Source organism: Budorcas taxicolor, chromosome 18 (genome assembly GCF_023091745.1).
Source record: "Budorcas taxicolor isolate Tak-1 chromosome 18, Takin1.1, whole genome shotgun sequence".
Taxonomy (NCBI): Eukaryota; Metazoa; Chordata; class Mammalia; order Artiodactyla; family Bovidae; genus Budorcas; species Budorcas taxicolor.
This window is the reverse complement of record NC_068927.1, coordinates 12,034,001-12,314,215: the sequence shown is the minus strand read 5'-3', so window position 1 is coordinate 12,314,215 and position 280,215 is coordinate 12,034,001. Positions and strand designations below refer to the sequence as shown.

At 51.6% G+C, this 280,215-nt stretch overlaps 9 protein-coding genes and 1 non-coding gene across 14 annotated transcripts; 5 read left to right on the top strand and 5 right to left on the bottom strand.

Moving 5' to 3' along the window:
* Positions 1 to 38,847: 38,847 nt before the first annotated feature.
* Positions 38,848 to 51,474, top strand: KCNG4 (potassium voltage-gated channel modifier subfamily G member 4). The gene is made up of 2 exons (XM_052656612.1): positions 38,848 to 39,600; positions 50,704 to 51,474. Exons 1-2 carry the CDS (start codon positions 38,857 to 38,859, stop codon positions 51,472 to 51,474), a joined length of 1,515 nt encoding a protein of 504 aa, XP_052512572.1. The 5' UTR covers positions 38,848 to 38,856.
* A 7,327-nt stretch (positions 51,475 to 58,801) lies between these two features.
* Positions 58,802 to 58,874, bottom strand: TRNAG-CCC (transfer RNA glycine (anticodon CCC)). The gene has a single exon. It is a non-coding gene; the product is annotated as a tRNA-Gly (tRNA).
* Positions 58,875 to 62,413: 3,539 nt separating this feature from the next.
* Positions 62,414 to 68,834, bottom strand: ADAD2 (adenosine deaminase domain containing 2). Its single transcript, XM_052656649.1, has 10 exons — positions 68,474 to 68,834; positions 68,236 to 68,379; positions 64,688 to 64,840; positions 64,313 to 64,360; positions 63,866 to 64,226; positions 63,618 to 63,785; positions 63,285 to 63,514; positions 62,952 to 63,195; positions 62,601 to 62,721; positions 62,414 to 62,518 (listed from the first exon to the last, which is right to left on the bottom strand). Exons 1-10 carry the CDS (start codon positions 68,832 to 68,834, stop codon positions 62,414 to 62,416), a joined length of 1,935 nt encoding a protein of 644 aa, XP_052512609.1.
* Positions 68,835 to 70,380: 1,546 nt separating this feature from the next.
* On the top strand, positions 70,381 to 80,061 carry TAF1C (TATA-box binding protein associated factor, RNA polymerase I subunit C). 3 transcript variants are annotated; one of them, XM_052655905.1, is made up of 16 exons: positions 70,381 to 70,518; positions 73,529 to 73,738; positions 74,837 to 74,918; positions 75,128 to 75,225; positions 75,303 to 75,392; positions 75,489 to 75,562; positions 76,181 to 76,419; positions 76,516 to 76,632; positions 76,715 to 76,832; positions 76,922 to 76,993; positions 77,121 to 77,256; positions 77,383 to 77,526; positions 77,925 to 78,099; positions 78,184 to 78,321; positions 78,396 to 79,305; positions 79,417 to 80,061. In XM_052655905.1, exons 2-16 carry the CDS (start codon positions 73,601 to 73,603, stop codon positions 79,565 to 79,567), a joined length of 2,682 nt encoding a protein of 893 aa, XP_052511865.1. In that variant the 5' UTR covers positions 70,381 to 70,518; positions 73,529 to 73,600; the 3' UTR covers positions 79,568 to 80,061. The 3 variants fall into 3 exon arrangements, with proteins under 3 accessions (XP_052511865.1, XP_052511864.1, XP_052511863.1); XM_052655904.1 differs by having other exon boundaries at positions 76,181 to 76,338; positions 76,504 to 76,632; positions 78,396 to 80,061; XM_052655903.1 differs by having other exon boundaries at positions 78,396 to 80,061.
* Positions 80,062 to 80,597: 536 nt separating this feature from the next.
* DNAAF1 (dynein axonemal assembly factor 1) lies at positions 80,598 to 101,139 on the bottom strand. The gene is made up of 12 exons (XM_052656596.1): positions 101,016 to 101,139; positions 98,777 to 98,912; positions 98,226 to 98,317; positions 96,158 to 96,379; positions 94,742 to 94,908; positions 90,322 to 90,443; positions 86,835 to 87,001; positions 85,622 to 85,876; positions 84,413 to 84,522; positions 82,682 to 82,738; positions 81,462 to 81,837; positions 80,598 to 80,704 (listed from the first exon to the last, which is right to left on the bottom strand). Exons 1-12 carry the CDS (start codon positions 101,137 to 101,139, stop codon positions 80,598 to 80,600), a joined length of 1,935 nt encoding a protein of 644 aa, XP_052512556.1.
* Positions 101,140 to 101,380: 241 nt separating this feature from the next.
* HSDL1 (hydroxysteroid dehydrogenase like 1) lies at positions 101,381 to 114,206 on the top strand. Its single transcript, XM_052656535.1, has 5 exons — positions 101,381 to 101,463; positions 111,178 to 111,403; positions 112,068 to 112,513; positions 112,724 to 112,951; positions 113,619 to 114,206. The coding sequence occupies exons 2-5, from the start codon at positions 111,184 to 111,186 to the stop codon at positions 113,715 to 113,717; spliced, it is 993 nt and encodes a 330-aa protein (XP_052512495.1). The 5' UTR covers positions 101,381 to 101,463; positions 111,178 to 111,183; the 3' UTR covers positions 113,718 to 114,206.
* A 3,882-nt stretch (positions 114,207 to 118,088) lies between these two features.
* On the top strand, positions 118,089 to 163,157 carry MBTPS1 (membrane bound transcription factor peptidase, site 1). Of its 2 annotated transcripts, XM_052655423.1 has the most exons (23): positions 118,089 to 118,186; positions 127,205 to 127,689; positions 128,411 to 128,668; positions 131,434 to 131,637; positions 133,218 to 133,328; positions 133,726 to 133,835; positions 135,271 to 135,387; positions 135,822 to 135,889; positions 139,372 to 139,474; positions 140,387 to 140,538; positions 141,780 to 141,941; positions 146,060 to 146,204; positions 149,370 to 149,558; positions 149,772 to 149,944; positions 150,401 to 150,516; positions 151,084 to 151,240; positions 151,933 to 152,057; positions 152,749 to 152,826; positions 155,416 to 155,556; positions 157,348 to 157,479; positions 158,233 to 158,359; positions 161,382 to 161,512; positions 162,374 to 163,157. In XM_052655423.1, exons 2-23 carry the CDS (start codon positions 127,506 to 127,508, stop codon positions 162,568 to 162,570), a joined length of 3,180 nt encoding a protein of 1,059 aa, XP_052511383.1. In that variant the 5' UTR covers positions 118,089 to 118,186; positions 127,205 to 127,505; the 3' UTR covers positions 162,571 to 163,157. The 2 variants fall into 2 exon arrangements, with proteins under 2 accessions (XP_052511383.1, XP_052511384.1); XM_052655424.1 differs by lacking the exon at positions 133,218 to 133,328.
* Positions 163,158 to 170,197: 7,040 nt separating this feature from the next.
* SLC38A8 (solute carrier family 38 member 8) lies at positions 170,198 to 212,094 on the top strand. Its single transcript, XM_052656678.1, has 11 exons — positions 170,198 to 170,303; positions 170,648 to 170,838; positions 175,234 to 175,432; positions 198,062 to 198,203; positions 198,988 to 199,089; positions 202,205 to 202,262; positions 207,099 to 207,213; positions 208,385 to 208,532; positions 208,928 to 209,136; positions 210,380 to 210,431; positions 211,897 to 212,094. The coding sequence occupies exons 1-11, from the start codon at positions 170,198 to 170,200 to the stop codon at positions 211,988 to 211,990; spliced, it is 1,416 nt and encodes a 471-aa protein (XP_052512638.1). The 3' UTR covers positions 211,991 to 212,094.
* A 5,209-nt stretch (positions 212,095 to 217,303) lies between these two features.
* On the bottom strand, positions 217,304 to 258,063 carry NECAB2 (N-terminal EF-hand calcium binding protein 2). The gene is made up of 13 exons (XM_052656530.1): positions 257,839 to 258,063; positions 255,171 to 255,195; positions 249,714 to 249,822; positions 247,690 to 247,715; positions 247,448 to 247,545; positions 229,325 to 229,461; positions 226,867 to 226,985; positions 226,606 to 226,685; positions 223,709 to 223,762; positions 223,123 to 223,235; positions 219,535 to 219,612; positions 219,033 to 219,124; positions 217,304 to 217,367 (listed from the first exon to the last, which is right to left on the bottom strand). Exons 1-13 carry the CDS (start codon positions 258,061 to 258,063, stop codon positions 217,339 to 217,341), a joined length of 1,185 nt encoding a protein of 394 aa, XP_052512490.1. The 3' UTR covers positions 217,304 to 217,338.
* Positions 258,064 to 259,543: 1,480 nt separating this feature from the next.
* On the bottom strand, positions 259,544 to 270,387 carry OSGIN1 (oxidative stress induced growth inhibitor 1). 2 transcript variants are annotated; one of them, XM_052656229.1, is made up of 6 exons: positions 270,252 to 270,387; positions 266,398 to 266,502; positions 265,024 to 265,160; positions 263,903 to 264,094; positions 263,578 to 263,669; positions 259,544 to 260,841 (listed from the first exon to the last, which is right to left on the bottom strand). In XM_052656229.1, exons 2-6 carry the CDS (start codon positions 266,462 to 266,464, stop codon positions 259,893 to 259,895), a joined length of 1,437 nt encoding a protein of 478 aa, XP_052512189.1. In that variant the 5' UTR covers positions 266,465 to 266,502; positions 270,252 to 270,387; the 3' UTR covers positions 259,544 to 259,892. The 2 variants fall into 2 exon arrangements, with proteins under 2 accessions (XP_052512189.1, XP_052512190.1); XM_052656230.1 differs by lacking the exon at positions 266,398 to 266,502.
* Positions 270,388 to 280,215: the final 9,828 nt, after the last annotated feature.

Below are 280,215 nucleotides of genomic sequence, written 5' to 3'. Positions count from 1 at the left end.
AACTGTGTGGCATGCAGGACCTTAGTTTCCTGACTAACAGTCGAAACTGTGACCCCTGTAGTGGGAGCACAGAGTCTTAACAACTGGACTGAGAGGTAAGTCCCTACTTCCTTTGACTTTAAGAGAATTTAACACACCTTTCTGGGCCCATAAAAGTCTAGTAGGCCCTGGGCTGTGTGCCTGAAGATGACCCTGGGCCTAAATACTGCTGTGTGACATTGGGCAAGGCATTGCACTCTCCGAGCCAGAATTAAACAGAGACGATAGGTGAGTCTGTGTAGGAGGTGCCAGGTCTCGGCAGTGTCCTCTGTGAGAGGAGGGAGGGCCGCTGGGAAAGGCTGCTCAGCTGGCCTGAAGCAGAGCCTGCCCTGCTCTGCTCCAGCCGGTGAACGACAGCAGATGTCCCCTGGCCACCCGTCCTTGGAGACCCTGGCCCTGAGCTCACTTCACCCAGCCGCCCTGTCCCTGACCTCCACTCGGCGTCCCTCTCCCTCCTTGTCTCTGCTCTCCAGCCGGGAAACTCCCCACTTCTCTCCACTGCTCCCCCACTCCCTCACCCCAGAGTGACTGGTCTGGGACCAGGCTCCCCGGGAACTGACCCTCCGCTCTGGCCACTGGGAGCTCCCTTGCTTTCTTTTGCCATTCAGGATGGCTGTGGGGCGAGGTCCCCTTTCAAGCGGCAGGAAGTCATGAAGCCGGGACTCGGATGGAAAGATTAGGCAGGGGGGGCGGGGTGGGTGTTGGCTGGTTGCCTCTCTGGCCCTTCCTCCCACAGCTGAGACTGGGACCAGTTCCACCAGTGGGCTCGGCCGCTCTCTAGCTGCCAGGCCACGTTGCTGCCTGCTTCTCACGATTTTGCCCACAGGACCTGGACTCACCCTCAAAGCAGCATTTCTCTCTCTGCTGCTTGTTTGTCTTTCTCCCCCAAAGCATCTCTGATCATGAAACCCCTCCCCATTGCCCCTCCTGAGCTGAAGGCCTTACCACGGTCCTGTTGGGATGTGGATAAAAACACACTTCCTGGGGCCTTGCCAGTCTAGACTGGCCTTTCTCCACCTGGCTGCACGGGGGCATCACCCACAGGAGGGGCTGTCAATCACATCCACACCCGGGTCCAGCCCAGATCAAGGGAATCAGAACCCAGTGGTTTCCAAAGTTCCCCAGATGCTTCTAATGAAGAGTCAAGGTCAGGAGCCCTGACAAAGTTGGCCTCTCCCCCGACGAGTCCCCACCCTGACCTTCAGGGCCGTTGTCCCTACACATTCCCTCCTGCCTCTTCCTGCTGCCACATGCCAGCCTTTCCCTACACACACACACACACATTCACCATGCACTAAGCCACAGAGCCTTTGCATATGCTATTTCCACTTCCCAACACTCTTCCTGGTTTTCTTTGCTGAGTAAATTATTATTATTATTATTATTATTATTTTGCTGTGCTATGTGGCCTGGACAAACGTCTGTATAGTCAAAGCTATGGTTTTCCAAGTAGTCATGTACAGATGTGAGAGTTGGACCATAAAGAAAGCTGAGCGCCAAAGAATTGATGCTTTCTAACTGTTGTGCTAGAGAAGACTCTTGAGAGTCCCTTGGACTGCAAGGAGATCAAACCAGTCCATCCTAAAGGAAATCAGTCCTGAATATTCACTGGAAGGACTAATGATGAAGCTCCAATACTTTGGCCACCTGATGAGAAGAGCTGATTCATTGGAAAAGACCCTGATGCCGGGAAAGATTGAGGGCAAGAGGAGAAGCAGGTGATAGAGGATGAGATAGTTGGATGGAATCACTGACTAGATGGACATGAGTATGAGTAAACTCCAGGAGTTGGTGCAGGACAGGAAAGCCTGGCGTGCTGCAGTCCATGGGGTCACAAAGTCAGACACAACTGAGCGACTGAACAACAACAATGTGGCTTGTGGGATCTTAGTTCCCTGACCAGGGATCAAACTCAGGCCTTGGCAATGAAAGCTCAGAGTCCTAACCAGTGGACCGCAGCAAACTCCCTGCTGAGTAACCTCGTTAAGCTTCAGCTCTCAGCGAAACAGCCCCTTCATCCTGGAAACGTTCCAGACCAGTTCAGTTCCCCTAGAAAAGGCTTTCGTGTCCCCATGTACCTCTGCTTGCCAAGACCCACACAACCTGACGGTGGAAGGCACGATTCTTTCTTACCATGCCAGACTCTCCTGATAGACAGCCAGCACCCTCAGGGCCAGGTTGGTATCTGTCTATACAGTTTTTGGTTTATTCTTTCTTTCCTACTGTGCAGCTGGCACATAGTAGGGGCTCAGTGAACACCCACTGATCAGTAAAATGGATGCTCCCACACCCCTCTTCCGGAGAAGGCAATGGCACCCCACTCCAGTACTCTTGCCTGGAAAATCCCATGGACGGAGGAGCCTGGTGGGCTGCAGTCCGTGGGGTCGCTGAGGGTCGGACACGACTGAGCGACTTCACTTTCACTTTTCACTTTCATACATTGGAGAAAGAAATGGCAACCCACTCCAGTGTTCTTGCCTGGAGAATCCCAGGGATGAGGGAGCCTGGTGGGCTGCCATCTATGGGGTCACATAGAGTTGGACACGACTGAAGTGACCTAGCAGTAGCAGCACACCCCTCTTCCAGGGCTGTGGCCCAGATGGCTTTGCTGGACCATCTTAATGCCAGCGTGGGGCTTCCCAGGTGGTGCCAGTGGTAAAGAACCTGCCTCCCAATGTAGGGGATGCAGGAGATATGGGCTCTACCTCTGGGTTGGGAAGATCCCCTGGAGCAGGAACCAGCCTACTGGTTCTAGTACTGGCAACCCCCTCTAGTACTCTTGCCTGCAAAATTCCAGGGACAGAGGAGACTGGCGGGTTCCAGTCTGTGGGGGGTTGCCCAGAATCAGACACAGCTAAGCAACTGGGCACAACACCAGCCAGTGACCCAAATCAGTAGCCATCTAGCACCAAGTCCCTTGGCCTGGCTGGATAAACTTGAGCCCCTATAGGGGGAACTAAGATCCCACAAACCACATAGCATGGCCAAAAAAAAAGACAGAAAACAGATTCTATTTATCTGTGCCTGTATCCTACACCGGGGCAAGGGGGTAGCTAAATTCAACAGTTCAGCAATGATCCCAAGAACTCAGCTCAGCTGCCAAGACAAGCAAGTAGCTGCTTCTTTTGGTCGATCACTCGACTCAGTCAACCTCGTGAGGGTCAAGGTCAGCCAATCCACGATGCCACTGATGGGGGCTCCACAAAACCTAAGCCGGGTGAAATCATCCAAGATGCTATTTAAATGTCAAGGATGTAATTTTTTTTTTTAATGAAAAAAAAAAAAAAAAAAACTCTGACTCCAGAAAAGCTAGTGTCAGAACATTCCCTTTTGCTGATATAAGACCTGGGAGGTGAGCTGGAGATTTCACAATCCTTTCCTCAAACAAAGGCTTAACTTTCCTGGGAAACAAATGTTTCCCACATTTGTACACATCACCCTTATCTTGTGCTTTCCTGGGGCCATCAGGATCTCTGTGTCCTGTGACATAGAGTGACTGGATAAAGTGAGGGAGATCCCCTCTGTCACAAAGGGGATGGTCCAGTGGTAAGACACAGACCAAGAAAGCAGGTAAATTGTGCTACGTGCTGAAATGACCCAAAAGTCTGAGGCAGTGACTGTGGGGTACCTTGTGGGATGGGGAATTCCTTTCAGATCAGGTGGGGAGGAGCAGCGTCCAGGGGATGTCGTCTAAACCAGACAGGGGAGTAGAGTCCAGCGGCTGACTAAACCAGAGGTGGGGAGGAGCAACAAGGTGGGAAGAGTCTTCCGGGAAGGGGCCACCTGCCTCTGGCCCCATCCTGCTGGGAGGTAAGATTGTGAAGGTCTGAAGGGGTGAGAAGCAGGCTCTTCCTGTATCCTGAAATGAGGGGTGGAACTGGAGAAAAAGATGGTGGGAGCAGGATTTTTAAGATCAGTCTCCTAGAGATGAGGGTGGATGATCCCCCTACAGCTCTGACCACCTGGATGATTGGCTGGAGCCAATTATGTAGTACCACCCAACCCCTACTGGTGATTGGCTCAGGAATGGGTTTGTCATCTGATCTGGGCCAATGAGGTATGAGGAGAAGTCAGGGGCGGTGCTTCTGGGAAAGTGGTCCTCATACCCAGAGACCTGTGGAAATGTGGTGATCCGTCTGTGCATCTAAACTTTCCTCAGTCAGGTTGCAGTGCCAAGATCTGCAGCGGCCACTTTTCCGCAACAAGGGGAGCTGATCAGAGAGTGAGGCCAACACTGAAATAGTTGCATGGGAATAAAAAACAACCCTGAATTCTTGGGGACGTTTTTGAGTTGTTGAATTTAGTCAGTCTTGGAGCTGTCCTACCTCTGGGCTTATTACAGGGGACCAGCTAATCTTCCTTAGGGTTAAGCCAGGAGAGTTGGACCTTTTTGTTAGTGACGCTGCATACGTCCTGACAGATACAAACCAAGTTTCTGTCTAATTGGGCTGATGAGCATCTGTGAAAGCAGAAGCTACAGGGGAAAGAGAGTAGGGACTCACACTTCTTGAGTAGGCACACACCTACTATGTGCCATACTTTGTACTAGGCACTTTATGTAGGCCTGTCCTTAATCCTCAGACCAGTCCTCTGAGGCAGCTCCTACAATGATATCCCACTCAGCAAAAGAGGAAACTGAGGCTCTGAGGGGAAGACACTTGCCCGATTCCAACTGGCAGGAGCAGGATGTGAACCCAGGTCTGCCTGGGTACTTGGCCAGCCTGCTTCCTGGAGGCGTGATGGTGCTGCCCTGGCAGGGGAGGAGCCTCAGCGTGGGCTGAGCCAGGGTTTTCTGCAGACATTCAGCATCCCCCAGGAGCAGAGGACACTGATTTGCCTGACAGCCAGCAGCCCCCTAGAGCCAGGAGCCCCCCTGAGAGATAGAGGGAACCTGGTGGGGTTCCATTTGGCCATAGGGACACCACTGTCAAAACCCACATGATGACTCCACGCAAACCCCTCCTTCCTTCCTCTGCCTCTCCCTTCTTGGGGGGTCAGTGAGTTGGACCGCTTGGTAGGAAGTGGTCAACGTGGACACAGCAGGACACCATGCCCTTCCCCACTGGGACCTTGGAGAATGCTCTAGCTTGACAGCAGGGTAAAAAAAGAAGAGAAGGAAAGAATCCTTGACCCTTATTAAGCAGTGCCTGGTGCACATGAATCTATCGCTTGGCAGAAACATGCCGTCCCACCGTAAATCACTGTGCGATGGGAACAGACATTTAGAAGGTGATTTCTGCCTGGCTGGGCATGCAGGGTCTCAGCCCTGGCTGGCGGGCAGGAAAGGTGACAGCCCTGCTCGGGGCCCCTGTCTGGGTTCTTCCTCTGCGTCCATTCCTCAAAAGTCAGCCCTCAGCCACTTTTCTGGCTCTTATTCAACTATTTTTCTTATTACAGAGGCATGGATTTTTGTATCACAGGAAGACAGAAACAATGATACACATTTAAAGCAGGTGGATTAATGCCAGGACTTGGCCACACAAGCTACAGGAGGGCTGAGAAGCTGAACAAGGGACAGTGAGGTGGCCTGGAGACAAACAGCAGCAAGACGCTGCTGCCCCACCCCCCGGTGGGGGGTGATATGGAGATGGGATGCGGGTCACAGGAGGATGACGCCCGGTGAAGCCGGAACCACAGAGGAGACAGCCACTGCTCAGGGCCCTGCTCCCAGTGTAGAGATGGGGAGAAACCCCTCCCCCCGCTTCTGCCTCCTGCCTGCCTGCCTTCTATCAGGGCCTCCCATTGGCGGAGCCCAGTGACACAACAGCTGGGGGTGGACTGTCCACTGGAATTAGCCCCCTTGTAGAGTCCCTCACAGCAGAAGAGCAGAATGGCTCTAGGGGAAGCAGGCCCACCAAGTACAGGTAGACAGGCAGTCACTACAAAACAGCCCCCATTCCTTATACACACACACACACAGACAACACACACAGTGCCTGCCTTTCTTCCTCTTTTGCTTCCTCTAACTGGATCAAAAACTGACCGAACCCACGCCACAGTGGCAGAAATTTTCCATTCATTTGTTAAACGTTTTTACTGAGCACCTATTATGTACCAGGTATTCCTGTAGGCCTGGGGAGCCTGCATTGTAATAAGGGGAGAGGGAGTGTTGCTCCCCCATCAGAATAAGAAACCAGTGAATGAACAAGATTATCTCAGGCTGGCGGGCGCTATGAAGACACTAAAGCAATCATGAGCAGGGGGAGTGAGACGGATATATACAGGGGTGGGCAGGGAAGGCCTGTCTGAGCAGGTGACATCCTAGCCAAGATCAGAGTGATGAAAATGAATCACCTGTATGGAGAGGAGGTCAAGGCGTTTTCCAGGCAATGGACAAAGCAGGTGCAAAGGCTCTGAGGTGAGCACCTGCTTGGTTTGTTGTAAGCATCATAACGTAACTGACACACCAAAGGGTTTCTACTCTGTGGAACAAAACCAAGCAGCAGCTTTTCAGCCATGCTATGTGGGACCTCACAGCTCTGCCTAGCATATCAGGACATTCAGTTAGGAAATTTTGTCCAGTTGTGCTAACTCCAAGTTCTAGTTCTGAGTTCTCTTGGAGAGAAGGCTTGTTGTGAGGCTCCAGGGACCACACACCAGGCTTGTTCATCCTGGACCCCTCAGGCAATTCAGGCTCTTTGTTCTCTGGGACAGCTCTTCCTCTCAAAGACTCTGGTCCCTCTTCTTTGAACCTAATATAACAAAGACTCCCAAGCATATTAACAAACGCAAATAGATAGGGGGTGGGTTCCAGAGTTGTGGTGTTGGGGCCACCCAGCTCCACCAAGCCACAGGGTGGGGGGGAGGAAGGAGGCCCCAAGCGGGACAAACAGTGACACCATTCACAGCCTTGGATCTCCCATCACACAAACGCTTGGTGTGGAGAAGGGAATGGCAACCTACTCCAGTATTCTTGTCTGAAAAATCCCATGGACGAAGGAGCCTGGCAGGCTACTACTGTTCATGGGGTTGCAAAAGAGTTGGACACAGCTTAGCAACTAAACAACAACAAAGACATTATACAACACTCCACTCAATAACAGAAGAATACAGATTCTTATCAAGTGCAGATGGGGCGTTCACCAAAATAAGCCATATATTAGATCATAAAATAAACCTTAACACATTTAAAAGGCATCAGATCATACAAAGTATGCTCTCTGACCATAATGAAATTGAAATAGGAATAAGTGAAAGAAAGACAAAAGAAATATCCTCAAACACCTGGACATTAAATAACACTTCTAAATAATTCATAAGTCAAAGATAAGGTCTTAAGAAAGAACTATGACCCAAATAAAAATGAAAATACCACATATCAAAATTTGTACTATGTAGCTAAAGCAGTGCTTAGAGGCATATTTATAACACTTATATTAGAATAAAAGAAACATCTCAAGTTAATAATTTGTTTCTATCTATAGAAATTAGAAAAAAAAGAACAAAGTTAACTTAAAGCAAGAGGAAGAGAGGGTCAGTCATAAAAACAAGCAGAAAAGGTTACATTAATAAAATTAAAAACATAAAATTAAGTCAGTTAATGACACTATAATTTGTTCTTTAAAAGGATCGGTAAAATTGACAAGTCTCAAATGAGATTCACGAAGAAAAGTCAATATGACCCGCGTCATGATAACTAGAAGTAAAAGAGGGACTATCATCGCCAAACAGAAAGAATGCTCACGGTGGCCTCCCCTGGATGGTCGAGTTTGGGTGGGTTTCATTTCAGCCCCTTTGTTACTAATCTATAGTTTCCAATTTGTCTACAGTGGTCACCTATTTCTAAGACCATGGCCCTGGGTTCAAATCCCAGCTCTTCCACTTCCCAGAAATGTCCCCTGGAGCACAAATGTGTCCACGCCCTGACACACACCTCACCATCAAGCGGCACAATAATGGCCGCTGCCCCACAGGACTGATGCACAAACTTTTAAAAGAATATAAAGACTCTGTAGAGAATATAACACAGTCAGTGCTTTTATTCCATGTCAAACATGGTGATCTCATCATAGAAGATTGGAAAGTTGGTCTAAATAACTGACTTTCACAGCGCCTGTGATCTGGGGACATCACAAAAGGCAACTGGAGAAAAAAAAAAAAGCTGGGGAATGATCTCATGCACCCGCGGACCAGCCAGAAGGATAGGAAATGAGATGGGGGTGTGAATGACTGATGAGCACGTCTGGGACACAGAGGGATGTGGGTCAATGTCAGAGGGACCAGCCGCACTCTTGACCAAAGCTGAAAGCTTTCGGCATGAAGGGGGCCGTGCAGAGCGGGTGCCGGACACCGAGCCCAACAGGGGGCCTAGGCAGCAGCCAAGCGTCCAAGGGTGACAGAGAACCTGGGACCCACTGCTACCCACACCCCTTATTCTGGGCGGTTTCACCCCCTGGGACAGGGGATTTCTGACCTTCGTGTGCATGGTGTGGACAGTGGTGACTATAGTATTAGTCCCTCAGTCGCGTCCGACTCTTTGCGACCCCACGGACTGTAGCTCCTCTGTCCATGGGATTCTCCAGGCAAGAATAATGGAGTGGGTTGCCATTGCCTTCTCCAAGGGATCTTCCCAACCCAGGGATTGAACTCGGGTCTCCTGCATTACAGGCGGATTCTTTACCCTCGGAGCCACCAGGGAAGCATAACAATAACAACAATCCCACTTAGTCTTACTCTAAGCCAAGAAGATGCTCAATGCATATGACAGCTCTGCGAGGCAGGCACTGTCGTCAGCCTCATGTCACCGATGGGGAAACCGAGGCTCAGAGATAGCTTGCCCAGGGTCAGCCAGCCGGTCAAGGGCTGAGATGGCTCCATCACAATCGAACACTGTCACCCGGGCTCTGCCATTTGCTGCCCTGACACGTGAACGTGGAGATGAGTCCCAAGTCACCTGATGGCCCAGGACACAGATCTCCCACCCCCAACACACACACGAGTACCTAGAGTCACACAGGCCCCAGCTTCCGGCCCAAAGACTCCCCTTCGACACAATGGCCCCCTCCCGCACCCTGGGTCATCCTGGGCCAGCCCAGGAGAACTTTCTTCCCTAGAGGCTTGTAGCAGTGTCCACGCATTCTGCTCTGCTCCCCAGGGACTGCACAGGAATCTGGATCCTCCCTGAGCATCTTCTTGGTGGTGAAATCCCAGTGTGTGCCCTGTGTCTGATGCCCAAGCAGCCCAGATACACACTTGGCAACGTGGCTTCCTGGTGTCCTGCCTCCTCCCCCAGTGCCCTTCCCTGCTTCTAGCTAAATGCTACTGTCCAGTGTCAGAGCCCAGGACTCCCAGCGCTGGGGAGAGGAGGAGGTGGCAGCTCCTTGGAGGACAAATGCATGAGGCTCTCAGCCCCTCCCCTCAAGAGCCATGAGCCCCCTCCCCTCAACCAGAGCATCTTTCCTGTTACCTGCCTCCAGTGTCGTCTGCTTACTGAGCGAGGACCCCGCAGAGGCAAGCACCAGCAGTTTGCTTCCAGCAATGCCCCTTCACACTTGTCCTAGCCCTCCAGCAATCAAGAATTGACATCTCCAGTTTTTGATAAACGTGTCTGATAGAAGTCTCAGAAAAGTGGTCCAGGATGCGTAGAGGAAGTGAGCATGATTGAATCGTCAGAAAGAAAAAGACCGAAGAAAGGAAAGAAGGGAGGAGGGAGACATCTGAAATCTCCAACAGATTTCAGAGTTTCTAGCAGACCCTGAGAAAGTTAGGGGCCCCGGGCACTATTCTGCGGGGACTGGAACCTATCGTTAATTATGAAGCGAATACCAGGTGTCAAGGACAGTTGTAGGACTGACTCGTGACACCCCCTGCTGGAAGCAGCCTGCCACTGCTGGGGAAAGAAGTTGGGTGTTTCGCACTGAAGGAAGAGTAACTGGTCTGGCTTTAGTCCCTCTGCCTGAATGCTAAGCAAACAGCAGTAAAGATGAATCGAGAAAGATGCCTGTTCAAGAGAGCCCATCACTACACTATGTATCATTGCAAAACATAGGAAAGGGGTGGGGGGACAAATGTCCACTCGGTTAACAGAATTAGATATGTTTAGACACTGGGATTCCACGTGCTATTAAAACGGGGCATTGGTCTACTTACTGACTTGGGAAAATGTTCCTAATACATTGCCAAGAGGTAACAATGAGGATGCCTAGCGTGTTTGTTTCACCTTGGTTTAACTCCATAAAACCTTCTTCAGACATGTGACCATCAGAACTGTAAGATAATACATTTGTGTTGTTTTAAGCCACTCATTTGTGGTAGCACGTTAGAGCAGCAGGAAGAAAATGATACAGGACAAAGGCAGGGAAGATGGGGCTGGAGACACTCACGTGGTCAGGTCGGGTCACTCTCTCCAGGGGTGACCGCTCTCTGTACTTCTCAGCTTGACGTCCAGGGTCCTGGGACCTGGCCCCATCCTCCTGCAGGTCATCACCCTCTGCTGTCTGCCGGCCTCTCCCTTCCCAGCCCCACCGCTGTCCCTCAAACACACCAAACTCATTCATGGACCAAGCCTTTCCATTTGCTCCTCTCTCCATCTAGAATGCTCTCCTCCCATCACCAAAACAAAGTGTGCATGTTTGTTCCCGGACCATTCAGGTTGTAGCTCAAATATCACCTCCTCAGAAAGAGAGAGACAGGTCTTCCCGACTACTCTATCGAAAGCAGTCATCCCGTCAGTCTCAAAGCCCTTGAGGGACGTCCAGGATGTCTGCAGCATCCAGCTCTCTCTCTTTTTTTCACCTTTGTTTACTACCTGTCTCCTGCTCAAGAAGGTCAGCTGCATGAGAGAAGAGACCTTGTCTATCTTGTGTGCTGGTCGCTCCCAGTGCCTAGCACAGAACCTGAAATACAGCAGGCATCCAAATACTTATGGATGGAGATATATGGATGGATGAAGACTGGTGGATGAAGGAAAGACAAAAGGGTGGTGGATGGGGAAATGGATGGATGGGAAGACGGATAGAAGGATGGAAGCGTCATGGGATAGATATTTGGGTGGAAGGATGGATAGATGACAGATTGGTGGGTGGATGAAAATATGGGTGGGTGGATAAACATCTATTTGGGTGGGAAGGCTAGGTGGATGAGAGGAAAGACGGAAGGATGAGTGGATAGGATAATGAGTGGGTAAAGGGAAGGAAGTGTGGATGGATGGATGGGTATGGATGGATGAGTGATGGCTGGATAGAAGGATGGATGGGTGGGAAATTAGCATAGGAAAGGAAAAATGGAAGAGCTGATTGGAACAGATAGGTTGTTGGAAGACTGGGTGGATGGATGGGAGAAAGGGATGGGTTGATGAGAGAAGGACAGGGGAAAGGAAAGATATAGAGGGAAGGAAAGCTAGGAGGAGGAATGGCTGGGATGATAAGTGAATGGTGTAGAAGAGCAGATGGATGGAAGGAAGGAAAGATGTGAAATCTCCATGAGGTGGCTGCCAGATTAATCTGGCTAGAGAGTGCTGACGCTAAATAATTCCCTTCGGTGTTTGAAGGGGGGCCCAGCTGCTCTACACCTTTCTGACGAGGACTTCTGTTGCCAAGGGACAGAAGTCAACAGGCTGTTTGTGCCTCTAATCCTTGGAACCAGACTCCATAATCGTCTTAACTCATGGGCAAATATCTATATTTAATGAGTTCCCCACCTGATGCCTGGCTCCCCATGCCCAGTATTGACTTAGCGGCTTTATCACAGGGCTTGATAATCTGGGTTCAAAGCATTAGCATTAATTTCTCCCACCACCAGTGGGGGTCCCTCTGTGCTCTGGCTTCCTTCCAAACAACAACAAAAAAAGATTTTCTCACATCACTTCGCTGCTTAAAGCCCTCAGCGGGTAATCTGCAGCTCTCAACACACGTGCAAATTCCAGGGCACTCCAGGACTTCACTGTGGTCCTGGCGTAACTCTCCAGCCTCATTTCTCATCCTCCTTGTGCTCCTGTGCCTTAAGCCCCCTGTGTTGCCATCAAAGGAATTCCTCTCCAGTCTGAGGACAGAGCCTGAGGCCGCAGGGCCCCAAGCCCCGTGCACATTGTCCTCCTGACCCCACACACACACACCCATCTCTTCTCTCCATCTACATGTCCTTCCTTCTACCAACAGAACCTCACTTGTCAGGGCATGGAGGCTCCACTGGTCCCCCAAACACAACATTTTCACAGCTGAAGCCGTCATCACCCCCTGCCCAAGGTGGTCCTCAGAGGATCCATCCTGACCCCCAGACCAGAGACTCAAGAGGCACCCAGAATGCCACCCTCTCCTCCATCCTTCGCTTCGCATCAAATGCTGAGTGTCAGCCACTCCTGCTCCTGCAGCGTTCAAGCCCTCCCAGTCGACCACCCTCTCCGCCACCACCAGGCCCCCGCCCCTTTGCTCTGCCATGGATGAGGCAGAGGCCCCCACACTCACTGACCCACCCCAGGCCTGCTCCCTCTGCTCACTCCCACCACTGCAGCCAGACCACAACAGAGCATCAGGCCTTTGCTTCAATGGGCCTCTGCTACCCTTAAAATAAAATCCACAAATCCTCTCTTTGCCTCACAAAGGCTTGCTGGTCTACCCCTGCCTACCTCTCCAGCCTGTGACTACCATCCCCCCAAATTCTGCCCATCTGCTATACAGGCTTCCTTTCCATTCCTTCTGGGCATCAGGTTCTCTCAGCTCTTGGATTGAAGAGAGACTGCTCTCCCTGCTTAGCACCCTCATTCCTATACCTCTTAGTCTGGATAATCCTCCACACCGTCAATGTCACATTATCACCGGGATGTTAATCACAGTAACAGCAAGGGCAGCTAACGTCTGAGAACTCACTATGTGCTGGACACAATCCTGAGGGCTCTACAGAAATACCCTGTTGGGTTATGAAGCAAAGGTGACTGTTACGCCCATTTCACAGATGAGGAAATTGAGGCAGAGAGCTCAAGTGATTGGTCCAAGCTCCTGGCAACTGAAACTGGGATGTGAACCCAGGCAGTCTGACTCCAGAGCCCCCCTTTCAATCACTGCACTAAGGAGCCAACCAAGACAAGGTCCCACATCCTCCAGAAAGCCTTCTCTCTTCCCCCACTGCCCCAGCCAAAATTCATTGTTCCCTCTCTGGGCTCCCACCCAGCCAGTACTCCAAGTACAGCCCCTAACATCTGCACCACAAATCCCCTCTGTGAAAGACACAGGCGAATCAGGCCACCAGGAAACCCTCCCAATTGTGCAAGCACGTGCCACTCCCAACACCCAGAAGTGGTGCCTGTTCTGTTCACCTTGGGTTGCTCTGTGGCTTGGTCTTCAGTGAGCCAGGCATGCAGTGAGCCTAGGTCGTGAGAAGACTGGCAGCTCTCACCCTTTCTCTCGGAGCCTGGCTGCCATGCTCTGAAGAGGTCCAGGCTAGACTACCTCCCAAAGAGGGGCTCTGCAGAGAGAAGCCCCAGCAAATGAGGGCACCTTGGATGCCTCAGCTGCAGCTGAGCTCGCTGCCAAGCTCCAGGCTGCACAGTTGGGCTCAGGGGAGACCAGAAGAACCATCCAGCTGCACCCCAGCTGTGGAATTGTGGGGAAATCACAAGTCATTGCAGTCTTAAGTCCCTGGCCTGGTTTTGTGTGTGTGTGTACTCAGTCACTCAGCGTGACTCTTTGCGACCCCATGGACGGCAGCCGCCAGGTTCCTCCATCCATGAAATTTCCCAGGCAAGAGATACGGGAGTGGGTTGACATTTCCTTCTCCAGGGGATCTTTCCAACCCAGAAATCAAATCTGTGTCTCCTGCATTGGCAGACGGATTCTTTACCACTGAGCCACCTGGTTCATCTTATCAGCCTCGGTTTCCCCACCTGAGAAATGGGGAGAGGAGTTTCTACCTTCCATGTCTGTTGCAAAGGAAGATGGTCAGTGGTTGGTTGCCAGTTTTGGACCAGCCAAGGGAACAACCCGCCCCTTCTGACTTTTCTTCCCCGCCCACTGGGACTCAAGTCCAAGCCACTCTCATTTCCTCCAGTGGCCCAGACATACAGCTCTCTGCTCCCTCTGCTGCCTTGTCCTTCTGAGACCAGCCTGGTGCTGGGTTCCCGCCCTACTGACCTTGCACACTGGGGAGGGGACAGGGACTGACGTCTCTCTCTCATCCAGAGCAGCAAGCCCGGGGGCAGTGGAGTCAGAGAAGCCAGTGAAGGAGTCTCCAGATGGGCACCTGCTGTCCAGGGAGGGCCTCGATGTGAACACAGAGCAACCTGACCCACTTCAACATCTGGCCGTCAAACACACCTCCGCTGTGTCGTCTAAATTAAAGGATGAATGTGACCCAGACCTGCTCTCAGGCAGAAGAAATGAGAACCAAGAGATAATCCAGTTGGAAAACTCTCTCAAGACTGTCTGTTCCGAAGTCACGGATTTGAATGCCTGCAGGACACAGGCAGGGGGTGTAAATGTACAGGACGGGCAAGTGTAAGACCATAGGAGTTCCTACCAGGTACACTGGCTACTTCAGCAACGCTTTCCTTTAAATATAACTGTATACACACTTTCGAGTGTATAACCCTGCTGGAGAGGGTGTAGAGAAAAGGGTGGGAATGTAACTTGGTGCAGTCACTATGGAAAACAGGAAGGAGGTTCCTTAAAAAATCAAAAATAGAACTGCTATATGATCCAGCAATCCCACTTCTGGGCATATACCCTGAAAACACAAAAAACTTTAAAATCAAAAAGATACATGTGCCCCAATGTTCATAGCAGTGCTATTTACGACAGCCAAGACATGGGACCTACCTACACTGTACATGGGTGGATTTTAAGATATGTAACTTATATCTCAAATAAAGCTGCTCCAAAAAATGATAGGGCTACATTAAAAAAAAGAAGAAGAAGAGCACAGAGATTCATCAGTTTCCACAAAGCAAATAGACTTCTGTAACCACCACTCAGAGAAGTCGGGGACCCTGCCAGCAACCCAAACCCCTTCCCATGCTCTGTCTCACTGATCACGTGACTACATTCTCCTCTCATTCTGAAAAGGTAACCTCAATTCTGACTTTCATCAGAGAAGGTTAGCTTTGGCTTTCTGGTCCTTTCTATGAAAGCAGTCAATCAGTGTGCATTCTTTCATGCCTACTTTCTTTCATTCAAAGGTACTTGTGAGATTCATACTGACATACAGAGGAGGGTCGGTCATCTTTACTGCTGTAGAATTTTCTACTATATGACAAGAGAGGAATCAAGATACCCATGCTGACAGGCACTTGGATAGTTTCATGTTTGGGCTACTCCAAACGGAGCTGCCGGGGACACTCCCTGGTCTGCAAGTTTTTGGTTGGCAGCGGTATTCACCATCTTCCGGGAAGAGTTAGGAGTGGAATTGCCAGGCCCTACAGTGGCCGAGTTCAGTGTAGCAGATGCTGCTGTTTCCCAAACTGACTTCCAAACTCCACGTCATTCACATTGTTTTAATAATGCTGTGAAGGCCAACCCAAAACTCTGCCTGGGAGCTGCCAAGGTCAAAGTCTGACCTCATTTTTAGAGCCATAAAAAGCTATGACAAACCTAGACAGCATATTAAAAAGCAGAGACATCACTTTGCCAACAAAGGGCCATAAAGTCAAAGCTATAGCTTCTCCAGTAGTCATGTACGGATATGAAAGTTGGACTATAAAGAAAGTTGAGCGCTGAAAAACTGATGCTTTCGAATTGTGGTGCTGGAGAAGACTCTTGAGAGTCCCCTGAACTTCAAGATCAAACCAGTCAATCCTAAAGGAAATCAACCCTAAATAGTCATTGGAAGGACTGATGCGGAAGGTGAAGTTCCAATACTTGGGGCATTTGATGCGAAGAGCCAACTCACTGGAAAAACCCTGATGTTGGGAAAGATCGAGGGCAGGAGGAGAAGGGGGCAACAGAGAATGAGATGGTTAGATAGCATCACCGACTCAATGGACAGGAGTTTGAGCAAACTCTGGGAGATAGCAGAGGACAACTGAGCCTGGTGTGCTGTAGTCCAAGGGGTTGCAAGGAGTCAGACACAACTTAGTGACTGAACAACGATATAAGAATTCCACTAACAAACGGTCCGGTCCAAGGTTACAAAGCAATGTAATAGCAGCATGCCTATTTGTGGGCAAGTTGCGTGCATGTGTGCTAAGTCATTTCAGTCGTGCCCGACCCTCTGCGACCCTATAGACGGTAGCCTGTCAGGCTCCTCTGTCCATAGGATTCTCCCAGCAAGAATACTGGAGTGGGTTGACATTTCCTCCTCCAGGGGATCTTCCTGACTCAGGGATCGAACCCACCTCTCGAGTCTCCTGCATTGGCAGCCGTGTTCTTTACCAATAGCGCCACCTGGGGAGCCAGGTGGGCAAGTTTGTGGGCAAGTTCCTGGCCCCCAAACCTCAACGTCTTCATCTGTAAGATGGGGCAGTCATAGCATCTCTTACATTGAGTCGTGGGGTGGACTAAGTAAAATAATGCCTGGAAAGCAGTCAGCAGAGTGCCTGGCTTATGACTGTTTATTAGACATCAGTTATAATTGCTGCAGCCATTGTTAGGTTTTCTCACCCTGGGTCCATCACCTTTCATCAAAACCCATCCAGGTTGGTAAATCAGTTCAGTTCAATCTCTCAGTCATGTCCAACTCTTTGCAACTCCATGGACTGCAGCACACCAGGCTTCCCTGTCCATCACCAACTCTCAGAGGTCAGTAAATACAGACAGCTAAAGATGAACATTTGATTAGCACTGATGTTTCTTAATCCAAAACTTATACAGCTAAGTTGTATCAGCCCTCAGAAGATCAAGCCCTGTTAGACTCCTCCAAACCCTAAGAAATGGCATATCTGGGTGCTGTGACACCACACTGGTTATAAAATAGTTGTGTTAAACATGTGTTCTCTATAATTGTTCTTGAATTACATATTAGTATGTTGTTTCAACTTGTGGCTTTACCAATTTTATGAAAGACACAGATGTTAAAGTTTTAAGATTTAATTTATATTAAAAGCAAAAACTTTAAAAGTATTCAATTTTATTGAAAGAGAGAGAAAGGAAGGGGTGGATGGACGGATGGATGAATGGAACAGAAGTATTCACCCTGAGAGCATCTGGAAATCAAAAGTTCCAGGTCTAGTCAGTGGTGTCCTTCCACCGAAGGTTAATTTAATGTTGGGAACATGTCATTCTAGTTATGGTTTTGAAATTGTCACACGCACCATTAACCACTTTGTGGAGGTGAGAATTTTCCCAGGGCACCATTTTTGCCAAGGGAATGGATGGCCTGAGATGGGAAATTGGAAGCTGGAGGAGGCAATGTCCCATAAAACCCAGGCTTCATGACCATTGAGAAGATTAAGCTCCTGTGTGCCTTATTGTTCATTTCAAGTGGTCTCAGGGGATGCCTTTTAATCTCCAGGTAAAAGATAGTGGTTCAGAGGGTGATAACAAGCAATTGAGTTCCAAATGGCCTAGAAATGAAACTCAGCCTGTCCCAGCGTCCTGTCTTCTTGCCTTTTTTTCCCCTCTTTGATTTGAGGCATCTGATGAGGACTTAGTATAATTAAAGTGGTGGCAGGGGCTAGGAGATAAAAGAGCTATTTGAGAGAGGGAATTTTTCCAACTTAGCTAAGAGGTCAATTAAATCCCAGACTAAGACGTCAAATCATTAGCACCTTCCTAATCCAGAGGTGGCTCAAACCTGCTAGGCAGTGTGAAGGACGGGGCAGGAGGACTCTGGGCTGGTGCTGATAGGGAGCCAGACAGGGAGTGCAAAGGGGGTCCGAGGGGCCAAGGTGAGGAAGGCGGCAGGAAACAGAAATAGGATATGTCAGTCTGAGGCCCTGGTGAACTTAGGTGCTGAGGCCAACTGAGCAAACTCAGCGAGCCGAATGAACTTGAGGCCAGATCCTTCCCCTGTTTCTTTCTGAGTTTTTAAGTTCCCGTTTGTATAAACTGGAGATGGCCACAGGCCTCCAAATCCTACTCCTTGCCTTCAACTGAGTGGTTGTATGAATAAACTGAAATTGCTTACCAGCTACAAAATCGTGGAAGTAGTACCAAGTTTCTCCGGGATCAGTTTCTTCATCTTTAAAATGGGTGCAAATAATAACCATCACCCCTTTCCTGCTTCCCAGGACCACTGTGGGAATGAAACAAATTATATCACAAGTGAAGTTCCTGATCTTAGGCAGAGCTCATCGGGCAGTCACCTCTCACCCTTAATCCTTCATCTGAATGGTGGGTGTACTTTGATTGCTTTAAACCCAGGATGGGTGGAATAACTTGGTAGAAAAAAGGAGACCAGCTCTTCAGACTCATTCTTACAAACGAGGCTGGGTTCCCTCCCAACTTGAGTGATTTCTACATCTCCTACTCATGCTGACATGTGGCCAGCAGTAACAGAATAACTGTGTGGGTTGCTGAAGTCTTGAACTTTTTCCATACAACTAGCAAACAGTATCCCCCCTTCAATGCCCAAGAGCCCTCCACTCCAGCCTCCAAAATCCCTGCCCCCTTGAAATCTCACAGTCTGGCAACTAAACGGCTTGTCCTGCACAACTGGAGCCTCTGGGACTTACACTCAGGTCCGTTCTGATTGGTCAGGGGAGATGCTATATTGGGCAAGCCCATTCTGATTGGTCAGAGTACTGCTGCAGAGGTGTTGCCTTGGGCTCACCAATACTCGCAACAGGTATGAGGGCTTTACCACCCCCCACCAACACAGTAGAAGAAACGGAGGTGCCCAGAGGGGAGGTGACCAGCTCAGGGCCACTCTTTCAGTGAGTGGTAGAGCCAGGAGCTGCTGGGCTCCTGGAGATGAGGGGGGACCACACAGGGTGGTTGGTGGGGTGTGTTCAATGCATCCCATGCCTTGCCCCCCATGGTGCACACCAAGCCGCACCTCTGCACTGAGACTGCCAGGTTTTGAATCTCAACTCTGTCACTTACATGTCGTGTCACCACAGGCAAGCGGTTTATGCCCTTTGGCTTCAATTTTCTTATATGTAACAAAGCAAAACAAAAACCAGAGCATTACAACCTCAGTAATATTGACCTTTGGAACCAGATCATTCTTGTGGCGTGGATTGTTCTGTGTACTGTAGGATGTCAGGCAGCATCCTTGGCCTTGACCCAAGGGATATCAGTAGCACCCCACCCCCAAACACAGTCAGGAACATAAAAAAATGTCTCCAGAGAGTGCCTAATGTCCCCATGGGGGCAAGTCATCCCCACTGAGAATCCCCATTTTAATAAGGCTGTTCTGAGGGTTAATGGTTTACAGAGAGGACCTGACATATAGTCAGCCACTGTCATCACTGAGTTCATCAGTTAGAAATGGTTTTGCCTGCAAGTAACAGTGGCTGAAAATAACGTGACTTAACCTAGAAAGCAGCTTGGTTCACTTTCACATAAAAGGCCAAACGTCAGCAGTTCAGGGCTGTGTGGTGGCTCTGCTCCTCTCGTCCATCCCTAACATTCAACCTTGTCCTCAGGAACCAAAGTGACAGCTGCAGATAGCAGTATGAAAAAGGGATAAGGGAGAAGCAGAGGGCACAGGCCTGCCAGCCAGCTCGTAAAATAGATCCCCAGATGCTGCCAGGTTGGCCCTCCACTGACAGCCCATTGGCCAGAACTTTGTCACATGACCATAGATAGCTGCAAGAGAGGCTGGGAAATGTAGTCTTTATTGAGCGTAGCCATGTGCCCAGCTGACATGTTATCACTGTGGAAGAGGAGAGAACTGGCTACACGAGGTCATGGACTCTCCTGAGCTCACTACCATCAGGAACCTGATTAAAGCCAAAGGCTGTCAGAGCCACCAGGCCATGAAGGTGATATAATGCTAGGAGCTAGGTCCATTACTTTTAATAAACCACTAGACAAGAAATATTAGCAGAACACATACAAAATAAAAGCACAGCCTACTCATCTCTAAAAAATCCTGGGAAATGCCATGGGGTCAGCATCCTTTACAATCAACTCCCTCTCCTTTCCCCCCATCCAAACCTGCCCTCCATGTACTGTATGAATTTACGGTAAGTGGAAGGGAACAGGGGACACTGGAGCAGAAATCAGAGGGACTCCCCTTTCAATTCTGCTACCCAGATGCTACATAACTTCGATCAAGTCACCAACCAGGGCCAGTACTGGAGTCCTGAACATCAAAATGAGATATATTTGTGTACACACTTTTTGTGAATGTCACAGCAGCACGAGCCAGTCAACAGAACTTGTGATGATGGAATTTTCTAGATCTGCACTGTCCAACATGGCAGCCACTACATGTGCACCCGAGCACTTGCAATGCGCACATGCAATAGGGACACTGGGCTTCTGCTTGCATTTATTGGACAGTGTGGCTCTGGGGCACTTGCTGCGTGTGATGGAGCCCTTCATATTACTTCCTCTGAAGGACTTTCTATCTTGCAGGCTCCTCATGTTTTATCCTCTTCCCCTTATTTTGAGCTCTTAAAACAAGCTGCCCACTACACCCATTAACATGGCTAATGTTAAATTTTAAAAGACAAAAACCAGAAAACAGAAAGTGTTGGTGAGGATATGGAGACATGGGAACCCTTGGGCACTGCTGGAAATAATGTCAAATGTTGCAGCTGCTTTGGAAAACAGTAGGGAGGTTTCTCAAAAAATTAAACATGGAATTACTACATCATCCAGCAATTCCACATCTGGGTATATATCCAAAAGTACTGAAAATGAACTGATATTTACACACCCCTGTGTGTAGCGGCACTGTTCACGACAGCCAAAAGACCAACCTAAGTGTCCATCAATGGACAGATGAATAAGAAAAATGTGGCATATACGAACATACATACATACATACAATGGAATATCATGCAGCCTTTAAAAAGGAAATTCTGACACATGCTGCAGCATGGATGAACCTCGGAGACAATGTACTAAGTGAAATAAGCCAGACACAAAAGGACAAACACTCTACAGTTCCACTCACAAGAGGCACTCAGAGTAGTCAAATTCATAGACAGAAAGTCCCAACGGTGGTTGCCAGTGGCCGGGGGAGGGCAAAGTAGGAGGTTACCATTTCACGGGGACAGAGTTTCAGTTTCACAAGTGAAAAGAGTCTGGAGATGGACGGTGGTGATGGCCACACAATAACATGAACATACTTGATTTTACAGAACGTAAAAATTTTAAAAACCACTTCTTAAATTCTTTAACACTTGAAAATGGTTCAAATAGTAAACTTTAAGATATGCATATTTTTATCTATGTAACAGATATATTTGTCTTTATACAAAATTTTTAAAGAAACACTTCAAAGAACTCTGAAGCTCATCTGTACCATGAAAAAAGGTATGGTAACAGACAGAGGTGGGACACCCTCTGTGGGTGCAAGGAGGTCTGAGTCTCCAGCATAAACGGTGCAAATCAAGGGGTTGAGGAAGACTTAGGGGGCTCCCCTGAAGCCCTTTTCCAGAAGAGCAGCCCTGCAGGGTGATGTAATCAACCACACTGAGCCCAGAGAGCTAAAAACAGGTGAGCCATTTCAAGAACAGGGACCTTTTCCATCTCCTTCTTGGTGTCAGCAAGACTATCATCTGGGTCTTCATGTTAAAAGAAAACACTAAAAGAAAAGATCACCCGGGCCCCAGGGTGATCTTGCCTGGGAATTGTGCTGGCCTGGAGATGCGGCTGGTTCACAGGCCACTAACATGGGCCAAATCTGAATCGGACATTCAGACAGTTTTCTTTGGGATGTCAGGTATTGACATTTTTTTAAATTACCTGTCAGCATTCAAAAATTACAAAAGTTCTGTGTTAAAAATCCATGTTCTGGCTGGTTTTGAATAAACAGGGAAGTTTGGCTATGTGGAGTCCATCCTCCCATGCAGCAGCAGGCAGTTGTTTCTGAGTGGTGGTGACCCCTTTGAACGGGACTCACCTGCCCCAGTTCACCACAGTCCCCAACACGCCCTATTGTCTCCCATTCCCTTCCAGCCAGTCCATGTTGGTGACCAGCTCCTTCTCCACCAGCAAGGCTTTATCATCTGTATGAACTGGCACAAGGAGTACAGACTCTAAGAATATCTTACATAGACAGGAAATGCACAGATAATCTGGGTTAAGTCCATTTTATAGACAGGGAAGCACAAAGAAGGTAAACAACTTACCCAGATTTTAGAATCATCAGTGCACTCCATGGAAATGAGAAGTCAGGTCCCTGAGATCCCATTTCTAGCCGTTCTTCTCAGGGCCTTAAAAGACATGCATGTACATGCACACACCCACAAGGCCACTACCCTTGGCAACAATGTTTTCTGATTAATTGCCATGAACCCGGGAGGCACCTGGCAGGCCTCCATGCACGACACTGCTATGTTGTAGACACTACCCTTATCCCATTGAGGCGACAAGGGGACAGAGCCTTAGCTCGGGAAGTGACGCCTTCCACCTGAGTGATGCTGGGAGGAGGCCGAGCTCGGGTTTCTGCTTGGGCCTGTCCAATTAGCCAATGCTTAATGCTTAACCACAACCGCAAATTTTACCCCATTAAGCAACAGTTACCATCACATCCTCTAAAAATTACATCAACCCCAGGCGTTTAATAACTTCGAGCTGGGAAGACAATGGAGCTTGATGATATTAAGCACAAATGGAAATCTGGCTTCCCCGCATACACAAGGATTGGAATCAGGCTGCTGGGTACTCATTCAATGGCCTCATTATAGTGCTATCACCGTCGACTGATTCCATCACGAAGAGTGCACATTCTACCCAAGGCAATAGCGAGTCTTCTGCGTAATTCTGGTCGCCTAAGCATCCCCAGTGACACCATGGGATTATTTTTTTTCTAAATACATCTGCAAGTGGTTGTTTCTCAACCTCAAATCAATACATCATGAATAGAAAAAGCTAGATTCAAAAAGAGGCTCACTGAATGCTTTCTATTGGAATGAATATATTTTTGTATTGAACCAGCCCCAAAGGAATAGTGGACCTAAAAATCATAGAAACTTTAAACTTGGGGTAAAACTCCTGTTCTGGTCTTCTATGAAGCTTTGTGACTCTGGGCCAGGTGCTCGACCTCTCTGGGTCTTGGCATCCTTATCCGTGAGAATGGAGTGATGCAATCATATCCGAGACCTCCCAAATCACATAAGACTTAACTACATTGTGAAAGTTAGTAAATTATAAAGCATCATGCAACGTGTCAGCTACATTTTTGTCAAGCAGGAAGCGTGCGCCGGCAGTATTCAACAATTTGGACCTCCTGCTTTTTAAATTTAGGTTTATTCTGTCTCAAGTTCAAATGCTTTTCCTTAAATAATTAATATCTCTGCATACTTTAATCTTCAAAGCTCTCCACACCTGCAGCTGGAGTAAGATGGTACAACTGAAAGCAATTAAATTCTTACCACAGAGAAATGAAATTCTATGCTCAAGGCTTGGAGAATAGATCCTGATGGTATCAAAGTGGTTGCTAACCCTCTGGAAAGACTTCCAAGAGACAGAGAGGACAGGTTGGCCACCGGGGTTCAAGACTTAAGGCAGAGCCATTCCTCTGCCCTTTGGCCTCCTGGGCATCCCTGGACTGTTGGAGCTAGGACTCTGAACGCACCTGGGCCAGGTCTGCAAGAAAAGTCACCAGGTCCTCTGCACCTATCAGTCAGCTGTCATCCTTACTTTTACCCATTAAAAAAAAAAAAATGAATCTGCCTTTTAAATCACAAAAAATACACTTGCAAATTAATTTTGCTATATTATGTTTCCAAGGATGAAGCAGTATAGAAGGGTGCTTAAGGGCATGGTCTCTGATGTCAGACCCTCAAGCCCCTGACTGCTGTGTGGCCTCAGACAAGTTGCTTAACCTCTCTGAGCTTCTGTTGCCATATTTGTAAAAAGACAATATGAAAAGCCCTCCTCTCGAAGCTGCTGTTGGGGCTAACTGAAGTCATGAGGAAGAGTGCAACAAGCCTTCTAGCACATAATGGAAAATGTGTCGAAAAGGATCCAGAAATAGTCACAACAAAGTAAGAACAGTGATTCTTTGTTAAGAGGAGAATGTGCACTTGGCTTCCTTGTACACAGTCGTAAATTTTGCATGAGTATATGAAAACAACACATGCTCATTCTAGAAAATGTAGAAAACATGGAAAAGTTTTTGAAATAAAGTAAATATTATTTTCGGCAACGCCAGCACCACATTTCTAGGGAAGAGATGGTGGGTCTTCATAAATACTCTTATTGTCAGCCAGGTAAACCCTACATGGAGTGCAGAAAAATAACCAAAATGTGTCCTTTTCTTCGGATTCCGGTCATGGCTCCCAAGTGGCTCAGTGATAAGGAATCTGCCTGCCAATGTAGGCGACCCGGCTTTGATCCCTGGGTCAAAAAGAGCTCCTGGAGTAGGAAATGGCAACCCACTCCAGCACTCCTGCCTTGAAAATTCCAGCGCACAGAGGAGCTTGGCTGTTGCAGAGGAAGCTGCAGTCCATGGAGCTGCCAAGAGTCAGACGTGATGAAGCACGTGTGCACACGGCTCCCAAGCACACTGCCCAGAAGCTCACGGGTCAGGGGAAGTCTCCAGCTCCACTTAATTCCTCCATCTATCCATCCAACCAATGCCACTGTATGGCCATTCCATGCCAGTCCTTATGCCAGGAACAAACCTGACAAACTTCCAGCTCCAACCCAACTTTACCCTCTGCGACAGAGCAAGACATAATCTCAGCACAGCATCCCCAGGCCAGCCCTGCTCCCAAGACCCAGACTGCCGGGGGATCTGTCTGTCATGTTGACTGGATGAGTGGCCCATCACCCCTCTCCGCACCGCTGCCTGCCCAACTAGGCTTGCTCTAAATACACAACTGATAGTTCTGTCTGTCCTTCCTATTTATTTAGCTAGGAAGGGTATTGGGCACAAAAGGCAAAATTTCTGCTGACAGAAAAACCAAAGAAACAGTTCTTTTTAGGATAACAAATGTTTTTGTGTTCCAGCAGAGAACAATGCTTCTGCAGTGTTTTGTTTTTTTTTTTTTAATCAGGTCAATTATTTTATTGCTTTTAGCTTCTCAACCTTGCCTGATTGAGTGCTTGTTCTAGAATATTGAAGATCCTCGGGACAGCACACTTTTCTAGTGACCTTCTCACTCCCCTCTACGGAAAATCACTGCCCTAGATTTTCAAAATCTCCAGGAAGGCAGAATATGTCTGGAGCAAACAGCTCTTAAAACGCATGAGAGCAAATTATGAGATTTTTTTCCCCCAGCAATAAAACACACACACACTTAAACATAAGATGCTGTTGTGAGGACATTAGAAGCAATTAAGACCCAGTTATTTTCCTTTTTAAACTTTCTCTGTGATTCTATAATTTGCCTTTTTGGTATAATTGCATAACCTTTGATCAGTTATCTTTTTAATAAAGTTACTAGCAATAATACCACTAAGAATACTTTTGAACTTTGACTGCTTATTTTATGCTGGATACATGCATTGTCTTATCTAACCCTACAATAATCCTACCTTCGAGATAGTTTCACTGGCCTACTGTTAGCCCCATTTTACAGATGCTGCCACTGCTAAGTCACTTTAGTCGTTTCCGACCTTGTGCGACCCCATAGATGGCAGCCCACCAGGCTCCCTCGTCCCTGGGATTCTCCAGGCAAGAATACTGGAGTGGGTTGCCATTTCCTTCTCCAATGCATGAAAGTGGAAAGTGAAAATGAAGTTGCTCAGTCGTGTCCAACTCTTAGCGACCCTATGGACTGCAGCCTACCAGGCTCCTCCATCCATGGGATTTTCCAGCCAAGAGTACTGGAGTGGGTGCCATTGCCTTTTCCGATCTTACAGATGAGGAAACTGAATTTGAGAGAGGCAAAGTAGTCTGCCCAAGCTAGAAGTTTAAAGAACTGAGACTGAACACAGATGGTCTGACTGCAGAGTCTGCAAGCTTGATCTCTACATGATGATTGAACTTTGTATAAAAAGAAAAAGCTACCTACTCTCAACAACAAAATAGAAATCACATCTAAACCTTCCATTTGGAGATAACAATTTAGCACCTTGACAGATATTCTTCCATTTTATTTTTCCTTTGCCTTTTTCACTTACCAAATGTAGCATGAATATTCTCTTACACCAACAGGCATATTTTCTATTCTGAGTACCCGGGGCATATGTTAATTGGAAGCTCCACCTTCATGATCAGAGAAACCAAGGAAAAGAAGACATTACAACTGGATAAAAACCTCAAGGATGACAGTCAGGACTGGGAACAAGGACTAAATTTGGAGTCTTCTCTTTCCTTGGCTTCAGACAAAGCCTCTTGGTTTGTTATGAGACATGGGAGGTTACAAGACATCAAACGACCAAAGAACAAGGAAATTTAAAGGACCGGTAGCAGCTTTAACACGACCACGGCATCTGATGCCCTCCCATTGAGGGTCGGGGCAACGCTGCCTCCCTTGCGTGCAAGCGGGCTTGTGAGGGCATTGACCAACAGAGTACAACAGGAGTGACGCCATGCAACTTTTGAAGTTGGGTCATAAAGACCATGCAGATTCCCCTTGGCTCACAGGAGCACTGAGCTGCAATGAAAGGTCCAGCCACTCGCTGAGGCCACCATGCTGGAGGGGCCACCTGGGAGGCGCTCTGGCCAAGTGTCCCAGCTGAGCCCAGCCTTCCGCCCATCCCTGCCCAGGTGCCAGCCCCAGATGCTGAAGTCTCCCCAGCCTCTGGTTCTCCCGACTGACATCATACAGACACTAGCCCTTCTCACTGCATCCAAATTCCTGACCCACAGAATCCATGATTCATTCTTATGCATAATAAAGTGTTCTTGGCAGCTGGGGGACAAATAAATTGGGAGACCAGGACTGACATATACACACTACTACATATAAAATAGATAAGTAATTAGAAGCCACTGTATATTATAGTTGTTAACTGTTAATGGGTAATGGGTAAATGCTGGTTCATTATACAACTGCTTATGTTTGCATATTGGAATTTTTATGGGTTTAAGGTTTTTTGTAAAAAAAGGTAAACGTCTGAGGGGAAAAAGAAAACCTACTGTAGAGCATGAGGAACTCTATTCTTTACCCATAATGATCTGTATGGGAAAAGAATCTAAAAAAGAGCGGGTATATGTATATGAATAGCTGTTTCACTTTGCGGTACACCTGAAACTAACCCAACGTTGTAAATCAACTACACCCCAGTAAGAACTAATCTAAAAAAACTAAGTGCTCATTATTTTATGACACTAAGTTTGAGATGGTTTTTTTCACGGCAATGGATTCCTGGAACAAAATTTGGTAACTGGAAATACAGATCAACTTAACAAACTTTGAGCTGAGTTCTGGGCTACTCTGCTTGCATCAAGGCAGCACAAAACCAAAAATTCCCTAAAGGTCCCAACAGCTCCCTGGGCCTACCATGCCTGGGGCTCTGGCAGGCAAGTTTGGCTAGGAACGGGCATCAAAACATAATTTTCAATGAGTTTTTTTTCAAGGCTTTTGTAGCAATATAGAATGAACACGTATAGAAAATCAATTGTGTTCATTAACAAGGGGACTGTGAAGCACATCCAAGAAGTACATGAGGGCCTAGTGTTTACAGGTACCTAAGAGCATCGAGATAAGATTGCTGGGTAAGATACAAAACCAGTGAGCCTTCTGCAGGGCAAGGCAACCATGTCCTCGTGGGTTTCTTTGCTAGCAGAGAGAAATCATATTCATCTCTACCAGACACAAATTTGCCAGTTAGAATGTTCACTTCAGAATCTGGACCCTAATGAATAGTAATAAGAAAGTCGAACAAAGGCAAGGTTCCTTAGAGAATTAAATATAAATAACTCCCGGGCTGGCATGTTGGTCAAGGCTGTGGTGTGATATTGAAAGGACCAAGAGGCATCCATCTGCCTGTCTCTCAAGCTTTTCGTCATCTTCCTACTGAGAGTCCTGGGAGCATCTTGCCACCATGACCTCACATCGCCATTTGTCCTTGGAAAACTGGGACTCCCTCCTCTAAAACTGCTCCTATCCTGACATCCTGAACTTGGATGTGAGTTTTTGCCTTCCCTCTGCCACTGTCCTCCCAGAGACCTTGGGCTCCCAGTCCTTCTCCTAGGTCCCAAGTTCTCCCCCACCTCCCCTGTTCCACTAGAACCTTCTGGCCCCCAAGGCTCCTGGACCCTCAAGGTTCTCATACACCAACGAAAACATTCACAGTTCTGAAAACAAAGCCTCCAAATCATGAGGAAAAAACAATTGCTATTAATACAGATTTTGATGCTTAACATTTGTATCTGTTCACTGACCAGTCACACCCAAAATATTTCAGCACATCAACACCAGTCTGTCAGGGTAGAATGGAGGGGAGGTGGGAGGGGAAGCTCAAGAAGGAGGGGATATATGTATACTTACAGCTGATTCACATTACTGTACAGCAGAAACCAACAGCAGACTATAAAGCTACTATCATCCAATTTTTTTTAAAAATGAATAAAGTAAAAAGCCAAATCAAACAAACCAACCTGATTCTTTCTTGTCCATTTTGAAGAGGGCTATCTGAATCACATACAGAGCACACCAAGGAGTCAGACCCATCCTAAAATCAACAAACTCCTTCCTGTCAAAAGATTGCAAAACCACAATAATGGTTTTGCACAAAGCAAAGCATATCTTTGATGTAGGGCAGGGTTGGGGGGTACATTTCAGAAGCTGGAGTTTCCAGGAGAGGAGGCCTCCTAAGGTCAGACCACCAGACCGTGGGCCTGCTTCTCTCCCTCCCTGTGCCCACCCTGGAGGCTCCCAACTGCCAACAGGGGCCTCCTGGGCTCCCCAGTTCTCAGCTCCTGCCATTGGCATTTTCACCCCTGCAGCATGACGCTGGGGAGAACGGACCACGCACTGTGGACCCGACCAAAACTCTAGCCCATTCCCCTCTGCCTAGTTACCTAGCTGTCCTGCCAGGTACCCAAGAGCCCAGTGAGTACCAAGCAGAGCTCCCCAGCCACAGAGAGTGGAGAGCCGGCCTGTCAAATAAAGGGTGTAACGGGGAGCAAGAAGTTGGGGGGCTCACAGGCAACAGCCAGCCAGCCCCCGCCCCCCCATCTAGCAGAGACCCTTCTCATTAAAGAGTGGCTGAGATGCTGAGCAGGAGAGAGAGCCGGCTAGGCCTGTGACCCCTGAATAAACCTGGAACAGCATCTTTCTCTGTGGAGGCTTTGGAGCATGCGTCTTAGGGGCGGCCGTGCAAGTTCCAACGTTCCCGGGGGTTGGGAGTGCAGGAGAGGCCTTCTAAGACACCGCTCCCCCCTTCACCTCTTTGCAGGAAGTAACCTGCGGCCTGATGAGGGGCGGAGACCCCCGAGGTCCTTTTGTTGGCCAAGCCACACAGACTCGGCCAGGCTGTTGGGGCGGGCCTCAGGCTCTCCTGGGGGTTCTCTTGGCAGGAGGAAAATCTGGCCAGGACCCGGTGGCCAGGCAGGGAATTCACGGTTCCAGCCCGCTTCCGCTCCCTTCAAGGCCAAGTCCCCACTCACTTCCACCTTCTCATCTGGAAACTTTCCCTCGAAGGCCCTCCAGGCCCCCCAGGCCCCCCAGGCCCCCCAGCTGCTCCTCGTCCTCCCTCCCCTGTCCTGGAACCCAGAGGAAGTTCCACACAGCCTGGCCTGCTGGGTCACCCCTCACCTGCCTCCCGTCCTCCCGCCCACCACCTCAGCCGCACCTTCTGGGGGCCACTTCCGCCTCCTGGGAGGTGGGGTGGGGGGCGTCTGACGAGACTCACAGGGCTCTGGACCCAAATTCCCAAACACCTGCACCTGGGCGCCCTTAACTAGCAAGCTCCGGCTGACAACCTCTCTCCCCTAAACTTCTCCATCGCTTTCTAGCTGGGCTACAGCCCCCTCCCCCACCATCTGCTCTACCACCCAACTGGAAATTTCGGGGTCACTGTGGCCTCCTCCCACTCCTCCACTCCCCACGCACCTCCTGCCAACCTCCTCCTGATCTTGTCTAGATGTGCCTGCCTACTCTGTTCAGGTCCCTGCCTTCTGCCTCCTGCCCTCTTTCCATGGTGTCCTAACTGGGGTCCCTGACTCATCTTTTTCCTCATCTGGTCTTTGCATCCTACCCCAGACATATCTTACCCAGGTCAGATCTGGTCATATTCTTCCTGAGTTTTTTTTTTAATAACTGGAAGGCCTTTTGATTAAGATCCAAGTGCCAACCCAGCATTCAAAGCCATGTTCTCTCTGACTCCTGTTTCCCTTTCTAGCCTCGTCTGACTGTCTGTGCCAACCACACACCCCACATCTTGGCATCGTCCCTGGTGGTGCACCAAGCATCTGGAGCTAACCTATGAAGCATTTTTGCCCAAACTATTTAACCCAAGTGTTCTCAATCCTTTAGACCTAATTTCCAGAAAGAGTCGGGGGAGAAGGACACTTGGCAACCATGCGGTAAATCTAGAAAGAGAAGCAAGCAGTCTATACAACAACTGGCCTGATCACTTTAAAAAACCAATGTTATGGGGGCTTGGGGCAAGGAGCGGGGAGAACAGAACACTGTTGGAAATGGAAAGAGTAAAGAAACATAATCCACCAATGCCGTGTGATCTTTCATTGGATATTGGTCTGAAAAAACACTATAAAAGACATTTTGGAGATGGAAATTTCATTATAGACTATTAGCTGATGTTAGGGAATTTTTGTTAATTCATACTAATTGTGTTTGGTGTGATGATGAGTTTTTTGATTATGTATAAAATTATTTTTCTGACTGTGCTGAAGAATTCAATGTGAATTGCCACAGTGTCTGTGGTTCATCTTGCAATATTTCAGAAAAAAATAAATATATTCATATATAAAGTCAATATGACAAAATACTAGCAGTTATGATCCTAGGCAGGGAATAGAGATGTTCATTGTACTGGTCTTGCAATTTTTCTGCTTGTTTTTAAAATGTCATAATAAAAAGTTACAGGCACCTGGAGGGTGAGGGGGGTGGGTGCTGAGACCCCAGCAAGTGTTCTGTTCTGTAATCTCCCAATCAAAATATATAAAACATCTTGTCTCCTTGAGGGGAGGGGAGCAATTCCTCCTCCAAGTGAAAGGACTCAGCTGCCTGGCATTCAGAAGCAATGGTATGTGCTTCCTTTGTAGCAGAAACTGTCCCCACAACTCCAGCAAACTGCCTGAGGACAGACTTGCTTTCCAGAAGAGCTTGCATCTTTCACTGGGGATAACTACATCTTGAGCCATCTTTTAAAACAGAAAGCTGAAGCAGCTGTCATTAGTCCAATCATCTTCTTCCTTTCAGAAAAGGAAGGTAAAAGGGAGGTGGGAGGGAAAAGGTAAGCCTTCCCTGCTGAATTTTCTCTAGTTTTCCTCAGAATTCCATGAGGATGGGAGGGAGGCTGGTTGAAGAAGAGACAGAGCTGGGCGTAACTGCAGGGTTCAGGGGTAACTGACAAAAAACAGAGGTTCTGTGGCTAGAGTGGCTTTGAAAACCTGGCCACTCCAAAGCCATTTGCTGTGACAGTCTGGTCCTAACTGGGAGCCCAAGGTTGAATCCAGCCCACTGACATGTCTTATTTGGCCCTCCATGTTTTTGTTTAAAAAAAAAAAAAAACTTACAAAAATTAAACACAACGTGCATACTAAAGTACACACATTACTTGCATGGGTTTAACACACTGTAATCAGCCCCCAGAACCCGCTATGCACCCCCAGAGGCAATCATTCTCCAGACTTTTATTACTGTGTGTTTGTCTTGCCTGCTTTTGATTCTCACTGTATCTGCTCATTTGTGTCTGGCTCCATTCACTCAACATAATGGCTGTGAGACTCTTCCGTGTTGTTGCAGATGGTTGTGGTTGTGCATCCTTGTTGCCCTGTGGTGTTTCGCTGTGGGAACACACATGGTTTGTTTACGCACTCTCTTCTTAGCGGGGGTTGCAGTTTGCTGCTGTTACAGCAGCGCTGTGACAAGCCTCCTAACCCGTGCCTTCTGGTGAGCATATGTGCACAGTCCTCATGGGCATACACCTAGGAGCGGAATTGCCGGGTCAGCAGATATGCACATATCTGCTGGCACTTTATAAATTTCTCATGAGTTGGCAACATTCAGAACATGAGAGAGTTAGCATAAAAACCAGGTTACAGCTCTCCCTTCAAAGTGTAAAGATCCCACAATATAGGACTCGCACTCCACGTCTGTGACTGATGTTTTGGTTCCCCCACAGTCTCCACACAACCTGCCTCATGCCATCCCTCTTGGCTTCTGGAGGCACCTTAACTTTGGGACTCTCAGAATGTGGGAAATGATCTGAGTGTGCTTTTACTTCAAGCCCTTAAAAAAGATTATTTGGTTGCCTCAGTTTCCCCAATGAAGTCAGGCTGCAATCACAGACTATGCTGTGATGAATATCTTTATACTGTCTTTGCAGACATGTACAAGCATATCTGCAGAATAAATTCTTAGACATATGACTGGGGGCCAGAGGGCATTCAAATTTCTTATTTTGTTCAATAGTCCCAACTTGCCCTTTGAAAGGGTCATACGAGGGGAATTCCCTGGTGATCCAGTGGTTAGAACTCCACCCTTTCACTGACGGGCGATATGAGTTCAATCCCTGGTCGGGGAACTAATATCCAGCAAGCCAGTCAAAACCGAAATGAAACAAAAGACAAGAACAAAAGAGTCAGTTTACACTGCCTCCAGAAGCACCTGAGTGAGCTACTGTGGGCTCTGAAAAATGCATATAAACCCTGGAAGTTCTGATTTCACTGACGTGGCCCAGTCATTGGAGTTTTTACAACCTCCCCAGGTGATGCTAAAACATTCCAGTGTGGAGAACCGCAGCTTTTATCACCAATGGTGTACTTTAGTATGCATGTTGTGTTTAATTTTTAGAAGTTTAAAAAAAAAAAAACATGGAGGGCCAAATAAGACATGTCAGTGGGCTGGATTCAACCTTGGGCTCCCAGTTAGGACCAGACTGTCACAGCAAATGGCTTTGGAGTGGCCAGGGAAAAGTCTGTAGCCCTCGGCAAGGTACAGAATCCCATCGTTTTTGATTCCAACCTGCCTGTCTGCTCTCTTGCATCATGAACTCGCCACCTGCCCATCAAGGCTTAACAGGGAGTCCTGCTTGGGGAGTGTGTCCCTGGCCACCTGGTGAGTTGTGTGTGCTGTGATGCACGGAGCAAAGCGGCACAGGCTTACAAGAGCTAAGATGTTCTGTTGTCAGCATGCAGTCTTGTGATAGGAGTACTGACACCACAGTAATAGGCAAATGCTACTAACCAGCATTCCCCCCCCCCCGCCCAACCAGAAAGTCGGTTAGTATCATTTAACAGCCCACCACCATTTATTTGCCTCCTCTGCCCACTCGCAACACCCTGGGATCTGCTCTTCTCATGCTCCGTTATCAGGAGACTTGAGCTCCTGTAATTATAGATAACAGAGATGATGAAAATAATAATTTCTCATTGAGCACTTACCGTATGCCAGGCTCTGAAGTCAGCACTTCCCATGCATTTAATCATTCATACCTCATAATCACCCTGTGAGCTGTCATTACCCAATCTTTCCCGAGGCACAGAAAGGGAAAATGATTTGCCCAAAGTTACACAGCAAGTGAGTAACCGCTGTGGCAGAGTAGATCTCGGTAAGCGTATGTTACATGGATGGATGGATCTTAACTTCTGGAAGCAGGTGCTGGCAGGCCTGGCTGTGTGGACAAGAAAGGACCTTTCCCTCAACAAATTGTGTGTGTCTCTGATGCCTGGTTTGTTACCTGCCTGCCCCTCCCCCAGTTAGAGTTTGTATTAGTTTGCTCTTGCTTCTGCAATGAATGCCACAAAATTGGCAGCTTGAAACAGCACACATTTATTATGTCACAGTGCTGGAGGTCAAAAGTCCAAAATGGGTCTCTCTGGGCTTAAAGATATCTACATCTTAATCCCTGGGACCTGCAAATATGTTACAAACGTGGCAAGAGGAACTTTGTAGATATGATTGAGTTAAGGATCTTAAAATCCGAAGATTATCCTGGATTATCCAGCAGGCTTGAGGTAATCATGAGGGTCCTTATAAGAGGGAGGCAGGGGGCTCAGGGAAGGGGGACAGAAGCAGAGATCAGAGTAACGCAGCCACCAGCCAGGGAATGTGGGCTCCCCCCAGGACCGGAAACAGACTCTCCGCTAGAAACTCCAGCAGGAACACAGCCCTGATAATGTGTTGATGTTAGCCCCTAACATCCATTTGGCACTTCTGGCCTCCAGAGCTACAAGATAACACAGTTGCATTCTTTTAAGCTACCACATCTGTGTGTTTCCTTACAGCAGCCCTAGGAGGCTCATGCGTGGTCACAGGCCATCCCTTCATCACAAAAATATGGCAGGTGGCAGTCTTTCAAAAGACAGCAAGGATTGGCTGGCATAGGCTGTCCTGTATCCCAGATTCCCTGGAGGTTGGAAAGGGATGGGATAGGGGATGGGCTACATTCCCTGGGTAGCTGAGGTCAAGTATGCACAACAGGGGGGAATACTGTGGGCAGGAAGGCAGTGGCATTAAGTTAAATGGGGATCAGGACTTTACCAAGTCCTGCGGAAAGACTCAGTGAATGCGGTGGGCCAGGACACCAGGCTAAAGTTAAAGGCCCTATGGCCTGGACAAAGAGACAGTGCTGAGAGATGGCACTGGGGCTGTGGCAAGAGCACTGGCTTGCCACTAGCTGGCCTTCAGAGCTCAGGCTCTTTCCGCCCTTTTGGGGTCTCTTGCAGGTGACTTGTTAAGGTAATAATCATGATAACAGCAAGCACTTAAATGGACTTGCTTGGTCCCAGACACTCTTCTTCTTCGTGCTCTGCCTTGTAAATATAAACTGACTTGTCCAATACTCATAACAAACCAATAAGTAGATGCTGTCATCTTTATTTCACAGGTGAAGGAATTGAGGCCCAGAGAGGTTAAGAAACTTGCTGAAGGTCACCCAGCAGGGAAGTGGTAAATTCTTTTTCTTAATCAAAAAAAATTTGGCCACACCACACAGCATGTGGGATCTTAGTTCCCTGACCAAGGATCCAATCCACACCCCCTGCATTGAAAGCAGGGGCTCTTAACCACTGGACCACCAGGAAGGTCCCAGAAGTGGTAAATTCTTGACTGGAACCCATGCACTTTGGATCCAAAGAGAACTGAGAGGTAGGGGAAGAGGTTGGGGAAGATTTGGCCAGAGATGTTAAATCAAGACGAGTAGTGATGAGCTGGCGGAGGTGGGGAGACAGAGAGAGAGAGAGGAGGGGGAAAAGCCAGCAGAAGCTGGAAAGATGATTTTGGAGTCTGGTCTAAGAGAGGCGCTGGAGCAGCCGTGGGCTCTGAAAGGACTGGGGTGGAGAGGGTCAGAGGAAGGGGGAGGAGCATCTCCATCACTAACAGGCACCCTGGGGTCTCAGAGTGGGCCGACTGTGGGGACTGGGCCTTGTGGGGCCTGCTAATTTGGGTTACACTTACACACTCACTGTGGGAAACCGATCCAACTGAAGTTGCCATGGTGAGGCAGGGTCTCATGCCCCGCCCTCCCCTTCATCACTCCCCCAATTCCAGCCTTTTGGATAGAGCCCTTGAATTTGGGGCAGTACCATTTGAAAACTGCTATCCTGCCTCCATCCCATAAGCTCCTCTGCTCCTGCCTGGATTCCTCCACTGCCCGGGCTGCAGAAAGCCCCCGGAGTCCCCACCTTGCTCCTGCCACCCCCTCCAGGTAGCTTCGGAAGGCTCCGGCTTGGACTTCCTCACTCCCAGATCCTTGCACAGAACTCAGGCTCTGTTCAGTGCACATTCCAGCCAGCAAGTGACCTTGAGCAAGCCTCCTCCTTGGACCTCCGGGCTTCATCTGCAGAATGGAGCCGATAATAACAACTGCCCTCTGGAAGCCAAGAGACCGGGCCTCAGAACCTCTTAAGAAAATTAAGAAGAGCCGGTGTACACTGACCGCCTACATGAGCAAATGCTGTTGTAATTTTAGCCGTCACCATTTTGACTGTCCTCGTTTGACCAGTGAGAAAACTGAGGCCCAGAGAGGTGAAGTCACTGACCAAGGACACACAGCAAGGTAGTGCAGAGTTGAAACCAGGACACAGGCCCTAGAACTGAGCCTCTTCCTCTTTCCCCTGAGTGTGCAGCCAAACCCACAGAAGGAACCTGCCATGTGCCTTGTAGCCAAACCCCCTCTCCTTCACATATTTTTTACATATAAGGAAACTGACACTCACCTGCCCAAGGTCACCCACCACTCACATGGGAGCCAGGGAGCCAGGTATGTATGACTCCGAGCTCACGCCCGGTCCTGACCCATCACGAAGCCTCCAGGACTCCCACCCAGTGCTCAGATGCTGGGTTTCTCGGAACCTGTCCCAGGTCTGGGCTGGTTAAAAGGAAAAGTTCCTCTTGCAGCCTCTCCCTGAGCACCTCCCCATCATCAGCACATCCCCAGGAGCCTCCGGATGCCAGGGACAGATAAAGGCAGACGCCCCAGCCCCTGGCTGCCCTCCACCCCTTCCGAGTTCTGCTCCTCCTTGGCGGGGAGGGATGACAGCCCTCCTTGCCTTCCAGGCGGTTGGCAGAGCAGCGGCTGCTGTTCCTGCCTGCTGCCTGGCTGATGGAGAGATTATTTCTAAGCCCTTCCCATTCCCGCCCCCCCTTCTCTTGCAGGACCACACTGGCTGTCCCCGTGGGACTCAGTGCAGAGCCTGCCGCTGAAGCAGGACAGCTGGCCCAGCTCCCTCCCACCACAAACCCCTCAGACCCTCACCTCTCATGGGGAAAAGGGCTTCTAGGTCCTTTCCAAAAAAACAACAACCCACCCCACTCCTCTTGGGCTTTTCTGCAGCTGCTGGAGAGAGAGAGAGATGCAGAATGAATGGACTTCTGGTTTCTGAAGGAGGCAAGGGAAGAAAGGTTGAAAACTAACTCAGCCAGAAACTGCTGTGTTTGGGATTTTTCTTTTCTTCCCTTTCATCTTCACCACAAACCCGTCTCTTCCCTGGGCATCGAGACATGGGCTCCCTTTGCCTTGCCCGGCAGAGAGACAGCTGGAAATAGGCTTCCTGAGACAGGAGGGTGAGTTAAACTTCAGGGGAAGAAGTTAGTATCTGCTGCGGGGGTGGGGGGTATACAGGATGCTCTTAAACATCCCTTCCAAAGCGCTGCTTTGAGTGAATACCTTTCCCATGCTCTGGAGGAGGTTTGTGTGCCGGCTCTTCCTGGGGGGCTGTGGGTTACAAAGTTAGGTTTGTGCAATGAATGAAGAAAGGAAAGTTTGGCGGGGGTCGAGGGGGGGTTGGTTCTAGAAAGAGACCCTACTGGGAGACAGAGTCCCGGGTTGCACTGGGACTCACCGTGTGACCTTGGATGAGTCACTTCAGCCCTCAGGCTCTGGCTTTTTCACTGGGAAAACAAGAACGCTTGGGAAGGCTCCCTTGATTTCAAAATACTCTTTTCTCTGCAGGCTGCTCATCGTTTTCTGGCCGTACGTTGTAAATGAAGTAATGCACACAGAATAACAGACCATTGTGTGCTGAGCAAGTATGAAATGCATAGGCTGTGATTCAACTCTTCGCTGCCTGCTGGAATCCAACTGGCTCTGAAATTGAGAAAACTTTTATTTCCATTCAGCCGCTGAGTTTTCCTCTCGATTGGAGTGCATCTTGGAATGTAAGGTTATAGACGCTTTGGAAGCAGCTCTGGCTAGAATGAATAGCACAGAAAATGGTTGTGGGAGGCAGAGGATGAGAAATATTGTGGCGATGACTTTCTTTAATGCATGGGCTAAATCTGAAATCCTTCCTCTAAGTCAAGCGTCCCAAACAGGTCTGAAACGGAGAGAGCATTAGAGGCGACTTCATTTCACAGATGACAAGACCAAAGCCCAGAGAGGGGTAGTAACTGATGCAAGGTCACACAGCAAGGTGGCTGAGACAAGCAGCCCATGAACACGGAGAAGCACTGTCATTGATAGCAAAGTCCTCTAAGTGGGAAAGCAAGTAAGAGGGCTGAGGCAATGGTTGTGGAGCTTCTCCTGGGAGTCAGATGCTGTGCCAAGCACAGTTCCTCGTTACTTAACTTTTCTGGGCCTCAGCTTCCTCATCTGTAAAATGGAGATATTAATGTCTACCTCAGGGGGTTGTTGAGATGACTTATCATAGGAAGGGCATGTGGATCAGTGCCTGGCATGTCAGAAGCATCTAGAAGGGTGCTTAATATACACCTCCTATGTATTATTGCCCAGTGAGGTGGGCACCCAAACTGCCCCAGCTGAGCAAGTGAAGCAAAGGGTTCAATGAGGCTGAGAAACCCAGCTGGGGTGGCAGTCTGTAAGGGATTACAACCCGGCAGTGAACTTGAGAACCTTTTACACTCTTAAGCTCTATTTTCAATAACTATACTTAGCAAGGTTGGGTGAGTCCTGTCATTAGCATAAGGATGCTGAGAACAGAGAGGTTAAGCTGCAAGCCCAAGATCACACAGTCTGGAAGTGACACAGCTCTGACTTGTCCAGCTCGGGACCAAGCTCCCTGAGTCCCAGTCCACCTAGTGCCTGTTCCAGGGAGATTCTTCTGAGATATAAATAAATGCTCCATCAGAGAAGGGATGTCATTATGTCCTTTCCTACACTGATAGATCCCAGGTGCATAGTAGGTGCTCAGTAAATCTTTGCTGGATGAAAGATTAAAAGGATAAAGAATGCAGATGTGGGAATGCACACATGAGGCAATGCGATCTAGGACTCTGCCCTGAGACTGACGTCTCCTTCCTTCCTTGCTCTTGTCCCTTCCGGCGCCAGGACTTCCGCAATATCCATGCCTTCCCGAGACAGGGGCCTGCATGCCGGACACCATCACTTCCGCTCCTGCAGCCCTTTGAGTCCCTTCTTGTCGGGCCCCGTGGAGCCGCCATCCATCAAGGGCATTTACTACCGCAGGGCCCGGAAGGTGGGCGCGCTGGACGCCTCCACGACGGCGGACCTGAAGAAGGAGATGCTGGTCAATGTTGGGGGCCGGCGGTACCTGCTCCCGTGGAGCACGCTGGACGAGTTCCCGCTGAGCCGCCTGAGCAAACTCCGCTTCTGCCGGAGCCACGAGGAGATCGCGCAGCTCTGCGACGACTACGATGAGGACAACCAGGAGTTCTTTTTCGACCGGAGCCCCAGCGCTTTTGGGGTGATCGCGAGCTTCCTGGCTGCCGGCAAGCTGGTCCTCCTGCGGGAGATGTGCGTGCTGTCCTTCCAGGAGGAGCTGACCTACTGGGGCATCGAAGAAGCCAACCTGGAGAAGTGCTGCTTGCGGACGTTGCTGCGGAAGCTGGACGACCTGGCCGAGCTGCGCCGGGAGGAGGCCCTGCAGCGGCAGCGGGAGGCTGGGCGGCCCACTGTGCACACGTCCCGCTGGGGGCTCTTCATGAGCCGGCTGCGCGAGATGGTGGAGAACCCGCAGTCTGGGCTCCCCGGGAAGGTCTTCGCTTGTCTGTCCATCCTCTTCGTGGCCACCACAGCGGTCAGCCTGTGCGTCAGCACCATGCCCGACCTGAGGGCGGAGGAGGACAAGGTGAGTGGTCCATCGCTCCATCAGGCGCGGGTGCCCGGGACCCGTGGGACTGGGGGCCCACAAAAATGTTTTCAGGTCTTTTCAACCAGAAGGCAAGAAATGAATATGATCCAGTGTGGACTGTGTTCATTTTCAGACCAAGGCAGTTGTAAAAGATATTTTATACATTTTTTGTTTTTTGAGAAAGAAGCACATGAAGGGGACCCATGAAAGTCAGGAGGGGCCCTGTCCCTGAGAGCAAACGCTGGACATTGTGGTCTTAATGGGCAGAGCTGGCCCAGCCCTGCCTCTCCTAGCTCTGTCAGCGGAGAGAATCGCTCCAACCTCTCTGAGCCTCAGTTTCCTCCTCCATGAGACACCTGACATCACTGTGAAGGCTCACACACTCAGTGCACCCATCGTGTGTTAACTGAGCAGCTGTTCTGTGCTGAGCAGTAGACCAGGTTCGGATTCCCTGCCTCCTTAAGCCAACCTTCTCATGGGCATCTCAGCTCTGACATTACATTGTCAGAGGAATAAACTAAGGCTCAGGGCACTTAGCTTCTTCGGAGTAATCTAGCGAAGATGCCGATGACAGAAGAGATCCTCAGCCCTCATTCCTGACCCTCCCAGTCAGTCCCTCCCTCCAGGGAACTCATGGAAGGGTCAATCTAAAAGTGACCCTGCCCCAAGAGGCCAGAGCAGAAACATTTGCTTGCCCACTCCTGCCCTCTCTGGTAGCTCAGTGGTAAAGAACTGTCTGCCAATGCAGGAGCTATAAGAGATGTGGGTTTGATCCCTGCGTTGGGAAGATCCCCTGGAGGAGGGCATGGCAACCCACTCCAGTATTCTCACCTGGAGAATTCCACGGACAGAGGAGCCTGGTGGGCTACAGTCTATGGGGTCACAGAGAGTTGGACATGACTGAAGTGACTTAGCAGGCCCTGTCTTTCCGGGAAGCTGTGAGATAACCCTCCTCCCCACCCCCACCACATACCCCAAGGGGCCAGATGGTCTGAAATGTGAGTTAAAAACCTAGCCTTTTGTTGGGAAGGTTATTGGAGAGCTTCAAACTGAGAATTGGACTGTTTCCTAAGTGAAAATGTTGCTCTATAATCCTCCATGGCTCCCCATCACCTGACTCATGGAGCTTACATTACAGCAGAGAGAGAGAGCCGATCATTAAAACATATACAGAAGGTTATGCAGGCTGTGGATGGTTTATAACCAGTGTCAGTTGACCTAAGTTCTCTTCCCTTAAACATGTATTCCAGGGACGATCAGAGAAGTTTCCAGATAGAGAGGACATAGATATAGAACCAGTCAGTGCTTCACACTGAGTAGGCTCTCAATAAATATTTGTTCAATAAAGCATCTTGCCCAATCTATACATGTTATGTTATAAAGCAAATCAATCAAAATGTTTTGACTTTCAGACAGTTTTTTCCCCATAGAGAGGACTGTAGCTCTAATTGTGGACTTTTTTTTTTTTCATTCTTTAGCACAAAATTATGTGATTTAAGAATTTTCTTGTTCACTGAAATATTTACGTGTGGACAGTGCAATTGAAAGATTAGGACAAAGTAAGGCGCCTCAATCTCCTATGCTCCAAGGTTGCCCTGGATCCTAGTTGCTGAAGAAAGACTCTTGGATTTTTCACAAGCCTGTGGGATTTTCAGGGAGCCGGGATTTAGACTGTGCAGAGAGACAAGCTCTTTACAAAGCCTAATGCTTTTAAAATTACCCAGGGTATGAACCCAGATTGGTGTGACAGGGACATGGAAAATTCAATTAGAGGTGAGTGAGAATCCTGCAGAAGCCGTTCCTACTCGTGGAATGAGAGAGGTGGTGTTCCCAGTCCAGTCACAAGCTCCGTGCAACTGGGTGCTCTGCCTAGAGAGGGACCACGAGGCCTTGCCCTCCAAAAAAAAAAAAAAAAAGCGTGTGTGTATTTCGCTGTTCTGATGGTAATTCAGAGAGCCTGGAGGTTGAAGACCAGGCAGGCTTTGTTTTTTCAAACCATGACCTTACATTTACATAAAAAGATAATGTTCTTTCTCAGCCACACATGCCTGATATTTTGTATTTGGCCTCTGGACATCAGTCTGAAAGCAGCGATTCAGCCCCGGCTGCAAAGCTGGGCTGCTGCTCCTGGGGACAGGCAGTGCCCTGGAGGTGTGGGGGCCCAAGTTGTTGTCCCAAGGCGACAAGACCCACAGTCCTCCATCAAACATAGAGAAGGTGTCACCCTGGGATGGAGAATCAGCACACATGCAAAGAAAGCACTTTCCTTCCCTTTTTCTTCTAGCTTCTTACAGCAATATTCCTTAAGTAAACTTGGCAGTTGAGGAGCAAGGTCTGTGCCCAAGATTGCAAATTAAAATGGAAGAGGGAGGAAGTAGATGGACAGAAAGGACCAAGCCAAGTACCTAAAGCCCCTCCGGAAGCATGTGGACTTCGCTGGGTTCCCTGGCGGAGCTCAGCCCCAAAGGAATGAGAGAACTGATGCTTATTAAGTGCCCTTCAGGAGGCTGGCATTGGACAGGATGGACTTAATCTTTGTAACAGCTTAAGGAAATGGATCTTGTAGCTACGACCATTTTCAGGTAAGGAAACTGAGGCTCAGGGAAGTTTAATCACTTTCCTAAGCTCAAAGTAAGAAAGTGGCACAGCCAGGATTTGAGCTCACCTCCACCTTGCTCCAAAACCTGACCCCTCATAACAGAACCTTCTTCTAACCCTCCTGGGTTTGAATCTTGGTTTCAACCCTCATGAGCTCAGTGATCTCGAGAAAGTCACTTACCTTCTTTGAGCCTCAGTTTCCTTATCTGTAAAATGGGGATGCTGTTAGCCCTTTCCTCCGGGGATTATGGTGAGAATTAAAAGAGTAATATTCGTGTAATATGATTGGAACAATACCAACACATAAGAAGTGCTCAGAAATATTAGTCATCATCATTATTCACTTATCTGGTGCTATTTAACAGGAAGTCATCACATTTATCCTTTTATTCATTCATCAACAGTCATCTGTGCCAACTAAATCCACTCATCTAGATGCTGCATATCAGACAAATTCCTCTTTCCTGGAGCTTGTATTCTGAACATCCCAGCTCCATTTTTAAAGTTCACATAACGTAAAATTAACCGTCTTAAAGTGAACAATTCAGTGGCATTTAGCAAAATTCATAATGCTGTGCAGTCAACACCGCTATCAATTTCCAATATATTTCTTTTTTTAAAAAAACTTTCCTTTTAAGTTCCAGTATATTCCGAAGAGAAAAACCTGGGCCAGTCAGGCAGCCACTCCCCACCTCCACGCACAGCCACTGGCAACCACCAGGCTGCTTTCCATCTCCGTGGATTTTCCTGTTCTAGACACTTCTTATAATGGAACCCTAAAATATGTGGCCTTTTGTTTCTGGCTTCACTCCCTCCGTATAATGGGTTCAAGGTTCCTCTGTGTTGTAGCCTATGTCAGTACTGCACTGCTTTTAAGGGCTGCATAATATTCCACTGTCTGTAAATGTCACAGTTTGTTTGTCCATCCGTCCGATGATCAGTTCCTCAGATTCTTTGCTTCCCTCTGCCGGAGTCCTCTGCCACGGTTGTCAACCCTGCCATTCAGCCCCGCATCTTTGCTGGTCAGAACACCTTGTCCTCCCTCTGGAGGAAGCTGCAGGTCACTGGGCAGCTACAGCTGAACTCTTGGTCCTTTCATCTCAACCCCCTCCTCCCGCCTTTCTGCTACCCGGCTCTGCCCCGGGATGAGCCCCTTTGTCTATGTGCCTCTATTTCTGCACCTGCAAATGAGGATAACGGCACACCTGCTCAGACGGAGCCCTAGGACCGATGGCCTAGTTCTCCTGTGTGGGCACAGAGCCAGCACTGGCTGTTTCCCCCACCTCTAGGACCCGCTCAGGACCCCCCACGTGCGCATCTGCTTTGCTCCTCACGCTCTCTCCCAGCTCTCAGGACCTCAGGGGATAAGCACAGGCATGTGCTCTCACATCCCCCCCACCCCCACCCCCCTGCCCTCATTTTAGCTTCCACTTCCGCCCAGAGGCATGCTTGGGACTTCAGGGATGTTGAGAAGGGACACACTCTGGGTAGCAGCTCTGCAAAGCTCCCCGGGTGGGGGCGGAGCCACCAGGGGGCTGAGGGTAGGACCTCGGGGCTCTGTGTCTCCCACCCCCTCGTGCCCTGTGCAGTGCCCCTACTCTCACGGGGACTGGGAAGGAAGGCATAGAGATTTTTAACGATCAGGTGGATCCCCGGGGGTCCCTTGCTGGAAGAATTCTCTCCTGCTGTGGTTGCAACTCACCTTTCGGGCTGCAGGCACCCCCTCCCCCACCTTGGATAAAAAGCCTCCCGCTGGAGCCGGCACCTCCTCCTCCATGGTCCCCCTTTCTTGGACCATGAGTCAGCTCTGTATAGCACTGCCCGCTCTCTGTAGCTTCTCTGTGTTCAGTGACGTTTGCTGATGGCTTTAGAAAAGTCTTCTTAACTTGCTTTGGGGAGCTTGGGGGGTTCCTCGCCCCCAGCTGTGTCTCCCTAATATCTCACCCAACAAGCACCAATCCCCATTTCCTGGACGGCCCCCCCCCCCCCCTCCCGTCTCCTGAGTACATGCTTCATGCTGTCCCTCCTGCCTCACCATGCTCCCCTGGTGTCTGGAGTGTTCAGTTCCTAACCTGCCCCTGCTTGCTCCACACCCTCCTCAGAGCTCTCAGGGTTTCTGTTCAAGGTGGGGCGGGGGAGGGAGAGGACTGTGGAAGAGGCCCAAAGGAGAGGAGGGGTGGCAGAGACCTGGCTCTCGCAAGGCATGAGTCAGCACTGCCAGCACCCCGAGACTAGGACCAGAGGCACAAATGATGGAATTCATGGCCAGGAGGAAGAAAAGGGAGGGAGAGGGAAATGCTGAATGGAGCTGTGAGACCAGCATTGAGCTAAGAGGGTCAGACTGGCTGTGTTCCCAAAGGGGAGCTGGCAGGTGTTGCTATGAGAGAGACAAAGGGTGCAAGGGAGGCTGCAAGGTCAAGACTCTGGCCCTGAGTCCCCCCCAGATGGAACTTCTAGAACTGGCCCTGGCTGTACCTGCAGCCGTCTGCCGGACAGCCTGTCCAGATGGTCCCTCAGGGACAGTGGCTCTGTCCTCAGAAAGACCCATCCACCCCCTGACCCCAAAGCCCTTCAGAGCAGCTCCACTCCGGAGCTTTGGGGAAGGACGGGCAAGACTGTGGGCCACCCGCTTCACTGTGCCCAAACCGATGCAGCCACTCAAACTTGGGTTTCTTTTTTATTGTGATATAATATACCATCTAATGTTCATCCTTTTAAGGTGCACAAATCAGTGACTTTTTTAGTATGCAGTTGTGCAACCATCCCCACTAATTCCAGAACATTTTTATCACCCTAAAAAGCAAACTTGCACATACTTCTGGTTACTCCCCATCCCCCGCTGCTTTCCACCAGCCCCAGGTGACTGTGAATGTACTTTCTATCTTCATGAATTTGCCTTTTCTGGGCACTTTATTCAGTTCAGTCCCTCAGGCATGTCCGAATCTTTGTGACCCCATGGACTGCAGCACACCAGGCTTCCCTGTCCATCACCAACTCCTGGAGTTTGCTCAAACTCATGTCCATCAAGTTGGTAATGCCATCCAACCATCTCATCCTCTGTCGTCCCCTTCTCCTCCTGCCTTCAATCTTTCCCAGCATCAGAGTCTTTTCCAGTGAGTCAGTTCTTCGCATGAGATAACCGAAGTATTGGAGCTTCAGCTTCAGCATCAGTCCTTCCAATGGCACTTTATAGATACAGAATAATACAATATATGGTCTCTTACGTTGGCTTCTTCCATTGAGCATAAGGTTTTCAAGGTTCATCAGCTTTGTAGCACATGTCAGAACTTCCTTTTCGTGGCTGAATAATATTCCATCATATGGACAGACCATATTTTGTTTATTCATTCATCTGTTGTTGAGCATTTAATTTCTCTCCACTTTTGGGCTGCTATCAATCACACCGCTCTGAATCTTCATGGACAAGTTTTGTTTGTGTGCATGTGGGTTTTCAGTTCCTTGAAGAATACTCTTGGCAGCAAAATTGCTTAGTCATACAGCAAATGTATGTTTAAGTTCTCAAGGGACCACCCATCTGTTTTCCACAACAGCTGTACCAATTTATATTCCCACCAGCAACGTTTTGGGGGGGAAATTCTAATTTCTCCACAGCCTCAGCAACACTTGTTTGTTTTTATCCAAGTATTACTGCTTTACTGTATATTAGTTCTAGGGGTACAACAGAGTGATTCGACATTTTTCTCCCTTGTACTCAATTTAAAGATATTGTTATAAAATTCCAGCTGTATTTGTGCTATATATCACATCCTTGTATCTTATTTATTTTATACCTAGTAGTTTGTACCTATTAATCCCCTGACACTTATTTTTTGTCCTTACAATCACAGCTGTCCTGGTGAGTGTGGAGTGGTATCTCATTGTGCTTTTGATTTCCAACTCTGATTAAAAAAAAAAAAAAAATCTTTTCATGATGGAAAATTTGGGGCATTTGCAGAGTAAATAGAATAAGCTAACGAACCCCTAATTACTACCCATGACTCAGCCTTCCAGACTGTCGAGAGCCTGCCACTCCGGTTCTCTCTCTCCAGCCCCTCCCACCTCCAACTGTTTAGCATCGTGATCATTCATTTTATTGTTATTTCACAGTTTTATGGGATAAATTTACATACATTGAGATGCACAAGTCTTAGCTGTCGGATGTAACAAATGGGGCACACCCATGTCACCCACAGCCCTGGTTGGTATGGAATATTCCCATCACCCCAGGATGTTCTTTCAGGTTCCTTTGTAGTCTTCCCTAGCCCATCCAGAGGCGGCTGCTGTTTCTGTGATTCTGTCCACCTCCCGTGGGCTTTGCCTGCTCTTGGACTTCACCCGGATGGAAACATCACCCCTCATCTGCCTGTGACATTGGTCATGTTGTCATGCCGTTCACCCCTCCAGCCTTCCCAGGGCTGCTCATGTTTCTCTTCATCGCAGAAGGGAATCAGAGCACCCCTCATTCCCACCAGGGACAAGTGCCCCCACGAAGGTGACCAAGCACCCAGTTTGCCCAGGACTGAGGGGGGACTTTCTGGTGACCTGGAACTTCCTGTTGCTCAATCTGAAAAGTTCTGGGCAAACCAGGATGAGTGGTCCATCCTACCTGCAGAATACAACCAAAAACCTCCTCAGAGAAGGTGACTCTCTCCTTTCCTTCTGTTCTAGTTTTCCTCAGATACTGACTGGCCTGGAAATCATTTTCTCAGCTCAAGCCCCGTAAATCTTTACCACCCCAACACTGGCTGCTCGTAGGGCATTTCTCTGAGGACCAGTGCTGGGAGGTTGGTTTAGGATGCAGAGCTGAGCAGCAATGCAGGGGTGACTCCGCACAGCACTTGCTGCAGTGCAGAGAGGTGGCCGGCGGGAGGTGGGTGGTTCATGCCCGGAATATCCAAAAGCTGGCACCAGAGGCAGAGGGAAGAGGGCCCACAGAGCCTTCTGTGCCTCCCAGGAGTCACCTTCCTGAACTACAGGGTCACTGGTCTGGGGAGATTATTCCCAGGCCACCCAAGGCTCTTACCCCAAAGGGAAAACTCCCCAAATGTCAGTGATGAAAGGGGCCTTATAGAGAGAATCTGGCCTAGAGTCTGAAAAACTTCCAGGTGCCTCTGAGTCAACAGGAGAATCTGCCAAAATGCAGATTCCTGGGCCACCCTCCAGGGCTTTGATTTTGTGATGTGAGCCCCAGAACCCACATTTGTAACAAGCACTCTGGGGGATTCTGCCGCAGGGGTTATGAATCGGCTTTGAGAAATGCCGATTCTGTCCCACTCTCTTTATCAGGAGGTAAAGCCCAGAAAGGGGCAGTGACCACTGAAAGGTCACAGAGCAAGTTCGTAGCAAGACTGGGGAGTCGGGATCCAAAACTCCTGAACTTTGCAGAACCCCGAAGCAAACCCCAGGCAGTCCTGGCAAAGAACTCTTGTGTTCTGGAGAATTTCCTCTACTTCTTATAGAATTCAGGATAGGAGAAGGTATAGTTAGCCTTCAACTGAGTGGGCAGACTATGTCTGCGACCAGTGGGTCATCTTGAACAGGCAGCTGCCATGTTTTGTGTACCTGCAGCAGGCCTGCTAACTACTTCTCCTGCGTTATTCCAATTGGTCACAGCTCTCCCAGGGCAGAGAAACAATAGTCCAGGGGGATGAAGGATTTGCCTAAGTAGGTAGAAGTGAACCTGAGTCACAGACACTCTGGACTCCACGCCCTCAACCACACCCCCACCAACTCCCACCTCTTGGATCAGAGAGGGCAGGGGAGAGAGCTACCCCACTCAAGACCAGTGAATAGAGATCAGGACAGTCCAGCCCCCTTTTCCCTCCAAAGGTCAGACAACAAGAACATTTCAATTTAGCATTCCCGTGAGCCCAGGCACTGGAAATAATTCCTTTTTCCACCTCAGAGGTTTTTAATCCAAAGAAAACCGCAGTTGTCAGTGTGTTGCTTTTCACTTAGCCAACCGGCTTCAGCCATTCATTCCCTCATAGATGGAGATGCCAGAGATCTAGCAGAGATGGAGATGGAGATGAGGCAGAGGCAGATGCAGACCAAGAGGGAGCTAAGATGATATACATGTAGTCGGAATGTTTAGAGTCAGCTTCTCAACTCTGGCTTCCCATGAGAATCATTGATGGGGCTTCTGGAAAGTTCTACCACTCAGGCTCAAACCTAGATGTCCCAGCCTGGGCATCAGGATTTTTCAAAGCCCCCCCAGGTGATTCTAACATGCACAGTCGAGGCTGAGAACCTCTATACTAGAAACAGAGCTTCTCCAACCTTATTGTGTGCATAAATTATTGTTAAAATGTAGATTCTGCAGCTCCCAGGGGAGGCTTATGCTTTTGGTTCCAGGACACACTTTGAGTGGCAGAAGGACTAGCGGAAGTCTCTATTGGGGGCGGGGGTAGGGGTGTGAATGACACAGGGAGGAAGCCACAGGAGCCCCACCTGGCTGGGATCTCTTGGGAAGGAAATAGTTGCAGTCTGCATCACAGGGCTGTACTAGGAATGGTGGCATCCTCTGCCCTCCCCACCCACCCACCCCTAGCCTCCAAGGCCCCAGAAACCACAGCTGCTTCTCTGGTCCTTCACCTCCAAAGTCTAGCATGGGACCTGGCACAAGGTGAGCCCTCCATGCATTTTTTTTTTTTTAAGTAATTTTATTTATTTATTTGTGGCTGCGCTGGGTCTTCATTACTAACCGGGCTTTTCTCTAGCTGCCGCGAGTAGGGGCTACTCTCTATTCACAGCTGCGGTGCACAGGCTTCTCATTGCAGCGGCTTCTCTTATCGTGGAGCACAGGCTCCAGGGCACAGGCTCAGCAGTTGCGGCAAATGGGCTTTGTTGCTCCACAGCATGTGGGATCTTCCTGGACCAGGGATCAAACCCACATCCTCTGCATTGGCAGGTGGGTTCTTTACCACTGAGCCACCAGACAAGCCCGCCCTCCATGTGTTTTGTTGGATGAATGAATGAGGGATCGTGTGCAAAGAAGTTAAAAATAGTCTGTAGTCTCCAGGAGACCACCTCCTCCGAATGTAGGCTCAGGCAAGTTATTTCAGTGCTCAGAATCATTTCCTGGACTGTCAGTGAAGCTGCTCATGGCATCACTGTGGGGCCTAAATGACGGCACCAGATCAGCACCTGGTACACAGAGCTGCTTATGTTGGTAAAGGAGAAAGCTGGCTGCTGTAACCAAGAGGCTCCACGAGAGAACGGCTTTCAACACAATGTGCTTAGTCGCTCAGCCGTGTCTGACTCTTTGTGACCCCATGGACTGTAGCCCTCCAGGCTCCTCTGTCCATGGGGATTCTCCAGGCAAGAATACTAGAGTAGGTTGACATGCCTTCCTCCAGAGGATCTTCCCAACCCAGGGATCGAAGCCAGGTCTCCTGCATTGCAGGCAGATTCTTTACCATCTGAGCCACCAGGGAAGCCCTTCAACACAGCAGACACTGGTTTCTCTCTCACCCAAAGAGGGACCAAGGAGAGTGGGCAGCTCTCATTCTGAGACCCAGGTTTTTCCCATGGTGATGCTTATCCTTCCTGGGGCATCCGTCCCGTCTGCTGGTTCTAAGCTGGGTTGCAGGGCAGGCTGGGTAGTCCCAGCTCACAGGAAGGGGAGAAAGAGTGCAAGAACTCACACCTACCACTAAAGTCCTGGAACTGGAGGGGTGGCGCATCACCTCTGTTTACATTCTTTGGGTAGGGACTTGGTCACTTGGCCACACTTAGCTGCAGGGGAAGCTAGATCAGGTGGTTTCTGATCTAGCTGATAGGCCATGGGCCCAGCTGCAACTTGAGAACTACAGTAAAAAGGGAGTCCTGGCGGATGACTAAGAGTCTAAAACAGAGCTCCATTGATATAGAGATACAGATTAATGATAGATGGATAGATAGCATATAAAGACTATATACTATACAGAGGATATAGAGAGAATATATACGTAAATGCTTAATATATAGTATAATGGGCTTCTCAGGCGGCTCAGTAGTAAAGAATGTGCCTGCAGTTCAGGAGCTGCAGGAGACATGGGTTCGATCCCTGGGTCCGGAAGATGCCTGGAGGAGGGCATGGCAACCCACTCCAGTATTCTTGCCTGGAGAATCCCACGGACACAGGAGCCTGGTCAGCTATAGCACATAGGGTCCCTAAGAGTCAGACATGACTGAAGTGACTTAGCACACATATATTATATCAATCTATTATAACATATATAATATATGACATGTATTCTAAATATTAATACATTATTACTAAATATTAATATGTAGCAGTATGTGTTCATATATTAATAGTATATTTAATATATGAAATATAGAGGAAATATATTTAGTATAGACTCAGCATAGCATTTTTAGTAGAGACTGTACATATGGGATCTGTGTATATGAAGTCAGTCTCAATATCAGTACAGAGCTCTAGAAATGCTTTCCAGCATGGTTCTCTTGCCATTTCTGGTGCTCGTCTCTCTATCCTGCGTTTCCTCGCCTCTCCAGGGGGAGTGCTCACAGAAATGCTACTACATTTTCATCGTGGAGACGGTCTGCGTGGCCTGGTTTTCCCTCGAGTTCTGCCTGCGGTTTGTCCAGGCCCAGAACAAGTGCCAGTTCTTCCAAGGGCCCCTGAACATCATCGATATCATGGCCATCTTCCCCTACTACGTGTCCCTCGCCGTAACCGACGAGCCCCAGGAGGACGGTGAGCGGCCGGGTGGGAGCTCGTACCTGGAGAAGGTGGGGCTGGCGCTGCGCGTGCTGCGGGCTCTCCGCATCCTCTACGTGATGCGCCTGGCGCGCCACTCGCTGGGGCTGCAGACGCTGGGCCTCACGGTGCGCCGCTGCACGCGCGAGTTCGGCCTGCTCCTCCTCTTCCTGTGCGTGGCCATCACTCTCTTCTCTCCTCTGGTCTACGTGGCTGAGAATGAGTCCGGGCGGGTCCTGGAGTTCACTAGCATCCCAGCCTCCTATTGGTGGGCCGTCATCTCCATGACAACGGTGGGCTACGGAGACATGGTACCCAGCAGCGTGCCGGGCCAGATGGTGGCCCTCAGCAGCATCCTGAGCGGCATTCTCATCATGGCCTTCCCGGCCACGTCCATCTTCCACACCTTCTCGCACTCCTACCTGGAGCTCAAGAAGGAGCAGGAGGAGCTGCAGGCTCGCCTCCGCCGCCTGCAGAAGGCGGCCATGGCCAGCGAACACGAACTCCTGAGGGACGTCAATGACCTGAGCCTGGAGGGCCCTGCCTTGCCCATCGCATACATTTAACTCAAAATCCTCCCCTAAAGATGCCAGACCTTCAGCGCATGGCCCTCGGCTGACATGAGCTGGAGAACACCAGTGCCTGGATCCTCCAGGAGTGTGTTTGTAGAGCTTGGGGGCTCACTCCCAAAGCTGGGAGGGGCTCGAGGCCAAGGATGTTTGGTCGGGTGATTCGTGACCCTCCTGGGCATAGTGGTCTGGGCTGGCCTTATCCATGTCACTTGCCATTTCCTCTCTCCCTGCCCCTCACTGAGCACATCCAATTTCGCTGGGTTAGGTCTGCCTCCCTTCCTTCCCAGCAGAGTCTTCAACATCCCAGGCTGGATTCCAGATGCCCACAGAACTAAACCTACAGAATTCCATTCCTCCCCTAAAACCCTCTTTCCTGGGCCAACGCACTGCCAGGAACTGGAGGGGTCAGTCACTGCAAACCCCTCTGATCAGATCTCTCTGCCCAGTGGTTCCAGCCGGGGTCAGTGTACTCTCCCGTTGCTCACACCACCCATGGCATTTTCCTAACGCAGCTGCCTCTGCCCAGCTCTGGAAGCCCTTAGCCATGAAGGCAGAACTGCATCTGTGTTAAATCCCACGGTGGGGGCTGGGAGCCCGCCATCCCTCCTGATGTACCTGGGACCTGGGCAGGAGTGCCACTTGCCAGCACAGCGAGCCCTCCTGGGCTCTAGGTGGGACCTTCTCCAATTATCCAGTCCTTGGCTTTGACAGCGGCTAACTCTCTCAGGGCACCCAGTTGTCCCTTGAGAGAACCATTCCTGCTGCTGGTTCCTTTAGCCCTTTGGGGACCTCGGCTTTCCACTCTCAGCTAAACTACCAGAGACGCAGCATAGAAACGAGGGCAGCCTTAGGATCTGCGCCCCCTGCCTGCTCCCCAGATCCCTTGATGCCAGAGGATAAGACCTTCTTTGGCCTATATTTAAACAAATTCATTCGCTTAGGGTTAGGTTTCATTCATTAACATGCTTGGTCCTTTGCATCCAGCGTAGGAGGCAGAGGTTGGACCAAGTCGTTGGAGATAGCAGTGCATCCTGAGCAGAGGAGAAGGAGCAGTGAGTTCTGGGCAGCTGGCTCATGGAGGGCTTCACAGCAACACAGGAGGGGGTGGATGCAAAGGGTTGTTTTGGAAGACAAAGCTGGAAAGGTGGGCCAGGATGAAAAGCTGTGTAGAGGACTTGGACTTTTCAGTAGATGCAGAGGAGACATTGGAGATGCTGGAGGAAGGGGCTTTGTGAATGGACTGCAGTGTGGATGAAGATGATGGGATGGGCCGCTGGAGGACCAGTTTGGAACAGGGAAATTGAGCAGTTCAGGCAAGCTGCAAGCGCCTACCTCCCCAATGTCATTAATTGTACAGGTGGTGCCAGGTCCTGGAGTCTCATCTTTTGCTTCCCAGCTGAGCACACCTGGGAGAGGCCAGTGACCTCCCACCAGAGGCTCTGCCATGCATTGCTACGTGCCACGGGCTGTAAATCTGCTAAGAAAGAGCACAAGGTTGCAAATGGATGATGGAGAGGAGGTTGTGGACCTCTGGATCTAATGTAGTTCACGTGTAAACATTTCATCAATGGGGACAACCAACCTTCATTTCACTAGTATTTAGTGCAGGCCTACTATGTACTGGGCATATGCTTCCCCCTGACTGCAATGCCAGGGTCAGTTTAACCACAGGTGGCTTGGGCAGGGGGCCATCTACACCAGCATCTAGCTTCAAGCTGGCCTTGACCTCGCGGGGAGCCCTCATTCCCTTTGATTGCTCTGAGTGCCATCTCAGCTGATGGGCATACATGTCCCCACATTCCTCTAGCCCCCCAAGAATCAGCAGGATACTTCCTAGTCCTTCGCAAGATGACAGTTCACCAAATAGGCACTCTGCATGGTGGCAGAGTGGCCAGTCAGGCTTCCCTGGTAGCTCAGCTGGTAAAGAATCTCCCTGCAATGCAGGAGACCCCTGTTGATTTCTGGGTCAGAAAGATCCCCCGGAGAAGGGATAGGCTACCCACTCCAGTATTCTTGGGCTTCCCTGATGGCTCAGACGATAAAAAATCTGCCTACAATGCAGGAGACTTGGGTTCGATCCCTGGGTTGGGAAGATCCCCTGGAGGAGGGCATGGTAACCCACTCCAGTATTCTGGCCTGGAGAATCCCCATAGACAGAGGAGCCTGGCGGGCTATAGTCCACGGGGTCGCAAAGAGTCGGAAATGGCTGAGTGACAAGCACAGCACAGCACAGTGGCCAGTCACACAAGGAAAAGTCTTGCCCCTCAGAAAAGCCACCCATGACTTTAGCCCCATCCCTCTCCGTCAGTTTCAGGGGCTGGGCTAAATCTGTGGTTTCCCAACTGGGGTCCCATGAAGATCCTCAGAGCTGCTGCTGTTCCAAGGCACAGCATTTGCAAATAATGATTTTTAAAAGAATGTGCGAATTTCTAGACACCCTCCCCCATTTTAGTCATGGCCCCGCTGTGGGGCAAGCTCACCCCAGACCTGGAATGGCCTACGACCCATATCAAGCTCCGCATTGATCCTCCCTCCTCTTCTTCTTTTCTCTTACTAAATTTTTGGCCACTGTGCAGCATGTGGGATCTTAGTTCCCCGACCAAGGATCGAACCCTTACCCTTCTCATTAATGAAGCAGGGAATCTCCCTGGATCATTAGGGAAGTCCCAGGTCCTCCTCTCTCTTCTGATTGGAGACTTTTTTGTGATGCAAACCTGCGGCAAAAATCCCTTACTTCCACTCAGCCCATTCTGTGACTGGCTCCCACCAAGGCCTCCCTCTTTTCCTGTTTCCCATACTTCGGCATCCAAACAAAAATGTGCCAAGATTAAAAGAAAAATAGTTGAGCCCATCACCAACATTATGAGCCTCTACAGTGTCTCAGTACATGCCCGGTGGAAATCTTTACCAAATTAGAAGTGGAAAATTGGAATTGATTGCTCGCAAGTGGGGCTTAATTAAAAGCTCTATTTTTCTCTCCCTTCCATGTCCCCTGGGGACTGATCTTGTGTTAGTCTAGCTTGGCAGAGCTGCCTTTCCTTCATGCTGATGGGGTAGAATGGGGGTGACCAGCAGGTTACTAGGCAGTCTCTTCATCCCCATTGGCTGAAAAGAGTCTCGCGATTCCCAGAAGGGCTTGTTTTTCTTGGAGGCCAGTGGGCATGACTGCAGCCAAAAGTTGAAATTTTCCAGCTGAAGGCAAAGAGCAAAGGGCCTTTTGCTTCAAGTCACTTCCATGTGGCTCCCAGAGGCAACTTTAAAATGTTGGTTCAACACCACTCTAGCCAGAGTTGAGCCCACATGACTTGAGGATGGATAGGTTAATTCTTCAACATCCTGCAGGTGGGGCTTGATTCACTGATTCTGTTTTCATGGCTTTTAGGACTGGAAGGCCCATCAGAAGACGGGTCTAAGCGGGTGGTTACCATGGGGTATCTGTGAACCTCTTGAGACTATGTACATCTCAAAATGCACAGCTTTGAACAAGGGTCCAGTGACATTGATCAACCCTCAAGGGAATCCATGACCCCTAAAAAAGGACAAGAAGTTAAGTAAATCAACTTCTGCATTTTAAGATGGCGCAACCAAGGTTCAGAGAGGGAAAGCCACCTACCCAAGGCCACACAGCCAGTTCATTTAGTTAGATCCGAGTATCCTGATTACCAGCAGAACACTCTTTCTATTAATAGTATATCAGCTCTTAGGTTCATCTGGCACAGTACTTGAGACTGCAAAGAAACTGTTCAAAACAAGATTGTAACACGTTGCCATGTACCCCGAGCAGGGTAAGGAGAGTCCTCTTGGGGCCTCTGAGCACCAGCGCTTACCCTTCATATAACATGGACATGGAAATAAGGTTCCACTGGGCTTTCTTTCTCTCACTGACTCCATGGATAGGGTGCAGGAGACTGTTGTTTTCTCCCAGCGTGGACAGTCTGTGATTCTGGGAAGTTCATTGCAACTGTTTATATGATGCAGGGTGGGGGCAGGTAAGAAACCAAGAAAGAGCTGAGAAAGAAACGCTCACCATGGTCCCTGACTATCTGCAGAACTGTTCCCTTAGCAAAACCCACAGGTAGTTCAAGTTTGAATAGGAGTTCACAGAGATCTCTGCCCACAAGCTGACCACCATGTTCCTACCTGTCCACCTGGGCACCTCACACCCAGGGCCTGGCTGCACGGCTCAGCCTCCCCCCACCCACCTCCCTCCAAGGGCTTAAACTCTCTCCCTCTGCTGCTTGTTGAAATGCTCATCATGGGCATTACTGAGCACCGGGCAATTGATTTTTTAACATTTTATTTGGGAAACTCACCAAAAGAAGTTGCAAATACAAAAATAGTACACAGAAGACTCCAATACACCTTTTAAGAACATTTAGCTCCAATTTTTCTATCATTTGCTCTTTTATTATTATTATTATTATTATCTATCCGTGTGTTTCTGGACCCTTTGAGGGCAGGTGACTATATCATGGCACTTTGCTCTCAGAACTGAAGAAGATGGTAACTGAAAAGCCTATCAGAACACATGGGTCCAAGGGTTCCCAGCCAAGAGTTTCCACAAGGGGTTTGGAAATCTCTGGTGTTGACCCGCAACAACGCACGTGTATGTCTTGTGCATTTCAGAGTGCAGTGTCCAATGATTTCATCAGGCTCTCAAAGGAATCTACAGCTCCTCCCCTCAAATAAAAAGATAGAAGCTCTAAGGAAGACCAACTCCTTCCTTTTAAGATGGAGAGCCCAAGGAGACCCGAAATACTTCGCTGTGTAGACCCTAAGAATAAGGACATTCTCTTACAAAGCCACGAGGCAGTTAACCGATGTCGGCACATTCAACCTGGATGCAATATTTTGATCTAATCTACTGTCCGGTCCAGCTTTGTCGACTGACCTAATAACATCCTTTACAGACTTCCCCCTCTGGGACAGGGTCCAGGGTAGGCTTGGGTGTTGCATTCCTTGCCCTATCGCTTTAGCTTCTTGTAGTGTAGATCTTTCCACAGCTTTCGTTTGTCACAGGTGGCATGGAAACTCAGGGTGAGTCTCATCTCCCTTTTCTAGCAGAATGTGCCTCATTTTGCACCCATCCCCTTGTGTCTCCTCATGGTTAGATTGAGGCTGTGCTTTTCTGGCCAGAAGTGTTATTCTCCGGGAATCACATCCAGGGGTGACATATGAGCCCTTTATTATGGGAGGTGACCTGGGAAATGCTGGCAGCGTAGTGGAACAAGAAAGATGGGGAGTGCTGGCTAGCCCAAAGGCATTCAAATGAGGAAAAGAACCCCAGCTCCCATGCAGCCCTCATAGAACATGCTAGAAGGACCACCCCAGCGGCTTGGTGAAGAGGAGAGAGGGTCCGCCTGGCAGGTGACCTCATCCCCAAGGCTCAGAGCAGGTCTGCTCTCTCCCTGGCTGCCAGGAGGAGGGGACCGTCCCTTGCCCTCTGACTCTGCCAGCCTGGGAGCCGTCTGGCGCACACATTCTCAGAGCTAAACAATCCTTACGGTCGCTGTGTCCACCCTGCCCCTTTCACGGGTGTGGACACGGAGGCCCAGGGAGGGGACGTGATGGGACAAGTCACACAGTCAGAGGCAGCAAAGCCAGGACTGGCAGGCAGCGCCTGCAGCTCTGTGCTTCCTGACCCTCGCCCAGCACTGGGCTCATCCATCATTTGACATCTAACCAAGGGGCACCTCCCAGAACACAGTGTCGATTAAAAATAAACAAAGGGATGCGCTCTCCTCACCGGCCTTGAGGCTCCCAGGCTGTCCAGAGCAGCCCCACCTCCCCAGCTGCCAGCTCCAGGTGACACACGGAGAAGGCACGTGACTTTCATAAGTCACCTTTCCTGTATGCGGGACAAAAGGAAAAATAATGAATTTGGGCACCCTGAGCTAAAATTAGCCAATCTTGCTGTTCCAAAGGCTTCCATTGTGTTCAGTCAATGACTGGCTTGAAATAAGATCCCCTGGAGAACTCAGCAATTTCACCTGCGCCTTCCTAACTAAGCTTTTGGGGCTCCCCCACCCCTGCAACTCCTAGAGAAACATTAAACAATAGTCAGACATGACAAGTGGCTTCTCTGGTGTGTTGGGGCAGGTCTAGCCTCGGAGACTGACCTCGGGCTGACCTCGGGATGTAGGAGGAGGTGGGAGGGTCCCCCAGGTGATGTGGCAGGGGTCAAGCTCACCTGTCTCTGGATCATGGCCAAGTCAGAAGTCGGAACGGCAATGGTTAGTTTCTAGGGCACTGTTTCTTAAAGGCCTGCCTTGTGCCGGGCATTGTTCTGTCAGCAAGACAGATGCTCCCAGACGTGTGGCTAGAGGGGATGATCAGGGGAGGGAGGCAGACCACAGACAAGAAGGAAATTAACAGGACAGGAGACTTCCCTGGCGGTCCAGTTGAGGCAAGCGACAGTCCAGGGGTTAAGAATCCGCCTTCCAATGCAGGGGACGTGGGTTTCAGCCCTGGTCTGAGAATTAAGATCCCACATGCCACAGGAAGTAAGCTTGTGTGCCCCAAGAAGAGCAGCCAGCGGGCAGCAACAAAGACCCAGCACAGCCAAGAAAAAACAGGACTAGCAGAGCCTAGGAGGCAAGAGGGCAGAGGCACCCCGTGAGGCTGGGAGGAGCCATGTGGGGCACCGTCCTCCCAGATGTTTGGGTTCCCCCAGAAGGAGACCCTGAGGCAAGGATTTACAGGCAGGCAGTTTATTTGGGAGATCATCTGAATAAACACGTACATTTTTAGGACACATCCACAAACATCAGTTAGAGACGTTTTGTTTCCAAGGACAGGAAACTCAGACTTCATCAATCAAACGGACAAAGAAAAGGAGACTGTATTGGTTCTTATGGCTGACGATCCACAAGGCGCTCAGGTGTGGTTTGATCCATGTTCTCTGCTGCTGCTGCTGCTAAGTCGCTTCAGTCGTGTCCAACTCTGTGTGACCTCATAGACGACAGCCCACCAGGCTCCCCCGTCCCTGGGATTCTCCAGGCAAGAATACCGGAGTGGGTTGCCATTTCCTTCTCCAGTGCATGAAAGTGAAAAGTCAAAGTGAAGTTGCTCAGTCGTGTCAGACTCTTAGCGACCCCATGGACTGCAGCCTACCAGGCTCCTCCGTCCATGGATTTTCCAGGCAAGAGTCCTGGAGTGGGGTGCCATTGCCTTCTCCGTCACATTCTCTAGGTCTTTTATTTTTTTTGAAACACTGATCGATTTATTTATTTGGCTGCGCTGGGTCTTAGTTGCAGCCTGCAGGATCTTCAGTCTTTGCCATGGCATGCAGGAGCTTTTATTTGCAGTGTGTGGAATCTAGTTCCCTGACCAGGGTTTGAACCTGGGCCCTCTGCATTGGGAGCTCAGAGTCTTAGCCACTAGACCAGCAGGGAAGTCCCTCTCTAGATCTTTTAGAATGCTTCTACAGGTCAGCAAAAAAAAAAAAAAAAAGAGCTCATAGCAAAATGGAAATTTTCAAAACGTCTTCCAGAGCCATAGTTTGGAACAGGGTTTCTGTTCTTTCTGTCTAAGCCAATGGTCCCCAAACTTTCTGGCACCAGGGATTGATTTCACAGAAGACAGTTTTTCCTTGGAGAAGGCAATGGCACCCCACTCCAGTACTCCTGCCTGGGAAATCCCATGGGCAGAGGAGCCTGGTAGGCTGCAGTCCATGGGGTCGCAAAGAGTCAGACACGACTGAGCGACTTCACTTTCACTTTTCACTTTCATGCAATGGAGAAGGAAATGGCAACCCACTCCAGTGTTCTTGCCTGGAGAATCCCAGGGACGGGGGAGCCTGGTGGGCTACCGTCTATGGGGTCGCACAGAGTCGGACACGACTGAAGTGACTTAGCAGTAGCAGCAGTTTTTCCTCAGATGGGGGACAGGGGATAGTTTCAGGATGATTCAAGCACATTACATTTATTGTGCACTTTATTTCTATTGTTTTACATCAGCTCCACCTCAGATCATCAGGCATTAGATCCTGGATGTTGGGGACCCCTGCTCTAACCCACTCCTGTGAAGAGAAGATTCTATCATTTATTCATTTTCCATCCAACGCTGGTTTGTTGGGCATCTTCTTTGTGGGAGACCCCATGGGGCAGGGAGCCAGGTAGATGGAAAGAGACAACAAGCTGAGAGCAGCCAGGGCTGGTAACAGCCACCACCACCACTGATAATGGCCAAGATCAAGGCACAGGGCTTGGTTCACTTGCCAGTTCATTCCACTGTGACCCTGTGGGCCATGGATTGGTGACCAACTCTCATTTGCCAGGTGGGGAAACTGAGGCTTGGAAAGGTGGAGTAGCCCCTTGATTCGCCTCCTAGGTCCACACTTGTGCTCAGCGGTGAGACCACACAAGGGGAGGGGCAGCATGGGGCAGGGGTCCAGGACAGACCTGAGGGCTCGGAGCTGCAGGCAATGGGAGATAGGAGTGATGGCAATTCGGCTTGTGTGTTGTGCCCAGCTAGGTTATGTCACCTCCCAGCTCAAAAATGCGGTTGTTGGCAAAACTCCGCCCAGGGGGAGAGAGCCTAACAGGCTCTCCCTTTCAGAAGCAACCTTCATCATCACCCTGCGATAATAAATCAGCTGAGTCAAAGGAACCGAGCGAATAATGTGGTAACAGAGACTGTCTTGGGAGGGAAGGATTGGACAGGCAGATTTATGCAACATGGGGACAAATATTACTTACTTGGCAGAACACGGCAGAGTTAATGTCATTTTGAATAACTTGTTTACCCACTGATTACGTGATTAATGAATATCAAAAGGCTCATTGCATAGAACTGCAGTTGGGAATGGCTAGGATCTGGTTGTAGTCACCATCACAAGACAAAAAGTAAATCAATTTAAATGATCTCCAGGGGAAAACAATGTGTAATAAATGTGCTAATTAATAGGTTGGGTGTTTTAAAAATTCTCTCCATCCCTGAAAAAAAAAAAAGAAATCATTATTTCAAAGTTAGCCTGTTTTTGTTTTTTTTTTTCTGTTTAAATAACAATAAAGTGTGTTAGTTGCTCAGTCATGCCCAACACTTTGCAACCCCATGGACCACAGCCCACCAGGCTCTGCTGTCAGTGGGAGTTTCCAGGCACAAACACTGGAGTGGGTTGTCATTTCCTTTTCCAGGAGATCTTCCCCACCCAGGGATTGAACCTGGGTTTCCTGAGTGGCAGGCAGAATTTTTATACCATCTGCGCCACCAGGGAAGCCTTAAATAACAATACTGGTATTAAGAAATAATCTCACTGTTTTCTCAATTAAAGAGAAAAAAAAATCAGCACTCGTCTGGCTTTTGAGACTCTCCATCCTGGTTCAAACTCCCCGCTGTCCTTCCTTTGCACGTGCGTGTTCCTGAACACCAGCCTGCCTTTGGCAGCTACTCCCGCCTCCCCCAGCCCCCATCCTCTCTTGCCCTCCCAGCCCCTTTCTCATCCACTCCCAAGCCCTCCGGCCCACAGCTCCTCTCAGGGGCCAAGGCTGCATCTTTCACCCCTGTGGCCTATAGGAAAGAGCAGAGGAGAGTGGCTGAGAGCCAGGAGGGAGCTCTTGGAAACCCACTGTCCAGCCACATTATATGAGAGGTTGGGGGTTCTGTCCAAGGTCACAGAAGTGACTCCGGCAGCAGCCCAGGGGCTTCCAGGTGCTTGAAGACGTCAGGGGCCTGGATGGGAACCGCAGCTCCATTCCAACCCTGCGTGCTCTTCTGGAAGATGCCCACCTTCACCTGGTGAATTTTCTCCCCAGTAAAGTGGAGCAGTGACAGCGTCCACCTCGTTGGTAGGAGGTTTAATGTGACAGCATCTGTAAAGCCTGGGGGCAGGGAGGGAGGGGCAGGCAGGGCCTGCTCCAGCCTGTCAGCTCTTTCCTCTATCGCCCCCTCCCCGCCATGCCCCCTCGTTGGCAGCAGCACTGGTTGAAAGGGAGAGGACGGGGCCCAGCAGATGGACAGAGGGAAAGCCCAGCCTGAGGCTGGGTGGGCTGGAGAACAGGCATGTGGGCTGGCCTTCCAGTTGTTTCTCCGGATGAGTCCGCTGGAGTGAACCGAGGTTAAGTGGCCGCCAAGGTTACACACACATGCACATAAGCACTTCAACCATGGGGCCTGGGAGGTGGCCTGGAGGGAACGGATGCTATACCAGGGCTTGTGTCTGCTCCTGCCTGGCTTGGAATGTCGACCCAGCTTCCCAGCCCAGCGGGGAGTGGTCTGGAGTTCTGAAGCTCGAAACTGCTGGGGGAGCAGGGAGGCCCTGGCCACAGGGTGTGGGGCTGGAAGCTTCTGTGGTCCTCCACCACCCTGGCCCCAGACTTCAAAGCTGCTGTGCTTCTGCTCCAGGGCCCCTGCCCAGGCTGGGGAGGTGCCCCGGCCTGCAGATGTGTGCCTGGCGCTGGGGTTGGGAGGTGGGCGTGAGCATGGGCAGGCTGCACTGTCCTCCCTTCACCCCCAAGGTCCTTGGGGAGCCTGGACGTTCCTGCAGACTCTGCACAACCCCCACCCCTGAGAGGCGGGCTTGGCACCCCCCACCCAGTTAGCACGTGGGCTCCAGGTATCACAGCCTCACCCGGTGGGACAGCTGTGGTAACACAGAGGCAGGGTGGGACCCACTCTGAATGAGCCCCCTGCCAGCTCCCAGGGCTGCCCACCTCTTGCAGGACCCAGAGGACCTGAAGGGTGGGGTCTGGGGCTCTCCTCTTCCCCGCCAAAAAGCCAACAGCACACAGGAACACCAGAATCAGCTTCTTTATTCAAGCCCCCAGTGTGCAGCAGACCCCACCCCGCCTCCATGTCAGGGCCTCCCTCCATTCCTGGCTTCACCCTTGCACGGGTGCCCGACCCACCCCCGCCCCCGCCCCCCAACCCCCCGACTGGCACTCCTCCAGTGGGGTCCCGCTGGGCTCAGGACCTCAGCCCCTGGAGCTCTGCTTCAGTTTTTGAATTTTCCCACCAGTGGTTTCGAGGGCCAAGCCCCCAGGCCCTGCTGGTCCAGGAGGAGGGACAGCTGCTGGCGAGCCTCCTGGTAGGGCCCGGCCTAGGGCGGGAGAGGTGCAGGTGAGAGGGGGTGCCTGCCGGGGGTGCGGGAAAGAGGGCTGCGGGGGTGGGAAGGCGCTAACCTTGGCTGCCTCGTAGGTCTGCAAGGCCAGCAGGTGGGACTTCCCAAGGGCGTGGGCAGCCTGGCGGAAGGCCCGGAGAAAGGCAGCCTTGCAGAGGCGGGAGGGAGGCCCAGGGGCAGTGCTGGGAAGAACAGAAAGGGGCCCAACGTCAGGGGAGGGGAAAGGAGGCCTGAGCCAAAGGCCCACGCCACCCTCTCACACTACCTCCACCCTGACGATCTTGGGGGAGGGGTCACATTGCTGGTAAGAGGCTGGTGGCCAGATGCATCTTCTTTTCCCACAGGCAAGGGAATGGGGACCAACCACTGGGTTGTCAGACCCCCGTCCAGCCCACCCCCAGGCCCTTCTCACTTGGCCTTCACACGCCCGGTGGCCACATCCACCACCTCGATGTCAGGGTCCCCCAGGCTCCAGTTGAGGCTCAGGCCCTGGCAGGTGTTGGGGGTGAGGTTGGAGGGGGCCACTGAGGGCCCTGCAAAGAGGTGCAGTGTGGTCCGGGTGTAGGGGGCTGGCAGGCATGGCCCCATGACCCTGTCGAGGCTGGGCCGGGTGTGGATGGCCCGGCTCAGGGTTGGTGGGTCGTGGCAGGTGTCAGCTGTGGGTCACAGGACAAGGTCTGAGTCTCTGTTCCCCCGTCTTCCCGCCCCATGGCGTGCCCCTGCCCTCCTGCCCTGTGGGGCTCACCCAGGACCAGGCTGGTGGTGTAGAGGGGGGGCAGGAAGTGGGCCAGCAGGGCCCCCCCCACCCCCAGGATGGCCCAGCGTGCCAGCTTGTCGCTCGCCGAGAGGCAGCCCACGTGGGTGTCGCGGAGCGCAGGGGCCACGTAGCACACCGGCTTCAGCTCCCCCTGGATGTGGGCCTGCAGGCGGAGTGGGGGGCCGTGCAGGAGGCTGCCCTCCAAGGATGGAGGGAGGCTGTGGAGGACCGGGGTGGGGGGTCAGGGCCCCCCTCCCACCCCCATGTGGCGCTCCCAGGTGTGGCCCCCCCAGGCTCTCCTTCGCCTGGTACCCCACATACTAGATATCGTAGGCGGCTCCCTTGGGGGTGTTGCTGACATAGAGGTGCAGGAAGATCCGGGGCTTGAGGGCGAAGGGGGGCCCAGGCCCCGGCTTGGGGGCCAGCACGGACTTCTCCTTGCCCGTGGGGCCCCCCTGCGTGGCCAGCAGGAGCTGCCGGAACAGGAACCTGAGGGCGGTGGAGTGGCAGCTGGGGCGGTCCCGTCTCCCCGGGGCTGGCTGGGCAGAGGGCCCCCCGCCGCCCCTCACCTCAGCAGGGCCCGGCGGGCCACCACCAGCCCGTGGCAGTCGTGGAGCTGCCGGCCCGAGAAGTCCAGCCACCCAGCGCAGCTGCCGCTGCCGGTGCCCAGCGCCACCAGCTGGTAGGTCTCCTTGGCGTGGCCCCTGGCGCCCGGGACCTCTGAGGGGAAGGGGGCAGAGAAGACCGGCCTGAGGCAGGGGGCCCAAGGGCCTTCCCGGGGAGGCAGGGGCAGGGCCGCCCTACCTCGCTCCAGGATGACTGCGGCCACGGTTCCCTTGCAGGCCCAGTACGGCGAGCTGGCGTCCACCAGGCGGTCGAAGCCCGCGCTGACCACAGCTGCGCAGCGCTGCTCGTGGGTCACAATGTTCTCTGCAGGGGAGGGACGGGGCAGAGGCGGCTTCACAGGCCATGCCCTCCCATGCTGGGGGGATGGGCATCAGTGGGGTCTCACCTACCTATGCTCAGAGGAGCGAGAGGAGGCTGGTTGGGGGTCTTTGGGGGCTCTGGAAGACAGACAAAGGGTGGGCTGTCGTGGGTGCTGCGGACTGCCCTCCCATCCTTCATCCTTCAGGAATTCAAGAGGTCCCACTAGCGAGGGGTATGTGTGGGGGTGGGGGGCTTGGGTCATCCTCCAGAAGCCAAACGTCCCTCAGCTGCCCCCAGCAGTCCGTGGGCCCAGGGTGGGTGGGCTTCAAAGGACGTTAGGGCAGGGGTCTGCTCATGTCTCCACCCCCGGCTCCCTGCAGGCCGGGTCCTGGTGCCCAGATGGTCTCTGCAGCAACTCACCCCAGGCACATGTGTGTTCCCGCCCCCGCCGCGCCCTGGGTTACCTGCCCCTGCAGCTGGGCCCTCCAGCTGACACCGGATGTAGTGGAGGGCAGAAAGAGCCGCCTGCTGCTTGGCCTCCGGCTTACTGTTGGCGGTGCCCGGGGGGCAGACCACCCCATCCAGCTCCACGGACACAGAGAAGGGCGAGCAGGGGTCTGGGGAAGGAGAAGCTGAGAAGTGGTACTGTGTGCCTCATCCTTGTCCCAGGCGCTTCCTAGCAGGACCACGACACGGGCCAGCAAGGATGACCAGAATGATGGGCAGACAGCCTGCTGAGCTCTGTCCAGGCCGGTGCAGGCCTCGGCATGCCAGGCCATGCCTGCTCACAGATCTGCACCAGCCCCTCTGAAATAGGTCCCTGTGACCCCATTGTACAGAGGGGTACACAGCGGGCGGTGGACAGTGAGCCCAGGTGCTGGCAGGACCTAGATCCAGGGCTGCACTGTCTCCAGGAGGAACGCCCCCTGTCCTCTCTCAGACACACCACTCTATTTCTCTCTACAAGAAGCTCGTCTTCCAAACATGACCACTCCAGGTGTTACTTATGACACAGCAGAAACAAATGAAAATCCTAGAACAGGGGTCAGCTGGTCAAAGGGCATAAATTTATTTCCATTCACAGTATTTGCTGTTACCTGCTGCTAAATTGTCTCCCAAAAGGGCTGCCTGTTTCTTTCAAAAAGAATCCGAATTTCGATACCCCTCCCTAGCGTGGAGATTCATCTACTTTAAAAGAGCAACAAGAATGCCAGTTAGGGAAACTTCTCTGGCAGTCCAGTGGTTAAGAATCTGCCTTCCAATGCAGGGGAGGTGGGTTCAATCCCTAGTCAGGGAAGTAAGATCCCAGATGCCTTGCGGAAACAACTGAGCCATGGCTACTGAGCCCATGGGCCACGAAAGATCCCACATGTGTCAATGAAGACCCCGCGTGCTACAACTAAGACTCAAGGCAGCCAAATAGATATTTACAAAAGAATGCCAGCTGGGAGATGCAGAAAGAAGGCTGGCATCAGGACTCTCTGGCAGCCAGTGCGGTAATAAGCAACTCTGGCCACAATCATCAAAGGATGCTACAACCATGGGGGGGATGGAGTTCTAGGGAGCAGGATGGTCACACCACCTCAAGATGCCCCGCTTGGATGACTGATGACACACCCGGCAGGGAAGTGAAGGCACCTGGCGACACCACCTTGATTAGGCCCCCAGCTGACACCCCAGGGGTAGAGTAAGGAGATCTCGGGCCCCCAGCGGGATGCATGCCACAGACATGAGGCTGCCACAGATGCCTCCGCTGGTTATGCATCACTTGAACCCAATCCTGAGGAAACAGACAAACCCAAACGGACAACTTTCTGCAGAATAACCAGACCTTATCCTTCAAAATCATCAGTCCTGAAGCCAAAGACAGCCTGAGCAACTGTTTCAGATAAAAAGAGGTTAAAGAGGCTGATGTAATAAAATCGTGCTGGATTGGGGAAAAAAATGCCCATCACTGTGACAAGTGGCAAAATTTGAACATGGTAACTAAGTAATAGTATTATATCAATGGGCTTCCCCGATAGCTCAGCTAGTAAAGAATCTGCCTGCTATGCAAGAGACCCTGGTTCGATTCCTGGGCCAGAAAGATCTGCTGGAGAAGGGATAGGCTAACCACTCCAGTATTATTGGGCTTCCCTTGTGGCTGAGGTGGTGAAGAATGCACTTGCAATGCGGGAGACCTGGGTTCGATCCCTGGGTTGGGAAGACCCCTTGGAGAAAGGCTACCTACTCCAGTATTCTGGCCTGGAGAGTTCCATGGACTGTATAGTGCATGGGGTCACTTGTTAAGTTTCCAGAATTTGATCCTTGTGCTGCAATTATATAAGACAATGCCCTTGTTCTTAGAAAATATATGTTGAAATGTTTAAGGGGTAATTAAGCCTTCAGATTGTTCAAAACAAATCAATGTGGATATTTATATATAAATATATATGGAGAGAGGGAGACAAAGTAAATGTGACAAAACTGGAGAATCTGGGTGAAGAGTTTATGGGAGCTCTTTCATACTATTCTTCGAAAATTTACCAAAATGAAGAATAGAAATGACAAAAAATGCCTACCCACGTCGACAGTGGAAAGAGGGACCTTAGGCGGAAGGGAGTGGCAATATTACTCAGTGGTTCGGCTCAGGCTCTGAAACCAGACTGCCCCCTGGCAGTTTCAGCCTCTCTGGCCTCAGTCTTCCCATCTGTAAAGCAAAGGTAATGGTATCTGCCTTTCTTGAAGAATACTTGTGAGGACTCAATGAGTTAATGTGTCTGAAGACCTTCAAATAACACTCGGTCTGTCACCCAGAACTCATGAATGTTAGCTGTCATCACTGGTATTGAATCGATTTCCTTTTTTTTTAGTTGCAGCATGCGAAGTCTTAATTATAGCCTGCGGGATCTAGCTTCCCAACCAGGGATCAAATCCAGGCATCGGAGCTCAGAGTCTTAGTCACTGGACTACAAGGGAAGTCCCTATTTTCTGTATTCTTGATGCTCTGGCATTTGGGGATTTAATTCTGGAGAAACCATCCCTCCCAGGACTAGCTAACTCCTAGACATAGCAAACAACTTCTCTGCAAGCTCACTCTTTCATATAAAAACCGATCAATCCAGAGCTCACACCCCAACCACAGAACTCTCTGACAAGCCAACATTCCCCATGCCCTAAATCAACCCTGAGGCCAGGTACTAGGCAGCTAGGAACCACCCCATAACCCCTAAACTTACCCAGTGTCTTGCTTTTATCAATCCTAATCTCACTCTGCATAGGTACCCTGCTCCAACCATTCTTTCCCAAGAAAACCCAGTTAACGCCCAGGGCTGTGCCTGGCCCCTCTTTGCCACCCCATCCTTTCCTGCACAGCCCTCCATGGCCATCTGTGCCTCCTGTTTCTAGGATCCATACTTACCCCTTCGTGACAAGCACTCTGACATCTGCTGTCTTAACATACCTAATTAAAATAAATCCCAGGTAGATTTTTTTTTAAATACATTATCTCATTTTGAGTTACTCAGTTTGAGGTTCTCCTAGGAAGTTTTACAAACGCTCCCAAAAGTTCTTAGAAGCAGGGAATGTGCTGGCTGAAAGTTGGGAATCTGAATCTAGGAGGGACCTGGTGTATTGATCTTGGTGGTTCCAGGAGGACTATAACTACTACACCTGTATACAGTGTTGCCATCATTAAGCTGTATCTGATAACCTCTGTGAGTTGGGGTGGGCGGGCCCTCACTTAGGCACCGCCTCTCCAATGCTGGCATGGCAACTGTAATTGTATATAACTGACCTTCAAAAAGGCCTGCTGAAAGGCTGGTAGCTTGAGGCAGGTCCTTTAACCAACCCGAGCTTCAGATTTGGCCCCCCGTCACCTGCTAGTTAGAAATCTGGGGTACCTGGTGCCCCTGGCACCATGCTGCTCACAGCAGGCCTACCTCGGGCCCCAGGCTCAGGCCCAACTCAGTCTTCCTGGCTTCATTTGAGAACAGCCCAGGGCATGCTGCCATCCCAGCCCCCTGGGCCTCACCTGCTGTTTGGCTTTCTCGAAATATCAGGGAGACGCCCAGATTGGCCGCGTACTGAGTAAGTGAGGCCACGGCCTGGCCCGGCGGCGGGTCTTTGAGCTGCAGGCCCAGATGTCTGGTCACCTTCGGGAAGTCACCCGCGGGCCCTGCGGGTGGTACAGCGACCCTCAGGGACCTCCTCATCCTTCCCGTGCCCAGCACCCCCCAGCTCCCTGATCCCTGCCCCCACCCAGGCCTCACCATCCCCAGCCGCCGCCGAGGCCTGGAGCTGCCCGCCCGCTTCATCGTTCTCTGCGTTGGGGGCGGGCGCAGGCTCTTGGCCCAGACTGGCCGAGGGCCTCCAGGAGCTGGACCCTGGGCTGATCTGCAGTGATGCTGCCAGACGGGGCTTCCTGCGGCCACTGTCGTCGGTGCCCAGAGCTGTGCTGGCCTGTGAAGCCATGGCTGGACTCGAGGGCGGGAGGGAACAGCAGGCACGTTCTGGCGCCACCTGCACCTTTTTACACGCCAGAGCGAGCGCCCACGTGGGGAGCACGTGGCACAACCGTCTGCGCATGGTGAGCTCCGCCTCCCGCCTCACTCGTAGCCAATGAGAGCCCATAAAACTGTAGCAGGACAGTATGCCCAGCCAATGGGAAGGCTAGTCTCCCAGGCAGCTTGAGCCTGGATGTGGACTAAGTGGCTACCTGGCCAACCTCCTTATTTCAAGGGCGGGGCTCCAGGTGTTTGGTGAGGGTGGAGGACAAGGCCCTCTATCATCTTCTTCTCTGCGCTTGTTTGCGTGGTATTCGGGAAACAAAGACCAGGGGAGGAGTCTGGGGACCCAAGTTCAGCACCTCACCCCTGCTGCCGTCCAAGGATGCCCTGCGCTCCCCATTTTGCCAGCCTGCCCTCCCCAGCTGCTTAAGCAGCTGAGCCTAGAGGAGGATGGGAGGCGCTCATTCTGTAAGTGATGGTGTTTTCATTTGTAGCAGCCTCACAGAGTCTTTAGGGCCTACATTTAAAATCTGTTCACCTTAAGGCTTCCTGAAGCCAACTGTAAGTGTTCCACGTGGGCTCTAGCTAAAATTAGTCAATTGATATCCTGCCCTCCCCACCCCACCGCCGCTTTTTTTTTTTTTTTCCTCAGAAGTGAATCTGTGTTGGTTCGTAAAAACATGTCAAGATAGCAGTTCTTAAAAATGAGGGTCTAGCGATGAAGGAGAAATAACAAAAATAAAGTTGAGGATGAAGACAATTTACATGTGGCTTGCTACCATGCAGCACGGTTGCTTGAAGGAGATGGAAATTTTAACAGTCTTGAGGAGCCAGTGACTGGGAAAATGTGACCAGTTACTGAGTTTATGGTCTGTAAGTTGTGTTACTGTTGCTACTGCTGCTGCTGCTTGCTACCTTCGGATCTGACAACACAAGCCAGGACGGGGGCAATGTGGACACTAAGGCGTAGAGAAACAGTTGGTAGCACCTGTTAGCATTTGACTTGGAAGAGCAGATGTGGAGCAAGGTAGATTCAGTCTCCCAAACGGTTCAAGGATTGACCTCAAGAAAGACAATTCTGAGGACTTCCCTGGTGGCTCACGGTAAAGAATCTGCCTGCAATGCAGGAGTTGCAAAAGACGCAGGTACGATCCCTGGGTCAGGAAGATCCCCTGGAGGAGAGCATGGCAACCCACTCCAGTAGTCTCGCCTGGAGAATCCCATGGACAGAGGAGCCTGGCGGGCTTCAGTCCATAGGGTCCAAAGAATCGGACACGGCTGAGCGACTTTACTTTTCATTTCCTTTTACTTAATTTTCCTGGTGGATCAGACAGTAAAGCGTCTGTCTACAATGCGGGAGGCCCGGGTTCGATCCCTGGGTCGGGAAGATCCTCTGGAAAAGGAAATGGCAATCCACTCCAATACTATTGCCTGGAAAATTCCATGGACAGAGGAGCTTGGTAAGCTACAGTCCATGGGGTCGCAAAGAGTCGGACACGACTGAGCGACTTCACTTTCACTTTCACTTAATTTCCAGTGCCCACGGCGCCGTCTGCACTCGCATTCTCCCTCCGCCCGGGAGGTGGCGCTCTGGAGCGCCCCTGAGGCCGGGCTGGGAGGCGGGACTTCCTGCCTTCCAGGAAGCATTTCCGGCCCAGCCCGGGGAGGCGGTTCATCGCTTCTGTGGGGCTGTCGGGTTGCGGGCTCAAGAGCTAGGGTTCTGCCTTGGGGCTCCCTCGTGGCACGAGGGTCAAGCGAGCGTCACGCGGAGGTCGGTTTCCCCGACGAGCACGGCGCGACGGGATTACGTAAGTGCGCGCGCCGCCCCGACGGGACGGAGGGGCGGGTCCCCCTGCTCGCATCCACAGGCTCCAAACTGTGTGGCTTTGGGGCAAGTCGCCCAACCTTTGCAGAGTGGGTAGTGAGCAGCCCCTGGCTCATGGAACGGGGAGCATCACGCCGTTGTAAAGCGTCGTAGCAACAACTGTCTGGCACACAGCGCTTGGTGCGAGATGCCTGCTGTTCTTGGGTTGAAATTCTGGGGCCTCGACGTGGAGAAGGAAGAGACGGATGGGGAGGACGTGGGCGAGTAGAGGTCTGAAGGGAAGGGCCTCCCGGATCCCCTCTCCCATCCCCGGGCAGGCGCACCTATTGCCGCACCCGGCGTTCGTGCAGACCCGACGAAACTCCGGAGGTCTAAATTCGAGTCCGGGAAAGACGAGGGCGGGAAATCGAGGCTGTCTTGTCTCGGGGCTTCTCTGAGGTCGTGGGCTCCACCAGCTCCCTCAGCCTCCCTGCGTTTGTTTGAGACTGTCTAGTTCCTCATTCTTGGATTTGTGCCTTCAGCTTTTACGTACTGATTTCAGTTCATTTCAGTCGCTCCGTCGTGTCCGCCTCTTTGCGACCCCATGGACTGCATGCAGCGCTCCAGGCTTTCCTATCCATCACGTAGTAAATAAGGCAGGCACCGGGGATAAAGTCCCTTCCCCATGCGGACTCTCAGAGCAGTTTGGAATCACATAGCTTTAGCTTTAAATATCTTATCACACATCGCAATGCGTGCTCCAGAGGAGGGATGCAGGGTGATGTGGGACAGGGCTGGGGGAACCAGGAGAGGCTTCCTGACTCAAAATCTGAAGGATGGGGGCAGATTTTATAGGTGGGTAGGAAGGACAATGGTGTTCATTTTTAGTGGAGAGAGAGTGTGAAAAGGTCCTCTGGTGAAAAGATGCATTCCCACCACTGTCCTCTCCTGTGATGAAGGAGAAAGACAACAACAATCAGATGCCAGGAGGTCAGAAATGAATCAGATACAGTTCCTGTCCCAGAGAGCAGTCCTGAGGAAGAGATAAGGCATATAAACCACAATTAGAATGAGGCTGACTCGTGCCCTGAGAAACACATTCTTTTGACATTTTTTTAAAAATTATTTATTTACATGACTGCACTGGGTCTTAGTTGTGGCACTCAGAATCTTTAGTTGTGGCATTCGAGTTGCAGCATATGGGATCTAGTTCTGTGACCAGGAGTCGAACCTGGGCCCTCTGCATTGGGAGTGAGGTGTCTTAGACACTGGACCACAGGGGAAGTTCCTCGTTTGCAAAGTGAAAGTGCTAGTCACTTAGTTGTGTCCGACTCTTTGTGACCCCATGGACTGTAACCCGCCAGGCTCCTCTGTCCATGGAATTCTCCAGGCAAGAATACCGCAAAGGGCTGCCATTCCCTTCTCCAGGGGATCTTCCGTACCCAAGAATCAAACCTCAGTCTTCTGCATTGCAGGGAGATTCTTTACCATCTACCAACATTTACTGTGTGGTGAGCACTTTGCAAGGTGCTCAGAGTACCTGGAGGTATAGAGGTTACAAAATAAATGGATACATGCAGTGGTAGCTCTAAGAGGAAAGGTTTTGCATCATCAGGCTCTGAGGCTGGTGCTCGCTTCTGGATGCAGAGAGAGTAGTGGTTCAGAACTGGGGTTTTGGAGCCGCTGGAGGATCACGCTATTGGCCTTGGGCAAGTTGCTCTTTCCCAGCCTGTTTCCTGACCTCCATACTAAGGGCAGGAGAATAAAACTTGTAGTACCATGTCGGGCAGATGCTGGCACTCAGTAAGTGAGAACTGCTCTTATTTTTGCGTGTAATAAAGGATATTCCAGCTGCTTATTCTTCTTGAGCACTTTGTATTTTGTTGTTCTTCACAATCTTTGTGACCCCACAGACTGCAGCACACCAGACTTCCCTGTCTGTCACTATTTCTTGGAGTTTGCTCAAGTTCACGTCCACTGAGTCAGTGATGCTATCTAACCATCTCATTCTCTGCCCACCCTCTTCTCCTTCTGCCTTCAATCTTTCCCAGTTTTAGTCTTTTCCAATGAGGCGGCTCTTTGCATCAGATGGCCAAAGTATTGGAACTTAAGCTTCAGTCCTTCTAGTGAATATTCAGGGTTGATTTCCTTTAGGATTGACTGGCTGATCTACCTGCAGTCCAAGGGACTCTGAAGAATCTTCTCCCTCACCACAGTTTGAAAGCATCAGTTCTTCAGTGCTCAGGCTTCTCTTTGGTCCAACTCTCACATCCATACATGACTACTGAAAAAAACCAAATTTTGACTATATGGACCTTTGTTGGCAAAGTGTCTCTGCTTTTTAATACACTGTCTAGGTTTGTCATGGTGTCCCTTTCCAGGGAGCAGGGATCTTTGAATTTCATGGCTGCAGTCACCAAAGCCCTTTGACATAAACATTATTATTCAACACACAGTTGGTTCCTTTTTGTTGGAAGGTACTGTACTTGACAGTGGGAAGGCAGACAAATAATAACTCATCTCTGGCTTTGGGGAACTTGAGTTTGTCTTTAGAGTGTAGCCTAGAGTGTGGGGCTTGTTGTCTAGGTAGGACTGTGTAATTATAATGTAATACTTGAGAGCGTGATGGAAGCTGACCCCCACCAGCCACCTTTTAACTTCGGCCCCCATCACTCACCACCTAGTTTTTCCCATGGCTACCCAGTTGCTTCTCACATACTTCCTGCCCTAGGACTCTTGTTCTTGCTGTTCATTCTTCCCAGTACCCTCTTTCCCGTAGTTGGCACGTTTGTCTCTCTCATTAGGCTCTGTGTGTGCCGAACATCACCTTCATGAAGCCACCGATGCTAAAAAGCACACCCTCAGGCCCTGCCATCCCTTCCCTCCTGGCGGGTTGCTTGGTTTTGGTATAGCACCTACTATTCTCGGGCGTTCGGTAACATATTCATTTGTTCTTTGTTATCTGCTTCCCCAAAGAGATTATCCTCCTATTAAGACACTCTTCACTCTCCCAGGAGCCCCGGAAGCCGCTGTCCGGTTCAGGTCTCTGAGGAAGGCCAGGGTGACGGTGGCTACTGTTTTTCAAGATGGACTTCCCCAGCTCCCTCCCACCCTCGTTGTTCATGACTGGCCCCCTTGGTCAGAGCGATGTCCCTGACCTGTCGTTCATGTGCAGCTGGAGAGACGCGCTGACCCTGCCGGCGTTCTCACCCCAAGGCTCTCAGGTGAGGATGGCAGGGAGAGCCTTGGTGGCTTGGGGGAGGGCCCGTTTGCACCCCCCTCCCCCACCCTAGGGGTCACACCAGTTGGCAGGAGTGCTGGGTGGGGGGCTTTGGTACAAATCTACTAAGACTCAGGCTCAACCAGAATCCCGTCCTTTGGGGACCTGGGGCGCCCTACCATCCACAGAGGATTCAGCCTCCTTCCTGGCTCCCTCTCCCCCCGCCTTCTCCTTCCTCTGTTTGTTCAACGAATACTCACTGAATAGCCCTACTGTGTGCCAGGTGCCTTCTCAGGCTCTGGGGATCCAGAGTGAGTAAGTCAGATGCGCTTCCTGCCCCTGGGGAACAGTTAGGTGGAATCGGGACTAACAAGTGAATAGGGCAGAAGATAAAATCATTTCAAAGTGTGGACAGCTCTGAGCGAGACCGAAAGGATGCTGGAGCCGCACAGTGCAAGGTGAGGGGGGCGGGGAGACCTCCTGGGAGAAGAAGGACACCTGCTCTTTCCCTGGACGCCTAAGCCATCAGCTGCCACTTGGAGACAGGCTGGCTAAGGGTTACGCCAGGCAGAGGCATGTGGGTGAGAAATTTAAGAGAGACACTGGAAGGGCGGCGGGGGTGGGGGTGGGGTTTGCAGGACTCACTTGACAAGGAAGGGCTTCCATCAGGAGCCTCACCTGCTCCTTTTCCATCCCGAGTGTGGAGCTGAGTTGTCTGAGGCCAGCCCTGCAGGGGAGTGGAGGAGCCTGTGGGTGACTGTACGGTCTCCCGAGTGTAAGTGACACGCGGGTGAGATCCAGGCCAGCTAGTGAAGGCCGGGTGGTCCTCTGAGAGCAGTGCAGCCTGGATCTGGGAAGCACAGACCAGAGTCAGGCTGCCTGGGTTCAGATCCCGGCCCTTCTCTTTTCTGGCTGCTGCCTGGGACCAGGGACGGTCTCCCCGTTCCTCCCATTTTCTTCATCATTAGAGTGACAGTGAGTGGCCAGCTTGGCAGGTGCCTGGTGAGGACTGAAGGAGTTAGTAAGAGACAAAAGCTGATGACAGGGCCTGGCCTGGGCGCTCGCTCACTGTTGCACTTTGGCCGTGGTGGTGTTTCCTCAGGACAGCGCGCCGCATGTGGCCAAGGCCCTGCTCTGGGAGCCTGACACGCCTGGGCCCCTGCCCTTGCTGCCTCCTGGTCCCGGTAAGGAGCTCGGGCTGGGGGCCCCGAGCTGCTCCCACTCACGGCTTCTTCCTCAGCTCACGGCTTCTTCCCCAGCCCCCACCCTGAGGCCTCTCCCCCCACTCCATGCCCCCTGCTGATTGCTTCCACCCAGCAGGGTCCTTGGCATCTCTAGGCACTGGGACACCTGGTTCCACTTCAGTCCCTTCCCAGCCTCCCTCTTCCCTCAGATCCCTGGGACCCCGGCCTGACTGCCAAAGATCTGCTTTTCCGGGGAGGCTACCAGTTCCGGAGACATCCCCGAGTCGTGCTGGATGTTACTGAGCAGGTGCGCGGGCCCGCCCGGTGGACAGTGCCGTGGGCCAGGGGCTGTGCCTCCTGACCCGGCCTCCTTTCCTCCCGCAGATCAGCCGGTTCTTGTGGAACCACGGAGACATAGCCTTTGCACCCCTGGGGAGGCTACTGCTGGAGAATTTCAAACTGGAAGGAGCACATGTGAGTAACCCTGGCTGGCCAGGAGGGGGGAGGCACCCCACTTCCCATCGGGCTGGGCCCTAGGGCGTGTGAGCTTGACGAGGCCTTTCCACACAGAGCCGCTCTAAGACGAAGACAGTGGTCAGTGTGAAGAGGCTACTCCAGGACCTCGGTGGACACCAGCCCTGGGGGCAAGTGGCTAGTGAGAGAGGACGGGTTGGGTAGGCCTAGCTGGTGGTGGGGCTTTGGAAGGATCCAGGCCAGGATGCTGGTTCCGATCAACATTTGCTTACACCCTCCCCAGTGCAAGCATGAGCCATACTTCCTCATACAAACCCCAGCTGTGCTAGCAGTGCAGGGGGAAGGACTGCAAGCTCATGGAGTGTAGACATGGCTGCGTCCAGGTGTCAATAGGGCTTTGCCTTTACTCTTCACCTTCTCACCCACTTGCCTCTGCTTGGCTTAGTTCCTAGGCAGGCTGTTTCCAGGTGGCAGCAGCATGGTTTATGATTCCAGGGAGAGGCCATTGATTCCAGGGAGAGGGCTAGTGGCCTTCCTGAGGCACCAGCAGAAGTCCCAGGAAGGGTGTGCTGGGCTTGGCTTGGCTTGGCTTGGGTGTCATGCCTGGTGTGAGCCAATCACTGGCTGGGGCGACTCCTGAGTGCCCAGGCCTGGGTCGTGTGACTGCAGCACAGGAGCAGGGTCGGGTGCTCTCGCAGAGGAAGGAGTTCCAGGTTGATTTAAACACTCGTCCGCTGCACTGGGCCCCCCCGGGCCGGCCTGACCCTCCCGCCATCCTCTCGCCCCAGCTGTCCCTGGGCTTACCTCAGCCAGCGCCAGCGCCGGTTCTCCATCCTTGGGGCCCCGATCCTGAGCACGTCGGTGGCGAGCCTCCTGGGAGAGCTGCTGCACGAGGAGCTGGCCCTGCGCTGGGAGCGGCTGCTCCTGGATGATGCCTGCACCGGGGGTGCGCTGGCCTGGGTGCCCGGCAGGACCCCCGGGGCTGGGCAGCTGGTCTACCCCATGGGCAGTGCCATGGACACACTGTGTATCCTCCCTTGCTGAGCACAGGCCAGGGATGGGCAGGGAGTTGTGGGCCTTGAGTGGCCATAGTTTGTGAACCTGTCCTTAGCAAGATGCCCAGGTTTCCAGAAGGTCAGTCTGACCCCAGAGAGCGAGCCCCAGGTTCTCAGAGACCCTGGCCGTATCCAGCTCCGGGGACCTGTCCGGCAGGTGGTGACCCGCAGCGTGCAGGGAGAAGGTAAGGCCGTGGACACCTCCCGTGGCTGCTCACTGACCTGCTGCTGACCCTGACCCTGACCCTTACCCTCTCCCTCCTCCAGCTCTGCTGGCTGTCCGCTCTGACCACCACTGTGCCCTGTGGAAGGTCAGTACGCAGGGGCAGCCGGCCCCTCTCCAGGTGCTGCAGGTGGACAAGGGGGCCACAGGGATCAGCCTCAGGTGAGAGGCTTGGGGGGAGGGGGTGGTGTGCACGGAGGTAGGCTTGGGAGAAGGGGTGGCCCGGCCTTCCTCACGTGTGTGCCCTGCAGCCCTCACCTGCCCGGAGAGCTGGTCATCTGCAGCCGCTCTGGAGCCGTCTGCCTGTGGAGCGCCGAAGACAGGTAAGGCCCCTGCCACAGAAACCCCCACCCCAACATGAGCCCCCCACAACCTGGCCAGGACTTAGCCAGGGTGCCCAGTCCTCCCCCACAGCCTGTCCCCCTGCCACGGCTGGCCTGTCTCCCCAAGGCTGCGGCAAATCTACAAGGACCCCGAGACCCTGGTGTTCCGGGACCCTTCTCCCTGGCGCTGGGCAGACTTCACCGCCCACCCTCGAGTGCTGACGGTGGGTGACCGCACCGGAGTGAAGATGGTGGACACTCAGGTGAGGACATGGGGCGGGGGGGCCTCTGCCAGTGGGCGTGACAAGCCGCAGGGCCAGAGCAAGTCCCCGGCCGGTTGGAACCACGGATGGCGGACTGTGGGAGAGCTGACCCAGCGTGTCCCCCAGGGCCCGCTGGGCTGTGGTCTGCTGCTTTTTCGTGGAGGGGCAGAGGCGTCGTGCCAGAAAGGAGAGCGAGTCCTGCTCACCCAGCACCTGGGGGATCTCGGCCCCGAGTCTCTGCACCCCATGCTCCACCTCGTCTGCACCCAGGTGGGCTCACCTCCCCTTCTCTCCGCCCTGCCCTATCTCAGGTCACTGGAGACACAGGTCACAGGCCCTGGATGCAGCCGGGGATGGGGAGGGGCAGAGGGGGAGGAGGTCTGGCCCTGCCCCACCCCGCCCTCTCAGCACCCTGAGCGCTCCTGGGTGTCTAGGCATGTGTACCAGCCTTGGGCAAGGGTGGGGAATGCTGCGAGAGCCTCTCCAGAGAGCCCCTCTCTCAGCGGGGCCATCAGGATGAGGGATGCCTGCTGGGGAGACGCCTCCTGCGCAGAGCCGGGCTACTCTGAAAACCCGGAGCTCTGGAAGGGGCTGGGGGGCAGCCCAGAGAGACCCTTCACGACCCATCGGTCTCATCCCCCCCCCCGCCCCCCGCCGTCTTCTGCCAGTTCTCCCTCTACCTGATGGATGAGCGCCTCCCCTTGGTGCCCCTGCTCAAGTGGAACCATGGCCTTCACTCTGCGCCCCTGCTGGCCCGGCTGCTGCCGCCGCCGAGCCCAGGCCTCCCCCAGCCGCTGCTCTTGGCCGGCCAAGGCGGGGAGCTGCAGCTGCTGCACCTCGCAGGTGAGGGGCCAGGCGGGTGGGCGGGGCAGGGGCGGGGGGCGGGGCGGGCCTGGACGGAGCCTCAGCTGTCTGTCTCTCCTCCAGGAGTGGGGGCCTCCACACCCCGGCTGGCGGGGCTCCCCCAGTCTCTCCCCACCAGGAGCGACTCCCTCTCGGCCTTCCCCCTGCTGGAGCCCAAGAGTCACCGGCGGCTGCAAGAGCGTCTGAAAGCGCCCTCCATAGGTGCGTTGGGGGCTGGGGCGTGTGGGGAGCCACGCCCCCGCCATGCGGTCTGGTCACTGTCCTTCCGTCCCCAGGTCTGGCTGCTGCCATCCCGCCCCCCACCTCCACACCAGTGCTGTCGCTCTTCCAGCTTTCTGCGGCCGGAGATGTCTTCCACCAGCGCCTCCACCTCCGGGCAGACCCCGGGCCCAATGCTCGTGCCCCCGCAGCTTCCTGGACACCCCAGGCCGCTGCCTGCTGCAGCCGGTGGCTGGAGGCCCTGCTGGAGGTGCCCCTGGCTCCCCCGGTGTGGGCGGCACCCACCTTCTCCCACCGGCGGCTGCTGGGAGGCTTCGAGCCACAGAAGGTGGAGGGGCCGGTGCCCGAGGGTTTCCGCAGGGCCATGGCCCAGGGGCGGCTCCTACAGCGGAGAGACCTGGGCTTGCTCCCCCCAGAGGAGCGGCCCCCCGCCCCCGAGCCTGGCCCCGAGGATGAGCTCAGCGAGCGTCTGGAGGCAGCCTGGGAGTTCGGGGCGGCGGCCTGGTGGGAGAGGCAGCGGGGCGGCCGCGCGGGGCCTGGGAAGCAGCCCAAGCGGCACAAGCGCCGGACTCAGCTGTCCAGCACCTTCTCCTCCCTCAGCGGCCGTGTGGACCTCTCGGACGCCGCCAGCCCCCCGCCCAGCCCAGACCGTACACTGCCCGAGGCCAGGCCCCAGCCCCCAAGGACCCCGCCCTCCCAAGAGCTCACGCAGGAGCCCTGGGCCCAGGGCATCCCCTCAGAGCGGCAGCAGACCCTCCGGGACTACATGGCTGAGCTGCCGCTCTGCACGGACACCCCAGGAGGGGCCTCTGCGCTCTCCTCCCAGACCCCCAGTGTCCGGGCCACGCCCTCCAGGCAGCACACCCCCCAGGACAGCAGGATCCAGCAGCTGCCCCGAGGGGACACCCCAGAGGGCACCACCCTGCTCTCCTCCCAGACCCCCAGCATCCTGGCCACACGCTCCAGGCAGCACACCCCCCGGGATGGCATAGTCCAGCAGCTGCCCCGAGGGGACACCCCAGAGGGCGCCACCCCGCCCTCCTCCCAGACCCCCAGCGTCCTGGCCACACGCTCCAGGCAGCACACCCCCCGGGATGGCATAGTCCAGCAGCTGCCCCGAGGGGACACCCCAGAAGGCGCCACCCCGCCCTCCTCCCAGACCCCCAGCGTCCTGGCCACACGCTCCAGCTCTCAGCGGCTCCGGAAGAAGCCCCGCATGGGCTTCTGAGGCCCGGGGAGGTTGCCAGCGCCCGGAGCCTGCCATCCTCGATAAGCTGCGTCTTCCGTGGTTGAGACAGAAATCAGAGAACAGTTCCCAGGGGGCAGACCTGCTTCTGGAACGCCTTCATGCGCGGGAGATGCTCGGAAGCAGAGCAACGTCGGGGGAAGGAGGGCAGCAGTAGTTTTCTCCCATAGGTCACGGTCTGGGGGCACGTGGCGGAGCCCTGGCAGCCCCGGCCCGAAGGTCGGTGTCGCTGGGATCCGTTCCAGCTAACAGTGTCGTGCTGGAGGCAGGGGCTGCAGGTGCGCTCGGGCCCCTGGTGACCACGGGGCCAGAGCCCCGGCTCCTCGGTGCTGTGGGTGATGGTGAAATGAGCTCCCTGGCCGGCCCGCGCTCGCTGGGTGTCAGTGGTGGTTTGTGGTCAGTGTCTGTGTGATGCGGTTCCTAGGACAATCTTAACGTGGAGAGGGAGGCACTTTGGACCCATGTTAGGGGTTGAATAAAGCCATGACTGAGCCTGGTGTTGAATGATGGACTTTCTCAGGCTGGCTGCATCCCCTACCCTGGCTTTCCATGCTCAGTGCATTAGGTTCTCGCCCTCTGTGGTTCTGTGGCCCCAGTGACGAGCCTGCTTCTGCTGCGGGGAGATCACCCCACCCCACCCCTGGGAGTGGCACAGGCCTCGGGGCAGGACCTGGGTTTCTTCTCAGAGAGAAGAATGGAATGGTTCTTGTCTCAGTACCTGGTGGAGTGAATGACCTGTGACTCACCCAGACGTTAGATAATCCAGTAATACAAGGGCCCACGTGGATGCTGAAATGTTTATACCGTGACATGGTTTCCACTGCAAGTGACCGGGCTTGTGAGAGGCTTGCAGCATGGGGAGCACGAGGCTGTGCCCGTGGGAGAAGGGAACCGGGGCTCACGCCCTCGGCAACCACAGCTCGGAAGGGAAGGGGAGCCCGAGCGAAAGGGTGACCCGCCCCTGCTGGGGGGTCAGGCCTGGGCCCATGCCCACTGGTACAAGAGCAGAGGCTCAGTCCAGGCCAAATTCAATGTCCTCCCGGTCTTCTCCTGCCTCGGACCCCAGGCGCTCCACGGGTTCCACCTCAGGTTGGACTTGATCCTTCTCAGGGCCGTTTCCTACAGAGTTAGGCAAGGGGTGGCTCAGTGTTCTGGGGAAGTGTGGTCAGCCCTCACCCCTTCCCGTGTGCCGGCCTCGAGATGGCCACACAGCGTGGGTCAGAGTGGGGATCGTCTGTGCCAAGGGCTCCCCGTGTTGGGTTCGCAGTTGGGGAGCATAGTCTCGGAACACGGAGCTACCCCCGTGTGCTTGTGAGTAGCAGGCACTAACCAGCCGCCCCAATGGTGCCTCTCTCTAGTCATGGGCACAAGCCCCCAAGCTGGCGGGCCAAGTGGTGTGTGGCGAGTGGCTTCTCCTGCCCTGCCCACTGGGCACTGTGGGTGCTGCCCACACCTGCCGCAACTCCCTTCCCAGCTGGCATGTCACCTGTGCCATTCTGGGCATCCATGTGTGTAGCACCACCCTTGGGCCAGCTGCTGCCCTGGTCTCATCCCGTGTGATGAGACTGTGGTGTCACGGGTCCCCTCCTTCCTTGATCGGGAAGGGCCGAGCCTGGAGGTGGTGGGGGAAGAGGGCAGCCTGGCAGCTCCTCAGCTCTCTGGCCAGTAATACTGCAAGTCACCCAGGTGGGAACACGCTCTAGCGGCCTCCACAGTCTCTGGAGAGGCTGTGAATGACCCGCCACCACCACTGAGAACATGGGATCCTGACGACAAAGGCCCAGGTGGCCACTGCTCTGGGCTTGGGTGGTCCACTGTCTGTTTCCCCACCGAGAAGCTTTCGGCCCCTGTGACCTTGAAGGTCAGGGGACGTTACCTGGAGTGGGGGCTGGAAGCAGGTCCCCATCGCCGTCCTCAGTGTGTGGGGCAGGCACGGCTTCCCCCTTGCAGACTGGGGGCAGGGGTGGCAGTCCTGAGGGTTCCTCGTCATCACCCAGCTCCTGAATCAGCGGGCAAGGGACCTCGCTCGCTCTCCTTTGGGTTTCCAGGTCCCTCTCTGGTGCCACTTTAAGTATGTCTGTGAAGGGCATCTCAGTCTCCACCCTCCAGGAGGTATCCTTGGGGACTGCAAATATACTGGAAAGCGTGTCCGAGGATGTGTTTTCCAGCGCTAGGAGTGAGATGTCGTCCACATCAGGCTCGCTGGCGTCGTTCAGGCTCGAGACGGCTGTAATCTTTGGAAAGCACTGCTCCTGTTTAAAGGAAAAGACATGTTGAGCCATGCTGTTTTCACAGTAGCGTCCCTAAAGTGCATGCTGCTAATTCTGCATTTCTGTCCGTCACACTCTGGCACCACACCAGGACAGCCCCTGGGGAACACAGGTGGTCGTGAGCCGAGGTGGTCGTGAGCCCTGTGGCCAGGTCTCCACTGGCTCCCCCTCCTCCCTCGGGTCTCCATGGGGCACGGGCCCACCCTCTCTGCTCCTGCTGCACCACCCCCGACCTGGGTCCTGAACCAGGCATCTGTGAGCCTGGGCCCCTGGTGGGCTGCGCCTGCACCGGCTACCTAGCCCTGCATTGGTGGTCAGGCTCCCAAAGAACTGGGTTCTGTGTCTGTGTCCTTGCTGTGATCACTGGCTCCCGCCCTGAGATTACGCCCCAGACTTCTCTCTCTCCTTCAGGCCCCGAGGGGCTCTGGTGATGCTGGGGGGAGGATCAGGTCACCTCAGGAGACATCCACGTCGAGCCCCTGCCCTCTCCTCCCTGCTCTCTCCTTTCCCTGCCCGGGTGTCACTGTCGTACCGGCATTCGCTAGATGAACACACAGACACGTCAAGGACAGAAGAAAGTCCAGGTAATGATGTACAGCACATGGTTATTAAAGATCAGTGATAAAAGATCTGTTCCCAAAAACCCCCCCAAGTGGCTAATTGTAGAACCCAGAGAAGGGGGCAGCAGTAAACCTTTCCTGAGGCTGAGGTAAAGGTCCTGGGTGTGTGAGGCATCAGGCAGGGCCTGCAACTCCCCGACATACTTGGTCATCCACGGGGCTGGGAGAGGAGGGAAGTGGAAACGCGGGGACGCAGGTGAGCTCACCCTATCCCGGTCGCCCAGAGATTCGCCGGCATTCACATCTTCCAAGTCGGGCAGGTCCTGGAAGAGGAAGTGACCCTGGTCAGCGGGAGGGTGCGCTCTCAGCATCCAGTCCTCAGAAGAGACGGGGCCACCCCACCAACCAACCACAGAGTGCGGAGGGGCCCACGGAGCAACCAACACACTCGAGCCATGTATGCACGCAGCACACTCGTGCACACTCAAGCCACATGTACACACATACATGTGGCCACTCGAGCCGCGTGTACAGGCAGCACACACACTCCAGGTAACACTCCAGGTACCAGTGGCCACTCCAGCTTCCTGGATCTGGTCAGTGAAAGAGCTTTGTAAGGTGTGATGTGTTTCAAAAATTTCCACCTCATTCTCCACTTCACTTTGGTATCATCCAGTTCATCTAGGGGGGAACTGTACCTCCTACGTACAAATAGGGTCCCGAGGACCCTACCTGGCACAAAGTGAGTCTCTTTCGAACCTTTCGCAAAACTGGGGTGGGGAGGCAGCGCTTTTCTGTTCTGTGTCTTGGGGTATCTTCATCTGTAGCACCCCAACCTGCATGTGAGGCAGTCAGATGCCTGGACTCCAGAGCCAGACTGCCTGGATTGCTGTTCCTGCTCCACCATTGTCTGGCTGGGTAGCCTTGGGCAAGGTGCTCTACTCTTTGTTTCTCAGTTTCCCCGTCTGTAAAATGGGGATGATAACCTACCTCTTAAGAGTTACTGGAAGGGTTAAATCAGTTGATACAAGAGGTATTTAAAGTGGTGCCGGACAAAAAGGAAGAACAGTCAGTGTTCGCGTAGCATCGGGGTCCTGTATATGGTTGGTTCTCACACGTTAGGGCTGAAGCGCCCACTTCTGTTATATCTATATTAGACCCACTCAGAAAACGGGAAACGCCACGCTGAATGCTGACTGCTTAGCTGAACCTTTCCGAGCCACGTGAAGTTGTAAAGTTGGGAGTGAAACACGAGTGTAGCAGTTTGTGAAGGAAGCGGGCAGAGGGCAGGCAAAGCCACGCAACACAGTCTGAATGGAAGGAGCTCGCTTGTGGGTAGAGAGGTGGCTCTCCTCTGTGGAAGCAGGGTGCAAACCTAAAGATGGGGGGGCCAGCCCCTACTCCTCACCCCCCTAAAGCACAGTGCCTGGGGGTCGTGCCAAACGTGCATATCCCTACGGATGCATTCTCGTGGGCACAGCGTGGAAGGCTGTCGTCAGAGTGGACAGGCTGCAGGGAGGAGGGCCATTCCCAAGGATGTGATCGGGCCCAAGGTCAGGCGGCACCCCTGAATCAGCCCTGGAGGACAGGATGCAGGACAGGCCAGGAAGATGGGCAGCTGTCCCCAAAGCATGCAAGCCTCTGCTGATTAAGTGTAGCTTTCCCAGCAGTTCCGTCTATGGCCAGAAGGAGCTGCTGAGAGGGTAACTTCTCATGGGGAAATGCATCAGGAGTTTCGTAGACAGAGTTCAAGGGGTTCGTCTGGCCAGCGCTCTCAGTCTTGAAGGTGCACAGGCATGGATTCCCCACTGCCTGCCCCCAGGAGAGCTTATTGACTGCAGGTGCTGAGCGCTGGGTCTGGGTGGCACCTCCACGGGAGGCCATGCGGGCCAGCCCACGGGCCCCACTGAACTCAGGATTCGGAAGGTTTGTGTCTGATCAGACACCAACAGCAGCTATGCCGTGCGTGCTTCTCTGCAGGTGCAAGGGCTACGTACGTCGATGAAGAGCTGCTCCTTCGTCTCCAGTCTTGTGGCCTCCAGATTTTCAGCTCCATCGGGCTCTGTGCCTGATGCACTTTCAGTGGCCACAGTTTGGGGAGCCAATTCTAAGGACAACAGAGTTACAGTAATCTTGGAGTCTGTTTCATACACGGCAGTCAGACGGGCAATTGCGGTTAGGGTGGATTCCAAGAGAAAGGACAGAACCCTCGGGTCTGAAGACCTCTAGCCCTTGTGACAAGAGCTGAGGAAAAGGTTATGTGTGGAAGGGAAGGGAGAGAGCACCCTCTTTCTACAGCCTGGAGATGGAAGTTCCAGCCAAGAGTCTATGCAGAACATGCAGGAACCTTGGAAAAAGCATGATCGCTTGACTAGGAGATGAAGAAAGGCCATGGCGTTAGCGGGCAAGTTTCACAGCTCCTCCTGCTGCGAGAGTGTCAAGGAGACCCACGACGTCCTTGCAGGGTTGCCCAGGGAATGTGGGGTCCAGACAGGGCTCCTCTCTTCCCCCTAGTCCCCTCCTGATCCCGCCCACTGCTTCCTCTCCAGCCTCGGTCATCAGAGATGAGCGGCCCCGCTCTGCTCAAGTCACGCCAGTCCACTGTCCACCTTGGGGACTGACTAGGCCCAGTTTGACTCAAGAGCCACAGTGGGGCACCCAATTAGAATGAAACAAGCAAGTGGATTTAGAAAACTTAGTGTCAAAAAGAGGAACCTATCTCATGAATAAATTCATGTTGACTTAAATTACATTCTAGGTGTGTGTGCTCAGTCGCTAACTGGAGTCTGACTCTTTGTGACCCCATGGACTGTAGCCTGCCAGGCTCCTCTGTCCATGGGATTCTCCAGCCAAGAATACTGGAGGGGGTTGCCATGTCCTCCTCCAGGGAATTTTCCCAACCCAGGGATCAAACCGGCGTCTCTTGTATTGGCAGGCAGATTTTTTTTTTACCACTGCGTCACCTGAGAAGACATATTTTAGGTGTTCTGGGTTTGATAAAATATACTGTTAGTGTCTTGCCCATTTCTTTGAACCACGCTGGACCAGATGCTGGAGACGCAGTCTGGGCTCCGCTCGTGGTCCTGTTGTGAGGTGGCATGTGTACATCACTTTACAGACCGAGCGGTCAGGGTGGAAGGCAGTCCGGGGCCCCTAGTTGGGAGCTGCCCCAGGTATAATGCACCTGTGCTTCCTCGACCACCTACCTGCCCAGGCAGCTCTGGGGCTCGCTGGCAGGGCCTCAGGGGGGAGCACCCCTGTCGGCTCCCCGACATCCAGAGGCAGCTCCTCCAGGAGGCTCGGCTCTTCTGGCTTCTCCGGGAACAGCTCATCCTTGGCCTCGAAGCTCTCCTTGACAAACTGCTCTATCTTCTGCCTCGTTTCTTTCTTTTCCTGAGGCTCTTCCTCTCCTTCCACTTCGGCGTCCACGTCCGCAGCACCGGCTGGCGTGGTCTCCTCCCCTGAGCACAAGTCCACAGGTGAGTGGGGATGGTCCTAGGAGGGTGGGCAGCGAAGGCCGAGGGTGGGCAGTGGGGACCTGCGGCAGGACGGTCACCAGGGTGCTGGATAAACAGGCTGCACAGCCACTGGGGGGATGCCCAGCAGGTGCAGTGCCCGCACAGGCCCCGGGAAGACTGTACCGGGTGCTCTTAGGAGATGCGGGCTGAGGGACTGGGCTTAGGGCCACGATGTTTGCCCTGGCTTTCCAGCAGGTCAGCAGGTCAGGAACGTGTGTGTGCGCACACGTGTGCCAAAATGTTAATCAACAGCCGACGTGAGGAGAGGGCACAGGTGTTCATTTGACCACTGAACAATGTCCGAATTAAACGCTGGAAAAGGGGGGGAAATGCAAACTGCAGGAGAATGTCCATTTTATGGGAATGTGAGTGGGCAGAGAGCAACAGAGCTGTGCCACTTTCTTCTATTAAAAAAAGGTATGCACCACACTCATAGGAAAAGCCAGGAAGTGCTCACACTGGATGTTGAGCAGTTCTTGCTGCAATTCTGTGATGACCCTTGCTTGTCTGTGTTTTCTATGGGTAGTGTAGTCACGGTTTATAATTAGGGGAAAAACACTGTCATTTAAAAGTACACACGGAGGACTTCCTTGGTGGTCCAGTGGTTAAGATGCCTTGCTTCCACTGCAGGGGGTGCAGGTTCGATCCCTGGTCAGGGAACTAAGATCTCGCAAGCCAAAAAAAAAGAAGGAAGGTACACACAGAGCCCCTGACTCTTTCCTCTTGCATGTAGGAAGAGGACAGGGTTCTTACTTATTAATGTGTCTTGAGCACTGTCCTCAAGTGAGGTCGAGGGCAGATGGATCCGTAGGCCTGTGAGCAAAGCGTTCCTGCCCTCGCCCCCCACCCCAGGATGACTCTCAGTGCAGCTCGGGGGCCCTCCTGTGTCTCGGGCTCACACCTCGCTCCTGGCTCGCTCTCTGCCGCTTCCTCTCCTCCGCCTGGCGCCTGATGGCCGCCAAGGCCTCGATGCTGTCCGTGATCTTCTTCCGCTCTCTCATCTCCCACTGCTGTCTCTCCTCCTTCTCCGCCGCGTACCCTCCCCTGGCCCAGGCCTCTGCGCAAGCTCTGTTTAGGAGGATTAAAAACAAAAAATAAACCCCAGACCTCAGAAGTCAGGGGTTGGTGGGAGGGAGCTGGTCTGAACTGTCACAGGTTAACAGTAAATCCAAAACATATACTCTCTGACCAAACTTGCTCTTTTTCCCCAAAATCAAACTAAAGGCACAGAGGGCATGTGACTGTAAGGAGACACACTAACGCAGGCACAGTTTCATCTTGAAAGTTCTAGTGGTTTGCAAAGCCTGTGTCAAAAGGTCAAAAGCACACCTGACAAAAGCAAAGAAAAATAGAGAAAGTGAACGCCACCAAAATTAAAAAGGGGTGTCATGTAAAGAATCCCGTAAAAAAAGAACCCACAGAAAGTGAGAAAACAGCTGCAAATCAGATACTTGACTACAAGTTGTATCTAGACTACATGAAGACCTATTACGGCTCACACAAAGTCAACACAACCTGAAGGTGGGCAAAGGTTAAAGGAAACTGCACTGGGGGAAAACACTCGGAAGAAAGTTAACCACTAGATGGCTTGTTATCTGAAACATACAAAGTGTTTTTAAAGTGGCCAAAGAACTGGACCCCTCACCAAGAAGTTGGGTAGAAAATAAGCTCATTGTTGGGTGACATCAGGAGAGTGCAAACCTAACCACTTGACACCCAATGGAACGGCTAAAATCCAGAGCGCTGACAACACCAAAGGCCGGGAGGATGTGGGGTGACAGGAGTGCTCCTTCAGGGCTGGTGGGAATGCAAAATGGAGCAGCCACTTCACGAGACAGTTTGCCAATTCCAAAGCAAAGATCATCTTACCGTAAAATCCAGCAATCGTGCTCCCAAGTATTTACTCAAATGAGTTGAGAACAAATGTCCGCACACACACACACACACACCTGCATACAAATATTGATAGCAGCACTGTTCACGACAGCCAAATAGTGGAAGCGACCCTAAATGTCCCTCAACTGATAAAACATGGCCTTCCCAAACGGGAGATTATTTCACAGAGTTATTTTGGAAGCTTTTACTGACACAGGCTGCAATGTGGGTGAACCTTAAAAATATGCTCAGTGGAAGAAGCCGGTCACAAAAGACCACGTATCGTGTGACTTCATCTATATGAAACGTCCTGAGTAGGCAAATCCATATCGGCTCAGTGGTAGATCTGAGCCTGCCAACGCAGGAGACACAAGAGACATGAGTTTGATCCCCGAGTTGGGAAGATCCCCTGGAGGAGGAAATGGCAACTCCCATACTCGTGCCTGAAAAATTCCATGGACAGATAAGCCTGGTGGGCTATAGTCCATGGGGTTGCAAAGAGTTGAACAGGACTCATCACACAGCACACAGCATATGCAATGTCCAGAGCAGTCTAATCCACAGAGATAGAAAGTAGCTTTGTGGTTGTTGGGGCTGTCAGAGGTGGGTTGGGGAATGACTGCTAATAAGTAAGGGTTACTTTGGGGAGTGATAAAAATATTCTAGAATTGATTGTGGGGGTGGTTGGACAACTCTGAATATACTGAAAAACCATTGAACTGTACACTTGAAGTGAGCAAACTGTTCCAGGGGCCAGAGATAAGTAGGTTAACATAAGAGATGACATGGCTTGCTCTACTAGACCAGCCCTTTTACGGGGAAAGAGACTCTAAAAGAGGAAACAGGTATGTCAGAGGCAGATGTGTCCTACAAAAAGAAATCAGGCTAAAGAGACACTAGATGGAAGAGGCAAAGGTGTGGCTTAGATAGGTGGCTGGTCATGGAGATCTTCAGAAGGTGACAGGTGAACAAACCCCTGTGAAGATCATCCCAGGTTGAGAGAAGGTCAAGGACCCAGTGCGGAACAGCTGGAGAGTGCTGAAATGAGGCTTCAAACCCAAGTGAAACCAGCTTTTGAAGAGGAGTCCTGCTATATCGTCCATGGCAGGGCTCTCTCTGCAAAGGGCCCAGCTCTTACACATTCCTGGGGGTCGCGCTGCCCCAGGGTGCAGCAGGGAGATCACATTCCCTGCACCGCCTCCCGCCCCACCCCAGGACAGCCGAGAGCTCCCATTGGTTCCCTCCTGCTTGAGTCCCACGTGATACTAACAGATACACACAAAGACCTCGAGGTCGGTTTTGTCTCCACTTTCCGGAGACAACCTGAGGCTTAGGAGGTTGGCAAACTTGACTAGGGGCATAGGACCCGCAGCTGCAGAGCTGGGCTTTGCGGTCCGCCCCCAGGCCCTGCACGCCCGCTGTCTGCCTTAATGCCCAGGGCTGGGTGCCAGGGAGCTGGGAGCATCTTGGCCCGACTGCGCACAAGCAGGGATCCTGGCTGTCTCACCTGGTCCGTGTGGAGGCAATCCCTTTGAAAATTGTGTTAGTTTGATTAAAATTTGGGAGTTCAAGTGTATTTTTAAATGTCGGGTAATTCCAAGCTTCAGACTGCACTTCCTTTCAGGCCATCCCAGTTACTGAGGTTTTATTCTAAGCTGGAATGAATAGCAGCCTCAATCAAAAGGTAAATAAAAAAACCCAGATCAAAGCAGTGATGCTACACATGGCAGCCCCAGGTTCAATATTCTTGATATGCAAAGAGCTCTTAATGAAACAGAGCTTTCCTGGTGGCTCACACAGTAAAGAATCTGCCTGCAATGCAGGAGACCCAGGTTTAATCCCTGGATTGGGAAGATCCCCTGGAGAAGGAAATGGCAACCCACTCCAGTATTCTTGCCTGGGAAATCTCATGGACAGAGAAGCCTGGCGGGCTTCAGTCATGGGTCGTAAAGAGTCAGAAACGATTGAGCAATTATCACTTATGAATCAATAAGAAAAATCTACCCAAAAGGAAATTGGAAAGAGGTCATGAATGCAATATTCACAGAGGAGGAAACTTTAAATGTCCAACAAAGGTGGTAAAAACGATGAACTTCATTTGTCACCCAAAAATGCAAATGACGTACTATCTTCACTCATCAATTAACCTGGCTACATTTTTTTTTTTTAACATGGCTGTGTCTGGGAAAGTTATAAATGATACAAACATTCTAGAAACTATAAGTGCCTTTTAAACTACAGGATTCCACCCTAAGGAAATAACTAGCCATGGGATCAGGACTTCATATAGAAGGATAGTTATCAAAGGGTTATGAAAAAACCCAGGAATAAGCGCTCAAAACAGGGAATTTCCTATTATAAACAGTCATGTAAGCCATTAAACTTCCCTCACTGGAATACATAACAGAGGTGTGGGAATGCTCAAAAATCAGAAAATTAAAAAAAAAACTTACCTGTTGAGCATGCTCAACTGCTACATAGTGTTGTTATTAAAAGGCTTTTCGCTCCCTTACCTGTCCTTGGGAAAAACTGGTCTGTCATCCAGGTATGTTAAGTGTTTTAGCCGGACGGTGAGTGTCCTTCGGTAGTTGGGGATGTTCTTAATCACCGGGTTCCCCATCAGATTCAGCACACGCTGGAAGCACAGAGGCAGAACCTCATTAGGCACTGAGAAAAAGATGCAGTTAAAACATATCTCTTGCACGTTGTGCTGAGAAGAAATACAAAGACAGGGAGTGTCGACGTGAAATCCTGAGGACAGTCTCAGAGAAGCCGGGGCTGTCGCTGTTCCTGTGCCACTCAGCATGCCATCAGAACCGTCCTGAGAATCGGGTATCCCTTTTTCTACTTGAACTTGAACTCGCACTGTCCTTCCAGAACAGTGCTGGAAAACCCTCCTGGAGCCTTTCCCGAGGGCGGTGATTTTGCTCACCCAGTCTCTTTTGCTGGAACTAATCTCTGATTGATCGCTTTTCTGTCCTTCCAGGACCTGTTTTAAGAAAATGCACACAGCGGCTGGACAGATAAGAGACGGTGACCAAGGGGACAGGATGCAGAGCGCCCTCTCAGGTACCCCAAAGCCCCTTCTTGCCAGGCTTACAGGTCTCCTGGATGTCAAGCCGGGACCAGAAGAGGGACAGCAACAGAGCAGTGCCGTTCCCCCGTCCTTAAATCCTGTCACCTCCTCTCCGGGGGCTGGGGGCGGGGGGAGCGGATCCATCAAGGTGACATGTGGGTGAAGCATTTAAAATGGGTTTGCCTAAACTGGTGAAATGGTTTTTATATCTAAAGCACTTTTTGTTGTTGGAGAAAATGAATATATTGTGAACTGGTTACTTAAGCATTTTCCAAACTCCATTCTCATCTGGCCATCATGGTTCTTGTCACAGGTTCAAGTGGCCTGTCCTGTAGGGCTGGGTGTGGGGAGCAGTGTGCCCCGGGGTGGGCACATGTGTGTGTGGGGAATGCAGAACCCGCCAGAAAACCACCCCGCGACAGATGCCTGCAGCAAACTCTTCTGCTGCAATCCTAACCCCAGCGCCTCAAAATGTGACTGCACCTGGAGACAGGGTCTTAGAAGAGGTGATCAAGATTAAATGATGTCACTAGGGTGAGCCCTGATCCCATAGGTCCTTGTACAAAGAGGAGATTGGGAGACAGGCTGTGAAGGCCACCTGAGGACTCGGGGAGAAGATGACTGTCTACACGCCAACGAGGGAGGCCTCAGGAGAAAGCAAGCCTGCCCCACACCTTGATTTAGGATTTCTAGTCTCTGGAATCATGAGAAAATAAATTTCTATTGTTTAAAACACCAACCTGGTACCTTGTTATGACAGCCAGGCCCCTCAGAAAAGTATTAGTATTCAGCATGGTATTATCATGCCACATGCTGGTGGCTATGTGAATGTTAAACTAGTTCTTGATGCCAGTCTGCTCTGGAGATTACTCCTGAACTATGCTTTCCTAATATCAATAACCTCAGATATGCAGATGACACCACCTTTATGACAGACAGTGAAGAAGAACTAAAGAGCCTCTTGATGAAAGTGAAAGAGGAGAGTGAGAAAACTGGCTTAAAACCCAACATTCAGAAAACTAAGATCATGGCATCTGGTCCCATCACTTCATGGCAAATAGATGGGGAAACAATGGAAACAGTGACAGACTTTATTTTGGGGGGCTCCAAAATTACTGCAGATGGTGACTGCAGCCACGAAATTAAAAGACGCTTGCTCTCTGGAAGAAAAGTTATGACCAACGTAGACAGCACATTAAAAAGCAGAGACATGACTTTGCCAACAAAGGTCCATCTAGTCAAAGCTATGGTTTTTCCAGTGGTCATGTATGGATGTGACAGTTGGACTACAAAGAAGGTTGGACGCCGAAGAACTGATGCTTTTGAACTGTCGTGTTGGAAAAGACTCTTGAGATTCCCTTGGACTGCAAGGAGATCCAACCAGTCCATCCTAAAGGATATTAGTCCTGAATATTCATTGGAAGGACTGAGGCTGAAGCTGAAACTCCAATACTTTGGCCACCTGATGCGAAGAACTGACTCACTGGAAAGGACCATGATGCTGGGAAAGATTGAAGGCAGGAGGAGGAGGAGACGACAGAGGATGAGATGGTTGGATGGCATCACTGACTCAATGGACATGAATTTGAGTAAACTCCTGGAGTTGGTGATGGATAGGGAGGCCTGGCGTGCTGCAGTCCATGGGGTCACAAAGAGTCAGACATGACTGAGTGACTGAACTCAACTGAACTGATGCTTTCCTTACTGTTTTCTTCTAAATGGATTCACTTTTCCCTTGCTTACCCAGGCCCTAAGCAGGAAACAATGAACTGAGGGTTTCCGTGTGCTATTTGGAAAATATTTTTTTCCTAGTACACATGACAATACATACACACTGAAAAGCAAGGAAATTGTCCCAGGCCGCTGGAGTTGAGGCCAGAAGATACAGGAGCTGCCTGCAGGGGTCGCCACGGACTAGAAGATGGGGGCACTCAAGCACCGCGAATTAAAATGACAGAAAGGTTAAGTCACTCCAAATACTGCGTCTTTAAATCTATCTGTCCACAGTGATAAAGAAAAACCCTTCACTGTCATCTTTAGGGGTCCCTAGGTTCTGGATCCATTTCTCTGAAAACTGATCCATAAAAAGAAAAACAAAGACGCCTTCATCCCAGTGTTTTCTGCATACACTTTACATTAGGGATGTAAATTGTTCATGAGCAAAAGTGCTCTTTGTGGAAGCACTGCTGCTAAGAAAGGCAGAAGGAATAAGAGAATTAGAATATGATCCCTGAGTGACTGCTAATGAACTCACACAGCGAGGCAGTGTGCCTGGGAGCTGTTGGAACAGTTGGGGGAAGGGAGGCCAAGTGCTGGATCAGACTGAAGCCGGATCAGACTGGCAGCAGTCAGACCCACTAGTGACACTTAAAGTCGCAACAAGAGGCAACCAGGTGTTACGCTTGCCCTTACTGATGCCACAGCTGACCCCAGGGTTATATTCTGAGCCTGGATCTGACCAGGCCTCTGTCTCCATCATCATTTTACAGGAGATACTGGAGACAGCAGAACATGTTAGACCACACCATGAGGATGCAGTTGACTGAATCCAGGGTGTGGCTGACATCCAGAGGGACCCGGTTTCTTCAGCAGATTCTTGGCAGGGTGGTGGGGGGGAGAGGAAGAGACAAGTGGGGAGGGCTGTGATGAGATGCATAATCCAAATACAATGTGTGGGTCTGGTTTGGATTGGTAAAATCTGATGGTCTTAAAGCTCAACATTTAGAAAACTAAGATCATGGCATCTGGTCCCATCACTTCATGGCAAATAGATGGAGAAACAGTGGAAACAGTGAGAGACTATTATTTTGGGCTCCAAAATCACTGCAGATGGTGACTGCAGTACTCCTTGGAGGTAAAGTTATGAGCAACCTAGCATATTAAAAAGCAGAGACATCACTTTGCCAACAAAGATCCGTCTAGTCAAGGCTATGGTTTTCCCAGTGGTCATGTATGGATGTGAGTGCTGGACTATAAAATAGTCTGACAGCTGAAGAATTGATGCTTTCAAACTGTGGTGTTGGAGAATACTCTTGAGAGTCCCTTGGACTGCAAGGAGATCCAACCAGTCCATCCTAAAGGAGATCAGTCCTGGGTGTTCATTGGAGGGACTGATGTTGAAGCTGAAACTCCAGTACTTTGTCCATCTCATGCGAAAAGCTGACTCATTTGAAAAGACCCGGATTCTGGGAAATATTGAAGGTGGGAGAAGGGGATGACAGAGGATGAGATGGTTGGATGACATCACTGACTCAATGGACATGAGTTTGGGTAAACTCCAGGAGCTGGTGATGGACAGGGAAGCGTGGCATGCTGTGGTCTGTGGGGTTGCAAAGAGTCAGACACGACTGGGCGACTGAACTGAACTGAATCCAATGGTCAAAACACATGCTTGAGGCAAATGGAGAAAACTGAACATAGACTGGGTATTAACTGTCATTCCGATACTATTTTAGGTATAATAACAGTACTGTAATGATGCTTTTTAAAAAGTCGTTATCTGTCAGGAATACACACTGAAATTGTAGGTGAAATGACAGAGCATTTGGCATTTAAAACACAGCAGCTAAAAATAGAGGGGAAAAGTGTGATGGGTGTTCAGAAGGCGGGGAGAAAGGAAGAGGGGAGGGAGGGAGGGGAGAAGAAAAGAGACTTGCTGCCTACGGAACACAAGGCGACACTTGTGTGCGGGGGCGTGTCCCCACCCCCACTCCGCACCGCGCGGCGTGCAGGACCTTCCCTGACCAGGGACTGAACCCAGGCCCCTGCCCTGGAAGCTCGGGGCCACAACCACTGGGCCACCAGGAAAGTCTCCAGTGTGCGTGCTTCTTTCTGCTTTTTGTTTGTTTGTTTTTTACCAAGTCAGGCATGCTCTCGAGAACGCTCAGGATCCTGGGGTCGCTCAGCTTGTTGTGGGAAAGGTCAAGGACGCAGAGTCTGGCACACTCCCTGAGATGCTGAATGTCCTCCACGGTCTCTAAGTGGTTGTGCGCCATCTGGAGTGTGTTCAGGACTGGCAGGCAGGCTGGAAGGGGGAGTGGACAGAGGTGAGCGACCTGGGCAGCAAAGAGAATCTTAAGACTCTCCTGCAGGGGACAGCGGTGGACACGGGTTTAGAGAACAACACCACCAACACCACCCCCCAAATCACCCCCCACCACCCCCCAACCCCCACCCCAACCACCAACCACCACCCTCAACCCACCACCAACCCCACCACCAACCACCAACCATCGACGACCACTGGCACCCACCACCCCCTCACCCCCACCACCCACCACCCCCACCCCCACCCACCAACCCCTCCCACCAACCCCAACCCCCACCCCCACCACCCACCACCACCACCACCCACCACCAACAACCACCACCACCAACAACCACCAACCACCACCCAACACCCCCACCCCCACCCCCACCAACCACCACCACCACCAACCACCATCCCCACCCACCACCACCCACCACCATCCGCACCCCCACACCCCCACCCAAACAACCCCCACCCCCACCACCAACCACCACCAACAACCACCATCACCACCACCAACCACCACCCAACACCCCCACCCCTACCCCTACCCACCACCACCCCCCCACGCACCCCCACCACCAAAAACCAGCCACCACCCCCACCCCCACACCCACCCACCCCCACCCAGCACCCCCAACCCCCACCATGCACTACCACTGCGCACCACCACCAACCACCACCAACAACCACCAACCACCACCCAACACCCCCATCCCCACCCCCACCACCAACCACCACCAACAACCACCACCCAACACCCAACACCCCCACCCCTACCCCCACCCACCACCACCCCCACGCACCCCCACCACCAACCACCAGCCACCACCCCCACCCACCACCCTCACCACCAACCACCACCAACAACCACCACCCACACCCACCACCTCTCCCACCCCCAAGCCCACCCCCACCCACCACCCCCCCACCTACAAGCCCATCCCCAACACCAAACACCACCCCCAACCCCACCACCAACCACCAACCCCACCTCCAAGCCCACCCCCAACACCAACCCCACCCACCACCCACCCCCACCCCCACTGCCCCCCCACCACCCCCACCCCCACCCACCACCCCCCCACCACCCCCACCCCCACCCACCACCCCCCCACCCCCACCCACCACCCCCACCACCACCACCCATCACCCCCTCACACCCCAACCCACCATCACCACCACCACCATCACCACTACCACCACCGCCACCACCGCCGCCGCTGCGGCAGGTCTTTCTTACAGAGGTTTTCGATGGTCTTAATGTAGTTGTTGCTGATGTTGAGAGCATCCAGTTTCTGCAGAGGTTCTAGGTTCTCAATCTTATGGAGCAAGTTCACTTGTAAGAAGAGGCAGCGCAGTTCCGTCTGGGCCTCGAGGTTCTCGATTTTCTGGATGCCATTGCACTCCAGCCAGAGGCAGCGCAGCCCTGTGTACTCTTCCAGGTTCTCGATGCGGTCAAAGCCTGGCAGGAAGGAAGGGGGTATTTGTTGGGCTCCCACACACATAGAGGCACAGGTCTCACCCTCTTTTATGCCTACTTGCCTTGGAGAAGGAAATGGCAACCCAGTCCAGTATTCTTGCGTGGAGAATCCAATGGACAGAGGAGCCTGGTGGCTAGGGTCCATGGGGTCACAAACAGTCAGACACGACTAATGCGACTCAGCACGCAGGCACACACGGCCAGCATCCACACATCCCTCCTCAGGCACACCGCCGCCTCTTTGAGAATACCCCGTCCTGATCCTTGCCCTATGGCTCTCTGCAGGGAGCTGGTCGTGCTGAGCCATGTGGGGCCAACCTTCGGAGCCCTGCGGAGCTTTGGCTGGCTCTACTGGAAAGAGGCAACTTTCTGCGAGAATTGCCAACCTGGTAGGGTGGAGCCTAACTTCCCTTCTCGCTTGGGAGTAGGTGGGAGTGAGGCAGCTGCCCTGCCTGAAATGAATGAGCACAAGGGAACGCAGGGCTTCAGAAGGGGGACAGGCAGCCTCGTGACCCATGCGGTGAGAAAATCCAGCAGTACCTGAAGCCAGTGCAAACTTCGGGTCTTGCTTTCTGGTATGGCTCAGTTTTATGAGCCACGTTTAAGGAGAGGAAAACCAACATTTTTGTTTCCTTGAGTAACTCGTTATAGATTTGTACTTCACAGTTCATCTGCTGTTGCCAAATGTTTTGAAAGTCATTTGGTTGCCTGAAAAGTTTTAACCAGAAGTTTGTGTTTTGTTTTAAAAAATATATTTTATTTGGCTGTGCTGGGTCCTAGCTGTGGCATGTTCAGGGATCTAGTTCCCTGACCAGGGGTCAGACCCAGGTGCCCTGTGTTGAGAGTGCAGGACGTTAGCCATTGGACCACCAAGGAAGTCCCAAACCCAAAGTTTTGATGAAAAAAGGGTGAAAGCAACGGTGAGGAAGAACCACCCGACTAACCCATTCCCAGGTGTCGACCCTCCCAAATAGTATCAGATAATAATTTCTTAAGTTGGTAGGCGTGGGGTTAATTTGCTAGGCAGCAATAGATAATATAGGCACCTCTCAGTCGTCCTCTTCTTCCCACCTCTTAAATACGGGTCCCCTGGGGTCTGCCCTCCTGTGTCATCTCATCACTGCTACACCTAGACACTGAGTGGAGGATTTGGCGGGGGGCAAGATGGATGTGAGAAGACCAGCTAGGGGTCCTTCCCCACCTTTAAAGGATATTGCAGCTGGAGCCCTCCATGAATCTCCCTGGCACAGTGTGAATCTCCTCATGGCAGCCGACCTGTCCCCCAAGACACCAAGAGCATCCTCAGCATATCCATCTTTGTATCTCCAGCACTGCGCCCTGTGCCGGCCCACAGAAGGCTCTCAGTAAACATTTACTGGATAAAGGACCATGTGGATGGCCCAATGAAGCAGGCTGACCGTCCCAAATTCAGCATCAACTGGGAGTTATGGCTCTGCTTTGTCACTGCGAGGAAGAGCCCTGTCTATGAACCTGAACTTAAGTTGACGTGTGACCATTGGACACCACCACAGTCCTTCACAATGTGTCCCTCCCAACTGCAGAGTATTTACAAGTAGTTAGCGGTCTGGGAAACTATGAGTCCTTTAGCAAATACAAATAAAAGATGCCAGTATGTTTCCCCGGAACTCATATAAACTCTAGTCATGTAAGACTCTTCCAAGAAATGTTATTACTTTCCCATGCATCTCCACTAAACCTTGAAATTTCTGCTTAAATGTAAGAACTCTAGATGATCCCTGTGAGTAATTCCTTATACTGCTAGGGTCTTATCATCTGACACAAGGTACCTCCTCCACCCGATCCTTACCTTTATAGTGTAAATACAGCGTATCATTCAGTGCTGGGGTAATGTAAAGCTTGTGCTGCTTGCAAAGCTTTTGCAGAAACTTTTTAGTCATTCTGTCGAACGAAAACCATGAATGAGAAATTGATTTCAGTTTGTCAGCTGTAAGATATATCCCGTAAATTCTTTGCCACATCCATTCCGTCTCCAAATTCCACAACCTTCTGTATGCCCGATGACACTGCTTGCTTGGTTATAGCTTTCAGGGCCTCATCCAATATTGTGACTTTCAGCATTCTTAAAAATTGCAGTGTATGTTCTCATGGAAATACCTTTGTGTCATCAAGAACTCCTAATGTGTGCCTCTCTCCAGGTTTGGCATTAAAGTTTAATAGATTGCAGTTAGTTATACCTGACTCATAACTAACCATCCTGACTCTGTTACTAATCCTCAGACAAGGGGCTGTCTAGTTAATCTTCATGAGCCCCAATTTCCTTATCTGGACAAAAGGGTGATCATAACATCATAACATGTGTAAAAGTGTACGGAGAGTGGTGGCAGCATGCCCACGTACCTGGCGCCACGATCTTCCTTGTCGGCTGTTTGGTATGCTAAGCGACCATCTGACCAGCTGTCACCACTCTGCTTCTGCTCACTGAGGCAGGAAGTGTTTGAAGGACCCACACATGTTTCCTTAGGATCATTCATTTCTGTAAGATAAGAGATTGGTTCTGTAGAGAGCAAGACATGTATAAAAAAAAATTTCCCTCTACTTCAACTTGATGAATAATTGTCTGCCTTTAGTGTAGAATCAGTACTATTTAAATGTATCACAATTTTTAAAGCATTGTTAAGGATTATGAGAATTTCACTTCTAGGCAGATCTTTGAAAAAACCTCTTGTACAGATGGACAAGCGGATGTGTGCAAACATACTCACTTTTGCATCATTTGTAATAGCTAAAACCAGTGAACAATGCAAATGTCCATTCACAGGGACGGGTTAAATAAAGCAATGGGTCATTATTCTGCCTTGCAATAGAATGCACAGATAGGGAAAGAGAGAGACAGACATGACTGAAAGAACCCACACAAAATTCTAGAGGAGGGGAAAATGGAATGGGACTAGAAATAGTGGTGGGGTAGGGAGAAAACATCAAATCTATCTGAAATGTTCTCTTTATCTTTAGAAATATTTATTTGCGCTGGATCTTAGCTGTGGCATGTGAGATCTTCAATCTTTATTGTGCCAGGTGGGATCTTTAGTTGTGGTATTGTGAGATTCAGTTTTCTGACCAGGGATTGAACCCGCTCCCTGTGTTGGGAGCGTGGAGCCAGTGGACCACCAGGAAAGTCCCCCAGTGCATTTAATCTTAAGGGCTGTTTGCTGCTGCTCTCTGGGTGTCCCTATGGACTCTCTAGAGATTAAACATTCTGCGTGTGGGACTGTGTCTTACAGTTCCCCATTTCCCACTGCATACAGTGCTCAGCTGCAAGAGGCACCAGATGATGGTTTAGGGTAATAAAGAATGTGTATGAGTGTGAAAGTCACTCAGTCGTGTCTGACTCTTTGCGACCCCACGGACTATACAGTCCATGGAATTCTCCAAGCCAGAATACTGGAGTGGGTAGCCTTTCTCTTCTCCAGGAGATCTTCCCAACCCAGGGATCAAACCCAGGTCTCCCGCATTGCAGGTGGATTCTTTACCAGTTGAGCTACAAAGGAAGCCCAATAAAGAATAGGTGCTCAATATACATAATAATTGATTGGTTATATTAATACCAAAACTACCATTTATTACTGACCCACTGTATGCAAGTCACTCTAATTGTAACTATCCCGGCTTGCGGAAGATGAGACTGCCCTAGAGAGAGGTTAAGCTCTGGGCAAACCGCCATAAGACTGGCAAGTTGCAGAGGGGTAGTGTGAACCCAGAGTAACTTGCTCCAAACGTATGTGTGTCCATAGCACAACATGGCTTCCCTATAGCAACTCATACAGGGCTTGCCTGGACAGTCATTGCTTACAACTGTTGGCTGGGTTCAAAGAATGAAACACAAATCAAGCAGTTTCTTTATCAGTCCCTAAAAGGTTTCCCTTATGATTGAAGCCAAGCAACAGGAGAGGCTATCTTCTAAGCCTGTTCAGGAAAACTTTGGTGAGGAGTCACCAGGTGATCCCAGAAACACCAGCTCGTCACTCACTCTGTCCACCAATCAGGCACTGGACTGGACACTGCCAGCTCATTTGGGGTGTCTGCCCTGACATAGCTTGCCATCCAGAGGGAGAGAGAGCCTTTGATCTTACATAGTGAAGGCAATGAAGGGATACATTCAAAAGCTGGGCTGTGAGGGGAATGGTTTCTTGGGTGAGGGCTTGGGCTCTTGGCGTCAGACTGTCCAAGCGTAAGTCTGTTCTACCATTGACTGGCTGAGGGTAATCTGTTTGGAGCAAGTTCTTTAACTTCTTTAAGTTCCAGGTAAATTATCTGTGTGACCTGGCAAGAGGAGTGCTACCACAGAGGGCTGGCCTATGGTTGGAATGTGGTGAGTGCATGGTACACAACCTTCAGTAAGTGTGGGCCGCTGCTGTTATTATTTTTTGGCCGCGTCTTGTGCCATGCAGGATCTTAGTTCCCCGATCAGGGATGGAAACCCATGCCACCAACAGTGGAAGCTTGGAGTCTTAACCACTGGACCGCCAGGGAAGACCCTGTTATTATTATTACAGTTACTGCTGGCTGTGAAGACCAGGTATGTGGTGCTGGGCGCAGCCCGTCGCCCCCCTCTCCTCCCTGGGGCGGTGGTCGGCACCTTCCTTGCGGCCACCTTCGCCTGCGTTCCCGTGGTCACCAGCCGACTCCTCCACACCAGGCTCCTGCGCGCAATCTTGCTCCGCTATCCCGTCCGTCACAGGCTCTGAGGCCTCGGGGTGCATGTTTATTTCGGAAACACCGAACACCCCGTAGCAGTGGGAGCCGGGTTCTGCGGGATCGCTACGGCCCCTAGCCCAGAAGGCCACCGGAGCCCGCGTCGTTGGCGGCCCAACGCTTCCCTGGTCTCCACGGCAACCGCTGCACACGCGCACCCGGGCGGGCCTGAGCGTCGGAACGCCGGGGGCGGGTCCAGCAACGGCCACGCCCCCGGCGCGTGCGCGGGTCACGTGGGGGCGCGGCCCGGGGAGCTGCTGCGGCGGCGGTGACGGGGGCGGCGGCCGTGCGTCTTTGGCGGGACCAGCTTCGAGGCCGCGTCGTCTCTGCAGGTACCGCGCCCCCTCCCCCCCGGGCGCATCCCCGGGTCCCAGACCCTCCTAGGTTCTCTCGGCGCCCGGCGGAGCTTCGGCCCGGCTGCTCGCTCTGCGCCCCACCACGCCCCCCCGGGACCAGTGCCCTCCTTGCCGAGAGCCCCGGGACCCTCGGGCCCTGTCGTCCCTCCCTTCCCTGGGACTCCCGCCCCCAGCACCCCTCCTTCCTGGCCTGTCCACCCGGAGCGCCTCTTCCCCAACTCCATCCGGGCGTTGCACCCCATGAGGAGCCCGTCTGCTGGGCCCGCCCCTCCCCCGGGACCCGGCCTACCTGGGGCCCCACCCACCCCGGGTGGACGTGACCCGGGTGCTGCCCACGAGGCCCTAAAAGGCACCCATTTGTGCTTCTTTATTCTCGTTTCCAAAGGGACTCGGTCTGAGTGGGATTTGTTGTCTTCGTCTTTGTTCTGAATGAGAAGTAATTCAGAATAAGGCCGCTCTTGGAGAAAGGGCCCCACTAGCTCTCCAGCGGCCGTGGTTTGTTGGGCCCTGCCGGGTGCTGGAGGGGAAGGGTTATGGGGACCAGGGAGGCTGTCGCTGTTCCGAAGGAACGTGCAGCCGGGCGAAGCCCAACCCAGCGGCCCGCTTGGGGATGTCAGCAGGATGCCCGCCTGGGGGTCTCAGAGTGGGGTTCACCAGGCAGGCCTCTGGACTTTAACAGACCTTGATCTGAATTACCACCGCCCACTTCTTAGCTGCAGAGTCCTGCTTGTGCCACTTTACCTCGGTAAGCCTCAGTTTCCATGTCTGTAAACTGGGCATGATTACAACTCTGCCTGGAAGGGTTGATGAGAGAAGTGCCATGATAGGAAGAAAGCACTTAGTGGAGTCTTTTGCAGAAAGCCAGATTTTAACCCTGAGTGCTGCAAATAGACAATAACTAACATTATTGAACATTAAATTACAGTGGCTGATAGCCAAGGTTTATTGAGCGCTGATGTTCCCAGGCTCTGAGTGCTTCATATGTATGATCTGATTTAATTTTCATTATAATCTTAGGAAGGAAATATTAGCCCTATATTTGCAGGTGATAAAAGGAAAGCTCCGTGAAGTAATGAAGTAACTTCACCCAAGACACACAGCTCTTACATGGGGAGCCTGGGTTCAAATCCAGGATGTCTGTTTTCTGAGTCCGTGGTTGTGATCACTGCAATAATATTCCACAGACATAGATAGAGCTCAACAAATTGTTTTTTTAAAGCAGATTTTTTTTTTTGAAATAAAAGTCACATAACAATTCACCATTTTAGCCATTTAAATGTGTGCTGTTCATAGTAGCATGTTCACTGTCCACAACCATCACCACTGTTTAATTCCAGAACATTCCCATCATTCCCCAAGGAAATCCCACCCCATTGGCAGTCACTCCCTGTTTCCCACTCCTCCGGCCTTGTGGCAGCCCTGCTCTCCTTTCTGTGTCTGGATTTGCCTTTTCTGGACATTTCCCATACATGGAGTCATATAACAAGTGGCCTTTTGTGTCTGGCTTCTTTGGCTCAGCATACTCTTCTCGAGAGTTGTCCATATCATCACATGTATCCATACTTTGTTCTTTACATTGCTGAATAACATTCATCATGTGGAGAGACCACATTTGTTTGTGTGTTCATCTCTTGTCGGACGCTTGGGTTGTTTCCACTTTTTAGCCATACCGATTATCTTGGGTCTGTCCCAGGAGTGGATGCTGTTATAGTTTTAATTCCCATTGCACAAGTGGAGACCTGAAACTGAGGGGTATTGGATCTCGGACAAGAACGGCCATGTTTTGACTCTCTCCATGTAGTTTATGTTAGCGGTATACTGAAACTTGGCACAGAGAGGTAAGGAAACTCCAAAAAGTCATGATACACCAATAACAGCTTCATCAAAGTGCTGATGCAAAGTTGGAGAAGCTTCTCAAGTTATTTCTACCTGAGTGAAATTTGAGCTTTGAACATAAGTCATTATTTGCTTCTATTTGTTAAATAAATACTGTGTACCTAGCACCATGCTAGGGTCTGGGGAGGAACAGTAGAGATGGATGTGACCCCAGCCTCACACCATCACAAGGCCACAGGTGGATTAAAGACTTGAATCTGAAAAGCAGAATTGTAAAAAAAAAAACAACTGTAAAGTAATATGGAAAAATATCTTTCTGACCTGGGGCTAAGATGGGATATCTGAAATGAGACGTAACAAGCATAACCCAAGCAGGAAAAAGATTGATAAATTGGACTATGTTGATGTTGATACTAAGACATTGATTTCATCAAAAGCAGTTATATAAAGAGACAAAGCATACAGAGGACTAGTATCTAGAATGTAGAAAGAATACTTAGAGCTCTCAAAGAAGACAAAGACAACGCAATAGAAAAGGTCACAAGGGGACTCCCCTGGTGGTGCAGTGGTTAAGACTCTGTATGTCCAGTGCAGGGGCTTGGGTTTGATCCAGCATGCTGTGTGGCTCAGCCAAAATAAATACAATTTTTAAAAATTAAATTTTTTAAAAAGTTGATTTGAAAAGAAGTAAGATCAAAAGCTAGAAACAGTCATTTCATAGATAAGAAGACACAAACAGCACATAAACATCAGAAGGGAGTGCCAGCCTTATTAACCGTCAGGAAATGCCAGTTCAGACGATGGTGAGGTCCCATTTCACAGGCAGCCTTTGGCAGGAAGTGAACTGTTGGATGTTGCCAGCCATTGAGAGGAGGCAGCATGAGCTCACACTTGCTGCTGGTGGGCGTGTAAAGTGGTTCAGCTGCTTTGGCAGCATCTGGTTGAACACATGGATGCCCTGTGGCCCAGCAGTTCGATTCTTAGGCCTGTCCCTTTGGGAAACTCTTGTATATGCACAAGAACGTTGACAGCAGCGCTGTTCATAGTTGTAAAGTCAAAACCAACAAGAACAACCCATCAGCAGTAGACTGGACATGCGAATTGTGTCTGTGCCATGAGACGGTGCAGCAGTGAGAGTTTATGGCCTGCGGCTGCAGAGGTGTGCCTGGGTCTGGAAAACAGCTCTGAGTGAGAGGAACGAGTCACCAAAGGATACATGGGCTTGATTCCTTATGTAAGGGGAAAACCAGACAAAACGGAGTACTGTTATTTCAGAATCTGTGGTAGGGTGGTATACAACTATTTACCAGAGAAAGAAGAGAGCAAGGGAATGATTACATCAGAACTTGGGAGACTGATTACCCCAAGGGTGGCAGAAGGGGATGTGACCAGGGAGGAGGCATTGGGCCTTCTGAGACTCTGATTTGATTTGTGGAGTCCTGTGGCCCCGTGAGTGTTTTTTATTCTTTGAGCTGTGCATAATAGACAACTTTGGTGTACATTTTTCCAATTTTCTTAAATTGTTGTTTAGTCGCTCAGTCGTATCTGACTCTGCAACCCCACGGACTGCAGCACGCCAGGCTTCCCTGTCCTTCACCATCTCCTGGAGTTTGCTCAGTCTTATGCCCATTGAGTTGGTGAAGCCATCCAATCATCTCAACCTCTGTTGTCCCCTTCTCCTCCTGCCCTCAGTCTTTCCCACCGTCAGGGTCTTTGCCAATGAGTTGGCTCTTTGCCTCAGGTGGCCAAAGTATTGGAGCTTCAGCATCCATGCCTGTTTGGAATTCATGGCACATGAGTTTTTACTTTCTTTTAACTTTTAAAACCTTTGGTCTAATTTTTTTGTTACGTTTTCCCAGCTGAGCTGTGAGGGAAAGGCATTTGCTGTTTGTTTTTGCTTGCAGCTTGTCCTGAAGAGAAGGCAGAGCAGCTCCTGGAGGCCCAGAGCTGGCAGAGGAGGTAAGAGGAGACTGCAGGTGGAGAATGACTGGGGAGAATGACTTGGGCAGAAAGACTGAGGACTAAGTCATAGTCAGGCATCTTTTCTGGACTTTTTCCGTCTCACATTCTTGAGAAAAATGGTGTTCAAGGAGGGGTTGAAGTTCCCTTTACACAGCTTCCCCTTGAGGTGAGGTCATTCCCCAAGGCACATGTGACCTCCTTTTAGCTGGAATCTTATTACAGACACGCCTGCTGTGCATTTTTCCCCACAAGTATTCCTTTGGCTCCAATCTATTAGACCTTGATATGTGGCGTCCAGTGTTTTACTAAAAACATTGTTGTAACATCTTAGACATATATCCACCTGTTATTTTGAAGAATAGATTTAATGTTCCCAGTATCTAGTTTGTTTGTTTGTTTGTTTTTTGCTTATGGTTGTATTATTTCTAACTTTATTACATTTTGTTCAAAAAGTACTGTGCATACAAGTATCATGTTTTGCATTTACTTTCCTCATGGCCTGCTCTTTGAGTAAGTGTGACAGATGGCACGTGTCCACTATAAAAGCGTTATTTCAGGAACTCCCACCTTAGGATGTTGGACTCGGCGTCTCAGTTTCTGTGTTCTTCATTGTGAGGAGCTTGTGTTTTTGGTCACTTCTCTGGGAATCTTGAATCAGCTCTGTCCCGGGAAGCAGCCAGTGAGACTGTGAGGGGCCTTCCCAGCCAGCACCTGCCCCCCAGGATGTGGCTCTGTACTGCCAAGGTGTGGCGGGGGCCGTTGGGGAGGTGACCTGTCACTGCCTCATCACTAGCATCTGGAAGCTTTGAGAGGTGCTCGTGCATAGCATGCAAGAGGGGACGCCTTTGAGTTGGAGGACTGTGACCCTGAGGGTTTCCCTGGTGGCTCAGTGGTAAAGAATCTGCCTGCCAGTGTGGTAGTAGTGGGTTCGATCCCTGGGTTGGGAAGATCCCTTGGAAGAGGGAATGACAACCCACTCCAGTATTCTCGCCTGGGAAATCCCATGGACAGAGGAGCCTGGTGGGCTGCAATCCATAGGGTCACAAAGTGTTGGACACAAAGTGAGCGACTAAGCACAGCACAGGACTGTGGGGCATTTAGGAATCCTACTGCCTGTTGCTTCAGTTTTTTATCACATTTCTTTAGTATGTTTTGTTGGTTTGTAATTTGGCCTACACATTCATATGCATACTCAACACACACACACACACGTGTTTACATTCAGTAGTTTTTTGTTGTTTCATGCGCCTGTTAACCAGTGTGTTGTCATTCTTACAGAGTGTTCCATTCCAGAGGTTAATTTGTTTTCTTCACTCTGCAGACCTTGGTTGAGCTCCGATTGCATTGCGGTGGAGTGGGAGGGAATTCACTTGTTCTTCCTTAAGCTTATGCCAATTTTTGCTGCTACTGTCAGGGATTTTTTTCTTAGTTTCAGAAAAAACCTTAGTTTTTCTATACAGATTTCTGTGAGAGAGGCCACTTCCAGAAACTTTATGTAAATTTCGTTTTTGGCTTAAATCTATTTTCTCTTACATAATACTAATAAATGCTATATACCCTTGTGCTTGTGCGTATCTGAGCTCCCTGTAGTTAATTGTGGTCTGTTCTGATCTTTTTGAAAAGTGGTCCACTGGAGAAGGGAATGGCAAACCACTTCAGTATTCTTGCCTTGAGAACCCCATGAACAGTATGAAAAGGCAAAATGATAGGATACTGAAAGAGGAACTCCCCAGGTCAGTAGGTGCCCAGTATGCTACTGGAGATCAGTGGAGAAATAACTCCAGAAAGAATGAAGGGATGAAGCCAAAGCAAAAACAATACCCAGCTGTGGATGTGACTGGTGATAGAAGCAAGGTCTGATGCTGTAAAGAGCAATATTGCATAGGAACCTGGAATGTCAGGTCCATGAATCAAGGCAAATTGGAAGTGGTCAAACAAGAGATGGCAAGAGTGAATGTCGACGTTCTAGGAGTCAGCAAACTAAAATGGACTGGAATGGGTGAATTTGACTCAGATGACCATTATATTTACTACTGTGGGCAGGAATCCCTCAGAAGAAATGGAGCAGCCATCGTGGTCAAGAAAAGAGTCCGAAATGCAGTACTTGATGCAGTCTCAAAAACGACAGAATTATCTCTGTTCGTCTCCTAGGCAAACCATTCAACATCACAGTAATCCAAGTCTATGCCCCAACCAGTAACGCTGAAGAAGCTGAAGTTGAACGGTTCTATGAAGACCTACAAGACCTTTTAGAACTAACACCCAAAAAAGATGTCCTTTTCATTATAGGGGACTGGAATGCAAAAGTAGGAAGTCAAGAAACACCTGGAGTAACAGGCAAATTTGGCCTTGGAATGCGGAATGAAGCAGGGCAAAGACTGATAGAGTTTTGCCAAGAAAATGCACTGGTCATAGCAAACACCCTCTTCCAACAACACAAGAGAAGACTCTACACATGGACATCACCAGATGGTCAACAGCAAAATCAGACTGATTTATATTCTTTGCAGCCAAAGATGGAGAAGCTCTATACAGTCAACAAAAACAAGACCAGGAGCTGACTGTGGCTCAGATCATGAACTCCTTATTACCAAATTCAGACTTAAATTGAAAAAGTAGGGAAAACCACTAGACCATTCAGGTATGACCTAAATCAAATCCCTTATGATTATACAGTGGAAGTGAGAAATAGATTTAAGGGACTCTGATAGATAGAGTGCCTGATCGTGACATTGTACAGGAGACAGGGATCAAGACTATCCCCGTGGAAAAGAAATGCAAAAAAGCAAAATGGCTGTCTGGGGAGGCCTTACAAATAGCTGTGAAAAGAAGAGAGGTGAAAAGCAAAGGAGAAAAGGAAAGATATAAGCATCTGAATGCAGAGTTCCAAAGAATAGCAAGAAGAGATAAGAAAGGCTTCTTCAGCGATCAATGCAAAGAAATAGAGGAAAAGAACAGAATGGGAAAGACTAGAGATCTCTTCAAGAAAATTAGAGATACCAAGGGAACATTTCATGCAAAGATGGGCTCGATAAAGGACAGATATGGTATGGACCTAACAGAAGCAGAAGATATTAAGAAGAGGTGGCAAGAATACACAGAAGAACTGTACAAAAAAGATCTTCATGACCTGGATAATCACAATGCTGTGATCACTAATCTAGAGGCAGACATCTTGGAATGTGAAGTCAAGTGGGCCTTAGAGAGCATCACTACGAACAAAGCTAGTGGAGGTGATGGCATTCCAGTTGAGCTATTTCAAATCCTGAAAGATGATGCTGTGAAAGCGCTGCACTCAATATGCCAGCAAATTTGGAAGACTCAGCAGTGGCCACAGGACTGGAAAAGGTCCGTTTTCATTCCAATCCCAAAGAATGCTCAAACTACCACACAATTGCACTCATCTCACATGCTAGTAAAGTAATGCTCAAAATTCTCCAAGCCAGGCTTCAGTAATACGTGAACCGTAAACTTCCTGATGTTCAAGCTGGTTTTCGAAAAGGCACAGGAACCAGAGATCAAATTGCCAATATCCGCTGGATCATGGAAAAGCAAGAGTTCCAGAAAAACATCTATTTCTGCTTTATTGACTATGCCAAAGCCTTTGACTTTGTGGATTACAGTAAACTGGGGAAAATTCTGAGAGAGATGGGAATATCAGACCACCTGACCTGCTTCTTGAGAAATCTATGCAGGTCAGGAAGCAACAGTTAGAACTGGATGTGGAACAACAGACTGGTTCCAAATAGGAAAAGGCTGTATATTGTCACCCTGCTTATTTAACTTCTATGCAGAGTACATCATGAGAAACGCTGGGCTGGAAGAAACAAAAGCTGGAATCAAGATTGCCGGGAGAAATATCAATAACCTCAGATATGCAGATGACACCACCCTTATGGCAGAAAGTGAAGAGGAACTAAAAAGCCTCTTGATGAAAGTAAAAGAGGAGAGTGAAAAAGTTGCCTTAAAGCTCAACGTTCAGAAAAGGAAGATCATGGCATCCGGTCCCATCACTTCATGGGAAATAGATGGGGAAACAGGGGAAACAGTGGCAACAGTGTCAGACTTTATTTTTTGGGGCTCCAAAATCACTGCAGATGGTGATTGCAGCCATGAAATTAAAAGATGCTTACTCCTTGGAAGAAAAGTTATGAGCAACCTAGATAGTATATTCAAAAGCAAGAGACATTACCTTGCCGACTAAGGTCCATCTAGTCAAGGCTATGGTTTTCCCAGTGGTCATGTATGGATGTGAGAGTTGGGCTGTGAAGAAGGCTGAGCACCGAAGAATTGATGCTTTTGAACTGTGGTGTTGGAGAAGACTCTTGAGAGTCCCTTGGACTGCAAGGAGATCCAACCAGTCCATTCTAAAGAAGATCAGTCCTGGGATTTCTATGGAAGGAATGATGCTAAAGCTGAAACTCCAGTACTTTGGCTACCTCATGCAAAGAGTTGACCCATTGGAAAAGACTTTGATGCTGGGAGGGATTGGGGGCAGGAGGAGAAGGGGACGACAGAGGATGAGATGGCTGGATGGCATCACTGACTTGATGGACGTGAGTCTGAGTGAACTCTGGGGGATGGTGATGGACAGGGAGGCCTGGCGTGCTGCGATTCATGGGGTCGCAGAGAGTCAGACACGACTGAGCAACTGCACTGAACTGAACTGACCCTCACTGAGAGCACGTGGTTGGCTCAGGCCTTGGTGACTTCCCTGGTCTGGTCTAGAAGGAAGTTTATCAGCCTTGGTCGTGCCCGGCCTTCCTCTGCCTCTCTGATTGCAGGTGCACACACATACACACCAGTTCATATGGCATTTTAAGCTGTTTTGTTAGGTGTCAGTCTCTCCTCCTAAGCAGTCGTTTGCTTCATCTTTGAAACCTTAGCATCCATCCCAGTACATGGCAGATAAAGATGCTTGCTGTGTGGATGCTACAAGAGTCATATTGGGCTTTTCTCTCCCCGAACACAAGGGGCCAGGCAAGGATGACGGTGTGCCAGTGATGCCAGCCAGATGAAGCGTGCTTAGCCACTGTCATTTCAGAAAGCCATGTCTTCAGGTTCGGGGAGTATCTCTTTTTAGAACGTACATTTGTGGACATTATTTATACACAGTGCAATGTACATCAAAGAGAATTAGAGCATAGTCTTGTCTCAGAGTGAGCTGTGAGGTCTTTGGGGCCGAAGTGTTAGCCGCTCAGTCCCGTCTGACTCTGAGACCCTGTGGACTGTGGCCCACCCGGCTCCTCTATCCAGGGTCTTCCAGGCAAGCACACTGGAGTGGGTGGCCATTCTCTTGTCCAGGGGATCTTTCTGATCCAAGGATTGAACCCTGGTCTCCTGAATTGCAGGCAGTTTCTGTACTGTCTGAGTGACCAGGAAGCCCCCTTTGAGGCCAAGGCTATGTCCAAATAGTGCCTCTATTTTTCATACTTTGTCTTGACAGGGATAGTAGGTCCTCTGTGCTTGCCGGTTTTGCATAAATAAACTCAATAAAAGAAATAAACATTACTCTCAGCTGTTACATGGGTTAAGAAGTCTGTGCCTGTCACTAAGCTGGGCTGGGAACTCCTTAGGGCTCAGAGCATATTGTGTTTATTGTCGTATCCATAACATTTAGCTCAGTTCCTGGATTTTAGTAGGAATTTGGTAACTCTTGATAATCATGTTGACTGATCTTCTTGGATGAAAAGAACTTTGTAAGCTGCAGATGTTAAGTAATGATATCATAAATTGACTGGATCCACGGGCTACATGCATTTGAACAGTTACTGTTACTTGAATGCAAAATTGTTAGGCCCTGATGTCTCAAACGTCCTTCTTCACCCAAACTGTGTGTGTTCCTTTCAGTTACTAAGCAGAGACAACCTCTCTTGCTCTCTGCCCCTGCAGGCCGCCATGGCTGCCGTCGACAGCTTCTACCTCTTGTACAGGGAAATCGCCAGGTCCTGCAACTGCTACATGGAAGCCCTCGCCTTGGTTGGAGCCTGGTACACGGCCAGAAAAAGCATCACCGTCGTCTGTGACTTCTACAGCCTCATCAGGCTGCATTTCATCCCGCGCCTGGTGAGCAGAGCGGACTTGATCAAGCAGTATGGAAGATGGGCGGTCGTGAGTGGTAAGAGATGAGATTTCAGTTCTTGCCTGATTTAAAAACGAAGTCATCTTTCGCATTTGATCTGTGTTTTAAGTTGGATGCTTCATTCAGGGACTTACTGAATTTAATCATGTTTTCATGGGATAAAGAAATAAAACTTCCTCTGTTATGATTATGTGTACCTTTCTCACCGCACATCTTGGAAGGTGTGTCCCTGTATTTGTCCTTCTGTAGCCTCTTTTTCCCCATCCAGCCTTGCCTTCCTGCTGCTTGCTTTTCCTTTTTGCTCTCGGTTTTGAAAGTGTCCTTGCAAACTGGTACCACTTTGAGAAATGCTTCTCTTCTTTGAAATTTCATTTTCATTTACCATTGTTTCCTAGGAAAGTACCTCCTGACACTCACAGAGACCAGACGAGGCTTTGAGAACAGTCTCCCACTGTGTGTCACCTTGGCAAACGTAAAGCAGTGTTTCCTCTAACCTATCAGAGTGTCTGGGCGAGCATTTGATTAGCTTGTGTCATTTGTATTATGGTTTCCACCTTGTGCTTGACTGATTACTCACAGAAGCGAGCTTATTTCTAGTGTGAATCCTTCTCTGATTAAACCCAGACCCGGGGTATTTAAAGTCCATTTTAAGGGTCGCACTGTGAAATGAGTTTGCTCCCTTTGCCGGCTTGTCCTGTAGGTGCCACGGACGGGATTGGAAGGGCCTATGCAGAGGAGCTGGCCAGCCGTGGGCTCAACGTCGTCCTGATCAGCCGGAACCAAGAGAAGCTGCAGATGGTCGCCAAAGACATAGCTGACACCTACAAAGTGGAGACTGACATCATAGTCGCGGACTTCAGCAGTGGCCGCGAGATTTACGACATGATCCGGGAAGCCTTGCAGGACAGAGACATTGGCATCCTGGTGAATAACGTGGGTGTGTTCTACCCCTATCCGCAGTACTTCACGCAGGTCTCTGAGGACACGCTCTGGGACATCGTCAACGTGAACATCGCCGCGGCCAGCCTCATGGTCCACATCGTGTTGCCAGGGATGGTGGAGAGGAAGAAGGGCGCCATTGTCACCATCTCCTCCGGCTCCTGCTGCAAACCCACCCCCCAGCTGGCGGCGTTCTCAGCGTCTAAGGTAAGCCGCTCCCAGGTGGAAAGTGAAGTCATCATGTAGGAAAACATTTATCACAGTGGTTTGGTCTAGTGTGTTGAGTTCTGTGTCAGCAGCTGATGTTTGCTTGTGCTTTTTTTTTTCCCCAGAATGACCATAAGTCTTTTTTTTCTCTCTTGATTTCTTTCGAGTTCCCAACAAAATCAGTCTTCCCTCTCCTGTTTTATTTAACAGGCTTATTTAGACCACTTCAGCAGAGCACTGCAGTATGAATATGCTTCCAAAGGAATCTTTGTACAGAGTTTAATCCCATTCTACGTGGCTACCAACGTGGCCACCCCAGGCAGCTTTCTGCACAAGTGCCCGTGGTTGGTGCCTTCCCCAAAAGTGTATGCACATCATGCTGTTTCTACCCTCGGCATTTCCAAAAGGACCACAGGATACTGGTCCCATTCCATCCAGGTAACCAGCCGTGTGTGCTCAGCTCTCATAATTAAGGTTAAGGCATCTTAAACCTTTCCAAATGATAGATGCATGGGAATCTGATTGAAACCTGATGCTGGAAGATGAGGATCGTAAATTTTGATTCTCACATCTCAGTGATTCCAGTTCAGTCACTGAATTCTCTTCTGTGGATTTATTATGTTAAGAACATTCGAAAGTTCCAGCTGCATGACATCTAGAAGAGGGAATTCGCTGTTTTAATGTCAGTAGAGTAAGCTCCACCCTGCCCCTCAAACCCCAGTTCTCTCTCACAGTACTGACCGTGGATGCATTTTGCTCTTTGACCTGCCTTTTATTCCTGGGATGATTTGGAATTCTTACCTACATGATCTGCTATTCATATCACACTGAGTAAAGATGGAATTGTATCACTGCATGTAGGTCTGTCCTGCCTACTTAGAGGAAGGGGTGAGTGGTGGTGATCCCATTTCTGTTCCCCAGAGAGTCTAGCATAGGGTCTTGTGCAAAAGCGGGTACTCAATGCAGCGTCACCTAAGGTTTTTTTCCTCTTTTGTATTTAAGGTGATGGGTGATGTTTGTTGGCTTAAATCATCGCTGATCTGTGCAATTTGTTGTCGATGGCTTTGGATTCTAACCTTGTAATCCTTTTCTCTTTCATCTTTAGTTTCTTTTCGCACAGTATATGCCTGAATGGCTCTGGGTGTGGGGAGCAAATATTCTCAACCGTTCTTTGCGTAAGGAGGCCTTATCCTGCAAAGCTTGAAGCCGGATGATGGTTGGGAAGTTTGACCAACTCGTGGGAGCCTGCAGTATTCTACATTTGGAGGGATACATGGAATTTATCTTCTGCATTTTTTTTTCACGACTGACTATTTAGCATACTCTTGACTCATCCTTTGCAAAACAAACATAAACCTTTTAAGAGTGCTGTGGGAAAGCCTTCAGGGCCGCACGGAGGGCACAGAGTGAATACCGACTGTGGCACGAGAACTGACGGAGGAAACCTAAAATGTGATGTGTGCTTTTGTTTTTTAAACTTTTCAGAAGTTGTGTGATTTATGTTGTTCTAGGAGCTCCAGTAATACGATACTGAAATATGATATAACTTGCCAGCTCTTACAGTCTCACATGTTTCTTAAGGGAAATTATCAATGTCAGTAGGTGAATTATAGCATTGGTTTTCAAATGTCCATCAGGAAAGACTATTGAAAAGTGTTATTTTCTAGGTAAGATTGCTGGTATGATTAGTGGAAACCTGTATTATACTGTGTAGCTTTAGTCCTTTGGCTCTCTGTATATGAAATGCTGCTCTTCAACTGATAATTAGAGAACCATGTGTGTACATATGTTGTGTACATCCGGGCAACTTTATTTATTGGTAGTTTACTTTAAAAAAGATTTCTTGTCGAGATGTCTTAATGTAGCACCCAAAGGGGTATTAAAATTCTACATTATTATTTTTCATACTAAACAAGGCCACCTAATTTTGTGCTATAGGTTTGCCATATATAATATCACCTGACAATGTTCTGTTTTTTTTTTTTTTAATCTACTAAGGAATTCATTCATTCATAGATTTGGACATGTGATGACTGACCCTCAGTCATCTCTTGATTTATAGTTACTGTGGATAAGTAGTGACTTCTCAGCCTATGACCCATTTTATAACTGAAGTTTAGCCCTCTAGAACTTCTTATACCTGGTTGTGAAACACTTTTCTGTGTAATATTATTCCATCCCAGTAGCATTAATGATATAAATATTAAGTATTTATAGAATAATAGTTAAAATATGGACAAATTACGTGTGTGAAAAGACATACTGTATCTCTTGAAATCAGAAGCTCATTCTTGATTCGTGTTACAAATTTGTATGTTATAGTGAACACTTTAATTGGTGTGAAGATAATTAATGCCCAATAACCACCACTATATGGGTTTGCACTGAAACCTACTGTGTAGTCTTTTTGGTTCAGGTCTTATGAAGCCAAACATTTTTGAGAACCACATACCTAGTGCTTTGACAGTTGTACATCACTAGACGAATATGACAGTATGTGCACATTTGAGATCCAGAGTTTAATATTGCAGCGCTGATGCAGAAACCAGTTAATTGAAATCAGGACTTTTATGGAATCGCTTACTCCTGAGCTGATATCTATTATGAGGAGGCCTGAGCATGCTTTTATTTTATGCCCACAGTTTTGCCAGTGACATTGCCTTAGTATTTCCAGACCTGACTTGAACTCAGGATCAGAGGTTAAATTCAGAAGCTCTTCCATCTACAGATCAGGTCTTCATCACACAAGAGGAAGAACTGCAGTGCGGAAAGTCACATTCCAGTGATTCTACACGGAAGTGATGACTTTGATGGCGTTAGCTGGAAGCCTTTGTCATATTTGGTGTTTCCCCACCTGACAGTTAATTGATGGTCATTAAGACTAGAGAAAACTTGACTTCATGCCACATTGACTTGAACTTTGACGTATAATAAGCAGCGATGTGATGTAAAAATACCATATTTATATTTAAGGTGATGTGTGGTACAGCAGTGTCTAATAGATTAGATGTTGGATCATTGTTACATGATGAGACTAAGTAAACCATGTCAGTGATGTTTTAAAATTCTCTTCTTGGCAGGACGTATGTAAATATACTGATTGGTGCAAAGTTCACGAAAGATGAAAACCAAAAATCTTCCTTAGGTTTCATCTTTCCCAGCGCTCATTTGAGAGTCATAATTGGACCACTGTAGCTGGGGTTTCTTATTAAGGATGTGGGAAATAAACCTTTGAAACAACATGTGACCTGAAAATTTAACAATAAAAGCAGTTGCTTCTGCTTCCTTTAGAAGAGGTATTGGTCCGTATGTTTGGAAAGAGAGAAACATTTTCCCCCCCCATAGAAACAAATATTTTAAAATTATAAAAAATTAATCTCTGAACACCTGTGACACTAATTCATTAAAAGCTGATAAATCAGTCAGAAAATCGTGCATAGCCATATGTCTCACAAGTCTTGAAACTACAGAGTTGATTTTTTTGCTCTCATTCTCCTGATAGGTTGAGTAAGATAAAGGCCGATTTTTGTTCCTTGACATGGGTGATACGGAGATCACTGGTGGTTTTGCCATGATCCATTTTTCTTTGAGTGGTGGGGATGAAAGGTAGCAAGTTCAAGGACGGGGAAGAAAAAGGGAGACAGTGAGTAGAGACAGCTCTTCTGAGGAATCTTGCTTTGTTTTGCTTTCACCTCAGTTACTTAAAATCTTGGCACATTTGGGTTAAATGGCATCTCAAGTCTTGACACTGTGTACACTCCGAAATCAGTCTTTCTTTCTGTGTCTCTGGACTGTTACTCTTTAAAATAGCATTCAGGTTAAATAAGGATTTACCTTCCCATGGGATTACAAATGCTTTATTATACACATGAAGTGTTAGTTTAGGGAGTTACCAGAACCTGGAGTGGTTGAAAACCGGTAGACCAGGATTCTGGGGTGCTCAGGCCCCCTTGGTAAATTTCCAGGCCACCTCCTGTCATGGCCCAGGCCCCCTGCAGTTTTTAGGGCTCTCAGGAGCTGTAAAGTTCTCCTCCCCTTCAGTGTCACAGGACAAGGATGTTTGCGATTCACTAACCTACCTCTTCTAACAGTGGGGCTTTGTATTCAATGGCAGGGACTTAAAGGGCTGTTAAAAGAACCCTGATTAGAACAGCAAGTTAATTTTAAGATCAAGTCCCTTATGTGGTGGTAGGAGGGGAGTGCTCTGGATTTACAAATGCAAGGGTCAGGAATTCTCTGAAAGTTCCTAACACTGATGTGATCTCAGGAGGCGGGGAAGAACTGATCAGGTGTGGGTTGGTCGAGTACAACCACATTTATTGAATATGTTGTGTGTCAAAGTCTGTATGTGTGTGCTTCATTTAACCTTCATCCTTTGAGGGAGGTATTCCTATCTCCTTTGGGTGAGGAAGTTGAGTTCCAGAGAGCCGAGGTACAACTTGCCTAAGATCACAAAAAGCTAGTAGGTGATTCTGTTTCTCTGCTACATCAGTTTGGTTAAATATTGTTAAAAGGAATATGCAGTGCTGTGGTTTCTAATATTGGGGCATTATCTAGGTGCTGTGGAAAGGTCAAACAAGATACAAGCAGTTTTATCTCAGGACAGCACATTATTTGTCATCAGCATGACCTAAAACAGGCTTTCAGTCCCCCTTGCGTGCCAGCTCAGTCGTGTCCGACTGTTTTACAACTCCATGAACTGTAGCCCTCAAGGCTCATCTGTCTATGGAATTTTCCTGGCAAGGTTGTCATTTCCTTTTCCAGGGGATCTTCCCTATCCAGGGATCGAACTTGCGTCTCCTGCATTGGCAGGCAGATTCTTTACCACTGCCGCTACCTGGAAAGCCTTTCCATCCCCTAGTTGTGCCCAATGTCTAGTGTGGATCAGCTCAACATTTAGACATTAAGTGGGTGATTTTAGTATCTCAATCACCCAGACAATTGGGGGGGGGGCGCACTTTTAGGGAGTTTAATACATTGATCTTTGTTTCTTCAGAACGGGTCACCGCTTGGCGTCCGTGGTCCAGGCGACGCTGGGAGGGGTTAAGAGGAGAGCAGACCGGACTTCAGGCCGGGGTCTCGCCTGTCAGGGTGGGAGTCTGGTGAGTACTCGCACCCTCCGGCCTTGAGTAAGCACTTGACTCGCCTGTATCCGAGCTGCAGCGAGGGTTAAACGGGTAGAGGTTTGCAGGGCGAGCGTCGCCGCACCTGGCTCTACAGGCCCCAGGAGGAGAGTACTGGATGAATATGAACGTTCAGTGGCTGTTCCGCCACGGCTGTCCTCCAAAAGGCTGCGCCCGCTCGGGGGCCATCCAGGTTTCCTGAGTTCTAGTGAATCCCCCATCCGCCCACTGCAGTCGTCCTTTCTCCCGACTGGGGCCGAGTCCCAGCAACCTGACCCCGCCCCTGCCCCAGGGCCGCAAACGTCGCGAGACCTCCACCCTTCCTCCCGGCCAGGGTGTCCCCCGCCCCGGGACCTCGGCGTCCAGCGCGCGCACGCAGGGCACGCACGGTCGGCGGGGTCCGGCGTTCCGGGCCGTCGGTGTCCCCGCCCCAATCGCGCAGTCTCGCGAGAGTTGGGAGTAAACAGCCCCGAATGGAGACCCGAGGCGTGTTTGCGGCGGAGGCGCCGTTATCCCGGGCCCAGCAGACCCGAGCCTGAGGCGGCCGCAGGTACGTCAGGCAAGTCCGCTCCTCTGAGCCGCCGGCCCTCCCTACCTGTCGCCTGCGCGCTCTGGCTTGCTTGCCGCGCTCGAGGCCCCGAGGGCGGGGGTCTTTTGGGGCGGGGGCGGCGGCGGCGGGGCCTCTCTGCGCCCCTGGAGCTGCGCGGGCGCGAACCGGGCGGTACGGGGGCGGCGGCGGTGGGTCGCGGGGAGGACGAGCGGCGGAGACGTGCGGGTGCGCCGCTTGCCTGCCCGCGGGAGCCGCGCCGTCCCGCCGCTCGCCGCGGCCGGACTGCCGGCCGGTTTCCCCGCCTGGCCCTCTTTGCGCGTTGACACGCCACGGTGGTCGCTCAACTTCCCCGCTTCCTTTATCTGAAGTGAACTTTGACGGAGTCACACCGTGTGCTCGGTCCGGGCCCTCAGCCTCGGAACAGACCGCGGTTCTCGGTCTGCTTCCCAGAGGCAAGCCTGCTGTGGGATCTTAAGGGACCTCGATTCCTGCCCCTTCCGAGTCTGGTTTTTCATAAATGCGGGGTAAGAACCTCGTCGGTTATTTGGGTCGGGGAGGTTCTTGTTGACTCTCAGACCCGTAGGAGCTTCATGTGCTGCCTAAGACTGTTGTACACCGTCTCCTTTACGTTCATTTAAGATGTTTTCTCCTTGTCTGGGTTAGCGCCCTTGAGACTTTTGGCCTATTTGCCTATGCAGATTAAGTTAAATATTTACTTTAGATTCCGAAGGACACTTCCAAGTAAGAGAGTGGCCTAAGGTCTCGGAGTTGAACTGGAGAATTTAATTTCCTTTGGCCCTTTAGTCTTGACTGCTGGTAAGTAGCGCTCTCGCTTCAAGGTTTCAGTTTGCCTAAGTATAAAAATGAGGGGCTTGGAGATCAGTGATTTTTTTTTCCCCCCAACTTTTAATCTGCAACACCCATTTTACATATATATATATATGTATATACACACACACACTTTTTTTAACGTGAGCGCTTTAAAAGGTTAAAATTACTGTTTTTAAGTGTGCTTATTCAGCTTTTTTTCCCTGTAAATTTGCAGTTGTGCAATCATCATAATCCAGTTTTAGAACATTTCTTCCATCCCCAAAAGATCCTCCATAGTCCCCATTTGCAGTCAGTGACCATTTCTAACTCCCGCTCCAGGTGACCACTAATTTACTGTCTCCTTAGATTTGTCTTTTTTGAATATTTTGTGTATTTAGATGGGGTTATATGTGAGTATTGTGTCTGGCTTCTTTTGTTTTTCATACTATTTTTAAACTTCATGTAATTTGTACCCTGTATCAGTGTGTCATTCTTTTTTTTTTTTTTAAATTGAAGTATAATTACTTTACAGCTTTGTATTAGTTTCAGGTGCCCAGCAAAAGTGATTGATTTTTACATATGTATATTCTTTTTCAGATTCTTTTCCAAGATATTGAACATAGTTTTCTGTGCTATACAGTGCTAAGTTGCTTCAGTCGTGTCTGACTCTGTGTGACTACGAATTGTAGCCTGCCAGGCTCCTATGTCCACAGGATTCTCCAGGCAAGAATACTGGAGCAGATTGCCATGCCCTCCTTCAGGACATCTTCCTGACCCAGGGATCAAGCCCATGTTTCTTCACAACTCCTGCAGTGGGAGGCAGGTTCTTAACTAGTAGTGCCACCTAGGAAGCTCATGCTGTACAGTATGTCCTTGTTTATCTTTACAACCCCTTTGACTCTTTGCTTAGAATTCTCCAGACAAGAGTACTGGAGTGGGTTGCGGTTCCCTTCTCCGAGGGATCTTCCTGACCCAGGGATTGAACCCGGGTCTTGTGCCCCGTGTCTCCTGCCTTGCAGGCAGATTCTTTACCATCTGAGCCATCAGGGAAGCCCCCATATATAGTGTTGTATATCTGATAATCCTAAACTCCTAGTTTACCCTTCCCCTCAATACTTCATTCCTTTTTACGGGACACTAATAGTCCACTCTGCATGTAACACATTTTGTTTATCCATTCATGCAGGACACTTCTTTCAGATAATGTTTTTTGTTGCCATGTATGAAGCATATGGCTAGGGCCCTTTTTGTTAGAGGTGGGGAGGGGGACACCTGGGTTGGCCAGGTGGGACCCTGGCCCTAAGCTAACTCCCTTGTGCTCCCCAAGTACTCTTATAATCAAGAATTGGTTGCGTCTGTAAAGAAAGCATTTCTAGTCTAGTGCTTGCAGAGCCTTAGAAGCTCCTTGGACCCCATGGGATGTTGCAGGCTCCCTTCTGAAAAGTCAGGAGGTTTGATCATCCTCTTCGCGTCCTTCTCATGTTGTGTGATTACCTTGTCTGTCAGTCTGGTGGGAGATGGTTCTTGTCCCACCTGCTGTCTCTTTCCTTTGTGTGGCAGCCACAGTGCCAGAGTAACTAGAGGCTGCAGGCCCAATAGACTGCATGTGGCTCCTGGTGCAGTGCTTTAAGTGGAGTAGGGGGGGGGTGTATTTGCATCTGCCCCTTTACATCAGGAGAGAGTTGAGATTCTGCATATATTTTATTGGAAGAACTTGGCAAGTCCAGCCCTTGATGACTTGAAATATTAAGAATGGGAGATGGACCTTGGTCCCTCAGTGTATGGTCTGAGTCAGCTTGAGACTGATTTCCTCCTCTCTGTGGCCTAATTAGTTTTGACCTGATACAGAAATCTGTTCACTTGGTTTATTAATATCGAGGATGTCTTTTTGCCTAAGGTTAAGGAATGAGTTTAAGATGCGGCAAGTGCGAGCCTCCTGTGTGGCTGGCTGGTCCTGGATGGTGGGAGGGTAAAGAGAGTGAGGAGACAGCAGCAGCCTCTGTGAAAGAGCAGACAATAAAAACAGTGTGGACCATGACTCTGGACTTTGGTGCTCTTGACTTGCAGGGCTGAATTTCCCCCTATAAAACCTACTGATGGCTGAATGTGCCAGAATGAATGGTTCAATCAGGCTTAAGAATACACCTTTGTTTTAAGATATTGTGGTCTGGCATCTCTCAAATGTTAGCCTGTTAAACAATGGTAATACAGTCAAGTGTGCAATTAGTTATGAAAGTGGTATTTTTACAGCCAAATTTTGATTGAACTGAATGGTACCCTTTTGTGACCTAAACAATTTTCTCTGGATCTGTTTCAGTAAAGGGTCATTAAAAAGCAAGGCACATCTTCCTAATTAGATGACTGTTGGGTGATAAAAGTCATTTCCTTGACTTGTGCTCTTCAATTATTTGCAAAGAAACAAATTTGTATGTACTTTAGCTATACCCAGAATCATAATCCTAGTGACACTGTTTTATAATGCACAATAGAAGATTCTGGGCTGTAAGGAATGTTGACTATTGCCTGCCCAGGTAATACATCTCTACTTGGTCTCCCTCTTATCCACATCCCATTGAATCTTATTCCTGGCGTTGTATTATTTGAGCTATTTGAGCTTTGTATTTTACATTTAGTATTTAATGTCAAGTATTTTTTGATTGTACCCGTATTAGAGACATAATTATACTTATGGAAAATCCATAATGTTAAATACCATCTTTTAGGGTGTACCTTTGTACGGAAAAATAACCAGGCCTTCTACATAAAGAATTTATAGGAATTAAATCCAGTCAGCAGTTAGGGCCAGGCCCTATATGTAAGTGATGTTACAGATGGCAAATCTGTTTAGAATGAACTAGCTGAAAGCATAACCTTAAGTGCCTTTTCTGGAGGAGGACATGGCAACCCACTCTAGTATTTCTGCCTGGAGAATCCCATGGACAGAGGAGCCTGGTGGGCTACAGCGCATGGGGTCTCAGAGAGTCAGACATGACTGAAGTGTTTTAGCACACACACATGCAGATCCCTTTTAAGCTCTGCTATGTGTATAATTGAAATTACATCTTTAACATTTTGACTGTGCAAGTTTTATTGCACAAAGTTATCTTTTTCCCTGGTGCATATAGATAGATATTTAAAAATGAAAATTTGGATCACATTAACTGTTTTACTTAATATTTCATTAGCACTTCCCCCATATTCTCTGGGAAATATGTTAGTTTCCTGTGGTTGCTGTAACAGATTTCTACACACTTGTTGGCTTAAAATAACACAGATTTGTTGTCTTGCAGTTCTGGAGGTCAGTAGTCTGAGATCAGTCTCACTGGGCTGAAGTCAAGGTGTCAGCTTCATTCCTTCTGGAAGTTCCAGGGAGCATGTGTTTCCCTCCCTTTTCCAGCATCCAGAGGCACCTGCAGACTTCGGTGCCTGACCTCTTCCTGGTATCACTTCAGCCTCACGCTCCCACCATCACTCCCCTGCCTCCCTCTTATAAAGACTCTTGTCGTTATGCTGGACCCAGATGGACCATCCAGGATGCTCTCCCCTTCAGAACATCCTTTTAGTTATACCTGCTGAGTCCTTTCAGCCATATAAAGTAACATTCATAAGTTCTGCGGATAAGAATGTGGACATCGTTTGGGAACCATTATTCAGCCTTCCCAAGGAGCCTGATTTTAAATTGCTCTATTGCATTCCATAATATACATGAATTATTTAGCTAGTTTTCTGTTGCATTTTAGGTGGTCTCTAATTTTTCCCAGTTAAAAGCCTTGAAAATAAATTGTGTGCTCTCAGATTCATACTTCTGTGGATTTCAGGAAAGCCGGGTAACCTTCCTCTTAAGAGTGTGGCCTCTGGAGCCAGACCGCCCACGTTCCCAGCCCAGCTTCCCCACTCGGAGGCCAGGTGACTCCAGGCAGTGCTGAGGCTTCAGTTTTCTTGTTGAAAGTGGGGTGGGGACAGATTGTTGTAAGGATTAAGTGCGTTAATACATGCACATTACATAGGATAGTGTCTGCCACATGCTGAGTGCTCGGTATGTGTTCATTGTTGTTATTACCGAATTTGTCAGGCTAAAAGTTTTTCACATTCCCGTACTGACAAGTTTCCACTCTTAAAGGTCATAAGAGTTTTTGACATTCACTAGCAAACTAGGAAAGTATTCAAGTTGAATTCTTAAACTTGATTTCATTTTATCTGGCTGTCTCAGTTTTGTCTGTCAAAATGTTACTTGACTTTTATGATGTAAATTACAGAGTCACCGGGGTTGATTCTAGCAGTTGTTCACTATCTCAATTCCTTAATTCCTCTGAATGAGAAATACTTGCAGTTTCTCTTTGAGTAGCTCAGCACGTATCTTGGGATGTCAGGTGTCGTTCTGTGTGACAGTTGATGGCTGTAAATCTGCTTGACGAGGTCCGTGGTCTGGTTGTGCATACACCGGTTGGTGCAGACTGAGTCTGCAAGAGGCTTAGGCTTAAAGTTGCCTCCACACCTCCCCTACATTTGCAGATTCATTGAGGGCAGTCCTAGCAGCTGAGACTAAATATAGGGCCTTTTTTTTTCCTTTGTATATATTGGAAACCATTTCCACCATTTCAGAAAGGGTGGAAGAATAGTACAAGCCCTTTTTTCTCTGCATTTGTAAGTAAGTTGCAGACCTGATGCCCTTGATCCCCAATTACTCTAGCGGGCATATCCTGCGAGCAAGGACCTTCTTCCATAACCACGGCAGCCTTCGGAGTCCAGCAGTTAGTCATGATACTCCCCCACCATCTAATCACAGGCTGGTCCCATGCAGGTTTTGCCAGTTGTTTGTTCCAGTAACATCCTCACAGCAAAGGGATCCAGTTCAGAGTCTTGAGTTGCCTTCAGTCTGGAACCTAATCTCAGCCGTTCCTTGGTTTTCATTCCCTCAGTACTTAGGGAGGTTGTAGGCCAGTTGTTCTGAAAGATGTCCCTCAGTTTGGGTCCTGATGTTTCCTCATGACCTGATTCAACTTGTGTGTCTTTGGCAGGAACGCCTCAGGAGATGCCAGGCTCTTCCACCACGTCTGCCTGGTGGACCCGGGTCTGTTTGTCCCATCTCTGGTTAACTTGATGAAGCATCTCCATCCTAGCATTCCTCTACTTCCTTTTGTAACTCAGGATTTTGTTGGGAGGCATTCTGAGATCATGAGAAGAGCTTAATCCTCTTTGCACTTCAGTGTCTTTTCTGTGTGTAATGCCATGGTGGACTCGTGTTTTCCTTTTGTCTTCAGTGGGTCAAGATCTGTTACTGTCACTGTTTACTTTGATGCTCAGATCCCAGCGGGCCCCTGTGACCCTCCCCACCGTTCTGGAGCCCTACTTCCTCTTTGCCACAGATATTCCAGATTTGTCTCTTTTTACCTTGCCCAGCCTGAAACTCGCTCGCTCTCTAAGGAGCCTGGTTTCTTCCAGTGGAGTATAGTGTTTGGAAAAGCAGTGCTGGGCACTAGTGGGGGTGAGGGGGTCCCTCCTGTGAGAATATTGCTGCCCCTGTGCTCTTTCCTTGAGCAGACAGAGCTAAGAGATACACGTCCATTTGTTGGTGCGAGTGAATGTTTCTACATCTGTTGAAAACCTTGCATTCACCCATTGTCATCCTGCATGGTTCATTCCAGTGTTTCCCTTCACGTTTGAGACTTCCTTCTCTGACGGTGAGAAAGGTGCCTCCCATTCTCTACAAAATATTTATTTGACCGAATCAGTGTCCTTCTGTCGCTGCTGACCCCTCACTCAGATTCTGACGCCCCTCGCCAGGGCATTCCCCCCCCCCCCCACCCCCGCCCCCACCGCCGTCTCCATCACTCCACACAGGCTGGGCTGCTGAGGCTCTCCCACCAACACCTGCCGCCTTGTCCTCAGCCTGTTGCTTTTATAAAAAGCGTTTTTCTTTTCCTGTGTGTCTGTGTAGGTGTTTGTGTGTCCATCCTCTGTGCTTACCTGTGCTTGTTGCTGCATGTGTGTTTGCTACTAGATGGTCTGCTTGGCCGGGGGAGCGTGCTCTCCAGGTCTGCACTGGGGAGTGAGTGGAAGGAGCCATCGTGGACACGGTGAGGGGTGCCTCCAGAGCCCCACGGAGGAGCAGGGCACCGTATCTTTAAAGCAGACAGGCCAGGGCTGCAGAGGTCCGTAGCTAGGGGCTGGCCTTGCCACCCCCAGTGATGGCGTGGCCACTGCCTCAGTTGTAAGAGAGCATCAGCCTTCTCTCCCCACAGGCTGACTTTTAAGTTCGTTGTCTTTACCTGTGTGTGAATTATTTTGGAACAGGTTTAATGAAAGTTGATGTAACTCAACTTACTGAGTCTAACATTTGCTCACTAGTGTCGCTCACTAATATTTGTGTGGTATCCGGTCCAAATGTGTCATAGATTCTGTAGCATTCTATTTGTATTTTATTTTTGAATTGTTTTTTCACTGTACGTTCATTTGCTATATCACACGAGCCTTTATCACTGTGATTAGCTTTCTGGTCTTTGACCTGTAATACGATGAGCCAGGTGTATGCTTCAGGTAATTGTATTCTGTGATACCTCCTTGCTGTGAGGACCAAATATGAACAGAAACTTGGGGCTCACTCCCACGTGGCTTCCTCTAAAACAGGTTGGGGTGGCTTTTGGTGTCCCCTGTTGCTTTTCTTCAATCTTTCTCTTCTGGTCATTGTTTTTAATTGTTTATATGATTGACATTCTCTTGTTCTCCGTGTGGCTATGAAAATAGCTTTTAATGTTTCATTTCTATCTGATTAACTCTGTTCCACCAACCTTGGTTTCCAGTTCGAGTTAGGCCTGCTTTTCATTTCATTTGTTATTATAATGATGAATGTACTAATTATTATTGCAAAGATTGTTTAGATACTCCAACTGCTTATTTGTATTTATCACTGTTTTCTTGTTCATCAGTGCCTTCCTATAGAAGCACACGTGAATAGGCCTACAAACCACAAAACCCCTTGTTATTCTCAGATACCAGTTTCTGCCGGAAGAATGGGTTTATTAATACCTTGACACACCTCTCTCAAAAAGGGGCTGACTCCTTGTCCTAAATGTTTTCTTCTTAGAAACAAGTAGCTATGGAAGGAAGGATCGCCTCATTGCTCTGTTTCCCCTGCTGGGTTATTTCTGTCTCTGATGTGATCTGTGCAGTATGGTTTCTGGACGTGCTACAGCCTGTGTTTTTGTTTTTTAACTGCTGCTCTGTTCTTCACTGTGAAGAATTACCCTTTTCTTTGCCATTCAGATGTTTTGAAAGGTATTTGTGCTTACATGCAATTTAATACTCATATCACATTTTTCTCTGGCAACAGCTTTTACCTCACCAACTGTCCGTCCTTTCATACCACATCCAGTAAAGAGAGAATCTGATTTTATAACACAGGTTGAAAGTCTTCAAGTTGAGGCTTCAGGTAAAATACATTTACTGACAATAAAAACTTTTCCATGCTCTCTTCAAAGAATTGGCAGAAAATACTTCAAAACCTGAAAAAGTATAGTTTGAGTAATTTCAAAGCACAGTGTGTCTTAGAGGTTGGTAGGTACATGAATTGTATGGAAATTAGTCTGTTCTTAGGTGTTACTTTTACAGTAGAAAGAGAAGGATGTGTACCAAGCTTTTACTTGAAAAACTGGTGGAATTTAATTGGTAACCCACTCCAGTGTTCTTGCCTGGAGAATCCCATAGACAGAGGAGCCTTGGATTGCAAAGAGCCCAACACACTGAGGGACTAACAGTGCACATGGGGAATTAAATACACATGGGGAATTAAAGTGCTGATTAGGGCAACGCCCTGGGGATAAAGAAATGCACATGATAGGGAAAGACAAGAATCTGAAATTGAGGCAAAGGGAAGGAACTTGAGCAGAGTCATGATTCCCATTCATTAGCTCAGGGCTAATGTGCTTAGTATTCTGGGGGTTATTTGTTATTCTTGTTTTCCTCCGTTTTTCTCATTTATCCTGTTTTATTTTTGAAGCTGTCTTAAAACTTTCTTTTCCCCCTGAAAGGGGTGAGGAGTAACTAAATTAAAATGAGCCCATAGATGTTTCTTGGTTGCATCAGGCATTTGTTTTGTCTTATAGCTGGTGTGGCTTTTAGACCCTCTTATCCAAATTTCAGAGACCGCGAAACCTCCGTGGCTCTGTTGGTGTGCTGCTCATGTCCCTGTGTGCTTGCTTTGTTTTGTAGACTGGCTCACAGAGTGATCACTCATCCCCGCTGGCCTTTGGTTCCGTGGTGCACATGGAGTGTAGGACTCGGGGGTCTGGGCCAGAGTGAGCGAAGCCTGAGGCCCAAGATGGAGAAGAAACGAAGAAAGAAATGAAAGCCTTGTTTCAGGCCAAGCCACAAGGGGCCATGAAATTTAACTTTTATTTACGTTGGACAAGACTGTAAAATGGCGGATCAGTAATGTTTCAGCTTTTAGCTGAAACAGAAATTAACTTATAATCAAGAAAGAAAAAAGTGCGATTTGAGTTTATGCGATTTTATGACCATACTCACTACGACCATGAAGCTTGTCAACATCTGGCTGCTTCTGCTGGTGGTTTTGCTCTGCGGGAAGAAGCATCTGGGCGACAGACTGGAAAAAAAACCTTTTGAAAAGGCCCCATGCCCCGGCTGTTCCCACCTGGCTTTGAAGGTGGAGTTCTCCTCAACGGTTGTGGAATATGGTAATGATATTATTTTAAATGTTAGGGACTTCCCCCTCAGTGTGTTGGGTTTTTTTGTTTTCTTTTTTCAGATTTATTATAAACATTAACTTTTGCCAAAAACATTTCCCTCTCTTCTGCAATGAATGTCAAATGGGCTGAGAGCGTAGTGTTTGTATATTCTGCTGGTTTGGTTTTTCAGTTTAATTATTTTATATAAAGCAAAGAAACTGACATTCTGAATTATTTCCCTAAACTTGGATTCCATGGGACAGATGTCATGGTAGCTGGTGAGGGACTTTGGAGGGGCTGAAAGTTTATGTGACCAGTTGTGAATAACTAAGCAATGAGTCTTATAAGATCTGCCCTAAGTTTCGTTAACTTCTCAGGAAGAAGAGAGCCTTCACTTCTCTGAATTCCTCCTTCTTCCTTGAAACCTTACGTGCATTTCTCTGTCATATGCTCAAACTTCTGTTAACATTCGGTGTTTGAAAAGTAGCTCAGGTGTCTGGTTTTGAGTGATGTGTCCTGTGATCAGTGGGGTTCATCCAGATCGTTGTAGCTCAGAACTCTGGAAACTGCCATCCAGGATGTTTAGTCTGTTTACTGCTCTTTCTCCTGTAGGTTTTATGATATATATGTTTTCTTTTACCGGGAAAACGTTATATTAGATATACTCTTGTATAATGTCATAATATAGGTTTGTAAGTTCTTATTTTTATTTTGTGGTCATTGATTTCAGAGTACATTGTGGCTTTCAATGGATACTTTACGGCCAAAGCTAGAAATTCATTTATTTCAAGCGCCCTGAAGAGCAGTGCAATTGACAACTGGAGAATTATACCTCGAAACAATCCATCCAGTGACTACCCTAGTGATTTTGAGGTGATTCAGATAAAAGAGAAACAGAAGGCGGGGCTGCTGACTCTTGAAGACCATCCAAACATCAAGCGGGTAACACCCCAGCGGAAAGTCTTTCGTTCCCTCAAGTACATGGAGGGTGAGTACTGCTCCCGAGGGCTGGTCTGTGTGCATCTCTGCTGTGCTGGAAGCAGAGGGGTTGTGTGTGTTGACACAGGGCAGTATCTGAGAAATAGTACAGTGAACACCGCGTCTTTCATCAGCTGTGAACACTTTCTCAGCAGGAATAAAACAAACCAGAAAAGAGACTTTGTGCTTCTGATTGAAAGTTTGCAGTAAGAATGATCTCTGTTGTGTGGGAAGAGGTTTTCACCAGGTTTCTCTCAGAGCCTTCAGGCTGTGAGGCCCTGACGCCCCTTCACGCTTGGAAACTAAGATGGTGTCTTTGAGTCTCCCTGCTTGCATTTTGTGTCTTGCAGTGCGAGTTTTTATTTTGGATGCATCTGGCAAAATGCCTTTTCTTTGGGTTTCATTTTGCTTTTCTCAGACCCTCCTGACCGTGCACCTTTGTGCCTCAGCTGGGCTTGTTGAAGCTGGAAGCCGGGCACGTGCGGGGATGGAATTTGCTGAGTCCCTTTCAGCTCCAGGGCTCACTCCCCGAGTCCTTACGACGGGCCTGTGGAGAGAAGTTCGTTCTCAGATAACCAAGTGAGGATTAGAATATGCTAGTTTCCAAAGCAGGTGTAGTACTTGCAGGGGAAAGGGTTTTTCCCTGTTCGTCAGAAACTGGGGTAGCAAATAGATAATAGCTGTTACTGCTTATTGTTGTTTCTTTCATTAGAAGGGAAACGAAATAAGAGGCTGAGAGCCTCTGAGGTTTAAAAACACACCCGGGGACAAGCCAGTTCACGTGCCAGCTGCGGAGTTCAGGGGTGTCTGACCTTGCAGAGCTCTTTCCATTAGTCCATGTTTTGTGTGTTCTCTTTGAAAAGCCGTCACCTCAAAGCAATCCATGAAGATAAAAACAAATCAGACCTGTGCAGTTAGCCAAATGTATGCCTTGTGTCTTTTTATTCTTTAAAGAGCTGCAGAATATTTTAGGAAATGTGGTAGCATGGGGAGTATATGGAGCTTCATGGTTCGGGGTCCCCTTCTGTGCCCTCTCCAGCATGGTTGTCAGCTGCTGGGCTGCCCTGAAAGGAAGTGATGTACCTCTTGCTCTGGTCATGAGCTGTGGGTACCTGTGGTGAGCATCTTTTCTTTAAGCTTCCGCTCATCCAGAAAATGGAGATGATGCTACCCACCTGAGTTCTTCTGACGGTGAAAGGAAATAGTGCATGTGAAGAGAGCTTAGCAGAGTTCTTGGGCTGTTATAAGCAGATGTTAAATGTTCATTTTGGGGAATTCCCTTGCGGTCCAGTGGTCAGGACTCTGAGCGTTCAGTGCTGGGGCCTGGGTTCAATCCCTGGTCAGGGAACTAAGATCCTGTATGCTGCATGGTCCAGCCAAAAAACCCAACTCAGTTTTCTGTGGCTCTGTTGTTAGAATGCTTTGCTTTATTTAGGGTGGGAACCTGTCACACTCTGGATCCCACCCCTGGTCTCGGTGGGCTGTAAGACAGAGCTGACCTGATTTCCACGAGACAGCACTGCGAGGCGTTTGGAGGACAGATTGGTGTCCCCTATCTGTTACTTGTCTCTCGGATAATAGATACCAGTTCCTTCAGGGGCTACTCATAGGACCTGGCCTTACCCTTTTAATGGCTTGCTTGCAAATATGTCCCGTTTTCTCTAAATTGCTCCTAACGAGTAAAGCCAGAACCGAGTCCTCCGGGTGTAGTATGGTCTGCTGGAGGGAGAGCATGACAGACCCTGCTTGGTCTGAATATTGTCCTTCAGTCAGTGCCCTGGCTGTGGACTGAAGGCACAGAGTCAATATGGGAGGGTCAGTGCAGAATCGTTTCAGTTGCAGTGTGCAAATAGTCACTTAATGGAATTGACACAACTGTGTATTTCTCCAGGTCCTTGTATTTTCATGGGTGTAGCCTGGTGAGACTGGAAGGAGAGCGATAATAACTTCCTTTAGAAACTGAACCTCAGTAGTATTACAGGTGGTCCTCTAGAGAAGGGTTTGAAATATGTTTTTTTCTTCTTTATAGCATGGTTTTTGAAAGGTAAAGGCACACCCTTGTGATATTTCTGCTTTTTTCTTCCATTAAAAAACAAATGCTTACAGATGGTAAAATTCATGCTTTTTAGTGCACAGTTTGGCAGGTCTTGATAAAAGTGCAGTCAATCAAGTACCTGCCAACAAAATCAAGATGTAAAATGTTGCCCCCAGCAGGTCTCCCCGAGGCCTGTGTAGGTGTTTTGGTTTTTGAAGGGCGATGTTCTAGTAGATACTCGTGCTGAGGACCTTGAACAGGCCACAGTAGGACAAGGTCGGAGCGAGGTGTCCTGGGGTCACGGGACTTCTTCCTGTCTGAGATCACACAGTAAATGGAGAAACTGCACCGTTCCTTGGTGCACGTTTTCTTGCACTCTGCCCCGCCCCCCCCCCCCCCCCCCCCACCCCTTTGGTTCATGGAGAATAAGTGGTTGGTGAAATACCAAGCATTTCTTCAATTTCAGTATCAAAACTGACTATTTCTTTAGAAGTAATCATTTTATCAGTTGCTCTCTCCCTCTTATTGGTGAGAAGATTCCAGGTAAAGAACTGTTTGGGAAGAATGTGGTGGCTAAATAATGTCCTGTGGATGTAACTGTGTTGAGAAGTTCCTTCTAGCAGAGGGGAGAGAGTGTGTCTCCCGCACGGGGGTCTCAGGAGGGGGTCACTGCACTGGTGGAAGGAGTTTCCCCTGACAGGTATGCATCCTGAGTTTCTGCTCTCTTTCCTTGCCTGCAGCTGAGCCTGGCCCGCCCTGTAACGAGACCCGCTGGAGCCAGAAGTGGCAGTCGTCACGGCCCCTGCGCAGGGCCAGCCTCTCCCTGGGCTCCGGCTTCTGGCACGCCACTGGGAGACACTCGAGTCGGCGGCTGCTCAGGGCCATCCCACGCCAGGTCGCCCAGACGCTGCAGGCCGACGTGCTGTGGCAGATGGGCTACACAGGTGGGTGTGGGGGGCCGGACAGGCCTCCTCCCTCTCCAGCATCTGTAGCTGAGGGTGTGCCACCTCATGCATCTGCTTCTGCAGGTTGAGCTGGACGCACTCAGCTGTCCCTTTGTCCAGCGTGTGGGTGGCAGCTCCTGTTTTTGTCTAGTCCTGCTGACTTTGTGTGTCTTATGTTTCTGAGGTGGTCAGGGCATGTTCTTTCCTGTTGTTGCACGTGAGCAGACACAGTACTTACTGCCCACGCCGGGGCTGACTGGCAGTCCAGTGGAGTTCTGTCATTTCCCGGGGAAGGAAGTCAGATCCAGAGATGTCACCTTGATTTGAGCTCATCCTCGCATGCAGTGGCCTGTGTGCAGCATGGCTAAGTGATTGTCGAGATTGTGATCTTTTGTTTCAGAGCAGGAAACAATATTAAAGACTGTTTCTTAGAAAATAGAACTCACAGCCAATCAGATGTTTTTTCTTACTGATTAATCATGGCAGAAAATTCAAACTGATGTGGAAGTTTGGGTCGTAAACATCAGCTCATGTCTCTGGCCCCTGGTACGTCACAGTTTGTCTTAGTGTCTTTCCATTTCTCCTTGGCTTAGAGACCCAGAGACCTTACCCCTGCTCAGACTTAACACTCAGGAGACTGACATTTTATTAAATGATGATTTCCTCTTGGTTTATCTTTTTAGGGCAAAAGCTTCACAAAACAGAAAATCTCTAATCATCAGAAAAGCATTTTTTATTTCCCCCACACTAGCTATTTTCTAGTATTGTGTGTGCATTTAAAAAAAGGAAACAATATACTTTGATGGTTATTTCATTGTAAATTGATTATTTAATATTTAGTATTGATACGTAAACACAATTCTCTTACTGGAAAGACATTCACGTATCAAGGCTTACTCCTGTTAGCTTTTAAATAATATGAGTATATTGTATTTTTTTTCCTACGTATTTTCTAGAATTTCTTGATCTGACAGTATCAGTCATATTTCACATTGGTGCACTTGGCTTTTGGCCAGTATCTGAGATAGACTTGTTATTATAGCAAAGTGTGTAGTATAGTGGTTTTCCTTTAAGTGTGGTTTTCCCTGCATGTGGGTGAAAGCTCGTGTCTGCAGAGTTGTTGTCATGAGTGAACAGCACTGAGTCCTTGTCAGGAGGAGGAGCCGCCCCCCGCTCCTATGAGTGAGGGCCTTGTGCTCTGCACTACCCCCAGGGCCCCTCAAAGGGGAATGGAGCCTGGAGAAAATGGCCTGAAGAGGACAGTCCATCATCAGCGGAGGATTTGGGGGAGGTGGTTTCACGCCCGGGTGCGGGTGACGGTTGAGGGGTGGCCAGAGGGATTTCCTGTGTGTCCACGGGTCTTACTTAGCAGCTGGTGTCGGCCATCCTCAGCTGTCCCTCTCGCTGGCCTTGGCTCAGCCAGGCCCCAGGCATCTCCCTACTGTGTGCATTCTGTGGGCAGGCTTTGCCTCTGGGTCCCTTGGTGTTCTGTGTGGGTCCCAATAGGGAATGTATTTTATACACAAAAATCCAGAACAGTGGTTTTTCTGAACACGATTCTACTCTCTTCTTGGAATAAGGCACTAATGTAAGGGTTGCCGTGTTTGACACTGGGCTAAGTGAGAAGCACCCCCACTTCAAAAACGTGAAGGAGAGAACCAACTGGACCAATGAGCGAACGCTGGACGACGGTGGGTGGCCGGGGGCCTGAGGGGCATTTCTGGTCGCTCCCATCCTCTCTTTTATCAGCTGAGGGGATTTTCCTTTGTAAATGATTAAATAGTCTGTATATGACAGTCATTCAGACAAACCCAAGTTGCTTTGTGCCTTTGGCAGAAGCTTTTCTAAGTATCTCAGAGGAGGTTGGGAGGTGACTGAGGAGAGGGGTTGCCTGGTGGGAGGAATCCTTGCTGTTTGGGGGGAGCAGAAGCTGTTGGCCCCCGAGGTGGGGCTGGTGAGGTGCAGACTCTGAGTGGAGGCCCTGGAGAGGCACCGGGGACTGTGTCTTGGACTTGGAGAAGGAGTCTGTTTGAATCGATGGCCCACATTAGCAGCCGTGCTTCATGACTTTTTCCTTTCGGACAGCAGGGTTGGGCCATGGCACTTTCGTGGCAGGTGTGATAGCCAGCATGAGAGAGTGCCAGGGATTTGCTCCCGACGCAGAACTTCATATTTTCAGAGTCTTTACCAACAATCAGGTATGTGTTTTGAGGGCCCCTAAAACTTAATGAATTGGTTTTACAATGTGAAAAGAGCAGGCTGGTTTAAAGGCAATGCACATCCATGGTGCTGAGCATCTCCCGGCCCCCCACGTGGCTTTGCCCTCCTCCCGCCGCCCCCTTCACCAGCCTCACCGGAACACCAAAGGCCCTACTCCAGGGGGGTTCCTTGCCCTCCCGTTTCTCCTGTCCACCATGCCTCGGGCACACGTGTACTTGAGGATAATCCACGTTTGTGCTCTTGCTGCTTTGCTGGACTGGGGTCGCTTGTGCCCAGCACCCAGCATCATGTTGGGTCATGAGGATTTAGAAGCTTGCGCCCTCGGTCTGCATTTGGAAATGTTCCTGGAAAGAGGGAGGGTCCTGGCTAGTTATTTATTGTTAAAGTCTAATTTTTGCCCAGGTAATACATAATTCACAAACATCCAGGGCACACAGGGATAATTCTCCCAACCCTCCCATCCAGCAGGTTTTTACCTCACTTCCCCAAGTCCCCCATGTGATGCTTTCTTTTGTGCTTATATCCTCTTCTCCTAGAATGTTTTTTGCATATTCAAGCAAGTGTAACTGTATTGTCTTAAGAGCCTTTAAAAAGCATAATTCTGAATCATATTCTCTTTCTACTGTCTTTTTTTTAACATTTTATGTTTATTCACGCTTTTAATTTGTAGTGCTCTTTATTTTTACCTGTGGATCTAAGTTTCCACATCATATAATTTCCTTTCAGCATGAAGAGATGCCTTTAGTATTGCTTGTAATGCAGTCTGTTAGCTATGATTTCTCTCAGCTCTAGTTTATCTGAAAATATCTTTATTTCATCTTTATTCTCAAAAAACTATTTTAACTGAGTATCAAATTCTGGATTGAAAGTCTTTATTCCCTCCAGCACTTTACTCCATTGTTTTCAGTCTATTATTTTCTACTCTGTTTAATTTTGTATCTTATAAAGCACCTGAATGGTGGTACATGAAGTAATTTAACTTTTCTGAGGAAGCTATGAGAGAAATAATAACTATTAGAGAAATAATTCTGTGAAATGACGTTCAGTCTGTTTAGGAATAAAGAATATTAAATATGTTAAACTGTTTGGAAAAACTTAACTGAATAGATGTGTCTTAGGACAAGTCCTTCTGCAAGAGCGGCAACTAGAAGTTTGGGGTCTCCCCTGGGCGGGCAGGCGGGCTGTAAGGTCAGGAAGGTGCTGGATGTGAGACTCGGCGGGACAGGACCTGGGACCCTGCCCTCCCCGGCGTCCAGGCCCGAGGAGCAGAGGCTCTGGGTGTAGTGTACCTGGCGGAGCCTTCGTGGTTCTTGGGACCTCTTTCTGAAGTTCACGTGACTGCCCCATGCCGCTGGCAGCCTGGTACTTGGAGGTTTCACTGCAAGTCCTGAAGCCCTGTTTCCGCACGGCCAGGTCTCCTACACGTCCTGGTTCCTGGACGCCTTCAACTACGCCATCCTCAGGAAGGTTGACGTGCTGAACCTGAGCATCGGCGGCCCTGACTTCATGGACCACCCCTTCGTCGACAAGGTTGGCCCTGTCTCTGCAGGGGCCTGTGCTGGCGTGGTGGCAGCTCCTGCTCTTCCCTCCCCACTTTGCTTGGCGTCTAGCCTGCTGGTGGCTTTGTCACCCACGTGGGGACAGCTCTGAGGGCGTGAGCTGCAGAGACTTGTGGGCAGCAGGTCACGGCGCCGTTTTGGTGCCTCTCACCTGAGCATGAGGCCCGTCTTCTCTGGGCGTGTCAGGAAAGCCCGGGTCTGCTCTGCCGCAGGGACCTGTGTCCTGGAGTCTCTCTTCTAGACACACTGGCTGCCAGACGTACCATGTCTGTCCTGGCCCGATGTTGCACTTCCAGGGAACCTCTTATGTTTTAGTTCTGTTTTTGAAAGTTGTTTTTGGACATTTATATGTTGATTGTCTAAAAGTGATGTCTTTTCATAAGTAAATGCTTGCTAATTTTGTAGGTGTGGGAGTTAACAGCTAACAATGTCATCATGGTTTCTGCTATTGGCAATGATGGGCCTCTTTATGGGTAAGTATCTCTGATAGGAATGACCTTAGAGGTATCTTTTTTCTTGAAATAACTGAAACACTGTTGTTTGTCTGTCTCTGTATTTTTTTTGTACCTGTTTGTATCTATCTAAAACTTGGCGTTGTGGAACTTTTCAATACATACAAAAAAGACTTAGTAGTGAATCTCAGGTACCCACATACTCCAGCGGTTGTGACTCAAGGACAGTCTTGTTTCTGTGTAATTTTTTTTTTCCACCTTTACTGGAAATAGCAATTTGGAGGCCTAACGTTTTTATTCTACTCTTTTTACTCCTGCAAGCAGTCAGGAGAGTAAATCTACTAGAAATAAGTGGGTTCCACAGTATTTATTGAGACCCACTGTGCACGGGGCACAGGGTGAGGAGGTAGATGAGATGCCTGCCTTTTTAGGAAAAGATGCGGATACAGCAAAACTTAACACGAGAGCGTGCAGGCTGGCATGGTGGACACAGACGGGAAGGATCAGATCGGATGGGAGGGCAGAGAGCAGTGTCACAGACAGGTCCCTTTGTGCCCAGTTGTGTGGTGAGTCAGGTCACTTCAGAGTGACCGGAGATCCGGGACGTTAGTCACTGGTTCACAGGCGGTATCTGTTAGAGATCCGAATTTCCTTTCTGCTTACAGCTCCGAGTTTTATTCTGTAATAGCGTCTCTAGTAATGTCTTGGGCTGACACACTTGGCATGGGGCATCTGTCATCGTCCTTGATGGGTTCCTGGGATGGGTGCGGTTCAGTGCTGTGGCAGGGGGTTTGCGGTGATGCAGGGGAAGAACCGAACGCTCAGTCCTGCCCCCACGTGCCCCGGTCCAGGAGAGCCGCTGGCACGGCTGTGTGCTCGTGCCCCGCAAAGCTTGTGTGCTGTCTTGCGTGGCGTCCTGGCTGTGTGGCTGCATGGAGCAGGCCTCAGGAGCCCTGACAGCATGTGTGAAACTGTCCAGGGTGGAGGATTAGGCTGAACTCGATGAAATTAATGGCGCTCCAGGTCATGGTTCCAGCCTCAGTTCCGTCATTGATCCCGCTCTCTTTGTGGGGGTCCAGGTTGTGACTCACGAGTGTGAGTGGCATAAACATGTCCCCAACTAAGTTCTGCTGTGACAGACACCAGTTACTTAGCAATCTCTCTTTAGGCGCTCTTGTCTTCTCTTTCTAATGTTTCTCCATTTACCCCTCCCCCAGTTCTGATGTCCCTGCTCAAGGCCAGCCATCCACAGCTCAGCACCCCCACGTTATTGTTGGTTTCCAGCCCCTTCTCCTGCCTTCAGTTTCCCCAGCCCTCCCTTCCCTGCGCGGGGGATGTGGGACGGAGCCAGGCAGGTCTGCCTGTCCTTAGGCTGAGGGACCTTTGCTTTCCTGAGGCCTGGCCACCGCATGTGGCTCCAGAGGGCACGAGACCTTCCTCAGGGTGGTGGCTGGAGGATGGCATGAGGCAGCCAAGGGAGAGCGCCGTGGACACTGAGCCTCTGTGAGCGGTGGCTGCTCCTTTCCCCTCCTTTTTCCGTGTTTCTGTTGTTAAAATGCAGACAAGCAGTTTCCTTAACTAGGAATCTGCGGTGGATTGCTACTGCCTGGTCAGATCTCAGTTTCTCCTTGGGTTTCAGGGTCTCCTCTAGTCTAGCCTGGAGTGGGCAGACTTTCTGTGAAAGCAGCAGACAGTAAACAGTGGAGTCTCTGTGGGCCACGTGGTGTTTGTTGCGCTTGCTCACCTACCCTGCTAGTGTGAAGGTGGTGTGGATGTGTATAGACAAGTGGGCGTGGCTGTGTCCTGGCAGGAAGTTGGATGAGGCAGAGTTCCACAGCTGTGGCCTCATTGCTCACTGTCCTGTGCACATCTCCCCCAAGTCTGGCTCCTCTCTGGGTCTCCCTGGGGACCCCATGTTTCGGTCGCCATCACCTGCTCCTGCTGCTCACTGCCCCCGCTGCCCCCACACCCTTGGCTTGCCTTTCCATTCATACCAGCTCTTCCACATGCCATCCTGACTGCTCTGCACACGCTGGTCGCTCTTCTGGAATCCTTGTACTCCTGTGGGCAGTCACATGTGGGAGCCTCTAATCAGAGAGCTACTTGTGCTCAGCGTGTTAGCAAGGATCCCAGGAGAGGCGGCCCCGGTGTCAGATTTGTGTCTGCCCTTGGAGCCTCACGGGATCCAGAGTCCACCAGCTGGTGGGCGGGCTGAGGGTGGTACCCGCTCACCAGGGCCCATCCTGAGTGGGTGTGGCTTGTTGCTGGCATTGGGTAGGGCAGGTTGGGTGACCGTAATGCACTAAGAAGCCAAGCTGTGTGTTGTAGGTCTGGCACTGCCTGATCTGTCCCCGTGGGTACCCCTTCTGGGAGCTCTCTGGGGTGTGGCCCCCTTGACACTTGGACTAAATAGTGCCTGGGAGTCTACGCTGCACGTCCTGCTTTTCAGCGCCAGCAAAGCTTTGTCGATGCTTTCCTCTGTATGTTAAGGGTTTAACACTCACAAAGTGTGGGGCTGACAGGGAGAGGGAGGGCAGGAAGGTGGCAATCTTTGGTACTAGCTTCAGTGGGAAGTTCTGCCAGTGATTTCTGTCCTAATCTCTGCTCTCTGATGTCACAGAAATTTGTAAACTTTCACTGTCAGCCAACTGAAAAATCAGTGTGGTGCCTTTGTACAACCAGCTGGTAGTGTGTTGGTGGTGGGTGAGCTAGGGAGGCAGTGCCAGGATCGACTCCATGGGTTAAAACAGAGAATCCTGCTGGTGTCATTTCAGCTACATGGAGCCAGTTGTGGTTCCGGAGTTCATTTACTGGTGGTGGAGCTGAAATAGACAAAGCTCCATAACTGGTGCTCTTATACTTTCCAAAAGTTCAGCTTCGTCTTGACTTCCACCTTGACTCCCCCCGCTTCACCGTCATTTCTTTGTAGATCTAGTGCCCTTGAGGTGCTGGGGAGAATTGCACGGTCTTCCCTGGTGCATCCGTGTCATCTCCCTGAGGAGCTCAGGTTGCTGAGAGATGAGTGGCCCCCATGGTTGCTGTGAGGGAGGGGACAGCTACCCGAGACCTTTGAGAGCTTTGTTTCTGACGGTGGCAGGGACACGTCTGTGGCTGTAGTTCCTTCCACTGGATCTGGACTCAAGCTGGGGAGGCAGGAGGACGCACTTGCAGCAGTTGGGAGGTGATGTGAGGGTGCGTACGTAGGTGATGCTGTGCCAGTGACTGGTCCTGTGAAGCTCAGAGGGCGTGTTCCTTCACGCCTGGCAGTAGAGGGAGACGTGAGCCTGGTGCAGGAGGGTGGGAAGCCGACAGGGCGGGAAGGAAGGCGAGAAGGAGAGGGTGTCCAGTGTGAGGAGATGGAGCTGGCAGAGGTGGCGGTGCGTGGCCAGGGCCGCAGCCCACGTCGCGTCACAGGAGCGCCTGCTGCAGACTCAGACTTGGCCCTCATTTGAGTCTTTCGTTTAAAACGGTCCTCTCCCCTTGTGTTTCTGTGCCTGATGCAGGACTCTGAACAACCCTGCTGACCAGATGGATGTCATCGGAGTGGGCGGCATCGACTTTGAGGACAACATTGCCCGCTTCTCCTCACGGGGAATGACCACCTGGGTAGGCGGGGCTCTCTTCCTGCTGGAGTGTCTGTGTGTGTGTGCGTGTGCGTGCATGTGTGTGTACTTCCATGAGCTGTAATTATGCGTCTGGCTCACCCTCCCGTCCGAGCAGATGCTTCCTCGGATGGCAGCCGGGCACCTGACCTGTACCCGCTGTCCTGGTCTTTCTCACCCACCTGCTGTGTCCTTGGCCTTTATCGAGGCAAGTGTTTTAACGGCATTTTGAGACATGTTCCTGAATAATCTGCGAAGCTGCAGGTGAAGACATCTTTGCTCAGTGTCCCATGTGTGCAGGTCCAGAGCCCATTTATGTGTGGTGGCCAGGAAGGAGTTTTCACTTCACGTGTGTTCTTTCTTCCAGAATATAAGTGCCAGTGGAATTCTCATTTCCCCCAGTTTCAGGGAAGCTTAAGAGAGTACTCAGTTAAAGTCTTACCCTAGGTTGCTTGTATGTCTACACTGACTGTTCTAAGTCATTCTTTCCCTTCTGGTGATAGATTGAAATGCCAGTCGTATCATATAACTTTTTACCTTATTAAGAAAATGTGTCTTTTTTTTTTCCTAATTTTTAATTTTAACTTGCTGATTTTTCTAACATATTTCTAGTTTTTAAGTTGGCTATAAATCAGTTTCCAGTCTTGCATGTTAGCAAAATTTTAGATATTCATTTTTTAAATGCTGTAGAGCATTGCATTATGCTGGTCATTATAAAAACACATCAAAAATAATTTTATTTTCTGTATGATCATTTAAGCTTCTTCTGAATTGCAGTGAATTTCAGATGAAAACCAGCAGCGTGCTCAGGCTGTGCTATTTAGCTGATGGCATTTCTGGTTTCATTCACTCATAACTGCTAAGGGCTGTATGCCCTCATGGGGGCCTGATGGAGACCACACTGCTGTTGTTGCAGGAGCTGCCTGGAGGCTATGGCCGCGTGAAGCCTGACATTGTCACCTACGGCGCTGGAGTGCGGGGCTCGGGTGTGAAAGGGGGGTGCCGGGCCCTCTCGGGGACCAGCGTGGCTTCCCCGGTGGTGGCTGGTGCTGTCACCTTGCTGCTGAGGTGAGTGCTGCTTGGTTGGGAGGGGTAGGTGGCAGCAGGCCAGGGGCCGAGTCCTGTGGCGGGCCAGCTTGTCACGGGGCCTCGCCTGTGTCTGCAGGAGCCAGGAGTCTGTCTCGAGGGTCCTGGGGGCGTTGCCGAGGGTGGGGGCTGTCTGGTCTCCTGCTGTCAGGGGCGGGAGGGGAGTCCTCGATGCCCGCCGTGCCCAGCCTCACAGCCTCTCTGAGCATGACGCTTTCAGTGGGGAGGTCGCCTTCGCTTTCCTCCTCCCTGCAGCGCGGAGAGCACCTCTGGGGGCTCAGCAGTGCTCTGTAGTGTGAGAAGCAGCTCGTGCAGATGCCAGGCCACAGCGAAGCACTTCCTCAGCTCTGGTCTTAGAGCCCCAGGAGCCGCCAGAGCTGCAGCCTGGTCTTGTTCCGTCGGCAGGAGGGGCAGGGCATCCGCCTCGGGCTGAGCTGTGAGCAGTTCTTGTTTCTGCCAAAAGTTCTACTTTATTCTCACATCTCCTGAAGTCAGATTCCCATCTAGACCTGTTAGCAAAAAACACAGTAACACTCCAAGACCAGCCATCCTCGAAGAAAAATACTTAGCAACTATGGAGAGAGAATTTTTCTTTACTGTTTACTGGATTTTTTCTCTGCATTTAGGGAGTCATAGTTTACTTGTATTAATAACATGTAGGTACACAAACGAACGTGTTTTAGTGCTGGTATTCTAAAGCAAGCGAGAGTGGGTGCTGCTGCCTGAGTCCAGTTGTGTTCTGATGCTGAGCCCTCCACCAGGCCCGACCCACTAGGGTCTCTGGACAAAACAGACCTGTGGGGCAGTGGGCTTCCCTCCTGGCCATGACTCTAGGCCACGCAGCATCGAGTGCCTGCTGGACCCACCTCCATCCTCCCCTTCTCCCAGCCAGGCTGTGTCCACCTGTCAGGAACTGTAACTCCTACTTGCAACCTCTGAGGCCAGCTGTATTGAGTTAGTAGGAAAATATGTTTTCCTGGTCAGTTTAGTATAAGCCCAGAGTCCATGCTCTCACAGCCACTTGGAAGGAGGTAAGTGGTCAGTCCCGAGACAGGAGCAGAAATGAGCATGTTTGCCCTTGTCTTACACAAATTTTACTGGAGATCCCATTACATACAGAGCAAGGTTGGAGGTCGTGTGATTGCACTGCTACGGGTTAGGGATGGTCTGGTTTTCCTTCTTTTGCTAAGAACAGATGAACACATATGTGGTTCTCCCCCCAGCACAGTCCAGAAACGTGAACTGGTAAACCCAGCCAGCATGAAGCAGGCCCTGATCGCATCCGCCCGGCGGCTTCCCGGTGTCAACATGTTTGAGCAAGGCCACGGCAAACTGGATCTCCTCCGAGCCTATCAGATCCTCAACAGCTACAAGCCCCAGGCCAGGTTGGTGTGCCCACCTTTCTCCTCTTCCTGGACTCCCTCAGCACAGGCTGTTTGTCTCAAAACAGAACCCACCCCACCAACAAGCCTTGGGGGCCTTGGGGAGCTTCATTCTGGTGCTTCTGCTGGGACACCAGGACTGCTCCCCACTTCCCCACATTCTGCTGTTTGTAATGTCAGTGATTTAAAGCAATGAATTCCTGCTTTTTTTTACTTAGTAAAACTTTTTATGAAGTAACCTTAAACTTACAGAAATTTGCAAAAATCATATGGACGTTCTTATATATCGTACATCAGGACTCCAGCCCTGCCCTGGCTTTTCTGGTGTTAGCATCTTATGTAACCATCGCACACGCCACATAGCCTAGCAGTTAACAGTGATGCATTACCATCCGCTAACCTGCAGGCTATGTTTGGATTTTGCCCAGATTTTCCTCAGCCTGGTCCAGGATCCAGGCCAGCATCGGCACTGCGGTTAGTTGCCACATGTCCTTGGTTTTCTCCAGCTGGGCTCATTGGCTCAGTGCCCTTCCTTTTGTTCTTGGCGGTGCTTGTCTGCATCCTGAGGTTCAGGTGACGTGTCAGGCTGGACCCTCCAGGAAGCAGGCGCCAAGAGATCTTCTGGGGGAGGAGGCGGGAGAAATGGGGAGAGGACCCTCAACGCCGGCACAGGTCTGACATCTTTCCTCATCCCGGAGAATCCCTGAATCAAGGTCACTGTTAGAGGAGGCTGAGTCCCCAGGGTGGGGCCGGCTCTGGTGCCCGCTGCGCTCGGTCCCTGGCACAGATGTGGTGGAGTGTCCGGGGCTGGGCAGTGGGAGAGGCTGTGCCACGGTCCACTGCAGGGGCTCTCTGTCTCTCTGGGACTGCGAAGTGTCTTGGGGGTGCACGCTTGAAGATGATCTTGCTTCTTGCTATACCTTCCGTCACTACATTTAGTATCCTTAGATGGTTCTTTCCTGTAATGGTTCTTATATAGAGATTGCCCCTGGCGATTTTCTGCTTCTCTCACTCCTTGTGCATTTATTAACTGAAATTCTGCTGTAAGGAAGTGCTGTCCTCCTCTCTTATTATTTCAGTTACATCAGCATGGACAGAGATCCTTGTTTCACTCTGACTATAATCCATTAATGTCTTTGTTTGTTCATTGCTCCTGTTGTCCCAGATTTGGCTCTCTGGAGTTCCTTCTGTTTGGCTCCTGTGTCTTTTCAGCGTGTCTCCATCATTGTCCACTGGCAGCATTTCTATGCCCACTGTGGGTATCAGTTCTTTGTCCAAGCAGCCCTGGTCCTTCAGCTGGAGAGTGGGGTTTAGAAATGGACTCCTGGCTCCAGGTGTGCTCTTGGTGGCTGTGCTCCTGCTTGTTTCTCGGCCCTTCCTGCAGACTGAGCTGGCGAGTGTCCGCATACACACTCCTGTACCTTTTCTGTGTCTGTGATGCCACCTGTCTCCCGTCCCACCCACAGCCCTCAGAGTCTTCTCGCTGGTTGTCCTTCTCCAGGAGCAGGCAGCCTGGCTGTCACTCTTCACCGTGTCTCTGTTGACTCGGTCCTAGGACGCACACGTGGAAAGTTTTAGAGCTGTAACTCGTACCCTCGTGAACACAAGTTTACTCCCTAGAGGATGGCAGTTGTGGGTAGTTCTTTTTAGATTTATAGAACGTGCAGGCCAGGAAGCAACAGTTAGAACTGGACATGGAACAACAGACTGGTTCCAAATAGGAAAAGGAGTACGTCAACGCTGTGTATTGTCACCCTGCTTATTTAACTTCTATGCAGAGTACATCATGAGAAATGCTGGGCTGGAAGAAACACAAGTTGGAATCAAGACTGCCGGGAGAAATATCAATAACCTCAGATATGCAGATGATACCACCCTTATGGCAGAAAGTGAAGAGGAACTAAAAAGCCTCTTGATGAAAGTAAAAGAGGAGAGTGAAAAAGTTGGCTGAAAGCTCAACTTTCAGAAAACGAAGATCATGGCATCTGGTCCCATCACTCCATGGGAAATAGATGGAGAAACAGTGGAAACAGTGTCAGACTTTATTTTTTTGGACTGCAAAATCACTGCAGATGGTGATTGCAGCCATGAAATTAAAAGACACTCCTTGGAAGGAAAGTTATGACCAGCCTAGATAGCACATTCAAAAGCAGAGACATTATTTTGCTGACTAAGGTCCGTCTAGTCAAGGCTATGGTTTTTCCACTGGTCATGTATGGATGTGAGAGTTGGGCTGTGAAGAAGGCTGAGTGCTGAAGAATTGATGCTTTTGAACTGTGGTGTTGGAGAAGACTCTTGAGAGTCCCCTGGACTGCAAGGAGATCCAGTCAGTCCATTCTGAAGGAGATCAGCCCTGGGATTTCTTTGGAAGGAATGATGGTAAAGCTGAAACTTCAGTACTTTGGCCACCTCATGCGAAGAGTTGACTCATTGGAAAAGACTGATGCTGGGAGGGATTGGGGGTAGGAGCAGAAGGGGATGACAGAGGATGAGATGGCTGGATGGCATCACTGACTGGATGGACGTGACTCTTGAGTAAACTCCAGGAGTTGGTGATGGATAGGGAGGCCTGGCGTGCTGCGATTCATGGGGTCACAAAGAGTCGGACACGACTGAGCGACTGAACTGAACTGAATCATATTTTTAGTGACCTCAGTTCATTTCTTTCCTTCCTCCCCACCAGGCCCTGTCAGTCCGATTTTGCCTTTTATTTTCAATATAGTTGAGTTCACTGGTTAGTATGTGTATTTCTTTCTGGATTCCCACTACATTCTGGTTGATTCAGCTGGTTACGTATTGCATTGTGAAAGAGGACAGTGACTTTAAGGTCTGAGCTGCACAGAATGCGCCTGGCCAGCTGTGGTCCTCCGATCCCTCTGTTCTGCCCCCCGCCCCTCTGCCCCCACAGGTAACAAGGCCAGGTGTTTTTGATTTATCCTTCTTGAATTTCTTTTTTCACAAATGAGCAGATACATATCTATCTTCTTATATATCCCCTTTGTTACATGAAGGATACATTATTATAAATACTGTTTTGTACTTTTTTCATGTAAAGGTGTCCTGGAAATCACTTTGTATCCATTCATAGAGATCTTGCTTCTCCTTTTTTATAGCTTCCTAGTGTGGATACCTTTGTGTATTCAAGTACATGTCTATATATGGGCATTTAAAATGTTTTCAGTATTTCGTCATTTTAAGCTGCTTGTGTCTGTGTGTCCTAGTTTCGTTGGAGTTGTGTCTGTAGGGAAGATTCCTAGAAGCAGGGTCGCTGGGTCCAGGCTGTGAGCAGAGGGTGCCCAGGGGGTACCGCTGGCCTGTCTGCCCAGAGCTGCACTTCATGCCTGTCTGACACATGGGATGTGCTCCCTCAGGGTTGCTTTTATTTGCAGTTCTCAGGCTGTGAGTGAGTTTAAACACTTTGTAGGTAAGAACTTTTTCTACATCTTTCCTGTGAAGTGTTTGTTCATTTCTTTCACCCATTTTTCTTTTTTCTGGGGTTTTCGTCCCTTGGTTTAACTGTTGTTTACATATTAGGATAAGTCGCTGCCTTTTGTCATAGAAGTGTTTCTGGCCGTGCGGTCTCTTTTGTTCTAACTGCTGTGTTGGTTTATCCATTGTTGTTTTTGCCCCTGGATTTTGAGGCATATGCCCTGAGGTAAAGGAGAGACTCACCCCTGTTTTCTTCTACTTGTTTGCTTTCTTTTATTTACTTGAGACTGTTCCATTTGGGGTTTACTCCAATATGTATGGTGTGAGTTGTGAATCTAATTTTATCTCTTACCAAATGGCCACCCATTTATCCCAGGTCCAGTTATTAAAAAGTCCATCTTCGCCCATGACTTGAGACTGAGTCCAGGCCTGCCCTGGGGCCACTCACGCACTTGTTCCTCGCCAGCTCCAGGCTCCAGGCTCATGGGGCAGAGGTGATGCCCACGCATGCCACTGTGCCGCAGGTGAGGCCGGCTGGCCTGGAGGCCTCCTCACCGCAGGGAGTGCTGTGAGGCCAGGTTCCCGGACCCTGGCTGAGGCTCAGGTCCGCCCTGATGACGCTTTCCTGCGGTTATGTTCCATCATTGCCGTCTCCGACTCTGTCTGCTGTAACACTGTCCTGTCTGTTTCAGTTTGAGCCCCAGCTACATCGACCTGACCGAGTGTCCTTACATGTGGCCCTACTGCTCCCAGCCTATCTACTATGGGGGCATGCCGACTATCGTCAACGTCACCATTCTCAATGGCATGGGAGTCACGGGGAGGATCGTGGACAAGGTGAGACTGCCCTCCGGCTGCCGGGGACCTAGATGTGGCCCAGACGTCCTCCTGTCCACGGCTGGGGATGGGAAGCAGTGGTTTGTTCTCCCCTGAGGCCTTTACGGATAAGTCAGAGATACAGTGATGAGACCAATTTGCTATGGTTATACTAGGCGTTTCGAGTTTGGTCATTTGAGTCTTCATCTTAACAGTTAATCACTGATAATTAAAGTCCCACTTGTAATTATTTTATTGTTTAATGAGTGCACATGGGCGTTTGTATTTAGAAGGTATGGTCTTTATTTGAATTTTGTTTTTATAATTTGTTTTACACTTACTATATAAACATTATCACAGCAATAAAGGATAGGGAAAAGAACAGAAAAGTGATTTTAGCCTCAGACATGAACAGAACCACTATTAAAAAAAAGTTCAAGTCATATTTTGTAACAAATTACTGTAGTTGTTTAAATAAGTGTATTTAAATTGATTCAGTGCCTGTCAGCACTGTGTCATCCTTTATTTCATCTCACTTCTTTCTTTTTGGCTGTGCTCAGTCTTTGTTGCTGCGCACAGGCTTTCTCTAGTTACCGCCAGCAGGGGCTACTCGAGTTGCAGTGTGCAGGCTTCTCATTTCGGCGGCTTCTCCTGTTGCAGAGTGCAGGGTCCAGTGCACGTGGGCTTCAGTAGTTGTGGCACGCGGGCCTAGGTACCGTGAGGCACACGGAAACTTCCCAGACCAGGATTGGAACCTGTGTCCCCTGCGCTGGCAGGCAGATTTTTAACCACTGGGCCACCAGGATTGGTGCGGAATGTCTTGATGGCAGCATTTTACTTTTCATGAAGCTGTCACAGAAAGTACTTTTTTTAAAATTCTTTTTGTTACTTTTTGGCCACAGTGTGTCATGTAGGGTCTTAGTTCTCTTGACCAGGAGTTGAACCCAAGCTCCCTGCAGTGGAAGCACAGTCCTAACCACTGGACTGCCAGGGAAATCCCCAGAGAGTACATTTCTTTTGATTTTGTGAGATTAATAAAAGTCAGTTGCCTGGGAGGGAAAAAAAAAGAATCTTTTCTATCCTTTATCTGAAAAGGATATTTTTAGTTATCTTTGTGTGGGTAGGCAAAAATTTAGTCTTTTTTTTTTTTTCAATTTTCACATTAAAGCATTTAAAAATGTTATTATATATAAGCGCTAATGTTAATGGTTGTTCAATATTATATGGAACTGCTAAGTCATAATTTGCTTACTATTCTTACTTGAACAAGGTGGTTTCACCTGTAAATACCTCACTGAATATCTTTGTATATTTGGTTTTCTTTTGTTCTGAATTACATTCTTAACATAATTTCCCTGGGTTAGAATTCCAAGTAAGAGGACATGAATGTTACTGTGGCTCTTGGGACATAATACCAAATGGTTTCCAGAAGAGGTCCATCACCTGAGGCTGCCACTGATGGTGTACAGAGTGGGGGTGTCTGGTGGTACATTCTTTTTTCCCAATTGCATGAAAGTTAAAAAAACGGAGATAAAATTCACATGCCATGAAATGCTACCCTTTTAAATTGTGCATTTCAGTGGTTATTACTATATTCACAAGTAGTTATGTTGTCTCATACTGTGTAATTCTGGAACATTTTCATCACTCGAAGGAGAGACCCTTGTTAACACTTCCCATTGCCTCCGCCTCAGACCCTGACAACTCCTCATGCACTTTGTCTCCATGGAGTTACCTTTTCTGGACGGTTCCTATGGACGGAATCATACATTTCGTGGTCTTTGTGACTGGCCTCTTTCACTGAGTGCAGTGTCTTTAACAGAGGCCCATCCCCACTGCAGTGTGTATCAGTGCTGCACTCCTTTCCGTGCCTTCTTGTGTGGATGGACCCGGCATTGTCAGTTGATGAACCTTTCGTTTTTATGTGGTTCGTCGTATAACTTCAACTCTACAGGGGATAGCGGGTACCTTGTTTAATGTGTGCTTTTTTGGTTATTGATGAAGTGGGGACCTGCATGTTTTTTTCTGACTCTGTTTCTCTTATGTGAATTAGCTTTTCATTTCTTGACCCATTTTTCATTAGAGTCTAGGTTGTCCTTGTCATCTTCACACCAGTGTTGTGTGTCATGCTGAAGGATTGCCAAAATTCCTGGGTTTTTGTCTCTTTAATATTAGAAGTGGCTTAAAAATTTGGGGTAAAGGGGTGGTTTGGTAAAGGTTTCACTTTTTCATGTAGATGTTATTTTCATCTTTATGATTATTTCTGTTTCAAAAACTATAAACTCGTCTCTCCAGAAATATAAGAAAATTTCAGTTTTATTTTTGACTCACTTTTCTTTTATGCTTATTAAATATTTAATGTTTTCATCTGTATTGAGTCAATCTGATGAGATGAATGAGAGTTCATTTTTTTCTCAGTTGTTAACCAGCAGTCTCAAAATAGCTTATTCAGAATCCCTGTCCTTTCTCATTGTCTGTGATACTGTATCCCATGAATATTTTTCTTCTTTTTCATGGGTTTTTTTTTTTTTTTTAATATGCTTACCCTCCTGGGAAGTATATGACTGTTCTCTGGCTTGTGAGGGAGTTAGCTTGAAGGACTGGTTCATTGTGAGAGCCACTGTCTGTCTCCCCTTTCAGGCTTCCCTTCTTCCTCGAGCCTGGAGAGCCTGGTGGGTGGTCTCCTTCACAGCGTGGCCAGCTCTCTTTGCGCTCCTGGGCCCCCTCCCTGCCCAGTCACTGGCCTTGGAATCTGATTGGTCACAATTTACATCTGTATCTTTTTTTATTATTTTATTCCTTTAAGTAGTTTGGTTCTTTAAGCACACAGCTGAGATCTAACCACATTTGAGCATTTTCTTTTATGTTGATTATCTGTCAGAAACAAGTTCTTTGTCAAACCATGTGTGTCCCTACCCCTTCCTTTGTTAAAGCTTGGAGGGGAGCTTTAAAACTTTAAAACTTTAAAACTGAAGTTTGTCAAAACAAGTGTTTTGTCAAAAATAGTGTTTCTAGGCTTTTCTAGTGGATGATGGTCCAGACCCTGCCTGGGCGGCCTTGGTTACAGGCTGCTCAGTGTCTGTGTACATTGCATTTCGCCTGTTCAGTGGAGTGTTTCTCAGACACCGACGTTGGTAAGTTGGGAACCGAGCTTCTCACCCAGGCCTCTGCCTCTTCCTCCTGCAGCCCGAGTGGCAGCCCTACTTACCGCAGCATGGAGACAACATCGAGGTCGCTTTCTCTTACTCCTCAGTGCTGTGGCCCTGGTCCGGCTACCTGGCCATTTCCATCTCTGTCACCAAGAAGGCCGCCTCCTGGGAAGGCGTTGCGCAGGGGCACGTCATGGTCACCGTGGCTTCCCCGGCAGAGGTGGACGTACGTGTGCCTGGGGGCTGTTGGGGAGGTGGCCGTGGGCTGAGCGCCGGGCACTCGGGTATGAGACACAGGCCATGTGGGTCCTGGCCTGGCGAACACCCGGGGGCATGGCCTGCATGGTGAAGAGGCTCTGGGCTGTTTCGTGCCACGTTTCTGGCATAAAACGTTTCTTCTGAGCAGAAGGGGCTTTTCAGAGTTCTTCTCTTCCTTCAGTCAAACAGTGGTGCAGAACAGACGTCCACAGTGAAGCTGCCGATCAAGGTGAAGATCATCCCCGCCCCTCCCCGGAGCAAGCGCGTCCTCTGGGACCAGTACCACAACCTGCGCTACCCGCCCGGCTATTTCCCCCGGGACAACCTGAGGATGAAGAACGACCCTCTGGACTGGTGAGCCCATCACCCCTGCCCTGTCCTTCCCTGGCCAGGCTGGGGTGGGAGGGAGGGTGACCCGTGGCAGGCATGTAAGGCTGCCTATGTGGTCACCGCGATTCACTGCCAGCATCTCTGCTTGCCCATGCTGAGTTTGTGCAGCACAGCTGGCTGCTTGCTGGCCTTTTACATCTGTGCCACCACTAAAGTGATGCTTTGGTGCACTTTACAAAACATGTCTTTGGCTATATCTTCTCGTCGTTTTCTCTTCTTGTCTATGCTATGTGGGTGATTTCCCGTTATCACTACTTTATATGCAGCCCAGGGCGAACTGGTCTGAAAGGCTGGCTTTTGTGCCAGTGGACCAGCCCACCGGGCAGTGAAGCTGCTCCTTTGGAAGTGAACCCCGCGGCCATGTGGCCTTCAATCCGTGGAAGGACTAGGAGGGTTAGTGCTGGGCTTCCTCTGTTTCAGGAACGGTGACCACATCCACACCAACTTCAGGGACATGTACCAGCACCTGAGGAGCATGGGCTACTTCGTCGAAGTCCTCGGCTCCCCCTTCACGTGTTTTGATGCTAATCAGTACGGTGAGCAATGCGAGGTGCTGGCAGGCTGCCCCGCTTGGCTGAGGATGGGTGAGGGCAGGCTAGGGTCTGTGCTCCTGACGTTCAGCCGAAATGTGAAACTCTCAGGATCACTGGGGACAAGGACATTGGTACAGTTTCGTTATATTAGCATCAACATTATTGACTGGGTGATTTTTGCAGAAAGTAACGCCGGTGGCCTATGATTTGTTACGTAAGTGAAAATTGAAAGATTCCAGTCGGTAATGTTTGAGTAACAAAATACGTATTAATACGTTTCTGGTCAATAAGTTGATTTTTTTTTTTTAATCAAAGAAATTCTAGCACAGAATTTTGCTTCTTTTTGAGTAAGTGAAATATCCTCATGTAGGTCATCACCAGTGAAACAGGCCATAGCTGGCCAGTGTCCACGTGCTTTTGGACCCTGATCCTTAATCTTTTACACCCCCTTCTGACGTGGAATAGAGGCACAGGACAAAATATTAGAAGCCAGTAACTAGAGATACTGAGGCCAGTATAAAACCATATGTCTGAAATGGTGAGATGACCGTTCTCACCCCTGTCCCTCAGGAACGTTGCTCATGGTGGACAGTGAGGAAGAGTACTTCCCGGAGGAGGTGGCCAAGCTGCGGAGGGATGTGGACAACGGCCTCTCACTCATTGTCTTCAGTGACTGGTACAACACATCCGTGATGAGGAAAGTCAAGTTTTATGATGAAAACACGAGGTACTGACACGAATTGGATAAGAAATTTGACTTTATAGGAATTAAATCCCACCCAGCAGAGACCTAGAGTGATGACCTTTCTGGCCATCAAGCAGGTTCAGACTCCTGGTTAGGGCAAGCTCTCCTTTGGCAGAGATGTTCTTGAAAGTCAGCTGCTCATTGAACCAAGTACTAGTTGAAATGGTTCATTGTTTTTGTTGATCTTTAGACACTGGAGCCTTAATTTTCTGTTCATTCTTTTCTGTTCTTCCATCTCTCGTTTACTGTATACGTTTAAATGCACTAGAAGAACTGTTATTTAAAGAAACCTTGCAGTAGATTGGTTATGGATGACAAATTCCCAGTGTATTATGAATGTCTCATCCTTATGATACATGTTCTTTCTTCGGAGTCTGTAACTTGAACTTCATAAGCTTCCTTCGTCCTTCACTGACCCTCTCAAGGTCTAGGCTTTATATGCATGTGTTTATGTTAAATGTGGTGCATTTCATGAAATAAATTGGGCTTTGGTTTATTCTGTACCCTGGTTGGAGCATTTACATTGTGCTGTTACTCAAACCTGGACAGTTAATTTTAGGTGAAGCCTAGTGTGGGTGGAGTGGCCTCTGGTGGGAGAAATCAGTTTTCTCACAAAATATGATGGGTTTGTGGGGTACCTCAAGTGCCTCACGAAGGCCCTGTCCCTGTCATAGGCAGTGGTGGATGCCGGACACCGGAGGAGCCAATGTCCCAGCCCTGAACGAGCTGCTGTCAGTCTGGAACATGGCATTCAGCGATGGCCTGTACGAGGGGGACTTTACCTTGGCAAACCATGACAGTAAGGTTTTGTGTTTGCTTTTAGTAGGTCTCATGGTTCCCAGAGGTGGGCTGGCAGATGCTGTGCGTCTTTGAAGTCTTGAGTTTTTCAGAGAGAGAGAAAATAATGAGCTGTCACCTAAATATGCAAGACCTGTGGAGAGAACTGAGCAGTGTCTGCACAGAGACACCTGCAATTCTGGGTGCTCCCCCTAGTCTTTGTCCAGATTTGTGAGATAAAATACCTCCTGTCAGCATTCCTAGTTTTGGTTCTTTGTGTTCTGTATATTCCCAAATAAGAAACAATCCTCAGGTCCCTGATCATTTATGAAATTCTATTTATGAAATAACATTGCATACCTCACTTAAGAAGTACCCCACTGTCCCCCTTCGTTCTGGTGACTAGTTTCTGAAACAGCGTCTTGAGCATTATTCACTAACTGCTCTTCCTGACTTAGGTTGTCCCGAGTCTGACAGCTCCGATTTCTTTAACCTGCCCAGAAACCTTAGATTAATAGTATAATTTAGCTTGAGTTTTGAGATTATTACTTGTAGTTTGTGTGACCAACCAATAATAGTAGCTCGTCTCTTAAGATCAGGAATGGTTTTAGTAAATACCTAATGTCTAAAACGTGCATCCAGGTAAATGAACAGCTGCTGCTGAATGCCTTCAGTGTTTCCAGGTTCTAACTGTGAATGGCTGTTTATTCTAGTGTATTACGCGTCGGGGTGCAGCATTGCTAAATTTCCAGAAGATGGCATCGTGATAACACAGACATTTAAGGACCAAGGTACGAAATATGCTATTCATATGCTTTTTGGTTTCTCTTTTTCTTTCTTTTTAATTTTTAATCACAGTTTTATTACATGTAAATCACCTACCATATGGAGGAGGGCATGGCAACTCACTCTAGTTTTCTTGCCTGGAGAACACCATGGACAGAGGAGCCTGGTGGGTTACAGTCCATGGAGTCGCAAAGAGTTGGACACGACTAAAACGACTTAGCATGCACGCGTGCACCTACCATAACATTCGCTCTTTTAAAGTCTACAGTTCAGTGATTTTTTTGTATATTCACAAGTTGTGCAGTCATCACCACCACCTAGTCCCAGAACATTTTCATCACCAGAAAAGAAGTCCATTCTCCATTAGCAGTTTGGATTTTTAAAAAATTCATCACAGTGTTTGTATGGTACTTCAGGTAAGACGTCTGTGTGATGATTCTGGAGGTACCTAGGAAGGTTCAACCATCTTTTGCTGATAATTAGAGTATGTGGGTAGTGAGCACTGCAAAGTAAGTTGACTTTCCTATAGGAGAAGAGGGTATTGGTAAGAGTTTTTTGTGTTTTTTTTAAACTACCTTCAAAGTTGCTTGAAATTTTTGTTACTGTTTATGAATTGTTCTGCTCTGTGATTGCCAGGTGATTAAAATTTTAGAGAAATGTTGACTGTTTTGAATGTCTTAACTATGTGAAGATAAAGAATATTGTAATACAAAGTCATCTCCTAAGATTCTCTGAAGAATTAGAAGGGAGGAAAGGTCTTTGCTTTCAGTTGCTCTTTTCTAACCCTGGAAGGTCAGCCATGCTGTGTCCCCAGCGTCAGTGCTGTGACTGTGCTCGGCTCACAGAGCAGACAGGGTGCAGGGAGCTGGGGAGCCTGGGCGCCTCTGCCCTTCCTGCAGGCGCCACCGCCCCCGTCCTGCCCAGGGTGGGCATCCTGCAGCCCTGCGCTCCCGAGCCGGGGTCCACACCGCGCGTCTCTCCTCTGCGAGGTTATTGCATGGCCGCATGATGGGCACTTGCAGACTGGATCCATGTCCTTGTGCAGGTTGATGTTTCTCTCGTGTTTCAGAATGGCAGGCCCCCTTCATTGTGATGTTTGTCATTTTCTGTGGTTGAAGTCAGGGACAGTTTCATTAATAGAAAATGACAAGTCAGGATTTCTCACTCATGTGTTTGCATTTCCAAGGTGAAATTTACTTCTGTGTTGTCTGGAAGGGGCTCCTTCCATCCAGTCAAGGAAAAGTCAGTCAGTGAAGAGTTCTATGTTCATAAGATTATGTTTTAACTTTTAAGCACGTGTATGATCCTGTCTTTCCAGTCCCCTGGCACACTGTACTGTGTCTTAGTGATTCTTTCTGAGCTCCATTGTTCACCAGGCCGTGTCGCTTCTGGACACCCCCTCCACCCCCAGGTGAAGCCCGTGGACTCCTTGTTAGCCTCTTGCCGTCTGGTAGCTCTTCATTTTGCGGGGAGAGGAAGTAGGTTACGGGTGCATACTTTACTTTGGCGTTCTGCTAGTCTGAAAATAAAGATTAATTACCTTGGAATCCTTTTTAAAGGGCTTTTTATTTCCAAACAGGCTTTAGGTTGCTTGAATAATCTTGTGGGTACAAAATAGGAATTTAAAAATCTGGGTTATGCTGGATCAAAAACGACCTTGTTGTCGGAGACGAAACTGTCAGACCCCGAGGCCAGGCTGCACTTTGCCTGCTTCGTGTGTTTCACTGCCCTGTCTTTCCCTCTGACAAAGAAAAGCCTGTTTCCCTTCCGCGGGGTTCCTGGGGGCTTATACGCAGAGCATAGGAAGCTCTGCGTTCCTGTAGCCATATACTCTAGAGTGACCAGAGCAGTAGGCGCTGGATGCAGACGTGTGTCATCTCGGTGTGCGGCTGCATTTGCTTCAGGGGCCGAGGCTCTGCTTATGAGCTGGTGTCACTGGCAGCAGCTGCCGTGGCGTCTGTGCAGGGTCGTCCTGGTTCAGTTGATGTTGTGAATTGTCGTCGGTTTGGGCAGAGGCGAGATAGCTCTGCTGTTGGAGCATTTGTACTGTGTGAGATTCATGTAACATACCTTAAATCAGAAATATGTGGGCATGTGTTCTAAAGATGAGTGTCATTGTCATAGCTTTTGTTACTAAACATGAAGCCTGGGCATTAGTGTGTATAACTGTGTGCATAGGTACCTGTGTGTTGAGGGGGCACTGCCCCTTGTGTGTATGTAGTCTGAAGACAGCCTCTTAGCATAATAAGAAGGGACAAAAATTTGTGCTTGGGGGATGAAAAGAGAGAAGTGATGCATTTAAAACTGTGAATACCATGTATCACCATTTCAGGTGAAAATGGAAAAGGAGGATTATGGGAATATACATACACACACAGGCACGAATTTTGCTACAACCCAAATTAGTGGCACTTTATACATTGTTTTCTTCTCCTAAAAGTTTGCACTGTTGTGACTGCATGTTAGATCTTACTGAGATTTTTTTTTTTTTCTCCTGTTTTATCATGTGGACTAAATGTCAAGTTAAGGGGCAGCTGGGAAGTGCTTCATTTCCTCGCGGAAGTTCTCACTCCTGTTTTGTTGTGTTGTTTCAGGACTAGAGGTCTTGAAGCAGGAAACGGTGGTGGTTGAAAACGTCCCCATTTTAGGGCTGTACCAGCTCCCAGCTGAGGGCGGTGGCCGTGTCGTGCTGTACGGAGACTCCAACTGCTTGGACGACAGTCACCGGCAGAAGGGTGAGCGGTGGTGCTGCTGAGCGGGTGGGCTCGGTGGCCGTGACGTTCCCACTTTCTGTCCTGGTCCCTGAACAGGCCCCCATGAGGTGCTGGTGAACAGGTAGAGGCTGCTCGGGATGTTTCGATAGGTATTTTGGGCCAGACGTGTTTAATAAGCAAAACAAAACTTTGTGGTCTTCCAGAGAGGCTGGCAGATGGCAGACCCACCATGTGTGGGTGGGAGGCTGTTTACCTGTCTCTGCCCTCCCTGACTCCCTCTCTGGCATCTGTGTCCCTGGCACTACTCTGCAGGCCCCCTCTTGCATCTGACCACCCCTTTCATGTGGGCCCAGCACTTGGCCCTCATGCCAGACCTTAGAGTTTTGGCTGTTGTGAGGGGTGTGTGGTATCATTGTTGGGTGTGAGGGGGTGGCAGAGAGGGGGCACCTAGTCCTTAGAACCCCTCTTTAGCACCCCTCTTTTCCAGCATCTCTTGATGAGTCCTTCACATTTGAAGGATGAGCTTGGACACAGACTTGTCTTTCTCTTGCTTTGTAAAGGAGGGGTGGATGGGTGCGAGTGTTCCATCTCTGCTGAGGGGAGACGACAAGACCAGAACTAGAACCTAGTCTTCGGGGGCAGGGGGGCGGGGGGAGGCGTGTCCTCATGGGCAGGTGGTGACCAGGCTTCATGGGAGGGGGCAAGGTGGCTTGAGCATAGCTGGCCTCCTGCCTGGGGTGCCCCTCTCCCCCTGTCTCTCCCTGTGCCCTCTCTGTGATGTGAAGGTTAAGTAACTGCATTCCTAGCATTTCACATAAAGCATTAGAATATTGTTTGTTTTTTTTTTAATAAAAATCAAAAGTGAAGGTTAAAGTTATAGTTGAAAGAAGATTAATGTTTTATTTCTGTAGAGACTGTCATTGCAGACCTGAGGTCTTGGGAAGCATCTTTATTGGCCCTGTCAGTGGTTGGGGGCCTGTCCTGTCCCACACTTCCTGTGGCTACCTGGAGGAGCTTTTAGGGCCATGAGCACTTGACTCGAGCTCTGTTGGGGGACAGGCGCTTCCTGCCATCCCCTCCTTTCTGTGAGCCGCCTCCTGTCTGTGCTGGTTTTGGGGGATGTGGCAGCTACGGGGAGAAGCTGGTGGGGGCAATGGTCCAGGTTTAGCCAGTGCAGCTCCTCGGTCTCCTGAGAGGAAAGTCCATCCACTTGGCCCCACAAGGAGGTTGTTGACCACAGCTTGGCACAGGACTCGCAGTGACGTCCCCCGGAGAACTGTCTTCCTATTCTGTGGCTGGGGCCACCTACTCAGGGCAGCCCAAACAACTAGACTGCACTTGCACTGACCTTGAGCCCACCTCTCTGGATGCACGTGGTGGTCCTGGCTCCGCCCTCGCCTGAGATCTAGGCTCTCCCCTCCTCTAGGACAGCCTCCGGGTGCTGGCCGGGGTCAGCTCCTCACTCTCCCCGCCACGGCAGGCCCCCTGTTCTGAAGCAGCACTTCTTCCCGTGCTGCCATGTGGCCCTGCTGTCCCTGTAGGGGCGCCACCCGTCCTCATCAGAGCCGGGGGGGTGCCTGGGCAGCGCGTGCAGCCCCGAGCCTGTGGGCCAGCCTGGCTGAGCCTGGGGCCTTGAAATGAGGCCCTGTGGGCAGCCGATGACCAAGATGACATGAGCATCTCACGCAGGGCTGTGCTGGGACCTGATCTTTTCCTGCCCCGTTTCCCCCTTGTTCGGGGCTCACTTTAGGTTTCCTGTAGAGGCTGCTTTAAACTGTCGACTTCCTAAGCAATGTGTTGTTTACCCTCCAGACTGCTTCTGGCTCTTGGATGCGCTCCTGCAGTTCACGTCGTATGGGGTGACGCCCCCCAGCCTCAGCCATTCAGGGGCTCGGCAGCGCCCCCCCAGCGGAGCAGGCTCAGCAGCCCCGGAGAGGATGGAAGGTGAGCGGCCTTGGAGGTGGGGGTTCCGGGGTGCAGACTCACTTGAAACGACGTGGCTTCGGGGCTCTGGGGAGGAGTAGTCAGCAGGTCTGTACAGTCACTAGGTACCAGGCGCTGGGCCAGGGTGGCTTCCCAGAGACTACTCTCTGAGTCCTCTTAGAACCTGGAAAGCAGATACTCCTTCCAAGTCCATGAAAGAGATGGGCCCAGGTCCCCCAGCAGCGGGACACTCAGCGGAGCCCGGTCTGCGAGCCCTCACAGCCTGAGCCCCGCCTCCCAGACTGTCCTTGGACGCGTGGTGTGAGCTGGTGTAGTTCTGACCTTCCCACTGGCCTCATTTAAGGAGTAAAAAGAAATGGGAAGTTCCTTATGATAAAACTGTACAGCCCCAGTCCCCAGAATATTATTATTTAAATGTGTGGCACCTAGCTCTCAGTTGCTCAGTAGCCATGTGTGGGCAATGGCTACAGTAAGGGGCAGCACGGATCTGAGAAATAAAAGGAATTTGGAATTTTGAAAATGGAGATTTTCTTTTTGGTCTGAGCATTAAATATTTGAAGAGATGCTATTTCCATGAAGCATATCTACAGGTTAGACTGCTTGAGTGTAGGCACTTATGTGTGATTACGGGCATGAGGGGGCCCGGCTGCTGCTGTGCGTGCAGTGTGGCCACTTTAGAGGAAGCAACAACTAACAAAGTCTCTTTTCCCCCTGCCTGCTAACAATGATGGCCTGTTGGTGGGTGCTGCCCAGGGAACCACCTGCACCGGTACTCCAAGGTCCTGGAGGCCCGGCTCGGAGGCCCTGAGCCACGTGCGCTGCCAGCCTGTCCACACCTGTCGTGGGCCAAGCCACAGCCGTTAAACGAGACGGCTCCCAGGTTGGTGTCTCCTGTGCTTTTCCACTTCTGCTGGATTTATGATTCATTGCTTCTTTTTTAATAGGAGAGAATGGAATTTTACTGACATCATTATCGAATAATCCAATCTAGCTTGTCATTTGTGATGGTTTTTAAATTAGCGAGCCCCCGTATTGACCTTTAGAATCACGCACCCTAGTGGTATTATGCATAAAAAGAGCTCTGGTAATTAGCCTTCTGGTGAAGTTTGCTTGGTTTTTGCTTGAAAAGCTGTGATCTGACATCATGTCCCTGGAAGGGTCGCTCTGACTCCTTAAGCTGGAGATTTGGGAGTTGAGTGCGCCTGTGTGCGGTGTTGATTCTGGAATACAGACGGGGTCTTCCTGTGTCCCACTGGGGCGACCTGGAGTCACGTTTATGCCCTCACCCCATGCTGAGTGTTGTCCCTGGTAAAGTGACCTCAGACTGTGCCAGGCCCAGACACTGATCTGCCTGCTTCTCCATCTGGCTATCAAGCTCAAGCTCTTCGTTTGTGTCAGTTCCTTTTAGAAGCCAAAATTGAGTGACCTGCGCTGTTTCTCTGTTCAAGCAGAAGAGCCAACTCAGTCCACTGGTTCCTGTTTCCTCTGGATCGCTCCTCTCCCGTTTCTCTCTTTGGCATCTCTGGCCCCAGCAGGAGATCCTGCTGTGGCGAGGAGGATTGCAGTCCTAATACAGTGACGCAGGGCCCCATATTCTGGGCATGGCTGTGGGAGACCCCCCGCGCCCCCACAGCTCCTCCTCCTCTGGGCAGCTGCCAGCCACTGTCTCCCTCATGGGCAGCACACCCTACACATGCAGCCATTTCCCCTCCGGGGGCTCCTGCCTTCTCTCCCCTACCAGCTGCCCACTTTGCTTGGGTCTCAGCATGTACAGTGTTGGGGTGTGTGTGGCAGGGCACAGGGACTGCCATCTACACGGTGAACCACGAGGAGGGAGATGCCTGCAGAAGGCCTAGAAGCTTCCTGTGCTTGACTGTCGTCATGAACAGAAGCCCTGAGTACACCTCTCACTCACCATGTCATCTTTAGAACATGCTCAATAGGAAACGGCATTGGAGATTCATCACGTCGTCTCCGCGTCAGCAGTTTCTTCCTGAAACTTTAATTACTGAGTACTTTTCCATTCCAGTTAACATGCCATCATTTAAAATTTTCTGATAAGATTCCATTTTTATATCTCATTTATTTATAACCTATCATTATCCAAACATTCAAGCCAGACTTTAATTCCAGCTGTTGTCAGCAGTTCACTCTCAGTGGACAGTCCCTGTCAGCAAAGGTTCTTGAAACCCACTTCTTCTCCATGGTACTGCTGAGGGCTCTGAGAACAGGTGACAGTGTCCTATATCTGTGTGTCTATCAGACAGCCCATCACGTACCAGCCTGGCCCATCAGGGTACTGCTGCTGTGCAGCCCCTAGAGTTTTATTTTCACTGTCGCTCTCTGGAATTCCTTCTTCCTAAAACACCCACCAGACCCCACTTTTATCTCACTTCTTGCTAGAAATTGTTCTCAGTCCTCAGCGACCTAGATCTGGGTCTAGATGCTGAATCTCTGAGGAGATGCAAAACAATGTCAGAGTGCCCCAGTCAGCCCTGCAGAGGTCAGGGTCTGTCAGCCTAGTGCTGAGTGCAGGTGTTCACTCCGTCCTTGAAACTGGGACGCAGTTCCCGGTGTTGTTCCTGGGCGTCAGGCGTCCATACTACCAGTGGCTGTAGGGCAGACCTACGAGGAGCCCCACGCGAAGCTAACCTGTCCTCCTGTCAGGACATTGTGGAATTCTCAAATGATAGTGTGAAGCTCTGTCACCCCGACTGCTCAGCAAGAAAGGGTCACTGGGGGGTAATTAAATTCCAGAACAGGAGACCACTGTGAGCATTAAAAGACATCCCCATGTATATTCACCTGCAGGGTTATAAAGCTTAAATACGTCAGTTCCATAACTTAGCATTGTCAGTTTAATTTCCAGACTGATTAAACTGAAAAGCAAAGTGAAATCATATAAAATAGAGCAGGTTATAGTCCAAGCAGTTGCCCAGCTGGAAGTGCCCGATAGCAGCTTATCAGAAAGCCTCTACGGAGCTGGCATCTCCCGGCTGCCCACTGACCTGCCTGTTAAGTGCTGCTAGAACTCAGCTCTCTGCTCTCACTTGGCCAAAGTAAGAGATGGGCCAGCAAGGTCCACATGAATAAGCAGCAGAGTGGGGAATTCATAATTGCAAGCATATTTTATTCTCTTCCCTTGTTTTAGCCAGAATGGTCTTCAGATTTTCCGTCTGCACTCTTTGCTCTCATGTCTGTGTCTTCCCACGCTGCTCTTGGCCGTGTACCAGCCTCTCTTCCTCAGTTACATGTGCTTCCGATCTCAGAGTTAGTACTGAGAGTAATGATGCAGTCGAAACGAGTCCAGTGCATTTTGCAAAGCACGTGTTCCCTTCATCATCCTGAGCCCTCAGGCAAGGCCCGTGCCCACTCCTTTATTCCCGTGCTTCTGTCCACTGCTCGGTTACTTGTGTGTCTGCCTCGTTCTCCCCCCTGCGAGTGGTGTCCTTGAGGACCAAGGTGACAGCTGGCTCCCAGCGCCAGGTCTGCCCCCTTTGCCACATCACGGTAGGTGCCCACCGCTCTGCTGTCCCATGGCGGAGACTGGTCCTTCCAGCCGGGCTGTGTCCACTGCCGCTGTCCACCAGCTCCTTCAGAGGTCACGTGTAGTTTCCTCATTTTCTGCTGGGTCGTGTTCCTGGTTGAAGCCAAGACAGTCTCGTGCTGGTGGTGGTATAGACCCTCTAGAAGCATTTCTTGCATGAGGTCTCAATCTGACGTCCTCGTCTGGGGGCCTGGAAGTGCCCCTCAGTTGTCCACAGTTGTGTTTAGATAGACATAGATGGGACGTCAGTTCACGTTTCTGTTTAAATCACTTTCTGTTTCTTAGGAATTGGCTCAGTTGCCTGGGGCCAGTACAGTTGCTTATGTTTATTTTGTTTGAATCTGTTTTCCTGAAGTAACCTTTGGAAACACCAGAAGTTGCTCTCCATTGACCTGGACAAAGTGGTATTGCCCAACTTCCGATCGAATCGCCCTCAAGTGAGGCCCTTGTCTCCTGGAGAGAGTGGAGCCTGGGACATTCCTGGAGGTCAGTTCTAGGTGCTTTATTGTGGGGCTGAGTTTATTCAAAAGAGCCTCTCCCTTTTGCCCAGGAGGTGGGCCAGGCTGTTCCTGTCTTTGCCTTCCTGGGAGCAGCAGTGGTCCAGGCTTTCTTCCTGGTACAAATCACAAGGCCAGAGCAGACCTAAAGGATCAACACACTGTGGCCTCTTAGAAAATCCTATCTGAATTTTCAAATCTGAATTTATTTTATGATGTTCGTCTGTCACAGCCTGACTCTGAACCCTCAACCCAGACATCTCCACCGATTCTTTGCCCCAGCCCACCTGGGATGGGACTTCCCTAACCTGGGATGCCCAGTTAATTTTGGGGGTGTCCCTTCCCCCAAGTGACATCAGATGTCCCTCCCTCGCCCCCAACCCTGATATGGCTTTGGCCTGGCTAGGCTGTCGGGGGGAGGTAGTCCTTTATTTGGGACGATGGGATCAAGTCATTCTGGCAGAGTGTGGGCCCCTCTTCTGCTCTGGAAATCACTATGCTCTTACATGACTTTATAGCTTCCTGGGGGCATTTCTCCTGGTTCTAGGAATTACCCAGAAAAACTCCAGGGATCAGGAAGGGGTACCCTGTCCCATGTGGTCCAGCCCTGTGTTCTGGAACCCTGGCGTTGTCCAGTTACAGAGCTGATGGCAGCACGAACCCCAGGGTCCACCAGCGGCCACGCTCAGGTGCCCACCACAAGTCTCACCTGTCGGAGGCCTTCCCAGCGGTGAGGCCAGCTGTCCTCACCTCCCTGCTGGCCTGCACTTTTCTTTCCTCCTTGCTCTGTGTCACTACGAGCCCAGCTGGTTGCAGCCGTCAGACTGACCATCTTCCCACTGTCGTGCAGGAATCATGCCCGGCCGCTACAACCAGGAGGTGGGCCAGACCATTCCCGTTTTCGCCTTCCTGGGAGCCATGGTGGTCTTGGCCTTCTTCGTGGTGCAGATCAACAAGGCCAAGAGCAGGCCGAAGCGGAGGAAGCCCAGGGTGAAACGCCCACAGCTCGTGCAGCAGGTTCACCCTCCAAAGGCCCCCTCGGTGTGATGTCCACCCAGCCGGCCGTGAGAGCCGGGGAGCGCCTTCGCGGGCAGCCACGGGGCAGGTGGAGCCTTGGGGTCTGAGGGGCCCCGGCTCGAAAGGGCTCAAGCCTTCAGCTGGGCGTTTGCAGTAGCTGAGAGCCTGTGCTGCACGGGGCTGGGGCCACTGGAGGGCCCCGAAGGGCAGCCTGGAGTCAGACCTCGCCAGCCGCCCACGCACCAAAGACTAAGACGACGTCTAAGGGCTGTCGGGGAGGAAGCAGCTCTGACCAAGCCAGATGTGCTCCATAAAAGCTATTTTCTATATTTATTGTTGGGGAAAAGTCACTTTAAAGACTTGTGCTGTTTGGAAGCAAAGCTATTTTTTTGTCAATGGAATGCAGTTTTTTACTATTTCATCATGAGGACTAACACAGATGCTGCGATCTCCTTTTTGATGAAAGGACAGACTGAGATTTGAAAGAAACTTGCACAAATCTGTGAAACATAGCCCTTCGCTTTATTTTTATAAGTATCAACTGCCATCATGTTTTGTAATTTGGGTCTTGATTTCACCATTGTCGGTGAAGAAAATTTTCAATAAATATGCATTACCTGTATGAAGCTAAGGGGCTTCCCACGTGGCTCAGTGGTAAAGCATCTGCCTGCCAACGCAGGAGACATGGGTTTGATCCCTGGGTTGGGAAGATCCCATGGAGGGAGGGAATGGCAGCCCACTCCAATCTTGGCTGGGAAGTCCCACACACAGAGGGGCCTGGCGGGCTGCAGTCTAGGGGGTTGCAGAGTCGGACATGACTGAACATGCACCCATGCATGCATGAAGCTAAGAAGCGATGTGTAAGTGGTCCCTGGCCCACCTGTCCCTTTCTCCTAATGACAGCCTGGAATGGGTTCTGAATCAGCCTATTGAATTTTCTTGAGATATAATTCACCACTACAAAATTCTCTGTTTAAAAGTGTACACTTCTGTGGGTTTTAGTATATTCACAAGTTTGTGCACCATCCTTGCTGTAATTCCAGAACATTTTCATCACCTCCAAAAGAAACCTCATACACAGCAGCAAGTCAGCCTCTATCCTCTCCCCCACTGCCCCAGGCTGGCTCTGATGTGCTGTCTCTGTGAATTCGCCTGTTCTGAATGTTGCATGTAAGCAGCATCATGTAATACATGGCCTTTGGGGACTAGCTGCTTCCACAGAGCGTGTTTTAGTGGTCTGTCCATGTCATGGCTGGCTCAGTACTTTGCTCCTTCCTAGACCTCAGTAACACTGTCATGTGGACAGGTCTTGGTTTGTTTATCCTCACTTGACGGACCTCTGAGCTGCTTCCACTTTTTATCTGTTGTGAACAGTCTTGCTTTGACCATGCGGGTGCCATTTTTGGTGTGGACATAAGTTTCCATTCCTGTTGGGATGACACCTAAGAGTAAAATCCTGTAGCTTTATGCTTCATTTTTTGAGGAACCACCAAGCTCTCTTTCCAAAGCTTCACTGTTTTATCAGTAGTTCCTGCCAGCAGTGGATGAGGGTCACAGCTTTACCTTCTCTCCAACATGTGCTATTACCCATCTTTTTGACAGCTGCACCCCAGGGGATGTGAACTGATATCTCCCTGTGGTTCGATTTGCACTTCCCTAAAGATTAGTGTTGCTGAGCATTTTTTCATGTGTTCATCAGCCATTTTTCTGTCTTTGGAGAAATGTCCATTTCATTTTTTGAGTTGTCTTTATCGTTGACTTTTAAGAGTTCTTTATATGTTTTAGATGAAAGTCCCTGATGAGATACATGACTTGAAAATAGTTTCTCTCATTCTGTCAGTTATCTTTTTACTTTCCTAATGGTATCCTTTTGGGCCTGAGTTTTTCATTTTGATGAAGTTCATTTTATCTGTCAGGGTCAATTTCTAAGAAACCATCGCCTCATCCAGGGCAGCCTGTTAATTTTTAACCCCTGCCTGTATAGTCTGTTTTCTGTTCTTCAGCTGGCCCAGACATCAGCTTTCAGATGACAGGTGAGGACAGACTGACGGGAAAGGGCAGAGGCCGCGTGGGGTCAGGGTGTGGTTGAGGTCCTGGGGAGAGAGGGACCCCGGACGAGGGATGAGGGAGGAGCCACCAACGCCCAACTCTCCCTGCCATGTGTCACCCGTGGCAGGTCACGGTGGTAACCTCGCAGCTTTGAAACGTGTTCTGCGGCTGCTGTTGCTTTGAGGACTTAGAGGCATTGCTGAGGGCCCTGCAGAGCTCTCCCATTCCCCCAGTTCTCCTGCCCCCGAGAATGTGGACGTTAACAGGCGAAGGAGCCTGGAGAACGGAGCTGGAGAGGGGGCTTTAGCAGGGTGAGCGTGCACAGATGGGGAGAGTCTCTGCAGGACCACTCGGCGGCACCTGCTCTGTGCCTCCCTGTCCTAGGGGGAGACCTGTTGAGGGCTGTGGGACACCAGGCCCACCTGGGAGGAATGTGCCAGGGCCCTGGCTGTAGACTCAGACCGGCCACTTCCAGCCAGTGGGCCTTGTCTGACATCATCCAGCCCTGGGCCTGACTCAGAGGCAGCACTCAGTTATGTCCTCTGGCTAATGGCAGGTCTCTGCCTGGCGACAGATGTGCCCAAGGCCTACTCACTGCTTCAAAGAGTCCCATGTTTGCCTGGAGTGGACTCTCATTGTTCTAGGGAATGCCTCCATGTCTTAAAAACCAAAAGCAGGAGCAGCTGCCCCAGCACAACTATAGATAGGCCTGGGAGTCCTCGAGGGCCCTGGGGTCTCCCAGGGGCTAAGCATGGAGGTTGGCCCCAGGGCTGGTCCCTAACCATGCTCACCCAGCCAGGCAGTATCCTGACTGTGGAGAGGGCCCAGAAGTGGGGTGAGCAGGGTTTCCTTAGCCCAGCTGCTTAATCTTCCCACCCTCAGCCCTTCCCTGTGTTGGCACACCGGTCTGGGGTCTTCCCTGCACACACCTAGCCTCTGGTGCCCGGCCACAAGGACCCTGAGGACCTCCCACCAGATCAAGGCTGTGCTCAGTGAGCCCACCTGGAACAGTGGTGCTGCCTCTGCTGAGCGCATCGCTGGCCTAGCCTTGGGGATGTTTTGCATGCATTAAGGGGCCCGGGCTGGGGGCGGGTAGTCTCAGTCATCCTGTGATACCCCAACCACCATTTCTCAGCTGAGGGGCCCAGACTTCCAACCCAGATCTGGCCTAGGCCTGAGCTCTGAGCCCCCAGTGCCAGATTGCTTCTGATGGTGGGAAGGCTGCCTGCTTGCTGGTAATACTTGGGGTGCTACTTCATCATGCTACTCCAAGATGAAGTGAGTTAAGGACTGTCACATGTAGAGTAAGAAGAAGTTTCCAGAGGAAAAAACTCGGGTATTTTTCCCCCGATGGGTGGTGCCATTAAGAGGATGTTACTATAATAGGATGTTGGTTTAATTTGCTGGTGACATGAGGACAGTGCATGCAGAGATCCCTGTGCCTTGCTCTAGACTTACTGAATCATATGCTCCTTGGGAAGAGCCTAGAAATCTGCTCTAAAGGCTCCCTAAGGTAAACAGGGACACAGACATGTGTCCATGTCTGACCACGGTGGTGTGATCACTCACCTAGAGCCAGACATCCTGGAATGTAAAGTCAAGTGGGCCTTAGAAAGCATCACTATGAACAAAGCTAGTGGAGGTGATGGAATTCCAGTTGAGCTATTTCAAATCCTAAAACATGATGCTGTGAAAGTGCTGCACCCAATATGCCAACAAATTTGAAAAATTCGTCAGTGGCCACAGGACTGGAAAAGGTCGGTTTTCATTCCAATCCCAAAGAAAAGCAATGCCAAAGAATGTTCAAACTACCTCACAATTGCACTCATCTCACACACTAGCAAAGTAATGCTCAAAATTCTCCAAGCCAGACTTCAGATGTTCAAGCTGGATTTAGAAAGGGCAGAAGAACCAGAGATCAAATTACCAACATCCGTTGGATCATCAAAAAAACGAGAGTTACAGAAAACCATCTACTTCTGCTTTATTGACTACGCCAAAGCCTTTGACTGTGTGGATCACAACAAACTGTGGAGAATTCTTCAAGAGATGGGAATACCAGATCACCTGACCTGCCTCCTGAGAAATCTGTATGCAGGTCAAGAAGCAACAATTAGAACTGTTCCACATGGAACAACAGACTGGTTCCAAATTGGGAAAGGAGTACGTCAAGGCTGTATATTGTCACCCTGCTCATTTAACTTACATGCAGAGTACATCATGCAAAATGCCAGGCTGGATGAAGCACAAGCTGGAATCAAGATTGCTGGGAGAAATATCAATAACCTAAGATACACAGATGACACCACCCTTACAGTAGAAAGAGTGAAGAAGAACTAAAGAGCCTCTTAATACAAGTGAAAGAGGAGAGTGAAAAAATTGGCTTAAACTCAACATTCAGAAAACTAAGATCATGGCATCTGGTCCCATCACTTCACGGCAAATAGATGCAGAAACAATGGAAACAGTGATGGACTTTATATTTTTGGACTCCAAAATCACTGCAAATGGTGACTGGAGCTGTGAAATTAAAAGACCCTTGCTCCTTGGAAGAAAAACTGATCAACCTAGATAGCATATTAAAAAGCAGAGACATTACTTTGCCAACAAAGGTCCATCTAGTCAAAGCTAATTTTTTCCAGCAGTCATGTATGGATGTGAGAGCTGGACTATAAAGAAAGCTGAGCGCCAAAGAATTGATGCTTTTGAACTGTGGTGTTGGAGAAGACTCGAGAGTCCCTTGGACTGCAAGGAGATCAACCCAGTCAATCCTAAAAGAAACCAGTCCTGAATATTCATTGGAAGGACTGATGCTGAAACTGAAATGGCAATACTTTGGCCACCACCTGATGCGAAAAACTGACTCATTGGAAAAGACTCCGATGCTGGGAAAGACCGAAGGCAGGAGAAGGGGATGACAGAGGATGAGATGGTTGGATGGCATCACCAACTCAATGGACATGAGTTTGAGTCAACTCTGGGAGTAGGTGATAGACAGGGAGGCCTCCCGTGCTGCCGTCCATGGGGTCGCAAAGAGCTGGACATGACTGAGCGACTGAACTGAACTGAGGACTGGGCACCTGCCCACTGCCCTGTGACTCAGCCTCAGGTCTGGCTGCCAACACCTGGGGACTCTTCCTATGGATGTGGTGGGTGGAGGAAGGTCAATATTAAGGCTGTTTGAAGATAACTTTCTTACTTTCGAATGCTAAGCTGCAGTTTTCCTTTAGCCAGAGCGGGCCTCCAGATTTTAAGTCAGGGGTCCATCCCTTTCAATAGTGGGAGGGGAGAGTGAGGCCTGTGCTCTGGGCTGAGTGTCACCTGGAAGCCCCCCGTCTCTGACCTGCTACTTAGACAAGGCCCAGAGCCGGGATGAGGGGTGGACCACGGGCCTCCAGCCCTGAGAGGTGCCGAGCCTCAGGACTCGTGGTGCTGGGTGTGTCTGTTTCCCGCTGCTGCTGCCACAAGTTACCAGGAAGCACTGAGACAGCACGTTTATTCCCTGCAGACCTGGAGGTTGTAAGTCCAGATCAGCTTCATGGAGCTAAAAGCAGCTGCTTCCCTAGGAGGGCTCCAGGGCAGAATTGGCTTCCTGGCCTGTCCCAGCTTCTCGAGCCGTCCCCTCCTCACCTCCAATGTGCAGCAATCCACCCTCTGCTTCTGTCAGCCTTGTCTCTCTGCCCTCTGCGCTCTCCTGTGTCCCTGTTCTCAGGATAGGTGGCTGTTCCCACCACTCTGCAGGTGACCTCTGTGAGGCGTTGATCACAGCCCCAGGCCCTCAGGTTCCTGAGACCTGCCCATCTGTCTTCCAGAACTTTCTGAAGGGTATGAGCACAAAAGTTCGTGGAAATGAGCTGAAGTCACTTTCTCCGTGAAGTTCGCAACCTCCCAGGTGACCAGTACCTGTGGAGATGGGAAGGAGGGACCCGGGCAAGTCCCTGGCCAGGTACTCCCCTGGGGGGCAATGTGGGGCCATGTGCAGGGTGCTGGGCTGAGCCCCGTGTACCACCAGAGCCGCCCACCCACACAGACGGGCCCAGGGGCGCCTCTCCTCCCCGGGAAAGATCACGAAGCCCTGGGATTCTGCAGAGGGCATATCAAAGCCCTTCAGAATTAAGAGGCTTTCCCCATTGAGTGGAATTTCACAACCCAGTGACCAATTTCTAAGTCATGCACATTAATGGGCAGCTAATGAGGGACCCAGGCAGGACAGGGAAGTTCCCTGGAGCCCAGAGCCCAGATTAAGGAAGGAGTACAAAGCCAGGCTGCTGTGAGGGCCCTTGATCTCCACTGCCTGGGGTTGCGGTGGGGGAGGGCTGAGCCATGTGATTTCTGGACGGACTGGGCACCCCAGCCTCTCCCCCTCCCCCCAGTACCACTCTCCCATTCATCCTTGCCCTTGCTCATCCATTCCCATTCGGGCACCTTTGGAATCCGGACAGGGACGAGTGTGACACTGTTGGCTTTGAGGGGACACTCATGGCTGATTCCCAGCTCTGGCACTGGTCAGTGGTCATGTTTCGAGCCACTTGCCCCACCTCAGGGGAGCCCTGCTCCGTACAGGCCATGGTGACAGCCCTCGGGGTTGGGCGAGAGGACTCTGGGAGCCGTCCAGCACGCCCTGCAAGGCCCGGGTCCCGGTGTGTCTGCTCACGTGGGGGCCGCCGCTCTACGGGCCCAGATGCCGGCTGGCTCTGGCTCCCATCCCCTGGCACCTGCAGACTCACCCGCCACTCAGCAGACTAAGCGATGCCGCTGCAGCAAGGGGGCACCGTCGTGGGCTCGAGCCCATGTGAGACGTGCCTTTGGTGCTGGTCTCTGCAGACACTTGGACTTGAGAGAGGTGCTGAAGATGTTTAACTTAAAGCAGCAGTTCCCAGGAAGGGCCTCCGGACCCCTGAGTCAGCAACGCCATGGAGGGACCCCACGGTCTGTGATTTAACACACTCTCGAGGGGATTTGAGTCTGAGTGCCAGTTCACCTCCGAATTCAAGACCTGACCTTCATGGGCCCATGTTTTCCAGATTGGAACCGTTCCCAGTATTCTGCCTGTATCTAAGCTGACTGTATCAGGTTGGAGAGGTGGCCTCTACTCAAAATGTGGTCCAGGGACCCCCAGTACGCAGCTCCCCAGAGCTGGTGAGCAGTGTGGGATCTCGGCTCCATCCAGGATGGGCGGGTTGGCGCTGGCCTTTTAACCTACCTCCAGGTGATTGGAGGGCTCATTAGTCTGGGGAGCCACCCGGTGAAGCTCCTGGGCCTTTGCCTACATGAATCTCCAGCCCCCCGCGAGGAGGGCAGACAAACCCCTTTCTGTAGCTGGGCAGCCAGGCATGGCGCCCCTAGCAGGTAACAGAAGGGGGCCTGGAGAGGTGTCCTGGGAGGAGGTGTTGGGCCCCGGCCCAGGTCACTGGGTGAGATCAGCCAGCTCCCCTGACCCAGGGCTCAGGGAAAGCCCCGCCCCAGCGCGTCTTAAGCCTTCCCTCCTCCCCAGCTCAGACCAGCAGCCTCAGAAGCTACGAGTTCTTGGGACGGATGGCCTGACCTCTTGGTCCTATCCTCCTAGGTTCGGGGTTTTGACCCCCACTGGTGCTCTCTAGGGCCCCCCATGATTCCTGACTCATTTGCCCACCCCTCTGGGTCCTCTGGAGTGAGCCTGAACCCCATCCCCAATGGCCCAGGACTGCTGGTCTCCGTGAAGACTGGACTTGGTGGTAAGGACTGGGTGCTGGAGGCAGGGGGATGGGTGATAGAGGGAGAAGAAGTTTGGGGGTTGGAAGAGAAAGGGGAGGGGGCAGCCTCGGTGGCCTTGAGTTGAGTGGGAGGGCAGGAGTGCTGATGAACAGGGGTAAAAGTTGGGGGGAAACATTTGTTGAGGGGAAGGCATGAGGACCAGGTGTTATAGGGCAGGTGGGTGTGTAAGGCTCTGGAAAGGGGATCAGAGGCTCCAAAAGCATACGAGGGCTGGTGGTTGCAATGGATGCCCTGGCTCAGTGGAGGAAAGGACCCCTCCCAGCCGGAGGTCTCGAGACGACCCCCCTCCCCACTCTCCTTCCAGCCATGGAGGGGCAGACCCCAGGAGGCGGAGGCCTTTCAGAAAAGCCGGTCCCCATGACCTCCGGCCCTGGCCTGTCCTCGCTGGGTGCCGTCTTCATCCTTCTGAAGTCCGCGCTGGGCGCTGGCCTACTCAACTTTCCATGGGCCTTCCACAAGGCTGGGGGAGTGGCCCCCGCTTTCCTCGTGGAGCTGGTAAGCTGTGTAGGCTGTTTCACGGGGCGGGGTTGGGGAGGGTGGTCTCTGGGAGCAGGTAGGAGCTGAAGTTTATTTTTCCAGGCGGAACCCTAGGCATTGCTTCTGCAGAGCTGCCTGTCTGCAAAATTACTCCTGTGTTTTGTTTTTTTGTCCCTCTCAGCTCATGGGGGAGAAAGAAAAATCACAGTGTAAACCTGCAGACCCGGGCCGTGAGCATCCTCGGAGCTGAGGTCCACACAGCCAGGTGGGGGTTGGGGGAAGGAGTGGGGGAGGGCAGGTGGAGCTGTGCTCGCCGCACCAGCAGCCTGTGAACCCGGCCTATGATGAGCTGAGCCACTGCCTGCCTTCTCTTGGCGGCTGGTCTGCGCTCCACAACTAAAGCCCAAATCCTGTGGGCAGAGCAGGACTGACTTGCCGTAAGCCCCTAGCCTGTGCAGTGTCAGGGGTGTTTGGCCACTGCTGCGTGTGGAGCCTAAACTCCCTCCCTTTCCAGAAAGTTCTAGGGGCTGACCATCCTCAGTGGAGAAGAGCTGCTGGTTAGCACAGCTTCATTTTATTAGCTGATAGGAATCAGGCGTTTCCTGGTGAGCTCTTCGACGGGCATCATGTCAAAGGCTTTTCCCTGGCAGCTGCTGATAAGGACTCCGTTGGACCTTTCTGATCCTTCTGAAAGCTGCCAAATACCACCCCGTGTGGTGTCCAGTAGCCTGTGCCGCCCCCGCGCTGGCCCAGCGCCTGTTTGGACCGTGCAGGCTCTGTCCTCCTAAAGCTTGCTCTAACAGGGAGCTTGGATAAGATTCAGGAAGTCGAATGAGGTGGTGGGCAGTGGTGCGGGGGAGGCAGGTGTGACCCCTTTGGGGGTGGTGGAAGCTGAGAAGCCCCCTCCGAGGCGGCACTGAGCCCCAGCTTGTGTGGGTGCATGTGATGGGCAACAAGGCTGTGTTTGCTGTTCCCCGAACAGGGAGCCCAATCTCCAGCCACAGAGGGTCAGCGACAGAGCAGGTGGGGCCGGCGTGGGGGTCTGGCCAGTCAGAGGGCAGCAGGCTGGGCTGAGGCAGACGGGCAGCGGCCAACTTGCTCCCCAGGCTCCGTGTGGGGTCTCCCAGTGCCTCCAGGCCCGCAGATGCTGACTCTGCCGGTGGCCTCCCTGGTGACATGGATGCTGCTGGGGTGGCTTGCCGTTGGCCCGGGATGGTCTAAAGCTCCTGCCCTGAGCAGGCAGACTTGAGGAAAGGGGACCCCAAATAGGAATCAGTGGAAACTCCCCACAAGGGAGAAAGTCAGGCTGGCGAGCAGCTCACCTTTCCCCCACCCCGTTTCCTGTCTCTCCCTCTTCACCAGATAGTTCTGCCCCCACTCGGGTTGGCAGAATATTTAAACATCCCTGCCACTGGGAGGCTCGTGGTATGAGATTTTAGGTCTCTCCTGGCTCCATTAGCTTTGGAGGATTAATGAAATTAATGAGCCTGGATCTTCCTCAGCTGCAAAGAGAGAGGCAGCCTGGCCAGGGGCTTTTGCCTACTGGCTGCTCAGAGGCTCAGGGACCCTCTCGAGGGTCACCCAGTCCTGTGTGGTCAGCTCACTGTGTTAGCAGAGACTCACCTTCTCTGGCTGAGGCTCAGTCTGACCCCCTTCGCTTCCTTTTGTCCAAAATATTTACCAGTGCCTGCTATGTACTGGATGCTCTCCTGGGGGCTGAACATAAGCAAAAAGACACGACCCCAGTCACCATGGAGCTTAGAGTCTGGTGATGATCGCCACACTGTATGCACTGGGCCCCTGGACCCAAGGACCACAAACTGAGCAGCGTAAAACAACCGAAGTGTGTGCTGTCCCAGTCCTGGAGGCCTCAAGCCCGAATTCCAGTGTAGCAGAGTCATGTTCCCTTAAAGATTCCAGCAGAAGGTCCTTCCTACCTCTCCAGCTCCTGGGGGCTCCAGCTGTTCCTTCGCTTGTGGCCGTGTTGTCACTTGGCCGCTCCTCTGCGTCTCCTCCTTTTCTGTCTCTTATGAGGACGTCATTGGCTTTGAGGCCCACTTGGATCATCCAGAGCGACCTCATCTCAAGGTCCTTAATTTTAACCTGTGAAGACCCCTTTCATCTTCTTCATTATCTGTGCCTGCAAAGACGGGTGCCACTAAGCTGCTTTCACAGGTTCTGGAGATGAGACTTTTGGGGGGATTCAACCCACCATAAGAATAATTGTGCCCATAAAAGGCATGGTCCTGCCAGAGCCTGAAACAGAGAACATTGAATCCAGCTCAGGTGTGAAGTGTGGGGAGGCTTCCTGGAGGAGGTGACCTTGGGGGGCGGGGTTGGGAAGTAGGGATGCCCATCCCCAGGTGAGGGGCAGTGGTGGAGGCAGGAGGGAGTTCCAGGCAGAGGAGCCATCTTGGACAGAAGTCCAGGGGCGGGAGGGAGCATGCGTGTTCTTCCTGGCTCTAAACTTCTAAGTTTCTCTGACTCGGTCCACTTAGATGTTGCCCTCAGGCTGCGGGAGTAGTAACAAGCCTGCAGTCAGGGCATGAACTGGGTCTGAAGGGGCCAGCCTAGCTTTCCCCAGGCTTCTAGGTTGAGGACCTTGCCACTTCTGCATTCTTCCCCTTCATAGAACTGTGGGAGGGGGTCTGAGTGTGGAGACCAGGTCCAGCTTAGGCACAGGTAATGGTCCAGCCTGGAGAGACTCAAAAACATTTAACGCCGTGGACAAGTGGGACTCAAGTGCATCGCTGGGGGTGGGTGTCGAGTGGCACAGATGATTTGGAAAACAGTTTATAAGAAATTGCCAGAGTTGAACACATGTCTACCCTGACACCCACAAATTCCACTCCTAGGTGTGTGTCCAGGAGAGGGAAACGTGGGTCCTCAGCATGACTCGTTCTAGAATGCTCAGCTCTTCATTCATAGCAGCCAAAACGAAGGACAGCCCAGATGTCTGGCAAAAGGGACTGGACCAGCCAAGTGATTCTATCCACCCTGTGAAACAGCACTGAAGAAAAATAGGAATAAACTACTGACGCGTCCGACAGGGCTGGCCCTCACAAGTGTTACTGCTCAGTGGAAGAAGCCAGATAGGAAAATACATAAAAGCAAAGTACTAGTAGAGTGTTTTTTTCTGGATCTAGGATGGGAACAGGAGGGGAGCTCAGGGATGTGATGTTCTGTGTCTTGGTAGGGGTTCAGGTTGCACATATACCTTAGTTGTACCCCTTCCAGTGATGCACTCACGACTGCATTTCATGGTGTGTAAATTTCTTCTTACAAGAGAGAAGAACTGTAAACAAACCTCAAACTCCAATTAATGACACTCCATTAATGCCCAGATCTTTGGTGATAAGTATACTGATACCCACAGCTTGCCTTGAAATGTACCCCCAAGTTTAGGTGGACATGTGGACACATGGTAAGAGATGTGATAAAACAAGCACAGGGACCTACTCCTAGTAGAATCTAGGTGGTGAGGACATGGTGTTCATTGTAAAATTCTTCCAGTTTCCTAGATGTTTGAAAAGTTTTCATAGTGTTGGAAAAATTTACACTGAAGTAGGGAGAGCCCTGGAGAGGGAGTCTGGAGAGAAACGACGACCATTTCTTTTGTTGTTAAATTTTTATTTGGCTCCACCAGGTCTTAGTTGTGGCCCATGGCATCTTTAGCTGAGGCCTATGAGCTCTTAGTTGTGGCTTGAAGGACCCAGTTCCCAGGGCCCTGTATGGGGAGCGCAGAGTCGTAGCCAGCAGGCCACAAGCAGTCCCCAGCTGTCACGTCTTGAGCGGTTACCACGTGCCAGGCACTGAGCTGAGTGCATTATGTGCTTTGTTTAGCCCAAATGCTTCACAATCCCCTAGTAAGGTAGATGGTATCATCCCCATCTCACGGATGGGAAAACAGATTGATGGTTGGCCTCATGTCACAGAGCGGGTGAGTGGCAGGGTTGGAATTGAACCCAAGTATGCCTGCTTCTTCGGAGAAGGTGATGGCACCCCACTCCAGTACTCTTGCCTGGAAAATCCCATGGACGGAGGAGCTTGGTAGACTGCAGTCCATGCGGTTGCGAAGAGTCGGACACGACTGAAGCGACTTAGCAGCTGCAGCAGCATGCCTGCTTCCTAACCACCATGCTTTATGGCTCTCCACCCACAACCCATGTGATCTTAGGAAAGTAATTTAAACTCTGGGTTTCCAAAGCCTCATTTGTCCAGCTGGTGTGGTTTGGCATGAATCCCAGATTCACAGATTTAGACCAGCATGGCCTCTAGAATCCACCTGCTTTGTAACTCTGGTTTTCGGGAATGGGCTGGTGGCTCATCAGGCCGTGGCCTCTGCAGCTGAGGCTCGCTGGGAGTGGGCTGAGCAGCTGTGGGTATGCCCAACGCCACGGTCCTGTTCGGCAGGTCTCCCTGGTCTTCCTGATCAGCGGGCTGGTCGTCCTGGGCTACGCCACCTCCGTCAGCGGCCAGGCCACCTACCAAGGCGTGGTCGGAGGGCTGTGTGGCCCTGCCATCGGCAAGCTGTGTGAGGCCTGCTTCATCGTCAACCTGCTCATGATCTCCGTGGCCTTCCTCAGGGTGGTCGGCGACCAGCTGGAGAAGCGTGAGTACCTGCGCTGCAGTCGAGGTGACCCCTTTGTGGAGCTCAGGGCTCCTGGTGGATGAGCAGGACGTGGACGTGGGGCTGGGCCCTGGCCCTCAGCAGAGGCTGAGACCACTCCTAGTTCCTAACATTGTAGGGAAGGGAGGTCTAGGAGAAGTAATTACCACTATAGCAGAAGTTAGAGAGGGGGCTGTGCTGGGGTGTCCCGTGGGGACTCATTTTACACATGGGAGGTGGCACCAACTGCAGAGACGTCCCTGTGAGAGAGAACCAGTAGCCCTTGAGTTTGGGGGCCTTGAAGGCTCGGCTCATGCACCCTTGGCCTCTAGTCCCCCACTAACAACTTCCCTCTAAGTACTGCTTTGACTGTGTCTTGCTGATTTTGGTATATTCTGGTTTCCCTTTCATGCCGTTCAGACCTTTGCTAATTTTTGCTACGATTTCTTCTTTGACCCTTGGGGTGTTTAGAATTGTGCAGTTCGGTTTCCAATGATTTAGGGGTTTCCTCAATGCGCTTGTGGTTTCTCCCTCAAATGCATCAAGGTCAGAGAACACACATACGTCATTGTGGAATTTGAGACCTGCTCTGTGGCTCAGGTGCAGCCTGCCTTGTTGATCTCTTTTTTAAAAACATATTTGTTTATTTGGCTGCATCAGGTCTTTGCGGTGGCATGTGAGCTCTTCGCTGTGACAAGTAGGGTCTTTATTTGTGGCATGTGGGATCTAGTTCCCTGAACAGTGATTAAACCTCGGGCCATCTGCATTGGGAGCGTGGAGTGCTAACCACTGGACCACCCGGGAAGTAAGTCCCTTACTGAGCTCTCAAAGGGTGTGTGTGGTTGCTGAATGCAGTGTTTTAGAACCCTCCTTTACGTCAAGATGAGCCAGAGCTTAGGTCAGACCTTCCGTGGCTTCGCAGATTTGGGGGGAGTGGGCAGCGGGGTGGGGAAGTCTAGTTCTTCTGTTTGGTTCTGAGAGAGAAAGTGTTAAAATCTCTGACTGTGATTGCCGATTTGTCTATCCCTTTAATCCTATGAATTTTTTGCTCATAGTTTTTGAAACTCTTATTATTAAGCACACACTGTGAATTGCCTTTTTATTATGAAATTTCCATTTTCGTCTCTGAATTACTTTGTCATTATATCCGCCTTCTCTTCTATGAATATAGCCTCTCTAGCATCCTTAAGATTAGCGTTTGTACAGAATTTCTCTTCCCACTCTGACTGTGAACCTAACTGTGGCTTGGAATTTTAAAATGCATTTCTTGTAGACAGCATATGGTCGGGTCTTGCTTTTTTATCATCTTGGCAGTCTTGGGTTTTAATTGGAATATTTTAGACTTTTACTTGGAATGTAATTACTGAGATGATGGATCTGAGTCTGTTTTACTGTTTGTTTTGTCTGTTCTGTCTCTTGAACCATGAAAAAAGGCCCCCGACGCGGGGTTATGGAAATTAAAAGCTCCCATGTTGTGGGAAGCGCTCAAAAAAATGAAAGTTGGTAGATCTGAACCTCTGAACCTCTCAGTGGGTAAATGGGTGCAAGGATGCCCTGCTGACCGTGGGCAGTAGAGGTTATGTCAAGTTTCAGTTATGTTCGGCTGGTGGTGCTGCTCTTAGGAGACGAATTCTGAGGTGCTGCCGTGTGGAGGAGGATTCTCAGGGGATGTGGAATTGAGGAAGACTTAAAGGGCTACAGTGTTGAGAAGGATCTGTGGGCTGTTGCAGAGGCAGGGATCTTAAGGGGCTGCTGTGTTGCAAAGGATCTGTGGGTCTGCCATGTTGAGAAGAATTTGGGAAGGCTGGGTGATGAGAAGGGTCCCAGGGGCTGCCATGTTGGGGAAGATTCTGAGGGGCTGCAGTATTGAGAGGGATTTGGAGGGCCGGCCATGTTGAGGAGAATGTAGCAATTGCAGTTTGGGAAGGATTCTGAGGGGCTAACCAGGTGAGAACGATTCTAGGGGCTGCCATGCTGAGAAGTATTCTGAGGGCCTCTGTGTTGAGAAGAATGTTAGGAGGTGATGGTTTTTTTGGCAGATTCTCAGCAGCTGAGGTGTTGAGAAGGATCTAGGGGCTGCTGTGTTCAGAAAGATTCTGAGGGGCTGCCATGTTAGGAAGGACCTGAGGTGCTGCCATGTTGAGAAGAATTTTGAGGGTCTGGAGTGTTTAGATGGATCTTTGAAGGGCTGCTGTGTTGAGGATTCTGAGGGGATGCCATGCTGAGAAGGATCTGTGGCCTGCTTTGTTGGGACAGATCTTGAGGAACTGCCTATTTGGGAAGAGTTCTGAGGGACTGCTGTGTTGAGAAGGTATCTGAGGTACTGTTGTATTGGGTAGGATTCTGAGGGCCTCCGTGTTGAGAATAATTTTAGGGGCTGCCGTGTTTCTGAGGATTCTCAAAAGCTTCTGTGTTAAGATGATTCTGATGGGCTGCCTTGCTGAGAACATTGACAACTTGTAGATTTCAGAAGGATTCTGTGGAGCAGCCATATTGGAAAGGATCTGAGGAGATGCAGTATTGAGAAGGGGAGGATTCTCAAGGCCTTCTGTATCAGAAGGATGCTGATGGCCTCAGTGTTGAGAAGAATCTTAGGGGCCACCATGTTGGGAAGAATCTTAGTAGGTGCAGTGGTGGAAACGATTCTGAAGGGTGGCCATGTCAAAAGGATTCTGAAGGCTTTTGTGTTGTCAAGAATCTGAGGGGCTGTGGTGTTCAGGAGGATTCTGAGGTAGTGTCATGTTGAGTAAGCTTTTGAGGTGCCTCATGTTGAGAAGGATTCTGAGGGCCTGCTGTGTTGGGAAGAATCTGAGTGGCTGTTGTGTTGAGAATGATTCTGAGGCATGCCGTTTTGGTAAGGTTTGTGAGTAGATGCCGTTGGTAAGAATTCTGAGGTACTTCTGTGTTGAGAAGGATTCTGAGAACGATCTGAGGAACTGCCATGTTGGGAAGGATTCTTAGAGGCTGCTTTGTTTAGATGGATTCCTGTGGGCTGTCATTTTGAGAAGGATTCTAAGGGTTGCTGTGTTGAGAAGAATCTTAGGGACTGCTGTGTTGATGAGAATTCTTAGTGGCTACCATGTTGGGAAGGATTCTGATGGTCAGCTGTGTCACAAGAATTCTGAGGGCTTTCGTGTTGAGAAGTATCTTAGGGGCTGCCATGTTGAGGACAATTCAGAAGGGCTGCCTTGTGAGATGGATTCCGATGGCCTCTTTGTTAGGGGCTGCTGTGTTGAGAAGGATTCTGAGGTGCTACAGTATTGGGAAGGGTTCTGAGGGGCTGATTCAAATCCTGAGGATGATTTGAATGCCTGCAGTTTGGGGAAGGATTCTGAGGGACTGTGATGTTGAGAATTCCCAGCTGCTACCTTGTTGAGAAGTGTTCTGACGGCATGCAGTGCTGAAAAGAATCTTAGGGGCTGTCCTGTTGGGTGGGATTCTGAGGGCCTCTGTGTTGAGAAGAATCTTAAGGGCTGCCTTACTGAGATGGTTCTGAGGGACTTCTGTGTTCAGAACATTTTTTGAATGGCTACAGCATTGGGAAGAATCTAAGGTGTTGCCATATTGAGATGATTCTGAAGTTTAATCCCTGGGTTGGGAAGACCTGGAGAAGGAAATGGCAACCCACTCCAGTAGTCTTGCCTGGAAAATCCCATGGACAGAGGGACCTGGTGGGCTACAGTCCATGGGTCAGATAGAGTCAGACATGACTGAGTGATTTAACGCACTGAGGGACTGCTGTGTTGAAAATGATTGTGAGGGGCACCTGTATTGAGGATTGTGAATCGTTGCTTTTGGAGAAGGAAGTGAGGGGCTGACATATTGAGAGGATTCTGTGGGACTGCTGTGTTGGGAAGGATTCTGAGAGCAGCTATGATGAAAATTATTTTGAAGAGCTGCATGTTGAAGAGGATTCTGAGGTGCTGTCTGTTAAGAGGAATACAAAGGGCCTGCAGTATTTGGAAGGATTCTGAGGGACTGCCATGCTGGGAAGGTTCTGATGTGCTGCAATTTAGGTGGATCCTGGGGGCTATTGTGTGAGAAGGATTAGGGACCTGTTGTGTTGACAAGGATCTGGAGGAGGGCTTCTGTGTTCAGAAGGATTCTGGGGGCTTCTGTGTTGGGAAGGATATAAGGGGCTGCTGAGTTGGGAAAGATTCTGAAGGCCTTGTGTTGAGAAGAAGTTTAGGGGCTGCTGTATTTTGGAGAATTCATGAGAGCTGCCCCTTCGGGAAGGATCTGAGGGAATGCTGTGTTGAGAAGGATTTGAGGGGCTTTAGTATTGGGAACTATTCTGAGGGATGCCATGTGAGAGGCATTCTGAGGGGCTGCTATGTTGAGAAGAGGTTGGGAAGGCTGGCTTGCTGAGGAGGACCTGAGGTGCTGCCTTGTTGAGAAGGATTCTCCGGGCCTGCAGTGTTGAGAAGAATGTTAGCAACTGCAGTTTAGGAAGGATTCTGAGGGGCTGCCATGTCAGGATTTTGAGGGCTTTTTGTATTGAGAAGGATTTTAGGGGCTTAGAATCAGAAGGGTTGCATTGTGAGATGGATTCTAATGGCTTCCGTGTTTAGAAGAATCTTAGGGGCTGCTGCGTTGAGAAGGATATGAGGAATTGCTGTGTTGAGAAGGATTCTGAGGGGTGCTGTGTTTAGATGTATTCTGAGGAGCTGCTGTGTGGAGAAAGATTCTTCGTGCCTCCCAGAGGAGCAGAAGCTTAGGGTCTGCCATGTTGAAAAGGGTTTTGAGGGTGTGCATGGATGGGAAAACCAGACCACCTGACCTGCCTCTTGAGAAACCTATATGCTGATATGCTGGTTAGGAAGCAACAGTTAGAACTGGACATGGACAGACTGGTTCCAAATAGGAAAAGGAGTCGTCAAGGCTGTATACTGTCACCATGCTTATTTAACTTATACGCAGAGTACATCATGAGAAATGCTGGGCTGGAAGAAGCACAAGTTGGAATGAAGATTGCCAGGAGAAATATCAATAACCTCAGATATGCAGATGACACCACCCTTATGGCAGAAAGTGAAGAGGAACTAAAAAGTCTCTTGATGAAAGTGAAAGTGGAGAGTGAAAAATTTGGCTTAAAGCTCAACATTCAGAAAACGAAGATCATGGCATCTGGTCCCATCACTTCATGGGAAACAGATGGGGAAACAGTGGAAACAGTGTCAGACTTTATTTTTTTGGGCTCCAAAATCACTGCAGATGGTGATTGCAGCCATGAAATTAAAAGACGCTTACTCCTTGGAAGGAAAGTTATGACCAACCTAGACAGCATGTTAAAAAGCAGAGACATTACTTTGCCAACAAAGGTCCGTCTAGTCAAGGCTATAGTTTTTCCAGTGGTCATGTATGGATGTGAGAGTTGGACTGTGAAGAAAGCTGAGTGCTGAAGAACTGATGCTTTTGAACTGTGGTTCAAAAGACTCTTGAGAATCCCTTGGACTGCAAGGAGGTTCAACCAGTCCATCCTAAAGGAGATCAGTCCTGGGTGTTCATTGGAAGGACTGATGCTGAAGCTGAAGCTCCAATACTTTGGCCACCTCATGCGAAGAGCTGACTCATTGGAGAAGAGCTGACTCACTGGACAAGACCCTGATGCTGGGAGGGATTGGGGGCAGGAGGAGAAGGGGACGACAGAGGATGAGATGGCTGGATGGCATCACTGACTCAATGGACATGAGTTTGTGTAAACTCCGGGAATTGGTGATGGACAGGGAGGCCTGGTGTGCTGCGATTCATGGGGTCGCAAAGAGTCAGACACGACTGAGCAACTGAACTGAATGGTTGAGGAGGATCTGGGGAATGTCGTGTTGAGTAAGTTTTTGAGGTACTCCATATTGAGATGGATTCTCAGAGCCTGCTGAGTTGGAAAGGATCTGAGAGGGCTATGTTTTTGAGGATCTGAGTGGGTTACATGTTAAGAAGGATCTGTGGGGCTGCTGTGTTAGGAATAATTCTTAGATGCTAGTCTGTTCAGGATTCTGAGGGGCTTCTGTCTTGAGAATTCTGACGGGCTGTTCTGTGAGATGGGTTCAGAGGAAGGACCTCTGTGTTAAGAATAATCTTGTGAGCTGTCATGTTGATGAGGATTTGAGGACCTGCTATTTTTAGAAGGATTCTGAGAAGGTGCAGAATTGAGGATCTGAGGTAGTGTCACGTTGAGTAATTTTTGAGGTACTCCATGTTGAGAAGGATTCTGAGGGCAGCTGTATTGGAAAGGATCTGAGGAGTGTTGTGTTAACAATGGTTCTGAAAGTGTGCCATGTTTCAAAGTATTTTGAGGGATGTGTGTTGGCAGCATTCTGAAAAGCTGCTCTTTTGTGGAGGATCTGAGGGGCTGCCAAGTTGAAAAGGATTATGCCTGCCTGTCCTGTTGAGGATTCTGAGGTGCTGCCTTATTGAGAAGAATTCTAAGTGGCTACTGTGTTGGAAGGATGTGAGATGCTGGTATGTTGAGAAGGATTTGGGGGAGCTACTGTATTGAGAAGTATTCTATGTGACTGCTGAGTTGAGGATTCTGAGGTGCTGCCATGTTTCAAAAGATTGTCATGTTTAGAAGGATTCTAGGGTCTTCAAAATGTTGACAAAAATCTTAGAGGTAGCCATCCTTTGGAGGATTCTCAGGGCCTGCTGTGTTGAGAAGGATAGGAGGGCTACTGTGTTCAGAAGATCCTAAAGGACTGCCATGTTGAAATGAGTTTGAAGGGCTGCCATGTTGAGGAGGATTCTGAGCTGCTGCCTTGTTGAGAAGAGTTCTGATGGCCTGCAGTTGTATGGAAGGATTCTGAGGGTGCAGTGTTGAGAAGGATCTGAAGAGCTACTGTGTTGAGAAGAATTTTGGGGGACTGTTGTGTTAAGGAGGATTTGTGGTGTGCCATACTGAGAAAGTTCTGTGGTGCTGCAGTGTTGGGAAGGATTCTGAGGTGCCGCAATGTTCACAAGAATTCTGAGGGGCCTCAGTGTTGAATCTTAATGGCTGCCGTACTTTAGAGGATTCTAAGGGGCTGCCATGTTGAGAAGGATCTGAGACGCTGCCGTGTTCAGAAGGATTCAGAGGGGCTGCCATGTTGAAAATGATTATGAGGGACTTCTGTGTTGAGTAGAATCCTGAGGGGGTGCCATATCAGGATTGTGAGTACCTCCATGTTGAGAAGAATCTTAGGATCTACCTTGTTGTGATGGTTCTAAGGGGCTTCTGTGTTCAGAAGGCTGTTGAAGGGCTACAGCACTGGAAAAGATCTGTGTTGCTACCATGTTGAGAAGGATTCTGAGTGGCTGCTGTGTTGAGAAGGATCCTGAAGGGCTGCCATGTTGAGAATTCTGAGTGGCTGATCTTTGAGAAGGAAGTGAGGGGTTGCTGTACTGAGAGGATTCTGAGGGGCTGCTGTGTTGGGAAGGATTCTGAGGGCTTCTATGATGAAAATTATTTTGAAGATCTGCTGTTAAGGAGGTTGAGAATTCCAAGGAGCTGCCTTGTTGAGAAGGGTACTGAGGGTCTGCAGTGTTTGGAAGGATTTCATGGGACTGCTATTTTGGGAAGGTTCTAAGATGCTGTGGTTTAGATGAGGGCTACTGTGTGAGAAGGATTCTAGGGGCTTTTGTGTTGAGAAGGATTCTGAGGGGCTTGCAGGGTTGAGGAGGATCTGAAGCAGTGTCATTCTGAGTAAAATTTTGAGGTGCTCCATGTTAAGATTCCAAGGGCCTGTTGTGTTGGGAATGATCTGTGGGCTATTGAGAATGATTCTGAGGCAAGTGTGTTGGGAAGGGTTGTGAGCAGATGCTATTAGTAGGAATTCTGAGAGGCTGCTGTGCTGAAAAGGACCTGAGGGTCCACCATGTTGGGAGGGCTGGGTATTGAGGAGGATCTAAGGTGCTGCCTTGTTGAGAAGGATTCTGAGGGCCTGCAGTGTTCAGAAGGACCTGAGGGGCTGCCCCATTGGGAAAAATTCTCAGGGGGTGTAGTACTGAGAAGGAGAATGTTAGCAGCTGTGGTTTGAGAAGGGTTCTGAGGGGCTGCCATTTTGAGGAGAATTTGTAGGGCTCCATGTGAGTATGATTCTAGGGGCTCCATGTTGAGAAGAACTGTAGGAAATGCCATGCTGGGAAATATTCTGAGGACCCCTGTGTTGATAAGAATCTTAGGAGGTGCTGTGTTTTGGAGAATTCTCCAGGAGTTATAGGGGAGAAGGCAATGGCAACCCACTCCAGTACTCTTGCCTGGAAAATCCCGTGGATGGAGGAGCCTGGTAGGCTACAGTCTATGGGGTCGCTAAGAGTGGACACGACTGAGCGACTTCAACTTTCACTTTTCACTTTCATGCATTGGAGAAGGAAATGGCAACCCACTCTAGTGTTCTTGCCTGGAGAATCCCAGGGACGGGGAGCCTGGTGGGCTGCCGTCTATGGGGTCGCACAGAGTTGGACACGACTGAAGTGACTTAGCAGCAGCAGCAGGAATTATAGTGTAGAGAAGGATCTGAGGTGCTGCCATGTTGAGAAGATTTTCAGGGACCAGGGTGTTTGTTAAATGGATCCTTGAGAGGCAGCTGAATTGATGAGAGTTTTAAGGAGCAGCTGTTTTGCAAAGGATCTCAGACGCTACCATACTGAGAAAGATTTATGTACTGCTGTGTTAGGACAAATTCTGAGGCACAGCCTGTTTGGGAAGAGTTTTGAGGGGCTGCCTCGTTGAGAAGGATTCTGTGGTGCTGAGGTGTTGGGAAGGACTCCAAAGGAATTGTTCTGAACTTCTCTGTGTTCAGAAGAATTTTAGGGGTTGCCATGTTTTGGAGGATTCTCAGAAGCTACTTATTGAGAAGGATCCTGAGGGCCTGTAGTGTTTGAAAGAATTCTGTGGAGCTTCCATATTGTGAAGGATCTGAGTAGATGTGGTGTTGACAAGGATTCTTAATGGCTGTACTGTTGAGAAGGATCCTGAGGGGTGCTGCCACATTGGGAAGGATTCTCATGGGTTGTCATGTCAGAAGGATTCTGAGGGCCTCAGTGTTGAGGAGAATCTTAGGGGCCGCCATGTTGGGAAGAATCTTAGCAGTTGCAGTGGTGGGAACGATTCTGAAAGGACTGCCCTGTCAGAAGGATTCTGAGGGCCTTTGTGTTGTCAAGAATCTGAGAGGCTATGGTGTTGAGGAGGATTCTGAGATAGTATCACGATGAGTAAGATTTTGAGGTGCTCCATGTTGAGAAGGATTCTGAGGGCCTGCTGTGTTGAGAAGGATTCTTAAAGCCTCCATGTGGAGCAGAACCTTCAGAGTTGCGTTTTGTAAAGGATCTGGGGGGCATCTATGTTCAGAATGATTCTGAGGGGCTGCAGCATTGGGAGGTATCTGAAGTGCTGCCTTGTTGAGAAGGTTTTGAGTTTCTGCTGAGTTTCTGTATGTGAGGAGCCTGCTGTGTCACAAGGATTGTGAGAATCTTAGGGGCTGCCATGTTTAGAAGGAATTCTGAGGGTAGCTTTAAGGAGAACTGAGGTAGTGTCCTGTTGAGTATGTTTTTCAAGGTGCTCCATGTTGAGAAGGATTCTCTGGGCTGCATTGGAAAGTATCTGAGGGGCTGTTTTGTTGAGAATAATTCTGAGGCATAGCATGTTGGTAAGCATTCTGAGGTGCTATTGTATTGAGGAGGCTCTGAGGTGCTGCCATGTTAGGAAGGATTCTTAGGGGCTGCTGTGTTCAGAAGGATTGTGAGGGGCTTCCATTTTGAGGAAGATTCTGGGGGGTTACCATGTGAGACGGATTCTGAGGACCTCCATGTTCAGGGGCTGTCATGTTGACAAGGGTATTGTGTGCCTGCTGTGTTGAGGATTCTGAGGGCCTGCTGTGTTGAGAAGAATTCTGAGGGGCTGCTCTATTGGGGAAAGATCTGAGGGGTGTTGTGTTAAGAAGGGTTCTGAGAACTGCTTGTTGCAGAGTATTCTGAGGGATATGTGGTGAGCAGCATTCCGAGAAGCTGCTGTGTGGCAGAGGATCTGAGGGGCTGTCTTAACGAGAAGGATCTGAGGTGCCACCATGTTGAAAAGGATCTAGGTGCTTCTGTGCGGAGGAGGATTCTAAGAGAATGCCATGTTGAGAAGGATCTGTGGGCTACTGTGTTGGGATGGATCCTGAGGAACTGCCTATATGAGAAGAGTTCCGCGATGCTGTGATGTTGAGAAGAATTCTGAGGTGCTGCAATGTTGAGAAGGGTTCTGAGCAGCTGCAGTGTTGAGAAAGATCTGATGTAGTGTCATTGAGGGGCTATCATATTAGGAAGGATCTGAGGTACTGCCATGTTGAGAAGGATTTTGAGGGGTCAGATTATTTAGATGGATCCTCGAGGAGCTCCTAAGTTGATGAGGGTTTTAAGGGACAGCTGTTTTGCAAAGGATCTCAACTGCTGCCATGCTGAGAAGGATCAAGTTGCTTCCTTGTAGAGGAAGATTCTGAGAAGATGCCATGTTGAGAAGGCTCTGTGGACTGCTGTGTTGGATAGATTCTGTGGAAATGCCTGTTTGGGAAGAGTTCTGAGGGGCTGCTGTATTAAGAAGGTATCTGAGTGACTGTGATATTGGGTAGGATTCTGAGGGCCTCCGTGTTGAGATTAATTTTAGGGGCTGCCGTGTTTCTGAAGATTCTCAGAAGCTGCTGTGTTGAGATGATTTTGAGGGGCTGCCTTGTTGAGAAGGACACTGCGGACCTGTAGTATTCAGAAAGATTCTGTGGGGCTGCCATATTGGGAAGATTCTGAGGTGATGTGATTAAGAAGTCTTCTGAGTGGTTGTCCTGATGAATCCTGTGGGGCTTCCTCATGGGTTAGATTCTCATGGTTTCCTGTGGTGGAAGGAAGGATTTTGAGGGCCTCAGTGTTGAAAAGAATCTTAGGGGCTGTCATGCTGTAAAGAATCTGAGGGGCTGTGGTGTTAAGGAGGATGCTGAGGTACTGTCATGTTGAGTAAGATTTTGAGGTGCTCTCTGTTGAAAAGGATTCTGAGGGCAATGCTGTGTTGGGAAGGATCTGAAGGACAGTTGTGTTGAGAATGATTCTTAGGCATGCCATGGTAAAGTTTGTGAGTGGATGCCATGTTGGTAGGAATTCTGAGGTGCTATTGGGTTGAGGAGGATTCTGAGGGAATTACATGTTGAGAAGGATTTGAGTGGCTGCCATGTTGGGAAGGATTCTGAGGGCTTAATAATCCTTAATTCTGAGGGTTAAGAAGTATGTTAGGGGCTGCCATGTTGAGGAAGATTAGAAAGAGTGCTTTTTGAGATGGATTCCGACGGCCTCCTTGTTTAGAAGATTGTTGGGGGCTGCTTTGTTGAGACAGAGAAGGCAATGGCACCCCACTCCAGCACTCTTGCCTGGAAAATCCCATGGATGGAGGAGCCTGGTAGGCTGCAGTCCATGGGGTCGCTAAGAGTCAGGCACGACTGAGCGACTTCACTTTCGCTTTTCACTTTCATGCATTGGAGAAGGAAATGGCAACCCCCTCCAGTGTTCTTGCCTGGAGAATCCCAGGGACGGGGGAGCCTAGTAGGCTGCCGTCTGTGGGGTCGCACAGAGTTGGACACGACTGAAGCGACTCAGCAGCAGCAGCAGCAGCTGTGTTGAGAAGGATCTGAGGAGTAGCTGTGTTGAAAGAATTCTGAGAGGTGCTTTGTTTAGATGTATTCTGAGGGGTTGCTTTCTTGGAAAGGATTCTTAGTGCCTCCATGTAGAGCAGAATCTTAGGGGCTGCCATGTTGAGAAGATTTGGGGGACTATGTTTGGGATGATTTGTGCTGCTGCCATATTGAGAAGGTTCTGAGGGGCTTCACAGTGTTGCAAAGGATTCTAAGGGGCTGCAGCGTTCACAAGGATTATGAGAGACCTGAATGTTGAAAAGAATCTTAGGAGCTGCTGTGCTTTAGAGGATACTAAGGGTCTACCATGTTGAGACGGATTTGAGGAGTTGCTGTGTTCAGAAAGATTCAGAGGGGCTGCCATTTTGAAAATGTTTATAAGGGACTGCTGTGTTGAGCAGAATCCTGAGGGGGTGCCATAACAGAAGGATTGTGAGGGCCTCTGTGTTGAGAAGAGTCTTAGGGTCTACCTAGTGATGGTTCTGAGGGGCTTCTGTGCTCAGAAGGCTGCTGAAGGGTGATAGCATTGGGAAGCATCTGTGATGCTGCCATGTTGAGGATTCTAAGTGGCTGTTGTGTTGAGGAGTTTGAGGGGCTGCCATATTGAAGAAGTGATTTTGAAGGGCTGCTGTGTTGAGGATGCTGAATGGTTGATCTTTGGGAAAGAAGTGAGGGGTTGCCATATTGAGAAGATTCTGAGGGGCTGCTGTCTTGGGAAGGATTCTGAGGGCTTCTATAATGAAAATTATTCTGAAGACCTGCTGTATTAAGGAGGATTCTGAGGTGCTGCCTTGTTGAGAAGGATACCAAGGGCCTGCAGTGTTGGGAAGGATTTCATGGGACTGGCATATTGGGAAGGTTTTACAATGCTGTGGTTTAGATGTATCCTGAGGCTTACTGTGTAAGAAGGATTCTAGGGGCATTTGTGTTGAGAAGGATGTGGGTGGCTTCTGTGTTCAAAAGGATTCTGAGGGGCTTCAGTGTTGAGGATCTGAGGCAGTGGAGTAAGTCATTCTGAATAAGATTTTGAGGTCCTCCATGTTAAAAAGGATTCCAAGGACCTGTTGGGTTGGGAAGAATCGGTGAAGCTGGTGTGTTGAGAATGATTCTGAGGCATGTGTTTTGGGAAGGATTGTGAGCAGATGCTGTTAGTAAGAATTCTGAGAGGCTGCTGTGTTGAAAAGGATCTGAGGGTCCACCACGTTGAAAAGAGTTTGGGAGGGCTTGGTGTTGAGGAGGATCTAAGGTGCTGCCTTGTTGAGAAGGATTCTGAGGGCCTGCAGTGTTCAGAAGGACCTGAGGGGCTGCCTCATTGGGAACAATTCTCAAAGGATGTAGTGTTGAGAAGAATGTTAGCAACTACCATTTGGGAAGGATTCTGAGGGGCTGCCATTTGGAAGAGGATCTGAGGGGCTCCATGTTGAGAAGAATCGTAGGTGCTGCCATGCTGGAATATATTGAGGGCCTCGATGTTGAGAAGAATCTTAGGAGGTGCTGTGTTTGGAGGATTCTCAAGAACTGTGGTGTAGAGAAGGATCTTAGGTGCTGCCATGTTCAGAAGGATTTTGAGGGGCTCTGGTGTTCAGATGGATCCTTGAGAGGCTGCCAAATTGATGAGAGTTTTGAGTGGTGGTGGTGGTGGTGGTTTAGTCACTGAGTCATGTCCGACTGTTGTGACCCCATGGACTGTAGCCTGCCAGGCTCCTCTGTGCATGGGGTTCTCCAGGCAAGAATACTGAAGTGGGTTGTCATTTCCTTTTCCAGGGGATCTTCCCGACCCAAGAATCAAACCCGGGTCTCGTGCATTGCAGGCAGATTCTTTACCGACTGAGCTACAAGGGAAGCCCAATTATTAAAGATGTAAAGGATCTCAGATGCTACCATTCTGAGAAGGATTATGTGCTGCTGTGTTGGGACAGTTTCTGAGGCATGGCCTGTTTGGGAAGAGTTCTGATGGGCTGCCATGTTGAGAAGGATTTGGAGTATCTTCATGTTCAGAAGAATTTTAGGGATTGCTGTGTTTTGGAGGATTCTCAGAAGCTATTGTGTTGAGAAGGACACTGAGGACCTGTAGTGTTTGAAAAGATTCTGTGAGGCTGCCATATTGTGAAAGATCTGAGTAGATGGTGTTGACAGGATTCTGAGTGACTGTTGTTTGAAGGATCCTGAGGGAACTGCTGTGTTGGGAAGGATTCTCATGGGTGCTGTGTCAGAAGGATTCTGAGGGCCTCAAGTGTTGAGAAGAATCTTAGACGCTGCCATGATGGGAATAATCTTAGCTGCTGCAGTGGTGGGAATGATTCTGAAGGGCTGCCATGTCAAAAGGATTCTGAGGGCTTTTGAGTTGTGAAGAATTAGAGAGGCTGTGGTGTTGAGGGCTCTTCTGAGGTAGTGTCATGTTGAGTAAGATTTTGAGGTGCTCCCTGTTGAAAATGATTCTGAGGGCCTGCTGTGTTGGGAAGGATTCTTAGGGGCTGCTGTGTTCAGGTGGATTCCTGTGGGCTGGCATTTTGAGAAGAATTCTAGGGGCTGCCATGTTGAGAAGAATCTTAGCCACTGCTGTGTTGATGAGAATTCTGAGTGGCTCCCACATTGAGAAGGATTCTGATAGGCTGCCATGTCAGGTTTCTGAGGGCTTTTATTTTGAAAAGTATCTTAGGGGTTGCCATCTTAAGAAGTAACAAAAGGATTGCCTGGCGAGATGGATTCTGATGGCCTCTGTGTTTAGAATAATCTTAGGGGCTGCTGTGTTAAGAAAGATTCTTAGAGTCTCCATGTGGAGCAGAATATTTGGGAATGCTTGATGAGAAGAATCTGGGGGACTTCTGTTCAAAATTATTCTGAGGGGTTGCAGCATTGGAAAGGATCTGAAGTGCTGCCTTGTTGAAAAGGTTTCTGAGTTTCTGCTGTGTTTGGAAGGATGTAAAGGACCCTTGAGAGTCCCTTGGACTGGAAGGAGATCCAATCAGTCCATTCTAAAGGAGATTAGTCCTGGGTGTTCATTGGAAGGACTGATGCTAAAGCTGAAACTCCAGTACTTTGGCCACCTTGTGCGAAGAGTTGACTCATTGGAAAAGACTCTGATGCTGGGAGGGATTGGGGGCAGGAGGAGAAGGGGACGACAGAGGATGAGATGGCTGGATGGCATCACCAACTCGATGGACATGAGTCTGAGTGAACTCCGGGAGTTGGTGATGGACAGGGAGGCCTGGTGTGCTGCGATTCATGGGGTCGCAGAGTTGGACACGACCGAACGACGGAACTGAACTGAAGGGACCCACTGTGTCAAATGGATTGTGAAGATTTCTGTGTTGATGAGATTCTTAGGGGCTGCCATGTTGAGAAGGATTCTGAGGGACTGCTATGTATAAAATAACCCTGAAGGGCTGCTATATTGAGGAGCATTCTGATCTGCTGTCATGATGAGAATTCTGAGTGGCTGCTGTGTGAAAAAGATTGTGAGGGCTTTTGTGTTAATAAAAATCTCATGTGCTGCCATGTTGAGGAGGGGCTGATCTGTTGAGAAGGATTCTCTGAACCTCCATGTTTTGAAGATTCTTAGGGGTTGCTGTTTTGGGGAGAATCTGAGACCTGGTTGTGTTGGTAAGCATTCTGAGGTGCTGCCATGTTGAACATAATTCTGAGGGGCTGCCGTATTGATAAGAATTCTGAGGGGCTGCCACATTGAAAATGTTCTGTGGAGTTGCTGTGTTGAGAAGGGTTCTGAGGGGCTGCTGTGCTGAGGATTCTGAGTAGCTGCCTCACTGGGAAGGATATGAGGGGCTGTTGTAGAGGATTCTGAGAGGATGCAGTGTTGAGATGGATTCTGAATAGTTGCCATATTGAGGAGGATTCTGAGGTGCTGCCTTATTGAGAAGAAATCTGAGTGGCTGCTGTGTCGGAAGGATGTGAAGGGCTGCCGTGTTAAGAAGGATTTGGGGCTGCTGGACTGAGAAGTATTCTGTGTGGCTGCTGTGTTGAGGATTCTGAGGTTCTGCCATATTGAGATGAATTTGAGTTCTGCCATGTTTAGAATGATTGTAATGAGCCGCCATGTTTAGAAGGATTCTGGGGGCCTCCGTGTTAAGAGGGATCTTAGAGGCTGCCATCCTTTAGAAAATTCTCAGAAGGATATGAGGACTGCTGTATTCAGAAGATTCTGAAATGCTGCCATGTTGAAAATGATTTTGAGGGGCTGCATGTTAAGAAGGATTCTGAGCTGCTGTCTTGTTAAGAAGTGTTCTGAGAGCCTGCAGTGCTAAAAAGAATCTTAGTGAGTGCTGTGCTTTGGAGGATTCTCACAGGTGGCCACGTTGAGAAGGAGCGGAGGAGCTGCTTTGTTCAAAAGGGAGATTGTGAGGGGCTGCCGTGTTGAAAATGATTTTGAGGGGCTGCGTATTGGGAAGGATCCTGAGGGTTGCCATGTTGGAAAGGCTCGTGAGGAGCTATGTGTTGGGAAGGATTCTGAAGGCCTCCACGTTGAGAAGAGTGTTAGGGGCTGCCATGTAGAGATGTTCTGATGGTTTTAATTTCTGTGTTCAGAGGCTGCTGAAGGGCTACAGCATTGGGAAGGATCTGAGGTGCTGCCATGTTGAAAATGATTTTGACAGGTGGCTGTGTTGAGGATTCTGCATGGCTGCTCTTAGGGAAGGAAGTGAGGGATTGCTGCATAGAGTAGTTTCTGAGGAGCTGCTGTGATGGGAAGGATTCTGAGGAACTACCTGTTTGGGAAGAGTTCTGAAGGACTGCTGTGTTGAGAAGGATTCTGAGGAGTTATGGTGTTGGGAAGTATTCTGAGGGACTCTCTGTTAAGAAGAATATTTAGGGGCTGCTGTGTTTTAGAGGATTCTCAGGGGCTGCTGTGTTTTAGAGGATTCTCAGAAGCTGCTGTGTTGAGAAGATTCTGATGGGCTGATTTGTTGAGAAGGACGCTGAGCAGCTGTGGTATTTGGAAGGATTCTGTGGGCTGCCATATTGGGAAGGATCTGAGGAGGAGATGTGGTGTTGAGAAGGATTTCGAGTGGCTGTCCTGTTGAGAAGGATCCTGAAGGCCTTCCTCATGGGTTGCTTTGTCAGAAGGATTCTGAGGGCCTCAGTATTGAGAAGAATTTTAGGGGCTGCCGTGTTGGGAAGAATCTTAGCAGCTGTGGTGGTGAGAATGATTCTGAAAGGCTGCCATGTCAAAAAGATTCTAAGGGCTTTTGTGGTGTGAAGAATCTGATGGGCTGTTGTGCTGAGGAGGATTCTGAGGTAGTGTCATGTTGAGTAAGATTTTAAGGTGCTCTCTGTTGTAAATGATTCTGAGAGCCTGCTGCATTGGAAAGGATATGAGTGGCTGTTGTATTGACAATGATTCTGAGGTATGTTGTGTTGGTAAGCCTTCTGAGGTGCTGCTGTGTTGAGGAGGATCTGAGGGGCTGCTACGTGTTAGGAAGGATTCTTAGGGGCTGCTGTGTTCAGAAGGATTTTGAGGGGCTTCCATGTTAATGAAAGCTGCTGTATTGGGATAGGATCTGAGGGGCATTGTATTAAGAAGGATTCTGATGGCCTGCCAAGTTGCAAAATATCCTGAGGGATGTGTGTTGAGCAGCATTCTCAGAAGCTGCTCTGTTGTGGAGGATCTAGGGGCTGCCGAGTTGAGAAGGATTTGTACCTGCCTGTCCTGTTGAGGAGGATTCTGAAGTGCTGCATTATTGAGAAGAATTCTGAGTGGCTGCTGTGTTTAGAAGGATTCTAGGGGCCTCAAACTGTTGAGAAGAATCTTAGAAGCTGCCATCCTTTGGAGGATTCTCAGGGGCTGCTGTGTTGAAAAGGATAGGAGGGCTGCTCTGTTCATAAGATTTTGAGAGGCTGCCATGTTGAAAATGATATTGAGCGGCTGCCATGTTGAGGATTCTGAGCTGCTACCTTGTTGAGAAGTGTTCCGAGGGCCTCAGGGTTTGGAAGGATTCTGAGGGTGCTGTGTTGAGAATCTGAAGGGCTACTGTGTTGAGAAGAGTTTGGGGAGACTACTGTGTGGAGAAGGAATTCACAACCCACCCCAGTGTCTGCCTGAAAAATCCCAAGGACAGAGAAGCCTGGCGGGCTGCCTCCGAAGGGTCGCAGAGAGTCAGACACGACCAAACGACTAAGCGCAAGCAGCCTGTGTTGAGGAGGATTTGTGGTGCTGCCATCCTGGACAGGCTGCTGAGGTGCCGTTGTGTTGGGAAGCATTCTAAGGGGCTACAGCATTCACACGGATTCTACAGGCCTCAGTGTTGAAACTTAGGGGCTGCCATACTTTAGAGGATTCTCACTGGCTGCCATGTTGAGAAGGATCTGAGGGCTGCTGTATTCAGAAGGATTCAGAGGTGCTGCCATGTTAAAAATGATTTTGAGGGGCTGCCATGTTGAGAAAGATGCTGAGGGTTTGCAGTGTTTGGAAGCAATCTCTGGGACTGCCATGTTGGCAAGGTTCTGAGGTGCTGTGGTTTAGATGGATCTTGAGGTCTAGTCAAGGCTATGGTTTTTCCAGTGGTCATGTATGGATGTGAGAGTTGGACTGTGAAGAAAGCTGAGCGCCGAAGAATTGATGCTTTTGAACTGTGGTGTTGGAGAAGACTCTTGAGAGTCCCTTGGACTGCCAGGAGATCCAACCAGTCCATTCTAAAGGAAATCAGTCCTGGGTGTTCACTGGAAGGACTGATGTTGAAGCTGAAACTCCAATCCTTTGGCCACCTGATGCAAAGAGCTGACACATTTGAAAAGACCCTGATGCTGGGAAAGATTGAGGGCAGGAGGAGAAGGGGACAGACAGAGGGTGAGATGGTTGGATGGCATCACCGACACAATGGACATGGGTTTGGGTGGACTCTAGGAGTTAGTGATGGACAGGGAGACCTCGTGTGCTGTGGTTCATGGGGTCGCAAAGAATTGGACACGACTGAGAACTGCACTGAACTGAGGGCTACCATGTGAGAACAATTATAGAGGCTGTGGTTTTGAGAAGGATCTGGTGGGCTTCTGTGTTCAGAAGGATTCTGAGGGGCTGAGAGTTAAGGAGGATTCTGAGGTAGTGTTGAGCTGAGTAAGATTTTGAGCTGCCCCATGTTGAGAAGGATTCTGAAGTCTGTTGGGAAAGATTTGTGGAGCTTTTGTGTTGAGAATGATTGTGAGGCATGTGTGTTGGGAAGGTTGCCATGTTGGTAAGCATTTTGAGGGCCTGTAGTTTTGAGGAAGATTCTGAGAGGCTGTTATGTTGGGAAGAATCCTGAGGAGCTGCCATGTTCAGAGGCCCTCTGTGTTGAGAAGTACCTTATGGGCTACCTTGCTTTGAAGGATTTTCATGGGGTCCCATGTTTGAAAGATTCTGAGATGCTACTGTGCTGAGGAGGATTCTGAAGGGCTTCCCTATCAGAAGGATTCTAAGTACCTCAGTGTTGAGAAGAATCTTAGGAGCTGTTATTTTGGGGGGATCTGAGAGCCTCTCTGCTGGGAGAAATCTGGGGCTGCCCTATGTTGGCAGATTCTCAGAAGCCACTGTATTGGGAAGGATCTGAGGGGCTGCTGTGTTTAGAATTCTGAGAGGCTGCCATGTTAGGAAGGATCTGAGGTGCTGGCAGGGTAAGGATTTTTGAGAGGCTGGAGTATTTAGACAGATCCTTGAGCATCTGCCAAGTTGATGAGGGTTTTGAGGGGCAGCTGTTTTGCAAAGGATCTCAGATGCCACCATGCTGAGAAGGATCTATGTGCTGCTGTGTTGAGGATTCTGAGGTACTGCCTGTTTGGGAAGAGTTCTGAGGGGCTATGTGTTGAGAAGGATTCTGAGGTGCTGTAGTGTTGGGAAGGATTCTGAGGGCCTCCATATCGAGAAGAATTTTGGGGGCTACCGAGTTTTGGAGGATTCTCAGAAGCTGCTGTGTTGAGAAGATTCTGAGTGGTTGTCCTGTTGAGAAGGATCCTGAGGGCTGCCGTATTGGGAAGGATTCTCAAGGCCTGCTGTGTGAGAAGGATTGTGAGAGCCTCAGTGCTGAGAAGAATATTCAGTTCAGTTCAGTCGCTCAATTGTGTCCGACTCTTTGTGACCCCATGAATTCCAGCACGCCAGGCCTCCCTGTCCATCACCAACTCCCAGAGTTCACTCAAACTCATGTCCATCGAGTCCGTGATGCCATCCAGCCATCTCCTGGATGTCGTCCCCTTCTCCTCCTGCCCCCAATCCCTCCCAGCATCAGAGTCTTTTCCAATGAGTCAACTCTTCGCATGAGGTGGCCAAAGTACTGGAGCTTCAGCTTTAGCATCATTCCTTCCAAAGAAATCCCAGGACTAATCTCCTTTAGAATGGACTGATTGGATCTCCTGGCAGTCCAAGGGACTCTCAAGAGTCTTCTCCAACACCACAGTTCAAAAGCATCCATTCATCAGCGCTCAGCTTTCTTCACAGTCCAACTCTCACATCCATACATGACCAGTGGAAAAACCATAGCCTTGACTAGACGGACCTTTGTTGGCAAAGTAATGTCTCTGCTTTTGAATATGCTATTTAGGTTGGTCATAACTTTCCTTCCAAGGAGTAAGGGTCTTTTAATTTCATGGCTGCAATCACCATCTGCAGTGATTTGGGAGCCCAAAAAAATAAAGTCTGACACTGTTTCCACATCTATTAGGTGACGCCATATTAGGAAGAATCTTAGCTGCTGCACTGGTGGGAATGATTCTGAATGGTGGCCACGTCCAAGGATTCTGAAGGCTTTTGTGTTGTCAAAAATCTGATGGGATGTAGTGTTCAGGAGGATTCTGAGGTAGTGTCATGTTGAGTAAGATTTTGAGGTGCTCCATGTTGACAAAGATTCTGAGGACCTGCTGTGTTGGGAAGCACCTGAGGGGCTTTTGTGTTGAGAATGATCTGAGGTATGCCATGTTGGTAAGAATTCTGAAGTGCTGGTGTGTTGAGGAGTATCTGTGTGGATTACGAGTTGAGAAGGAACTGAGGGCCTGCTGAGTTGGGAAGGATTCTTAGGGGCTGCTGTGTTTAGATGGATTCTGAGGGGCTGTCATTTTGGGAAGGTTTTAGGGATTGCTGTGTTGAGAATTCTGAGTGGCTGCTGTGTCAGAAGGATTCTGAGGGCTCTTGTGTTGAGAAGTATCTTCGGGGCTGCCACTTTAAGAAGCATCAGAAGAGCTTCATGGTGAGACAGATTCTGATGGCCTCTGTTTAAAAGAATCTTAGGGGCTGCTATGTTGAGAAGGATTTGGAGAGGGTTCAGGGTTGAAGAGTATTTGAGGTAGTGTTGTGTTGAGTACGTTTTGGAGGTGCTCCATGTTGAGAAGGATTGTGGGAGCCCGCTGTGTTGGGAAGGGTCTGAGGCGCTGTTTTGCTAAGAATGGTTCTGAAGCATGCCATGTTGTTAAGAATTCTGAGATGCTGCTGTTTTGAGGATGATTCTGAGGGCTGCTATGATGAAAATGATTTTGAAGAGCTGCCGTGTTGAGAAGGATTCTGAGTTGCTGCCTTGTTGAGGAGGATATTGAGGGCCTTCAATGTTTGGAAGGATTCTGAGGGACTGCCATGTTGGGAAGGTTCTGAGGTGTTGTGGCTTGATGGATCCTGAGGGCTACTGTGTGAGAAGGATTCTAGGGGCTGTTGTGTTGAGAAGGATGTGGGTGGCTTCTGCGTTCAGAAGGATTCTGAAGGGGTGCAGTGTTGAGGCGGATCTGAGGGAGTATGGAGCTGAGTAAGATTTTGCGGTTGAGAAGGATTCCTAGGATCTGTCGTTTGGGGAAGTTTTCAGGCTCAGGTGGTGGATCCCCTGGAGGGGTTAGTGCGCTTATGAGGACACAGGCCACCCCTGCGCTGGGCGCATTGCTTTTGTGCTTCTTGGGCCGATGTGCTGGAATGTGTCTTTTTGAAGGCGAGTCCAGGTTTCTTGGATTGAAGGCTCATTGGAGGTCAGGGCTCTTTTACAGAGTCATTGGATTCATCAAGTGAAAATGACCGTAAATAATGGTTCTATGGACACTGAGGAATGGCCTGGAAAGCGAGGGCTCAGGAAGGAGCTGTGTGGCCTAGTTGGCAGAGGCGGCTCTCCTGGCTTCAGGAATCCATCCATATGGCTAAGAAGGGCTTGCACCCCAGCCCCGGCCATGTGGGCCTCTTACTCGTGGAGATCTCTGCGCACCTTTGGGTGCGTGCATTCATTGCCTTGGCCTCTCTGGCCACAGGAGTCTGCCTTCCTGTGAAGAGGGGTGCTCTGTACCGTGAGCTCAATGTGGATATAGTCCCTGTGTCTCTCCAGTAGAAACAAACCATCCTGGTCAAGTGGTCATTTCTTTTGATCGCTGTCTTGACTGAGCAAGTGCAGAGAACTAGAAGGGTTCCTTTACAGCAGTACCAGCACCCCGTGTGGGCCAGGATCCAGCTCTGGGCACCCCCACCCCGTGCGCTGCGGGGCCACCTCACCCTGTGTGCCTCCGGCCTCAAGCCACCTTGTGTCTCTCCTGGGTTCTCCCCTCCACCACCTGTCTGGCCCCTTCTATCAGCTCCCAATTCTCCATCTTCCTGTGACAGAATAAACCAGTCCCAGTTTCTCGGATACTTTTCCCTGAGAGGTTGATGGGGTCTGTGTCCCCCACCAATCAGAGTGGGCTCCGTGATGCTTGACTGGCAGAGGATGGCAGAGGGGCCAGTGCCAGTTCCAGGCCTGGCCTTTAAGAGGACAGCATCTCCCTCCTTTGGCTCCGGGGCCCCAGCTGCTGAGGACTAGTCCTCTGGGGGATCTGCTGGTGAGGAGGTGGGTGTGCTGAGCCCAGGTGTCCCAACCAGGCACCCTGGGGGAGCACAGCCATCGAGGCCCCTCCAACCCTCAGCCAGGTACCCCCAAGGGCTCGCAGCCTGTGTGGTGTGGAGCAGAAGTGGCTAGCTCACCCCCACCCTGATTCTCCCCCTCCACTCGGGCCATCTAATAATGGGGTCACCCTGGGGCAGGCTCTCTGGGCTCACTGCCTCTTCTTCCCTCCCTCCCTGCAGTGTGGGACTTCATCCTGCCCAGCGCCCCGCCGGCCCCGCAGCCCTGGTACACCGACCAGCGCTTCACCCTGACTCTGCTCTGCGCGCTGGTCATCCTGCCCCTCTCCGCGCCACGGGAGATCGGCTTCCAGAAATACACAAGGTACAGGCTGCAGACCCCTCCTGGGGGCGATGGCTGGGGCTGGGTCCCCACCTCGGCTGGCATTTGGGGGTGGTTTCTGTCCGCCTGGCACAGGGGAGCTGGCAGCATGGTTCTTTCCATTGGGAGAAGAGGAAAGAAATGTTAAATTATGAAAGTCATTTGTGTGCATGATAGAAAATACAGATAAACAGAAAAGAAAATTGCCTGTAATAACAGGACCTCCATTTTGTTACTTAATGATCCCAGGCTTTTTCTGCACCCACACACACATACACAGGCACGGAGACACACACACACACACACACTCTTTTCATTTTACAGTCTGAGGCTCCACATATACTTTTGAAAAAATAAAGTCTGGCAAAAATCTTCACACAAGTGTGCCACCCACCTTTCCCTGTTGCATAGAGAAGTGGAACAGAGAAACAGCAGGCAGGACCCCAGAGGCCCCCAGGTGCCCTCAGCCCTCTCCAGCTGGTCCTTCTGCACGCTGTGTTGGGGCTGCTTAGATCCCAGATTGCAGGGGCTGTGTGGCTGTTGCTGGAGAGATGAGGCACCCGTAGCGCTCACAGCCTCGCAGGTCCCACTGCGTGGCGTGGGGGTGTCCCTGCCTGGAATGCCCTTCCTGTGTCCTATCGTACAGATAATTGGGGCCCAGACAGGGAGAACTTGCTGACCTCTTGCCAGTGTGGGCCGAGCTGACACTGAGACCCCGCTCTGTATGGCTCCCCAGGCGCTACCTCACCACGGTCGCCCCCTAACGCTGCACTCTCTTGTGTGTTAGCATCCTAGGCACCCTGGCCGCCTGCTACCTGGCCCTGGTCATCGTGGCGCAGTATTACCTCAGGCCCCAAGACCTCGCCCGTGAGCCCCGCCTGGCATCCAGGTGAGTCTGGGGGATGGCTTCTGGGGGCTTCTGTGAGGGGCGAGGGCCACTTCCCCGCCCCCCAACCCCCCATGGTTTGCACAGAGCCCTGGCTTGTCTCATGAAGTTCTTCAGGTGTCTGATGCTGTGGAGCTCAGCAAAAGCTCTTTTCCTTGTTCAGAACCACTCAGCTGCCGCTAGTGATGACAGGGTGAGGGACACGGAAGCACCACATGCCCGCCAGCCGGGGCTCCTGGGTGGTTGCAGCCCTGCCCCACAGCGTGGAAGCAACAGGGCCGGCCAGCAGGATGCGGAGGCCAGTGTGGCCCGAGAGGCCTGAGCGAGGCCAGAAGTGAGGAGTCCTGTAGGGATTTGGAGCTGCAGGGAGGACTTCTGTTTTGCATGGAAGCCATTTCAGGGTTTTGATCACAGCAGGGGCTTGAAATCAAATCTGGTGGCAGGCCAGCTCCAGGGGCCTGTGACGTCACCCAGGTCCCAGACTCAGAAGGGCCCACCCTTGGTTTAACGCCCTGCTATCACCATCCTGAGATTCTTCACAGCTGCTGAATGAGGGCCAGCATGTTCATTTTGCACGTGGTCCCGCAAATTGTGTGGGCCCTCCTGGAGGACAGATCAGAGGTGGAGCAGGAGAGAGAGGAGAGTCTGGGGTGACTCTGAGCTTTGAGCAGGGGGACCGAGGGTCATGCTGTTTCCTGGACTGTGTGGGATGGGGAGGAGCAGGTGGCTGGGGGAGGGTTTTGGTGGAGACATGTTAGGTGGGAAAGGCTTCGAGACACTAAATAAAGATGTCAGGGAGCTGTCAGGTTGGAGTTCAGAGAGGCCCCGGCTGGAAGTAGAAATGTCAGCCCAGAGGTGGCATGCAAGGGCTGTGTGAAAACTGTAACAGCTGGTGGTCCTCCACCAGTCCTGGGGGCCCAGGAGAGGAATGGCGAGTCAGGAGCACTGTTTGCCTCCTGGAGCTGCTTGTTCTACCACAGACTGAGAGGCTGAAAGCAGCAGAAATCCCTCCCCTTGGTTCTGGAAGCTAGAAACCGAATATGAGGGTGTCAGTAGGGCTGCACTCCCTCAGGAGGCTCCGGGAGGGTCCTTCCTGCCCCCTCGGTGTCCTGAGCTGCCAGCGCTCTTTGGCGCTCCTCGGCCTGCAGGCGCTTCTCTCCAGCTTCAGCGCCATCCTCACACAGCTCTCCCTGGCTATGTGTTTTCTCTTCCCTTAAGGGCACCAATTTTTGGATCAACTCCCAGGCTGCTCCAGTACGACCTCATCTTAATTTAACCAATTATATCTACAAGGACCCTTTTTCCAAATAAAATTTCATTCTGAGATTCCCACTGGATATAACTTTGGAGGGGGGATGGTCACTGTAAACCCAGGACAGATGATGATAGAAGCTGGGTCTCAGAGGTCAGTGAGCAAAATTTCAAGAATTTTAGGGTGTTCACCACTGAATACTGCTCCTGGGTCATGTGGGACTGAGCCGTGGTGCTGGATTTGGCCACAGAGGCCAGTCTTGATGTGGCTGAGTCTCGTCAGGGCAGGAGGTGGGGATGAGGCCCAGGTGGACTGGGGTCAGAGAGAGGTCTTCTGAGGAGGGGAGGAGAGGAATGGGCAGGAGGCGGGGCTCAGAGGCCCCCACACGCACGTACACTGATGGGGTAATCAACAAAGCAGGAAAGCCGGCAGGAGAGGCCCAGACCCACTGCTGATCTGCGGCCTCGAGTCCACCCGGGGCGGGGGGGGGGGTCTCGTGCCCTGACGGTGCATCCTCCAGGACTGGAGCTCGGACGGCATCTCCCACAGGAACAGGAGGGGACAGTTCACGTGGCCCAGAGGATGCAGGCAGGCATGGAGCAGCGGAAGCGTGGGCTCTGAGAAGCTGGCCGTCTGCTGACAGTGCTGTTGAGGAAGGTCTGAGAAGGCGGGGCTTGGCTGGAGGGCCCCCCAGGCTTAAGAGTCAGCCGGAAACACTGCGCAGAAGGGAGGTGCCACTGTGCGAGCCTCCTGTGGCTGCTGCACTGCCGAACACAGTGACTCAGAACTATACGAGCTTTTTATCTTCTACTTCCGATGTCAGAAGTCCAGAATGAGTCTCACTGTGCTGAACTCGAGGGGTCAGCAGTGGTGTCTTCTTTTGGGAGGTCTAGACGAGAATCCGTCTCCTGGCCTTTCCCAGCTCCTAGGGGCGCCCATGTTCCTTGGCTCACAGCCCCTCCACAGTCTTCACAGCCAGCAAGGTTCCATCTCTCTGATCTTGCTTCTGCAGTCACAGCTCCCTCTGACCACACCTGGGGAAGGTTCTCTGATGGCAAGGATCCTATATAATCCGGGGTCATCTCCCATCTCAGAGTGCTGACCTTCATCACACCTGCAGAGTCCCTTGCAGGATATAAGGTCACAAACTCCCAGATTCCCAGGATTAGGACGGGGCATCTTTGGGGGCCATTATTCTAGCACAGCCAGGAAACCCTGGTTGTATAGTGGGTGCTTATTTGTGCCCCGCCAACTGTGTGTCCCCACATCTGCTGGAGGCCAGAACCTGACGCTGCTTGAAAGCTGGAGGGCCACCATTCAGGGGCCACTGAGAGGCTTTGACCTCAAGAGTCTGCCCCACGCACCCGTCAGTTCTCTTAGGCCGCCTAGACGGAGGTCAAACCATCCTTGTCCTACTGGGGTCTGTTTGGATGCTGCCTGTGCCCTGCCCTCCACCCCCAGCACCTAACCTCACTGGGGACAGGCAGCCTCCAAGGAAGCTGGGAGTTCCTCCTAGCCATGTCCTGCCCACATTCTGCCTGCATAGGGACTGTCAAGTTGTCAAATGTCAGCACTGCTGCTAAGTCACTTCAGTCGTGTCTGACTGTGCAACCCCATAGACGGCAGCCCACCAGGCTCCACTGTCCCTGGGATTCTCCAGGCAAGAACACAGATGTACCTAAAAGTGCAGCACTTTACATGCAGCCTCTGCCACCCCTCAACCCCGGAGTGGACGTGGTTACTAAAATCTACCTTAGAGTTACACTTCGTTACAGCATGCTTGTATTATTTAAAACTGGTCTTCAAGTTGAAGGTTGTTTTGAGTTTAACTTTTTGTAACAAATACCCGTTTTCATCTCTTTACAGTCCCTCCTCCTGGACCTCTGTATTTAGTGTCTTCCCCACCATCTGTTTCGGATTTCAGGTAACCTTGGTGTCTGTGTTGAGGAGGGCAGCATTTGCAGGCTGTGGTGACTGCCTGTTCCCTTGGGGGCAAGTTGCCTCCTTGTTGGGGATGGGGAGGGAGGTTTGTGAACATGTTTTGGGATCAACCAGTCTGTCTCTAGGGGACCGTGCATATGGGTTGGCATCTGGGCTCAGCGAGCTCTGAATTTCTTTTGAACTTTGGAAGTGGCTCCAGTGACCACCACCAGCAGCAGCCCATTTATTGGGTCTGAGGTTGAGTGTGGGGATCTGGGACCTGTGCCCTCCTTTGAAAGTCCTGGTGGCAGTGTCGCCCTGCCTGGGGACCCAGAGCTGCCTTCCTACAGGTGGATTCTGCTGCAGGGGCTGGAGGCTTGCAGGCTAGGAGGGCAGGCAGGTGCTGGGCAGGATATATAGAATTTGATAGAATGTTGTGGAGTGAGAACTTCTGTGTGTGGAATCTAGTTGGGGGGCTTCCGTTGCAGCTCCCGGAGGGGGCAGATTCAGAGATGCCCTCTGCTAGGCGCTGAGGCCTAAGAGGAGTCTTGAGGAATGTGTGGGAGGCAGCAGGTGCAGGGAGATGCTTCCACTGGAGATCCACAGAGGGGAGGGGTCCCAGGCTGGAGAGCTGCTAAGGTCTGGGTGAGGTGGGTACTTGGTGAGGAGCTGGAGATGGCTGTAGTGGGGGTCGGGCTCTGCTCCCTGCCTTCTGGTCTCTCTTGGGGTTCCCTAGTCTCCCCGCAGGTGGCAGCTGACCCCCTTCTTCCATTGCTTATTTTGGAAAGATTTGCCTCTCTCCTAACGACAACCACCTACCCGCCACACTGACAACAAAACCACCCCATGTAGAAGCATGTTCACAAGGCAGAGGGGCTCAGGACTGACGGTGTCTCAGCTTCCTAGCCCCAGTGTCTTCACTTACCCATCCATCAGCTCCTCTTTCTGTTCTTCATCTTCCCCCCAGCCATTTCTTGGGGGGAAAAACTCCTGAAACATTTCCATTTCTTTTTTTTTTAATAAATGAGTTGCTGTATTGCTCCTGGGACTTAGCAAGCCGCTTACAGTATTTCTCACGTTTCGTCCTACACACCCAATATTTTGAAAGATGTAAAGCGATGATTTTGCTGTCAACTGTCTGGATGGAGTTTAACCAGCCCTCTCTTGGCTGCCCGAGCACCATATGGTGTAGCGGGCTTGCGCCAGTGGAGGGGAGGGGAGGTGGGCGCCGCTTTCCAGATGCTTGGAGGGGGTGCCCCCCCTCACCTTTGCCTCGGCTCCCTCATCTGATTCTCCTAGCAACGGAGGCCTGGGCTGCAGTTTCCAGGGACACGGGATGCAGAGATGGGGAGTTAGGGGAAAGATGTGGATGGTGGGGTGGGGGTGGGGCTGAGGACTAGTTGCTGAGGCCAGGGAAGGCGCTGCTAGGATCCATCTTGTGGACTTGGGGATCTGGGGGTGGGGGGACTAGATGTAGGGGAGGGTGGAAGGGAGGAGGGTGAGGGGTAGGGCAGGGCTGTGCAGGGAAGTGGGGAGTCCCTGTCGTCCATGTCCATGAGAGTTCTGCCTCAGTTCAACCACACCCTTCCCCACACACTTAGCAATGGGGAGCCCCCTCCTGCCTGTGCAGAATCAGAAAGAGGGACTTGTAGGGAGCAGAGGTTAGGGTGGCTTTGCTCCCAGCCCCCCTGGCCGCATGTAATACTTCTCCTTTGTTTTGTTTTAATTGAAGCGTGATTGATTTACGATATCGTGTTAGTTTCAGGTGTATAGCACCGTGATTCTGGTAACTGAATATATGTGTATGTATGTTCTTTTTCAGATTCTCTTCCTTTATAGGTTGTTACAAAATAGTAGAGTTGCCTGCGCTATGAGTAGACCTTGTTTTATATATAGACCTCTGTTTTATGTACAGCAGTGTGTATACATTAGTCCCAAAGTCCTAATTTATCCCCCTCCCCCCCTTTCCCCTTTGGTAACTGTAAGTTTGTTTTCTATGCCTGCGAGTCTGTCTCTGTTTTGGAAATAAGTTCATTTGTATCTCTGTTTCTTTTTTAAGGGTTCCACATATAAGTGGTATCATATTTGTCTTTCTTAGTATGATCATCTCTAGGTTCATGCATGTTGTTGCCAATGGCAGTGTTTCATTCCTTCTTATGGCTGAGTACTATTCCGCTGCACGTCCGCACACCGCACCTCTCTCCACTCCTCTGTCGACGGACACTTAGGCGGCTTCCGTGTCTTGGCTGTTGTGAACAGTGCTGCAGTGAACATTGGGGTGTGTATCTTCTCAAGTCCCGTTCCTCCAGATATGTGCCCAGGAATGGGATTGCTGGATCACATGGTGGCTCTATTCCAAGTCTTTTTAAGGAACCCCCCATGCTGGTCTCCACAGTGGTCGTGCCAACTTACATTCCCACCAGAGTGTAGGGGGCTCCCTTGTCTCCACACCCTCTCCAGCATTTGGAATTTGTAGACTTTGAGGATGGCACTTCTGACTGGTGTGAGGTGGTGTGCCTCCTTGTGGCTGTGACTCGCATTTCTCTGATAGTTACCATTGTTGAGCCTCGTGTAGTGTGCCTGTTGGCCCTCTGGATGGCTTCTTCTCTCTGTTTCTCAAAGCTGCAGCAGCTTTGAGATATGACTTGCATGGGGTGCAGCTCACCCCTAGGTCTTTGGTGTGTTCACAGAGCTGTGCAGCCATCACCACAGTCAATTTTAGAACGTTTCCTCCCCCCTCCCCCACCAAAGAACCCTGTACCTGTTAGCCATCACGCCCCATCCCCAGCTCGTCCACCGCCCAGTCCCTGGCAACCAGAACCTTTCCCACTGTCTCTGGATGTGCCTCTTCTGGACGCTGCCTGTAAGTGGAATCACACAGTAGCTAGTCCTCTGCGGCTGGCTTCTTCCACTTTGCACAGTGATTTCGAGGTGATTTCCGTGTGTCAGGACTGCATCCCTTTCCACGGTTGAGTGATGCTCTGCTGTCTGCTGAGTCCACGGCTTGCTTTTCCATCCCTCAGCTGGGGACGTCTGGGCTGTTTCCACCTGTTACCCACCACGTGCTCCTCTGCCCCACACCCCACCACTTCGTGACTAGTCAGCCTGCTCTCAGTCAGACGCTGTTCTAGATGCTGTCCCAGCAGGGCAGCCCTGCCCTCACAAGCTTTATTCTCTCAAATAAGACCAAGAGGTACCTGACCCAGGAGTCTCAGGACCCACAGGGAGGAGGGCAGGGCTCCATCCGGCCACCACCAACCATCTTTTCCCTACGCCTGGGTTCCCGAGTGCAGGAGGCGGGACGTTGATACCTGCTGGTCGAGGGTCCTTTTGTATTTTGGCGGAATTTAAGTGCCCACCGCCTGGCTGAGCTGGCCTGCAGTGGGCTTCCATGAGGTCAGGGGGGTCCCTGAGGCTTGCCTGTCGTAGAAGGTACGGTGGGCTTGCCCTGGGCTGCACGCCACCTCTGCAGCTGGAATTAGGAGCCCCGCGGCCGAGGTGCCCCAGCCACTCCCAGTGTGTGCTCCACGAGGGTAGGGGCTGTGGGGCTGGTTGAGGGGCTACCCCAGACTCACACCAAGGGAACCAGTGACGGCCTGAGTGTGAGGAGCTGGGCTGGCCGCTGGGAGGCCTCACGGCTGCAGGTGGAGCAGAGGGATGGATGATTGAGTAATCCCAGGAGGGCCCTCAACCGGGGGCCAGACACCACACTGGGGATGAGCGAGGCGAGTGTGTCTGCTACCGCACACCCAACAGATGCGAGCCAACAAGCCCAGCTGTGCTCACGTGGGGCCAGCAGGGGAGCGCTTTCCTGAAGGATGAGTAGGAGCTGGCCGGACCGGGGGCCGCCCCCGGCAGAGCACACAGCACGGGCAAAGGCCCTGAGGCAGTGGAGAGGGACAGCTGTGGGCTGAGCTCGGTGGGTGAAGGGAGTCTTGAGTGTGGCAAGTGGCAGGCATAGACAGTCATCGTGCTGGTTTTGATCAGAAGGGAGTAAGTGCATGTGACGGTGGGAACCCTGTCCTGGGAGCCTGGGAAGTTCCTCGAACCCACAGGGCGCATCCAGAAACAGCAGCTCCTCCCTGGCTGCTCAGCAGGGTCTCCCTGGCTGCCCAGGACCTGCCTCAAGAACGTCACATCGTAGGTGGGCTCTCGGCAGTGGTATATGTATTTTAGATTTTTAAAAATGTGATATAGTACATAGGCAGTGTATAAATCATAAGTATGTGTGCTCCCACAAAACCATCACCCCAGTGGGGACCTAGAATATCATCAGCTCCCCGGAATGTTCCCTCGGGAGCACCGTCCACCCACCCATACCACTACTCTGCCCTCTCTCACCATAAATGAGGGCTGTCAACTGGGTTGACTTTGCCCCCCTGCCCCAGGGGACACCTGACAATGTCTGCAGACACTTTTGATTGTCACACCTGAAGGGGGTGCCCCTGTCATCTCGTGGGTCAAGGCCGGGGGTCTGGTCCACATCACACCGTGCACAGCACAACCCCCAGCATCAACAGTACCATGACTGAGGACCCCATCCTGGCTTGTTTGACTTGTAGCTTTAACTTCACATACGTGGAAACATTCTTCTCTGGCTGCTTTCGCTCCATATCACAGCGGCGGGGCCTCTGTGACGGGGCCTGCAGTTGTGTTTTCCCCCTTTTGGTGCCAGGTAATATTCCACACGTGAATGTCTGACAACTTACTTCTCCCTTCTGCTAGTTCGTGGGCTTCTGGGTCATTGCTCACATGCTGGGACAATGAGACTCTTTGGAGGGTGCCAGGTGGTTCTAGTGCAGGCCGGCCGGAGCCCCACTGACCCGCCCCTCTCGCGCAGTGTCACGAAGCCGCTGTGTCCATCTACTGCAGCATGCGCCCCCAGAGCCTCGGGCACTGGGCCCTGGTCTCCGTGCTGTCCTTGCTGGCCTGCTGCGTCGTCTACTCGCTGACAGGTAAGGCCCGCCTGGGGTGCCCAGGACCTGGGGGTGCAGCAGTAGGAGAAACTGGGATAATACACATCCTGGGCACAGTGCCAAGTGGTTGGAGCGTCTTTGGTCTCTAATGCCCCCAGGAGAGTCCACGATTCATAGAGGAGGACACTCTACCCAGAGGATTGCCTCAGCTCAACCAGGGTCTCCTGACTTGATGTCTAAGCTGAGATAGAAACCCTGGCCGACTGTCTCCCCCACACCCCCTCCTCCCCATCTGGAAGGACAGCAGGAGTGATGCTGTCAGAGTGTTACATCCGGTGTGGTTTACAGGACACCCTCTCAGATACAGTGGGTTTGAGCATCCACACACTGGCGCGGGAGGGTCTTCAGAGGTGGCAGGGTGTGGCTCACAGAAGGGCTGCCACACCCGAGATCCCACAGCTCATCCAGCCCAGGGCCTGGGCTCAGGCTGACTCCTGGCTGCTTTCCTCCAGCCCGGCAGCTTGCTTTCTTTTCATTGGCCTGCCAGAGCCTCTGATTCAAGAAGCACCAAGGCAGCCACACACGTGTTGGGGGCCTGGACATTTGCTGGGTGACCTCTGTCTAGCAGGGCTCTGAAGCCCCTGGGTCGGACCCCGTGAATGAGGTTCTCTTCCAGACGCTGCAGGGCCAGCAGGATCGTGGGACGGGCAGAAAGCCAAAGCTCAGAGGTAGGGTCTCAGGACAGGGCAGGTGACTAGGAGGCAGTGCTAGATTGTGGGGGAGGGACCTGACTGCTACTGTAATAAGCCATGTTATTCCAGACAGGTGTTGACACTGGGCCTTGATTTTTCCATCAGGAAAATGGGTGCATGGCCAGCTTCTTTCTCTGGGTACTGAGAGAGTGGGGGAACAGGGCACAGAAAGTGTTAGTCAAAGTGCTTCCAGTCCATCCTGGAACCTTGTATGTGGACACTGAGCTGCTTGGGACGAAGGCAAGGGACAGTCTTGCCCAGCAGGTCTTGAAGTTAGAAGAACTGAGGATCTTGTAGGCTGAGGACAGAAAAACCTGGGGCAGTTCTAGAACCTACTGTCAGCTCCTGGGGGAAACCTCAGCAGTGGTGGAGGTGGGTGCTGTCAGTGTGTTGGGGTTGAGATGGGGGACCGGCATTTTTCTCACCAGCTTTCCTGGGTTCCCCTGTGGCCCTCTCAGGTGTGTACGGCTTCCTGACCTTTGGGACAGACGTGTCTGCTGACATCCTGATGTCCTACCCAGGCAGCGACGGGGTCGTCATCGTTGCCCGGGTCCTCTTTGCTGTGTCCATCGTGACCGCCTACCCCATCGTGCTCTTCCTGGGAAGGTGAGGCCAGCTCAGGGGGACAGGGTTCAGGCTGGGGCATGCTGTCCATCAAGCATTGGCATGTGCTGGGCACCACACCCGCCTGTGTGTTGTGGGGGTGGTCATCACCTCCCTTTCCTGGAGAAGGAGACGGGGCAGGGGAGTTGGGTGGTTTGCCCAGCGTGGCCCAGCTGGTGTCAGGACTGCAGCCTGGTGCCCTGGCCAGAACCTGACCGCCCGGCGAGGCCCCACCTGTCAGCTGCTCACGTGCGGGGGTCCCTGGGGACTGAGGCCCTGCTGTGGAATGGGAGCCCCAGCTGGGTGTGCGGGGCAGCTGGGGGACTCTGGGGCATCCAGCATGGGCCGGGGGGTGCTCACATGGGAGCCCGTGTGAGCCCGTGCTTTGTGGCCTCCAGGTCGGTGATGCAGGACTTCTGGAGGCGGGGCTGTGGTGGGGCATGTGGGCCGTGGGCCCTGGCCGAGCCCTCGGGGCTGTGGGTCCGGATGCCACTGACCGTGCTCTGGGTCACCGCGACACTCACCATGGCCCTGTTCCTGCCCGACCTCAGCGAGATCATCGGCATCATTGGCGGCATCAGCTCCTTCTTCATCTTCGTCTTCCCAGGTGAGGCCCTGGCTCCGCCGGCCGCGGGTCCTTCCCAGCTCCCTGCCGTGGGAAGCCACGTGGAGGTCAGGGTGCATGGGAGCTCGTCTAGGTGGGATGGCTCCCAGCCCTGTTTACTGAGCCAGGCCCAGGGCCAGGGCTCTGCACACCTTCTCTCGGTAAACACCTCAACAGCCCTTGATGGACATACGAGGTGGGGTGCTGTCATCAACCCATCCCACAGACAGGAAGACTAAGGCCCTGAGGCCTCTCATGCGGAATAGGTAGCATGTAGCAGATCTGAGTCAACCTCGGCCACCCTCTCAAGGCTGCCACTCACTGTAGGATTTTATCTTATTTAAATGTTTTCAACTACATGAAACTCGTGTGGTTCAAAGGTGCCCCTCAAACACCTTCCTCCTTCTCCCCCAAACCTGGGAGGTGAATACAGTTTCCATGACTGGTTCCTAGGAAACCTTCCCAGTGTGAGGAGGATGTGAAATTCCTGTAGAATTGGCCTGACCATTATCCTGGCCTGGGACACGCAGGGTAGCCAAGGCTGGGACTCCCAGGGGAGGAGCATACAGGGGCCGAAACCCCAGACCTGGGTGGTGCCTGGCGCTAGAAGGCAGTTTCAGACGGCAGTGGGATCCGATTCTCTCTGCCAACCCCCACCCCCACACCACCCTCAGCCCTGGTCTGGGTCAGATGGGCTCAGCCATGCAGTATCTTAAACACACACGATGGGCTGGGCGTCTATGTCCTGGGTGGGGCCTTTTAGCTCCAGCCATTTCCGTGCTGGAAAGGACCGGCTGGGACAGACTTGGGAGCGGGGAGAGATCACAGGCTGTTTAGGCTGAGCTGTCTCACTTCGAGTCCCAGCAGCACCATTAAAAAAAGAGGAAAAAAAAAAAACCAGACAGACAACACAAGCAGCTGGCGGCTGTCAGATGCGTCCCAGGTGTTGGTCCCCGACCTGGCCCTGACTCGCACCGTCTCACCAGAGACGAGTGTGGCTGTCACTGTTGCTGGAGAGACCCCAGTGCTAGAGGGTGTTGAGCAAGGACCCCACAGCGGTGCCATGGGCCGTGCGCTCTGCCCTCTCACCAGGGCAGGGGGAGTCCATGGAGCTACTGTGGGCAAAGGCTCTGCTGGCCTCTCGGGTCCCTAGGGGCTGCTGCGTGTTGGCTGAGCCCTGTAGAGCTCGGGGTTGCTTTGGGTTCAATGACAAAGAGCTGCAGTGACCCCAACTCTTCCCCCACAGGTCTGTGCCTCATTTGTGCGGTCAGCGTGGAGCCCATGGGACCCCGAGTTAAGTGAGTGTCTGCATGCGAGGGCGGCGACAGGGCGTGTGTGGGGCTCGGCTCCAGGGCCATGAGATGTGGTCGGGCCCGCGGGGTCTTGCCGAGGAGGGAACTGCCGGCCAGGCCGGGAGGGGCCCTTGTCTGCACAGCGACAGGCAGCTGAGCTGGGAGGGTCCAGGCCAGCACTCCACTGAGTCCATGCGTCACTGCCTTCCACGCTGAGGGCTGTGGTCTGTGGTTGGAGCTGTCTGTGGATTTGGGGTCTTCCTGGCAGCTGGAGCGCTGTAATCAAGCATCATTCTGCAGGGCAGGGTGGGTGCAGAAGTCCTGTTGCCCCACAGACCCTGTTTCCACCTGAGGTCATGGTCGTGGGCTCCAGTTGGGTGTGGCTTTGGGGAGCCACCACTCAGCCCCGTACAGAAAGATGCTCTCGCATCGCAGCAGCCATGAGCGTGGGCCCCCTTTGTGGGCCTGTGCCTCTTTTTGCCCTTCCTCTGGCCACACGGAGCCCAAGTTTGGTCTTCCCACAGTGGCAGACTCGGCCGGGTTCCCTGCTGGGTTGCGAAGTGTTTTTCTGGACGACTCTAAAGCTGACTGGGGCTGCGCACCAGCCCCGACGGCCTGCGGGGGTTGGGGGGCAGGGAGGGGCCCTGCGTAGTTTGTTCCCTGTAGTGCCCTTTCAAGCGTTGCTGCTTTTGTGTGGCGCCTCGGGCCAAGTTCACGGAGCCATTACTCGTGGGCTTTCAGGGGATTTTTAATCCCAGCGCTGCCTTAGGGCCTTCTGATCCATCAGAGCTGCTCCGAGGAGCCCGCAGCCCCTTTACGTTCCCTCACTGCCCCCTTCAGCCGGGTGGGTGTTCTTGGCACTGAGCTGCCACTCTGCGATGCTGTGTAACTGGAGATGGTCTTTCCATGACAACGGGCCCCGTGGCCTTTGTTAATGGGGCTAGAAATAGCCCTGCCGTTTTGTGGGAATCTTATTATCACGGCTCTCGCCTTGCTGTCTGCTCCATCTCTCCTGGTTACGTTATGAAGTTCGTGGATGTGGCCTCGGCCACCAGTTCCAGCCACCTCTGTGCCCTCCTCTCTGGCCCCAGCTGCTGTTCCCATCTGTGTGACTTGGGGCTTCTCCTTCCTCACTTTCAGGAGGCTTCAACCCCACCCCCAAGGAAAAGGAGCAAAAAGGGGGTTTGAACCTCGCGTCTCCCTCCCCCGTTCCTCTGTCTTTGGTAAAGCACCGGGAGGAATGAGGTTAGGAAGCAACAGTTGGGAGTTAATTTTTTTTTCAACTGCGGGGGTGCTTTATTTCCTGTTGTCTCAGAAACCCATCCCTACAGGTAAGGGGAGAGCAACTGGAATTGTTTCCGAATTGGTGACTCTACTGGGCTTCATGTCATGAGCATTCGACACGTGTCTGGCTCTTCTGTGGGAAACTCTGGAAAAGCACGTGGTTGACGTGGGTTCGTTGACTCGGCAGGTGCTGCCTGGAGGCCTGGGGGGTGGTCTCCGTGCTGGTTGGTGCCTTCATCTTCGGGCAGAGCATGGTGGCGGCCGTCATGGAGCTGCTGTAGGGAGCGGCCCGCGCTCCAGCAGGACGGGGGCCCCCGCAGCCGCCTGCATCTGGCCGTGAGAACCATGTGACCTCTTCATTAAGAAGCTGGAGAAACTGACTCTTCCGTCCTTCCCAGGCTGTGCCTCTGGGCTTCCGCTGGGTCCCGGGATGTCTGGTGTGGTGGTGAGAGGTGGCCTAGGCCCTGCACGTGACCATGGACCGGGGGGCTTCAGGCCAAAGCGGTGGGAGCTCTCAGTCTGGAGCCTGGGAGTCTGGGGTCAGGGTGTGTACGGGGCTATGCACCCTCTCCCTGCCTGCTGCCTCCAGCCCCCTGGTGCTCCTGGGCGTGTCTGCGCCCGCCATCTCTGCCTCCAGCTACCTGTGTGTCCATGTGTCCTTATTAGAGGGCCCAGGGTCCTCATTTGATATGACCTCATCTTAGTTACTTACTTGGGATGTGCAAAGAGCTTCTTTCCAAGTAAGGTCACATTCACTGTTTCCTGGGGTTAGGACTGCAGCTTATGTTTCTGGGGGACAGTTCACCCCATAACTGGGGGATAGGGGCTGAGGCCCAGGGAACCCTGCTCTGGGGTGTTGGGGTCAAAGACATGAGATGAGGGCATGGCTTGGTGGAGGAGAGCCTGGGGGGCTAGGGGTGCCATTTGCTGGGAATGGCAGGGCACTCAAGCTGGTGCGCAGGCCAGGGCACGGGGGACCCGAGTAGATGTATACCCTGAGTTGGCCTCTCTCTGGTGGGTGGATCCCCAAGGAGAGGCCCCTGTCTTCCCACTGGCTGGACCAGAAGAGCCTGGAGGCCAAGCGCGCTGTCTGCTCTGTGGGTCCCTCCCGACCCCACCCCGATTCTGGGCTGAGGAGCCGCGCCTGCAGCCGTGGTGCAGCCATGGTGCAGCGGGGTCTGCGGGGTCTGCGGGGTCAGGGTGGAGGACTGGCCACTGCGGCTGCGTCGAGCCACTGTGCTCACTCGTGCTGAGCCTGCCCAGGGCCTGGGACCCCTGGGCAGACGTGGCTGGGTCCAGGCCGCTCCTCTCCCGCCCCGGGACGTCCACCGGAAGCCAGTGGTGCCCGCGCCTGCAGGGGCTGACATCTGAGGACACCTCCCCCAGGTAGGCATGGCCGGGTCGCGCTACGTCATGTCGGGTGCGTGAGGCGTTGTCTTGATGGAACTGTCGCGTAGTCCGCCTGTTTCCCACTTGTCTTCCTGTGCTGATGCTGCTTTGAGACGTTGATTCATGTGCCGCAAGGTCAGAGTGTGCAGTCTGGGTGTCTGTACAGAGTGGCTCCGCTCTCAGCAGTGCCCAGCTCCCGCGGGTCCCCGCTCCAGAGAATCCAGGACCTGCAGCCCGGACGCCCCCTCCTCTCTCCCGCAGGTCCCTGGTGACCGTGGCTCTGTGCTCTGTCTCTATGGACTTGCCCGTTCCGGACATTCCATATGAATGGATGCACACAATACGTGGTCTTTTGTGTCCGGCTTCTTGGACCTAGCATACATTTTCAAACATTTTTACAGGTGAGGGAACCAAGGCTTGGGAACCTCAAGGCCGCCTGTCCTGTGAGCTTCAGAGTTGGGTTGGGACTGATAAGGGGTTGAATTCCATCGTTCGTCTTCTGAGCTGTAGCCAAGGTGGGGGAACTAGTCGACCCTGGGGGCAGGGCTGGGGCCTCTGCCCCCCGGCGCCCTGGCTGTCCCTGAAGACTCTGACCCCGTGAGGGGACATGGGACCCTTCTCCAGGTGCTCTGATCAACCCCACACCTCGCGTCCTCCTGAATGAGGGTCTCAGAACTGGCACGTGAGCCGAGAAATGAGGTCATGGAGCGTTTAGCACCTGGAGCTGGTGCAGATGAACAGAGAGTTACATTAACCCTGCATGCTTGGCTCTGGGCTGCTGGCTGGGAGGCTGGGCCATGATAGGAGGGTCCTGGGTAAGAACCAAGCATGGCGGGTAAGGGGTGTGCTTAAAGGGATGCTGTGTGATAAGCGGCTTAAGAGTCAGACCACTCGTTTTGAACACTATCTGCCATTTGCTTTCTCTAAATCCGAGAAGTTTATTATGAACCTCCCCAAGAATCCATTTCCCCACCAGCCAAACAGAGCAGGTTTACTATGTATGAGGCAACATGAGAATTAAAAGGTGATGCTGTATGTACAGCAGCTGGTGGGGGACCCAAGCAATGGTGGTCTCATTTCCAGAAAATCTAGGTTGAGATGAGGTGAACACAGGTCCAAGGGGAAAAGGGAACGACCAGGCACATGGGCTCCCTGCAATGTAAGAGAGGATGGCAGGGAGGGGGTGGCCTGACACTGATGGTGGAAGGGTGGCGGGGCTTCTGGGGGGGTGACGAGGATGGCCCCCCAGGCACCAGCGTCCCGCCTCTGACAGGCACAGATGGGGCTCCCACAGGACCGAGCCTCAGATCAGGCGTGATCGTGCAGGGTGGGGATGCAGACAGACATGAGGCTGAGGTCCGAGCTCTGGGGGCAGGTCCAAGTCCCCTCCACACCGTGTGCCTCTCTACCAGGGAAGCAGCTGCAGGATGGAGGGCTGGAGTGCGTGCTCCAGCTCAGGGTGGTCCTAGCACGGGCTGTGGGTCTGGCACATCTGGGCTGACCCCGCCTGCCGCTCACCAGCCCCGTGACTGCAGCCGGGCCCATCCCTGCTCCCAACAGCCCTCAGCCTCAGGTGACTGACCCAGGAAACCTCCGTGAGTGTGGTCCTCAGCCCTGGTGTCTTCCTTGGAGCTGGGGCAGCCGCCCCCACCCCGCTTCCCTTCCGACGCTGGCTCTTGGCTTTCACCCTCTTTGCTCCCCTCGGAAAGGAAGCTGCGGACAGCCGCTCCTTCCCTGGATAGCGGTGAGGCTGAGCTTAGACCCACAGAGCCAGGCCCATCACAGGGTCCTGGTCCATCGATGGTGACCCCCGTGCTGGCATGTAGAGACCCTTCTGTCTCAAGTGACCGCTGTGAACAGGGCAGTCCAGGTGACATGTTCCGCTCAGAGTGGCCTGGGCTACAGGGGGTCTGAGCGTCCTGGGCAAGGGCGCTCCCAGTGGCTCAGGTGCCCCCGCGGGACCATGCAGGGACCAGCCCAGCCCCGAGGGGTGGCCTGTGCCCCACCAGAGTGGTGGCCGCACCACTCCCACGCAGGCTTAGGTCCTGGACTGGACACAAGAAACACAGGTGGTGAACGTTTGGGCAAGTGAGTGGACTGTGACTTTTTTGAAAGAAATGAGATTCAGGTAACATAAACCATTTTGAAGCCGAGCCACTCCACACCACTGAGCATCCCGTTCCCAAAGGCCTTCCTGCACAGTCACTCCCCAACAATCCCTCAGCTGCTTTCCATTTCTAGGGGTTTAACTTCCAGACGTCCTGTGTGAATGGAGTTGTACTGACGTGGCTGCCTGTGCCCATGAGGGCACTGCGCCACAGCCTGGGCTAGCACGTCGTCCCTCCCTACGGCTGATCTGCAGTCCGCTGCACAGACGGGCCACACTCAGGAGTCCACTCACCCACTACGCACACTTGTATGTTCCGCCTTCTGGCTCGTGTGAACACATGGGCACAGGACCCTGCTTCACTGTGTCGGTTCTTTGGCGCCTCGTACACCCCCGGGGTGGAGCTGTGGGGTCGTGTGGCAACTCCGTGTCCAGCTGTTGGGGGGACCTGTGTTAATCTGGGGCTGTTGCTCCCTGCCTGCCCACGCCGGGTGCGAGGTGGTCAGGGGCAGGGCGGGGCACAGGCGGCGGCCCTTGGCGCTCCAGGTTTGCTGCCGGCCTGTCAGGGTCTCGGGCTCCCTGCTTGCCCATCCAGGATGCCACAGGGGGCAGCGAGGGCGCCTGTCCCCGGAGGGCAGGGTGAGTGGAGGCTCTCGCACCTTTTCGGGTGGGTGGGTGTCTGCTCTCTTTGGGGCCTGCTCTTCCCGTGCGGAACCTGAGGCGGTGCCAAGTGCCCGTGGCCGCGGTCAGCACAGATCTGTGCGACGGGAGGGCTCAGACAGGGGCAGGCCCAGGTAATGGGGGCTCCTCAGCTCTACCTCCGAGAGCCCCAACCCCCGAGGGTAGTTGCTGAAACAGCAGGCAGAGCGGCTCGGAGCAGTCCGGGCGCCGGGGAGGTGTGTGTGTATGTGGGGTGGGGGGACTCTTACGGGGGGCCCCCACAGCAGCCTTGGTGCGAGCCAGGCAGCTCCTGGTCTCCAGAGGAGGGGTCTCCCCCTGCTTCCCAGGTAAGAAAACAGAGGCTGAGGGAGGCTGGCTGCAGGGACGCAGCTGGGATTAGTCTGCACTTCACTCTTCTGTCAAGGCCCCGTGGTTGCACTGGTTTTGCTTGAGGCGCTGGCGTCGAGCCCTGGGAGGCCGTGCAAGGGGGACCCGCGGCTTCATGGCTCCCCGGCTGCCCGAGGAGGCAGAGCCCCACCTGGCAGTGGCGGCTTTAGTGACAGTGCTGGTCCCAGCCGGGGCTGCAGAGACCAGACCTGGTCCTGCTGTGAGGGCGCCGTGGCCCAGCTCCCCTGTCCTCGTGCCTGGCAGTTCTGCCTCCTCCTCTAGGAAGGGGACGCAGGGCCCTCTCCTTGCGTGACCCCTGAGACTTCTGTGTCCTGTTGCTCTCCTGCAATTCGGCCAGGGAGACAGAGGGGAAGTCACAGGGCGTCCAGAGTCGGGTTTGAATGAAGTCTGGGGCCTGGCCTTCTGTCTGGCCGGACACCAAGTTTATAGTGTGCAGTGAGAAACTGTGTCCAGTCAGGTCTGGCCTCTGCCCATGGCGGTGATGGCCTCTAGGAACCTGGAATGTGCCCCCTGACACAAGGTGGGCTCAGGTTTCATGGCTAATAAAGTGGTTTCCCTCCCCAGCTGTCACAGAAAATGGCACACACACACAGCTGTCCCCAACAGGAGTTTATTTGGTGCTCGTCTCGGGCGGCTGTTTGCCCAGCAGGGCACTGCTACGTGGGGTCTACTGCAGCCTGCGGGCTCAGCCCAGGCCTAAGGTGGGCACTACAGGGTCTCGGCCCCCTACCACGTGGAGGAGTGGCAACCAGGGAGAGCGAGGGGGAGGCGGATGGGGACTGGTCATGCGTGGCCGTCTGCTGGCGGGGTGGGGGGCCGCCTCCATCACCACCGCCCGCCAATGTCAGCAGGGCCCGGCAGCTCAGACACTGCTCTGCCGCCAAGGGTGGGGCAGGGGGTGCCAGGGGAGGGGTGCGCCTTCACTTTGAACAGTGGGAAGAGACACTCTTATTTGGAAGTATACTGAAAAGACAGCTAGTATACCAAAGTTTCTAGAAAAGAGTGGACATCCTTCGTCAGAGGGAGCAGGGCGGCAGACTCATCTGTGGGACCTGGGGGAGGCGGTCAGTCACGGCCCAGGGTGCACCACGCAGCTGGAGAAGAAGAGAGATGGGTTTACGGTGGGGGGGTGGGGGGCAAGAGGCAGATCCTGCCTCCGCTCAGGGCAGAAGAGCGATGCCTGCAGTCCCTCCTGCATCCGGCACCCCAGAGGTGCTTGCTGGCTGTCCCCCTGGTGGCGAATCACACGTCCGAGGAGCAGACTTGCCTTTACCTTGCCCGTATGCCCATTTGAAACAGTAAATGTGAACTTCCCAGGACGTGAACTTGTCTTCCCACCGTGGCCTGGTAACGCCGACCTGACAGAGGAGCCCCTAACTCACTGCCAGAAGACACTGATGTCTGGTTAAAGGAGACGTGAAGGGGAGAGTATCTGTAAATAAAATTGCTCTTGGGTCCGCAATTTTGTACCTGCTGCTCCAGTAGCTCAGTGTTTCCTGGAGCTCGGGCTCCATTCAAAAACTGGAGTACTGTTTAGAGCCGCCAGCCCAGGAGGAGGGTGTGCACCGCAGTCTGACAGGAGGGTGGCCGGCGGCCCTGTTTACTGATGGGTGCTTTAAAATTCGCCTGTAGCCCACCATCACGGAAGTGAGGGGGAAACTTATCTTGCCAGTTAGAGCAGTAGATGCTTTCTTGGCCCTGGAGTCCTGTGAAACCCTTGGGGGAGGGAAGGTGGTGCTGGGGAAGAAATGGGGGTTAAATTATGTAGAAGGGGGTGGTCACATCTTCTGCCCTCTCCCAGAGCCAGGACAACTGTCTTACCTGTGCCAGGCAGGCCCTCGCTCACCAGCTGCGCCATCCAGTCAAGGGTGGCTTTACATGAAACGGGGGCCATAGCTATTTTGCATGTTTGACTTTCCACAGGTACAAAAATGGTTTCGGTTTTTGTTAGATTTCCGAAAAGTGCACACAGTGTCGGAACTTTACATTTTATATACTTGTTATTCACTCACCAAGTCGTGTCCGACTCTTGGGGACTCCATGGACTGCACTAGGCTTCCCTGTCCCTCACCATCTCCCATAGTTTGCCCAAGATTTTATATGTTAGCATTTGGCAGTTAGTATTTTATAGGAACCATAGTTCTTGGTGGCTACATAAGTAGATATAATAATTATAAACTATGTAATATATACACACACACATATCTGCATCTGTGACTTTTTTGTATACTAAGTACTGTTTCAATGTTACCGTCATTTTTAGAGTTATTGCAATGAGTATCATGTGTTCTCAAATCTGTAGAAGTCCAGCCTGCCACACTCTGGGCTCGGGGCCGCCTCCCAGCCACCTGGTGCCCAGGGCCCCAGCCTTCCTGCCTCGAGGCCCCTCTCTGTTGAGCACTCACTCGTGGACTACACTTCCTAGCAGCTAAGAGAACAGAAGGCTTCCTGGGTGGCTCAGTGGTAAGGAACCCGCCAGCTAAAGCAGGAGACTCAGGTTAGATCCCTGGGTCAAGAAGACCCCCTGGAGAAGGAGATGGCAACCGACTCCAGTATTCCTGCCTGGGAAATCTGGTGAACAGAGGAGCCTGGTGGGCTACAGTCCATGGGGTCACAAAGAGTCAGACACGACTGGGCAACAGAACACCCACAAGAGAACAGAAGAGTCTGTGGACGTCTGGGTCTTGGTGCTGCTGCTTCTGCCAGGCCTGAGGTGTCCCCACTGCCCCTGTGGCTGCTCCAGACCTCCTCCCCAGTACCTGGCACGGAGATCCGGGAGAAGGCCTCAGGCTGGCTCAGCATGTCCACCTTGACGTGCCGGAACGCCTTGCACACAGGGCTCTGTAGGTGCCTGCAACCCAGGGGGACGCCCGTGAGCTCCTGGGGGTTGGAGTGGGGTCTGAGTCTGACCCTGGGCTGGGGGCTCTGACTGATCAGCCAAGCTCAGGGGCCAGAGCCTTCATGGGAAGGTAAGAAGGCCCGGCATGACTGCTAGGGCCCCAAGGGTAGAACAGCCTGGTTCTCGCCTCCCCGTGAGCAGAGTTAAACAAGAGAACTTTCTCTCTGGATTTTTATCCTTGGGCAGCAGTTTCTAAACAGGAGCACCCTTGGCCTCAGCTCCCAGGGCTGGCAAGGAACCTGGATTCAGAGCCCAGGTGAAGGGGTGCAGGACCAGCCTCCTGAGCGGTGGATGCCGCTGGGACCCCAACTCCTCACCACCCCCATGGGCTGGAAGCCAGAGAGCATGTGTGCTAAGCCTACCTCTTCCACTCCTCCTCCGTCTCCCAGAACTCATAGACCACGAAGGTGACGCCGTCCGCCAGCCTCACGGCAGCGATGCTGCAAGAGGAAAGGCCAGGATCAGTGGCCACACCTCCCAGGGTGCAGAGAGGGCCCCACAGGCCCATCCCACCACTGCCCTGCCCTGCCACAAACGAGCCCAGACCGGGCGCCCAGAGCCAGGTCCCAAAAGCTGTGGTTCAGGACAGGATCCTCTTGGAACATGCTTCCTTTCTGATCAGAACCCCCAGGACCGCCACCTGGTCTGACAGCTGCATGTACAGCTCTGCTGTCGGGACTGAGGCCTGGCCCATACAGTGCCCAGAGCATGGCTGTTAAATGAATTCTAATGAAATGCCGTTTTTTAAAAGGCCTTTTTATTCATTTTAAAAAACCTGTTTTTTTTTTCCAGTCTGTAATATCCATCTTTATTAGAAACAGATTTTTTAATACATGACAAATAGAGGCTCTCTTATAGATTAAAAAAAACCTAACAACTTCAAGTGAAAAGTAGTATCAATTGAAAAAAGATCTTGAAAACATACCAGTTTAGAGAATAACTTTCCTTCTATCTAGTAAACCATTCTGTGATAAAAATCTGATATAAAAAGAATTTCTACTACGTTAATAAAAGTTATGTGAGGTACTAGAAACTTACTGGTTTTGTTTTCTTTCCAGATTATCTCCAAGATCAGATGAAGTTATGATTTAAAAAACCTGATAGCAAAGTTATTGACTATTAAGTCATTATTCATAACATCAACAATTTTATACAAATACTGGGTCAAGTTTTTTTGTACAACTGGGAAAATAAACCACATTTTCTATTTCTTTTCTAGATGTGTTTTGCATGAAGGCAAAATATGTAAATCTTGTTTTTCTTTGCCATGAAGATTCTTCAAAAAAGGCTTTTCAAATAACTACATTAGCCATATTTTCATAGCTATATTCTAATTTTAAGTGGGTTAAATAATTGATCAAGAAAAGAATATGGTCAAAAAGGTACCCAGGGAATCATCAAGAAAAAAGAGAAAAACTTTTTTTCCTGAAACATAAGTTTAGAAAAGTTTCTTCCATGATGTGGGACTGTTAGGGGATAAATTTCATAGGGTTGAATCAAACCCCTTCTCATGATCTTAAGGACCAAAATAACATGCTATGAAAAACAATATGACAAGTTATCTGGAATACAAACTTAAGATTCTCTAAATGATAAAGGTTACCCATAGGGGAAACTATCAGATTTACTTCAAAGCAGCTAAACCTTCTTTTATCCAGTTGTATATAGAAGCAACATTCCATACCATTAAACACTCGCTCCTTTTTGAAATATTTTGGCTTCTAGCACACCAGTCTCCTAACATCTAGCTTAAAAACCTACCTTTAAAAATAAAAGCATCTTCCAAGCTGTCCTCTGTAATCGTCTCATTTAATCCTTAGAAACAGGCCTGGCCGGAGTCCCAGGCCACTCCTCCCTTCCTGTCTGAGACACAGGACACTTACCTTGTTCCAAACAGGGACAGACCCAGGCTGGGGGCTAGAGCAACAGTGGGGGCGGGTGGGAGGTGGCCTCTAAGAAGGTGGCTGACCAGGGCAGGGTTGGGGAAGAGAGGGAAGCCCGGCCTCCAAGATCACAGCGCCGCCCCCTCTGGCCTCTGGGCAGCCCTCCCTGGTCCTCTTCCCCACACGCTCAGCAGCACAGAGCCCCCAGCATCCCTTGGAGAAGGGATGCCCATTGCTTGCGGCATCTGCTGTATAATCACAGCAGCTCCAGGTTCTGCCACTCAGGACGGAGACAGGGCTCTAATCGCATCATTACTTCATTACCTCCAGCCTGAAGTTACCCGCCAGCTGCGGTTCCTGTCTCCTGATGGGATGGGCTCGGGCCTGCGTGCCACCTGGTCATTAGGGGGACCCTGGCCCTGCCCAGAGGTGGCCTCACTCCTTACAGACTGCCCTGCTGTGGACAGAGGTCACCAAGGGATGGGCTTCGTCTCCATTTGGTAATTGCAGCGCAGAGAAAAGCAAATACAGGGCTTGTGTCTGTTTGGCTGACACACTGGTTGCAGGGGTGCGGGGCGAGGCCTCTGGCTGCGAGGACACAGCAGGCCGGCTTGGGGCGCACGGAGGACACAGACTCATGCAACAAACAGGACGCCCTACTGTGTGCTGTTTCCAGCTCGCCTGCCCGGCTGTGGGCCCCTTCCACGCTTTCTCCCGTGGCGAGTGCACGGCTCTGGTGGCCCTGGGTGACACCTGGATGCCCACCACCCCCAGGGTCACCCAACTTGTATGCTGGCACCTCGAATGTAATGGCATCTAGAGTGCGATGTGGCCCAAAGGCCTGTGTGAGCCCCCGCCCACTCACCTGATACTCTGTGACATCTCCAGCCCAGCCCATGTCCCCACCCCCCTGCCCCACCCCCTCGCCCCCAGCAAGTTTCTGAAGCCAAAGAATCTCAGACTCCACCTGGCCTCCTCTTTCTACAGCCCGCCTCCCATCCTGACCCTGGGCTGGTCTGGTCAGCCCCACTCCAAAACAGATCCCAGCTCTGCCCACATTGTGCCAAGGGCCAGTCCCCTCCCTCTCCCTAGCTGCCCAGCTGCACGTCTGTCCAGCCGCCAAGCGTCCATATACAAGGGAGGAGGCAGGACTGGGCCCCGCTCCGGCCTTAGCATCTCCCCCGTGGTACCTGACAGCTGGAACGAGCAGGGCCTGCCTATCTGCCCCCCGCCCCCCATCTCACCCACCACCCCCGGGTCACCCTGTGGAGCTGCACTCTGTCATGTGTTCCTAGACACGCTCCCCTTGCTGCCACCCTGGGTCTGGGTGGGTGGGGCATCATTATTCAGGCCTCAGCACCCAGCAGCCCCTTCCTGAAGATCCCCACCCCGTTCCTGGCCTCCGCAGCCAACCGGAATCATCTGCCCCACTCCCGCCGCCGGGAATTAGCACTCAGCAACAGCAGCAGCCTGAGTCACGCTCCACCCTCAGGCCTGGCCCCCGCCCCCCACTTCACCAGGAAGCAGGTGGAGGCACATGTGCTCAGGAGGGAGAGAAATCAGCTGGGGGGGGAGAATAGAATGGAGATGGGGAACAGGCGTGGAGCTCACAGCTACTGTCTGCCAGTGGGCCACCACCGGGAGAAGAGGGAGCCTGGCGGGTTGTGCCAACAGCCCTCGGGGACACCCCCAGCTGGACGCAGGCCTTGGCAGCAGAGACCGCGGGCAGGGGGCCCTTAGGAGCAGCCACAACAGCAAGCAGGGCAGTTAACACAGCGGACACTGGGGCCAGGCTCCGCCAGACGGCCCCCATGGTGCATTGCTCCACTGAGGCCTCCAACCACCCAGTTAGTGGTCCCCCTTTACAGATGAGCAAGCTGAGGTCAGGGAGACGAAGTCACTTGCGAGTTTTGCACAGCAAGGAAGAGCCAGAGTAAGGACTTGCCCATGGCTCCTGTAACCACCCCGCTAGGTGCGTCGCTGGCATCGGGGTGTTCTCAGGGACAAAGCTACTCGGGCCCTGGGCCTTCATCCCCAGGCCGGGCCCCCGGCCCGCGGCTTACTCACTGGAAGCAGTTCCTAGTCCCAGCGGTACCCCGCACGTATTGGCGCAAAGAGTCCAGGAAGTCACCCAGCTGCTCAGGGCACACGGCCATCTCCTGCCGGACCAGCTGCAGGTGCTGTGGACCACAGGACCCGTGAGCCACCCGCTCACCCAGGACCCCACCCGGCCCCAGGGGGCACAGCCCAGGACCCAGCAACCCCCCTGGGACAGGACGTCTTGGTCAGAATAAAGCTGACCCCCCAACCCCACTACTGAAAACTGGTGAAAAATGAACTAAAAGCAGCAGTCCCACACAGATGCTGAAGAACAGACAAGGGGGTTTAGAGAGGCTCGAGAAAGACTGGAAGGCACTGGGGCCAAGACACAACAGAATGAACGGTCTGCAGAACTGATTCTGATTGAATCAGTGTCTACTGATCACGTTGCTCCAGGCCAGAGAACAACCCCGGAGGGGACAGAGGCCACTTGCCGGGGCTGCACATCCCCATGCTGGTCCTGGGTGGGGGGTGGGGGTGTCAGGGACACTGAGCCACCTGCATCTTGAGTCTCGGCCCAGAAGGGGACAGGGCCACAGGGAGGGGTCCTCACCATGTTGGTGCCTTCTTCATCCGAGAGATGCTGCTGAAGGTCAAACCAAAGGGTCTGCAACAACAAAGCATGCAGAGAGGCTGGAGACTGAGGCCCCCTCTGCCCAGGAAGCTTCCAGGACCACCACGAGGACACAGCACCGGAGAGCTCCGGGCCCTCCACCCGCGGTTCCAGGGACCCTCAAGTCCCCGGGCTGGTGGGAGCTCCCAGGGCCAGCCCATTCTGGGCGGGGCTCAGCCCACAGTGCTGGCTCAGGGGGACCCAGGAAGCCAGGCTGGTAAGCCACCCACAGGCAGTGCCTGTGGCACCAGACCCTAGAGGCCAAGCAGACCTACTGCAAAGAACACAGAGGCTGCGTTTTGCTGAGCCCAGAGGGCTGGGGGGTTGCCACACCTGCTGGCAACAGACTGCCCGACTTGCAAGTCACCCCCAACCTGGGATCCTCAGGAACAGAGTGGTCTGAATGAGGCAGTCTGTGCTTGCTGGCCCTTGACTGACCTCGGGCTAAAGGCTTTACACCAACTCTCAGGTAACTTTCCAGACTCTCAGGCAGAGGCTGCCCCACTGCCAGCACTGCGGAAGCAAGGAGTCCATCCAGCCCCCTTCTGACCCCATGCTGGGGGCTGCCGCAGTTCCCAGCACCTCCATTCAGAGCAGAGAACCCAAGGGCTGCAGGAGCTGGTCCAGGCTCCGAGCCCGAGTTTGAGGCCAGGCCCCTTCCCCCCGACCCATGGAATCCTTTAACTTGGGCTCCCCAACAGACGCCACCTTTGTACCCTCCCTGTCCATCCTCCAGGAGGAAAGCCGTGTCCCTGGCACAGGGTGTGTGTGTGTGTCTGTCTTCTCTACACAAGCATGTGTGTGAGGCGTGTTGCCTGGTTGTTAGAGAAAACAGAATAGCAGATACACAAGTCCGTGACCTGAGCGGTCACCACCTAGAAATTCTTAATAAAGCTGGAACCAGGGACCCCGTCAATGCACGGCCGGTCCCAGAGAGGTGCTGACTTTCCCGGAAGCAGGGTGTGGACGCAGGTGTAAGCGGGCTCCTGGAGAGCGGGGCTGCGATTCGCCCCCTAGGTTTCTCCTGGCCGGCTGGGCCACGAGAGGGTGAGGATGAAGCAGAGATGAAGGGAGGGATGGTGGCACCCAGGTCTGCGTTCCCCTCTCCCCACCGCGCCTCTGCTCCGGGGAGCCAGGCCCCGCCAGGAAGCCTCGGGCTGTTCCGTGGAGGGCGGGGCCTGGCTCCTGCTCGCGCCCGGGGCCAATCCTCTGATTGGCCGGAAGAGGCCCCGCCCCGTCTCCAGGACGCCCAGGTGCTCCTTGGTTTCCAGCCGGCTGGTTGTTAAGGCTACTGGGGCGCTAAAAATAAGCTTCAAAGAGCCTCCCTCTGGGGGCGCCCGCGGAGTTGTTATGGCAACCAGGCCTCAGGTCTCCGCGGAGTCTTTCCTACCGCTCCCACCAAGTAGCCGGCTTTGGGGGGAGCGGGGGCGGGTGGAGATCCCTGCGGCCCTGCAGGTGGGCTCACTGGCTCCGCCCTCAGACCCCCCCCCCACCCCCAAGTCTGGGCCTCGGCCTCCTCCTGGGGAGCCCCACCCAGGGCCCTCACGGATCCCTCAAAACTAACCCACAAAACCATCAAAGCACTATTTTTCTTTTGCCCTTTTGCAAAAGATATAGAAGTTTCAGAAATTCATAAATGTAAAATTGCCACTGTGACCCTACAGCCCAGAGATATCTGTTATCTTGGTTTATGTAGATGTACAGGTGTGGTGTGTACATGTGTATATAGGTTCTGGTATCAGAATGTCTCATAATGATGGCAGAATAACAGTGCTAATATTAAATGCTAACTAAGCAGCAGGCTCTGTGCTAAGCCATTAAGATATTTTATCTAATTCTCACAACGACCCTGTGAGAGGTACCATTCTGATTATCTCCCCTATGGTTAGGGGAGGACTGTGAGGCTCAGAGAGGGTAAGTCACTGGCTCAAGGTCACACAGCTGTTAAGTGGTATAGCCAGGATTCAAATACAGGCAGGCTGATACCAGTGCCTACTGGTAAACTTTAACTGTTTGTTCTCTTTCTTCCAATAAATGGTCATTGTTATGGGCTGAACTGTGTTCCCCGCAAATTCATAGGTTGAATTCCCAGCCTCCAGTGTTGCAAAACATGACTGTATTTGCAGACAGGACATTTGAAGAGTGACTGTGTGAGAATAAGATCACATGGGTGCGCCCTAATCCAGATTGACTGGTGTCCTTATAAGAAACCAGGACACAGACACCTGGCTGTCTACACGCCCCAGAGGAAGGCCGCGGGAGGACCAGCCCTGCCGGCATCCTGATTCCAGACTCCAGGTGTCAGAGGATAAGCGCCTGGGTTTGAGCCCCTGGCTGTGGTCCGTGGCTCTGGCAGCCCTGAGATGATAGCACTGAGTCACACAACACTCTGAAATCATGATTCCATTTTCCATCGCTTGGGACGGGCCATGTCACGTTTAAAAGGCTTCACCCTGCTGGTCACTCACACCTCTCCTAGACCTCACCATCCCTCAGCCGCCACTACGCCGGGTCTGGGCTGCCATCTGCCCAAGCCACCCGAGGCCTTACAGCCCCCTTGCTACTCAGTTCCCTTGCCGCCCACTCTCTGCTCCTCGGCAACCCCCTCCTGGCTGCCCACCCACTCTCATAGCTCCTCTTCCCCAGGCCCCATACAAGTACAAAGATCACATTCCCGGGGTTTCCCCTTAGTCCACACCACCCCCAACCCCGCCCAGGGGCATTAAGCTTCCCTGACTTCCCTCTTGTAAGCTCCGGCCTAGCTCTGCCCTCCCTGGGGGGCTAGGAGGTTTGGGGCGGGGGATGGAGGGATGGATGTGGGGGCTCAGCAGGCCCACCTTGTTCTCCAGCCGTCCAATGAGCCCTGCCAGCCTGCTGATCTGGGCATCCAGGCCGTCCTCCTTGGGGTCTGAGGTGCCTGGGAAAGAAGAACAGAGATGCTGACGGGGGCGGGGCCAGGCTGGAGCAGGAGCACCCCCTCCCCCCAACCGAGGACTCCCAGTCCCTGTGGGAGGCCCAGGCCCCATCAGGACCACTCTCAGAAGTCCTCCCGGGACCCCCCAGCCAGTGCCCCCGATCCCAGGCCACCGCTCTCTCACCAGGCGGGAAGCTCTTTCCTTGCTCCGCAGCCATGAGCTTGTGGTTGGGGGCGTAGGGGGGAGTGGGACTCCCGGACCAGGTCTCCACTGCGCTGTGGCTGGGCCGGCTGTGGTTCTGTCTGCAGAGGGGGTAGGGGGATGCACCCCGTGACGGGGGCTGCAGGGCCCTGACTGCTCGGAGCAGCTCTGACCAACTGTGGGGCTGAAACGTGCACAGAACTCCTGGGAGCCCCATCCCCTGAGCTGTACACAGTGGCCGCTGTCTCACAGAGGCGGCTGCCCGCGGGTGGGGCTGGGATCTTCTGGGAACCCAGACCCTGTGCCTGGGAGGTTCCGTTCCAGGTTCCAGGGCCTGCGAGGCTGAGCCAGGCCCCCACCTCCCTGCGGCTCACAGCTGTCCCTTGCCCACCCTGCCTGCCTCCTGGTCCTGTGTTTAGAGGTCTCTGGGGTCGGGGCCTGGGTTTGCTAACAAGCCCCCTCTCCATGAAAAGAAGCCGTAGGACTCAGTTGAGAGCGGGCATCTAACAGGACAAAAATCCATGATCCTGGCTCAGCCTGGCCCCACCCCACCCGCCACGCACACTGATGTGCACAGACCAGGACCCCTGACACGCAGCTCACCAAACGCTGTGCCTGGCATGCAGTAGGGACCCAAGAAATGCCCAAACCCCCATGTGCAAAAATGCTAGAAAAGTCACTGCGGACACACAAACACATATGCCCGTGTGCATGGCCGATACGCCTGGTGCCCAGCGTGGCCGCCGCTCGCTCTGGAATCTGCCTCCTGTGAACCTGAAAGCCCAGCATCCTCTCCCTCTGTGCCAAGCGGCTGACCACCCCCAATCCCCGGGGAGGAGAAAGGCTGGCAGAGTCTTGGGGGTGTTGGTCCTGGGACCTCTACAAACCAGCAGCAAATGAAACATGGCCCGCTGACTGTGAGTGGGTGCAGCAGGGGTCCCCCAGGGACGGGCTGCTGGCTCGAATGCGGGTCACGCCGTCCCCAGGGCTGGGAACCAGGGTGGCTGGGGGCCCTGCAGCTGAGAGCTGAGACAGCTGAGGTTTGCGGGCTGAGAGGTGGGGGTGCGCAGGAAGCAGATGTATGTTCCCATCATCTCTACGTGAGATCTGGGGAGGGAGGCAGGTGTAATGGCTGACACGTGGGGGGACAGCTGACTCGTGGGGGGACGGCTGACTTGTTGGGGGAAGGCAAAGCGCAGGGAATCAGCTCTAATAAGTGTGCAGCGCTCCATCTGATCTGTGACAGAAAGGAAGCCGCAGGTTTTTTCATCAAGATAGTGATGATAAAGGATGAAGGAAATCTATGTGACAGGAAATCCCCTTAACCTTGGAGACCCTCTGAATCAGGAGACTGATCACGGATGCAGAGTCTACGGCTTGGCTCCCAGGGACCCCAATCCCAGATGGTGTCACCAGGGCCCAGGACTCTGCATCCTGCATTTCCCAGGGGACTGGGCTGCAGGCCCTCAGAGCAAACGCGTTTTGTGAACAGCATCACCGAGCACCTCTGCAACCACAGTGGGTTGGGATGAACCCCCACCTAGGACCAGCATCCCGCCGTGCCAGGAGACGCCAGGCTCAGTAAGCTCAGGCACCTGGCAGGTGCGCCCAGCTGTTCCTATGGCTTAAAAAAAATATTTATTTGGCTTCACGGGGTCTTAGTTGTGGCATGTGGGATCTAGTTCCCTGACCAGAGATCGAACCTGGGCCCCCCTGTGTTGGGAGCGCGGAGTTGTAGCCACTGGACCCCCAGGGAAGCCCCTGTTAATGTGTCTTTACTTCTACTTTGCCTCAGGCACGTCAGCAATTCAGGGAAGGAAGAGCACAGAAGAGCTGGTCTGAACTTGGGACAGCAAATGCCCCCCACGTGGCCCCTGGGGGCTGGCCCTGCCAGCCGGAAGGAGACTACTCCTCTCCGGACCCCAGGCTCATTGCCCCAAAAAGGGGGGACCCCAGGTGTTTTCCATGTTCTCAAGGACCCGCAAAGAAGGCCTTAAATAATCCTAACTAACCTCAGGAGAAAAACCACTCCATTTCACTGCTGTTCAGTCTTTCTGAGGTGGTGATTTGATGGTACGGTGTTTTCAATGCCCATCTACCATCTCACAGCCTCGAAACAAGCAGGGAGCAGGTTGAGGGGTCACCAACAGGGCTTATTTTTACAGTCATGGTATTTTTCACTCACAGCCTGAGATAACTTGTTTTCCAATAACCACTGCAGTTTCCTAATTCCCCAGTTTTAAAAAATGAGCCCAACAGTGGAATAGTTTCAGATCAACAACAACAACGTGACAAGGTAGGTATACAACTGTCCTCACTTAACAGGTGGCGAAGTGGAGGCAAGAGAGAGGCAGCAGCTCACCCAAGGCTGCCCAGCCCCCAGGCACACGCCCATCCCCACCATGCAGCAGGCTGGCACAGCTCACTCCCGTCCGCGCACCGGATCTGGCTGGTCTGCTCTTCGATGGCCTCCACCGCGCTCTCCACCGAGCTCAGCAGGGACTGGATCTGATTGGCCGTCTCCTTCAGGAGGAAGCGTGTCACAAACTGGTCCACGTTGCTCCCGCCTTCGTACACCTGTGGAGGGAAGGGAGGGGGCACAGAGGGAAAGCGGTTGACGAGGGATCTGATACACCGACTTGGGGTCACCCTCCCAGGGCTCCTGCAGGAAGGCAAGGGCTACGGACTCAGAGCCCAAGGTTTGAGCCACAACAGAAATCACAGTGTCTACAATACTGCATTGAGGACGGAAAGGCAGAAGGTGAATGAAATGCTCAGCACTGTGCCTATCACATAGCAAACGCTCTGTGAACGGAAGCTGCTCTGATGAAGGTGGTAACAGTGACGACAGTGCTGGCGAAGGCGCTGGTGGTGGCGCTGGTGGTTATAGTGACGGCGCTGGTGGCCACTTCTGGCCAGCGTAGTACTGGAAGTCTAGCCACAGCCACCAGACCAGGAAAAGAAAAGGTATCCTAAATGGAAGGGAAGGGGTAAAGCGGTCACTCTATGCAGACAACTTGATACTCTATACAGAAAACCCTGAGGACTCCTACATCCAGGTCAAAAAGCAACAGCTAGAACCAAACATGGAACAACAGACTGGGTCACAATTGGGAAAGGAGTACTTCAAGGCTGTATATTTAATTTATTTAACCTGCCACCCTGCTTATTTAACTTGTATGCAGAGTACATCATGCAAAATGCCAGGCCAGATGAATCACAACCTGGAATCAAGACTGTGGGGAGAAACATCAACAACCTTAGGTATGCAGATGATACCACTCTAGTGGCAGAAAGTGAAGAGGAACTAAAGAGTTTCTTACCGAAGGTGAAAGAGGATAGTGAAAAAACTGGTTTAAAACTCAACATTCAAAAACCTAAGATCATAGCATCCAGTCCCATCACTTCATGACAAAAACATGGGGGAAAAGTGGGAACAGTGACAGATTTTATTTTCTGGGGTTCCAAAATCACTGCAGACAGTGACTGCAGCCAAGAAATTAAAAGACGCTTGCTCCTTGGGAAAAAAAGCTATGACAAACCTAGACACCATATTAAAAAATAGAGACATCACTTTGCTGACAAAGGTCCATATAGCCAAAGTTATGGTTTTTCCAATAGTCATGTGTGGATGTGAGAGCTGGACCACAAAGAAGTCTGAGTGCCAAAGAATTGATGCTTTTGAACTGTGGTGCTGGAGAAGACTCTTGAGAGTCCCTTAAGACTTCTGGGAGCTCAAACCAGTCAATCCTAAACGAAATCAACCCTATTCGATTTGTTGGAAGGACTGATGCTGAAGCTGAAGCTCCAGTACTTTGGCCACCTGATGTGAAGAGACGACTCACTGGAAAAGACCCTGGTGCTGGGAAAGACGGAGGGCAAGAGGAGAAGGGGGCAACAGAGGATGAGAGGGTTGGATGGCATCACCGACTCAATGGACATGAGTTTGAGCAAACTCAAGGAGATGGTGAAGCACAGGGAAGCCTGGTGTGCCGCAGTTCATGGGGCTGCAGAGTAGAACATGACTTAGCAGCTGAACAATAACAGATAAAAGACCCGGAACTGCCAAAGCAGTTCTGAGGGAAGAGAAAGCAAAGCAGGACGCATAACTCACCCAGACCTCAGACGGTGCTACAGAGTTACCGTAAGAAGAACTGTGATTTGGGCACAGAAACAGGCATATGGATCAATGGCACAGGACAGAGAGCCCTGGGGGGGAAAGGACTTATGTCAATTAATGTCCGACAAAGGAGGCAAGAATATATAATGGGAAAGACAGTCTCCTCAGCAAGTCACGGTGCTGGGAAAGCTGGACAACTGCATGTAAATCAATGAAGTTAGTACACACCCTCTCATCAGGCACAAAAATAAACTCAAACACAACACATGACACCAGAAAACTCCTAGAAGGGAGCACAGACAAAACATTCTCTGACATCAGTCGTTCCCATGTTTTCTTAGGCTCGTCTCCTAAGGCAACAGAAATAAAAATAAAAATAAGCAAATGAGATGTAATCAAGCTTTTGCACAACACAGAAAACCATCAAAAAGTGACAAGACAACCCACAGAATGGAGAAAATGTTTGCAAATGTTGAGCCCGACAAGGGCTTAAGCTCCAAAATGCACAAACTCACACAACAAGAAAACAAACAACCCGATTGAAAAATGGGCAGAAGACCTAAACAGACATTTCTCCAAGGAAGAAATACAGAGAGTCAGTAGGTATATAAAAAGATGCTCAACATCATTAATTATCAGAGAAACACAAATTGAAACTACAGTGAGGTTACTACCTCACACCAGTCAGAACGGTCTTCATCGAAAAGTCTACAAGTATCCAATGCTGGAGAGGGTGTGGAGACAAGGGAACTCTCCCACACTGTTGGCAGGAAAGTAAGCTGGTGTGAGTGAAAGTGAAAGTCGCTCAGTCGTGTCTGACTCTTTGTGATCCCATGGACTATACAGTTCATGGAATTCTCCAGGCCACAATACTGGAGTGGGTAGCCTTTCCCTTTGCCAGGGGATCTTCCCAACCCAGGGATTGAACCCAGGTCTCCTACATTGCAGGCAGATTCTTTACCAGCTGACCCACAAGGGAAGCCCAAGAACACTGGAGTGGGTAGCCTGTCCCTTCTCCAGCGGATCTTCCCAACCCAGGAATCAAACTGGGGTCTCCTGCATTGCAGGCGGATTCTTTACCAACTGAGCTATCAGGGAAGCCCCAAGCTGGTGTAGCCCCTATGGAAAATATATGGAGGGTCCTTAAAAAACTAAAAACAGAGCTCATATGATCCAGCAACCCCACTCCTGGCCACATACCCAGACAAAACTAGAATTTGAAAAGATACATGTACCCCTATGTTAAGAGCAGTACATTTACAATAACCAAGACATGGAAACAGTCTCATTGGCCATCAACAGATGACCAGATAAAGAAGAGGTGGCGTATATATGCACAGTAGGATACTACTCAGCCATAAAAAACAATGAAGTGTTCACGCCATTTGCAGAGATTATCTAGGGGTTATAATACTAAGTGAAGTAAGTTAGAAAGACAAGTATCCCTTATGTGAAATCTAGAATATGACACAGATGAACTTATTTGTGAAACAAAACAGATTCACAGGCTCACAGAACAGACTTGTCACTGCGGGGGGTGGTGGGATGGGGTGGGGGGAGGTGGGGGGGCGGGGGGAGGTGGGGGGGCGGGGTGGGGTGGGGGTGGGTGCGGGAGAGGGTGGTTTGGGAGTTTGGGGTTGGCAGATGTAAACTATTTCATATGGGGCGGATGAACAACAAGCTCAGGGAAATATATTCAATATCCTGTGATAAACCAGAATAGAAAAGAACATGAAAAAATATATAACTGAATCCTTCTGCTGTACACCAAAAACAACACAACACTGTAAGTCAACTCTATTTCAATTTAAAAAAAAAACCACAAAAAAACCCTCCTGCCCTGATCAGTAGTGGGGTCGTGTCTGTCAATAACCACTGCGCCCTAGTCTGGTCAACACAGCGAGACCCTGTCTCTCTTGTTAAGGACTCTCCTAAATGTTCTGTATGTCCCTTAAATAAACAATTTTTTTTTTTTTAAACAAGGTGGATTCTGTGGGCGCTGGGCATTCGTGCTGCTACTCAGAGAAGTGAGGGAAGAGGAGCCAGAGGAGCAGGACGGATTAACTGTCTCTCAAGAAAGTGCCTGAGACTTAGTCCTCGGAGGGAGTCTGGGGGCCACGAGAGGAGGAGCTCTGGGCATAAGATGAAGAGGGCTTCCCACTGATGTTGCCCTGTGATGTGAAACAATTTCCTCTCTTGTCAAGAGTCTGCAGCAGGGACATTGCTCAAGGCTCCTGGATCAGGCTGAGTGTCTTCTGGCTTTGAGACTTGAATATGGGTGGGAGAAGGCTCCGGCTCAGCCAGGTCACTCCAGGGTGACGGTGATGGAAATGACGCCAAGCTGAGGGGCTTGGACCCCTCAAGCCCCATGTGGCTCCTTCTGACCTCCCCTGCCAAGACCCCACTCTCTTGAGCCACCTGCCTCAGCATCTTGGGAGTCTGCCCAGTCCCTGGCCAGGCGAGGAAAAACAGGGCTCTCAGGGAAAGAAAATTAAGCCATCCATCACTCTGACTGGGAATTAATTGGCAGTAATGGCATAAGGGAACCGCAGCTAGAGACAGAGAGACTGAGAAATGGAGGCCAGGGGGCAGGGAATACAGGTGGGAGGTGAAGACAGGCCAGAGGAGAGGCGGCCTCAGGCAGGGAGGCTGGGGAGCCTCCTGCACCAACCACCAGACAGGGGCGCTGGAGGCAGCCCCAACGGCAGGATGCACGCCAGGTTCTGGCCACCAGATGCACCTCCCTGATCACCTGCCCTTCCTTCCCAGCAGACGGCTGAACTCACACGCGATCCAGATCAATAGGCGTGGGACGAGCAAATGGCCCCCAAAGAACAAGACATAACAAAGTTAAAAAAAAAAAAAAAAAAAAACTGAAGAAAAAAAAGAGAGAGAGAAAGCTGCCAGAAGCCATCAAGCAGAAAGGACGAGCTTAGATGGCTGTATTAAAAGCACCCAGAGAAGAGACTGAGGATGCAGCCAGGGGTCCACACATGTAACTGGTTGGCTGAATTAAAAAAGAAAAGGCAAGTTATTTTCAAAAGTGTAAAAATGCAGCTTGCAGAGTCCTGCCCTCCACCGTCACTGATGCCTCAGCCAAGGCCAGCACCGCTGATTCTAGAGGAAGACAGTCAGAGCTGGGGAGTCTGCTTCCTGTGGACAGGTTACTAACATGCAGGGGGACAGAGAGACCTTCAGAAATCTGCAAAGCTCTGGAAGTTTATCAGATAAGCACCTTTCCAGCAACGAATGCCCAGGAGTTTCTCCCAAATAAATCTCCTAGGGTTGAACGAGATAAAGTATGGAAGTTGTGGACAAAAGTGAGGGGGATCACCCAAATTAAAATGAAGGTTACAGAGGTCAGGAAATAAAAATATGAGCCACTAATAATTAAATTTAAATCAGACTGGATTAAGTCGATAAAGAGTGACAAACAATGGAAAAATAGCCAGTCATCCTAACAATTCTTTTAATTTCACAAGAGAGGAGAGAAAGTGTTTTTTATTAGCCAGGTATAAAAATAGGATTAATACTGTTAACAATGTATATTTTAGATGTCCCTTCCCTGGTGGCTCAGACGGTAAAGAATCTGCCTGCAACGCAGGAGACCTGGGTTTGATCCCTCAAGAAGGGAATGGCAACCCACTCCAATATTCTTGCCTGGAGAATCCGGGGGACAGAGGAGCCTGGCGGACTACAGTCCATGGGGTCTCAGACTGAGCAACTTTTTCTTTCACTTTAGAAAGTCCCAAGTGTAGTGACTTTGAAATCATGATCAACGTACTAAACAAAGCAGACTGCCCAAAGGTGAAAGTCAGAAAAGACGAAGGAGCATAAAAAAAACGGGAAGCGTATGAGATTATGACACCAGCCAGGCCTGACAGATCCTAACAATGAAGAGAGTCAGCCTAGACTGCCCCAGGTAAAGGCACTGTCCCAGATTTGATTAAGCAGGACTGCAGGTATATTTCAAGTGAAAGAGCACTCAAGGATTTGTAAAGAAAAGCCTGTGCAAAGACTCGGCTACCAAATTTGATCAAATGACTAAGACAAGTTGCAATGTCAGGATCGAGTAGAATTTAAATGGGAAAGTATTACATAAGAGAAGGGTAAGAATAAATGACAAAAGGCATAGTGCATTACAAGGACACGACATTATCAAATCTTTGTGCGTTATGAAACCTCCACGCACCAGGAGAGGCTACAGCTCTACGGATGGCTATGGGGAAGCAGATGGCTATAACCACTTTGTAAGGCAATTCTGCTTTATATCGAGAGACTTTCACTGCCCAGTATTTCTCCACTTTTGAACATCTATCTTTAAGAAATAATGCAAATGTGGACAAATATTTATGTCCCAAGGTTACAGGGTTGATAGACAGGAGCCAAAACCCTGGAAATAATCTAACATTCCAACAAAAGAGGAAAAGTATGCAAATTGAAGTAAGAATATTTAAAATACTTTTAAGCGGTTTGAATAATATGGGAAAATATTTGTTAAAATGTTAGGTGAAAAAGAAAGCAAAAAAATTCTGTATGCAAAGTGATTTTACATGTATTAGAGAAATCCACAAAAGAAAAACAGGCTCAAAGAAATCAATTATCAGCTAAAATGGTAACAGTGGTTAGAGATCATAGGAATTAGGAGTGATTTGAATTTTTTCTTTGTATTTTTCTCTACTTTCTAAATTTTGAATATTGAATATGTATTATTTACATAACAAAAATATGATAACAAGGTCTACAGGCATCAAACAGCATGGAAGAAAAATATTAGAATTACAAAAGTTAAATGATAAAATTCTGTGTGAGAAATTAGCCCAACAGAGTCCCACAAAACAGATAAATTACAAACAATATATGTCTACTGTAAATGGCATTATTGAGAAAATGTGAAATGGGCAAAAAAAAAAAAGATGTCTGGGTTCCTTGTCCAATACACTCTTCTGGGTTATCTAAGTCTTTGCTTGTTTTGGAGCTACTTTTAAAACTCTAGCATATAAAAAGTTGACAGTAATGCAAATAATTCCCATCCGCAGAAATGCATATGAATTTTGCCTGGTAGCATGCAAAACTGCCTGACTGTGTTTATTCACAGATTCATCTCAGAATTCCTGTTGTCTCATGTATGGCAAATGTTCTTTGAATTCGCCTTGGAGCCAGTTTAATGTTTTACTGGTTTTCACATTAATGAGTTAAAATCTTTCACATGTGTTCATTTCATAATCGTACAAGAGACAGTCTTACCTTTACACAAAGTTGTCTTTTTAACAACATATTTCATAACAAAGAAGGGATAACTATGCTCAGATTTTATATTCAAGTATGACCCACATCATCTTCTCAAGTATCCATAATTAAAAAAAACAAAACAAAATAATACGTAGTGAAGAAATCTCAGCATGTTAAACAACAACAACAACAAAACTAGAATACAAACTACTGGTCACTTGGTTTTATCCTAATACCAGGAAGTGAGTGAGGACCTAACAAACCATTAGAGGATACAGAGAGAGGAGATACTACATTCTAAAATCTATCATTACCGTGAAAGTATTATTCAGCGGTAGATTTCTACACTTCATTATTCAAAAAAATTTAAGCATTCTATTTCACATATGAAAAACCACAGTCACAACAATAAACCTAAGGAAGCAGGAAGTAGGAAATAATAATGATAAAAACTATAGATACAGTGGATTCAGTAGTAAAGACACAGAATCAACACTGCCAAAATGAACAAACTATTTCCAAGGCAATATACGGAGTCAACGTGATTCCTATCAAATTACCAGTGGTATTTTTCACAGAACTAGAACAAAAAAGTCTAAAATCTGAATGGAAGGCCTTCCTTGGTGGGCCAGCGGTTAAGACCACCTGCCAACGCAGGGGACACGGGTCCCACCCTTGCTCCAGGAAGACCCCATATGCCGCGGAGCAACTAGGGTCACGTGCCACAGCTACTGGGCTTATGTTCTAGGGCCTGGGAGCCACAACTCCTGAGCCCACGCGCTGCACCTATGGGGCCTGGAGCTCCTGCCTTGCAACAAGCCACTGCAGTGAGAGGCCCTCACACAGCCAGAGAGCAGCGTCCCCTGGCCACAACTAGAGAAAGCCCGTGTGCAGCCAAAGACCCAGCACAGCCAAAAATTAAAAAAAAAAAAAAAAAAAAAAAATTGAGCGGAAACACAAAAGACCCTGAAGAGCCAGAGCAATCTTGAGAAAGAAAAACAGAGCTGAAGGAATCAGGCGCCCTGACTTCAGGCTAAAACTACAAAGCTACAGCCATCAAAAGAGCATGATACTGGCAACAAAAACAGAAATATAGCTCAAAGGAATAGGACAGAAAGCCCAGAAATAAACCCGCCCACCTATGGTCAATTAATCCACGACAAAGGGGGTAGGAATATACAACGCAGGGAAGACAGTCTCATCAATAAGTCATTCAGGGGAAACTGGACAGCAGCTTAAAAGAGTGCAATTAGAACATTCTCTAACACCATACATAAACTCAGAGTGGATCAAAGACCTAAATGTAAGGCCAGACACTATAACTCTTACAGGAAAACGCAGGCAGAGCACTCTTTGTGTTAAATCGCAGCAATATCTTTTTTGATGCCCCTCCTAGAGTAATGAAAATAACAAAAAAGAAACCAGGACCAAAGTAAACTCAAAAGCTTTCACACAGCAAAGGAAACCATAAGCAAAACAAAAAGACAATCCACAGACTGGGAGAAAAAACTTGCAAATGATGTGACTGACAAGGGATTGATCTCCAAAATATACAAACGGCTCACTATCAAAAAGAAGCAAACAACCCAATCAAAAAACGGGAAGAAAACCTAAACAGATATTTCTCCAAAGAAGACATCCATAACCAAAAAGCATGTGAAAAGATGCTCAACATCACTAATCGCTAAAGAAATGCAAATCAAAATGACAATGGGGTGCCACCTCACATCAGTGAGAATGGCCATCATCAAACATCTACAAACAATAAATGCTGGAGAGGGTGCGGAGAACAGGGAATCCGCCTCCATTGCTGGTGGAAATGTAAACTGGCATGGCCACTCTGGGCTTCCCGGGTGGCTCAGTGGCAAAGAATCCACTTGCTAGTATTCCTGCCAGAAAAATACCACAGACAGAGGAGCCTGGTGGGTTCAGTCCACGGGGTCACAAAGAATCAGACACGACTGAGCATACACACACAACCACTACGGAGAGCGGTATGGAGGTTCCTTGAAAAACCAGAAACAGAGCTACCATATGACCCAGCAATTCCACTCCTGGGCATATTCCAGAAAAAATCCTAATTCAAAAAGATACATGCACTCCAATGTCCACTGTGGCAGTGTTTACAATAGCCAAGACATGGATGCAACCGAGATGTCCATCAGCAGAGGAATGGATAAAGATGTGGTGTATATATACAATGGAACATCAGCCATAAAGAAGAACCAAATAATGTCATTTGCAGCAACATGGATGGACCCACAGATTGTCATACTGAGTGACAAACGTCAGAAAAAGACAAATGTTGCATGATATTGCTTATATGTGGAATAAAGAAGCCTGAGAAGAATTAATGCTTTCAAATTGTGATGCTGGAGAAGACTCTTGAGAGTCCCTTGGACTGCAAGGAGATCAAACCAGTCCATTCTAAAAGAAATCAGTCCTGAATATTCATTGGAAGGACTGATACTGAAGCTCCAATACTCTGGCCACCTGATGCAAACAGCTGACTCATTGGAAAAGACCCTGATGCTGGGGAGAGACTGAGGGCAGGAGAAGAGGGTGACAGAGGCTGAGATGGCTGGATGGCATCACCCACTCCATGGACATGAGTTTGAGTTAGCTTTGGGAGTTGGTGATGGACAGGGAAGCCAGGCATGCTGCGGTCCATGGGGTCGCAAAGAGTTGGACATGACTGAGTGATTGAACAACAAGCATGTATATGTTTATGTGTAACTGATTCACTTTGCTGTCCACCTAAAACTACGGCAACACTGTAAATCAACTATACTCCAATAAAAATTTTTAAAAAGATACATGCACCCCAATGTTCATGGCTGCCAAGACACGGAAGCAACCTAAGTGTCCATCAACATAAGAATGGATAAAGAAGACGTGGTACACACTGCTATACGTAAAACAGATAATCAACAAGGACCTACTGCACAGCACAGGGAACTCTGCTCAACGTTATTACGGCAGCCTGGATGGGAGAATGGATACATGCATGTCTATGGCTGAATTCCTTCCCAGTTCACCTGAAACTATCTCAACGTTGTTAATCTGCTATACCTCAATACAAAATAAAAGATGTGGTACATATATACAATGGAATATTACTCTGGCCCCCTTCATAGATGACAGCCTTGATGTGATGAAGGGGCTTGTGTAACTCAATGAAGCTACAAGCCATGCCATGCAGGGCCATCCAAGACGGATCAGTCATAGTGAAAAGTTCTGACAAAATGTGGTTGACTGGAGGAGGAAACGGCAAACCACTCTAGCATTCTTGCCCATAGAACACCATGAACAGTATGAGAAGGCAAAAGGATCACCAGAAGATGAGTCCCCCAGGTCAGAAGGTGTCCAATGTGCTACCAGAGCAGAGCACAGAGCAATTACTAACAGCTCCAGACAGAATGGTGGCTCAATGGTAAAGAAAACGCCTGCCAATGCAGGAGACATGAGACGTGGGTTCTGTCCCTGGGTCGGGAAGGTCCCCTGGAGGAGGGCATGGCAACCCACTCCAGTATTCTTGCCTGGAGAATCCCATGGACAGAGGAGCCTGGTGGGCTACAGTCCATGGGGTCACAAAAAGTTGGACATGACTGAAGTGACTTAGCATGCTGGAAAGAATGAAGTGGCTGGACCAAAGCGGAAACACTGCTTGGCTGTGGATGTGTCTGGTGGGGAAAGCGAAGTCTGATGCTGTACAGAACAACACTGCATAGAAACCTGGAATGTCAGATCCATGACTCAAGGTGTACTGGATGTGGTCAAAGCAGGAGATGGCAAGAGTGCCACTCAGGAATCAGTGAACTAAAATGGACAGGAACGGGCATATTTAATTCAGATGACCATTATATATTACTGTGGGCAAGAATCCCATAGAAGAAACGGAGTAGCCCTCACAGTCAACAAAAAAATCCGAAATACAGTACGTGGGTGCAACCTCAAAAACAACAGAATGATCTCCATTCGTTTCCAAGGCAAACCATGCAACATCACAGTAATCCAAGTCTATGCCCTGACCAGTAATGCCGAAGAAGCTGACGTTGGACACTGCCATGAAGGCCTTCTGGGCTTCCCTGATAGCTCAACTGGTAAAGAATCCACCTGCAATGCAGGAGACCCCAGTTTGATTCCTGGGTTGGGAAGATCTGCTGGAGAAGGGATAGGCTACCTATTGCAGAATTCTTGGGCTTCCCTGGTGGCTCAGCTGGTAAAGAATCCGCCTGCAGTGCAGGAGACCTAGGTTCGATCCCTGGGTTGGGAAGATCCACTGGAGAAGGGAAAGGCTGCCCACTCCAGTATTCTGGCCTGGAGAATTCCATGGACTGTCACATGGGGTCGCAGAGTCAGACACGACTGAGTGACTTTCACTTTCATGAAGACCTTCTAGAACTAACTCCAAGAAAAGATGTCCTTTTCATCATGGGACTAGAATGCAAAAGCAGGAAGTCAAGAGATACCTGGAGTAACAGGCAAATTTGGCCTTGGAGTACAAAACGAAGCAGGGCAAAGGCTAACAGAGAGAACGTGCTGGTCATAGCAAACACCCACTTCCAACAACACAAGGGACAATTCTACACGTGGACATCACCAGATGGTTAATACCGAAATCAGATTGATTATATTCTTTGCAGCCAAAGATGGAAAAGCTCTTTACAGTCAGCAAAAACAAGACCGGGAGCTGACTGTGGCTCAGATCATGACTCCTTACTGCAAAATTCAGACTTAAATTGATGAAAGTCGTGAAAACCACTAGGCCATTCATGTTATGATTCAAATCAAATCCTTTATGATTATACAGTGGAAGTAACAAATAGATTCAAGAGATTAGCTCTGAGAGACAGAGTGCCTGAAGATCTATATGGAGGTTTGTAACATGGTACAGGAGGCAGTGACCAAACCATCCCGAGAAAAAGAAATGCAAGAAGGCAAAATGGCTGTCTATATTTCTCTACAAATAGCTGAGGAAAGAAGTGAAAGGCAAATGAGAAAGAAAAAGATATACCCAGCTGAATGCAGAGTTCCAAACAATAGCAAGGAGAGATAAAAAAGCTTTCTTAAGTGAACAATCCAAAGAAATAGAGGAAAACAATAGAAGGGGAAAGACTAGAGATCTCTTCAGGAAAATTACATACACCAAGGGAATATTTCATGCAAAGATGGGCACAGTATAGGACAGAAATGGCAAGGACATAGCAGAACAGATTAAGAAAAGGTGGCAAGAATACACAGAACTGTACAAAAAAGGTCTTAATGACACAGACAACCACAATGGTGTGGTTACTCACCTTGAGTCAAACACCCTTGAGTGTGAAGTTAAGTGGGCCTTAGGAGGCATTACTACAAACAAAGCTAGTGGAGGTAATGGAATTCCAGCTGAGCTATTTCAAATCCTAAAAGATGATGCTGTTAAAGTGCTGCACCCAGTATGTCAGCAAATTTGGAAAACTCAGCAGTGGCCACAGGACTGGAAAAAATCAGTTTTCAGTCCAGTCCCAAAGAAGGGCAATGCCAAAGAACATTCAAATTAGCGCACAACTGTACTCATTTCACATGCTAGCAAGGTAATGCTCAAAATCCTTCAAGTCAGGTTTCAGCAGTACCTGAACCGAGAACTTCCAGATGTACAAGCTGGATTTAGAAAAGGCAGAGGAAGGGGCCATATGTATACCTATGACTCTTTCATGTGGAGGTGTGACAGAAAACAACAAAATGCTGTAAAGCAATTATCCTTCAATTAAAAAATAAGTAAATTTTAAAAAGAAAAAAGAAAAGGCAGAGGAGCCAGAGATCAAATTGCCAACATGCGCTGAATCATACAGAAAGCAAAGGAATTCAAGAAAACCATCTACTTCTGCTTCACTGACTACTATAAAGCCTTCGACTGTGTGGATCACAAACTGGAAAATTCTTAAAGAGATGGGACTTCCATTCCACCTTACCTGCCTCCTGAGAAACTTATATGCAGGTCAAGAAGCAACAGTTAGAACCAGACATGGAACAACGGACTGGTTCAAAATTGGGAAAGGAGTACATCAAGGCTGTATATTATCACCCTCCTTATTTCATTGACATGTAGACCAAAATGCCAGGCTGGATGAAGCACCAGCTGGAATCAAGATTGCCAGGAGAAACAGCAATAACCTCAGATATGCAGATGATGCCACCCTAATGGCAGAAAGCAAAATGGAATGAAAGAGCCTCTTGATGAGGGTAAAAGAGGAGAGTGAAAAAGCTGGCTTAAAACTCCAACATTCAAATACTAAGATCATGGCATCCGATCCCATCACTTCATGGCAAATAGATGGGGAAACAATGGAAACAGTGACAGATTTTATTTTCTTGGGCTCCAAAATCATTGCAGACGGTGACTGCAGCCATGAAATTAAAAGACACTTGCTCCTTTAAAGAAAAGCTATGACCAACCTAGACAGCATATTAAAAAGCAGAGACATCACTTTGCCAACAAAGGTCTGTAAAGTCAAAGCTATGGTTTCTCCAGTAGTCACATACAGATTTGAGAACTGGACTCCACAAAGAAGGCTGAGTGCCGAAGAATTGATGCTTTTGAACTGTGGTGTTGAAGACCCTTGAGAGTTCCTTGGACAGCAAGGAAATCAACCCTGAATATTCATTGGGAGGGCTGATGCTGAAGCTGAACCTCTAATACTTTGGCTACCTGATGCGAAGAGTCAACTCACCGAAAAAGACCCTGACGCTGGGAAAGACTGAGGGCATGAGGAGAAGGGGATGACAGATGAGATGGTTGGATGGCATCACTGCCTCAGTGGACAGGAGTCTGAGCAAGCTCTGGGAGACAGCGAAGGACAGAGGACACCTGGTGTGCCACAGTCTATGGGGTCGCAGGGTCAGACACAACTGAGACATGAATAACAAGAAAACACACTATAATAGGGAAGTTAAATAAATGTGTCAATGGCTCATTTCTAGAAACAGCTAATTTAAATGGGCAAAACTGTCAAACAGAAGTTTAAACGCAGCAAAATAGGAAAAAAATTAAATCAAGACCTGAGCTCTATCGGCAGATGTTTTATTGAATGTAATCTGAATTATGTGTCTGTCTTGTTTCAGACAGTGATTAAGAATTTAAAAAAGGCATAAGAGCATGCTAAGCATTATTGATCATAAAACTAAACATGTCCACGGCAGTTCTGTTTAAAAAAATATCATAATGGACACCAAAAATTTAACTAAAATTAAGACTGACTTTAAAATCACTATTAAAATAATCCTCTCCTCCTGTTTAAGCGCCTCAACCCAAGCCTATGCATTAATTCTATTTTTGAATAGAAAAATGACTCTGAGATCGACAAGCTGATTCACACACAGAAAGATATGCAAAACCACCTACAGTTCAGTCCCAAACTATCATCCAATCTCAATTTCTGATACAGACAGAGATAAAATGCTCAGCTAGTGACAAGGATTCAGCACTATGGTAAAAGAAAAATGTGCCAATTAGGGCTTATCACAGGAAGCTAAGGATTGTTCAATAGGAAAGAATCTAATAATAGAATCTACCTCATCAATAGTTCAAGAAAAATCATATGATCCCTGAAAAAGAAAAAAAAAAAAAAAAGGCATTTGAAAGAATTCACTACCACCCCCTAAGGCAAAATTTAATGAAAGGAATACAAAAATATTTTTTTTACAGGCTGAAGAGGATTCTAAAAATAAGAGCTGGTATTAATGTTATAACTAGTGAAGAACTAGAGAGATGCATTTGAACCTCAGAAGTGAAACATGGATGCTTGACGTAACCTCATTACAGGGTTTGAGAATTTGGGGAAAACGCAACAGGACACAACAGAGAAAGAGCAGGAGCACAAATCAGAAATGAAGAGAACTGTATACTAGCTAACAACGCTACTAGGACTGCACGTCTGCAAAAGCAAACGAGCCAACTAGACCAATGGACACGAGAGAAGTACTTGAAATAATCAGTGAGCTTCATTTCTCCAGACGAAAACTGATGAGAAAGCATGATTAAGAATTTTAAAAAAGCATATGAGCATGCTAAGCATTATTTTTATTTATTCTCAATAAAATACTAAAAAATCAAATCCAATAACACATCAAAAAGATCGTGACATATAAAAAGTCCCATGACCAAGTGGGACGCATCTCAAGTTTACAAGGATGGTTCAACAATACACAGATCAGTGCGATACTCCACTTAAACAAAAGACAATATACAATGGAGGGCTTCCCTGGGGGCTGAGCAGGAAAGAATCCACCTGCCAATGCAGGAGACGCAGGTTTGATCCCCGGTCCCGGAAGATGCCACATGCTACACAGCAACTGAGCCTGTAAGCCACAACTACTGAGCCTCTGTTCTGGAGCCCAGGAGCCACAACTACTGAGCCCACCTGCCCTACAGCCTGTGCCCTGCGACAAGAGAAGCCGCGGCCAGGAGGAGCCTGTGCCCTGCAATGAGGGAGTTGCCCCCGCTCACAGCAACTGGAGAAAGGCCCGCACAGCAAGGAAGACCCAGAGCAGCCACAGATGAAAAACAAATCTTAAAAAATATATACAATGGAAGGTGACTCAGCCATGAAACAAGGAATGAAGTAATCCCATTTGCAGCAACATGGATGCAGCTAGAGATTACCATACCAAGTGAAGTAAACCAGACAGAGAAAGACAAATGCCATGTGATATCATTTATATGAGGAACCTAAAATATGGCACAAGTGCATTCGTCTATGATATGAACAAGATTACGGACACAGAGAACAGACAGGTGGCTGCCAAGGGGGAGAGGGCTGGCGGAGGGATGCAGCGGGAGGCTGGGCTAGCAGATACACGCTGTCATATATAAAACGGGTAAACAACAAGGTGTGGCTGTAGAGCACAGAGAGCCATATCCAACATCCTATGATAAACCAGAAAATAGTATTTTAGAAAAGAACGTGTATATATGTACGGAATCACTTTGTTGTACAGCAGGAATTAACACCACACTGTAAATCATGTATATTTCAATTAAAAAAACAAAGAAATGCGTTACCATTGTGACAATCTCCCGTCACCACCACCACCACTAAGGACACACCAAAGGCTGCAAGCGTTCCAAGAGCAAAAATCCCCCAAACTGCTCTAAGTTGTACTGGCAGGCATTACAGTCCTCTCCCTGGCGGAGAATTGTGCCACATCTGAATTGTTAGCCCAAAGACCAGTACATGTTAATAATGCCAAGACCACATTGCTGGGCAGTGGCCCCATTCACAGATTTGAAAACTGAGGCTCAAGGTGGTGACTTCATTCGCGAGGAGTCCCACGTGGGCACACCTCACACAACGCTTGAGGAGCGGAGCTGGGACCGCCACACTGTGCAAGCGTTCTGGAGGTGGGGGCTTTCCTTGTTGCCTGCTAAAGCCACTGTGTCTTGACATTTTCAGAATGTCAATAGTGTACAAGAATGAGCAATGAAAGGGAAGTGGTCTCACGCAATGTTAAAAAATACTTTAACACAGCAAGACTCAAAACAGCACGACAGGAGGACAGACATGGAAATGTGGGGCTGTGGCAGCTTGGGGTCGGGCCCAGCTGTGGGTGGATATATGGGGAGGGCGGGAACCGAGTAGCATGTGGAGAAAAGCACACAACAGGGGCCTGACGACACGCTAGTCGTGTCTGCTCCGTGCTGGAGCTGTGCTCGGCAGCTTAGAGACCTTTCACTTTATTCAGGCTTGCGAGGACTCTGGAAGGTGAATGCTCCCATTTCACAGCTGGAGAAACTGAGGTTCAGAAAGACAAGTGACTGGCTGGGGTCCTTCGGCCTGATCTGGCTGACTTTACCAGCTAAGCCCCCTGGCCTCAACCAGCAGGTGGGGGTGCTCCTTCCTGAGTTCCCTCCTCTCAGAGGGGCTGCACGCCCTCCGGTGTGACACCGGTCCAGCACGGTGTGGCCCCTCCAGCCCCGGATGGCTCGGCCCCAGGCTGTGCTCCATACCTCGGGCTGGGTCCCTGCTAAAGCTCCCCACCCAGTTTAGCAGGAAGCCCTGGCTGTCTGGCTACCCCTCTGCTGGGCTCACCTTCCTGAGCCCTCTACTGCCATAGCTGTGAAAGCGGGAGAGTGGACTTCCCTGGCGGTCCAGCAGCTGAGAGTCTCCTGCCAATGCAGGGGACACGGGTTCAACTCCTGGTCCAGGAAATAAGACCCCATACGCCACAGAGCAACTAAGCCCGTGCACTACCGCAGCTGAGCTCGTGTGCCCTTAGGGCCTATGCCCTGCAACAAAGGAAGTCTGGGCACAGCAGCGAAGAGTAGCTCCCACTCCGCACACGTAGAGAAAGCCCGTGCACAGCAACAAAAGCCCGGGGCCGCCAAAAAAGAAGGCTGGTGGTGGCACCAGTCACAGCCCACAGGCTGCTGGGGGGATTACAGTGAGCGCTAAATCCTGCTGCCGTAGATCCTCAGGAAACTGACGGCGCCTCTCGAGTGCGGACGGAGAGGAGGAACACACCCCGCCTGTGCCCCCACCCCCAGAAGCACCAGCCAGCGCGGGTGCAGACTCTCAGGTGGGACGTGGAGCCAGGAGGTGGGCTCCCTGTGGCCAGCTGAGCCACGCCACCGCCCGGCCCACGACCTGCCCCATCTCCCATCTTCTGCCCTCCTCCAGAGCATGGATGCCAACAAAGTAATCGGCCTATGCCTGACGCCACGCTGGGGCTCTCTCTCTCCAGGATACATGGGGAGTCCTGAACTCGGCCAACCCTCCTGGTGGTTCCATCGCCCAGCTCCCGTCTCCTGACCTGAACACGGCGCAGTCGCTCCAGACACGCTGGGGCTCCTGGTCAAGATCAGGGGCTCACATCCGCCCTCTTCCCTCCCCATCTGTAATCCTGCTGCAGAGGCCGTGAGACTGGCATGGCTGACACCTGTTCTCGGACCGGGTGTCCACTCCCTCTCTAGGACTGAGTCCCAGCGCCGAGCCTGATTCCAGGAAATGGCCTTGTGCTCCAAACCGGATGCTGCTGGACAGACCCTTCCCCAAGCCCCTCCCCTCACTCCAGTTCACCGTGCACCCTTGAGACGCCCAAGCAACGCCTGCTGCGGAGCTGGCTTTACCCAACACCTGTCATCACAGACCCAGGCACCCCTGGGCCACGATGGTCTCAGACCCAAACCGGCGCTCAGGCCCTCGACCCCCAGGGCCACCCACACCCGCTGACCTTCTTGGTGTAGCCCATGGCCTTCAGCACGGAGTGGTTCAAGGTCTCCAGGGAAGCCAGGACGTCCTCATAGTCCCCCATGTGGTCCACAAAGTAGTCTGGGGTGGGGGGAAACGGGAAGCAGAGGTCAAAGGTCGCAGGAGCATCGCACCCCTCCCCTGGGTTCTCCCACCACCATCTGTTCCCCTCCCCGCAGAGAATCATTGCGCACCCAGTCTGGGTCCCCGCACAGCGGCACCTACCACAAAGCTCCTTGGTGTCCACATGGCTGCATGCAGAGAGAGACAGGGGCTCAGAGACAGGCTTGTCTCCACCTGCCCCCCGCCCTCCACCCGTCTCCCTCCGGGGTAAGCACAGCCCCCAGCACTGGTCAACACCCCCCCACCTTGCAGCCTAGGTGACCCCCACTTCACAGATGAGGGAGCAGCCAGGGAAGGCCGCCACCCCCTCCAGAGGATCTGCGTCTGTCTGACCCCGTCACCACACCACCCAGCCCGTTCCACCTCCCGCGTCTGCCCACTGCATCTGGAGCAGAGGGGGCTAAACCAGGGGCTGTGACAGCTGTCACCAGAGCTGTCCGGCGACCTCAGCTCTGGGCCCTGCTCTGTTGGAGGGTGTGCCCTGCTTGTTCTCACTCGAGCCCTGGGGTCCCGTGTTCTCGTTCCTACAGCCAGAAGGCTCTCGGTCTTTCCTCGGAGGCCGAGCATGGGCCACCCACGCCGGGCAGGTGCAGGCAGCAGCCTCAGAACCCAGACGCTGTGAATAGGAGCTGGGGGCGGGCGCCCGGGGACCCAGCTCTGTGCAGTTACGACAACCTCCCTTCCCGGCCAGCTCCCTCACCGGGAGAGGAGGGGCTGGCCTCAAAAGCAAGCCAGCCTCATCGCAATGGCTCTGCAAATTCTGTCATGGAGGCCCACGTGGGACAAGTTCTCACAGGTCCTGCAGAGAGGAGGCCTGCCTCACAGTACTCAAAGTAGCACCGACCTTCCTGAGCTGCGCATGGACGGTTTGGGGGAGCAAACCTGTCTAGCATCCCCAGGAGGGAACGTGTATAGCTCACACTCCAGGGAGTGCTGGAGACAAAACACCCAAAGGTCTTTAGAGCTCTGACTTCTTGCTGATGGGAAGTCCGCCCCGCCCGCACTCACCAGCCCCGCTCCAGCTGCCCCAATGAGGCTGAATAATCTGTGAGCACCTGCAAAGCCCTTTCAAGCTCCCAGGGGGGCTGCAGGACCCGCTCAGAACCTCCATCTGGCTCCAGACACAAAGCCCTCCCCTGGGGTCTGCGGCAGGAAGCAGTCCCTTTCAAGTGGCCTTTCCTGAGCCAGCTGCCCCGCCCTGGCCCCAGGTCACCTCCAACCTGGGCCCCCTGAAAACAGGCCTGGAGACAGCTCCTCCTCCAGAGCTCTAGCCTGGCCCAGGGGACACCAGCCTATCAAACCTGCCCCCCAACAACTCGGGTCCTCATCACCTGAGTTGGGTGGAGAAGGGGCCGGGGCCTCACCCTGCCTGGGGACCACTTGGAAAGGGCGGGGCTGGAGTTCAGGGTGGGAAGGGTTGGTCCCTGTGAGTAGAGTGAGCATTTTGTGTTGGATTTAAGGATTGGCTGGGATTGGAGAAGTTTGGGGTTGACTGAGCTGCAGGTTAGGGTTCTGGCTGGGTTGGAGAAGACGTAGAGAGAAAGAAGGTTAAGGTCCGAGTAAGAAGCAGTCTGATTTAAGGAGGGCCCCGGTTAGGAAGAGGATCTCAAAGCTCGTGTTGGGACCGAGAACAAGCATGCGGTGCTGGGGTCAGAACTGAGTTGAGCTGGCTGATTACCCCTTTGTCATCCCGTGTATATTCTGCTTCCCAGGTGGGACAGTGGTAAAGAACCTGGCTGCCAGTGCAGGAGATGTAAGAGACGCGAGTTTGATCCCTGGGTCAGAAGATCCCCTGGAGGAGGGCAAGGCAACCCACTCCAGTATTCTTGCCTGGAGAATTCCGTGCACAGAGGGGGCTGGTGGGTGCAGTCCGTGGGGTCACACAACTGAAGCGACTCAGCATGCACGCACATGTATTCTGCAAACCTAGGCTCTCTCCCTGCTCTGCCACGTTGCATTCAGAAAAGACAAACGCTTGCCAACACAATCTCAATCTGTCCACTCCCCAGACCGCCCCAGCCAGTGGGGGCCAAAGAGATGGCACTCTGGATTAGCAGCCCAGGGGAGTGGACACTGGAGACTGGGGGACGCCACCTCCCGGTTCCAGCCGCCGGGACTGAGCTCACTTGGTGTTGTCAGAGTCGATGGTGTGGAAGAGATCCTCCAGTTCCCTCTCATTGAGGACGCCATCTGCAAAGAAGAGCTGGAACTCCTCCAAGGACAACTTCCCGTCATCTGTGAGGGAGAGAAAGGGAGGGCAGCTGGTGTCGAAGCGGCGGGACATCCCCAAATCAACAGCGGAGCCACAGCCAGGCAATCCCCGCCCACCCCGGCCAATTCCCCAGCCAGCAGCCACATTCCCGCATGGGGCACCCCTGCCCGTGGCACGAACCCACATTAGCCACCATTTCACAGGGAGCAACTGCTCACCCAGCTAACCCCCCACCCAACAGAGCAACACCCATGTACAGGGACTCGCCTTACCAGCAAATACTGGGGCTCCTCAAGCCCCGCAGCCAACAGGCAGGCAGAGAGCACCTGTCAGGCAACCGTCGCTCCGAGTCACCTGCCCACCTGGAGGTAGGTAACCGCATACCTATTGCCTCCAGTGGGCCCCAGCCTTTTTAGCATCAGGGGTTGGTTCCATGGAAGACGATTTTTCCACAGACCAGGGGCAGGGGGTGGTTTTGGGGTGGTTTCGGGATACTTCAAGCACACTGTGCCCTTCATTTCTATCATTTTATCAAACCTCAGATCATCAGGTGTTAGATCCAGGGGTTAGGGATCCCATACCTGTAAGAGGCAGATTTAAACCTGGGCGGTCTGAGGAGCACTCTCACTTGCTTCCAAAAGCCCAGAGAGCCTCTGCACACTTAAATCATCTCTACCCCAGCACCCAGGTCCTGCCTGGGGAGGCAACGACCTTTCAGGGTGTGACGTGACCCACTGCCAGCAGTGGCACGGAGTCCTCGCCAGGCCGTGGATGCAGCCCTGAAGATGCCAGAGCCCAGGGGGAGGTGGCGGCAGGCCTGGGGTGGGGCTCTCGACGAGGAGCCCCCACAGCAGACACACCTATCCCAACGCGTCCCTCCCGATCTCACACCTTCAGCAGCCTCCACTGCCGCCGCCCGGGTAGCAGCATCTGCTGGGGACGCTCTCATGGGTTGGGGGCAGCCGGGCCCCTGAGAGAGGGGCTCCCAGCAGAACTCCAGCTCCTCCCATCTGGGCTCTCCAGCTCAACACACTCATCTCCCAATCCCACCCCTGAAGCCACGACCGCCTCCTCGATGACCTTAGACCGGTCCTGCTCCTCCCTAAAGGAACCATGTCTGTGGGAGGCAGTGGAGGTCAGCGAGAAGGGCGAGCCCAAGACCCTTCCTGCCCCAGCCCTCTCCGTAGACCCCCTTCATTACTTCCAGCTAGTCTGCACTCAAAGCCCTTGAGAGCCCACGCGGCACTTTGTGTGGATTAGAAAGAAATGCCCTTCCTGGTAGGCAGGGTGGCGGAGATGCAGCCCAGCATCAGAGCTCCTGAGGGGCGGGGCATGCAGGCTTCATGCTCAATTCTCTCGAGTAGGTGCCCCTGCAAAGTGCACAACACGCCCAACCAGACATGGCCGACCTACTCAGGCCCAGGGTGGAAGTCACTCACACTTTTTTTTTTAATGCATTTTATCTCTGCGTTTTATATTTTAGTTTCTTATTTTTAGCTGTGCCAAACAGTATGCAATGTCTTAGTTCCCTGACCAAGGATCAAACCTGTGCCCCCTGCAGTGGGAGAACTGAATCTTAACCACTGGGCCACCAAGAAGTCCCCACTGTACATTTTAAAGGCTCTGGAGCTTCTACTCTGCTGCCAGCAGCTCTGCAGGGGCTCAAAGTAGGGCAACAGGAGGCAGCTCCTCACATCTTGCAGTGGCTCCCCTCCGCCCATGCTGAGAGGGGGGATATGAGAGAGTGGGCGCAGGCTTGCATATGGGGGGCTGGGGCAACATGCCGCGTGCCTCCAACATCCTGGCTCGAGTTTTAATGTCACAAATGGGAAAACGAATTTCTAACTCTCAAAATCCAGAGTCCCCCTGAAGACAAAACAAACACCCCCTCCCTCCCCAGTAACACATGAAGACCCAAAAACCAACCATAAAAAGTGCAGAGTAACAGCTGTGAAATACATGAACACTAAGCTATGGCTCTGTCTCCTGTGAAAGAGGATGCTTTCCAAGTTTCCTTTAGCAAGACTGATGATGATCCAGCAGCCAGGGGCAGAACCAGGGCAGACACACGGGCTCTGTGTGTTCACCCATCTGGTCCTCAAACACCCTCTTGCAGACCACCCCCCCCCCCCACCCCGTTTACAGAGCAGACAGGCCAGGCTGGTTATGGGACTTGCCCAGGCCCCTCGGTGGGAGCTCAAACCCAGGCCACCCGGCTCCTGAGTCCACACTCCCAACCCAACCTGGGGCAGGGTCTTCTGTCGGCACCCCCAGCCACAGGGTCACACGGAGAAGCCAAGGCCAAGCCTGGACTCAGTGGAAGTGTGCTGTGAATGCCTACTCATGTCTGCCACGGGCAGGGCACCACCAGCACCTCCAACCAGTCTGCACTCAGAACAGGCAGAGGGGGGCCCGCCGGCTTCCCGGGCCCAAGGCCTTCTGGGCTGACATTTACCTTGAACGTCCCAGCACAGCCCTAATGAACCCAGATGAGCTAACGAGGGAGGCGGCATCTGCCCGGGGCCTCTGTGCAATTAGAGGAGCCAGCGGGTCTGCACCTCCAGGACCCCCGAGCGGGCCATCTGAAGGTGTCCACGCTAATGAGCATGAGCTCAGCCTCTGTCCCAGTGACCTTTCAAATGCCAGGAGTCTGCCAGACACACTGGCACTCACTCCTCCGCCGGCTGCCACACCACCCTTCTGGGCCCCAGACCCTCGGCTGCCAGGAAGGCCCCCCTCTTTTTGCCTCCCCTTGGGGGCCACGCCTGGTCTCCACCCTCACCCCCACGAAGACACCTCTGACCTGGGAGCCGCCAGGATAGGCCAGCCCGAGCTGAGCCCCTGCTCCTGTGATTCCAGAGGCTGATTCCACTCCAACCCGTGGCTCAGGCCCTCGCTTGGGACCATCCTGCCATCCCTGCAGGCATCTTGCTGCTGTGGATGCCAGGGGCAGAGCCGGAATCCACCTGTGCTGCGCGTGTGTGTCTGCACACCTCTGTCTACACCCACACTCGCCCCTTCTCCCATTTCCCTGCCCATAGGATGTCTGCAAACTGGGCTGGACTCAATCAGAGCTTCCTCCCCAGCCCCCCAGCCCAGACTCTGTGATCTTTCGCGTGTCCTCCCCAGCCTGGATTCCGTCACATGTAAAAAAGGGGGGTGATATTCCTTCTGCCTCTAGGACCTGAGGGAACGTCCAACGAGGAAGTCTGTCCTGGTGTGTAACGGACGCTCCACAGCCACCAGCAGCCTCCACCAGATGTTGATGCCCCGTGAAGTCCAGGGTGGGAACCCATACTTGTTGACAAATCACAGCCCATTTTCCAAGGCTCGACATTCATCAGCTGGCATGAGGGCTCATAGACCCCTTACCGCATGCCAAGACCCAAGCTCTACTCCATCCCCCTGACAGCCCCACCCCAAGGTGGGTACCAGCATGACCACCCCCACCCACGGATGGGGACGCTGAGGCCCTGAGAGTCTGGGGACTGGCCTGAGGTCAGAGCTGGGAGGGAGCTGAACCCAGGCAGTCCCTGTGGCCAAAGGGGGGTGCTCCCCGGGGACCAGCACCACATCCCATGTGAACCCCACTAACGGCCACTGGTGGCGGCCGGAAAGACAAAGGTCCTAGGGAGAGGAGGGAGCTCGGGGCCTCTGTGGGGGTTACAGGAGCAAAGTCGAGGGTCCCCGAAGCTGTGCTTGGAGGGTGGAAACAGTCTCTGATGGCATCAAGGGGTGGGGGGCAAGCAATGAGGACGAAACCCAGCTTGCCTGAAGGGAGACCAGGCCGCCTGCCACCCACACAGCGTAAAGGCTCCTGCAGAGCTGAGCATCCAGAAAGACACACACACAACCCCACACACACGCGGCACATACAGCAATGGTCACAGAGACACACACACAGGTTCCGAAGCACAAACGGAGACACACGTGCAGCCACACCCAGATGGCTGCCCCTGGGCAGGCACACACCGCACCAGGAGTCACACCGGTCACCACCCATGAGGCAGCAGCTGGGCACCGAAGACCTACTGTGTGCCGGGCCGTGACAGGGACAAGCCCGAATCCCTCAGTGTGACACCTCACCATAGGCTGAGGGGCGTGGCCAGCACACGGCAATGGCCACGTGGCCCCTGGCCAGCCACACACTAGAAGGTTCCGAGAGGCCTGCAAGGGGATCAAACCCCCAGACCCACTTCTCTAGTCTCTAACGCCACTCAGGCTGCACCGTCATGACGACTTCTTAGCTGCCGGTGAAGTCCCCCCACCGTGTCCCTGCCCTTCCTCGATGCTCCGTATGGAACCGCTCCTGATGCTGCTGCTGCCTTCCAGAGGCCCGGAGGCGGCCCCATCACACCTGAGAATGGGGGAGGCAAGAGATGGAGAAGCCCCGGGCACTGGCGGCCAGGCCGTCTCATGTTCTCCCCTCAGTGCCAGGCGGGGACAGCTAGACAGTGACTCCGGGGGTCAGCAGGGAGGGGGCTGTGGGCCTGGGACCAGGTGCCAGGTCAGCTGTGCCCACTCCTCCCTCGGCAGGGGCCTGGATACTCCATCAAATCAGTATTTTCTCAAGGAATTAACACTAAACTCTGCCTGCTTCTCACTCACAAAGCTCACCAGCCATGTCTCCTCCCTTCATTTCCCCAACAGCCCTGGAATGTAGACAGGTTAAGTGTTATCACCCCACTTTAGAGATGGCAAAACTGAGGCCTGAAGCGGGACTATGTCCTGGTTCAAGACCACGGAGAGCTGCTTCAACCCATGAACGACGATTCCAGTATGTAGACAATCACTCCCGGCGGCCACCGTGAGGCTCAGGGGGCCCCTGCCTTCCAGAAAGGCCGGGGTGGAGCAGTCTCCAGCGGGTGTCCTGAATTCATTCGCAACACCATTCTCACATTGTGTGGGAAGTCTCTTTGGGGGGACGGCAGTGGGGGGGGGTGGAGGGAGAGCCAGGGGTCCGCAACAGAGCCTGGACTGCCTTCCTGCGGCTGGGTGACCCCAGGTAAGACACAGAGCCTCTCTGGGCCACCGTGGAGCTGACAGAACAGGGGCGACAGCATGGACGTCTGAGGAAGAAGTGTGCCGGGGCCCGAGGTGAGGCTGGGGGCTTCCTGGGCGCCCCCCAGGGTGGCTTTGGCCTGGCCCAGCTGCAGGTGGTGGAAGTGCATGAAGCGCTGACTGCGCGCATTAACTCACCGCACTGCCCACACCTGCCCGCTGAAGCCCGCATGGCTCCCCTGTTCAGTAGGAACCACAGGGGTCCCCTCGTAGGATGGAGAAACAGGCGCAGGGCAGCGTCCTGCACCCACAACCAGAAAGAGCCAGGTCCTCACACGGGGACAGCCTCGCGGGGTGTGGGAAGACTCACCGTTTTTGTCCGCACGGCGGAAAATCTGCAGAGAAGAGAGGTCGAGTCAGTGTCGGCTGGGAGGGGCAGGCTTCCAACACCCCCAGCCCCGTGGACCTGCGGAAGCCGGGCCCCTTTTCCCTCCTGAGGGAGGAGACCCGGGGGTGGAAGGGTGTTTCAGGCAGTGGCCCTCCAGCTCCCCTCAAGGAGGCAGCCTCCCCTCTTCCTCAGGTGCTGCTGGCCATGCGGTCGAGAGCACGCCGCACGGGTGTGCGTCCAGAACCTTTGGCCCACGTGCAGCACCCACAGGCGGCCGCGTGCTCCCCACTCCCGTCCGTGGGAGGCAGCCACTCACCTTACAACCCCACTAGGACCCCTCGAGGGCCTGGTGTTCTCCAGGGAGGTGGGTTAAATCTGAACAGAGGCGTCTGCCAAGCAAACCTCGAGGCCTGACGACGGGATCAGCTAGGGCACGGCGGGATTAGTTTTTTTGGGGTGGTCAGTGGGTAGGAGCAGCCTACAAGCAGCTCAGAAAGAGAGGTGGGGAGGGAAGGGGCAGCCTGGTCCCCTCCAGCTGCAGCTGAAACCAGATAGCTCCTCCTAGTGTTTTTAGTCCTAGTAAGCCTTGCTGGGGGCTGCCCTGGTGGCTCAGACGGTAAAGAATCCACCTGCAACGTGGGAGACCTGGGTTCGATCCTTGGGTCGGGAAGATGCCCTGGAGAAGGGAAAGGCTACCCACTCCAGTATTCTGGCCTGGAGAATTCTATGGACAGAGGAGTCTGGCAGGCTACAGTCCATGGGGTCGCAGAGTCGGACCCTTCTGAGTGACTTAGCACGCATGCACGCAAGCCTTGCTGAGGGTAGGAAGAGGAAGAGGGGGAGACGCCGCCCCCAGTGTGTGACCTTCACACCTTGGAGAGCGGGAGCTGGGCCCCTCCCTCCAAGCAGTAGGGCAGGCATCCATTGTCGGGCACCCGGGGCTGTGGCAAACTGAAACAGCAGCTCAGGAAAGATATTCTCAAACATCCCCCCTTTCTTGAGCTGAACCCCAAGTTGGGGCAGGGGACACAGGTCTGGAGCCACTGCGGCTGGGGCAGAAAAGGGGGCAGCTGCCAGCACCCCAGCTTGTGCACCGCACACTGCCTGCTCCTGACTGCAAGGTTCCCGAGGAGGCTGGAGTCCCACCTTCAGGTGCCGGGGCTGGGCGTGAGCATTAAACAAGTGACTGACCCGACAGGAGATGTGGCCCTGGCACTCGCTCATCACCCCCATTTCACAGATGGGGAGACTGGGGATCAGAGCCGGCTCAAGGCCAGCGTGGCGTGAGGACTCCAGAGTCCACGTTCTGTCCTGTGCGAAGGGGTGGGGGACCTGGACAGAGCCGTCCGCTGCAAGGGCTTTCAGCTGCGAACTCACTGGGGCTTTGAGAGGGCTCACCTGTGCAGGTGCGAGTGGGCTGGGTGTGAGCACGTTCTGGGAAGCCTGGGAGCCACGGCCACGCGCGGCAGATCACCCCCTGCCCTGTCGGCTGAGAGCCAGCGATGGAGGCTCTAACAGGAACGTGGCGGGGGTGGAGGGGCGAGAGGAAACCCACACTGTCCCCCTCTCACCAGGATGTGATACACACACCTCTCCCGGAAACCCACCCACCATACATAAACATGGCACCCCCACCCCCGTGTCACCCACCTCGGAGGACCCTCCCTAGGACAGGCACATCCCACTGCCATGCTGCCCCTTGGGGTGGGCAGAGCACCCCACGGGGGACGCCCCCCGCCCTGCAGAAGGCTCCCTCCTACAGAGGGGAGTGGGTGGGAGGGTGAAGTGGGGCGGTTTGGGCCCCAGAGGACGTGGGGGAGGGGTGCGGACTGGGGGTGGGAGGGGAGAGGGTGAAAAGGGGAGGGGGGTGAGCACGGGGAGGGGTGAGGAAAGGGAGGGGTGGGGGAAGAAGAGGGAGGGGGGAGCGGGGGAAGGGGATCAAGGACCGGCTCAGAATGGAGTGGTGGTCCTCAGAGAGGATGGGGGATGGCTCCAGTCCTACTGAAAAGAGAGAGGAAGGCAGGTGGGGAGGAGGCTTTGCTTTTAAAAAGGTGGTGCCTGAGGCAAAAGGGTTGAGGATACAAGCGCTTAAGGTCCAAAGCTCGGACAAGAAAAATGGCCCTGGACCCAGGGATTGTGTGTGTGATGGGGTGGGTTGGGGGGAGAGTCTTAGAAAAGTAAGGACGGGGGGCAGCGGTCGGGGGGCGGCAGGAGCAGGGGCCGACGGCGGTCTGGGACTCGCGTCCCGGGAAGGAGCTGGGTGAAGGATGAAGTGCGGGCTGGAGAAAGATGAGGGTTTGGCCAGGACAGAAGTAGGGGGCGGTGGCCGGGTCGAGGGGCTCCAGGGTCCCGGCTCCGAGAATGTGGAGACCCCGAGAAGGGGAGGGAGGTAAAGGGGTCGTCCCGGTCCGGGGACGAGACGGGACCCTCACGGAGACCGGCCCGGGGGCCGAAGAGCTGGGGGCCGCGCTCTGCACGAGGAGGAGCCGGTGGATCCCGCTCTGGACCCCCGGGGTGCGGGCCAGCGTCCCTGCCCGGGGACCCCTGCCCTTCAAGCAGAAGGGGGTCTTGCAGGTCCCAGCGGGGTCCCGGGAGCGCGGCGTCCGCGTCGCCCGGTGGGGAGAACGGGTCCCGGCCCGCGCGTACTCACGTCCAGGATGACGGCGGTGCCCCCGCGCGGCGAGGCGGGGCCCGGGTAGGGGCCGGGGTCCGCGACGGGGGTGTCGGGGGCGTCGGGCGCCGGCGGCGCCCGGGGCTCGCCCATCCTGGCGCCCACCCAGCGCAGCAGCCCGCCCAGCGCCCGGCCCTGCGGCGGCGGCTCCCGGAGCAGCCTGTGCGCGCCGGCCCTGCACAGGCGCGCCGCCCGCTCGCACATCGCGCCGCGCCCGCCGCCGCCGCCGCCGCCCGGAAGCCCGCCGACCCCCGCCCGGCCCGCGGCCCGCCCCCGCGCGACCCCCTCCCCGGCGCCGCCCGCCGCCGCCGCCCGCGCGCCCCGCCCTCCCTCCCTCTGCCCCCGCGGCCGCGGCCACGCGGGGACGGGCCGGCGCTGGGGGACGGGAGGGGGTGGGCGCCGCCCCGCCCGGACCCGGAGCCACGTGCCCCGCGGGCCACCGCCCCCGCCCCCGGCGGCCGGGCGCGGCGGCAGGGGGCTGCCGGCAGTGGGCCGCGGGGCTGGGGAGCTAGACCCCGGCCCGGCCGCGGAGCGGGCTGCCTGGCAGGCGCGGGGTGGTGGGGGTCTGGCTTCGGGGGTGCATCCCTGGGGGCTGCCCCCATTCCGAAAGTCTCCCCCTGCCCGCCCTCCGGAAGAATCCCCCCTCCTCCGCGCCGTGGCGCCGCCGCCGGGGCCGGAGCGCGGTGTCCGGCGAGCCCGGAGCGCCCTCTGCCGGCTGCAGCCCAAGGAACGCGCGCCCACGCACTGGGGCCACCTTCTCCACTCCGCAAGTACCCACTCGTCCCTTCCACGGGGAGCACGCCCCTCAGACCCCCCCCCCCCCCCGCGAGTTAACGCCCAGAACTAGTCTTCCCCACCCCTGGAACACCCTCTTCCCCTTATACTCCCCGCGTCCATCCTTCCAGACTCGCACCCACCGAACCAGAGAATTAAAGGAGCCCCTGCTGGGTGCTAGGCCTGGTGGCCGCACTGGGTTCCAAGAACAGCGGAAAAACAGGAGGGCTTGCCTTGGCCTCCTGGAGCTTACAGCCAAGTGGGCGGAGTCAGATACTGGAAGTCAAAGTGAAAGTGAAGTCTCTCAGTCGTGTCCAACTCTTTGCGACCCGCGTACTGTAGCCCACCAAGCTCCTCCGTTCATGGGATTCTCCAGGCAAGAATACTGGAGTGGGTTGCCATTTCCTTCTCCAAATACTGGAATGATCCCACAAATAAGGAAGAGTGAGAACTGAACTGCAATGAAGGGGTGGCACCCTGACCCACCAGAGTGGGTTCTACCTTAGGGCCACGGAGGGGCATATGTCAGAAGAGGCTTCCTAGAGGAAATGGTCCTTATGCTCCAAGAGTGTAAGGAAGAGGAGGAATTACAGAGAGGATGGGGAAGTTCCCTGGGCTAGAGCTTAGCCTGTGCAAAGGCCCTGTGGCAGGTGCAAGTGTGGGGATCACAAAGGAGCCACTGAAGGGAGAGGGACTGAGTGGGGCTGGGAAAGCCTCCCCAGCACCCGCTCCTCAGTCACATCTGCCCTTCCACCTGGGGCACCACCCAGTGTCCCCCAGCCCCAGGACCTTCTCCCACATGACTCTGTGCTTCTGCCCCTGCCCTGACTGCGCAGCTCCGGGGGCAGGGTCCTGGGCGCCTGGTGCCCTCCCCAAGCAGAGAGTCCTCGGACACAGGAGTGGAGGCAGGTGCTGGTTTTATTTGGGACCTGATTCTGGAAAGAGCGGGGCCTGGGAGTCCTGGCTCAGTGCTCGGCGGGCCCTGGTGATCCCGGCTCACATGGGCCACTTCACCCCCAATTACAGCTCTGGGCCTACCGTGTCCTGTGGCCACTGTTTCTACCCTGGTCTGAGTCCGGGCAGTCTGGGTTTCCCACTCTTCATCTGAGAGGCCTGTTGCGTGGGCTCATGGCCGCTCCTGTCTCCTGCAGGAGAGGCCCCTTCCATCACTGGGGCGTCCTGGGATGGGCTCTGCGTCCAGCAGGGCTGTGGTGACCTCCCTCCTCTTAGGGCCTGGGTGTCAGGCTGCTGGGCAGGTGCTAGGGTGGCTTCCTGGCCTCCTTGCGCAGCAGGGAGCTGGCCACAGCCAGGGCCCCGCCCTGCACGAAGCGCACAAAGTTGTCCCCGGCCAGCGGCCCCATGGCGTACAGGCCCTCCTGGTGGATGCTCTGGTAGGTGAAGGGGTCCACGTCAACGGGGTTCCTCTTGGCGCTCAGTGGCTGGTCTGGGTCCACAGCGAGGTCGGCACCCGCCCCCGGGAGGAAGGACAGATCGGGGTGGGAGCCGATGAGCAGCAGCACCAGGGCCACGCCGAAGACCTTCTGGAGGCCCTGGGGGTCGCGGAACACGGCCTGGCGGTCCTCCTTGAGGAGCAGCAGCTGGTGCTCGGGGAGGCTGCGGTAGCCCTCGTAGGGGCTGGGGGACAGGATGGACCGCTCGCGCATCATCTGGTGCACCTTGTGGTACTCGGGGTACAGCATCTTGGGCAGCTGGTTGAACACCAGACCGGGGTCATCCACGGGCCGGCGGAAGGCGTGGATCACAGGGACGCCGTAGTGGCGGGCGTAGAGGACCGCGTCTGCGGCCGACAGCCCCGCCCCAATGATGAGGACAGGGTCCGAGGTCGGGGACACTGTGCCTGCCCGTGTGGCCGCCTCCAGGGCCGACAGGTCATGGTGGACGAAGGGCAGGCCCTCCCCGGGGATGCCCAGGCGGGCCGGGCTGTCGGACGTGCCTGTGGCCAGGACCACGTTGCGGGCGCACAGGGAGAAGGACTGCTGGCTCTGGTCCTCGGCGGTCACGAAGCCGCTCACCTGGAAGAGCGGGCTGGGGTGCCGGGCCCCAGGGCTGCTGGGCTTGGGCGTCCCCCACTCCACGGCCGTGACTGTGGCGCTGGACACGAAGTTGTGGCTCAGGCCCTTCCTGATCACGTAGTCCCTGTAGTAGTGGGCGATGTCACCGGCCGTGGCCCGGCTGTTGCGAAGACCTCTGGGGGAGGAGGGACGAGGGGGAGTGAGTGTCAGAGAATGGGCTGGGGCCGGGCGGACAGGCTGGGGCCAGGCCCTGGAGGGTGGCTGCACCACCCCTTCACGTAGGACTTGCTCAAGGGGTTCCCCACTTGGAGCTGTAAAAACCTCTCTTTTCTGTACAATGGAGCTGATGAGGGGTTTGGAGTGTGGCCCCTGGTGTCAGAGGGTCTGGGTTCTGTGGGAACCCCCTGCCTCAGTCCCTCATTTGCAAAATGACCGTGGTGACAGCACTTGTTCCCTGCTGTCGTCGAGAGGCTCAGATGACAGGAGTGAAGGGTTTAGACTAGAACCTGACAGGCTGTGAGTGACACGGGGTTGCCCGGGACTGTTTCCTCCAATGACTGACTAGTATTCTCTGTGCACGGGGGTAGGATTCTGTTTTTATAAAGTTCACAAACAGATAAAGCTCATCATGTGGAGTTAGACATCCAGCGAGGGGTGGTCTCTTAGGAAGGGGGTGATTGGGAGGGGCCTGAGGGGGGCTTCTGGGGAGAAGGGGTCTGCTTTTTTGAGTCTGGGTGACTGAAACGTATGTGTATCCACTTTAAGAAATTACATCCACCTGTAGGTGTGTGAATTGTGTGCTTTCTATATGTGCTTATATTTCAGTAAAGAACTTGGTTAAATAATAGCCCACATAGAGCACTTAACACAGTCCTCAACACACAGTAGCAGCCGTGGCTATTATTACTGTTACTACGTTACTGTAATTACTGTTGTTATTATCACTCTTGCTATTATTACCACCTTTTCCAGGGCTGTTGCCGGTGGGTGAGGCGTAGATGTTGACGCTACCTCCGCTCTTCCCTGTAGCTCCCAGGTGACCTTCGGTGAGTTCCCTTCCCTGACTTGTGGACACGTTACGGATTAACTCAAAGGGGATCTTTTGTGACACATAGTCAGTACAACCCATCAGTAAGGACGCAAGATTGTAGGTGAGCTCAGATATCCCTGAGGGCCACTCCAGCCAACACAACTCATTAGTCTGCTCCTGAAACTGGAACTCTGGAACTCATGGCTGTGGGTTGGTCATTTCTGCTCCTCTCTTTCAGTAAAAAGTGTTTTAAAGGGCTGTCCTAAGATGATGTTGCATCCAGGGTTCCTTATAATAATGGCACATGGGAAAGAATGAAAGCTCTGTGAACTGGGGAGTGGTTTAGGAACCGCGGCAGCATCCTGAGGGCAGGGGGTGCGTCTGTTGTGGCTTTTGGCTCTGACATCTAAGCACAAGGTCCGGTACGTAGGAATGAGTGGAGCTGCCTGCCCTCTCAGGAATATTACATGGCCGTGTAACAGGATGGCTGCAATCACTGTGTAATCACCATGTGAGATCTTACGACATAACGTTACATTTTAACGTTACATTTTAAGAGTAGAGCAGAAAAGGGTGTATCTACTGTGAAATTTACATTCCTGTCTGTCTGTTAACACATCACTGCACCAGCCTGGATGTCTTTCTACCACATTTGCTGCGGCAAAAAGTCTTTGTGTCAAAAGGACAGACCATGATCTCTGGAGGGATGGAAACAGTTTCCCAAGAGGTCAAGTGAGGTTTCCAGTAGGTCAACTGCCTACTGGGTGGCTGAGCACTAAAGGACTGATGCCTTCGAACTGTGGTGCTGGAGAAGACTCTTGAGAGTCCCTTGGATAGCAAGAAGATCTAGCCAGTCAATCCTTAAGAAATCAGTCCTGAATATTCATTAAAAGGACTGAAGCTGAAGCTCCAATACTTTGGCCACCTGATGCGAAGAACTGAGTCATTGGAAAAGACCCTGATGCTGGGAAAGATTGAAGGCAGGAGGAGAAGGGGATGACAGAGGATGAGGTGGTTGGATGGCATCACTGACTCAATGGACATGAATTTGAGCAAGCTCCGGGAGATAGTGGAGGACAGAAGAGCTTGGTGTGCTGCAGTCTATGGGGGTCACAAAGAGACGGACACGACTGTGAGACTGAACAACAACGGGCCCCCGTCAGAACCCCGAGGGCGGAGAAAACGTTCAAGGGCCGATGCCACCCTGAGCACTGGGCAACTTTACGCCTCGTGCCCTGGGATGAGCAGGGGCTGGCATCTGTTGTGATTCAGCTGTCTCTCTGGGGTGGTGAGAAGTGTGCAGCGTGGTCATTATGGAGCAGGCAGTGGGATGGGAAGAGAACCTTCCGAGGTGCAGCAGTGGTGGGGAGTGTGGGGTTAGGAGTCAGCTGTCTTTCTTTTCTCAGTTTTCAATTTCCTGTACTGTGGTTATGTTTCTAATGCAAAATCAATTTTAAAAAAGTGCATCCGATTGATTAGCTGACTGAGAGAGACGGTTGCAGGCCAGGCTCACAATATCGGAAGGGGCTACGGGAGGCCAGAGGACCGGGGAGCCTGGGCCAGAGGCTCTGAGGCAGGATGTGGGGGGCAGGAGCCAGTGGTCACCCTCCTTAGAGCCTGGGATGCCACAGGGAGGCCCAGTCAAGACTGTGAGGCAGGAGCACCGGACGGAGGGTCCTGGGGAGCCCAGCTCTGCTGCTCACCACCCGTGTGGCCCTGGGCAAGTCCTTTCCCCAGCCTGGCTGCAGCGTTGGCCGCAGTGTCCCCCTCGAGGGCAGGCTCGATGAGCCCCCGAAGCCCCTTGACCTCTAGCTGCCAGTTCAGTGTTGGGGGCGGGCTCGGGTCTTCCCTGCCCACCTTGGCTTTCCAGGGCGGCCTTACCTGCGCTTCTTGCACATCCAGTCCTTGACCTGCAGGTCAGGGAGCCCCATCCACTCGCCTTGGCTCAGGGTCACCATGGAGCCTTCAATGGACTAGGAGTGAAGGAGAGCAAAGTCCGGGTCTCTGCTGGCCCCCAGCCCCCCCATGGCTGGAGAGCAGGGGAGGCCTCTGCTGGCGGGGCTGGTGGGGGAGGGGGGGAGGGGGGGAAAGGGGAGGGAGGAGGGAGCAGTGGGGGCGAATAGGGAAAGGTGGGAAGTGCAAGAGTCCTGACCTGCATTAGGGAGGTTTGGCACAAGTCCCCGCACCCCGTCCGGGCCCCACTCACATGCCAGGCGCCCCCAGGCGGGTTCCGGCCCAGGACCAGGTGGGGGATCGCTCGCTCCTTCTGGAGCCTCCAGGTGAGGATGGACTCCACGCTGCCCCCAAAGTCCGTGTCTGGGCGTAGGAGGGTGTCAAAGAGCAGGGCCACAGGGCTTTGGCACCGGCCTTCCAGGCCTTCGGACAGGTAGTCTAGGTCCTGGAGTTGGGGGGTGGGGGGGACGCAGGTCAGAGGGGCCGCAGGAGGAGGGCTGCCTGGTCTCGCCTCCCCTCCCTCGTTCTGGGGTGTCAGGTGAGCTTGGGAAACGCTGCCTCCCCGAAGGTCATCATGCACAGCAGCACATGAAGGCTCTGACGGTCCTGCAGCAGCGTTCACCCTTTTAGATCCGCCAGACCCAGTGTGTCTCAGCTTTACTGGAGCACAGACTTTTCTCTCTGCGGATTGTACTGAGGCATTCTGGGAAATCCCTATCTAAACCCCACGCGGCTTACTTCCTCACCCTCCAGCTCTGGGGGGGAGGGGACCAGCTTGATGGATGTTGCCTGAAGGGGCGGCGGACACTGAGTGATCTCCTGGGAGACGAGGGGTGTGGAGGGGGGACAGGTTGGCCCTCCTGAGCAGGGGCTGGTAGGTCTGCCCAGGACTGGGGTCCTCAGCTTTGGCACTCCTGGCTCCAGGGCTGGGGGCTCGTCCTGTGTGTTGTGGGATGTTCTGGCATCCCTGGCCTCGACCCTCTAAGCCAGTGGTGTCCTCACTCTGGGCGTAACAACTGAAACTGTCTCTGGGTGGCCAAGTGTCCCCAGGAGAGCAAAACTGTCCTGAGTTTAGAATCGCTGGACTAGGGGAGGCTAGACAAGCGACGTCTTAAAGAGAGCTGCCACCCCTCTTTCTGGTTTCTGTGGCCTCCCATGTCTCACAAACGCATCCTTTTGTTTCTTGGCTGTGCCATGTGGCTTGTGGGATCCTACTTCTGTGTCCAGGGATTGAACCCTGAGCCCAGCAGTGAAAGCACCGAGTTCTAACCACTGGACTGGCGGGGAATTCCCGCAAATGCTTTTTGATTTTTGCCTGGGAGAGTTTCCCTGCAGTGGGGGTGTCCCCTGCCCCTGCCCAGAGCTCAAGCCCACCTGGTCCATGATGGAGACCCCCGGCGCCTCTGAGAGCTTCCTCTGCAGCAGGGGGTGCGGGTGGACGGCGTCCGGCCTCACGTAGGGGGTGTAGCCTGACAGCAGGTAGGACAGGCAGATGCCCGAGGGACCGTTGCCTGGGGAGAGAGGGCGCGGTCAGAGGGCAGAGCGTTGGAGCCCTGAGACCACCAAGAGCTTTGGTTTTGATCTGTCTCATTCCCTGATTTGCTCTTTACTCATAAACATAAAAATAAAGCATTTATTAGCGCTGCACCACTTTAACAACAAGAAAGCTGTGGAAATAACCACTGATGTTTACTGAGTGCTTACTATGTGTCAAGCTTTCTGTTAAGTGCTTAAAAATTTTTTTTTTTTCTGTGTGGACCAATTTTAAAGTATTGAATTTTTAAAAATAATATTCTGTTTGATGTTTTGGTTTTTCGGCCTCAAGGCATAGGGGATCTCAGCTGCCTGACTAGGGATCAAACTTGCTCTCCCTGCATTGGAAGGCAAAGTCTGAACCACTGGACCTCCAGGGAAGTCCCCACTGATTTTAACAACAAAATAATAAAGCTACTGCTGCTGTAACAAGCCTCTCCGTAGCCCGGAAGCCCGTGCGTTACCCCTCTGAGCCAGGCACACGCTACTTTTCCTCCTTTGCTATGTGAGGATGCTGGAGCAGAGAGGCTGAGTAACTTGCCTGTGGTCGCAGAGACCACCAAGGACGAGCCCAGTCCCCCGGGACTGACCGCGTGGCGGGTTCGAGGGATGTGGAGGATACCGCAGCATGTAAGACGATGCGCTGACAGGGTGAGCTCGGGGGCAGGGGCGCTCAGGACGGGCACGAAAGCCCCCCGAGGTGGGGCCGCCTGCCCCCGGGTCCTGATGAACCCCAGGACTCACCAGTGGCCCTTCTCGGGCAATTAACCTCATGACATCACTCCTTATCTGTCCTCTTATCTTGTGCTGTCCTGAGTCCTACTTATGGAGACAACGGTTAGGATGAACCATGTGAAATCGCTGATGCTCAACTGCCCTGAACTTACAAAAATGGTCATTTCATGTGGTTCAACCTGATGCTGGCCTGGAGGGCGGGGACCTCTGTCCCCCATTTCTGCAGACCTGAGGGCAGGACCACATGCAGCTGCTGTGTCCTCTCACTCAGGCACCCAGCACGGGGGAACACAGGCCAGTTGCCCACTTATCACCAGCACCCCACCCCGTCGGGCAGCCTCTCCAGGTCATTCTGCTCCTGCCTTGCAGGTTCCTGGAAAGACTATTTGGAATGATGTTTTAGAAACTGCTGAACGGAGCGCTGAGTGAATGCTCCTGACCTCTGACCCACCCAATCCCCCTGCCTTGAGCAGCACCCACCAATGATGATGACCGGGAGGGGTTCTGAGCTGCTGGCACCAAGGTGGTCCTTCCTCCGGTTGCTCATGGCTGCGGCTGGCGGGGGATGTGGGGCTGGCAGCCGACCTGGGGGCACAGGGGAAGAGGGCCGCTCGCTGAGCCTGGGAGTCAGGCGGTCACTTCCCAGCTGCAGGGTGGCCTCCCGTTGGCCTCAGGGTCAAGTCCAGGACCCTCCCTGAGTCTTACGATGATGCTCCTCTCACACCTGCTACCTCCTAAACAGGCCGAATAATTCAGGGCTCTCTCCCCCAGCCTGGTCGCCTCCCACTCTCTGAGCCTCACTCCACACTCCCACCTCATTACGGATGGTGACAGTTGTTTCGTCGCCAAGTCGTGTCTCACTCTTGTGACCCCATGGACTGCAGCACGCCAGGCCTCCCTGTCCTTCACCATCTCCTGGAGTTCACTCAAACTCATGTCCGTTGAGTAGGTGATGCCATCCAACCATCTCACCCTCTGTCGCCCCCTTCTCCTCCTGCCTTCAATCTTTCCAATGAGTTGGCTCTTCCTTGACGCAAGCCCTGCCCAGCACGCCTGTGACAGCCACACCCCCACCTCACAGGCCAGCCTTCAGGTCTTCAGTGGACCCAGCCCTGGAAAGGCACTTCTGAGTTGGTGACAATGGGCCCATTCCTGGATCTCTCTGGGTCTTGGTTTCTTCATCTGTATAATGGGAATAATCATAGTCTCTACCTCATAGGTTTGTTGGGGGATAGGGGGACACAGGGAGGTGATGTACATGGAGTACTGACCTGGAGAAAACGGGCCATTGGGAAGAGCCCAGGGCTCAGGGGCTGGCCAGAACAGGTGGGCATACAGAGGCCGAAGCCTCTAGGTTTGGGAAGAAATGCCTTTAAAACTGCTCGTCTCTGGAGCACCAGCGCCCTCTGCTGGCCACGAGTCCAAATCACTCCGACGGACCCAACCCCAGAACTTGGAGCTGCAGGTCTCTCCAGGCGAGTCCAGACCCACTTTCTCCACGTCCCCCCAGCGCAGCTTTGCCTGAACACCCTGCTCAGGCCTCTCGGCCTGTCTCCAAGGAGGCCAAGACCTTGCTATGAGATCTGGCTCATAGCAAGTGAAAGGGTGAGTCAGTGGCACAGGGCCCAGACTGCCCCGAGCAGCCAGGGATGGGAGCCTGGCATCACCCGCCTTCAGAATTCTTCCAGGAAAAAGCTTAAATCCGGATTTTTATGTGAATTCCCTGATTTGGAAGAGTATGCAACTGATTCATGTTCTTTGCAAATCTTGAACGGGCTGAGGGAGCACGACCGAGGCCAGCGTGTGACCTCTGATGTGCTAAGGGTGATAGCAACACCAGTGTCCCCCACTGGGTGGGGAGGGGACAGCCGGGGGGTCTGGCCAGAGGACCTGGGTGTCGCTCCCACGGCACTGACAATGGGCCCGCCCACCGCACTTTACAGTTTGCAAGGAGAGGAGCTTGCAGCTAAGCCACAGCATCTGTGCCCTGCAGGCACCTGGAGAGGCGGGCGGTGTCATCTCTGGCTGGCAGTTGAGGGGGGGGGCTCGGAGGCAGCAGGGCACCTTGGGTGTCACAGGGGGGTGTGCCCTCTGGTCTCCTGAGAACCGCCTCAGTGGGGCCTGGGCCATGAGCTATATCCCCCATCAGGGACCCCTTGGCCTGCTCCACTCCTGGTTCCCTGCAGGGACCCCGCTGTCTGCTCTGGGGTGACACCACAGCCACATAGAACAACCAACATTTCTGAACTTCTGCAGGCTGAGCCGGGTGCTGAGCGTGCCCTGAACACTTGACGCACATTCACCAACTTAACCCACATTTAACCGGGTTGTTAGAAGTACTCTCACGACCGCACCCATATTACAGATGGGGAAGCTGAGGCCCAGCAAGTGTCTCACCGTCCTGGATGGCTTGCGGGGAATTTGCCACAAGGGGTGCCGCCCTGTGCGAGGGCCTTCTCGTGCCCCCTGAGGCAGTGTGACAGGGTGTCACGGGGTGTGACAGCATGTGATGGAGGCCCTTCCAGGCTGAGTGCAGCTCTGTCCCAGTGCTCCACCTGGGGGGGGGACAGCGTCTCACTGGCCAGCCGCTGGGTGTGCCGGTGGCCCTGGGGCAGGGGCTGTGGTTCCTAGAACACTCCCTTCACACAACCCCAGGGCGCCACGCTGATGTCCTCACTGTCCCCAGGAACAGTGGCGACAGGACGCAGGTGACATCCTCGTCACGACATCCTTTCACATCGGCGCCTTTCATCCTCAGGACAACCACTCTACAGACGAGCAAACTGAGGCTCAGGGCAGTGAGGCCATGCCCCCGATGTCACAGAGCCAGTGGATAATGAATCAAGCTTTTGGTCCCTAGACACCCCACAGCCTGCCACACGGGGTACCCACAGAGCACCCACCCCAGGACAAGTCATTTTCTGCCCTGTCCCTGTGAATCCTCCCAGCGCCAGTAAGAGGGGTGTTTGCAGGAGCCCCCGTTTATAGACAAGGAGGCACTGCAGGCTGCCTGTCTTCACGCTCCCAGGAGGGAGAAGGCCCCATTCACCACCAGGGCTTTTGGACCCCACGTCCAGTGCTCATGCCAGAAACTTCTGGATGCCACACGCATGAGGTCACCACCCAGAGGCTGACCTGAGCGGTTGCTTCCTGCACCGCAATACACAGGGCCCAAGTCCCGAGACTTGGAGCTCTCAAAACCTCCTCGGAAGAGTGCACACTGCCAACTTTCCATTTGAAAGTGTAACTTCCTATTTCTCACACACTGTTTAGTTTTGGGGAGCTGGGAAGGTCAGTTTCCAACGTCCCTCTGGTTGAAGACGGCAAATGTTGACATTAAAAAGGCCTTCAAGTTCACAGGAGAAAAGCAGCGTAAAAGAAATGGGAATAATTGCACCTTCCCAGGTGTGGAGCGTAGAGTTTGGAGCATTGCAATTTCTAGGGTTATTGAAGCTTACACTGCTCTAAGGCTTAGGACACCTGTATGGCTACATTTACTGAGCACCTGCAGGTACTTTTGCTCATTTCACTTTAATGACAACCCTCCTACCCCACCCCATGGATTTTTTTTTTTTTTTTTTCTGTTATCCCTATTGCCCAAAGGGAAAAACTGGGGTCAGGAGGGAGGTGTCTTTTCCAGGAATGTCAGAGACCACACCCCAAACCCGGCCCTGTGACACCTGTCGGAGTCCCCTCTGAGGATGATGGCACAACAGTGCCCCCAAGAAAGTGCCGTGAGGCCGGGGCAGAGGAGGATAGGGAGGTGCTCCGTCAGCCCAAGTGCCACCTGCCAGTCACCAGGGTGAGCCCTTGGCCTCCGCGCCCACCCCATGATACCAGTGCCCCCAGAGCCTCCCTCATCTGGAGCCCCAAGAGCTCTCCAGACCCTCTGAAACTCCACTCCTCATTCTCGGCACCCCCAACCCTCCTGTGAGAAGCCAGGTCCCCCTCGACCCTGGGGGCTCGGTCCGTGAGAACAGGAGAGGCGGAGACGGAGGGCAGCACCCAGCCTGCCTGCGGGACCTGGTCAGCCGGCCTGGGCTGGCCACACCTCTCTTTCCTGCCTGGAGTAGCATCACGTGGGCTGAGGTGAACTCCCAGCAAGCCAGCCGGCAGGGCAGCTGTCGGCGGAGGGTGCCAGGCACCTGGAGGTGGGCATGGCCAGGAGGGGTGGGAGAGGATCTCGGGGGTTGGGGGGGGGGGTCATGCTGGTCACGAGGAGCCGGGGTGGTCCGCCCTCAGGACCGCCTGGGGTCCCCTTGCCTGGCTCCAGGGCCCTGCCCGGGTCGGGCTACCTTCTCCCACCTCCCCCAAGCCTCGCCCGGCTCACTCACCTGACCGGCCGGGGTCGAGGACACTGGGGAGCGCGGTCAGGCCTCTCGGAGAACCGGGGTCAGGGAGCCGGCCGAGGGAGCGGGACGCACATTACCCCGTAGGGATTCAAGAGGGTGCGAGAGAGACGGGAAGCCCGGGTATTTCAGGGGCTGGGAAGAGGCGGGCGGAGGGCGGGGCCAGGAAAATCACTTTCATAAGCGTGAGTCAGCAGGGGCCCCTGGATGAATGAACTTGCACACTTGAGGGCGAGCGGTCACGTTGCCAGCCCCGGGGGACGGCCTTAGAGGGCCCACCCCGGGGTGGTCCATGGCGAGGAGGCGGGGCGGACACCGGCCAGGCTGAGCCAACCTGGCCTTTCGCCTTTTAGGGAGGCGGAGACAGTCCCACCCAACGTACCATCAAGGCGGTCGCTTTGAGTGGAGAAAGTCCCGGTTCTGCTGGGGGTCTCCGCGGTTCTCCACCCCACGCCCCCTCCTGGCTCGGCCCCAGGCTGGGAGCCCCGCCCTGCCCCCTCCTGGGTGGGCTGCCTCAGTTCCCCCGTCTGCGAGGGGGGCCATGTGGCACCTCTCCTTCCTGGGTGACCGTGCTGTTTCGGTGACTGTGCCTGAAACAAGGCTCAGAGCTCCTTTTCTTCATTCCAACCCCTCACCTCCCCTTCTTTAGCGAGGAGCATTGCATACCTCAGGTTCTGCTGATACTTATGGATTTTGTTATATTATCACCTCTCCCCAAACCGGGATGTGGATTCTGTATGGTGCGGGAAGCATCTCTACGTCTGTTCTATCTCACGTCCGGGAGGGCACTCAGCACAGTTAGGGCGCTCAGGAAAGGAAGGTCGGGAGGAAGTGAGGACAGTGCTTGGCCTATAGACTCAATGCCTATTAGCTGTTATTTCATTTTTCATGGGATTGTCACCTCTCTTACCTGGAGACTTTCCTGCCAGCCCTGCCCTGTGAGGGGGACCAGGGATATGTTTTGCCCCACTACCGCTGGGACCAGGGTGAAGCAAGAAGGCCCTTACCTTGTGTACAACATTTAAGGGGAAGCCCCCAAACACTCAGAGATCAAGAAAAAGAGCATTTTGATGCAATTGAAAAAAAAAATCAAAATTAATGCCCAAATGGTACTTCCCCGGCGGTCCAGTGGTTAAGACTGTGTTCCCAATGCAGGGGCAGAGGTTTGATCCTGATCAGGGAACTAAGATCTCTCATGCTTCATAGTGCAACCAAAGAAAAAAAAAAGATTAAAAAAAATTAATGTCCGAAACCCAAGATGAACAAAATTGTTAAAACTTCAGACAGAGGCAGTATCTCTAACTATGCCATGCTGAGCAGTACCGGAACCTGCTGCAAAAATCGGATGCTGATGCTGCCTTTATTTAACACTTTGATGTTTTGTTCATCCTGGATTTTGGTGTTTTTTATATTCTTGATTTTTAAAAATATTGTGGGGCTTCTGTGGTTAAGAATCTACCTGCCAGTGCAGGGGACACGGGTTCGACCCCTGGTCTGGGAACATCCAACGTGCGGCAGTGAAGCCTGTGAGCCTCAGCTACTGAGCCTGTGTGCCCTAGAGCCTGTGCTCTGAGAAACCTGCACACCAAAATGAAGAGTATCCCCTGCTCGCAGCAACGAGAGAAGACCCGCAAGCAGCAAGGGAGACCCGGCGCAGCCAAAAACAAACAAGCAAACAAGCACTAATGTTTACAGAATAAAGCCATTGTGTGAGGACTTCCCTGCCCGTCCACTGGTTAAGACTGCACTTTCACTGCAGGGGATATGGGTTCGATCCCTAGTCAGGGAACAAAGATCCCACATGCTGAAAGGCATGGCCAAAATGTAAACAGTAAAGAAATAAAGATATGCATGAACTCACTAAGTGCCTTGATGACAGAATGCTTTGCTGCCTCTTGCATTTTGTGCCCGAGGTGATGTCTGTGCCCTAATCCTGGCCCTGGTGGTCACAGAGGACCAGGGCCCTGCCTTGGAACAAGCATAGCATGGAATGTGCAGAGGGGGACTGGGAGGGCGGGAACCAGGGCTGACCACGGGGCTCCTGGGGGATGGGAGAGGCAGAGAGGGGCGCCTGACAAGGAGGGGCCGGTGGCAAGGGTTTGAGGGGTAGCGTGAGGAGCTGGGGTGAGGAGACCCCGGGGCACCGGGACCGACGAACCACGTGACTGGTCCAGGCAGGGCTGTACCCAGTGTGCGGTGCGGCGGGTGAAAGCTAGTTTCTGGCTCAGCCCTGTGGGCTGGGTGAGCCTGCGGGAGGCAGGGCGCCCTTGGGGCCTCCCTTTACCCAGGAGAAGGGGCACTCAGAGTCTTCCCCTGGGGTCGTCGGCGGCAGGGACGCCTGGTGCCACGTGGCACCGCGGGACAGAACATGCAGGCAAGAATCCGCTGCTCCCCGCCGGCCCCTAGCTCTGCTGCACACGTGCTGTGTGAGCGTGGGCAGGTGGCTACCTCTCTGGGCCTCTGTTCCAGGGGGCCTTGTTGCCAAAACTCCCTGACAGCCCGAGGTGCACCCACACACCCAAGGTTCCAGTCCAGGGTTGTCACACTGGAGCTGTGACAACAAACCACCCCCCAGCTATCTCCACTTCCCCACCCCGGGGCCCTGGTCTGCAACCCCCCTGGTGGTTTTGGGTGTGTAAACTGAGGTAGACAGAGACACTCCAGGCTCAGAGATTCCCACCCAGGGCCTGGTTGAGTGGGGAGGAAAGACCCTGAGGCTCACAGCCCAGAGGGGTGCCTGGGAAGGAGGTGGGCTCCAGGGACCCCCATCTCTGGGCCTGGCAGGTCCTTCGCCCCCAAGCTGCCCCACCGCCCACGCTGGCCCTGACCCCTTTTCTGGAATTTGAGGATTTGCTGATGTGGAAGAACTGTGTGCGGGAGATGGACTTTCTTCCCTGGCGCCTGTTTACCTGACGGCAGATGATCAGAAATAAAATGTGTTGAGTTGCTGCCAGAAAGCTTGACCAAGACTTGAGACTGATAATGTTCCAGGCAGACAAAGGGGCAAAGGTTAGAGGGGCCGCAGACAGAGAGAAAGAGCACGACGGGGCTTTGCAGATTGATTGTGGGGGACCGGCTCTCTTGGACTCCACTGGGCACCCTGGTTCCTTTAGATCTGCCCTGCTCCCTGCTTGGCCATGACCTCCCGTGGTTATTAGGCTCCTGAAATGTGAGCCTTCTTATTCTGATGTGCTGGAAGCAGACGCAGAAAATAAAAACACAGGTACCCAGGTAACTTCAAAATTCGGATAAATAAATAAACTTTGAGTATGTCCCATGCAATATTTAGGATATACTTATGCTAAAAAGTCTTGTTTTCATTGCTTAAAATTCAAAGTTAGCTGGGCAGCCTGTATGTCACCTGGCAAAATCTAGCCATTAAGTGTAAAATATACACTAGATTTCAAACAGTAAGAATGGAAAAAAAAAAAAAAAGAAACTGAAAACTAAAAAAGAAAAGGTAAAATGGCTCAATGCCTTTTGTGTGGATTCCAGGTTGAGATGAAAGTCACAACAATACTTCGGACATCCTGGGTTAATGGAGATACATCATGGACATGAGCTTGTTTAACGAGGCTGTTGGGAAACTGGCAGTTACACGCACAGCTCTCACTTGGCATCGGTGGGACCCTGGTACCTACCACTCATGCAGACCTGGGTGTTCCAGGACGTTTCCGGATTTAGCACCAAAAGCCCCACCGCGTTCTAGGAACTCCTCAGTCCTGGGCAAACCAGGATGGCTGGTACCCTGGGGCATTGCAGGGGGTGGGGCACCTCGCTTCTGAGCCGCCCTCTCCTGCTCTGGGCCCTGTAGTGCCAGCGCCAGCGTGCGGCTGGCGAGGTGGTAACAGCCGGTTCGGTAGCTGAGGTTGGGAGGTAGGGGGTTCGGGGGGAGGCTCAGAGAGGCCAATCTTGAGCCTGAAGTCACATGGCATGGGTGGCAGAACTGGGGCACGAACCCAGGGTTGTGACTGCAGAGCCTGGGTGCTCGCAGGGAAAAGGCCCCCACGGAGGAACCGAGGAAGGAAAGAAGCCTGCTTCCTGTCTCAGACGCAAAGGCACGGACCTCTGGATGCTCCCGAAGGGCCCCCTGTCTCCACGGCCACCCCCTCTGCGAGGTGTGCACAAGGAAAGGTGTTTCAGGGAATCGGTACCAGTCCGGGGAGGAAGGCATGGCGCTGTTACTCTCCCATTGCCCAGGTGAGGAGACTGAGGCCTGATAATGTGTGACGTGGCTCCATGTCGTGGCCTGGGCCCGGCATCCTGGCGTGACCAGGCCAGGCCTGGCCGGCGCGTGACCGGAGAGCTAATATTTGCCCTGGCCGCTTACAGAGTCCTGTCATGCCATCTACCACATTCCATCTATTCTCCTGATAACCCGCGGAGGTGGGCAAATATTTTCAATAACCAGTTTAGTTTACAGATGAGGAAACCTGGAGGGGCTTGCCCAAGGCCGCGGGGCAGAGAAAGGGGAGGGAGTTCAGACTTCAGTCTGGTGGCCCTGGGATGAGGCGCCCCGGGTGAGGCGCCAGGGCTCAGCGCAGGTTCACGGCCCCCGTCGTCACCGTGGACCCCAGGGTAGACGGGTTCAAAGCCGGGGGAGCCCGTGCCCTGCACCCCGCCCCCCGCCATGGAGAGACCCCAGAGGGTCCCGAGGAGGAACTGGGGGTCTCCAGCCACCTTCTCTGCTTCCTGATCGCCCCCTCTTTTCTTAAAAAACTGGAGGGAAAGGGACTTCCCTGGTGGTCCAGTGGTTAAGAGTCTGCCGGGCGAGGCAGGGGACACAGGTTTGACCCCCGGTCTGCAAAGATCCCACACGTCACGGAGCAACTAAGCCCATGTGCCACAACCACTGAAGCCCTGGGCCCGGAGTCCGTGCTCAGCAGCAAGAGAAGGACCGCGATGACAAGCCCACACACTGCAGCTGGAGAGTTCCTCTGCAGCCAGAGAAGACCCGTGTAGCCAAAAAACACCAACGTGGGAGTCTTGGCAGGGGAATGACTGTGTCTGCCAGACACTTAGGGTGGACAGGGGTCCAGGCTAGGGGGTAACAGACTTCCACTCTGGAGTCAGACCAACCAGGATTCTGGCTCCGTTGCTTTTAGCTGTGTGATTTTAGGCGAGTGACTTAACCTCTCTGGGCTTCCGTTGTCTTGTCTATGAGCTGCAGACGGCAGAGCCATGCCTCTCATCCCTGCTGCACGTCAGAATCACTTGGGAGGGGGTGGATTTAAAAACACATTGACACTCAGGTCCCGGCCCACAGGCTCTGATGTCCCGGGGCTGGAATGCAGAGGGACACGGGCTGTACCACCAGTGATGGCCACGTGCAGTGGGGCTGGGGCCTCTGTCCCTGCCGCTGCTGGGAGGTGAGCTGAGACACAGTCCAGGAACCTCCTGGGCGCTGGAGGTGCCCAATACACTGGACTCCCTTCCATACTGGCAGCCCTTCTCTTTGTAAACCACGTTCTTGACGCTGTTGCCAGAAGAGCTGTGAGGTCTGAAAGAGAGGTAAGTGGAATAGCCAGGCCACCAGGACAGCAGGGGCCAACTGGTGACCCAGGTGGGACCTCCACCAACCGGCCAGAACTGCACGTCACCTTGCTCATCTACCGAGACTCGGTTTCCCCGACTCTGACATTTGAATCCAATGGGAAAACTTGATGTTGACTCCATCCCCCGACCCCTACCAGTGGCTTTGCCTCTCATTCTCTTTGCACAGCTATCCCCGGAGCCTGAATCCCAACCCTAAGCGGAAACCTGAAGCAACAGACAAACCCTGGCCATGGCAGACAAGGAGGCGCCCGCCAAGCACTGATGTTCAGAGCAAAAACTAGGCGACTTCCAGCTGGTGTGGTCAGTGCTCAGAGAGGACCATGCTTCAGCCTTTGGAAACGACAGCTACAGAGCCGGGAGGCAACGTGCAGACCCTTTACGGTAGAAACAAGGGGTGTTTCCCTAGTGGGTCAGTGGTAAAGAATCTGCCTGCCAGTGCAGGAGACACGGGGCCAAATGCTGGCCTGGGAAGATCCCACGTTACACGGAGCAACTAAGCCCGTACACCACCGCTGAGCCTGAGCTCTAGAGCCCAGGAGCTGCAGCTACTACGGCCTGTGCTCCTGGGCCCGCGCTCTGCACCAGAGAAGACACTGCGGTGAGAGGCCCGTGAGCCACAACTACAGAGTAGCCGCTGCTCGCCACAGCTAGAGAAAAGTCTGCACAGCAGACCCAGCGCAGCCAAGTTAAATAAATAAAATCTAATAAAATATTTGTTTTTTAAAAAATCGTGGGCCTGTGGGCAGGTACTGGAGAGGAATCGCGGGGGCGGGGCGGGGGTTGGGGGGAAGCTAGAATGTTTGCCAGGGCCATGGAATTGCAGATGGATTTTTTCTTTTTTGCCTTCCTCATGATGCATGTGGGATCTTAGTTCCCTGACCAGGGATCAAGCCTGTGCCCCACTGCATTGAGAGCGCAGAGTCCTAACCGCTGGACTGCCAGGGAATTCCTGTAGATGGATTTTTAGAGTCTGAATTTTCATTATCTTTGTATAATCAATAATAAATTATCATCAGTTCAGTTCAGTCACTCAGTCGTGTCCGACTCTTTGTGACCCCATGGGTCACACCAGGCCTCCCTATCCATCACCAACTCCTGGAGTTTACTCAAACCCATGTCCATCACATCAGTGATGCCATCCAACCATCCTCTGTCATCCCCTTCTCCTCCTGCCCTCAATCTTTCCCAGCATCAGGGTCTTTTCCAATGAGTCAGTTCTTCGCATGAGGTGGCCAGAGTATTGGAGTTTCAGCTACAGCATCAGTCCTTCCAATGAACACCCAAGACTGATCTCCTTCAGAATGGACTGGTTGGATCTCCTTGCAGTCCAAGGGACTCTCAAGAGTCTTCTCCAACACCACAGTTCAAAAGCATCAGTTCTTTGGGGCTCAGCTTTCTTTATAGTCCAACTCTCACATCCATACATGACTACTGGAAAAACCATAGCTTTGACTAGACGGACCTTTGTTGAAGTAATGTCTCTGCATTTTAATATGCTGTCTAGGTTGGTCATAGCTTTTCTTCCAAGGAGCAAGTGTCTTTTAATTTCATGGCTGCAGTCACCATCTGCAGTGATTTTGGAGCCCCCCAAAATAAAGTCTGACAGCGTTTCCACTGTTTCCCCATCTATTTGCCATGAAGTGATGGGACCAGATGCCATGATCTTAGTTTTCTGAATGTTGAATTTTAAGCCAACTTTTTCGCTCTCCTCTTTCACTTTCATCCAGAGGCTGATAATACTAATTGAATGAATGAATAAATCTTGTTTCCATGTTTTCCTGATGCATTTAAAAAGAAATTATTTGGCTGCACTGGGTCTTAGTTACACCATGTGGGATCTAGTTCCCTGACCAGGGATTGAACCTGGGCCCCCTGCACTGGGACGTGGAGTCTTAGGCACTGGGGACTGACAGGTGAGTCCCTCCGATAGATCCTTAAATATTTTGAGCATAAGTGGCCACCCTCCACTTTATATAATGTACATATAGGTTGGCATGACTTGGCCAAAGTTGAGGATGGAGCCCTGTGCCATGCCATTAGAGATCCTTCCAGCCATGATTCTATCACTGGCACAGCAGAGGGGCGAGTGAGAAGGGCCCTGTCCGTGGAGTCAGAGACTGGGCTGCGTCTCTGGAACTTCATGAGCTGTACCTCCTTGGGCAAGTTGCTTCGCTTCTCTGAGCCGCCATCTCCTTGTCTGTGAAACAGGGGTGCCTGTCTCTCAGGGTGGCTTGTTGCTTGGCACATCGCGGGTTCTCAGTGAACTGTGGACACCCCACCTCTGCCTCCACCATCCGGACATCTTCACTCAGCAGAGTCATTTTCTGATCATCCAGTCCCCGTTTCCACCCTGACCCCCCTAAACATCCCGTAGGCCAGTGGTTCTCAAAGTGTGGTCCCTGGACCAGCAGAAGCAGCAGCAGCAGCACCTGGGACCTTATTAGAAATGCAGGTTCCCAGGCCACCTGAGATTCACTGTCAAAAATTCTAGGGGTGAGCCCAATGGTCTGCCTGGTCACAAGGCCTCTGGGTGACTCTGAGAACCCTGGCTGTCCACACCATCCTCCAGACTCATCCGCTGGCCCCGCAACATGAAGGAATAACAATCCTCTCTGACTTGACTGCTGCTGGAGGGGCCAGGCTTCGTTCCGGGGCCCCCGCGCCCTTCTCCCCCTGGCTGGTAATCAGGAAGCAGTGCACGATCTGGGGCGGGGCTGTGAGCAGGTGCCCCCTCGCCGCTCAGACACCTGGTGCCCCTCTGCTTGTCCCTGACCTTGAGCTCCGGCCAGTGTCCATTGCGTCCTCCTGGGCCGCGTCCCAGGCCCCCAGCACCCTGAGCGGTGGTTTGGCCAAGGGCTGTGACCTGCCCCTCCTCCGAGCTTCCGGGCCTGCCTGGCAGGTACATGGCTCCTTCCAGCCCAAGTTCACTGTCCAGGCGGATAAGCAGCCCTGGGGAAGTCAGCAGCTGTCACCCATCGGCCCAGGGGAGCAGCAGCATCGCTTTCCTTGTTTCTTTCGCCCCACGTGCTGCTTAAAAAAAAAAAAAAAAGGCCCTGTTTGCTGTCCTTATTGGATTTCACATAGCCTTCGGGCCTGGCCTTCGTGGACAGCAGTGGGGTCAGGGCCTTGGGCCTGAGTTCAAGGTCCTGCGAGCTGGGCATTTCCTCAGGGTCCGGCTGGGCTGGGGGCACAGCCCAGGGGCACCTCTGTTTCTCTGCGGAGTGCTGTGAGGGTCCAGGGGAGGCCTGTGTGCTTTCCGATCCTGTGGGCGCAGGAAGCAGGATTCCAGACTTCTGTCCCTCCCCGCTGAGGCCCCGCTCCCTCCAGAGTCTCTGACAAGCTGTGCCTTAGGCCTCACCCTTCCCTGCTGGGTCCCTCCAGGGCTCCCGGTCAAAGGGTGCCCCCTCGCGCCCATGCTGTCCTCCGCAGGCCGCCCTGCCCCCCTTTCCTCTCATTCTGGACAAGCCTCTCCAGATCTTGCGGCTCAGAGGGGGCGGGGATGACCACAGCTGGCATGTCCCGAGCCCCCTGCACTCGGGCTTTATAACCCGGGAGGCCCCCGCCTCACCAACCAGCCCAGGCAAGACCACCCGCGCTTCATGCCCAAGTGTCCTGAGTTAGGGAGAAGACCGCGTGGGGGGCTTCGGAGGGAATGGGATTGAGGGTGGGGGGGCCACGGGGGTGGCCACACTTCCGCTGAGGTGGCCTGGTCATGGGGGCAGGCGGGGAGGCAGAAGGAAGACGGAAGCCCCCAGGACGGAACGAGGAGGCTTTGCTGGAGGAACTGGGGGAAGGCGGGAAGGGTTCAGGGGAGCCCAGGGGCTGGTCGAGGCCGATCCCCGCAGAGAAACAGCCAGGATATGAGTTGGGCTGCAGGGCAAGCCCCTGCCTGGCCATCGGAGCTCCGGAGCAGTGTGTAGGCTGCAGCGGCTGATTGGCGAGAGCTGGCAGGCCTCAGACCAGGACGCTGGCAGTTCGGGCCAACAGTGGACATGGGCGCTCGGTCCATTTTGGAGTCAGTGTGACTCAGGGATGGGTTATCATCCGAGTGAGGGACGCCGTTCCGCTCAAGGTGGAGCAGCTATTGGCTCTCCCTGAAAGAAAAGCCCGGATCGGTGCAACCTGCCAATTCCTATGGCTGAAATATTCCCACCATGGCTGGAGTTGAGTCCACACGAACCCCAGCTGGCTCCTGCTTCCTCGTGGTCTCCATCTTCGTCCTTATCCCCGTTTCCGTTTGCCTTCATCGTCACTGCAGCCACCGTCTCCATCATCACCGTCATCTCCACGGTCTCCATCGTCACCATCATCTCCACCGTCTCCATCGTCACCACCATCACTTTCTTTATCACCATCCCTCCATCAGCAGCATCGCTGGGCTGAGGGAGAAGAG

Bases quoted from the DNA above. Each gene is read 5' to 3' on its own strand.
- KCNG4 (XM_052656612.1), top strand. From the start codon at position 38,857: ATGCCTTCCCGAGACAGGGGCCTGCATGCCGGACACCATCACTTCCGC. The intron at 39,601-50,703 runs GTGAGTGGTCCA...TCGCCTCTCCAG, and splicing joins TGAGGGCGGAGGAGGACAAG to GGGGAGTGCTCACAGAAATG.
- ADAD2 (XM_052656649.1), bottom strand. From the start codon at position 68,834: ATGGGCTCTCATTGGCTACGAGTGAGGCGGGAGGCGGAGCTCACCATG. The intron at 64,361-64,687 runs GTAACCCAGGGC...TCTGTCTTCCAG, and splicing joins GGGCCCAGCTGCAGGGGCAG to AGCCCCCAAAGACCCCCAAC. The intron at 63,786-63,865 runs GTGAGGGGCGGC...CACCGCCCTCAG, and splicing joins GCCCGCCGGGCCCTGCTGAG to GTTCCTGTTCCGGCAGCTCC.
- TAF1C (XM_052655903.1), top strand. From the start codon at position 73,601: ATGGACTTCCCCAGCTCCCTCCCACCCTCGTTGTTCATGACTGGCCCC. The intron at 75,226-75,302 runs GTGCGCGGGCCC...TTCCTCCCGCAG, and splicing joins TGCTGGATGTTACTGAGCAG to ATCAGCCGGTTCTTGTGGAA. The intron at 76,994-77,120 runs GTAAGGCCCCTG...TGTCTCCCCAAG, and splicing joins CTGTGGAGCGCCGAAGACAG to GCTGCGGCAAATCTACAAGG.
- DNAAF1 (XM_052656596.1), bottom strand. From the start codon at position 101,139: ATGCACCCCGAGGCCTCAGAGCCTGTGACGGACGGGATAGCGGAGCAA. The intron at 87,002-90,321 runs GTAAGGGAGCGA...CCTCCTAAACAG, and splicing joins CCAGTTTTTCCCAAGGACAG to AGCTTGCGCAGAGGCCTGGG. The intron at 85,877-86,834 runs GTGTGAGCCCGA...ACTTGTGCTCAG, and splicing joins GAGAGCGAGCCAGGAGCGAG to GGGAGGAGACCACGCCAGCC.
- HSDL1 (XM_052656535.1), top strand. From the start codon at position 111,184: ATGGCTGCCGTCGACAGCTTCTACCTCTTGTACAGGGAAATCGCCAGG. The intron at 111,404-112,067 runs GTAAGAGATGAG...CTTGTCCTGTAG, and splicing joins AAGATGGGCGGTCGTGAGTG to GTGCCACGGACGGGATTGGA. The intron at 112,514-112,723 runs GTAAGCCGCTCC...TTTATTTAACAG, and splicing joins CGGCGTTCTCAGCGTCTAAG to GCTTATTTAGACCACTTCAG.
- MBTPS1 (XM_052655423.1), top strand. From the start codon at position 127,506: ATGACCATACTCACTACGACCATGAAGCTTGTCAACATCTGGCTGCTT. The intron at 140,539-141,779 runs GTGAGTGCTGCT...TTCTCCCCCCAG, and splicing joins GCTGTCACCTTGCTGCTGAG to CACAGTCCAGAAACGTGAAC. The intron at 150,517-151,083 runs GTGAGCAATGCG...CCTGTCCCTCAG, and splicing joins TTTTGATGCTAATCAGTACG to GAACGTTGCTCATGGTGGAC.
- SLC38A8 (XM_052656678.1), top strand. From the start codon at position 170,198: ATGATTCCTGACTCATTTGCCCACCCCTCTGGGTCCTCTGGAGTGAGC. The intron at 170,839-175,233 runs GTAAGCTGTGTA...CCTGTTCGGCAG, and splicing joins CCGCTTTCCTCGTGGAGCTG to GTCTCCCTGGTCTTCCTGAT. The intron at 209,137-210,379 runs GTGAGGCCCTGG...CTTCCCCCACAG, and splicing joins CTTCATCTTCGTCTTCCCAG to GTCTGTGCCTCATTTGTGCG.
- NECAB2 (XM_052656530.1), bottom strand. From the start codon at position 258,063: ATGTGCGAGCGGGCGGCGCGCCTGTGCAGGGCCGGCGCGCACAGGCTG. The intron at 229,462-247,447 runs GTCAGCGGGTGT...TTCCCTCCACAG, and splicing joins CCATGGGCTACACCAAGAAG to GTGTACGAAGGCGGGAGCAA. The intron at 223,236-223,708 runs GTGAGGACCCCT...TGTGGTCCACAG, and splicing joins ATGAAGAAGGCACCAACATG to CACCTGCAGCTGGTCCGGCA.
- OSGIN1 (XM_052656229.1), bottom strand. From the start codon at position 266,464: ATGAGCAACCGGAGGAAGGACCACCTTGGTGCCAGCAGCTCAGAACCC. The intron at 264,095-265,023 runs GTGGGCTTGAGC...CCCCAACTCCAG, and splicing joins GGGTCTCCATCATGGACCAG to GACCTAGACTACCTGTCCGA. The intron at 263,670-263,902 runs GTGAGTGGGGCC...CTTCACTCCTAG, and splicing joins CGCCTGGGGGCGCCTGGCAT to TCCATTGAAGGCTCCATGGT.